This window comes from Grampus griseus, assembly GCF_964374135.1.
Source record: "Grampus griseus genome assembly, chromosome: 7".
In the NCBI taxonomy this organism is placed as follows: domain Eukaryota; kingdom Metazoa; phylum Chordata; class Mammalia; order Artiodactyla; family Delphinidae; genus Grampus; species Grampus griseus.
The window spans coordinates 18095349-18339141 of NC_139001.1; the positions used below are offsets into that span (position 1 = coordinate 18095349).

Consider the following 243793-nt stretch of genomic DNA (forward strand, 5'->3'; position numbering starts at 1 on the left):
TCGGGGTGACACTCTGCTGCAGGGAGTAGAAAGCTGACTTACAGCAGCTTAGGGATTTATTTTTCTCACGTAACAAGAAGTCTCAAGGAAGGCAGCTGCCAGCGGTTTGAAAGGTCTCACAATATCCAGACATCAGCTCGACAGTGGCCTTTGTCTTAGGCTCATTACCTCATGGCTGCGAGACGGGTGCCACACGTTCAGGCATCATTTATGCTTTCCAGGTAAATCATTTTTGCTTTCCAGCTTCTTCTCCTCTTTTGTCAGGAAAATAAAAGTTTTCCTGAAACCCACCGGCAGACTTCTAGTTAACAGTTCATGCCTCCACAGTGCACCGCCAACCATTCCCAGTTGCAGTGGAGGGTAGGAAATGACACTGTAACTCCCCCAATCGATAGAGTAAATGAGGAAAAGGAGAAAGAAGTTAATAATGGCTCTTAGGCCAGCCTGGGAAGAGTATCTGCCCTGCGCTCTTAAGGCCCTGGTCACAGTTGATTCTTTTATTACACTTTTTCCCATGCTCAACCCTGAACTCCCTCTGGAAGGGACTGAGTTCTCAATCACTGAACCATTCCCAGTGCCCAGCACATAACACTTTGATAAATATGTGCTCTGTGAACTTGCTCTGGCTCTTGGGGCCCCCGGGCAGGCTGAGCAAACGTGTGGCTGCAGTGAGGTAATTAGATATGCGTCCTTCTTTGATCTCTGAGCTCTCCTGTTTGAAATTCATCTGTTGGAGTGGAAAGATACCAGGGAGGTGTGTTTTTGTGCCTTGTCTAATCATCAGAAAGGGTTAAAACATTTCTATTTCAGGTCTGCTGTGATCACCAAAGGTTACCTGGCAGGAGTGTCTATTTGATGCGTTAAAGGCAAGAGATTGTGGGAATTAAGAATTAGTGTGCTAATTCTGAGTATCCCTTTGATAAAGTTAGAATAAAAGCAGCAGTGACATTGCCAATGACCCAGTTGTTGGAGAAACCTTGGATTAAGCCACAGAGGCCCTTGCCTTCAAATCCTGTAATATTGCATTAACATGGGCTCAGCCTGCAGAATTGGATTTAAATCCAGCCCTTGAATGCGCACCCTACCTCGCCCCTTCCTCACACCTAATCTCATTTTGTCCTCAGAGCATTGAAAATAATGGTAATGCAGCTGCCATGGAAAGTGACTGTGTGAGCGTTTTTTACATTAGAGAGGCTCTCAATAAAGTAAAAGTGTTTTTAAGTGCAGAAGTCTCTTCCTTTACATTCCTCCTGCCTGGATAATAAATGACACGTGGCCTGCTGTGACAGAGGGTCTGGGACAGCCGCACCAACTGTCCCCAAGCACGGCACAGCACAAGGGTGTACATGTGCGCTGGGTTTTTGGATCCAGATTTACGCAAAAACACAGCACAAGAGCGAGACAAGGCAGGGCCGTCTTTCTGACCCAAACCCTCCTTCATTCACACATGTCAGTAAAATAATAATCAATAATAATAATGGCACACTTAAGACGTGCTAAGAACATTGCATGCGTGGTCTCATTCGACCCTCTTGACCTCCCTAGATGCTGGGTACTATCATGACCCCATTTTACAGATGAAGGAACTGAGGCTCAAAGAGATTACCTCACTTAACCAGGATCACACAGCTCGCAGGTGGGGGTCCCACGCTCAGACCCACGAAAGCCCCCAAGCTGCCTGGACCCCCTCCATGTTAGTGCTGGGCAGTGGTTCTCAGCCAGGGTCTGTGGGAACTTTGGGGGCTCCATCCCAGACCACCTAGAAGATCTGAATCTCTGGGTATCGGGCCAGTGCATCAGGGGTTTTAGCTCCAAGTGCACTCCAGGTGAAGTGGGAAAGCCGCCCTTCTGAAGACACCACACCTGACTGGCTGACTTTCTGGCGTGATCAATCCGACCTGTCACCCTCCCCAGCAGAGGACCCGATGATGCAAACACACGGTGTGGACTTGAAAAGGCTCTGTGATGGACCACAACACAGGCAGACCTGGGCTGGCAGCAGCAAAGCCCAAAGCTGGCTGCTCTGAGAAGTGCCCCATGATCCTGTGGCTAGTCCCTTCCCCCACTGATTTGTCTATTCATTCAATAAGCACTTATTAAGTCTCAGGCTATCAGCTGGAGAGGGAGGAAGGAAGATAAAAAGTTCTTTCCGGGCTTCCCTGGTGGCGCAGTGGTTGAGAGTCCGCCTGCCAATGCAGGGGACACGGGTTTATGCCCCACTCCGGGAAGATTCCACATGCCGCGGAGCGGCTGGGCCCGTGAGCCATGGCCGCTGAGCCTGCGCGTCCAGAGCCTGTGCTCCGCAACGGGAGAGGCCACAACAGTGAGAGGCCCATGTACATAAAAAAAAAAAAAAAAAAAGTTCTTTCCATTCAGCGGAATTCTCTTGCCGCGCTCTGCCCTCCATCCACTTATGATCTAACCGAGGAGAGCAGCTGGAATAAGACAAACAACCACAGCCATGTGTACATCAAGTATCAGATGAGTGGCCCAGACCAGGAGGATTTCAAAAGTTCTAACAGGGGAGTGATCCCCAAGGTCAAGAGCCTTCATGTAAGGAGGGACTTGAGCTTTGCAACGTCAGTGCAGCCTTCCCAATGGGCTGCGGAACCTAGTACTACATACCAGTGGGTCCAAGAGAATCCACCTCATCCCAGGTTGTTTGCAGCCTCAGCAGGTCTAGTAGCTGGAGACTGTGACCCAGCTCCCACTATGGACAGGAGAACGCTGATGGCAGAGGGGGAAAACCAATCAGAAAGGCCAACCATCCTTGACAGGTGGGTGACAGCTGGGCAGCAGGCATCCCCCGCTCCATCAGAGCTCCTTCAGCAGATGTAAAGACCCGGTTTTCTCACCTGGTGAAGCAGGACATCAGTACCTTTCTCCCAGAGCAATTGAGAAGAGCAACCGTTACTATGACCACCAGCTCCACCACCATTGATGGAGCTCCTTCACCGGCCAGGTGCAGTGTTCACCACTTCACCCACTTTTGTTTTCTTATTGAAGTATTGTTGATGTTTAATATTATATGAGTTAGAGAAGTACAATATAGTGACTCACAATTTATTTATTTATTTTTTTGCAGTACACGGGCCTCTCACCGTTGTGGCCTCTCCCGTTGCGGAGCACAGGCTCCGGACGCACAGACTCAGCAGCCATGGCTCACAGGCCTAGCCGCTCCACGGCATGTGGGATCTTCCTGGACCGGGGCACGAAGCCGTGTCCCCTGCATCGGCAGGCGGACTCCCAACCACTGCGCCACCAGGGAAGCCCACTGCACCACCAGGGAAGCCCGTGGCTCACAATTTTTAAAGGTTATACTCAATTTATAGTTATTATAAAATATAGGCTATTTTCCCCATGTTGTACAATATATCCCTGTAGCTTATTTTATACCTAATAGTCTGTACACCTTAATCCCCTATCCTTATCTTACCCCTCCCCCTCCCCTCTCCCCACTGGTAACCACTAGCTTGTTCTCTATATCTGTGAATCTGTTTCTTTTTTTTACATTCACTAGTTTGTTGTATTTTTTAGATTCCACATGTAGGTGATATATATTTGTCTTTCTCTGTCTGACTTATTTCACTCAACATAATACCCTCTAAGTCCACCCAAGTTGTTGCAAATGGCAAAATTCCATTCTTTTTAATGGCTGTATAGTATTCTATTGTATATATGCGCCACATCTTCTTTATCTATTCATCTGTTGACGGGCACTTATGTTGCTTACAATATCTTGATTATTGTAAGCAATGCTGCTATGAATATTGGGGTGCTTAATTAATGTTTTTGTGTTTTTGTGGGGGTTTTTTTTCCAGATATATACCCAGAACTGGAATTCCTGGCTTATATGGTAGATCTATTATTACCTTTTTGAGAAATCTCCATCTTGTTTTCCACAGTGACTGCATCAACTTACATCCCCACCAACAGTGTATCAATACAAACCATATCACCCACATTTTGATCTCTGTGAATCCACCCAACGATGATGGGAAAAACACCATTATTATATCCCATTTTCCAGAGAAGAAAAACATCCTCTAAGAGGTTAAGCAGTTTTCTCAAAGTCACATAACTAATCAGTAGCACAGCAGACTCAAGCCCAGCCCTATCTGATTCCAAAGCCTCTACCCTAAACCAGGACACAACACACAACAGGAGTTTATAACCTGAGTCTGAGACTGGCATGGGGGTCTGTGGGTAGAATTTAGGGGTTTGAGAACTTGGATAGGGAAACATTACACGCTTACTCAGTGGCATCCTGGTGTTGAGGAGGGCGGGGCAGTGGGAATCTTCGGCCCCTGCAGGGATGTTTTTGTCACTGATATTATTTGAAATTGATAGTGCCTGGTGATAATAAAAGCAAGATTGACTTCAATTTTGTTATTGTTTTTAAATTTGCCGACGACTATGTACATTTTTGCCTGCACTAACCTCTAATTAAAATTTAGCATCTCGGGACTTCCTGGTGGCACAGTGGTTAAGAATCTGCCTGCCAATGCAGGGGACACGGGTTTGATCCCTGGTCCGGGAAGAACCCACATTCCGCGGAGCAACTAAGCCCATGTGCCACAACTACTGAGCCTGCACTCTAGAGCCCTCAAGCCACAACTACTGAGCCCATGTGCCACAACTACTGAAGTCCATGTGCCTAGAGCCTGTGCTCCACAAGAAGAGAAGCCACTGCAATGAGAAGCCCACTCACCACAACGAAGAGTAGCCCCTGCTCTCCATAACTAGAGAAAGCCCACGCACAGCAACGAAGATCCAACGCAGCCATAAATAAATAAATAAATAAATAAATAAATAAATAAATAAATAAATAAATAAATAAATAAAATGAAAAAAGCAATAGCTTTAAAAAAAAAATTAGCATCTCCCTCAACTATAAGGGTAGGAATGCCCCGCATTCCCCATGCAGATGTATTAGCAGTACCTGTGATTTTTGTCACCAATAAAAATCACAGACATTTTGTACCATATTACAGTTGTTGCAGGTATCTCCCAGGTTCCAGTATGTCATTTATACTCATTGTTACTTCAAACTTATGGTGGTTATAAGACTGCTGTTAGATCTTATTTAATGGGTAATACAGAAGATTAGCTGTTACTACATTCACAGATTTGTTTTGGTTTTGGTTTTAGTGTTTGATTTCTTTTGTAATTTTATGTATTATAAAAGGGGTTCCTCCCTCTTGCACTGTTGGCACAAATGTAAATTGATACAGCCACTATGGAGAACAGTATGGAGGTTCCTTAAAAAACTAAAAATAGAACTACTATACGACCCAGCAATCCCACTACTGGGCATATACCCTGAGAAAACCATAATTCAAAAAGAGTCATGTACCACAATGTTCATTGCAGCTCTGTTTACAATAGCCAGGACATGGAAGCAACCTAAGTGTCCATCAACAGATGAATGGATAAAGAAGGTGTGGCACATATACACGATGGAATATTACTCAGCCATAAAAAGAAACGAAACTGAGTTATTTGTAGTGAGGTCGATGGACCTAGAGACTGTCATACAGAGTGACGTAAGTCAGAAAGAGAAAAACAAATACCATATGCTAACACATATATATGGAATCTAAAAAAAAAAGGTTCTGAAGAAACTAAGGGCAGGACAGGAATAAAGACGCAGATGTAGAGAATGGACTTGAAGACACGGGGAGGGGGAAGGGTAAGCTGAGACGAAGTGAAAGAGTGGCATGTAATATATATATACACTACCAAATGTAAAATAGGTAGCTAGTGGGAAGCAGCTGCATAACACAGGGAGATCAGCTTGGTGCTTTGTGACCACCTACAGGTGTGGGATAGGGAGGATGGGAGGGAGGGAGATGCAGAGGGCAGAGATATGGGGATATATGTATATGTATAGCTGATTCACTTTGTTATAAAGCAGAAACTAACACACCATTGTAAAGCAATTATACTCCAATAAAGATGTTTAAAATAAAGGGGTTCCTGGGTCCCATCAGACTCAAAAAAGGTGGGAAGTACTTGATACCCATTCTCAAAGATAAACACACTATTTAAATGTTGGAAATATTATAACTTTTGGCCTATTTTACTTTCCATCTATGTGTCTTATTTCCGCAAATCAATTACCAGCTCTTGAGAGCTGGTCACATAGTTCTTTATTTCTTCCACAGGCAGTCTCTCTATTACTCTTTGTTGATTGACTAATAGAACTCCTGGAAGCTTCAATGATCTAAACCCAGTTTCATATTTAGTAATCAGGAGATGAATAACATGACAGGAGAAGGAAACGTACTGAGATCAAATCTTCCATATAAGTTGGCAAACCATGGGATAACCCCTGGATCTTGCTTCTTGGAAACTAAATATAGCTGTAGAAGGAAAAGGTCTATTGGAATTTTCCATCAAGGCTGATAGAGTAGGGCAGAGTGCCCAGATGTCAAAGCAGACTCCAAGCTAGGAAAATACTCCTGGGCAAGATGGCATCATTTTTTTTACATACTAGAAGGCTTATAAAATAATACCAGACAGCCTGGGATCCTAGTATTTGCAAAGGACCCCCCCTCTGCACAGAACACACATTACTCTCTGGCACCAGAGCTGAAGAGGGTTTTGGGGTCCTCAGTTGTACTTTTATACCAAGAGACTCTGACTATTCCAATTATCTTTCTTTTATAATAAACAGCCAGGACTGCATGGCACAAAATAACCACCAGTTTCTTTTGGTCACAGATTCTGTGTCAGGAATTCAGGCACAGTAGGGATGGCTTTTTTCTGCTTCCTGATTATCTGGGGCTTTCAAGTTGGTTTCTGCAGGTGCATGTCTGGCACCTGGGCTGGGATGGCTGGAGGACCAGCCAGAACATCTGTCTACACGTGGTCTCTCCATGTGGGTTGGGTTTCTCATGGTGAGAAGGGGCTTCCCAAGAGGGGGTCTCTGGAGAGAGAGCATTGTGAGAGGACCAGGTGGAAGCCTCATGGGCTTTTCCAGCCCTCCCGTCATATTCTATTGGCCAAGGTGGTCACAATCTGTCCAGAATCAACAGGAAGGGACACAGACCCCACCCCTGATAGGAAGAGTGCCAAAGAAGTCTGGAGCCATGTTTTACAATCACCACACTGACCACATGAGCATGACTGCTCCCAAGCTTAGAGATAATATACAGAGCCACAAGTGGGTCAGACATGGGGTGGTCTCTCACCTGGTGGGAGAAGAAGGGGGAGTGGCCCCAGCAAACTCCTCAAGCTTGTCTTTCCAGCATCTTGAGTCCACCCTGCCCCAAGGCAGGCATCCTGGAGGAGTCCCACCTGCCAACAGTGCTTCACAAATGAAAAGATCCCTCCTGTTATCATCCTAACCCACCACCCCACCCTGATTGCCATTCTTCCTACACATCCTTAAACCTCCAGATTACCCTCCAGCAAAAAACCTGCTCCCACAAAGTGAGTTCAGTTGGTGTGTCTCATTGTTCTTCTATTAATACACATCATTCACAAACACTACATTCCTTAAAAGATACCCTCAGCTGTCACTTACATAAGAGAACTTGGCAAGACAGATGGAGCGCTCCAGTGGTGTCTTTGCCTGAGGCAGTATATATGCTAATATCTCGGCACAGACACCTTGAACTGCTTTGATTCCCAACTAAGTTCCATCAGCTGGGAAGTTCAAAGAGGTGAGCAGGATCTTAGAAGAGTGAGTGAAGGAAGCTTTTCTTTCTCCCCAAGAAAATAGAATCACCTTCTCATTTGTCAAACAGTTGAAGCCCTGGAATGGGCATGTGACTCAGGCTGGACTAATTCTCCATAACTGGTCCTTTTGACATCAGTGATTGGCCCAGGGATAGGCAAATGACCCAGCAGAGCCCAAGCTCAGGAATGTTTCCAAGTGGAGTTCGTGGGAAGAGCTCACTTTTTTCTCTGCTCTCGAGAGGAGAGAGAAGAGAGTATACAGACTTGAAGGGCCCAAGCTCTTCAGTAGGAATGACTCCAAATCCCAGGCCCACCTCTTTCCTGGCTCTGTGAGCTTGTGCAGGTTTTTCACCAAGGCTCAATTTCCTCATCTGTAAAATGGGGGTAACCACACCCACCTCACAGGGTTGTGCTGAGGATTAAATGAGAATGTATGTCACATGCTTAGAATAGTGCCTGGACTTACTAAGAGCTCCATAGATGGTTGTTATTATGTTAAAGACAATATCTCCAAAGCTGCCTACACCATGGTACCAGCTTTAGGGGTAAATCAGTCCTCGAAGGAGGTAGGAATGAGCAAACTGTCCTCCCTGCAGCTTGTTTATAGGAATCAAGAAATTCTCTTTTTATTTAAGCTGATTTGATTTTGATTTCTGTCACTGGCACCCAAAAAGTGGCTGAGTGGTTAAAAAAAAAAATTTAAGGGCAAAAATACTTAGAAATACATCCTTAATATGTTCCCCTAATTACACAATTCATTGAATTAATGCTAGAACCTATATGAAAAATAACTTTAAAATGCTAATGAGGGCCTTCCATAACTTTTTTAAAGCTGGGCAGATGATTAGGTAGAGTGAGAGAATACACACACGGCACCAGAGAACAGAGATCAGAGAAACCAGATAAGAGAGAAACCAGAAGCAGAGGTGGGAAGGGAGAACCTGAAATTCTTCTCGGGCCAGTGAGAGTGGTTACAGGAGGTTTCTGGGGGTGCCCGTGGCTCTGGGCATGCCTCGGCAGGAGGCTGCCCGTCATCCAGCTCTGAGTCACCACTCCCTCCCTGGGGACAGGTTGCATTCTAAGCCCCAAGATTTAGGGGCAGGCCTGGGGGCTGACCAAGCCAGCAAAGGTGGACACTAGGCGGCAGAGGCATTGCTGCTAACAGAAGTGGCATCCCATTCCAGCTAAATGAAAATCAGACCCTCTGGTTTCTGTCTTTGTTTTTGGCCTCACCGTTCGGCATGCAGGATCTTAGTTCCCCGACCAGGGATCGACCCCCCTGCATTGGGAGCGCAGTCTTAATCACTGGACTGCCAGGGAAGTCCCTAGATCCTCCATTTCTAAATACATATTTTAGTATTATTTAAGTATGGTACAGCCAACAGACCAGGCGATGACTTCCATTGAAAACGATAGTTTGTGTTTTTTCAACAAATGGTGCCGGAACAATTGGTCATTCACATGTAAAAAAAAAAATCTAGACACAGACCTTATACCCTTCACAAAAATTAAGTCAAAATGGATCACAGATCCAAATGTAAAACACAAAACTATAAAACTCCTAGAAGATAACATAGGAGAAAACCCAGATGACCTTGGGTATGATGATAACTTTTTAGATAAAACACCAAAAGCATGATCCATGAAAGTAATAATTGATAAGCTGGACTTCATTAGAATTTAAAATGTCTGCTCTGCAAAAGACAATGTCAAGAAAATGAGAAGGCAAGCCACAAACTGGGAGAAATTATTTGCAAAGGACACATCTGATAAAGGACTGTTATCCAAAATATACAAAGAACTCAAAACTCAACAATAAGAAAACAAACAACCTAATTTAAAAATGGGTCAAAGAGGGGCTTCCCTGGTGGAGCAGTGGTTGAGAGTCCGCCTGCCGATGCAGGGGACACGGGTTCGTGCCCCGGTCCGGGAAGATCCCACATGCCGCGGAGAGGCTGGGCCCATGAGCCATGGCCGCTGGGCCTGCACGTCCGGAGCCTGTGCTCCGCAACGGGAGAGGCCACAACAGTGAGAGGCCCGCGTACCGCAAAAAAAAAAAAAAAAAAAAAAAAATGGGTCAAAGGTCTCAACAGACACCTCACCAAAGAAGATATACTGATGGCAAATAAGCATATGAAAAGATGCTCCACATCATATGTTTATCAGGGAAATGTAAATAAAAACAAAAAGATACTACTATCCACCTATTAGAAAGGCCAAAATCCAGGACACTGACAACACCAGATGCTGGAGAGTATGTGGAACAACTGGAACTCTCACTGGGAATGCAAAAGGTACAGCCACTGTGGAAGACACTTCAGTGGTTTCTCACAAAGCTAAACATACTCTTACCATATGATCCAGCATTTACGATCCTTGGTATTTACTCAAAGGAGTTGAAAACTTACATCCACACAAAAACCTGCACATGGATTTTTATAGCATCTTTACTCATAATTGCCCAAACTTGGAAGCAACCAAAATGTCTTTCAGTGGGTGAATGGATAAATAAACTGTGGTACATCTAGACAACGGAATGTCATTCAATGCTAAAAGAAATGAGCTATTAAGCCGTGAAAAGACACAGAGGAATGTTAAATGAATGAAACCAATCTGAAAAGGCTCCATACTGTGAGATTCCAACTATATGACATTCTGGAAAAGGCAGAACTACAGAGACAATAAAAAGATCAGTGGTTACAAAGGGTTGGTGGTGGATGAATACATTAAGCAACAAAGAAATTTTAGGGCAGTGAAAATACTCTGTGTGATATCGTAATAGCGGATACTTATCATTATACATCTGTCCAAACCTACAGAATGCACAACACCCGGAGTGAACAGTAATGTAAACCACGGGCTCTGGGTCACTGTAGGTTCATCAACTGTAACAAATGTACCACTCTGGGGTGGGGGGAATGTTGATAGTGGGGGAGGCTATAAATGTGCGAGGGCAGAGGGTACATGGGAAATCTGTGTACCTTTCCCTCAATTTTGCTGTGGACTTTGAACTGCTCGTAAAAAATAAAGTCTTAATTTTAATATAATAATTAGTTGATTCATTCTTAAAGATCGTCTGTTACACTCACAGGTCTCAAAAGAAAGGCACCATGCCGTGACACCCCAGGACACACAAGGAAGCACCAGGGCCAGTCAGGAGGCAGAAGGAGCAAGGGGAAAAGGGGGTCAAGAACCTTTATTGTGGCTTCCACATGAAGAAAGAGGTGAGGCAGGGTAGGCTGGCTTAGCATTGGCTAATTTGAATGAGTCACTGGGCGCTGGGGCAGAGGGGCTGTCCCTAGTTGGGTGGTACCTGGCCCGCATGTGATTAAGGCGGGAGAATAGTGGCCCAGAGTGTACGAATTTGATGCGGGAGGTGGTTGAGGGTATGGGCTCTGGAGTGGTGGGCTTACAGGTGAGTCATCTGCTATCTCTAGGAATTAGCTCTCCCTGGGAGGGGAAGTCTCTCCAGAGTCAGCAAGGCCCCAAGATACCAAAGCATCAAAAATACAAAACAGTGCTTCCCTGGTGGCGCAGTGGTTGAGAGTCCGCCTGCCAATGCAGGGGACACGGCTTCGTGCCCCGGTCCGGGAAGATCCCACCTGCCGCGGAGCGGCTGGGCCCGTGAGCCATGGACGCTGAGCCTGCGTGTCCGGAGGCTGTGCTCCGCAACGGGAGAGGCCACAACAGTGAGAGGCCCGCGTACCGCAAAAAAAAAAAAAAAAAGACATGATGAATACACCCTCCTGTCACATCTCCCAGCTCACAGAGCATTTTCACTTTCAGGAGCCAGTATCTTCTTCACTACTTCCCTGGGGCAAAATCCACGCGCCTTGGGACTTCCCTGGGGGCGCAGTGGTTAAGAATCTGCCTGCCAATGCAGGGGACACCAGTTCGAGCCCTGGTCCAGGAAGATCCCACATGCCACGGAGCAACTAAGCCCATGCACCACAGCTACTGAGCCTGTGCTCTAGAGCCCGCGAGCCACAACTACTGAGCCCACGTGCCACAACTACTGAAGCCCACATGCCTAGAGCCTGTGCTCTGCAACAAGAGAAGCCGCCGCGATGAGAAGCCCGTGCACTGCAACAAAGAGTAGCCCCCGCTTGCCATAACTAGAGAAAGCCTGTGCGCAGTAGTGAAGACCCAACACAGCCAAAAATAAATAAATAAATAAATAAATTTATTTAAAAAAAAAAAAATCTACACGCCCAGTTTTCTAAAGCTCATCTTGGATAAACTAACTACCCAGGGTCACATGTGGCTCTTTGATGGCAGAGTCAGGACAAGAATTCGCATCTTCCAACTACCAGACCAACATAGTTTTCCTCTATAACACTCAATAGACAACTTCATGCATACATATCTACTTGTTGATATAAAAGATGGGTGAGGGGGTGCCTGAAAATCCCTGCCTTAGCAATGAGCTAAGGGTTAAAGGTATTGAAGCTCCCTTTTAAAATACAAATAGCATCTAGGACCGTGGACACATAAACCTCTATCTTTCGTTAATCCTACATCCCAGACCAGTTTAATCACTAGCTTTTCCCCATGCTGCTCAGAGAACACGAACCTAGGACATGTCTGGACTAGATACTGAATAGGCTTGGGACGAGGTCTGGCAGGACACCTGTGTTCTGGCCTCAGTGTTTTCACCTATAAAACAAGGAGGGCTGGATTATCTTATTCAACAGTAAAATGGTTGTGTTATTTTGATTACATTCTCATTCCTTGGCAACTGTCTCATTTTCCTTTTGTAAAAGGAATTCAGACACCTAACACAATTGTACGTTTATCTCTAAAATCCTGGGGTCAATGCTCCCCTTCCATCAGATGGTAAACTCTAACTAGGACATGTCTTGGGACTCCTGGCAAAACAGTGTCCCCCTGCCAGATCCCTCTCCGTTTGGTATTTTTATCCAAATCTCTTTGTTCTGTTAGGCAGCTGTTTAGGGCTTTTTACTCATTTAACAGGTAGATCTTTTTGAAATTCTCATTTGAAATAATTTGATATTCAAGGAGTATGTGTGTGGTTGAAAGTCATAAAATTATTCATTTGAAAGACTTCTCCTTTTCTCTTGGATACCAACTGAAGTGCGTAGCAGTTCCCTGGAGCAAAGCTCACTGTCTAGAAAAGCCTTTTTTCAGCAGTGCTTCGCCACCATCACTAAATTGAGTTATTCCGACAGCCTTTGATGCTCTGGGATTTTTTTCCTACATGTGCATATGAAAGCTGAACAACAGCATAATTTAATTCTTTAAGATTTACTTTTTAATCACTGGGGTGGTTCTTCTGGAGTAGAGAGAGTTGACCCTATTTTCTCAAGTTGAAATTGATTTAGGTCAAATAATTTTTGGAATTTGAATTAGGTATTTTTCTCCTTATCAGCATGAACTTCAAGCTTCATTTTCCAGCAGCTGGGAACATCTTTGCTACCTATGAATCACGGATGATTGGAGGAAACCAAATGTGGACAAAAAGGGTATTCACAACGCGCTGAATTCTATCCACAAAATTCTTCATGGTGATCTAAATTGGTTGTCAACGTACAATTGTGTTAGGTGTCTGAATTCCTTTTACAAAAGGAAAATGAGACAATTACCAAGGAGTGAGAATGTAATCAAAATAACAAAACCACTTTACTGTTGAATAAGAAATCTTTCTTTATACACAGTGACATATTATTCCAGAATAAGAAATATTTACCCCAAGGGGATTCTATTGAAAAATGTGTAATGAAATGTTAAGAGCCATCTTCCTCTCAACTCCAACATGCACCCCCAGCATTAAAGTCTGATTATTTATTCAATGAGCAGGGGACAAATCTATCTATAATAAAGCACCCAGCTTATATCAAAAAGGTGTTTCTCCAAATAGGGATTGAGTTTAAGTATATAAATACTTCCATATGGTTTGTCAATTACCTTTAGTAATAAAAAGTGCTAACTTAGGTTCCCCCAGTAGAAAAAGATTCTCTCAAAACTAATTGGAAATGGAAGCAGAGGGCAGGTTAACTTAAAGTTCAAGGACCTAAGGCAGAGCATCTCTGGTGATGTCCACCTGCAGCTCCACCCCTCAGCTGCCTGCAGATTCATACCTTCATTTGTTTGACCATCTAGACACCCAGTGAATTAAGCTCCATGGATGTCCAGCTACCCTCTCATAAACCTGGGATAGGATTTTTAGGAGGACAAGGAAGGGTAGATCCCTAGACCTGGTCCCCAAGAGGACATCAGTGTCAGGGAAGTCCTAGAGATTCAGACTGGATCAGGGTATCATGAGAGCATTTTTCTCCCCATCAAGGCAACAAAAACATCCCCAGCAAAAGAGAGAAGACTGAGACACCTTTATATTAATTAAATAGGTACCTCCTAAGCATCAATTATATACCCAGAACTGTAATCAAGAATTCAGAGACAACCTATGGAATGGGAGAAAATATTTGCAAACAAGGCAGCCGACAAGGGATTAATTGCCAAAATATACAAATAGCTCATACAGGTCAATATCAAAAAAACCCAAATGGCCCAATAAAAAAGATGGGCAGAAGACCTAAATAGACATTTCTCCAAAGAAGACATACAGACGGCCAACAAGCATATGTAAAGATGCTTAACATCGCTAATTATTAGAGAAATGCAAATCAAAACTACAATGAGGTATCACCTCACACCAGTCAGAATGGCCATCATCAAAAAGTCTGTAAATAATAAATGCTGGAGAGGGTGAGGAGAAAAGGGGACCCTCCTACATTGTGGGAATGCAAATTGAGGCAGCCACTATGGAGAACAGTATGGGGGTTCCTCAAAAAACTAAAAATAGAGTTACCATATGATCCTGCAGTCCCACTACTGGGCATACATCCAGAAAAGAAGAAACTCTAATTCAAAAAGATACATGCAGCCCAATGTTCATAGCAGCTCTATTTACAATAGCCAAACAAGCCATGGAAGGAACCTAAATGTCCATCGACAGATAAATGGTTAAAGAAGATGAGATAGATAGATAGATAGATAGATAGTTAGATAGTAGATAGATATAGACAGATATAGATATATAGACTCAGTTATATACATATAACTGAATCACTTTGCTGTATACCCAAAACATTGTAAATCAACTATACTTCAATTTTAAAATAAATAATTTTTTTTTAAAAAAAGGATTCAGGCATAAGACGACACAGGTCATGTTCCAGTACACACTAAGCATTTGGTGTTTATTGAATGAATCAACTGAGGAAGATGGCAGTATGAACCAGAAGAATGAACATAAAGACATTGAGCTCATAATAATCACATAATAATTACACACAAAAAAATTTGAGGAATTAATGAGTGGTTGGATGGAGAAATAAAGGGGGAAATTGAACTCTGGCCCCAAAGGTTTTGAACCTTGGGGCCTATATAACAGGAATACCATGGATGCAAATACAGGATTTGGAGGGGAAAAGTCAAGGATACTTTAGTTTACAGTAACAGCAGGACATTCTAGTGGAAATATGTAGCCTAGCTCTCCTCACATAAGGCCAGCCCAGAGCTGGCGCAAACTGCCCTGGGATGGAGCCCCAGGGGGAGGACTCTGAAAGTCCAAGTTATAGTTAAAGAAACAGAAATTCTCACAGTTGGGGGTTTCATTAAAGGCCTATAATTCAGCCATCCATATTATCCATTAATTTTTGGTTTATGTTACCCAGATTTTCCTTAGATGAGCCCCCAGTCTGCCTTTCTGTAATAACTCAGTTACATCATGTCATTTCCAAACTTTTACATTTCCATCTTTTTAAATCAATTCGTCCATGGTATCTAAAAACACGTTCTTCAGGTCTTTCTGCCTCGGTTCAATTTTGCCCAGCCTCCTCCCTCAGTGGAAATAGCAGATGCTCATTCCCTTTGCTTTCCTGAGACTTGGCAGATCTGCTCTTTCTCACTTGAGAGTGAGGAGTCTGGTGTCTGGAGAGGGAAGCCATGGGTTCAGGCTCACCCAGGCCGTATCTATCAGTTGTTCACGATTGATCAAAATAATCAGTTTTTCAAAATTCCACTTTCCCGTGTAGTGTGACAGCCCCACTCCAGTGCCCTGCACTGAGGATCAGTCTGCCTGTTTCCCCTGGGAGGCCCCCTCCCAGAGGTTGGAGGGGGTAGGGTCATGGGGAGGGCGTGGGCATAGGATGGGGCAGTCACTCGACTGACCCAGTGACTCATCTCTGTGGCCGTTCACAAGTGAAAGAAAAAAAGAAGCCAGGAGGAAGCCAGAGGAAACTTCCTGCTAAGCACCCTCACCTGAATGTAAAAATGCCCAAAGATGTCACCAATCTCAATATTTTTGTGCTGGAAATTCTTTTAGACAAAGTGACCTAGTCTACTACTTCCGTCAGTTACGTCCCACCGTAATCATTTTACCTTCTTCATTTTCCACTTATATCTACCATTTTCTTAATATTTTTGTTTAAATCAACTTACATTTTATTTAGGTAAAGTTATGTCACTAGAAAACAAACTTATGGTTACCAAAGGGGAAAGGGGGGGTGGGAGGGATAAATGAGGAGTATGGGATTAACAGATACAAACTACTATACATAAAATAGATAAACAACAAAGATTTACTTTACAACAGAGAGAACTATAGTCAATATCTTATAATAACTTATAATGGAAAATAATCTGAAAAAATATATATAGGCAACTGAATCACTCTGCTGTATACCTGAAACTAACACAATTTTGTAAATCAACTATACTTCAATTTAATTTTTTAAATTTTTTTTAAAGTTATGTCACTGTTATAAAGAGAAAGCCAGTTTCACTCGCCATATAAATAGGAGGTAACCATAAAAATAAATATAATGAAAAACAGTACCATTACAGTCTAGCTAACTCTGAAACTAAGCCCTGCTCTCTATTAAAGAGAAATTAGCAAATGCCTAGAAAGGGTGTTAAAGACATGTTAGCATCATACTGAGACCTTCTCTTTAACCAGAATCATTGAAAATAAATTCATCCTCATAACAATAAACACTTATATAACTATGTGCCAGACACAGTTCTCATGACAACCCCAAAAGGCAGATAATCAATCTTATCCCCTTGAGACATGTGGAAAGTGAGACACAGAGAGATTAAGTAAATGGTAAAGCTGGGATTCAAGCCAGTGTGACTCTAATCAGAATCCCTTTCTCATGATGTTACTTAATGCTGGACGTCCACCACCTAAAATCCCCATCCCTTAGCAACCGCTGAGCAAAAGCAACCTGAATCAGAAGGGAGACATCCCAGCCCAGGCCCACACATTTAGAGTCAGGACTAGTATTAGCTCCACGGAGACCCTGATAAAAAAAACAACTCCTGCTCTCAAGGTCAATCTGCCTTATTGACATGTTACCTTGAACAAGTATTTCTTTTACAACTCACTGGTCGTTTCCGTTTCTAGGTGAGCTCTGCCTGTTGTCCTGCTTCTTTTTCAAATGATGTGGTCCTTCTTAAAAGGAACGGACACATTTCAAGAGACTTGAACATTTAGCACTTAATTTTCAGTGTTACCATCTTCAGACTTTGATTCTTACCACATGATTCCCCAAGGGATGGTAAAAAAAAAAAAAAAAAGACATCCAATCCAGGCCTCTGCAATTCTTCCAGAGAAAACATGAAGGACGCAGAAAACAGGAGCCTCTCAGCCTCCTCGGTCCTGAGACCTGATTAAAGAAGCAGCAGCAATTCCAGCCATTTTAGAATTACTGACGGACGAGGTGCCACTGGAAATTGCTAAAACCAGGGTTGGAGACTAAATATACGTGTGCTTGGATTAGTTAATAGTTCAATTCCACGAGGTTATGATTGTAAATCCCAGGACTGCTGGTTCAGCTTAATTTGCGGATCAGGACTGTCTGTAAAGTTGCCATTTACAGTCAATTTCCTGAGAGAAAGAGAGAGGAGGAAATGAAAAAGAGGAATATTTAAATATCAAGTGAGTCCTTTCAATGGAGTCCCAGGAGAACCACAGTGAAGTTGACAGCACATTAGCTGAGACCACATGTTACACCCTTTGGAGTGACACATTCTTTGATTTAGAATCTCCCATGGTGGGTATTGATGGTGGAGAATGTTTGAGCCTGATCCCACATCTCCCAGATTCATGCCTCATCCGTCACCTCAAGCCAGGTCCCTACCCCACCCCCTGGCTTGTCTCACTGCCTCTCCTGGCTTCAATCCTGTCCAAATCCCTCAACTGACACTCCCAAAGCCACCTTGATCATGTCCCTGTTTTAAGAACACCCCAGAACCAGTTTCTGGCATAGCCCTGCCAGCCCCGAGGGGCCCAGGAAAAGGCTCTAGAAGCTACATATCTAGCTTTGCTACCTGCTAAATTGCTTATACAAAAGGCCGGGTCCCTGATGAGGCCACAGCAAGACCATTCCCTGACTGGACTGTGTTTATCAAACATGTGCAGAAACAAGCTAAAATAAGTACGAAACCAGCGAAAGGGAAGGAACTGGGGTCATTTGTTGCAACCGATGGCAGCCTGTCCCTTGGAGCCCAGCCGGGAGAATGCCAGCTCCTTTTTCACAGCAGTGGGGTCCTAACGTTGGACTCAAACACTGCAGGGGCCTCCACCTACTGCCTTGCCCTCTTGATAAACCCCTATTCTCCTAAAGGTGGCAGGATGGGGTTTCCTTGTTCTCTCCCGAGCTAGGATGATAAAAGGCCACCCCAGGGCTTTGGTGAAGTGAGAAAAAGAGATTCCAGGAACGTATTCATGCACTTGACTTTTGGTCTCAAAGGAGATGGACATTAGCAAGAGAAAGACACTAGTCTTTCCACTCTGGGATGGCTGGAAAAAAACTGGCACAGAACCAGAAGCAGCTTTTCTGAGAAGCTAATGTGGCCCCCTCGGAGGCCCCGGGTGGGGAGAGAGGGGTTCTACAAGAACTCACAAGGTCAATGATTTTATAAAATTTACAAAACAAGACATTTTTGTATTTTGTTTTCTTAAAGGAGACTCCCCAGATAGCATAAACTTCAGGCCCTATAAAATCCAACTCCATCCCTGTCTAGACCCGGGACCAGGCCCCCAGCCCCTCCTCCTACTTGCACCATCCCACCCATCAACCACAGGAACCTGAGGGTAGGGGGTGAGGAGTGGGACCAGGGGCAGGACCACCAGACCACCAGGGGAGGAAGAAGGAGCTAGGAAAGAGGGGCTTTCTGAAGTGCCCCTCCCCCACCCCAAGATAGCCTCCAAGGGGACTGGTGAGCAGCAAGGCAGAGATGTTTCCCAAGGTCTTTTGGACTCAGAGTGTAGTCAGGCAGCAACGTCCAGTGGAACCAGACCGCCTGGATTCAATACCGACTCGAACACTTATGGGCTGGGTGACCTTGGGCAAGTTACTAAACTCTCTGTGCCACAGTCCCTTCATTGGTCGAATAAAAGAGTAGCTACCTCATTGGATTGCAAGGATTGAACCAGCATATGCATGTAAAAGGCTTAGAACAGTGTGTGGCGTGTAGAAAATGCTAGGTGGTGGCAGTACCTTCCTGCTCTTCTCAGCACTGAATGCATAGCCAAGTCATTCTGTAAGTAATGCCAAGACCACTATGTTTTGTCACTCCAATCACCTTGCAAATGACAACACTACCTTCCTGAAACATCTGGAGGCCAGCTTGCCTCCTGTGTACTTGCTACCCCAGCAGTAAAGACCTGCCCATCTTCCAGCATCCTCCCCACTTCCTCTCACACAAACTGTCCTTTCCGCCGGTGGCCTCCTCTCTGCCATGATCAAGTCATGCTTCTGCCAGCCTCAAAGCTTTGCTCTCCCCTGTCAGGCATACCTTTCACCCTCCTCTCTAAATCTAAATCTCTGAGTTCCTCTGACACTTAGCTTATTTCCTTCTTTTTCATTCTTGCACTTAATGATTGACCTTTGGCTCAATAAAGAAAGAATCTCTTTGTGTTTCATGTTAATTATCATCTGAGCCTCAGCTTACACATATCCCCTCATCATCCTTTCATTCATTCATCCATTCATTCCAATAATGGGTATGGATGCCCGCCATGTGCTTGGATTCTATAAAGAGGCACAACGTTAAAGAACAGTGAGAGTCAGGATCACCTGAAGGGCTTGTTAAAAACAGATTCCCAAGTATGGGGTTGGTCTTGTGAATGCATTTCTAACAAGATGCCAGATGATTCGAACACCGCTCATTCAAGATCACACTCTGAGTAGCGTTGCCACAGAAGGCAGGCCTGTGATGACAGTGACTGACCTACGATTCCTAATTCACGGGCATCTTACATGCGTTATTCACGCACCTTTGCATGAATGTCTGCCTGTGTCAGGGCCTCTGCACGTGCTCTTTCCTCTCAAATACTCTTCAACCCCTCCCTGCAATGACCCCTCCCTCCACCCTTCATTACATAGCTGGCCTGTCCTCATCAAAAAGTCTCCCCACCGCAACACATACACCCAGACACACACACACACACACACACACACACACACACACACACACACACACACACACTATATTATCTATTTCTGCTCCCTGTGTGTCTCTTCTATAGAACTCCCCAGAATTTGTTTTAGGTACTTGTTTGTTTACTTATCTCTCCCACTAGACTAGAAACTTCATGACAGCAGGAACAGGGTCTATTTCACTCTTCTATGTATCCCCAGTGCCTAGCACAGAGCCTGGGATACAGCAGGTGATCAAAAAATATGTTGATCCATTGACTAATTCCTTTGACAATTATTTCACGAGTGTTTACTCTGTGCCAGGCACTGTTCTAGATGCTGGGGATACAGCAGCGGACAAAAATGGCAAAAAACCCTATTCTTAGAGCATACATTTTCATGCGGGGACTGACAATTATCCATGAGCATAATAAATAACTAAACCATATAAAGTGCTATAAGGTGTTAAGTGCTATAGAAAAAATAGAGCAGAGTGAGGGGAGCAGGAATGATTGATAGGGAACTAGGTTGTGGGGTGAGATTTTAAATTGGGTGGTTTCAGCGGGAGGCTTCTTGGAAAAGGTGGCATTTGGGCAGAGTCAGGATTTGAGGGAGTTTGCCATGTGGATGTCTTTGGAAAGAGCTTTCCAGCCAAGGTAAAGTCTTAGGGCAGCCCTGTCCAGTAGAACTGTCTGAGATGGTGGAAATACTCCATCTGTGCCCTGTCCAATATGAGTCACTAGCCACATGGGGCTGGTGGGTACAGAACTGGGTGATGCAGCCGTCAAGTGTGGGCGTGCCAGGGACACTGAGGGAAGGCTCAGTGGAGAGAGTGGCGGAAAGCAGGAGCAGATGAGGTCAGGTAGGAGGACGCTGCCAGTCATCACAAGGACTCTGACTCTTATTCTGAGTGAGATGGGAGCTATCAGACGGTTCTGAGAAGCACAGTGAAATGATATGATTTATGTTTTAAAAGATTCCTCTGGCTGCTGTGTTGAGAATAAACTGTAGGGGCTGAGGGTAGACGCAGGAAGACAAGGCAAGAGGCTGGAAGGGGCAGGCAGGTCAAAGAGGATGGGGGATCAGAGCTGGAGAGCAGCCGTTTAAGTAGGTGCTAAGTGTCAGGGCCTAGATATATTTTGAAGATTGACCCCAAAGGATTTTCTGACAGGTGCTGATTAAAACATATATTAAGCTCCCAATAAATGCCAGGCACTAGCTATGAACTTCTTCTAAGCCAGATTTCCCCAAGAAATGTCACCCAGGTTTTGACCGGTACCAGCTTTTGCCAAGACAGATGCGCTATGGGGCATTTCTCACTTTCAGCCTCCTACGATTTGGTCTTCAAACATTGCCTCTTCAGATCAGAGCCAATATAGCCTGCTGGCACTGGGAAATTTTTTGTTATTATTATTCACCCAGGATCACTCCATGATATGCACATTAAGAAAATAGATGACCCGGGCTTCCCTGGTGGCACAGTGGTTAAGAATCCGCCTGCCAATGCAGGGGACACGGGTTCGAGCCCTGGTCTGGGAAGATCCCACATGCCGCGGAGCAACTAAGCCCATGTGCCACAATTGCTGAGCCTGCGCTCTAGAGCCGGCAAGCCACAACTACTGAGCCCACGTGCCACAACTGCTGAAGCCTGTGCACCTAGAGCCCATGCCCCACAATAAGAGAAGCCACCAGAGTGAGCAGCCCGTGCACCGCAACGAAGAGTAGCCCCCGCTCGCCACAACTGGAGAAAGCCTACGCACAACAACAAAGATCCAACGCAGCCAAAAATAAATAAATAAATTTATTAAAAAAAAAAAAAGAAAAAGAAAACAGATGACCCAAGTTCTCCATAAATCCTTCATTCTCCTGTTTTATTCCCCTGTCCATCACCTCCTCATCTCTTCTTGATGTTCAGGTTTTGCACTCAAGGCCAGCAGCTCTCTGGAAGACTTACATCTTCCTCTTCTCACATCTGCTCAGTCCTCCTCCTGGGACTCACACAGCCTGAGGATGGGAAATTAAGTCATCCGTCTTCTGTAACCATATGGATAAGATGTAGTCATTACCATTGTCGGCATTGTTGTGCTTTGGAAGCTAATTAAGACAATTAGTACTAAATACCAGAAACAGTTAAGCTAATTGAAATAAAGTATATGCAGTTTACACCCTTGCATAGACAAAAAAGTTAGCATGTGGCTGGGTGGCGGCACTTACAGACGTTCTGGTGTCAAAATAAATCAGGGAATATGGGAGCCAAAGATGGAGGTGTCCTAGCACCCAATCAGTGTACCACCACAAAATGTTTCTCAAAACCATTTGGCTTGATTCTTGGAGGTTTCTTCTATATTGGAAAAAAAAAGTGTATTCCTACCCAAATATTTTTTTCAGGCTATAAACCAGCAGATTCGTGCTGTTACCCTGCCTCTGACTCAACTCCATGGCTGGCTGAAGCATCCAAAGACACTCAGAGGAGAGAAGCAGCCTACTCAGGGGCCCTCTGAAGATTTTCTGTAAGTTCACCAGATCCCTAGGTGGAAAAGTGTTTCCCGGGGTTTTAGGTTGTGACTGTCAGTTTTAGATCACATAAGTAAATTCCAAATCAAGAACAGGAAAAGGGAAGAGAAGCCATGGAGACCAGGGAAAACTCTATAAGGAATATGTGTTCATCTGGAATTTTGGGTGGTGCATGTGCCAAAAAACTCTACTAGAATTTGCTTCTGCAAAAAGTGGAATTGCCTGGGAAGGATGAGCTGCCAGGAACAGAGCCTCAGGGGCTCCCCGGAACTCAGCCCAAATAGTACTCTGTCTGTCTGTCTGTCCCTCACCTCTGCCAAGTTCTGTGCTGGCCACACTCGGGCTGCAGAGAGGTCCTCTCTGTGTGGCAGGGGGCATGGAGGCTGCAAGTGCCAATTTAGCAATCCTAGCGGATGAAAAGAACTCACACCAAATGTCCATGTATCCCCTTGTCCGTGTGTGCCGACACTTTGGACCAGTCACTGTGGCCAAAATATGGGATAGGATGGTTGATTGGATCCCCATCCACAGGTCCACTGCCGCCGACTACCATGCCACATATAGGCAAATGGAGAAGCATGGGAAGGAAAAGTTTGCTGGAGGAGCAAGACCAATAGCTACATGGGTCCTATACTTGGTGCTAAAGAAAGAATCAGAATATGATAGAGAGTAGAGAGGATATTGCCTAGGAAAATGTACAAAGATACCTGAGCCTTCATACAGTTCCATTTTTTTGTAGTTCCACCATCTTGCCATTTCTTTACTGAATATTCAAAGAACAAGATAATCAACAGTAACGATTTCATTCCGCCAGAGCCCTCCTCACCTGCAGTCCACAATTGCCTTGTATAAAATGAGGGTGGCAATGAACTAGAGAAGAAGTATCCTTAAGAAGAACCCAGTTTTGGGCTTCCCTGGTGGCGCAGTGGTTGAGAGTCCGCTTGCTGATGCAGGAGACATGGGTTCATGCCCCGGTCCAGGAAGATCCCACATGCCGCGGAGCGGCTAGGCCCGTGAGCCGTGGCCGCTGAGCCTGCGTGTCCGGAGCCTGTGCTCCGCAACAGGAGAGGTCACAGCGGTGAGAGGCCCGCGTACCACAAAAAAACCCAAAAACAAACAAAAAGAAGAGCCCAGTTTCTTCTTCCTCTCATAGTGATCTGAATCATTATTCATTTTTTGATAGACATTTGTTATTTGGGGGGTGAGGTTGTCACCCAGTATCTAAACCCACTTTCTGTTTGGGAAATTCCTTACCTTACAAGCAGTGGTGTCCTGGTAAAAGTTTAACAACCTGCTATGAAGGGAGAGGAGACCTAACTTGCAGTGTTTGCCCATTTCTGTGGTGTAGATCCTCCCACTATGGCTGATTGTAGGCTTAGCAATGTGATGTCACCGAATGCAGAGTTGGGAAGAGAGGCACCGTGGCACATCATTACAGAGTGTTTCCACCATCCAGATACAAAAGGCATAAAAATCTTCAGGAGCATCAATAATGATAAAAGCAATAAAATAATTAGGAAGTGACAACCTTTGAGTATTTAACACCTTTGTTTTTAATATAATGTATTCAATTGAGCTTATACGATTTATTTTTTTTAATTGTTTTTTTATGCTGATATCAATATCACAACAAGGATACTGACCTTGACACAGCCAATATATATAACACTGCCATCACCATGATGACCCTTCATGCTGTCCTTTTATAACAGCCCACTTCCTTCCTACCCACATCCCCTCCTTAACCCTTGCAAATCACTAACCTGTTCTTTATTTCTATAATTTTGTCACTTTAAGAATATTATATAAATGGAATCTGGGGACTGTGTAACCTCTGGGGACTGGCTCTTTTCACTCAACATTATGCTCTGGAGATAAACACAGGTTGTGTGTGTATCAAAAGTTCATTCCTTTTCATTGTAGACTATTATTCCAGTTTGTTTAACCATTCACCCATTAAAGGATATCTGGGTTTTCCCAGTTTTTGGCTATTATGAGTAAACTGCTAGAAACATTTGTGTACAAGTTTTTGTAGGAACATAATTCTTCATTTCTCGGGGATAAATGCCCATGAGTTCAATTGCTAAGTCATATGATACTTACATGTCTAAGTTTTTAAGAAACTGACAAACTGTTTTCCAGAGTGGTAGCTCCGGGCTTCCCTGGTGGCGCAGTGGTTGAGAGTCTGCCTGCCGATGCAAGGGACGTGGGTTCGTGCCCCGGTCCGGGAAGATCCCACATGCCGCGGAGCGGCTGGGCCCATGAGCCATGGCCGCTGAGCCTGTGTGTCCGGAGCCTGTGCTCCGCAACGGGAGAGGCTACAACAGTGAGAGGCCTGCGTACCGCAAAAAAAAAAAAACAACAGAGTGGCAGCTCCATTTTACCTTCCCACCAGTAATGCATAAGTGATCCAGTTTCTCCACATCTTCATCAGCCTTTGGTATTGTCACTATTTTTTATTTTAGCCATTCTGATAGGTATGTAGTGGAATCTTACAATTTTAATTTGCATTTCCTTAAAGGCTAATAACACTGAACACCTTTTAATGTGCTCATTTGTCATCAGTGTATCTTCTTTAGTGCAATGTTTGTGTGTTTTGCCTATTTTTTCAAATCGGATTGTTTGGGTTTTGCTGTTGAGTTTTGAGAATTCTTTATACATTCTAGATACTACTCCTTCATCAGATATGTAGTTTGCAAATATTTTCTCCTACTCTGTAACTTATCTTTTTATCTTCTTGGGGTCTATTCAAAGCAAAATTTTAAATGTTTGATGAAGTCAAATTTATTAATTTTTCCTACTATGGGTCATGCTTTTGTTCTCAAGTCCAAGAACTCTGCCTAGCCTTAGATCTCAAAGATCTTCTCCTATATTTTTCTGAAATTTTTATAGTTTTAAGTTTTACAATTAAGTCTGTGATCTATTTCAAGTTAATTTTTATATAAGGTGTGAGGTTTAGGTCAGGGTTCATCTTTTTGCCTATGGATGTCCAGTTACTCCATTCTCTTTTGTTGATAAGACTATCTTTCCTCTATTGAACTGTTTTTGCACTATTTGTCAGGACTCAGTTGGGCACACTTGTGTGGGTCTATATCTGAGGTCACCATTCTGTTCCATTTATGTGTCTGTCCCTATACCAATACCACACAGCCTTGATTACTGTAGCAATGTAATAAGTCTTGAAATCAGGTAGACTGATTCATCCCACTTTATTCTTCTTTTTAAAAATTGTTTTAGCTATTAGTTCTTATATCTTTCCATATAAATATTAGGACAATCTTGTATATATCTTCAAAAAATATTGCTTTGATTTTAATAAAAATGAATTAAAACTATATATCTGGATGAGATTAGAGATTATCATACTAAGTGAAGTAAGTCAGAAAGAGAAAGACAAATACCTATGCTATCACTTATATGTGGAATCTAAAATATGACACAAATGAACCCACCTATGAGACAGAAACAGAATTAGGGACATAGAGAATAGACTGGTGGTTGCCAAAGGGGAGGAGGGTGGGATAGGGCTGGATTGAGAGTTTGGGATTAGCATATGCAAGCTGGTATATATAGAATGGATAAACAAGGTCCTACTGTATAGCACAGGGAACTATATTCAATATCCTGTGATAAACCATAATGGAAAAGAATATGAAAAAGAATGTATAACTGAGTCACTTTGCTATACAGCAGTAATTAACACAACATTGTAATTCAACCTATACTTCAATAAAAAAATTTTAACTATATATCAATTTAGGGAGAATTGACATCTTTATGATGTTGAGTCTTCCAATCTGTGACTACAGTGTGTCTCTCAATTTATTTGGGTCTTTTTGATTTCTTTCATAAACTTTATATAGTTTTTTAGCATGTAGGTCCTGTACATTTTTGTTATATTTATGCCTAAGTATTTCATTTTTCTGCATGGCTATGGATGGTATTGTAATTTTAATTTTGGTGTCCACATGTTTTTGCTAGGATATAGAAATGTGATTGATTTCTATATGTTTATCATGTATCCTCTGACCTTGTCAACTCATTCATTAGTTCTAGGAGTTTTGTTTTGTTTTGTTTCTATAGATTCCTTAGGCTTTTTTATGTAGACAACCATGTCACCTGTGAACAAAGACTATTTTATTTCTTCCTTTCTGATCTGTATGCCTTTTATTTCTTTTTCCTGCCTATTGCACTGGCACAATGTTGACTAAGAGTGGTGGGAGAGGACATTCTACCTTGTTCCCAATCTTCGGGGGAGTGCATTCAATCTCTCACTATTAAGTACAGATTAGTTGTAGATTTTTTGTAGATGCGCTTTATTATGTTGAGGAAATTCCCCTCTATTTCTATTTTTCTGAGAGTTTTGATCATGAATAAATGTTGAATTTTGTCAAATGCTTTTTTCTGTATCAATTGATACAATCATGTGTTAACATAGTGGATTACGTTGATTGATTTCTGAATATTGAACCAGCTTTGCATCTCTGGAATAAACCCCACTTGGTCATAATGTATAATTCTCTTTTATATTTCTTTCTTTTTTTTTTTTTTTTCTTTGGCAGCAATGCATAGCTTGCGGGATCTCAGTTCCCCGACCAGGGACTGAACCCAGACCACAGCAGTGAAAGCCTGTAATCCTAACCACTAGGCCCCTAGGGAACTCCCTCTTTTTTATATTTCTGGTTTATATTTGTTAATTTTAAAAAATATTTCTTGCATCTGTATTCATGAAGGATACTGGTCTTCAGTTTTCATTTTTTGTATTATCTTTGTCTGGTCTTGGTATCAGGGAAATAATTCATCAAATGAATTAGGAAGTGTCCCTTCCTCTTCTATTTTCTGGAAAAGATTGTGTAGAATTGGTGTTAATTCTACTTTAAATGTTTAGTAGAATTCTCCAGTGAAATGATCTGGGCTTGGAGATTTCTTATTCTGGAGTTGTTAAAGAATTCAGTTTCCTTCATTGTTACAGGACTATTCAAATTATCTCTTTTATATTGGGTGAGTTATGATAGTTTGTGTTTTTTGAGAAACAGTACATTTCATCTAAGTTGTCAAGTTTACACGTACAGACGTCTTCACAGTATTCCCTTATTGGTCTTTTGATGTCTGTAGGGTTGGTAATGATACCCCCTGTCATTCCTGATAGTGCACACCTGTGCCTTCTCTTTTTTTCTTTGTCAGTCTTGCTAGAGATTTGTCAATTTTTTTGACTTTTTCAAAGAACAAGCTCTTCATTTCATTGATTTTCTCCTTTTATTTTTTTTTTTTGGTTTTCATTTCTATTGATTTCTGTTCGTTATTATTGGGTTGGCCAAAATGTTCATTCTGGTTTTTCTGTAACATCTTATGGAAAACCCAAACGAATTTTTGGCCAACCCAATATTTCCTTCCGTTTGCTTTGGGTTTAGTTTTGCTCATCTTAATTCTGGATTCTTTAAGTGGGAACTTGGGTTATCAATTTGAGACTTTCCCTCTTTTCTAATGTATGCATTTAGCACTATAAATTTCCCTCTGAGCGCTGCTGTATCTGTGTCCCACAAATTTTCATATGTTGTATTCTCATTTCATTCAGTTCCATATTTCTTTTACTTCCCCAAGACTTCTTTTTGGACACATGGATTATTTAGAAGTGTGTTATTTAATTTTCAAGTTTGAAGTTTTCCTGTTATTTTCCTGTTGTTGATTTTCTAGTTTAATTCCACTGTGGCCAGAAAATAAATTCTGAATGATTTTGATTCTTTTAAATGTGTTACAATTTGTTCTATGGCCCAGGATATGGGCTATCTTGGTATATGCTCCATGATCACTTGAAAAGAACGTGTATTCCGATGTTGTTGGGTTACTGTTCTATAAGGCTCATTTGATCCTACTGGTTGATGGTGTAGTTGAGTTCTTCCACATCCTTGATGATTTTCTACCCATTGTTCTATCAATTGTTGAGAGAGGAGTGTTGAAATCTCCATCTAGAATTGTGATTTGTCTTCTTCTCCTTTCAGTTCAGTGTTTGCTTCACGTATTTCATTGCTCTGCTGTTTGGTGCATACACATTTGGGATTGTTAAGCCTTCTTGGTGGATTGACTCTTTTATCATTATATCATATTCTTCTCTGTCTCCTACTGCTGGGAAACAGTGAAAGTTCCAACTCCCCACTAGGTCTCTTCTGAAACCACCCTGATGGGAGGGAGAAGGGGCCTCATCACTGCTACGTGGGGTGGAAATCCAGGCCCCCTACTTGGCCTCTATGATACCACGCCAGCAGGGCTGTTGAAGTGCCTTGCCACAGTCTCTCAAAGTTGGAAATCAGGGCTCCCCACTTATCCTTTCTTGGCATGGGTGGGAATGGGGCCACAGTTTTCTATGGTGTTTGGTGGTTACTGTATGAAAGTTTTCTGTCTTGCTGTGTTGTTCCTTTCCTGGTCCTTTGGCTAGAAAAAGCAGACTTTGCTGGAGTTTTTTTTTTTCAAGCTCATTGACTTTTCTGACTTGCCAGCTACTTCAGCTCCAAATTTGGGAAATATGAGGCAAAAAAAAAAAAAAATCCCAAGGAACTCATTGATGTGTTCTTCCTCAGGTCCCAAGGTCCCTCCTGGTCTGCCACCTTCTTTCCTTTCAGTTTTCTTGTGTTTCTTTTACATATAATATCCAGGGGGTTAGTTGTACTTTTCAGGAGGAGTAGGGGAGAGTATACCTACTGTCATTTATTTTTTAATAAAAGCTGTATTCAACAACCAGCTCACCAGTCCCTAAAATTTAACAACTGGCTCTTGTAAGCTGGCTCCAACATCACACTGCTATGAGTTTCAGAGGGAGTCAGAGACCATCTGCCACCACAGAAGCTAAAAATGCCACATGCTCTCATTCCCAGCCTTCCCTGCAGCTTGGGCACAGACACATGATGTCAGCTTGGCCAAGGAGATGCATCCACCTGGGACCGTGGATCAGGCACTAGTGATGCAACAGGGTAGTGGAGGATCCTTCTGGTGGCCATTCCAGGGGCAGCCATGACAGCAGTACCAGGGATGGCATCCACCACCAGGGGCTCAAACCGCGGCAACTCATGCTCAGTGGTGACAGCAGCGTTCTCGCCAAACTTTTTCTATGACATGTCTTTGTGGTTCTGGCCAATGTCACTTCTGAGTTGAATTCTCCTACTTTCCCAGTGGTTCTACGAGTGGCTTTCAACAGCTCTGTTTCTGCTTAAATTGGCTAGGTCTGGCTTCTATCGGGTGCCAATAAGCATTCGGACTGATTGCACACTGCACTGGCTCTCAGCTGCAAACCCCTCTGGGAAACAAAAACCTCAGCCTCTACCACAAACCTCTTTATTCTACTTAGGGGAAATGATTTGGGGAGTAACTTACAGCTAACAGAGCAGTGGAACTCAACCTAGAAGGGGCTGCTGAGAGGGGCTGCTAGGAGCCCAAAGCCACAACGAGGCAACTCACTGTCTTAGCGGCCAAATGCCCCCGTCGGCTATTCCGACCGCCCACACAGTGACTTAATTATAGTCTCTCCCTGTGAGATGAGCAAGTGGCCATTGGGTGGAATGCACTAACTAGCCTGACCTTGGGAACAAGACAATCCAGATGACACTAAAATCTTATTCTCCCTTCTGCACTTCCCACTCATCCCGCCCCCGCTTCCACACTGCTGAAGACCTGATCACTGGTTCTTTATGTCCTTGAGGGTGGCTTTTGTGCATGAAAAAGACCACTTATAGCTTTACTCGGGTCTTGAAAATTAGAATTTGATTTACTAAATGTGTCGATTCAGAAATATATGGCTCTTCCTTAAGCTTTAAAAAATCAGCCTATTATACTATTTATAAGTCTAGCAAATATTAACAATCACTTTGGGAGGGCTTTTGATTAATGTTTAGTCCCATTTATACACTTAGCTAATTAAACCTCTTTAACATTTTAAGCAGCTTTTATAAATGTAACATATTCAATTCCTTTTTAAGTACTTCATCTGACAAACCTTCCCGAGTACTAAAGTGACTCATAGATTTAATAAATTAAGCATACAAAAAAACAGTCAAGCTTAAATTCTCTTAAATTTCCAATCTATATGTAAACTTAGATTTCAACTTAAAATCACAAATCTCAATCAATTATTCAAGTGAAAGCACAAAAGAAGAATGTTAGTGGTCTATTATGCTAATAGCCAAATTCTCTTTAAAACTGTATGAACATTGGGGCTTCACTCGTGGCGCAGTGGTTAAGAATAAGCCTGCCAATGCAGGGGACATGGATTCGATCCCTGGTCCGGGAAGATCCCACATGCCGCGGAGCAACTAAGCTCATGCGCCACCAACTACTGAGCCTGCGCTCTAGAGCCTGCGAACCACAACTACTGAGCCTGCAAACCACAACTACTGAGCCTGCGTGCCACAACTACTGAAGCCTGCGCACCTAGAGCCCGTGCTCCTCAACAAGAGAAGCCACTGCAACGAGAAGCCCGTGCACCGCAATGAAGAGTAGCCCCCGCTCGCCGCGACTAGAGAAAGCCCGTGTGCGGCAACAAAGACCCAGCACAGCCAAAAATAAATTTAAAAAAAAATTGTATGAACATAAAGTATCATTGCTATTGACTGAATGTCTGTGTCCCCCACCAAAATTCATATGTTGAAATCCTAACCCCCAAAGTGATGATATTAGAAGGTGGGGCCTTTGTGAGGTGATTAGGTCATGAAGGTGGAGTCCCCATGAATGAAATTAGTGCCCTTATAGAAGACCCCAGAGATTTCCCTTGTCCCTTCTGCCATGTGAGGACACAGCAAAAAGACAGATGGCCAACTGCAACAACGTGGATGGACCTGGAGGGTATTATGCTTAGTGAAATAAATCAAACAGAAACAAATATTGTATGTTTTCCCTTATATGTGGAATCTAAAAAATAAAACAAATGAATGAATATAACAAAACAGAAACAGACAAACAGAACAGAGGACAAACTAGTGGTTACCTCTCCCCAGGGGTAGGGGAGAGGCAAGATAGAGAAAAGGGATCAAGAGGTACAGACTAGTAAGTATAAAATAAATAAGAGGGACCTCCTTGGTGGTCCAGTGGTTAAGATTCCATGCTACCACTGCAGGGGGCAGGGTTTGACCCCCGGTCAGGGAAATAAGATCTTGCATTTTGTATGCCACATGGCACAGCCAAAAAAAAAAAAGAGAGTGATATATTTATTTTATAAATAAATAAATAAAGATATCAGTATGTAATGCACAGCACAGGGAATATAGCCAATATTTTAGAGTAACTTTTAAGTGGAGTATAATCTATAAAAATATTGAATCATTATGCTACACACCTGAAACTAATATGATATCGTAAATCAACTATACTTCAATTTTTTAAAAAAAGAAGACAATTGCTATCTATGAACCAGGAAGTGGGCCCTCACCAGACATCAGATCTTCAGCACCTTGATCTTGGACTTCCCAGCCTCTAGAAGTGTGAGGAATAATTTTCTGTTGTTTATAAGCTACCCAGTCTACAGTATTTTATTATAGCACCTTGAATGGGCTAAGATAATAACATACGCACAGGGCTTCCCTGGTGGCGCAGTGGTTGAGAATCTGCCTGCCAATGCAGAGGACACGGGTTTGAGCCCTGGTCTGGGAAGATCCCACATGCTGCGGAGCAACTAGGCCCGTGAGCCACAACTACTGAGCCTGCACATCTGGAGCCTGTGCTCCGCAACAAGAGAGGCCGCGACAGTGAGAGGCCTGCACTGCGATGAAGAGTGGCCCCCACTCGCCGCAACTAGAGAAAGCCCTCGCACAGAAACGAAGACCCAACACAGCCAAAAATTAATTAATTAATTAATTTAAATAATAATATATGCACAAATTCTTTGAACTTGAAAATATTAAAACTACAGCTTTGATTTCCCTTAAACAGTTGTGTGCTGAATTTTCAAGTTTCCCTAGGCTTCTGAAATGTCTATGTATAAGGGAGATAATTTCCTTTGCTCTGAAGTTGTTAATCCATGAGATTTTGGGTGGGATGCTGACTGCATCCTCACTGGTGACCCTGTGGACCAGTCAAGCCCTACTTGCAGTCTCTAATTTTCTGACTTAAAGATGGAGGTGGCCAAAGAGATCACTCCCTTAGATACAAGTGGTTGATTACTGGCTTTCGAACCAGAGCCCAGTCCATAACCCCCATCCAAGACCCATACCTGATTTTGTAATTATTTGATTCTTAAAGTATGTAGCTATGGGGCTTCCCTGGTGGCCCAGTAGTTGAGAGTCCGCCTGCCGATGCAAGGGACACGGGTTCGTGCCCCGGTCCAGGAAGATCCCACATGCCACGGAGCAGCTGGGCCCATAAGCCATGGCCGCTGAGCCTGCGCATCCGGAGCCTGTGCTCTGCAACAGGAGAGGCCACAACAGCGAGAGTTCCGCGTACCGGGAAAAAAAAAAAAAGTATGTAGCTATGTTTATTCCCATATAACTTTAAAGAATCCTGCATTCTTTTCATATGATTCTTATCCCTTGGGGCTGCACAATTCTTATGGATGTTAAACTTCTATCTAATTTAATTCTGGTTATGTCTCAGAGCTTTGTCTGATTATTCAGTCATAACTCCCAAGGTCATTCTCCAAGGTCACTGCTCAGCCCCACCTCTTCACCCTACTTTACCCACTGTGGTCCCTGAGTTCCTAATTCCCCTGGGAATGGAAGAGCAGGGTCCCTCCAAGATCTATGCTCCCTTCTACCTGGCAAGGCTAAGTAAGAAACTTCTTAAGCCTAGTACCTTCTCCCAGAGATTGTCTGGAGTTACCATGGCACTACAGCTTCCTGCTTCCCACCCTCCCAAAGCAGGCACTACAATGACCAAGGTCTCTTGGAAGAACAAGGTCCACATTAGAGGCACTGGAGCAAATCCCTAACCTCCCAGAAGGATGAGCGGACATAACCAAGTCACCAACCAGTTCCTGGACTAAGGTTACAACCCAGGACTCCCATCTCCCAGCCCCGCACTAAGACCACTCAACCACAATGCCTTCAACAACAGCAAAGTCAGCAGAGCCAGGAAGGAGTTCACAGATTACAGCCCCAGCCAACCAGCCCAAACATTAGAGTGTGCTGCGTACAGCCCTTTCAGTTGCTTGGTAAACAGCATAGAAATAGGCATGGTTCCTGCCCTCTCTAAAATAAATATACATACCATGTATTTGTGTTTTCACACTAGGGAGAAGCGACAATAAGAAATGACTGTCAGCTATAGTGGGAAGAGGGGGTAGGGCTGGGCCCCAATGAGCAGAGGCTGGAGGAGAGAAAACAAGGCATAGGGGTGGCCTCCAGGGGTCCCATCCTTGGGGAAAACTCTTACCAAAAAAGCCCTGTACACAACGGGCCCTCCAAAAGCCGGATTGATGATGCTCTGGTCCCTCCATCATTAGCATTTCAAAGAACCACTGGTGGAGGAGGAACAGGACAGCTAAGAGAATGCAAACCTTCCTGCCGCTGGAACCCCAGGGCCATCTCCCAGGCTCCCGTCCATGTCCCATCTTGTCTCCTACGGCTCCTGGGGCTTCTGATGACGCTTCCTCTTTCCCACCGGCCACTGTCTACTCATCAGCCTGGTATGCAGCCTCGCCAGCATCTCTCCCTCCCGCTGGCTGGGAAAGAAACCCACGATGCCTCTTTGGGTTTTGAGGGGATTTTTACTAACAGACACAGAGAAAGTGACGGCTGTAATTGAAACTAACAAACATGAAAACCGAAACATTCTCGGAATTCTTTAAAAGTTCTATTGCTGTCACCTTGGTTGTCACTGAATCCTCGGCGGGGCAGTGTCCTTGACCCCTTGGCCCTTCCTCCTCTGCCACCTGCTCAGCCGTAGGCCCTGAGCACCCTGTGCCCAGGCATTGTTTTGTTGTTGTTCAGGGTACAAAAAAGGTACAGGCTGGGTCTCTGCCCATCTTATGGCCGAGAAGGGAGATAGACAAGTACAAGTCACGGGGGTGCGGCAGGAAAGGCGCCTTGGCAGGCATGTCAACAGAGTCTCTAAAGAAAGTCTTGTCAAATGTCGTATGATACTGCTTATACGTGGAATCTTAAAAAAGGCTACAAATCAACTTATCTACAAAACAGTAATACAGTTGCAGATGTAGAAAACAAACTTATGGTTCCTGGGGGGTAAGGGAGGGGGAGGGATACATTGGAAGATTGGGATTGACACAAACACACTACGATATATAAAATAGATAACTAATAAGGACCTACTGTATAGCACGGGGAATTCTACTCAATACTCTGTAATGACCTATATGGGAAACGAATCTAAAACAGAGTGGATATATGTATAACAGATTCATTTTGCTGTACACCCGAAACTAACACAACATTGTAATCAACCATACTCTGATAAAATTTTTTTAAAAAAGTCTTGTTTCGCGTGCTCCTCAGCGCTCCCGTCCCCCTCCGTCATTCCAGCAGCGTCCAGCCCCTGCTCCATCTCCAGCTGTGCCCCACCTGCTCTCTATCCCTCCCCTCCCACGGTCCAGGCAGCCTTGTCCCCGGAGCTCCCTGCTCCTCCTCTCGGCCCCCAGATCCAAGTGGGACTCACCCACCACCCAGAGAACATCCCAACAGCTGTGTGCTTACTCAGCACTTGATAAAGCGTTGTTCAAGGCAAACATTTCTAACTAAATTAAAAATAATCCAAGCAGAGGCTTCAAATATTAAATCTTCCTTCTAGAACATAAACCCTACAAATATTGAAGTTTGCTCTTGGCACAAGTGGTGAACCACACAACTGATCAAGTTCTCTCTCAGATAATTATATCTTTTATTTATCTAGAACCCAAACTCCTCACTCTGAGTTTCCTAACTGCCACATTGGATTCAATCCCCGGCTCGATGCTTGCCCGGAACCTGTTTGATTGTTATTTCCAGCAACGGCTTAAGCGCCAGCTGTACGGGCAGCATTTGGTGCAAGTGCCCTTGAGCTCTGTTTCGTCTTTCCACTTTCAGAATTCCCTTTGAGAGCTCTAAGTGTCAACAGGCACGATCATTATTTGAGTCACCTGATACAAGAAGAGATGTCGCACCGGCTGCCAAACGGGACCTATTATTGCCAGGTTCCGTGCCCTAAGGGAGAGGGCAGGGGCAATCCAAGCAGATGGTCTGTGAGCTTCGACAGCCAGAAGTTTTCACGGGGGCATCAGACCACGAGTGAGCTGAATTTTCAGCACAGAACAAGGAAATGCCAGCCGCTGTCTTTGCTCAAAGCAGAAGAATGAATTAGCACTTCTCTGGGCCTGAAGTGGGCTTGAACTAGACCAAGGATACTGAAAGCTCGGGGCAGCTGCCCAGGATGCGGCCCTAACCCCACACAGAGAGCCACAAGGAGAAGGCTAAGATGGCGACGGGCCCACTATCCTCCTTACTGGAAGGGTCCTGTGCCACCTGGGATGTGCCCGCTCGCCAAGCTGCTTCCACTGTAAAGCAGACGGTAGCAGCACCTGTCACTCAAAAGTACCATGGCCTCTACCCTCCCTTAGTCCTCCAGAGCTGTGCCACCAGGCCCGGATGCAGATCCTCTCCTTTGGCTCCCCTCCACACCTGGAAGAAGGCAGCCTCGGTCAAGCTGCAGCCCCCCAGGAAGATAAGGTTGAAGGGTCAGTGAAGAGAAAGAGAAAACACCAAGGCTTCAGGACAAACTCTGAATATCCCCAAATGTGATGATCTCTGAAAGGCCAGGCCACTTGTCTTCCGGTGGGTTTGCCACTGTCCCATCACCCCTGTCTTTCCCTGGCCCCCACTGTCATTCTGTCCTCTGCCTTCCTTCAGGGGACCCATCCCTGGCAAAAGTTTGGGTTCTTTTGAGCTAAGTGCTAAGTGCTCTCAGAGCCTCCACAGGCCTCCACCCTGGGTGAGAAAGAATTTCCCCCCTAACCAGGCCCAGCCCAGCGCGTGTGTTGGTCAACTACAGCCTTGTACTGCACTGAACTGCAGTTGCCTTCCCTTGGGGAGCGGGGCCGGGGGAGGGTGGTTTACAGGCCGTGGTCTTTAAGACTCCAAGCTCTTAGGGCTTATTCATGTCCTTTCCCATTGGGGGAGCGGAGGGGGCATGTTGATAGCCCGAGGTTATGTCTGGCTCGATCTTTCACTGAAATTTGTTCACCTATTGTTCCAACTGGGGCCTCAAGGCCCTGTCATACTGGAGGCCGCCCTGACCCACTAGCCAGGACCAAGACTCATTCAGTTTCAAAAGCCCCCGCCCTCTTGTTTCTCACTTTCCAGCTGAGCAACACCCATACTTCTCAGCTATTCGCTAAGTAGAGATGACTGACACAACCTGTGTCCAATGTAGAGCCGAGTCTTCAGGGCTCAGGTCACTACTTTCTCTCAGGGGCTCTGGAAGAAGCAGGTTCTTTCCCGTGGGGTCTCAGCATCCCACAGACCCAACAGGGAAGTCCGCCCACACCAAGGCCCCGATGGGGGGACCAGGCAACCTGATTTAGGGCTCAGAAAAGGAACAGAGTCCTGCGTGCAAAGCTTCTCAGCCACGCCTATCTACACGTGTGGCCCCTGCCATCTCTGCGTTTGGAATCTTCTCTGCACACGTCTGTGTTCTAGTTTTTTGTGTTTGACCTTCACTTTGCTCCTTGGCTAAGTTACTCTGAAATTCCACCTGGCCTTGGCCAATCTAAGGGAAAAGGAATCTTGCCTTCATGTAGGCCAGGAGGATCAGTCAGAGGCCAGATGCAGTTGGAGGCTATCGCGGCGCCAGAGACCGAAGTGGCCGACTGGACTGAAATACTTAAATCTGAATGACAATCCAGGACAGCTGGAGGGGCACGTCTCTTCCTTATGAACAAAACAAATAGCCTCACAGCAATCTGTCCCTTCTCTCTTGACCAACTTCAGGGCTCTAGCCGTTGGCCTGAACACCTGGGAGGAACCTGGGGAAAGGTAAGGAAGAACTTCGGCCACCTCCAGAGTAAATGGGTAACGTAGGGTTGAGGCATCCTGGCACTGGATGCTCAGAGCTGCCCAGGGCTTTGTAAGTCCATGGAACCTCTCTGCCCCACCCGCTTGCATCCCAATGAGGAACTAAATGTGCTTGAATGGGATCTTTGATTATAGCGGGTCCACCAGGTGGCAGTGTTACCCGGGCCCAGTCCAGACAGAGCCTGCAGTGAGAGAGCGGCCACCAGAGGGCAACACAGGGACAGACGCTCAACCACGCAGCTGGTTGCCTAGCAACTGTGACGAAATGGGCTCCCAGTTTGCACCCTCTGCAAGGCCTCCCAGGTTATTTCTGGCGTAACAAAGACTGTTGCACGCAAGGAGTGGCCTCAGGAATCCCAGAACTGCCTCTCTTCTAAGCCTGGAGACTCTAAAATGGTCCAGGGACCCCAAAGCCAGCACGACCCTGGCGTCTAGAGGATTGGGCAGCTCCTGTCCCTGCCCTTTGGACTGCCAAGGATCAGGAAAAGAAAATAAACATTTTCCATTCCCCTCTGTAGCCCCACAGCCATTGGGACGCTCTGATTTCCCTAGTGGCTAAAGCAGAGCAACCTCCTCCCCCTCCCATCCCCCAACCTCCCCCTTCTAAGCAGGGGCTGGATTAACAGCGTGTGACCTTGAGCCAGACCTTGAGCCTCCAGCTCCTCAACTGTACTTGGGGGGGGGGGTCGAGGGGGTGCTGATAAGATCCAGCTCTGACCTTCTGTGGTCTTGATTCTCTCCCTTTCCTCCAAGAATTCTGTCCTTGCCTCAAAACTCTCCCTGATTTGGACGACCCTGAAAATAGAATTCTTCCAATTCCAGATGGATAAGTATGACCCGAGAAACCAGAGATGGAACCAAGAAAGTGAGGCAGACACAAGACAAGGAGTGTGGTTATAATGAGCTCAAAGCCTGTGCCGGTCTGGTCTGTGAAAGGGCCTGGGTGAGACGAGGTCAGTGCCCAGGGCAGAGTCAGGGGGCCACTCTAGTCGTGGCATCAGTAGTGGTTCCAGGCACATCTCTGGGTCATGACGAGCCCGCTGGCCCTAGGGCTGGGCTCTGACTGGGGCCTGGTGTCAATCACTAAGGTGTCGGGGTCTCCAAGGGGCACCATGGTGGAGGATCACACGGGCATGTGCAGCTCGTTGTACTCATCCTGGCCGTCCTCATCAAAGTTTGGTTCAGCATCTTCAGAGTCCAGCTGCAAAAGGGAGCAGAAGGTTGGGAGAGGCCGGGAAGCGGACTCACCGCCTCCCGCTCCCCAGCTCCTCCTTGGGCCGGCAGCCCTCACTGCCCCTAGACCTCTCCAAGCCTCACTGTCTACAGGGACTGTGGCCCCAGGTTGAAGCACTTCCCTCTGGCCAAAACCTTGAGGTCACCCCCCAGCGATACCTCCTAATAATAATAATGATGATAGCAGCTACCACACAGAAGCACTTTCCTGGGGCTCTGAGCTCCTGTGGTACCTTTGTACACCGTGCATGGGCGGAGGATTTTCAAAAAGATGTCCCTTCCTCTAGCTGACAAAAACAGGGCTCAGAATGGATCTCAGCACCACCCCACGCCCGCTCATCCCTCAGCTGTGTGCCTTTGTTCAGGACACAGCTGTCTACAGCAGCCCTGTGCCTCTCTCACACCAAGGCACCGTTCTCATTGCTTTACCTGGAACTGTGTTTAATCCTCACCACGATCCTATAAGGGAGAATCTATTAGTAGCCCCGTCATACAGATGAAAATGAGATTTCGGAACGTTAGGTAATTTGTCTGTGGTCACACAACAGCAAAGACTGGCACCCAGGGCCCGAGCCCCTAAGACTGCCCCAAGCGCCTTCCCTTACCGCCTGTAGCTCCCTGTCCTGGAAGAGCCGGGGCAGGAGGCAACGCCTCAGGGGCACCGTGAGCAGCAGCAGGAAGGGAAAGGCGAGCGAGGCCGCCGTGGACTTGACCACCCAGAGCAGCGCGATGCAGCCCAGCTGGATGCACGTGAACAGGTGCATCCGCCAGGTCTTCACCTGCGGAACAGGCGTCAGGTCTCACCACATCTCTAGGAACTCGGGTCCCCAGGTCCCAGCTTATCCTTCAGAGTCCATCTCCAGCCCAGAGATCCCTCGGCCCTCCCGCCGCTCCCCATCACCCCGTCGCCCCACCTCTGTGCCTCCTGGCCCTACCTTGGTCACATAGGGCTGTTCGGGATGGTGTTTTGCTGGCATGAGTATGAGCAACAGACGCTGGGACAGCTGGATGCCAGACAGCGATGTGACCCCCATGTACAGGAAAATCCCAAAGAGCACAGCCAGTGGGATCCGGCGCAGCACAGCCCCCATGACAATGGACAGGCCTGGAGGAGGTGACACACACCTACGTGACCCCTCAGGCAGCCCCCGTGAGGATGGAAGGGCCTGGTGGGGAGGAGATGAGCCGGGCCTCATCACTGTGACCAAGAGAAGATGCAACAGGACAGAGAGCCAAGAAAGGGCTCAAGCAAAAAGGCACATGGAGTGTCAAGAAGCAGGTCTGGGGGTCAGAGCAGGGGCTAGTCACGATGCGTTTGGAAACTCAGAAGGGATCTGGGTCAAGCCTGGGATGGAGAAAGGATTTAAGGTCCAAGAACGCAAGTCTGGGGGGTGGGGACCGGGGCCGTGCAAGGTGGGCGCTCTCACCCACGAGGCTGGCGATGAGCACTCCAGTGACCCGCTGCTCCCGCACCTCCTGGATCTGGGGCTTCTCGCCGGGAGCAATGGCAGTGCGCATAACGGTCAGCGCGTTCACGTGGGTGACCGAGCGGACGGTGGCGGCCGTGAGCCAGGGCAACCCAAACAAGCCACAGAGCCCACCCAGGGAGCCGATGAGAAGCAGGTCCAGGTGGAAGCCGGAGCCTTTGAGCAGCCTCCGAGCCTTCTGGCTGACAATGAGCCTGCGGGGAGAGGATGGGAAGCGGGGGTGAGTCGGGGGCGGGGGGGTGGCCAGCGACAGGGTCAGGCACTCACAGCAGGGACGGTGTAGAGGGGACAGGACATGCAGAGCAGAACTCTCCCAGGACCTGCCCGCTTCCTCTTTCAAGTTCTCAAATTGAAGTTCTCATATTTAAGCAAATCTGAGGCAAATTCCCATACTGTGGATACTTAAAACACACAAAAGCCAGATGCCAGCTCTCACCACATCATTGTGGTTTAACCAAAATGAGACACATGTGAGCGTCACTGAGAGAAAATGCTGCCAGGGTTTTCTGAGGACTGTCAAGTGCCACCCTGCAAGTGGTGGTGGTAACAGACAGATATCATGTCAAAGCACCACGGGGGGACTTCCCTGGCGGCGCAGTGGTTGAGAGTCCGCCTGCCGATGCAGGGGACGCGGGTTCGTGCCCCGGTCCGGGAGGATCCCACGTGCCGCGGAGCAGCTGGGCCCGTGAGCCATGGCCGCTGAGCCTGCGCGTCCGGAGCCTGTGCTCCGCAACGGGAGAGGCCGCGACAGTAAGAGGCCCGCATACCGCAAAAAAAAAAAAAAAAAAAAAAAAAAAAAAAAGCACAACGGGGAAACCACGCCCCAGGCCCACGGACACCCTCTGGCCGCCAATCCCACGGCTCCCCGCCCCGCCCCCAGCCCTCTCACGCGGTGATCTGTGTCTCCATGAAGATCAGGATGAGGACCAGGAGGGCGGGCACGGCGGCTGCCACCATCATCCAGGGCGGGAAAGGACGGGCGCTACCCAGGGGCGGGATGAACCATGTGCGCTTATGGGGGGAGGTCACTGAGAGTCCCGTGGGCACCGTCAGCTTCTGCATGACCAGAAGGAAGACCGGGTTCAGGGCCGCTAGCAACTCCACGTAGCAGCTGCTCCCACCCAGCTCTGTGTCTCCAGTACCAGGACTCCAGGGAATGTGGGTGTGAACAGGTTTGGGGAAAATCAGTTTTGTATCCTCCAAAGTCACTGTTCCTCCAAGGGGTCTGGCAGCGAATGAGGAAATGATATACCTTCTCCCTGAGCCCCGGAGCTGCCAGGAGAGCTGCTGCAGGGGCACCTGTCATTCTGCCCCCAGTCCCACACCTGCTCCTCCAGGAGTCCTGACTAAGCGTCACACACAGCCCCAGACTCCCTGGCCGGCCTCCTCAGCTGGACCACACAGCTGCTTCTGAAACCCCCAGCCCACCCACCCCTGTGCAGCCCCAGCACGTAGCCATTCCACTAGGAAAGCTGGGTTCCAGCCCTGACCGGCTACTGGCGCAATGGGGACATGTTATGGCCTGCCTCTCAAGGCCCTGGGGTGAGAACCAGCTGCCAGAGGGGGTCGGGACTCACTCACCTGTGTGTAGGTGTCTGTAATGGAGTAATCCACCAGGACCATCACCAGAATGGAGATGGGGATGCCGAAGTCCCCGATGATACGGCGAGCCTTGAGAGGGGCCAATGAGGGGAAGGGAGCAAAAGGTGGATGGAGCGGAGGGTCAGGAAACTAACATGGGGGTTTTTTACCCGGACCCCTCTTGGGCCTGAGCAGGAGCCAGAGGTCCCCTGACCTGTCCCTTTAAACCCCACAGGTGCCAGCCCAGCCCAGCCCAGGAGAGCATTCCTCTCCTGATTACACCTCTCTGAGGCTTCAGACAGGGGCAGAGGCTGCACAGACTTGGATGAGGTCTCCCATGACCGGGAGAAGGGGACAGCCCCTCTCTCGAGTGGAGCCTGGCAGAGACAGCAGGAACCGAGGGACACCCACAGGGGGTCCACAGGCCCTACTCCCGCCGGCCACGCACCTTGCCACCCAGGAAGCGGCTGTTTCTGAACTTGCGCAGGAAGAAGGCAATGAGGAAGGTCCCGAGCATGAGGATGAGGGACAGCAGAGCCGTGTTGGGTTGGTTCCTGGGGCCCGGCGGCCCCTCGGTGGGGGGCAGGGCACTCACATTCAGGTCCAGCTCAGAAGCCAGGGCTCCCGCAGGGGGGTAGAATGGCAGCAGTGGGTGCTCCGTGAACACCTGTGTGGGTTACGAGGTTGCCCTAGTGCTCACCTGGGCAGGTGCCTGATTTCATAGCATCAGTACACCTGTGAGGGAGAGGGCTGGCCCCTCCCACACCTGACCGGGCAACATAACACAGGACATGCAGCTCCATCTCACACACAGACGCCCTTCCTCTACATACAGTGACCCAAGGACCCCAGACCCATAGCCCTGACAACGCCCCCTTTCCGTCCCATACCTGTTCAGGTGAATCCTGGACTTCAAACCTCTGGGTTTGACTCCCTGCCCTTCAGCTCAGACGTAGCCCTAGGGCGTCCTCAACCCCCATGCCCACAGCCTACAGAGCCTTCCTCCTCGTCCCTCCTCCCCCCAGGCTCTCCTTTCCAGGGTGCTGCCCAGCCCCCACCTACACCCACCCCCCCAAGACCTCTCAGGGCCCACCTTGTAGAGCTTGTGGAAGGTCTCATAGATGAAAATGAGAGAGATGAGGAAGGCGAAGATCTCCTGGGTGAAGGGTGAGATGTAGCGGACCAGGAAGCTGCCTTCCGCGGCCACCAGGGCAAGAACAAAGACCACCAGCCAGAGGCCAACCCACACCCGGCCTGTGAGGTACTCCAGGCCCTGGGCTCGGCAGAACTGGAGGGCGGGAGAGAGAGGCGGTCACCACAGCCATCTGACCCGGCCCTCGGGGCCCCACGGGACGGGCAGGAGGTGCACCCCGAGGGAGAGGAGGGGGAAAGACCGCAGGGGCCCATGCCCTGGGCCAGGGGCACAGGGTGGAGCAGGTGAGCCCTGGGGAGGGGCAGGGTGGCTGTCACCTTGAAGAAGGCTTCTTCGAAGACGAGCAGTGGCCCCGAGAAGCCGACCACAAGCAGCGGCTGGGCCCCCAGCAGAGAGAAGAGGACACCAAGCACAGCCGTGGACACGATCAGCTCAGACACACCCATCAGTCCTTCTGTCTTCTCCCCTGGGGCGGGCGAGGGTCAGTGGGACGGCCCTGGCCTGGCTCTTTCTACCTGGCCCCTCTTTCTCGTCTAGTTTCCCCTAACCTGGGGACCCAAGAAAAATGGAGCAGCTCCCCAGAGTGGTAGCTAGGGACCCTCACCACTCTCAGCCCTCCTGCCTCTCACCACCAGCCCCCCACCCCGGATCTCCCACCCCTTGCACCCACCCCCTCTCACTTTACTGTCATCCCAGAAGTGACCACTGGAACACCCTGACCCAGCAACCCTGCAGATGACAGTGAGCCCCCTCACCTCTCCTCCCGCCCCTCACCTAGCAGCCCCCCGAAGGTGATGGCGGGACTGAGGGCAGCGAAGTAGATGAAGAGCACGGCAGCCACGCACTGGGAGTGCAGGGCGTCCCGCAGGTCGCTAGCGTAGTGCGGGTACCGGCGCTTCACGTCCCGGACAAGCCCCCCAAACACCGAGCCAGTGCGCAGCAGGGGGTCGTCGTCAGGGGGCACCTCGGAGCCCCCTAAGTCCATCGCCAGCTCTGGGGGAACAAGAGGCTGCTGGAACCTCGTGCTTGGAGCAGGCCCTGGGCCCAATCCTTCCCAGCCTGGGACGCAGTGCAGAGACCTGGGTCAGGGATTGGAAGCTGACGTGCAGGGCTCAAGAGTCGGGATGGGGCTGGGGTCAGAGCCGTGGGAGCCGCGGAGGGGGCACAGGTTCAGGGGGCTCCGGGCCCCAAAGGGTCTGACCTTTCCCAGGGGCCACGTAGCCGCCCTGGGTGGTCATCTCAACTTTGGTCTGCTCCCGCTCCCGCCGCTTCCTGAGCAGCTCGCGCTGGAAGGCAGCCACGGAGCGCAGCAGGTCTCGGCCCTCCACCTCGGACGGGGGGATCACGATGCTGCCGTCCAGGAACTCGCTGATGGCGCTCAGGAGGTCCTGCCTGTCATCCGCCTGATAGGCAGCATCGTGGAATAGCTGGAGGCAGGAAAGCCAGGGACTGAGCCCACAGCCCAGGGAGGCCCTGGGAGGGGGCGCTTCGGGGAGGAGGTGTTGGGCCATCAGAGACCCAGAGGCAAGGTGGACGTTCAGCCACATCCACAGGTCCAGTCCACTTGTCAAAACTCTGGCTCATGTCCCTGCTGGCCGGCAGGCAGCCACGGCCCTGAACACCTCCCAAACCCCCATGACTGCCCGCGCTCTTCCCCTGGGAGCCTCCAGACTTTTCCACAATGCAACAACTGAAGGGATGACGCCTGGCATAGCGTTACCAATCCAATCTCCATCCTCACTGGAGAGTGCCCACATCCTGTAGGTTGGGAAATATTTCGAACATCACCCCTGGCTAGAGGACCCTCCTGTCCAAGTCCAGCTTCCCTTTCGAGTCTCATGTCACATCCAAAGCTTCAGCGTCTGGGCTTCTTCGTTCCGGCATCCACCTCCCTGTCCCCTCCCATAGCCCCAGCCCAAGGCTCCCTTTTCCCCCTCAGCTCACCCCTCCCTCCACCACTCCAGAGCGCTGCCTCCACCCCGAATGGCCACTAGCACCCCTGTACCCATGGATACCACTGGGGGGCAGCGTGTGAGACAGAGAACAAGCAGGGCTCAGGGGAACAGGCCTAGAACGCCCAGCCTGGGGGCTGCCGGACCCACCTTGTCGGACATGAGGGTGGCAATAGAGCGCCCAAGCTCGTGATAGTCAGTGCTGGTGTGGCCGGGCCCCAGCATCACGAAGAGAAAGCGAACCGGCACGGGGACCTCAAGCACAGACTCCAAGAGTACAGCTTCGTTCAGGCGCACAAAGGCTGCCGCTGGCTGCTCCAAGAAAGGCACACAGCCTGGGGGGACAGAAAGGCACAGGGTGCTGGGCAAAGGGGAGCAGTCAAGGCAGGCCCTGGGGGGATATCTGGGGCCATGATGTACAGTTGAGCAGGTTGTGCACTGCACAAAGAAACCCCAATCTAAAGAAGCCCTATTTGCTTGTATGTCTGTACATTTATTACAATTTACCAGCAGATGGAAATCAAGGGTATTGAGGAAGGGGTGCTTTTTCCTAATTCTCACAACGGTGTTATATGGACTAGAAGCAATCCAAGATAGCAGAAAACTGGATGGGAAGCAGGCAGAGGATTAGGGAAGATGGGTTGAGAGAAAGACCAGGGGCAAGGTGGGGGCCTGGCTGGGGATGGACGAGGCAGCCTGCAGGCCAGAGCTCAAGACAAGCAGACCATGGTGGGGGCATCCACGCCCTGTAGCCCACATGCCCCCAGGGCCCAGCCCTCCTTACCCACGAGCACAACAGTAGCCTCAGCATCTTCCGGGATCTTCTCCAGCAGCTTCAGGCTTTTCCCCCGGTGACCATCTCCCCCAGGCATGTGGAGGGGCTTCTGAGGACGCAGAACTGGAATAGGGCTGGGACCCAGACCGGAGGCCATGGCAGGCCCTCCCATCCCTTGTTCCAGGCCTGGACTCTGCCCACCAACCCCTGGATCTGGGCCCTGCTTTCTCCGTCCCCAGCCAGGGTGGAGACTATTGGTGAAGTGCCCCACAGCAGGATCTGGACCCTCCTCCATCTCAGCCTTACCTTGTTTAAATGGCTCCCCTGGGTCTGCCCCGTCATCCCCTTTAAAATTTCTGTTTCTCCAGGGCAGGGGTCCCTCCTGAATGTATGTCCCCCACATCCCTAGTATGGTGCCCGGCAACCAACCTTCCTGACCCACTCAATGAAGCCATCCGTGGCCTCCACTGAAACTGGAAGCCCTCCTCATCCCCCAGCCCAGGTCAGAGCAAGGTGACTGACCTCCTTGGCCTCAGGGTCATGAGGCCAGAGTGGGGCTGGCTCCCCCAGGTCATCAGCCACGGTAGGCACTGCACTATCGGGGCCATGGCTGGGGGTTGGGTGATGATTCCCTAGGACCGAGTTCACGCTGGAACTGGACGCATTTCGGGGAAAGAAGCCACTGTCCTTGTCATCATTGGGATGGCTGGGGAGAGGGCAGAGGGGGCAAGGCAGGTTAGGAAGACAGCCCCTTGGTGGCCTGAGGTCATGAGGAAATGAGAAACGGAGGGTCAGGGCCTCCATCCTTTTTGCCTCAATGTAAGAAGGAACTTTCTAACGGTTGGTACTGTCCAAAGATAAAGAAGGAATGAGCTCCCCATCATTTGGGGTATTCAAGCAGAGGCTCGAGAGCCACTCAGTAGAGTCTGTGCTCCTGGAAGGCAGCTGAACCTGAAGGCGCCCTCCCAGGCGCCCCACCCTGGCACCTGTGTTTCAGCAGCAGGGTGCGAAGGACACTGGCCCTGTCCTCCGGCCGGATCTGGTCAGACACAATCATGGTCTCCACCACGAGGTGTGCGATGCCTGGCAGAGTGGTCTGCTCCAGGTCCAGGAGGGCAGCTCCTGGGGGCACAGTCAGGGGAGGGAGCACGGTCCCGTCAGGTAGAAAAAAACCACCCCCCAGCGGCTTGCTCCCCAAGGGCAGGCAGACATGCTGGGTGAGCCAAGCATCTGATGTGCCCAGGTGCATACACAGCTCCATGTGGCCACAGCCCAGCCCGAGAGGGATGCAAAAAGAGAGCACGGGGTGAGGGCACAGCCCCTCCTTGCCCAGAGAGGGGGTCATCTGTTGATTTACTGCATGTGGACAGATACCTACTGTGCCCCAGGTACAGTGCTAGGTACCTGGGCACAGTCCCACCCCTCAGAGCTTATGGCTGTGCAGGCAGCTGGACCCCATGTCCCCAAAGTGGCAGCCAGACCTCACCTGGCCCCAGGGCTCCAGGGAGCAGTCCCTGGAGCTGGGCAGCCCAGCACAGGCCGAGCTCTGTGGTTTGTGAAGAGGGCCTGCAGCTCTCGGGACAGGCCTGCAGGGCCCCTACCGTGGGCGATGGTCCTCCGGAGCTCCAGCAGGCTGCGGAAGGAGAGCGAGGCCACGTGCGGCTTCCCCCAGCGCTCCGTCTCTTCCTCCACGTCCTCTTCAAACTTGATCCAGCGGGCCGTCTCCCGCCAGTGGGGCTCCTGGCTGCGGTCCAGCATCAGCTCATTCAGCTCCACAAACACCTGGGGTGGGCGCCAAGGGTGAAGGCCTGGGAGCCGCCAGGTGGGACCGGCTGTCCTGGGGACATGGCGATGGGCCAGGCAGGGAGGGAGGGAGAAGGGGGGAGGAGAGGCGAGAAGAATCCAAAGGCCCACTTCCTCGGGGCCCGGTACCTCATGAGGTCTCCGGTCCAGCTGCTGCTTCTTCTTCTTCCTGCGCAGGATGGGGGCCAGGCCACTGGGGCTGCCCCTCCCGCCCTGCGTCCGAGACGGCTTCTTTACCAGGTGCCGGCGCACGCCAGGGTTGTCCTCCAGCCGGTGACCTGCGGAGAAGATGGGCTTGGCGGTCCCAGGGTTCCAGCTCAGGGCCTCGGGGTCATTGCCAGCCCCTCCAGCTCTGCCCAGCCATTCTACTCGGGGGGGGGGGGGGGTGCCACAGTCACCCAGGGACCATGCCGACAAAACCATATCGTCCAGCTGGGCCATTTCATACATAAGGAGACTGAGGCCCAGAGAGGGGAAAGGACTAGTCCAAAGTCACACAGGGAGACTGGCTAAGCCACAGTAAAAAGGCAGACTCCCAACTCAGTCCACAGCCCCGGTCACGGCCACTGCCTCTTACTCGGCAGTGCCAGGACCCACATTAAGTCACCAGGCCCCGCGCCCTCGGCACCTTCCCTGTGCCCCTCGGCACCCATGTGTACTCCCCCATGGGTACACATCCAGACGGACTCAGGCAGAGCTTCTCTCCCTTCCTTCCCATCTGCCCCTTCCAGGCCCACAGCTGGGGGAAGGCCAGCAGCCCAGTTACTCACAAGCTGGTCCGCCCACCATGGGGCTCAGCTGGCCCCTGATGGATTCCCACAGGTCATAGTCCTCAAGGTCCAGCACAAACATCTCTAAGTCCTCTGAGGCCAGCGAGTCTCGAGGGCTGGGGGCTGGAGCCCTCTGAGGGCTCTGACCCTCAGCGTCCCCGGGCCCAGGGCTCAGTGCCCTGTTGGGCTCTGTGACCTCCTCCAGCGGGCTCATCATTCCCCAGATGGCCAAGGCCTCAGCCCCTGTTCCTTCCCGGCTCTCCTGAGAGGCAGGAGCCTGGACAGCAGTGGTCTTGGTCCAACCAGAGCTTGAAGATGGCCGGGCCTCCTGACCCCGACTCCCCAGGTCCGCAGGCCTGCTCCCTGCTGCTTCCAGCCTGCACCCTAGGTCTGTAAACACGCCCTCCCCCTGACCACCCCCCATCCCACCGCTGCTGCCACCGCCGCTGCTGCTGCTGCTGCCATCGGATTGTTCCTGTCCCTGTCCTCAGGCCCTGGCAACTTTCCATGACGTATTGCACTCAGAGCCCTCCCCCCTCCCACCCCACCCCTGCACACACTGTGGTTCCAAGGGGGAGGAGGGCGGGGTCGGTGATGCCCCTGGCTGGGCACAGAGCCCCATGGGTGCGGACAGGTGGCACAGAAACCAGGGCACTGATAAGACGGAAGGAACGTGCCGAGATCACAGCCAGGCCCGGCCGAGGGTGGTGTGATGGGAGTAGGAGGCTCCTGACATAGGGAGAGGCAGGGCCTGGTGGAGTGGCTGGGACTCAGGGCCCTGGTTCCAAGCGGGTAAAAAGAGTTTGCCCCGAGAAGAGGAGCGTCGGAGGAGGGGGGGTACAATGATGTCTCCAAACGTCGTGTGGAAAAAGGGCTGCCTTATTCCAGGGGTGACTCAGAGGACACAACCAGGACGGAAGGGCAAAGGCATCATGAGGGGAAGTCTCAGCTCTGGCACCCGAGGCATGGCTTGGTTAGGTAGTGAGTTCCCCATCACTGGCCACATTCCAGCAGACAGGGATACCGCAGAGGAGCTCAGCCCTGGGTGGGGGAGAATACAGAGCCTCTCCAAGGTCCCTCACAGGCTGGGCACCCCTGGAAGTGGGTGTCACTCACTCTTCATGTCGTCCAGGTCCGCGGAGCCCAGCATCTGGGCCTCCGCCTCATCAGTGGGCACCTGCTGCTCCGGGCCACCCGGGCTGCCCAGGGCACTGCCTGGGCATAGCCGTTCCCGCAGGTCATAGCTGGCTGACGGGCTCCGTGGCCGACTCTTCTCTCCGGCGACTCGGGAGACCCGGGCCCGGGGACTAGGGGAGCTGAGGAGGCAACACGGCAGCCTTGAAACTGGCAGGGACCCTCGGTGGAGGTGGGCCAGGAGAGGGGGTTCCTCTGCCCTCCCCCAGCTTGGGGCAGGGCCTGGAGAGGCCCCCTGGGGACTACACACAGGCTCCTCCTAAGCAGAGAGAAAAGCTTACCTCCACCTTCCTGCCCCCGTTGCACTGGTCCCCAGTTCCTCTTTGTCCCCATCCTCCTTTTCACCCAGACACCCTCTCTCTCCTGGAGGACTCTCCCTGCCCGCCCTCTGGTGCTCTCCTCCTTGCCAATCATGCAGAGAAGGGGCACGCCCTCCCCGGCTCCTCCGCCCCGCCTCCTTTCCTCCTAGCTTCTCCACTGGGGTCAGGAAGGAGCCTGGGACCTGCTCTTGGCTGGGCTGGAGGCCAGTACCTGACCGAGTGCTGGGGGCTCTTGTCGGAGCGCGGGCCCACCGCGGGCAGGGGCTTGGTGAAGGCGGCCCTCCCCGAGAGGCCGGGACTGTCGTCCTCGTCACTTCCAATGGAGAACTGTGGATAAACCCCGTGTGACCTGGGTCCCTGCCCTGACTCAGCCCCAATACCCCACTCAGCCCCGCCTCCCCCAACCCTGCCGGGCCTCCCCTCCCCCCTCCAGGCCTCCCCTCCTCTCCCTGAGCAGCCAGCCCTCCCTGGGGACAGACCTTACCTTTGCTTTGGGTGGGGACCCTGCGGGTGGAGGTTCTACAGGCTCTGCCTCAGACTCCCCTTCCTCTTCCTCCTCCTCTTCCTCCTCCTCATCCACTCCGGCTCCCCCCTCCTCCTGGATGGGAGGGGTCCCCTCAGAGGGGGGAGCAGAGGTTCTCTCCTTCTTCCTCTTCCTCCTGGTTTGCCGGGCAGAGGTGGCGGGCAGTCGCCGCAGCTTGTGGGGTGGAGGCAGGCGCACCGAGAGCGGGTGGTGGGTGTGGTGGGATGTGTGCCGGTGAACTGGGGGTGCAGGAGAGCTGGTTGGGGCCCCCACAGCAGAAGGGGGCCCCTCACCACCCTAGGGACGCATGCCTTATTCTAGCTCAAGGCCTCAAACAAGGGCACCCTAGTCCTTCCTCCAGAGTCAGGCTCTCCCCAACACCTGTACCCATAGCCTGTCATTGGGAAGGCCTGGTAGAGTCGGGGGGATGGAGTGATGGAGAGGGGAGGTTGTGACAGGGAGGATGCGGGGATGAGAGGACAGGACACAGCAAGGAAGGGAAAGGTAGAGTCAGCAGAGCTAAGGAGGGGAGGAGAGGTGGCAGAGAGACGAGAGCAGGGCCAGAGGTATGACAGAGCCTTGAGGAAGATGAAGGTCACCAAGGGAGGCCTCAGGCCCATCTCCCTACATCTCCCCTGTGTCTGGGGCTCAGCTCCCCTAGCAGGCAGACAGGTGATGGGTAAGTGAGGCAGGATGACTTAACATGGCATGGTGGCCCAGCACAGCATCCAGCACAGCATCCAGCATAAGATGACACCGGGTGACCAAGCCAGTGGTGAGCACGGTGATGGTGGCAATGAAGGTGATGGCGGTGAGGGCGGCCACACTAGGGGTCCCCAGGCTACCCACACTCAAAGTCCCGCTCGCTGTAGCTGCGGCTGGGCTTCTTGGGGTCCCAGGCCGGGGGCTTGTTGATGAGGTCCCCAAACCTGCTCACAGCCAAGGTCTTGCCCAAGTCATCATCCTCCTCCTCCATGTCTGGACTCAGAGGGGGCTCCTCCAAGGGCACCCGGACCTGCAAACCCAACAGCCTCTTCTAAGGAACCCTGACGCATGAACGCCACACACCCACCCCAACTCCAAGCCCTAGGTGGAGATGGGGGAGACCAGCAGACTCGTCTTCTACTCCCTGTGGCCCAGGCTGGGGTCAACCTCCCAGGCTTCCAGGGCTTGGGAGGAGAGGGGGCAACAGACCCGAGAAATACCAAAAGATCCCCTCTTTCTCCGTATCTCCCGCCCAGCTCTATCCCTGGATCTGGGGGTCCCAGGGTCGACCAGAAGACCCCCCTATCCTCCTTGAGGTCCCTCCCCCTCCTCTTCTCCCACCCCCGCGAGCGTCAGTCACCTGGGGTAGGGGGGAGGCGCCCCCGGGCGGCGGAATCACTCCATTGGCCATGTCCGGAGAGGCGGCTTGGGGGGACTTTGACTCACTGAGGGACCCGTGACCCGGGTGAGAAGAGGGCGCTGCGCGGACCTAATGGGGAGCCCTGGGGGAGGAGGGCGGGGTCAGGAGCCTCGCGCGGCCGCCCCCCCCTCCCCCTCCCCGGAGCTGGATCCCCCGCCCGCCCGAGCGCCCATCGAGGCCCCGCCGCGCCCGGGATGCCCCGGGGCCCGGCCCGCCGCTCCCCGCCCCGCCCTGCGGTACCTCGGGGCTCCGGAGCGTGCGGGGCTCGGGCCGACCGCCGCGCCCCATCTCCTTCCCGCGCTCGCCCCGGGGCCTGTCGCTGCGCAGGGCCGGACGGCCTGGGGGCGCCCGCGGCGGCAGCGAGCCTGGCGGGCTGGGCGGACGCAGGCGCCGGAGCCCGCAGCCCGCGGCTCCACCTCCTCTCGCTCGGCTCCGCAGCTCCGCCGCCGCCGCCGCCGCCGCCGGGCCGCACAATGGGAGCGGGCGGGCGGTGACTCACCCCGCCCCGGCCGGCCCGGCCCCCACGCGTGGGCCCCCGCAGGACCCCACCTGCCCCGCAATCCCTTCTCCGGCGCCCCACGCGTTGCCGAAGGCGGGTGCGCCGCCCTCCACTCCCACAATCCCCAGATGCACGCACCACCTTCCTTTTAGCCTCCTCTCCCCGCAAGAGCCGTGGAGGCGACCCCTCCGCAGACGCCAGCCCCTCCAATCTTGGGAACTGAGCACGCAGGCCTACGGGAACACCCACCACCTGTCCCTTCGGTTCCGGTATAGCCTCAGATGCCTGGCTTCTGCCACCAGGCAGCGCCCAACATTTGACCTTGGCAGTTACCTCCCTGGCCTCGGTTTCCTCAACGTAGCCAGAGGGGCCTGGAAACGGGGTGTTCCGAAGTTCCATCCAGCTCTAAGATTCTGCACCTCAGTTTCTACACCCTCTCTCCCCCTCCTCCACCCCCCTAGGTCACATCTCCTTTTCCAAGGGCAAAGGTGTTTGGAAGGAACGACTGGATCCCAATTTGACCTTCTGGGGGTCTCGCTGAAACTGAGCACCTAGCACAATGCCATGTCCCTAACAACCCCTCATTAATAGCTGGTGGAGTCACGTCCCTGAATCCTGAGGAGAACTTAGGAGGATGCTGGGGGAGAACCCAGGGTGGAGCTGCTGGGTAGGAGAGGGGCCAGGCCCAGGAGAGAGAAACCAACGCCTGCCCCGGTGGGGGCGGGGGGGAGGGGCAGGGGATGACAGGATGCTGGACACGATGGTCTCTGTGTGGGGAAGAGGTTTAACCCTGTGACCTTGGGCATGTAATTTACCCTCTCCCAGCCCTGTCCTCACCTGGGTCTCAGCTCAACCTGAGGGAAGATTCTCTACGTTCGGAGCCGTCAGGGGGAAGAGGGGAAGGCAGCTAGTATCTGCTGAGCCCTTGGCTTTGCACCCGCAGCCCCATGCTGGGCCCTCTCCATACTCATCCTGGCTTCACCACAACAGAGATTCATGGAGCCTTGTTACCCTGCCATGGTCACAGCTGGGAAGCTGGCTGCTGACAGGGCATCATGGGTGTATGTCCCAGCCACAGCCGTTTACCGCTCCAAGCCTCTTTCAGGGAAAGAGATGTGCTCGGCCTCCCCGTCTCAAAGGGTGTGCAGAGCATGAACCATAAGGCCCACCTGAGAGCCAGCTGTGTGTAAGTAGAGTGTGTGAATTGTGCCCCAAAACTCAGGATGTGAGACCCATCTGTTATGGGTTGAATTGTGTGTCCCTCTCCACCACACACACACACACACACACACACACACACACACACACACACACACGCCACCAGTTCATAGGTTGAAATCCCAACCCCCAGTACCTCCGAAGGTGACCTTACTTGGAAATGAGGTCATACTGGGGTGGGGTGGGGTGGGCTCCTTTCCCAATATGAATGGTGTCCTTCTAAAAAGGGGAAATATGGACACAGACATACTCAGGGAGAACACCAATGTGAAGATTGGAGTTGTGCTGCCACAAGCCCAGGAACTACCAGAAGCTGAGAGAGAGGCTTGGAACAGATCCTTCCCTTGGGCCTTCAGAGGGAACAGGGCCCTGCTGGCATCTTGATCTCAGACTTCCAGCCTCCAGAACTGTGAGACAACAGATTTCTGTTGTTTAGGCTGCTCTGTTCGTGGACCTTTGTTACAGCAGCCCTAGCACACTAATACACGGCCCAATCCCTTATCGCTCTGAGCTAGGTAACGCGGTTCCAAGTCTCTACCTTGAGCGTTTCGGCAGGGCATGCCCTTGCTCAGAGACACACAGGAGACTTGGAGTTCCCCGATTGGGAACCTTTCCCAGGGCTCTCTGACCTTCAGTCTACCTTTGACACCTTTGTCCTGCTCATGGCCCCCGTCCCTGTCTTCTAGACTGTAAAGTCGGACAGCACCTGCTTTAATACCAAGACAGCCTGGGGAGGGTCTTGCCAGCCTGGGTCCTGGACATTGATGCCTTACCACCCGACTCATCCCTCTGAGGCCCCACCCTCCCCAGGAAACAGCCTGAGCCCAAGCCTCGTCTTCCTGGGGTCCTCAGAGTCCCATTCTCTTCCCAGTTGGGGAGTCCCCCACCCCATGCCCAGTCAGCAGCTTTGATCTCTAGCTTTGCAAGCCCCTTCCTCTATCCCCTAACCCCTGGGGAGTGAGATGGAGTGAAATCTCCCCTCAAAGGATCTCTAGACACCCATGCTCATCTCTCCTTCCAGGGTGGAGAAAGAGATGCTGATGGCCCCAGTTGTTTCACACCAACTCATCCTATTAGACAGCAGTGTGTGCCTTCGTTATTCCCACTCAGATCTGCTGGCATCCGGGAGGCTTTTTCACTGTGCATCTGTAATTGTCAGTCCCCTGCGGAAAGTGCCCGATGAGGTCTTCATTCCTATGACAAAAGAGTGCTCCTTGCATACACAAAGGATGGCCACTCTGTATGCATGTCGTGTGTGTGTGTGTGTGTGTGTGTGTGTGTGTGTGTGTGTGTGTGTGGTGGAGGTTTTGTTGCCCAATGATAGGAGACAGAGGCTCTGGTGATGTGGCTGCTCATTATTCCCAGCTCTCTCTTCCTCCCCAAACTACCACCTAATATTCACTATTCCCTTTAATAAATTCCTTTCCAGCTTAGAGTAGCTGCCGTTTGCAGCTCGGCGTCCTGACTGATAGAATCAGAGAAACGGGGTCTGAGTCCAGGGCACGAGCTGTACAGGCACCAGGCATTAATGGTACCAATGTCACGGAGCTGGGGGAGAGCAAGAGAGAGAATAATATCCTATTAGCAGGCCCGGGTAACCCCTGCCTCTCTTATTACGACGTCATTCCTCACCAACTCCATCCTTCAGTCCTAAAGATAACAACCATGATCATCTTATTACCTTAAATTTCGGCACAAGCCACTTTAATATTCATATTCTCATGAGCTCACAGCAACCCTCTAAGGTAGAGCATCTTTTTTTTTTTTTTTTGCGGTACGCGGGCCTCTCACTGTTGTGGCCTCTCCCTTTGTGGAGCACAGGCTCCGGACGCGCAGGCTCAGCGGCCATGGCTCACGGGCCCAGCCGCTCCGCGGCATGTGGGATCTTCCCGGACCGGGGCACGAACCCATGTCCCCTGCATCGGCAGGCGGACTCTCAACCACTGCGACACCAGGGAAGCCTAAGGTAGAGCATCTTAATCGCATTTGACAGGTGAGAAGAATGAGGCTCAGGAAGTTTAAGTGACTTGGCCAAGGTCCAAGGCTCATAGGCAGCATAACGGAGACCGAACCCAAGGGCTTCTGGCTTCATGTCTCGTGTTTATCCGCACACCCACAGCGCCCCGTGCCCACCCCCACCACGCCTTGGTGCCTTCCCACAAGTGTTAAACTTTCCGTGCCATGAGCACAAACTGAAATATACCACTCGCTCCGCGGATGAGTTTTTTAAAGAGACTTCCTCTTTGCTACTAGAAGCCATATAGGGGAGTGATCAAGCAGCACAAGTTCTTAGCCCAGCTCTGCCATTGATACTTGCATGACCTGGAGCAAGTTATTCACCCTCTATGGGCCTCAGATTCCCCATCTGCAAAATGGCAGTAAGAACAGAGTTGTTGAGAGGATGACATGAGTTCATCTGTGTGAAACACTCAGACCAGTGCCTGGCGCATAGTAAGTGCTCAATAAACACTAAGCTAGTTTCAATATTACTACAAATCAGAGACACAAAAGCCTCAGGTAACTTGAGATTTGAAAAATGATGAAATGTACACACCTGAAATAAGTAGAAGTTGGCTTATATCTCAAAGCGCAGTAAGTCTTCCAGCCAAACTGAAGATACCAACCACGCCAATTCAAAGAAGACAGAAAGATCCAAGATCTAACTCCATCAGGGTAGATTCTGACAGTCCTTGGCCAATGAACCAATCTTTGCAATTATAATCCTAACTTGGCAGGCTGAAGAGTTTCTGGAAGACGATAGGGTGTGGGTTCAGGTAGCCCCAGGTTGTCACTGAGACTGGCCTGGAATTCTTTCTTGCCAACGGTACCTCCTCCCTGTTTCCCAGAAGAGAGCACCCAGTGCCGTATGCTGTTGACTGGCCTCATGGTGAGTAAGACCTTATTTTATTTTTACTAGAGAAGTAACGTGGCTTTGATAAAAAGCCTAGACTCTGGAGTTAGAGATACCGTATATAAATGCCAGTTCATGCTTGGCACAGAATATGTGCTCAATAAATGTCATTCTTCTTATTTACTATTGTTGTTACTCTGCAGTGGTTTATCCTGTCATAATCCATGTGTCCATCAGTAAGCCTGGACTCAGTTTTGAAACAAACCCAATCCCAGGACAACACCGCCTGCCCTTGAAGTTTCTCTCGCCCTGCGGAGCCCACCTTTCAGCTCCAGAGGAATGGATTCATCTGTGCTAGGGTGACATTTTGACATATGAGTCTAGGTCCTTTCTTCTCCCCTAACCCCGCCCAAACAGTTAGCCTGCTTTGGATTTTGTCATTTGGGGGGAATGGGTGGGATGGAAAGCCAGCAAGCCTTTTTGCCTTTTGCTCATACAGAGCCGAAGTCTCAGGAAACCCAGGGAGGCCCGCAGAGGAAGAAAAAGAAAAGGTTAGCAAGACCCTCAGTGTCTTGGCCAGACACTGGGGAGGGGAGGGAGGGGTGGAGGAGCCACCCTTTGCCCTCCCCGATCAGCAAAGCAGAAGGAGGTTACCCCCCGTTCCCCGAGATGGGGGGAGGTCAGTGAGTCCTGCCAACCCCATGGAATGGGGGCTTGAAATAAAAGGTTTTTTTTTTTTTTTTTTTGCGGTACACGGGCCTCTCACTGTTGTGGCCTCCCCCACTGTGGAGCACAGGCTCCGGACGCACAGGCTCAGCGGCCATGGCTCACGGGCCCAGCTGCTCCGCGGCACGCGGGATCCTCCCGGACCGGGGCACGAACCTGTGTCCCCTGCATCGGCAGGCGGACTCCCAACCACTACGCCACCAGGGAGGCCCTAAAAGGTTGTTTTGAAAATGTTTGTAATGTTTCTTTCACTCCCAAGTGTGTAAACTGAGACCCACACACTCACTCTACACTCTACCCCAGGTGTTGGGTATACATCAGTGAAGAAAATCTGACATGGTCCCTGCCCTGGGGCAGCTTACAGACAACAAACAAGCAAAAACATAGATCATAATGATGACATGCAGCAAGCGCCACGGGGGGAAGCCCATTTACAGGGAACATTCATGTAGCAGAGTTAAGAACGTGCTCTGTAAAGAGGAGACAATTAAGCTAAGACCTGAAGGGTACGAAAGAATCAGCCATGCAAAGAGGGGTGAGTTGGGGAAGCAGGAGAAGCATCCCGGGCAGAAGGATGAGCTCGGGAAAGGCCCCGTGGCAGGAAAGGTTGGCATCTGCACAGGTATCTGGGTGCTGAGGGTCTGGATGGTGGTAGGATGCGGTATCCCTGGAACCTGGTGCCACAAGGGGGCAGATTGAAAAGGACTAGAGGGTAGGCACCCTGGAAGGTCTAAGAGGCAATAAGGTTTCAGAGAAAGAGAAGGGCCGGCGTTGAAGATCCAGCATCCCCTTGGTGAGAATCACCTTGCTTAACCTGAGTCTCAGCTTCCTCCCCTGTAAACTAGAGATCACACTTTTCCCTCAAGGTTGTACCAAGTGCAATGATGTCAATGAAATGATTAGTACAAAGTAGATGCTCCAAAATGCTGTTAGGATGATAGTCTCTTTCCATAATCTTTCCTGTCCTCATGACCCAGCTCCAAGGTGCTTTTCCCCCACTCCCTCCACGGACTCCCTCCACCTCCTTGAGAGCCAGAGCATGTCTGGTTCATCCTCATATCCCACCCCCTCCTCTCACAGAGAGCCTGGCACACTTTAGGAGCTCGGTAATGTCTGTGGCATAGAAGGCGAGTACACAAGTAGTTATAGTAACTAATAAACTGAAGAATGTTTTTGTGGAGGGCGTAGAAGTCACTGAGTCCAAGACGATCAAATGACTGAGGATGGGCCGAGAAGAAAGCATGCCATGGTCTGCTTACGTCCCCAGCAGTGTCTGAGGTTCCCTCTGAAGCACACTGGAGAAATAGCCACTCATAAACACACAGGCAGGAAGATGCAGGCTTTCCCTCTCCGCTTACAAAGGGCATTTCTAGGCAACATAGCAGGTTGTAATAACAAACAGGCAGGGTTTTTTCGTTTTTTTGTTTTTTTCTTTTTTTGCGGTACGCGGGCCTCTCGCTGTTGTGGCCTCTCCCGTTGCGGAGCACAGGCTCCGGACGCGCGGGCTCAGCGGCCATGGCTCACGGGCCCAGCCGCTCCGCGGTATGTGGGATCTTCCCGGACCGGGGCACGAACACATGTCCCCTGCATCGGCAGGCGGACTCTCAACAACTGCGCCACCACAGAAGCCCCCAGGCAGGGTTTTTAAAAACAGCATTTATTTCCTGCTTTATGATTCACATAGTGCTTCCATGTACATCACTGCACTCAACAGTTTGGTGACCTGGATAAGATATTGATTAGTCTCCTCTCCTCACTGTAGATGAAGGAGCCACAGAGCAGCAAGGGCAAGTTGCTTGCTTGTGGTTAAATAGTGAGATGCAAAACTAAACCATAATCCCGGATCTTTTGGGTCTAAATCCCCTGTGCCTTTTCCCATATGACCATCACACACACTGACTCTTGATTAGGTGGATGCAAAATGCTGCATGCACCCAGAGATGGGCAAAGCAGCCACACAGAACGGCGCGTGAAATTCCAGCCACAGCTAACCAATCTGGGCGGGGTCTTCTTAGAAGCTACCGCAGCATCTTGGCAACAGAGAAGGATGTCACCCCTCACCCCTCATGAAATGATTCATCAGCAAAGATGGACCCTCTCGCATTGAGAAAGAGGGATGGGTCTTCAAGCTGAGCTGTTCCCCTCTTCCAAAGTCTTAGGAATCAAAGCTTACACCACTCAGTTGGGCCACTGACCGCCCCCCAGGGCTTCATATAAATTTTTAATATAATTTTTGAATCATAACACATTGAGAGTTTTTTAAAATACTTTTCAGCTAAAAAGTAAATAAAACATAAAAGTCAATTCCACCCCTCTCCCCCTTCTGCCTCGTTCTCATCTTCATCCCCTACCACAGATATCTGTTTATTCCCTCCAGAATTTATTTACACAAATAGGAGCACACAGGAATGTATATTTTATCCCCTCCCACCTTATTTCTACATATGTTGTTATGTGCAATTTCAGGGAGTGAATCCTTTCCCTCCACTGCCTTGGGCCTCCACTGCCAGCAAGCCCAAGGCCAGACAGGCAATCGATAGGCACTCGTTGGAGGGGAAAGGCCAGACTGAGCGGACAAATCGATCTCCGGTGTCAGTCCAGGGTGTGTAAGGCAAGTCCTGCAGACTGACGTCTGTGCACAAGTGTCAGTGGCAAAGCAGCCCCAGTTTCTCAGAATGTAGCAGGGTCTGAGGAGGAGGTGTGTCCCGGCAACTCCTCCAGGTGGGGTGCGTCCCGGCAACTCCTCCAGGTGGGGTGCAGAGCTAAAGGTCAGACGCTCCCAGGAGTGGTAATGACCTCGGCAGGCAACACCAGCACCTCTGTCCTCTGGCTCACCAAACAAAGAGCGTCCTCAGGACAAAGGGCGCAGAGGACTTCGTTGAATTGTTACAGAAAACAAAGATGTGCCCAGAGATTTTAAGCACAAGGAAATGGAAGAAGCTCCTCTTTCAAGTCCCCCAGCCTCACACGGCTTTTCAGATGACCCTAAAATGACTGGAGATTATTCTGCTCCATCCGGACCATGACCTGATGGGGCTTCTGGGAATGTGCTTGTTGACGGGCCCGGCTTCCATGAAAGGTAGCTCTGGGCCAGAGGCTGGGGAAGGCTTTTGTCAGGACCAGCACAGCCTCTGTTTGCAGATGGTGCAAAATCACTGATGGGGAAGGGGGGTGTGCACACTGCCAAGAAAGTGGACTAATATTTTTGGGAAGTTTTAATTTGCTTCAATTAAAAATTCAGGCCAGCTCCGCACAGAACAGAAGTAGGTGAACTTATTTCCTGAAACTCTGCACCATCCTTTCTGGGCCCCTCCACCCCTGCAGAAGGAGGCTTGTCGCTGAGAGAACCTCCACCCCAGCCAGCTTTTCCCAACTGGCCAGTTCCAAGATTCACACAATTTCCTCCCCATTCTCCGGCCAGATCAGACCTGGGCCCTGCTGGGGATGGGAGAGAGAAACCACCTGGCTCCAAGAGACAGGAAAAACCTGTCTCTGGGGCCTCAGCGCCAGCCTTCCAGGTCTGGGTCATGTCTATACACTCAGGGTTCTTTTCTTCAGCTTATTGGCTCTGTATCTTACAACCAGAGGAACAGGAGAAACACTTGAGAAGATCAGATGCTTTGAACAATGCATGGAACACAGTAAGGGCTCACTAAGCCACAGCTGTTAGGTTGTTACCTTCATCAGTATTTAGGGGTGTTCCTCTATAAATCTCTAACGGAGCCTCAAATACTGGCCCCACCACATCCTCCCTGCAGTCCTGGCCCAGAGAATGTAGTTGTTTCGAGGGAGTAGTTTATGAGCCACTGGGGAACACCTTTGGCCCTGACATATGCTCTAATGGACTCTGCGATAGAGCCTGTGTCCTATTAATCTCTGTGGAGTGAAGGAATGAATAAATGCATCCATTCCCTGGGTTTATGAATGAGTATGTAATGCACATGCTTCAGGAGAAGAACAAAGCCGACCCACATGGAGGTCAGGAAAGGCACAGCTGCTCAGAGTGGCCCTAAACACCCTAACGCCTTCTCCCCCGCTGGGGCCCAGCCGTTCTTTTCCCTCCCTGGAATCCAGGGACCTCGATATGGGACTTTCAGTCCTTCATGAGGAGGGCCTGAGGCTAACTGTCCTCCAGTGGCACTGATTCTTTCCCACACGGTTCCATCCTGCCGGGGCCCAGGGTTTGCAGAGGGCTGGCTGGGTCAAGGGTGGAACAAGATCCCAGGAGGATTTAAGTCTTCTCCCCGCCCCCCAGTCCCAGGAGCCACCCCCCGCCTTGGACTTCCCCCAAACAAAGCTTTACAGTGAGGCCTAAGTTATCAGAACACATCCCTCCCTGGGGAACCCTAAGTTGAATGCCTCTAGTCAGGGGTAGGGAGTCACCCTCTAGACCACTGTGAAAGAACCACTTCCCTTGCCCTCTAGGGCCACACCTTCCAAACACTCAGTGTTGACCTTTCCAAAGGTAACAGATAGGAATTCCAGAAACATAGTGGTCTCCCAAATTCAGGTGTGCAAAAAACTAGAACTTTTTCCTCTAAAACTCAACTTTATCTTCGTGATGAGTCCCCATTTCTAACCGACAGAAAAGTCAGCCTGGTAACATTCTGATAAACTCAGCCCAATCAGTGATTTAAACTCAATCAATTCAAGTCTAACTTGGTCACTTCCCCACATGGGGGCCAGGCCTATCCCGCTCTCCTGAAGTGACCCCTGCAGCACTCTCTCAGCTGATCTCCAGGTCCCACTGCAGGCCTGCAGGATCTTCTGGGCCACCTCCCTTCTCCAGTCAAGAGAAGTCTGAGCAAATGTCACCAGCCCTATTCATTTTTTTTTTTTGATCTTGCTCAGTTTTTTTTTTTTTACTTTTTATTGGAGTATAGCTGATTTACAGTGTTGTGTTACTTTCTGCTGTACAGCAAAGTGAATCCGTGATACATGTACATATATCCACTCTTTTTTAGATCCTTTTCCCATATAGGCCATTACAGAGTATTGAGTAGAGTTCCCTGTGTTATACAAAAGGTCCTTATTAGTTATCTATTTTACATATAGTAGTGTGTATATGTCAATCCCAATCGCCCAATTTATCCCCCCCACCCCTTTCCCCCCGGTAATCATAAGTTTGTTTTCTACACCTGTGACTTTATTTGTTTTGTAAATAAGTTCATTTGTACCATTTTTTTAGATTCCACATTAAAGTGGTAGGATATTTGTCTTCCTCTGACTTACTTCACTCAGTATGACAATCTCTAGGTCCATCCATGTTGCTGCAAATAGCATTATTTCGTTCTTTTTTATGGCTGAGTAATATTCCACTGTATATATGTTCCACATCTTCTTTATCCATTCATCTGTTGATGGACATTTAGGTTGCTTCCATGTCCTGGCTATTGTAAATAGAGCTGCAGTGAACATTGGGGTGCCTGTATCTTTTCGAATCATGGTCTTCTCTGGATATATGCCCAGGAGACGGATTACTGGATCATATGTTAGTGCTACTTTTAGTTTTTTAAGGACCCTCTATACTGTTCTCCATAGTGGCTGTACCAATTTACATTCCCACCAACAGTGTAGGAGGGTTCCCTTTTCTCCACACCCTCTCCAGCATTTGTTGTTTGTAGATTTTTTTGATGATGGCCATTCTGACTAGTGTGAGGTGATACCTCATTGTAGTTTTTTTTTTTTTTTTTTTGCTGTACGCGGGCCTCTCGCTGTGGCCTCTCCCATTGCGGAGCACAGGCTCCGGACGCGCAGGCTCAGCGGCCATGGCTCACGGGCCCAGCAGCTCCGCAGCACGTGGGATCTTCCCGGACCGGGGCACGAACCCCTGTCCCCTGCATCGGCAGGCGGACTCTCAACCACTGCGCCACCAGGGAAGCCCCTCATTGTAGTTCTGATTTGCATTTCTCTAATAACTAGTGACGTTGAGCATCTTTTCATGTGCTTTTTGGCCAACTGTATGTCTTTGGAGAAATGTCTATTTAGATTTTCTGCCCATTTTTGGATTGGGTTGTTTGTTTTTTGATATTGAGCTGCATGAGCCGTTTGTATATTTTGGAGATTAATCCCTTGTTGGTTGCTTCGTTTGCAAGTATTTTCTCCCATTCTGAGAGTTGTCTTTTCATTTTGTTTATGGTTCCCTTTGCTGTGCAAAAGCTTTTAAGTTTAATTAGGTCTCATTTATTTATTTTTGCTTTTATTCACCAGCCCTATTCTTCCAGGTCCTTCCCAACTGCCATATCTCCATCTGCCCCGGTGGCCTGGGGAGCATCTGACAGGTCACTGTCCTTCCTAATTCCAAACAGGGAGCAAGGCACAGGGCCCGCCGCCCTGAGAGCCCCCCAACGTCAGGGGAGCTGCACCGACACTGCCTCTAATGCTCTTCTCTAAAAACCCTCCCCTCTCCCGCTCCAGACCTCTTATCTAGTTAAGGTCCCTTTCACATCTCTTCTTACAGCTTAGCCCTTTCACTTAAAACTGCAAGACCCAGCATCTTGTTCTCTCCAGTCAGCTGGGAGGGGTGAAAACCACCCATGAATTAATACTTCTCCTAACATCTCACCACACTCTGGAGGAAAGAAAAACTTCAAATATGGTGCATCTGGGCCTCCCCGTCCTAGACAAGTGTACGGTTATTCAGAGAGCCCCAGCGCAGGATAAAGTGCGCAGTGATCCCGCTCTAAGCGGGGCTGGCACAGGGGCCCACGCACTGCAGTGAAGGGGCAGGCAGTGCGCCCAGTGGTTTGCTGACAGCGCAGGTTTGAAGTTATATTAGCCTGGACTCATCAGGTCTCCTTACTGACGAGATCTTGGGCAAATCATCCACCTCCTCTAGGCCTCAGTTTCCTCACCTGTAACAAGATGCCACCACCTCCCAGGACCCCTGCGTGGAGCAGACTGTCAACACTGAACTCAGTGCCTGGCACGTACCTGCTCCCAAAATAAGGCCCACCCATTAGTTCTCAAAACCACACACACACTCAACCAGAGCCAGGCTCTGGGGCTCCGCGGGAATCCCCACGCTCCCTTCCCAAGCCCTTTTACCAGGACCTCTCTACACGAACGTGTGGGAGCCACTACTCCCCTTGTGTTCATTCTTGGGTGCAGGAAACAGATCCCTACTCAGGCTGGGTCAAGTCAGAATAGGGGTGTATGTAGTTCGGACCCTTCAGCGGCTCATATTCGGCTCAAATTAGCTTAAGCCGAACAGAAAAAAGGAGGGGCTCCCCTTTGGCTCACATAACCTAAAATTCCAGGGCTATCTGCCTGCGGTCACTCTGGACCCAAGGACTCCACGGACACCACCCAGACTTGGCCTTGCTTGCCCCACCTCTCAGCTCTGCCTCCCTGTCTCGGCATGGTTCCACCTCCCCTCAGGGCCAGCAGCTGCAGGCTCGTCCTCTCAGCCCTCCTGGGGGAAACTTGCGTCTTTCTCGGCTGCTCCAGCAAAAGGCCAGGACTGGGCCTTGGTAGAGGCCAAGCTGGGCCACAGGGGAATTCCTGAACCGATCACCACAGCCACAGAGACACAGGGAGAGGAGTGGGGTCAACCCAACCAGGCCCCTGGGCTGAGTGAGGCAGTACTGACAAGAAGGCAGGAACGGAAACCACCAGGTGGCTGCCCTCCCTCCACAGCCCGGCTCCACGAACCCGCTCCCCAGTCGCACTCGTATTCAGCTCCCACTGCCAATGGCCTGAGAGTCTCGTTAGTTCCCAGCTGAAACTCAGGAGAGTGACAATGTGAGTGTCCCAGCTCTTTGTTAGGCAGTGATTTCCACACCAGGCCTCATGACAGGTGCTGCTGGCTGAGGACTGGTGCCCATAGGTAGGAGTCCTACTGGATCCCATCAGAGGGGGCAAAAAGCAGGGTTGGAAGATGGGGTCTCACAGTTCAAACAGGCTGCTTGGCCTGTCCGTTGGGGAAGAGCCATGGGCGGGGCAGTTTCTGTTAGAAGTAGTAGGGGAACAGCAGGCCTCACGAGTGACACATCCAACTGCACCCATGGCATCCGGAATGGAAACAACTTTATTGATACCTGAGAAAAAGTGCAGGAGAAACACTCCTTCTGACCACTCAGCCCGTTCCCTCGGGCCAGGTCATCTGGAGGCTGGACCAGTCCTCTCACCCTGCCCCTGAGTTTTGGGTCATTTGGGGCCTTGCTGACCAGTGCCCAAAGGCCAGAGAAGTCCGCAGCCAGAGTCTGGAGAGAGAACATCTGTAGCCGTGGCTCCTGAGGCCGGGGGTGGGACCAGCATGGCAGCCTCACTGGCCAAGATCTAGAGCCTCTTGGGTCACAGTTCGAAGTCCGATGGAAAACAACTCCTCCCAGGGCTCCCGGATCCAGGCCAGCAGGGCCGTCAGCTGCTCCGGACACACAACATGGAGTGCCCAAAAGCTCTCCAGCCGGGACACCTGGCAGACAACCGGTAGTGAGGTGAGACTCACAAGGGCCACACCAGAGCAGGGGAGGCAGGGAAGGCCTCAGGAGGACCCACTGCCCCTCCCTGGTTCATGGCCTCTTCTCATCCCCAAGCCTGTGTCACTCCCCATAAAAGATCCTGACTCTGAGTTTTTTAAACAGAACCCAACCAGCCTTGACTGAAGGCCCCAAAAGGGCTTTCGCATTTACCACCTGGTTTCTTTAATCCTCCCTGTTTCCAGAATATCATCAGGTCTGGAGTCAATTCCAAGGAACTGCCTGGGCTTCAGTCCTGGCTCTGCCACTTGTGACCTGGGCAGGTTGGTTAACATCCCCAAGCCTCAGTGTCCTCAACTGTCACTGGACTAATAATCGTAGTACCTCCTCGCGTGGAAGCTGAAAGATTACACGGCTGGCACACGGGCCCCAGCAGACACGAACTCCAAGTAGCCGGGTGCTTCCGGAGGGCCTCCCAGCTGACACAAGGCTGGGCTTCAAGTCCAGGGTGTTTCTGCTGCCTACAACTGCCTCCCTCCCTACTGTCCGACCCCCCCCGTGACAGCCTCCCGGTTCCCTGCACCCTAATCCTCTGTGTTCCCCCCTACCTTGACTGCCCGTGGTAAGTTCCATACAGCCCGACACACACACACACACACGCACACACACACACACACACACACACACACACACACACACACACACACGCACACACACTGCCCCTGTCCCTCTCACACGCTCCCACACCTCGTCGTAGAAGACCAGCCGCAGGTGCTCTGGGGCCACGCGATACAGCCGCACGGAGCTCAGGCTGCTGAGTGCCTGCTGCTCCCTGACACGCACTGAAGGACCTGGCCCGGGGGGTGGGGCCTTCTCAGAGGCTTCGCCCGATGCCGCTGGAAGAGGGGCCTCTGCCTGGGACCCTATAGGGTCCTCCTCTAACAGGTACAGGGTGGACAGAGTCAGCAACAGGGACACAGGGCAGGTAGAAGGCCCTGGAGGGAAAGAGGCAGGGTGAGGCCTGGAGGAAAAGGCCATGGAAGAGCCCAGACCCCCCGGGCAGCGTCCCAGCGCTGCTCAGAAGAGGAATGACCACACTGAGGCAGCCACAACGCGGCCTGTGCCTCTGGGGGCCAAGGCCCCCCCTTTCCCAAACGCCAGGGCTCTCCAGCCTCCAAGACCGCTGAGGCCCAAGACGAAGGGGACCTGCCTGACCACCCCACCTCCCCGTCGGAAAGGACCAGCTCTCGTCTTCACCACAAGGAAGAGGTGGAGCAGACCCAGACGATCTGGGCCCAGAAGCAAAGGTCTCTGAGCCACGGACGCCCCAGGGCACCTCCTGGCCCCTCCCAGAGGGGCAGGGAACACCAAGGCTGTTATTTGGGTGGGAAGTCCACATCCCAGCACTGAGAATTGCTACAAAGGCACGGAGAGGCGCTGGGGGGCTGGGGGGCCGGGGCAGTGGCCTCACCTTCAACCAGGAATGCCCGAAGATAGAAGAACCGGAGAGGCTCCAAGGAAGGGTCTGTCTCTAGCAACGGCCTGGGGAGAAGGTGGCAGGCCCAGGAAGGAGTAGTCAGCCAGGGGATGGGAAGTACCACGACGGGGTAGAGTGGGGAGAAGGCCAGGCCCGGGTCAGGAGGCATGGGCGCTCAGGGCCCGACCAGGGGCTTGTGGAGAGAGGGCCTGTGCTCCACGAGCAGCGTCTGGGCCTCAGCCTGGCCTCAGCCTCCTTATCGACTCACCAGAGCCGATGCTTCGGGGTCACCTCCTCCTCCGTGGCGCTGACGCTGCTCCTCCGGGTCGGGGGCAGAGACTGCAAGACATCTGGACAGAGCCAGCCAGGGACAGGGATCCCTCAAAGACTCCATCCCAACCTCTCAACACCTTCCCATCCTCTGCACTGCGGAACTTCCAAGAGGGATGGGTCCCGTTACCTGGCTGTCTCCGCTGCGGGCACCAGAGCTGGCGCTGTGGCCCTCGGCCCCCACCCCACCCTCCCTCCTCCCCCTTCCCTCTCTCACCCGTAAGCTCCTCCAGGAAGGCCCGGCAGTGCCTGGCATCTCGGGGCAGCAGGACACAGCCACCTGCCCCGGCCGCCCACTCCAGCCGCAGGCTCTGTCCTGCCAGGCCCAGCTCTATGCTACTCAGATCCTGCAGGGGAATGGCCAGGGTCGGCTGCAGCCAGCCAGCCGGAGGCCCGCTGTGGAGACAGTGAGGGCAGAGCGGCAGGAATGAGTGAGAGCATGGGGGCCCCGGACGGACCCCTCCCTGGCCATGGCCCCGCTCACTCACCGGATCTCCCCTGTCACCTTCAACACGTAGAGCCTATGATCAGACACAACCGCGAGACACAGAAACTCCCCAGGGTGCCCTGCCAACACCACTGGCACCTAAGGGGAAGAGTAAGTTGATGTGAAACAGAGAGAACTAGAGAGGCGGCTGCCAGGCTGAGGGCCGAGCTACCGGTGACCCTGCGCGTCCATCCCAGGCTCTCCATCAGCCTTGCTCTCTATCCCACAGCCCCGCCTGCACTCAGACCCACGGCAGGCTCTCAGCAGGTCTCCCTGCCTGTCATCTCGCCCCCTCCAATCCACCCTCTGACAGAACAACTGTGCCCAAACAAAAAACCAATTGCCGCTCCCCTGCTTCCAAGGCCTGCAGTGGCTCCCGCAAGACTCAGGGTCAAGTCCAAACTCCGTGGCCGACACAAGACAATGCTCCTGCATGACCCCTGCCTGCCTGTTCAGACTCCTCTCAGGACCCCCACCCTGTGGCTGTCCCAATCACAGCCAGTTCTCCCCACTAGCTACTCTCTCAGGTCTCCATGCATTTGCTGCTTCCTTGTCCTAGAACATTCTTTTCCTCCCTCCTCTGTAACTCATCCTTCAAGACTTCGTTTAGCCACCACCACAGGAAGGGGACGCTTCCCTGGCCCACACAGGCTGGGTCAGATGCCCCTCTACGGCCTGAGTCTGATTCCAGCACCTTCACACCGCGTCATGACTGACTGCTCCTCACACCAGAGGAGAAGATGGAGGGCGAGACCCATGTACTCTAGATCCTTAGTGTCCTGCAGGGCTCAGAGCTCCACAGAGAGGGTCTGATGGCGTGGGGGATATACAATAACGGCTGGAGACCCCATTTACTAAGCGCCAGGGGCTGCACCAGGCAGCCTGCAGACATCGGCTCTCACGTGTGCTCCACACCCCGTGAGGTAGGCAGTATCCTCCCCGTGGTAGAGGGGAGACAACGGAGACTCAAATACCAAGAAACATATTCACAGCCACACTGAGAGCAGCTGCCGGAGTTTAAACCAGAAGCCAGACCTGGAGGCTCCAGCACAACCGCCTGGACACACTTTGCTGTGGTGGAAACAGGCGGAAACCCTGGTCAGTTGGGGCCACAGGGCAGAGCCAGGCTGGCACAGACCTTGAGGCAGCACTGGAACTCCTCTTGGGCATCGGTGAACACCTCAACGTCCAGGAAGAGCCGGAGTCGGTGGTCCACAGAGCGGAGGCCACGGCGCTCAGGGGCTGGCGGCAAGCAGTGGGCCGTCAGCCTGCACCGGCCACCCTGGCTCCAGTGCCCCTCCCCCGAACATCCCCGTCTCTGTTCGCCTAGACTCACGGGGGCTGAGGCTCCAACTGTGGCAGTCACGGGAGGCCGGTGCCTGAGATGGGGCACTGCCGGCCCTGGTGCCGTACGCACTGTGGCCAGGAGGGCCATGGACGGGGCTCGGAGACTGCGAGGGGGCCGGCGATTGCTCTCCCTGCCTCTGTTTCCCACTGGGGGTTCCAGGGGACAGGAGAACCACGTGATCACTGCCACAGTTTGGACACACAGCAGGCGATTCTGGAGGGAGGATGGGCACAGTCCCGTGAATCACACACACAGCACCACACCCCCTTGCTGTGCTCACAGCACTCCCTCCCCACTCCCCCATCTCCAGCTTCACATGCTAGCTCCAGGCACACCCAACCCACCTGATGCCCTCTGCAGGAGCGGCTGCTGACCAATCGCTCCCCGCCCCAGTGAGGGATGAGCAAGCCCGGAGCCTCGGCCCACAACCTCAACACACCCTGCCTTCTCATCTCAGGTTGTCTCAGAGAGGGCCAAACTCAGCCAGGCCTTGCTCTGGGTCCCTCTCACAGCCTTGGGCTGGGCATACACTTGATGTCTGAAAGCCCCAAATCAACAGATAAGGGTCCGATTCCAGGCTCCATTACTTGAAGGCTGTCATCTAAGCAACTCTGACAAGCCACCTAAGCGTTCTGTGCCTGGTGCCTCATCTGTGAGACAGGGATGATGATGGTATCTATCTTAGAAGGTGGTCAGGACGAGGGAATGGAATCGGGTAAAGATTCCAGGACACAGATCAGCGATGAGAAAGGAAACATTCTTTGAGCAGCTACAACGCACTGGGAACGTGCTAGACCCTTTGACGTTGTATCAAAACTCTCCTGAGGGCTTCCCTGGTGGCGCAGTGGTTGACAGTCCGCCTGCCGATGCAGGGAACACGGGTTCGTGCCCCGGTCCGGGAGGATCCCGCATGCCGCGGAGCAGACTGCGCCTGTGAGCCATGGCCGCTGAGCCTGTGCTCCGCAGCGGGAGAGGCCACGGCAGTGAGAGGCCCGCGTACCGCAAAAAAAAAAAAAAAAAAAAAAAATCATACATTTCAACGCAGGTGTTACCAAACATATTTCTTTCTTCTTCAGTGTCTTCAAAGACATGGCTTTGACTGGTCTATAATGGAAAAACCTCTCGTCTTAGAGAACAGGATGTGAAGAGATGCCACGAGGCACTACTGGGTATCAAGTAGCTCACAAGGTCAGTCAGGGAAGGACAGTCTAAGCCAACTCCCACAGCATCCTACCCAGCGGCAAGACAACCCAGCACTGCAGTGGGGGCTCAGGAGGTTTTATGTAGTTTCTGACATATTAGTCAAAAGAAGGAGGGAAAGGCTCCAAGTTATGAAAAATTAATGGGTATGTTTAAGCAGTTACAGAGACAGTATTTCCTGACTTTAAAGGGGGAAAAAGGATGTAATTTCTTTTCTTTCTTTTTTTGGTTTTAATTTTTCCTCCAGGCAGAAAAGTTGGTCCCCGCTCCTTTCTGCCCTAGGGCTCCCCCTGCCCACTCCCACCTCAAAACCATTTTCCCTGAAGCAGCAGGAGGCGCGTGGGTAGGGAGGTCAAGGGCAGGGCTGGTACCTGTCTTCCGGAACAGAGGCCTCCAGCCTTCCTCACCGTCCAGTCCCGACCTGGGCTCCTCTGGCTTGAACTCGTGGCCACAGCGCAGACACTGGAGTCTGCCGCCGGGAGGGTCCCTCGCCTCCCCAAGCTGATGCTTCCCCAAGGTGGCTGCTGGGGTCAACACAGCCAGCAGCTCCTGAAACAGGGCAGGCCAAACAGCGCCGTGAGCAGGACCCCAGCCCTCGGGCTTCCAACTTCCCGCAGCCTCCTGGGCCCCACGCCAGGCCCCGTCACCTGGACAGCGGCCTGGGCATCTGGCTCCAGCACCACATAGCGACGCAACTGCCGCTCGGGGCAGATGTAGGAGAAGTGGAGAACGAGGACGGGGCCCCCAGGGCGTGGATCTGAGCCCTGCGCAGGAAGAGGGGGTCGGAGGGATGAGGGTTATACTGAGAGCGTGGAGGAAAACAAAGCTCTGGACTCCGTCAAAATGCTTTTGCTGACCGCCATGCTCCAGCCCAGAAGCTCTGCTCCTCAGCCCAGCCTCCCAGGCCGCCTGGGGCCCACCTTGCCCCGCTCAGCGCCCCTCCGAGGCTCTAAGCTCAGAGAGAGTGTGGGAAGCACGCCGCCCAGTGCCTGGCGCCCGACGCCATGCTGTCAGAGCCGGCTCCCATAGAAGCCCAGCACCGCTTCCAGAAGCCCGGCTCCCGTCGCTCACCTCGGGCACCGGCTCGCTCTGGGTCTGGGTCTCAGCCTCTATCTCAGCTGCCTCGAGACTCTGGAGCTCAAGCCGTTCCAGGGTTCGAGCTGCTTGGAGCTCCACCTCAAACAGGTGGCCAGCAGTGACCCAGAGAAAGCATTCCCTGCCCCGCAAGCCCTCGGGCCCCTCCAGGGGACACACCAACATGGGGTGGCAGAGCTCCACTGAGGAGAGACCAAGAGAGGGACCCTGTAAGGAGAGACAGGCAGCCAAGACTCTGCCCCCCGTGGGGTGGCCGTCCATTCCCAAGGGGTCAGCCACCCCGCACCTGGGGTCTCCTAACTCCCAGACGCGCCCCACCACTGGCCCCAGCCTCCACGCCCACCGCGCACTCACCCTCCACTCCGCGTGGCTCCTGCCCCTCCTCCTCCTCCTCTTCCTCTTCCCCTCCCTCCTCTTCCTCCTGCGGCTCTGGCTCCACCCCGACCTCCTCTGCCTCTTCCTGTGCAGACTCCGTCTCAGGGGGCGGAGGGCTGCATACAGTCTCTGGGCTCGGGGTGCCCGGACGCAGGGTGCCTAGGGCAGGGGTCCCGGAGGCCTGCAGGTGATTCCTGTACTGCAGCCAGTCACGGCCAAAGCGGTCCCGGAAGCTGTTCATGAGCTCCAGTTCCCGATGCTGCTGCACAAACCACCCTGGGCAGGCGGGGGAGAGCAGTTTAGCGAGCCCAGACCGCCACAGTCCCCGGCGGCCCCGGCCTCTTCTGAGCGTGCCCCTCAGGGTGAAGGAAAAGGGGCTGCGACGGCAGGGGGAGAGCCAGGTCAGAAGGAGCACGGCCCAAAGCGCCTTCTGTGGGACACCGTGGTCACGTGCGACTCAGAAGCACGCAGCACCTGCTGCTTTGGGAGACTGGACAGACCGAGCAGCACATTTAAGGTCCTAAGGCATCCTGAAGAAACTACTTAACTCTCGTTTAACACAGCTTTTCCCAGACTGATCGGGCCACGGAATCCTTTCATCACCTGACCTCTGACATCCAACAAAAACAGTGTTCTTTGAAAAACCCTTTGATAAGTGCTGCCCAGGAGCAGTCTCTTCTCTCTTCCCCAGACTAAAAGGAAAGAGGAAGGACGACGAGGCCCCTCACGATGCTCCACTCCACCAAAACTAAAAGTCCTCCCAGCCAGAGACTGGAGCGCGCTGGACGGGGGCGGGGGGCTGGCGAGGGGCTAACTCACCAGCCGGGGAGGGGTCCAGAGTCCGGGGCTCCGGGTCCGTATCACTGGGTTCCGAGATACTCGCCCGCCTCACACGGACTCGGCTCTGAGGTTGGGTAGAGGGACCACATTCTATGAAAGCCAGGGGCCTGACACCCAACCTGCCCAAGATACACACCCACAGGCAAGGATAAGCCCTTACTTACTCCCAGTGCATTGGCTAACCAGAGCCGCCATTGAGGCACCCAACCCCGGGCACGAGGCAGCCTAGGACACCGTTTACCTTAACCTTACGAACCGGGGGCTGGACCACAACGCCCCCCGACGAGGGGCTGTCACTCAAGTCAGCGCCGCCGGAGGTTTCTGTGGTACTCCCCACCGGCCGGGGCAGAGGTGGGGCCATGGGGCCAAGGCCTGAGGATGGGGAGGTCTGGCGTGGGGCAACAGGAAGGAGAAAGAGGTCGGAGCCAGGGAGCACCTCTGTCCCGCCCGAGCTCGCTGAGAGACGGGACCCGCTTGCAGCTGAGCAGGCAGCCCCCTCCTGCACAGCCCTCTATTTTCCTCAGCCAGTGCCCTCCCTTCACATCCTCCCAAGTCGATCCCGCCATCATTCCCACCACACGAACCTGAAAATCAGTCAGTGACAAGGCCTTCCCATCAAGAAGGAACTGAGTGAAGATAAAAGGGGAGGGTAGTGTCGGTGGGGAGCACACGCCCTGGGGAGCCCCAAGCCAGGGCTGGGGGTCCTCCTAGCCCTGTAAGCACCAGCAGGGTCGGCAAGGGGGAACAGCATGATAGGCAGGGGGTCCGAGGCCTTGGTCCCTAGCCTAGGGATGGGGGTGGAAAGGCAAGAGGGTGCAGGGGCTGGGGAGGCCTGGGCAGGAAAGGGAAGGCAGAGCAGACGCGGGAAGACCACTCACCCCAGCAGCAGCGTCCCTGGCACGGGGCGACAAGCACCGGGCGGTGGCCGCTCGGTGCTCAGGGTGGAACCACAAAGGGTTCCCCTCCAGGCAGAGCTGGGGACAGGAAGAGGAGGCTGAGGCAGGCCTCGGGCACCCCCGTGTGAGGAGGGATGCTGAGCGGCTCAGCGTGGGGGCGAGGGAGGGAAGGAAGGAGGGGCGCAAAGCTAGCTCCTCGGTCCTCACCTTGCGGAGCTCAGCCAGCAGCCACAGTGGCGACAGCTCCCTGTGTCTTTCCAGCAGGTTGTAGGCCACATCCAGGTGCCGCAGGTTCCGCAGCTGCTCCAGGCCTGGGGCAGGGGTGAGAGGGGAGGAGGGGCATGCGGGTGAGCAAGAGTGGAGGGGGTGGGGGGCACAGCAGAAAGGCCAGCCTGGGCACCTCAGACCTGCCCGAAGGCCGCATGAGAGGCTCTGGGGGCACACGGGTCCCAGGCTGCCCTGAGTCTCACACTGCCGCCGTTCCCCTCCACGTCTGCCCTGTCCTCCCCTACAGCCTGGCCGCCCCATCTCCCCCACTCACCGTGCAGGCTCTGGAGCTCATTGCCTCGTAGTATCAGGGTCCCCAGAGCAGCCCCCGAGGGTCCCATTCTCGGCACCAGACGCAGATGGTTATAGGAGATGTCCAGATGGCAGAGCTCAGACAAGTCCTGGGAGCGGGTGGGGGTGAGGAAGATTCTCTCCTTGACCAAACTCTAGTCAGGCTCCTCTGAACCCTCTTCTCAACTAGGCCTCAACCTTGGCCTATAAAGACTGTCAGCACAAATGATTTCATCCCCCCCACCTCCCTCCACATTAAGGCTTGCACAAATCTACCAGTTTCCGATAGCTCCAGAATGACAACTCCAGTCCCCTTACACTGCTGCCCAGAAAAACTCAAGGCTGCCAGAAGGACTTAGTTTGCTCCAGCCAACGCCTGAAGATAGGGCCCAGGTCTCCCAGCCTCCATGGGACTTCGAAAAGTGCCAGTTAGCAGACCAGACAGGTTTCACACAGACCAATGCCCGTTTCCTGCTTTTTGTAAATTTCCACTTCCCTGACTTCAGAGGAACTCGTCTAGAGTTTGGTCAAGGAGAGAATCTGCTCAAGGCCCCCATCGTCCCCCTTTCCACTAGCTCACTCTCCGCTGAGAACGCCCACCGATGCACAAATCAAACTTGAGTTCAGTTCACGCTGAATAGCTTATTACTGATTAAAATAGTTTTACTACTAATCAAATATCACAAATAGTTTATTACCATTTTAACTAGTATCCAGCTTTATCTAACAGGGAGACATGGGAGAAGTGTCCTTCATCCTCACCACGAAAGCTACCCTTTTCTGAGCTAGGCACTGGGCTAAGTAACATCAGATACCGTTCACAATCATTTTAATACAATAAAAGTAGATACTCCTAGGATGTGCACTTTACAGATAAAAAAATTGAGAGACTAACTAATTTGTCCCAAATCACACAGGGATAGGAGTTGAGATTTGAACACTGCTTTGTCTTATGCTGGAATCTGTGCCTCCAAACAGTATCACCTCCCAGAATGTGGCTCCAAGGGGGTTAGGGGCCTGGGGGCGAGGGCAAGGGCAAGGTGGGAGCAAAAGGAGTCCAGGAGAGAGGGTCAGAGCGGAACAATCAGAGGCCCCAGTGGCTGGGGCCAGCCAGGCTGTTCCTACTCACCATCAGGAAACCCTCACAGTCCTGGACCTGATTGTGGCTCAGGTTCAAGAAGCGCAGAGCTGACAAGAGACGCTGAGGGAGGATGGGGAAAGGAAGTGGAAAATGGGACGCCCCCAGGCAGCCAACTGGCCCTCCTCCCTAAGGACCCATCCCTGTCGTTCCCCAGCTCCCCAAAGCCCCTTCTGAGGCTCACTCACCAGGGAGCTGTCCAAGGCAGTCAGAGTGTTGTAGCTGAAGTCGGCAGAGAGCAGAGCCAGCCAGGGCAGGGCGGAGCAGAGGTCCCCACCGCAGGCTGAAAGGAGCTCCTGCGCAGGCAGGCAGGCGCTGTTACCTCCACTCTCCCCTCCCTACCATGCCAAGACCACGCTCTATCAGCCGGCCGTTCATTCACTCTTTATACACTGAACTCAGTCTGGAGATGAAGACTTAAAGAAAGCCCAGGGCCCTGTCCCCAAGGAGTTCACCGTGGGCAGAGCAGGGAGGCAGACATGAGGATATTGCATACAATATGCTAGGTGTGACTGTAAACATACGGACAGGCACAGAGTGCTGCAGGAACACAGCAGAAGAAGCAAGGACACTGGGTCCAGAGGGAGGTGGGAGGCAGGAGGCAGGGAAGGCTGCAGAGAAGGGGGAACCCCAGAGCTTGGTCCTCCACATCTCTCAGGACAAGGCATCCACGTTCACCCCTCACCCTCCTCACCTCTAATGCCTGGAGGCTCCTGCTGCAAATCAGGGTCTCCAGCTGGGAATAGATGGCACGGAGGCCATGGAGGCAGTGGAGGGGGACACCTCGGAGCTGGGGCAAGGGAAGGGAGGGAGGGAGGAAGACTGAACTTCACAGAAGACAGAGGTCTCATCCCCGCCTCCCAACAGGGAGGCAGGAAAAGATGACGAAGCCACCTATGGTTCAGGGCAGCATTAAGTGGATGAGAGTGGGTGGCACAGCACTGCAGAGCAACCAGCACACTCAGGTCTGCCCCCGACACCCCACCAAAAGAGGCCACATCTCTTTCTCTGCCCCAAATGGCTGCTCATGCTGGGTTTTGTGCACCGACATCCCCCAACACCCCATACCTCCAGCTGCCGAAGGGACTTGAATGGAAAGATTTTGATGGGCCCTGGGAGGCCAAGACCTGGGACATGGACCAGCTTAAAAAAAAACAAAAAAAAAACACTCAGGTCACTGAGGTCCAGCACATGTCCGTTTCCTTGGCCTCTCTTCCCTAGCACGGCCAAGCACAGCTCTCACCTCATCTGAATCCGGGCCCTGCAGACTTCGTGCACTTAGGCCGTACCCCCAGCCCCGCCTCCACTGCTCTTTTGGGCTTTTTGTATATCCTACCCCATTCCCACCCCAGAACCTTGAGTGAAAGTGTTTTCTGCAGCACGTCGAAGAGGAACTGAAGCTGGAGGATGACGGGAGAGTCGGCAGGGTGGGAAGGCAGAGCCACAAAGCCTGTCTGGCCAGGGCCCCATGGCCCCAGGTGCAGCTCAAATACGTGGTTCAGCTGCTGCAGTGCGGCAGTGAGCAGGCTCAGGGTGCTACGGCCAGACAGGACTGCATCCCCTGCAGGGAGAGGGGCAGACAGGAGGAGCACATAAGAAAAGGCTCTTCCCTTTTATTCTAAGACTTGTGACCCCAGCATACACCCACTCCAACCCGTACTGTCGATCCTCCACTACAGGATCAAATTTTTACCTCTTTCTTGCTCAAAAGTCTTCAACGGCTCCCCTCTACCTTCAGAAACTCCTAACTTTTCAGCCTGATATAGCAGACTGCTTCGCTACAAGACTCCAACTTTTCTAAATATTCCTTCACCTTCTGCTCAAAAGAGCCGGGCCTACTCACAGTGCTGGAAATACAGTCGACTTGGTTCCCAGCTTCCTCATTTTCTGACACACCCCCTTCCACTCTGCCCAGCTTGAGACGTACCTTCTCTCCCGGAAGCTTTCTCAACACACAACACTGCTGAACTTTTTCCCATAATCACTCATTTTACATTAAAGTTGATTGCTTTGTCTGTATTTTTTTTCTGATTGCAAAAGTAACATGCACACTTACAGAAACTTTCAAACAACACTAAAATGCATGTCATGGAAATAACCACTCTACAGCACTAAGGTATTGTTATTGCTCTCCATGTTAAAACTGCTTTCTCCAATGAGACTCTCATCCTTGAGGGCATCTTTGGTATTCATTACTGCAACTAAAAAAGTACAACTACAAGGTAGGCGAAGGGAATTTTTTTAAAGTTTTTTGAAAAAATAAGGATTGACTAGAAGGATTTTGCAGAAATAGTACAGACAGGTCCCTCATACCTTTAAAATTTAATCCCCAATGGTTATATTTCATATGGAGTACAATATCAAAACCAGGAAATTGGCATTGGTACAATGTGTATATATAGATCTATGCTATTTTGCTACATGTAGATTCCCGTAACCACCACTACAATCAAGATACAAATCTATTCCATCACTGCCACACTCTCCCTCCTGCTACCTCTTTAGTCACTTGTGTCCCTGCACATGCACGCGTGCACGCGCACACACACACACCATCAGCCCTAACCCCTGGAACCAAGTCAGATTTCTGCTGAATTATCAAATCCTACAACCTTGTATGAAGGATTTTCTATGTACTAAACACTGAGGAGATACAGACAAGGTTCAAGGATTCTCCCCACCCTCAAAGAGCCTCCCAGTCTACAAGCAGAGATAAGACATGTGCACAGTTAATACTACAAGCCAGAAAGTAAAAATGCTATAGAGATTCCACAGATACCATCAATAGGAGTGCAGAGTGATGGAAGGCAGCTAACGTTGAGTAATATGTGCCAGACATATGTTACTTCATTTAAATGTCATCAGAATCTCCTAAGAAGCACTGCTAACACTCTCTTACAAATAAGGAAATTGGACTTAAAAGAAGAATCTCGATTGAGATCATACAGCTGGTAGGAAGTTGTCCATCTGATTTCAAAGCCAGGACTTGTTCTACCACAACTAATGCCATCCATTACTGAACAACGACTATGGCTCCACTGTGCCCAGGCTCCGAGGAAAGAAATTATAATAATTACTACCAATTTTGAGCACTTACTATATATGCAATCGTTGTTCTAAATGCTTTATGTGAATTAAAATTAATCCCCATAGCAACCTTTAAGATAAGTACAATCATTATGTCGTTCTGCTGGTGAGGAAAAGTAAGGCTCAGAAAACTTAAACAATTTGGTCAAGTTTGAAAGACTTGGGATTCCAACCCAGGTGGGTCTGACTTCAAATCTCGTGCTTTTAATTATGCTAAACTTAGTGCTTTGCCACAGAACGAGGATTATGACCAGTCCTTGGTCTCGAGGGGCTTACGGCCAAGTAACCATCACTTCCCTCTGAGAGTATCAGAGAACGCATGAAGGAAGTGGCACTGGAGTTTGGCCTCGAAGGATGGCTAAGGTCTAGACTGTCAAAGACAAAGAACAACAGAACGAACAAACCCCAGAGAAGTAAAGAAATGAATTCTTCGACACCCAAACCCTCGGAACCCTAAACAGCTGTAACCTCACGACTCTTACGGGGCGTGTCTCTGGAAGGTAGGAAGTACCCCATCTCGCCCCAGCCCAACCAGAAGTCTACCCACCGGACTCACGCAGCAGCCCAGCGAGCTTCCACACCAGGGAGTCCCGCGGGGCGGTAGTCATGGCCACAGGACGCTGGGGGCGGAGCCTGAACAAAGAGGAAGCGGAAGAGCTTCAGGTGGGTAGTAGTGCCAAAAGGCCAAGACGTCCGCGCAAACCGAGGCCTCGCCGAGAGAAAAACAAACAAAAAAGAGGGCGAGTAAGAGCTCCTCCTTGGTGCCCTTTCAAGGAGCATGAGGTCTGGCCAGCCAGACTGAGCTTTCTGTATAATCCTGCCACCAGCTCTGCAGCCCGGCGCCTATCAATAATGGGCAGGAAGTCCCGCCCCGGAAGAAAGGCGCGCGGGAGGGACGGCCGTAAAGCAGGCCTCCGCTGCCGGAAACCACGCCCTAAGTCGTGCGAACGTGTCGGATGGGGGGCGGTGCCCGCTGGTTCTGTCGAGGGCGGGGCTTCTGCGGCGGCAGCTGCTTGAGCCCAGACCACTGCTGCAAGTTGGGCCTCCGTCGACCGCACCCAGCTGTGGGCTCCGCACGTCCTGAGACGCCCGCTGGGCTCGGCGGTGCTCCTCCGAGCCAGTGAGGAAAATCTGACTCCTTGTTTGCAGACTGGGTGGGGAAGCAGAGTTTAGAGAAAAGGAATTTTCTGTTAGTAAGAAAAAGGCTCGTCCAACGTGAACACTCCTTTTTCAATTAAAGGAGAGTATGTCCGCCATGGAGGGACTTTTTTTGACATCTGTGTGAAAGAGCTGGAGCTGGCGGAGGTGCCATCTCTGGGGTTTCTTTGACAGTTTTACTTAATGTCGCTCCAGACTCGCTTTTCTTTTTTCCTTCATCAATATCGGGCTTTCTCATTAGCGATTGTTAGCCCTCCACGTGCACCTCGTCCTTTGTTTGTTGTTGTTGTTGTTTTTACTTTGTTTTCTAACACCTGAATTTAAAAGTTGTTATTGTTTCGGGATTGAAAATGAGAAAACGGATTCACAAAGCTTAGGTTACTTGGGAAGGTCGTTCAATTAGTAACCGATATTGCTGAGACTGCCAAGTTCCCGTTGTAGCTTTCACCTGGCTCCCGGTCAAATAACAGACATCGACTACAGAATTAGATTAAGAATAATGTCTCTTAACAGAATTTCTTGTTTTCAAGGAGGCTTTGTTTGTTTGGTTGGTTGGGTTTTTTTAATGTAGTGCCCAATTTTCTGATTTATTTTCAAAATGAATCGTAAGCCAGTTGAGAGTAGGAATAAGGAATAAGGTCATAGGCATCTTTATCCCAAGTTGCAAAATTTGAAGGATCTTCTTTTCTGAAGGCAAATTATTTGAAATGGCAAGTTATGCCACTAAAGCACACAGTTTGGCGACTATGGCATACTTTGTGTGGTCTGAGCCCAAACCCTAAAAGGCAATGAAAGGGACTACGAGGAAGCACGTCATGATCAGCGAAGCAGTATAAAAATATGAAGTAAAAGTAGGACCTCGATATATATATATATTTGTTTTTTTTATTGGAGTATAGTTGCTTTACAATATTGTGTTAGTTTACCCTGAACAGCAAAGTGAGTCAGCTATACCTGTACATATATCCCCGCTTTTTTAGATTTCCTTCTCATTTAGGTCACCACAGAGCATTGAGTTCCCTGTGTTCTACAGTAGGTTTCAATATATTTTTGTTGAATTATTAATCCCATAAGGGTGATGATTGTCAGTCCCTTTTTAGCAATTGCCTGGAACCTGGGAGGGCGGGTTCTCCCATACTGTTACTGCTAATTCTATCCTTTTTAGACAAGAAGAGACAGATTCTTTTGATGTTTGTGACATTGTAGTGCTTTGAAATCAATTTCAGAGGTGCCTCTCCAGCCCACATCGTTTTTCACCATTCACATGGGTAGCTCCTATAGCCATGTTTGTTCTGCATCCCCTTGAATGTAAAAGGGGGACAAAAAGCAGCAAAGAAAGCTGAACTACAGAGGGAGAGGAAACCATCTCCTGAGAGAAGCAACAAGAAGAGACCAAGCAGTTCTTTTCTCCAGCCCTGTGTGAGGCCCACTCCCCTTTCTGCCCTTGGCCTGCAGGGCAGGCCTTGGCCACCTTCCAAAGAATTCTCCCCACCCCACCCCTTTTTTTTTCCCCTAAGTTAGTTTGAGTGTATTTCTGTAAAGTGCTACCATAAGGACCTGGACTAAAACAAAACCTTTGCAAAAACTTAAAGTCTGAAAGGGGAAAAAATTATCCATTCACCATAACAGAAAAAGAGAGGACCTAGAACATTTTGAGAAATATGCCATATATATATGAAGAAAACTGGAGAACTTTAAGGACATTAGAAATGACCTAAGTAATTGAAAGATAACATGTTCCTGATGAGAAGACTCAGTATTATAATGATGTCAATTTAATGCAATTTCCATCAGAATTTCAGTGGGAAGATTTTGGAACTTGACAAGTTGATTCTTAAATTCCTCTGGAAGACTATACATATGAGCACTGCCAAGAAACTTCGAGGGAAAAAAAAAATAAGAGGCACTTAGAGGGGACTTGCCCTACCAGATAACAAAATGTCCTATAAAGCCACAGTAACCAAAGCAGCATGATACTGACAAAAAGATGGACAAATATTGACAGAAACAACCAAGATTACATGGGGATTTTTTTTTTACTATCCATGATAAAATTGATTTTAATGGTATAAAAAAAAGTGAGTTGTTCAATAGTTTTGGGACAGCTAGCTGTCCCATCTGAAAAACACTAAGTTCCTTCCCTTATACCACACACATGAAATTCCAGGAGGATTAAAGAGCTAAACATTATTTTAACAATTAAATCTAAGGACTCTTTAAAGTTCAAATTTCAAATTCACCTCTTAAAGAATTATTATCTTTATTAAAAAGACATGCAATGCCATTTCAAAAAAAATTATCCTTAGAAAGTAATATACAGGGCTTGCTACTGCATAATTTCATGTTACCATGAATGAAATTATGTTCCTCAAAGAAATGTCATGACATCATGCTCTTAATTGACAAACACTCTTCTGAGTTTTATTCCACAGGAATAACACTCCACCTAAAATCAGAAATGTGCATCAGGTTTCAGCCCCATGTTATTGTGTGAGGAGGAAAGTGAGTTGTAAGCGGCTGCCACTGGTAGTTTCCCTGCCACCCCTAAGTTCCCTGGGGTGGCATCTGCAAAATGCTTGTTACCAAAGGGGTAAGGGAAGGTGTGCTGGTTATAACTTAGGCAGCAGGAATGGAGAGAAGGAAAGAGAGGGTATCTTCATACAAGAATGACAAAGTCAGCTACCGGAGGATACAAACTTCAGCATCCCGGTCCAAAGCTTGCTTGTTTCTGCTGCCTTGGAGCAGGCAATTCCCTGGACTGTTGCCCACGGGGGAACAGAAGTTCACCTTTAGGACATGAGCCACTGTCTCTGATCTGGACCTCACCACTCTGGTGCTACAGACTCCTGCAGCAGATCGGATAACCGAAACCTAAGGATTCCTCCGTAATGAAAATTTCACACTTGAAATTGCATTGTGGGTAGGGAGGGTGAAATTGCATGATTTCTTTGTTTCCTCAACTAGGTATCTTCATGGATCAGGAAGGCAGCAGGGGAGGGGGGCACAATGGAAAGGAATGAAGAGGTGCATATCACCTCCAAAAATAGATTTTAGTAAAAGAGCTTGCACTAGTTTGTCTGTGCGCCTGGCCCCCTCAGCCCCAGGACTGAGTGGTCGGAGGCAGTTCTTTCTATGTTAGTAACCACATACCATGTTTCTTGGCTCTGCTGCCAGACTGAGCCACAAAAGACTGGTGCAGGCATTGATCGAGTCACCAAAATCAAACATATGGGACAAATAAGCAGTACTGGAGGAGATCTGGCATGAGAACTCTGCTTTGGACCGTGACCAAGCATCCTGCCTGGTTCCAGGAGAGACTGAATGTGAGGCGCACAGAGGGAAAGCTGGAGAGGCAGAAGCCAAGCTCAATGCGAAATCAGAGAAGCCAGAGCCTGAGAATGGCTGGCTGAAAAGCCACAAAATAACAATATTTCAGTGACCCAACAGCAGCCATGGTCACCCAGCCCAAGAGGAATTTGCAGTTCTGCACAAAATATATTGAGGGATTCCCTGAGTGGCTTTATAGAAAACCTGAGGTCACCTGAGGGTGCCTTTAATTCTTTTCATTACCTAGCCTGGAAACACATGGAATCATCTGAGAAGGGGGTTAAGAAGGGCTATAAGAAAGATCGGCCTTGTGCTTAATTCAGAACACAGAAAGGAAAAGATGAGATGAAAACTACATTCCCCATTCCAGCTGGTGGGAAAACAGCAAAAGCCTGATTGGAAATGTGAATGGAGGCAGCAATGGAGAAGAGAAGAAAGCAGGCAGAGTCTCGGAGAGGAAGAAAAAGTCACTGTTTCAGGCATAACCCAGGGAAGGCCTGTGGTAAAGTCAGGTACTTATGTGCCAAGTGTCTTCCATCTCAATTCTGCCTACACGCAGGGCTGAAGAGACGAGAGAAATGGTCCACAGCAAGGGAAGAAGCTGCAAATGGAATAGCAATAAAACCTGCAGACAAGCGAGATCAGAGGGATTAGGGTCTCCAGGACCAGGGGAAGGGGAAAGGCAGAGCCTGCTTGGGAATCTCAGAGCCTCTGTAGAACCTCAAATTCAGAGCAGTCTTTCATTCTTTCATTCGTTCAACCAACATTTACTGAGCACTGACTATGTGTGAGATCCTGTGCTGGATTCCGGGTAAACACTGGCGACGACAGTATGGCTCTTGTTCTCAAGGGCTGGCAGTGTGGTGGAAGAGAGACTCCTGTAATCACATCTCAGCATTGTATTCGCTTCCTATTGCCGCTGTAACAAATTCCACCAAACAGTTGCTTGAAACAACACGTATTTATTATCTTATAGTTCTGAAGATCAGAAGTCCAAACTAGATCTCACTGGGCTAAAAATTAAGGTGTCGGCGGGGCTTTGTTACTTTCAGGAGGCTCCTGGGGAGAATCTGTTCTCTTGTCTTTTCCAGCTTCAAGAGGCTGCCTGCTTCCCTGGTTCATGGCCCCCTTCCATCTTCACAGCCGGTGGTGACTGACTGAGTCTTTCTGACATCACATCACTCTGACACTGACTCTGCCACCATCTTCCCCATTTAAGGACCCTTGTGATTACACTGGGCCCACCTGGATAATCCGAGGTAATCATCCTATTCTCAGGTCAGTTGATTAACAACTTTAATTCCATCCACAATCTCAATTCTCCCTTGCCATATAACATAACATTTTTAACTAAATAAATTTGACATATAACATTGTGTAAATTTAGAGTGTAGGTATAACATTTGCCCAGATTCTGGGGATTAGGACATAGACATCATTGGGGGAAGGGGCCATTATGCTGTCTATCACAAACATGATGCATGTTATGGTAGAGACAGTGCTATGGGAGATGGTTCCTGTCCAAAACTGCCAACTGAATACATGTTGCAGCCTCTACCTCCCATCCCAAATGGTTAGAAATAACAGAAAACATATAAAAATAAGTAAATAAATTCATAATCATCCTGGACAAAAAGGAGAGCCCGTGGTGGGCCAGAAATCATGAGGAATCCCTGAAAGAAGGATGGCAGGTGCAAGTTGGTCAGAGGAGAAAACCACAGCTCAGAATGTGCATAGCAGCAGAGTACCATAGGAGCCGCAAGAGCGCTCTGTGCCCAGAGAGGGCGGATCCTGAGAGGTCCTGGGCTCAAGGGCCATCCACAGCGCACTGATTTTTCAGCATGCCACAGCACGTCAGCCATTCCACACACACTCCCCCTTCTTGTCTCCTGGGGCCAAGAAATTCCAGCAGGATTATCTGCCTTCAGGTAGGAGCAGTGGATATAAGATCATTAGATGGAGAGAAAGGACAGTGTTCCTGGTGACTGGTGGCACGTAGGAGGTAAAGGGAGCACCCATTTGCAGAAGATGAGCTGCCAGGACACCCTACCTCACAGCATATGCCGCTGCCAACGGTAACTGACAAGGTTTTGATGTACACCATGACATTATCTCATACCCCCTTTGCCAAGGAGGGTACAAACAATCAGACTGGAATCTGTGGTAAAGGATGAGCTTCCAACCAATAATTACCAAACATTGGGAGAAAGTCAACATCTTAAAAGAGATATCAGTGCATAGAGGAGCTTTCATGCAGTGAAATAGATCACAGAGCAAGACCAAGACTTTAGAATAATTGTAGCATTCTTGAGTGGAAAAGGATATCACACTGATTGTTTTAAATCAACTGAAAAATTGAACATGATTCTGAAGCAACAAAATCCTCAAAAGAATGATCAGAATAAGCACAGCTAAAGGGTACATGTGTGACCCGGAGGACTGAGTAAATATGTTTTTCTATCACATAGCACAACACCAAATATGCAAAGTATTTTATTTTTTTAAAGGCTAAGATACACAGAGGATCGATCTAACACTTTCAGTATCAGCTAATAATAAAGTTCTGAAGAAGAAAATAGAAAGAATATGAGAGGAAGTTAGAGTCAAATAAAGAACAAAATATCCTAGAATTGAAGAAAAACATGAATCTTCAGTTTGAAAGGGCCCACCAAATGCCAGTTAGGATCCCTTTTTCAAACTAACATGAGATCTAGTGTGATGCAATTTCAGATGCCATGGTAAGGAGGAAATCTTGAAAACTTCCAATGAGGGAAAAAAAAATGAACTACAAAGGTATGAGAATCATGTGGTCTCATTGAAAAACAGGATACAAGAAGCAAAGGGAGAGAATTTTTCAAAATTCAGAGGAAAAATTACTTTGACTCTAGAATTACATACACAGCCCATCATTCAAGTGCAAAAATAAAAGGACTTTTTCTGTAGTGGGGGACTCAGAAAGTTTATCACCTACAGACTTGCTCTGAAATAAATAATAAAAGAGGATAGATCAGTACCAAGAAAAAGGAGCCCAAGAAAAAGAAGTGAGGGCTTCCCTGGTGGCGCAGTGGTTGAAAGTCCGCCTGCCGATGCAGGGGACACGGGTTCGTGCCCCGGTCCGGGAATATCGCACATGCCACGGAGCGGCTGGGCCCGTGAGCCATGGCCGCTGAGCCTGCGTGTCCGGAGCCTGTGCTCCGCAAAGGGAGAGGCCACAACAGTGAGAGGCCTGCGTACCGCAAAAAAAAAAAAAAGAAGTGAGAGGCTAAAAGCAATGGTGAGCAAAGACTTTAGTAAATTTGTTCACACTAAAGAGTAGGACAAAATGGGGGAGAGGGGATGGAGAGAAACATTAAAAGGGTAAGAAGCCAGGGAGCTGGTGGAAAATGACCAAGGCAGCACCTAGCCCGCAGAGTAGGGAGAGGAGGTCTTCAGGGCTGTGGCCCCCAAAAGCACAGGATTTGCAGAATTTAATAAGAATATGAAGAGCTTGCAAAAAAAAAAAAAAACTGAAAACAATCAAAGCGATGATGTATCAAGAAATAAATTGGCCTTAGCAGAATTGTATGAAGTGAAATGCAAATCTTCCTAATCTGATAGACCTAAAATTACAGTCTTTAAAAGCCCACAAATGCCACCCCAAATGTTTTCCCACTATTGGGGAGATGTTCACTTGTTTAAGGTGCTGACCACCACATCATTCCATAGTAAGGTTCTATTCAGGTGAACATGGGTACAGTGGATTACATATAATTTGACCTTCTACTGGGAAAATTGTGAATGAACTTTTCAAAGAGGCAAGGGAACATGGGACTGTCCCTCTGAATTAAGCCTCAAGAGCTTCGGGTGATCACAAATCTAAATCATCTACAGGTGGAGGATACAGATCGGGTCATTCCTTTCGTAAGTGATCTGAATGCATTAGTGGAGAAAATCAGCTTCAAGATATCAGATTCTGCTTAAACTGTGAAGCAACAGTTTCCATTTAGATGATGGAGAATTGAGACCTTACAACGAACCCAACAAATGCTCAGTTTCTTGAGTCTGTTAAGGGAACGGTGACTCTCTTTGCATGTATACCTGAAATTCAGCAACTAATATTAGAAATCCTTTAAAGTGGCATTATTGTTGTCAGAAGATGGCAAAAGAAATTCCTCTGGCGCTTCTGCAACTGGTTCAGAATGGCCAAGTGAATTTGGATATGGAGGATCATCAAGATCAAGAATACATACAACCTAGAATAAGGTTCAAATAAGGTTTAGTAGAGAAAGCAAAAACTTGGAAGCCTTACACCTGAAATAGTCAATACACCTTCCTCTCCAGAAGAGAAGTCGGTACTTAATGCAGTTGTTCCTGTTGACGATTCCATGCCAATGACAAAAATTCCAATCAGGTTAGCCAATGAGAGTCATTCAATACATTACACACAGGATCCCGGATGTTCCGGACTTTATTGTACAGTCCCATCCTGAACTTGCAACTCTTGACTTTATTCTTGGACTTCATTTCCATAGAGCTCACTGATGAGAGCCTGAAACAGATATTCTTAAGAATATCCAAGCAGTAGCAGATCAGAAAGATGATGTGCTGTATTAACAAGAAACATACTTCCAGCATAAAAACAATCAAATTATTTTTATTACTTTACAGATACATTTTGGTTTTATTCTTATTCTGTCTTCCAGCCTTAGTATAGATACATTTGGACTAGTAATAGATCTTGAGATAAATATGTTTTAGTTTTATGTTGGTAATGTTTAAACATCCAGGCAAACCAGTTTGTTATGTGCTCAGTGTTAATGTAACCACATTTGTTTGCAGGAAAAAAAAAAATGAACAAAACCCCTTTTTGATAAATCATTTGGTAGAATTTGCATTCAAGTTTCTCGATGCTGCCTTGACCAACAGCCATTAAGAAACATTTTTTTTTGTCAAATAAGGTTTTTTTGATATATACTGAAAAGTATTTGTATTCTTATTTTGAACTAGCTTGATCATTCAATAATTATTTCTCCTATTAAGATTTTATGCATTTTTTGACTTATTGATTTAGCTATATCACTAGTATCAAAAAAATACAGCTTGGGGCTTCCCTGGTGGCGCAGTGGTTGAGAGTCCGCCTGCCGATGCAGGGGACACGGGTTCGTGCCCCGGTCTTGGAGGATCCCACATGCTGCGGAGCGGCTGGGCCCGTGAGCCATGGCCGCTGAGCCTGCACGTCCGGAGCCTGTGCTTCGCAAAGGGAGAGGCCACAACAGTGAGAGGCCCACGTACTGCAAAAAAAAAAAAAAAAAAATACAGCTTGGCATTGTTACCTATAGAGCTATGACCATCGTAAACTAGAAACAAAAAGACATTAAGGTCAGCAATCCTTGGGAATATGTGTTAAACAGCACTTTAAAATCAAATGAGGGGCTTCCCTGGTGGCGCAGTGGTTGAGAGTCCGCCTGCCGATGCGGGGGACACGGGTTCATGCCCCGGTCCGGGAGGATCCCACGTGCCGCAGAGCGGCTGGGCCCGTGGGCCATGGCCGCTGAGCCTGCGCATCTGGAGCCTGTGCTCCTTAATGGGAGAGGCCACAACAGTGAGAGGCCAGCGTACCGCAAAAAAAAAAAAAAAAATTCAAATGATTACAATCCCTTTCAGAGCCTGTCTTGATCACATTCATTTTTTCATTCAACACATTTTTCTAGGGGACACCCTATGTTAACACTATTCTAACTGCTCAACCCAGAATATATTCTACTCCAAGACAAAACTAGTGTAGAAATTCAGGAATGTATTTTTTGTCAAACATACTTGATCCAAAGAATGACCAGCATAAATATTCTGAATTGTACTGAAGCCAAGTATTTCCTGGATGAGGCAGACTACATCAGGAATGATAGAAAAGGGTTTTCTTCTTCCCAGACACCACCTCATCTTTGGTCACTGTTTCTGGTTAGTTTTCTGTTACTGCCGTAACAGATCACTACAAATTTAGTGGCTTAAAAGAACACAGATTAATGATCTTACGATTATGTAGAAGTCTGGTATGGGTCTCGCTGGGCTAAAATCAAGGTGACGGCAGGACTGCATTCCTTTCAAGAGGCTCTGAGGGAGAATCATTTCCTTGCCTTTCCAGCTTCTAGAGGCTGCTTGTATTCCTTGGCTTTTGGCCCCCTTCCTCCATCTTCAAAGCTAGCAACATTGCATCTCTCTGACTCTTCCCTATCATCACAACTCTCTGACAGCAGCCAGGAAATATTCTCTGTCTTTAAGGGCTCATGGGATTAGATTGGGCTCACTGGATAATCCACAATTATCTCCCCCCACCTTAAGGTCTGTAGTAACCTTAATCACATCTGCAAAGTCCCCTTTGCCATGTAAAGTAACAAATCACAGGCTCCTTCTGGAGACTGCAGGAGAGAATCTGTTCCTTGCTTCTTCCAACCTGTAGAGGCTGCTGGCATCCCTTAGCTCATGACTGTATCACTCTAAGTCTGCAAGGATAGGTGTAGGGTCTATTGTAAAGGGCTGTTACACCACACAAAGCAAGTTGAACTTTGGGTAGACAAGTTTTTCATCACCTAAGGGACAAAATCACCAAAGAAGTTATCCTCTCCGCACCAGGTGTGACATAGACTGGAGAGGTAGGGAGTGACTGCTTAGAGACTGGTTAAGGAGGCTGCTGAATTGCTCAATCAAGAATCGCCCTTTAGAATGTACATTGGTGCAGCCACTATGGAAAACACTATGGAGGTTCCTTAAAAAACTAAAAATAGAGCTACCGTATGATCCAGCAATCCCACTCCTGGGCATATATCCAGAAAAGACAAAAACTCTAATTCAAAAAGATGCATGTACCCAGTGTTCATAGCAGCACTATTTACAGTAGCCAAGACATGGGAACAACCCAAATGCCCATCAACAGGTGATTGGTTTAAGATGTAGTGTTGTATATATATACACATATATATGTGTGTATATATATATATGAATATTATATATATAATGGAATATTAGTCATAAAAAAGGATGAAATATTGCCATTTGCAGCAACATGGATGGACCTAGAGAATATCATACTAAGTGAAGTAAGTCAGAGAAAGGCAAATATTATATGATATCACTTATATGTAGAATCTAAAAAGTAATACAAATTAATCTATACACAAAGCAGAAACAGACTCATAGACATAGAAAACAAACTTATGGTTACCAAAGGGGAAAGGGGGTGGGGGAGAGGGATAAATTAGGAGTATGGGATTAACAGATACAAATTGCTATACATAAATTATATAGGCTACAGGGATTTACTGCATAACACAGGGAACTATATTCAATACCTTGTAATAACCTATAATGGAAAATAATCTGAAAAAATATGTATATAACTGAATCACTTTGCTGTATACCTGGAACTAACACAATTTTTATAAATCAATTATACTTCAATTAAAAAAAAAAGAAGTTCCCTTTATGGCAAAATAGTGTCTATGTAGAGAGAGAGAGAAAGGGCTTGATTTGAGACATAATTAGGAGGAGGAACCAGCGGTACTTTTCTTTCAGCATCTATCCCACCTTTGTGTGGTAACTGCACTCTACTTTGGGGAAGCAGGTAATAACTTCACCTTGTGCTTTAGGCTCTGGACTCCAGGGGTAGGACACATGATCTAAGTCATTAACTCATTCTGTTCCCTCAGCCACCTTTCCTGGAGGAGCACATGACCCTAATCAGGACAGTCAGGCCACCAAGACCCAATCTGGGACTTCTATAAGCAAACTCCCTCCTACTAGACCAAGTGGTATGATGATGAGAGGCTGGAACTGCCCAGGCTGCCTTGGACCTGGGATGGAGCCCAATCAGGGGACGTAGAGCCTATAGCTGGATCCTGGTACAGTAGTGTCTTTTGACCCCAGAATCAAGCCATACCTTAGCCAGCTATGCCTGTGGACTTGTCATAAGCCAGTGATTTTTTTAATTCTATTTTTCTTTGGTCTAAGCCAGTTTGAGTTGAATTTTCTGTTCAATTTGTCTCTGAGTGAAGATTATTCAAAATGTCTCTAATGATTACCACAGGGAACAGGGAAAATCTCTGAAGTCTACTGCTTTTAGTCTCATGGCCAGGAGTGAAGACAGATTTTCTTAGCCACTGTTGGCCCCTCTTAGGGAGGGGTGAACATTTCTTCCTGACTTGCTAAGTTAGTGGAATCAAAGGCCTTAGAGACCCTGGAAGGGTGGCCCATCCCAGTGACTCCCAGACTTTAGGATTTCACAGATTTCAGCAGCGAAATTACAAAGAAAAATCTTAGGATCCAAATTAGAATTGCCAAGTTTTAATTTTGTTAAGTAAAAACTTAAAAACAAACAAACAAACCAAACCCCTACCATCTACCATCACTATGATATCATAAAAGAAATAACATATTGACACACATACACAGGAAGGATAATTTTAGAATACAGGGCAGCCCTTTAGAAAGAATACCTTTGGCTTTGTGAAAGTTACTATGTGGCACTCATTTCTCTCACTCTGTATCAGATATGTGAAAACACTTCCCTAGCAACACCCATCTGCTAACTGGCCTAGTAGAGAACCCTGTGGCCCTAGGTAGAGTGTCCCCAGCCCTCAGATGACATCCACATCCCTGGCACAGGGAAAGTCTGGACGTCACAGGGTCCTAGATGGCCCCAGCAGGACGAGGGAGCATCCTAAGCCTAGTAAGAGGATTGAAGGTCTCAGGGACAAGCCCCGCTCAGGGCAGGGGTGACCAGGCAAGGGAAGCCAGACAGGGAGAGAGCAGTGCTTAGACGGCCTTGAGGAAAATCTCCCATTCCCACCACTGGCCCAGCCCAACCAGCCCTCTCCCCAGTCCCCCGCCTGAGTGGGGAGCCCAGGGGCCCTGAGCGTACCAGTTGCAATGCTGGGTGTCGATGAAGGTGCTTGGAGAGACCCAGGCCTGTGAACAGGCGAGTTCCCAACTCCCTAGCAGCAGCATCAACTGAGACCGGGCCTCATGCAGTCGCAGTCGGAGTGGGCTGCCCTGGGGGCTCTGGTGCTGTGAGGAACAATAGCTCACCCAGCTCAGCTCAAGTATCGAGAAGGCATTAGCCTAAGGTGACAGGTTGGGATTGTCCCCCCTCCACACCCCCTCCTGGGACAGGAACTTACCGGCCCATTCCACACCCCGTGGATCTGGGTTAGTAGGAGGCAGTCTTGTGTTAGCATAACTACACTTTGCAGTTGTGCAGTCAACATCAGGAAGTGCTCTAGAGTTCGATCTGAGGGACCTGAACATCCCCAACCCTCCCCTACACACACACACACACACACACACACACACACCCCTTAAAGGGAGACTGGATGGAACCTACTGGCTGAGAGCCAGGACCTAGGGCAGAGCAGGAGGATACTAAGACGAAGGGGAGAAGGAGGGGAGTGAAAAAGAAAGCAGGAAGGCCAGGGAAGTGGGGCCCGGTCAAGGTGGGGCAGAATGGACTGATAGGAGATGCAACGTGAAAAGAAAAGAAAAGGACTCTGTGCACTCTGGGCTCTCAGTGTGGGCACAAGTTCACACAAGAGCAAATGGTTTCTCTGCCTTTCCACCGTCTGACATTAAGGGCTGAGTTAAGGGATTATGTAAAGATACACAGGGCACATCTATAAATCGCCTGACCTTGAGCTAGGCATCCATCAGCTAGGGCAGAGTGTGGCAAGGAGGGGGCGATTAGGCCACTTGGGCATAGGCACTATGAGGTGTGCACAGCAGGCCACCCAACCGACACATCAGGTCCAGCTTGTATGACGGCCAGTTCTGGCTCCAGAGTGGCTGTCCTGAGCTGGGAAGCACCTTTTTGTCATCCCCAAGCATTGTAGCTTCCTACCAGATACACATCCAATTACAGCTGGTAAACCCCACATCTCTGAGGTCAAGTGAGGCTGAGTGACCTGAGATCCCACAATCCCATGCTCCCGGGGCCCAGACCTCACCCCGACACACACAACGTGTCAGAGAAGCCTAAGAATACACACCGAGTCATATGCACTATGCTGTTTATTGTCACGTTACCCGTGGGACAGGGACGGGATAGGGAGGGGAGCCTCCAGGCAGAGAGGTGGAAGGAGCGGGGAGGTGGGAACCCTGCCCTTCCTCCAGGCTGGTAATGGTGGCGACTCGGCCACCAGCAGGACCCCCTTAGATGGACCCCCTTAGATGCAAGCACAGTGCTGCGTGAGCAGGTTGGGCACCATCTCATACTTAAAAGAGTAACCTCCATCCGAGGTGGTGCGGACACGTAAGGGCCTCATGGTCCCTGGGAGAGCAGCGCAGCAAGGCTGGGCCCCTGGCACCAGAGAGAGGGGCTGGACAGGGGTAGGGGGTGCCCCAGGGACTGGCAGGGACAGGTCCGGCGGGGTGGACAGCCCACAGCCCCCATGACAATAGTGGAAGGTGAAACTGGGAGGGTGCACGATCCACTGTTCCCAGCCCAGCTCCTGGAAGGAGATGTTGAGGGCCGCTCTGTGGCAGTCGGCATGCGCGGCGGGGTCCTCCGGAGGCCTCTGCAGCAGGCGCAGCGCGGCAGGAGACCAAGGCCAGGGCAGCGGGGGCGTGGAGCGGCGGGCTCTCTCCCCTCCGCTGGGAGGCCTGGCCCGAGTGTGGGCCACCAGGAAGGGGGTGGCCTCGGGCCGCGCTGAGCAGGAACAGAGAGGACAGTGCAGGAGGAGCACCAGGACGGGATGGGTCAGCAGAGGGAAAGCAGAGGCGGCCAGGTGCAGCACAGCCCAGCGAGGGGGTGCCTGGCCCAGTGATATGGGCACAGCTGTGGGACCCCCGGACGACAGTGCCAGGAGGCCGAGCAGGGGCCCAGAGCTATTGGCGGCTGCTGTCTCCTGCCTGTCCAGTCCCGTGTGGAACCACAGCTGGGCCGACGTCACCTGGCGGCTGCGTGTGTGCTGGGATGGCCGGAACACATATGTAAAGAGGCCCTCCTTGGCCTCCTGGGCCAGCTCTCCGGCAGCTGGCTTGTCCCCGAGGCGAGCACCTGTAGGAGGCAGAGGGAAGGGAGAGAGCAGCCCTGACTGGCAGAACCCGGGACCCTCCTCCTCAGCAGGAGGGATGTGGCTGCCACTCATAAGCTTGCCAAGCGCCCTACTGAGTGCTTTGCCAGAGCGGGACTCTCCTCAGTCTCAGGGGGAACTGACAGAGGCTCCCCGTTTGTTATTTCATCATTAAAGGACTACAAAAATACCAGACGTTGCCAACTTCTCTCTGAAGTGGTTTTACCAATTAATATTCCCATCAGCGACGTGTAAGATGGCCTGCACTTTCTCCCCTCACCAAGGCCTAGAATTGATAGTTATATTTAAATTTTTGTTCATGTGATACTATGAAATGGTACCTTGAATGCTGTGTACACAAGCACTCGTTATATTACTCTTTATGTCTTTTTATGTGTCAGAAATACTGCATGAGAAAGTCTTTAAAATAATTCCACCTTAAAAAGGCAGGTTAACACCAAGAAGAAGGAGGAGAAGGAGGAGCGGGGAGGAGAAAGGATGTAACTCAGAACGAGGACAGTGCTTTCTAAGAAAATGCAGTTGGCATCCTTACCCTGACAGGTATATAGATGGCACCAAACGATCATGAACCAGCATGAGCTGAAGAACTGGCAGCTTGGGCTGTAGGGTTATGTGGGTTATCTCAATATAAACCTCACAATTGATCCATTTTGCAGATAAGAAAACTGAGGGTTAGAAAGATGAACTGTCATTTAACTGCTAAGTAGCCAGGCTGGGACTCTGCCTGATCCCAAAGCCACACTCACTGTGCTGCACGGGGCCCGAAGTGCAGGGAGGCAAGGGTTCCTCTCTGAGAGCAAAGCGGGCCAGATTACAAGAAAGTTTAGCCACAGGAGGGCTTTACTCATTGAGTCAGTGCAACATGGGGAGATGAGGAGAGAACTCAAGAGAAGGTAGACTAGTTTCCCAGCTAATCTTTCTCCTGCATCCCTGATACCTTCTCAAGTCTCAGCTACTTGGGGCTAAAGAAACAGTGTTTGGAGCAGGGAACAAAAGCAAAGATAGAAGGAAAGATGGCAGGAAAGGGCCCATGCCCAGATATCTCTGTCCCTAGAGACCCTTGGCCTCCCAGACGACTATCTCCCAAATGCCTCCTGTGAACCATGCACGCTAGATACACCATCTCACTTAATCCTGAGAGGCAGGCATTATTGCCCTTTTTACAGATGAGGAGACAGAGGCTCAGGAAGGTTCAGTAACTGGTCCATTACTGCAAGGCCAGTTGAGTCGCAGGTCTGGGATTCAAACGCAGACCTGCCTGGCTCCCAAGCCCCTGCAGTACCACACTGTTTACCAAAGTCAAGCTACCAGCTCCCCACCCTCGTTACCTGTAGCCGGGAAAAGGATGGCCTGGGAGACATCCTCTTCCTCGGGCTCAGAGCCCCTGCGCATGAAGCCCCTCACAGCATGTCTTCGGGGCAGACGCCTGACTCCAGGATTCCCACCTTCCCCAGTCACTGCTGGGGCTCCCAACGCATCCAGGAACAGGGCCCTCACCTTGGCCAGGACAAGTTCCCGGTCCAGCTCCGGCCCGTGGCAGCCATGCCCACCCCGTGGGGCCAGCAGCAAGAGAAGCAGCTGAGGCCACATAGCTCACCTGGCCCTGCCAACGGTGAACCCGCACCCTGCCCCGTACCCCTTCTGCCAGGGTCTGCCCAGGGCCTCCCCACTCTGCCCTCCCCATCCCACCACCCGCCCTCTTCTACCCTTCTCACCCCAGTCTTCCCCAGCCCTTCCCACGCCCCGCAGTCCAGTTGCCCCTGCCCATGGCATTGAGACCTCCTATCTCTGACGTAGATGTCTGTGGCCCTGAGCCTTATCTCCCACTCCCGCCAGGAATGTGGGGGAGGGGCTGGCGAGGGCTTTCACCCCAAGTGACCTGACCCACACGTACAACCCCTCCCCGCTACACACACACACACACACACACACACACACACACACACACAGAGTGAGTCACAACCCAGCACCCAGCGCAGAGGTGACACCAGGTGGGACAGGAGCCTGGAAGCTGGGGGTCTGCCAGCTCCTAAAAGCGTTCCTTGTCAGGGAGACAGAGCGCGCCAGCCCCTCAGAGCTTCTGGGGCCCCTTTCAACCACGTAGCTGCTGGGCCAGTCCTGGGGGGAAGGGCTGGGGCGGGGGCTGGAACTGGGGCTAGGGCGGGGGCCAGGTGGTCCCGCCTGCTCTAAACTTGGCCTGGAGGAGCCAGTCTGGGCTCTCGTCCTCCAGCTGTGTCATCAGAGAATATTTTGGGGATTGGCAGCTGCAGGCGCCTCTGCCACTCAGGCCCAAGCCTGGCGGGCGGCTGGGGACCTGGCGGCTGGAGGTGGGAGGGAGGAGGGGAAAGAGGCCCTGGCTGTGGGAGGGGGCTGGGAAGACTTGGCTCTCCGGAGCAGGAAGCCAGGCCGCAGGCAGGGGAGTCTGAGGGGCCCCTCGCTGGGGAGGCAAACAGGAAGGACTGCCCCCTGAGCCCTGGGCCCCGGCCCGGGAATCGCCGCCGCCAGAGCCGCAGCTCCGGGCCGAGGGTAAGGAGGGGAACCGGGAGCGGGCGGCCAGGGGAAAGCTCCGCGAGTCCCGGCGCCCGGTCCCCAAACGCGCCCCGCCTCCCGGGCCCCGCCGCCGCTCCCGGCCTTCCCCCGCGCCGCCGCGATGAAGGCGGGCTCGGGGGACCAGGGGAGCCCCCCGTGCTTCCTGCGCTTCCCGCGGCCCGTGCGGGTGGTAAGTGGCGCCGAGGCCGAGCTCAAGTGTGTGGTGCTGGGGGAGCCGCCGCCCATTGTCGTATGGGAGAAGGGCGGGCAGCAGCTGGCGGCCTCGGAGCGCCTGAGCTTCCCGGCGGACGGCGCCGAGCACGGCCTGCTGCTGAGCGGCGCGCTGCCCACCGACGCGGGGGTCTATGTGTGCCGCGCCCGCAATGCGGCCGGAGAGGCCTACGCGGCGGCCGCCGTCACCGTGCTGGAGCCGCCGGCCCCCGAGCGCGAGCCCCAGCCTGCCGAACGCCCGCGGCCGCCGCCCGGGGCCGGGGAGGGCGCCCCGGTGTTCCTGACGGGGCCCCGGTCCCAGTGGGTGCTGCGGGGGGCGGAGGTGGTGCTGGAGTGCCAGGTGGGGGGCCTCCCCGTGCCAACGCTGTACTGGGAGAAGGACGGGATGGCGCTGGACGAAGTGTGGGACAGTAGCCACTTCTCCCTCGAACCTGGCCGCGCCGAGGGCCGCCCGGGCGCGAGCCTGGCACTGCGCATCCTGGCGGCGCGGCTGCCCGACTCCGGCGTCTACGTGTGCCACGCCCGCAACGCGCACGGCCACGCGCGGGCCGGCGCGCTGCTGCAAGTGCAGCAGCCCCCCGAGAGCCCGCCGGAGGACCCGGACGAGGCCCCCAACCCCGTGGTGGAGCCGCTCAAGTGCGCGCCCAAGACCTTCTGGGTGAACGAGGGCAAGCACGCCAAGTTCCGCTGCTACGTGATGGGCAAGCCCGAGCCCGAGATCGAATGGCACTGGGAGGGCCACCCGCTGCTCCCTGACCGCCGCCGCCTCATGTACCGCGACCGCGATGGCGGCTTCGTGCTCAAGGTGCTCTACTGCCAGGCCAAGGATCGCGGGCTCTACGTGTGTGCCGCGCGCAACTCGGCGGGCCAGACGCTCAGTGCCGTGCAGCTGCATGTTAAAGGTACCGCGGCGCCCCCGGGCGGCCGGGGCCCTGGGGAGGGGCCTCCAGCGCCCTCCCAGACCCTCCTAACTCCAGCCCCACTCAGTGTCCAGAAGACGGTGGGGAGTAAGGGAGGCTAAGTAATAAAATGCCATTTCCCGCCCACCTCGCAACCCCCAGGGATTCGAATTTAGTAGGTCTGCAGGGTACCTACTCCAGGAACTTCTTAGCAAGCTCCCCAAATGATTCTGAGGCAGATGGTGGAAAACCACTCTTAGATAAAGGGCTTTAAGGAATGATTCATGTACAGACCCAGAGGGACCTACAACTCCTGTAGTTCACTGTTTTTCAACCTCTTTGTTATTTCACCAACCTGTCCCCGGATGGAAATCCCATCTGGGGCCCCAATAAATAAGACAGATAAAAAGATCATTTTGTGGGTGTAAACTTCTAAATCCAAATTTATAACATGTACTTATAAAGTCAGTCAGTGAGAACAAGGGGTCTATTTTATTGAATATACACATTTGAACCACACATAACTGGGTCTAGTCTGTGAGCCCTATGGGGAAGGCCTGGTTGCAGGTGTCACATTGAGAAATTCCTGATTCGCACCAAAGGGAGAAAAGAAAAAATGCCCCGCAATTTTTGACTATTCACTCATTAGACTGCTCTCAGGTTTGCAAGAAGAAGAAGGTGAAGGAGAGGAAATTTATATATCAAAGTTGAGTCCCCAACAGTATTTAATAACTGCTTACATTGCTCATAAATAGAAAATTCAGGGAGGGAAAACACCCCAAACTCACACTGGAAGTTAAAGCTCTCCGTAATAGGAGTTCATCACAACTCATGACATTATACCCTCACTAGTTATTACCCAACTTGTTCCCTCAGAGGAAAAAGAGTTGGCAAATCTCCTGACCCCTGCCTGGCACGCAGTGAAGCGTGTGGCACCTGTGCCACAGTGGTGGCCTCTTGGGTACAGTTTGAGGCGCACAAACTGGCCAGGCAGGGCTGAACTCTAACCCCCCGAGGAGAGAAGAGCCCCACATGATGACACAGCTTCCCAGAGCCGCATGACAAGACAGACGTGCTTCCCCAGCAGCCCAAGTGAGCCCACTGGCCGCTTCCATCATCCTGCTTTCTTTTTGTTAAATGCAGTTTTGAACGTGGTTAAAGTACTTTCAAAACGAAATTCAACTCAGACCTTTGCAGAATTGTGTGTGGTGCCTGTGAAGGGCCCCAGGGAACAATCTGAAAATCACTGATGTGGTCCAAGCCCTTCCATCCCTTTCTCCACTTTACGAGGAAAGAAACTGAGATCCAGGATCATGAAAATGGCCTTGGTCAAGGTGATGTGGCTAGCGAGTGTCAGGGTCAGATGAGAATATGGGTCCCCTGACTTCCTTTCTGGGGGTTTCTCTGATTTCACAATGACTGCTGGCTCTGGGAGAAGAGCAAATGGCCGGAGCTAATGTGGGTTTAGGCAGTAGGTGATGGGAGGAGAGTCTTTCTCCTGGTCGGGCCCTCTCCAGAGCCTTCTCTGGTCTCTCCCTTCTTCACAGAGCCTCGCCTCCGCTTCACGAGGCCCCTGCAGGACGTGGAGGGCCGGGAGCATGGGATTGTGGTGCTAGAGTGTAAAGTCCCCAACTCCCGCATTCCCACGGCCTGGTTCCGCGAGGACCAGCGGCTGCTGCCGTGCCGCAAGTACGAGCAGATCGAGGAGGGCACGGTCCGGCGCCTCATCATCCACAGGCTGAAGGCAGATGACGATGGAGTTTACCTGTGCGAGATGCGCGGCCGGGTGCGCACCGTGGCCAATGTGACAGTCAAAGGTCGGCTGGCCAGTGGGAGGAGGCCGAGACCGAGGCAGGCAGATGCCCAGACCCCGGGCTGACGGACTCCCATCCGTGTCTCAGGGCCCATCCTGAAGCGGCTGCCCCGGAAGCTCGATGTTTTTGAGGGAGAGAACGCGGTGCTGCTGGTGGAGACCCGCGAGGCTGGGGTGGAAGGGCGCTGGAGTCGAGATGGGGAGGACCTGCCGGCCACCTGCCAGAGCAGCTCCGGCCACATGCATGCCCTGGTCCTGCCAGGGGTCACCCGAGAAGATGCTGGCGAGGTCACCTTCAGCCTGGGCAACTCCCGTACCACCACTCTGCTCAGAGTCAAATGTGAGGGCCTGAAAATCCCTAGGCAGCCTCCTCAAGGGCTGGACAGGAGGGTCAGGGCTGGAAGGTGATCAGATGCCACAGTCTGGGTTGGCAAAGTGGACTTAAGGTCAGAGGGCTGTGGGAGGCTGGCGCAGGGCTCGGACGCAAACCCTGCCTTTGTCTCAGGCGTCAAGCACAATCCCCCGGGACCCCCAGTGTTGGCAGAAATGTTCAAGGGCCACAAGAACACGGTCCTGCTGACCTGGAAGCCTCCCGAGCCAGCTCCCGAGACCCCCTTCATCTACCGGCTGGAACGGCAGGAGGTGGGCTCAGAAGACTGGATCCAGTGCTTCAGCATTGAGAAAGCTGGGGCCGTGGAGGTGCCGGGAGACTGTGTGCCCTCCGAGGGCGACTACCGCTTCCGCGTCTGCACCGTCAGCGAACACGGCCGCAGCTCCCATGTCGTGTTCCATGGGTCTGCTCACCTCGGTGAGTCGGTCCCGCCAGCCCAGGCTGACAACCGCTGCACCCCAAGTCACACCCTCCCCATCACCTTCCTCCCTTCCCTGGCCCTCAGTCCCTGTCCTGTTATATGCCTTCTACCTGCCAGTCTCTGCCCTCTGCCCCCTGGTTCTGATGGCCGAACTCTGTCCCATCTCAGTGCCCACAGCTCGCCTGGTGGCCGGTCTGGACGACGTGCAGGTATATGACGGGGAAGATGCCGTCTTCTCCCTCGATCTCTCCACCATCATCCAGGGCACCTGGTTCCTTAATGGGGAAGAGCTCAAGAGTAATGAGCCAGAGGGCCAGGTAGAGCCTGGGGCCCTGCGGTACCGGATGGAGCACAAGGGCCTGCAGCACAGACTCATCCTGCAAGCTGTCAGGCACCAGGACAGCGGGGCCCTGGTTGGCTTCAGCTGCCCAGGTGTGCAGGACTCGGCTGCCCTCACCATCCAAGGTTCGTGCAGGTGGGGACCAGGGTGGGCAGAGAGGGTCAAGACACAGAAGTCCCGTTAGCACAATGAGACAGATGCTATTGCTGCTTCTCACACCTGGGCCAGGAGAGTAAGGGGCATCCATGGTGAGCTAGCTCAGGTAGAGGGCTCAGTGATCCTGAGGTTCAGTTTCAACTCGTGCGCAACATATGGGGGACCCCTGGTTATCCAGCATCATAGCGAAATTCTCTGGGGCACTTTGTGCAGGGTTCTGTCATGTGTGTCATCTCAGAGACACAGACCTCGGCTCCAGGTCCCTGACTGCTTCCTGCCCTATCGCGTAACGGCTGACGCTATCGGAGCAACTCTCTGTGTGCCAGGCACAATCCTACATCGCTTTGTATATGTTAATTAGCACAATCCTCTCAACAGCCCTACAGGATGGGTTCTTTTGTCATCCCGTTTTACAAGTGGGGAAACTGAGGCACAGAGAAGTTCAGTGACTTGCCCAAAGTCACAGAGCTAACGAGTGCTGGTGCTGGATTATGAACCCAGGCAGTCTGGCTTCAGAATCACACTCTGCCACCTGGGGAAAGAGGGCAGGAGAGGGAATGAGGCCTCCCCGAGGACGACAGATCTTGGTGGGGGTCTGAAAGTGCAGGGAACATGCTGGCATTTGCCATTGCACCATTGCTGGAGTTTGTACGGCCAGTCAAGGAATTCCTCAGTGCCCAAGTGCAGGGCCTTGAGGTGGTTAGCTGCCAGCATCCCAAGAGGAGGACAAAGTGAGAAATAACCAGCAACCAGAGCAGCGTTTCTAAAGTGCAACCCAGGTTCACTAACATCAGAGTCATGTGGAGGCTGGTCTATAATGCAGATTCCCGGGCCCCTGCACGCTTGGGGGGAGGAGCCTAAGAATCTGCATTTTCAGCAGGCTCCCTGGGAATTCTTATGCACACTAAAACCACTGCTCTTAAGAGTTGGTCTTAAGCCTAAAACTTTTTTTTTTTTTTTTTTTTTGTCTGCGCCATGCGGCATGCGGGATTTTAGTTCCCCGACCAGGGACTGAACCCGTGACCCCTGCATTGGGAGCGTGGAGTCTTAACCACTGGACCACCAGGGAAGTCCCAGCCCAAAACTAATTTTTAAAACCAGCAAATGCATCGATGGCAATCATCCAGCCTGATGTGCCCACCCCCCTACCCTGAGCACATACCCTGGAGTGGGGTGTTTATTGGGGTAGCAGAGCACAACTAGGGTGCCGCACATGACCACACCTCTCCCCAAGCAGAGAGCCCGGTGCACATCCTGAGCCCCCAGGACAAGGTGTCGTTGACCATCACAACCTCGGAGCGGGTGGTACTGACCTGTGAGCTCTCCCGGGTGGACTTCCCAGCGAGCTGGTACAAGGACGGGCAGAAGGTGGAGGAGAGCGAGTCGCTGGTGGTGAAGATGGATGGGCGCAAACACCGCCTGATCATGCCTGAGGCCCAGGTCCAGGACAGTGGCGAGTTTGAGTGCAGAACGGAAGGGGTCTCAGCCTTCTTCAGCGTCTCCGTCCAAGGTCAGGAACCGTGGCGGCCTGGGCTCCCCCAAGCTGAGGCTGACCCTGGGGGCTGTGTGAACCCTGCCCCCCTGGTCTGCCTGCTCGGGGGTCCCTTCCGAAGGGCCCTAGGGGGCAAGGGGACATGTTTGCAGATCACACTGCCCATGCACCACCCTCCAGCACACTTGGCCCCCATGTAGCCTTTGCGGGTGGGAAAGTGGGGGGGCCTCAGTTCAATTAAGGGAAGGGAGGTGGGAGCTAACATTTGTTAGGCACCTACTAGCCAGTTCCTATGCTGTATACTTCAAATGTACACTTGCATTCAGTGTTCACAACTATGTGAGGGGCAGTACATCTCCATTCACAGATGAAGCAGCTGAGGTTTAGAGAGGTTATGCAACTTGCTCACGATCACACGGCAGCAAATACCCTAGCTGGGTTCACACCCAGGACTGCCTATCCCACTGCCCCAGGTGGCCAGGGTCAAAAGGAAGTTTTAGGTGCAGTGGTCCAGAGGCTCTCAGAAGCCAGTACATGTCTGGCTGCTTCGGAACCACCCTGGAAGCCGTAAGTGCATAGGCTCCCCCAGCCCTCCAGAGCCAGAACATCCAGGACAGAGCCTGGAGATCCACTCTGGGAGAACAACTCAGGAACCACTGATCCAGCTCCATCTTCTCACTTTGAGTGGCCCCATTGCCAGAAGGTCCTCTGGCCCCTGCCTGAATGTACCAGTGATAGGGAGCGCTGCCCCACGGTATCACCACTAAATTGTTCCCACCTCTTCCCCGTCCTGCGATCAGCCCTCCGGGGGCTTCCTTGAAAAAGCAGCAAGTACGGCCCTGATGTGACCTCCTCTCAGCCTAGACAAAGCCCTCTGTGTCCCCAGCCACCCCCCTCTGATCCTCTGGGAACTCACAGAGCCCTCCAGTGCCATGTGATCTGTCACACCTCACCCGCCACGCCCTCAGTCGTCCGTGTCATTGCCCCAGAGCACCCCACCCCAGCCAAGCAGCCAGTGTGCACTCATGTCTCCTGTTTTGGGGTGTCTGTGTGACCCCATCTCTGCTCCCCCCAGACCCCCCCGTGCACATCCTGGATCCCCGGGAGCACGTGTTCGTGCACGCCATAACCTCCGAGTGCGTCATGCTGACCTGTGAGGTGGACCGGGAGGACGCCCCCGTGCACTGGTACAAGGACGGGCAGGAGGTAGAAGAGAGCGACTTCGTGGTGCTGGAGAACGAGGGGCCCCATCACCGCCTGGTGCTGCCCGCCGCCCAGCCTCCAGATGGGGGCGAGTTCCAGTGCGTCGCTGGGGACGAGCGCGCCTACTTCACCGTGACCATCACAGGTGGGGCTCCAGGCAGTCCACAGGAGGGGGACGGTGTGCCCTGCCCCTGCCTGGGCAGCTGGTACACTCCTGGGCCACTGTTCCCAGCCCCTGCTTCCCTTCCCCTAGCTTTCTCCCCAAACCAGGCTCTGCACCCTGAGGTTCAGTCACCCGCAGAAAATGCATTGTCATAAACACACCAGTCACAGCTACATCAGTCAAAGGAAAGCCTGCCTTCTCTGTTCTGAAGATCTTCCAAGGGGAGCTTTAGGGGTGGCAGTGCTACCACAGGGCAGGGTCTAGGGTGGGTGCACCCAGGCACTAGAGGGGTCAGAAGGTCTGAGGCCTGCAGGAGACCCCAGCTCCATCTGGGCACCCAACCCTCCTCTCCCCAGTCCTACCCTTCGTATTGTCCCTGTCCCAACCCAGAGAATATAAAGAGTTTCTACAGCCGAGGCTGACACCACAGTCCCCACTGTGCCACCGTGCCCCAACTGTGACTGACTGTCCGAGCAGCTGTGAGCCATGGTCCGAGGGAAGACCCTCTTCTTCAACACACAGCCCACCTTCCCGGAGTAGGGAACAGGCGTGGACCAGGTGGGGCAGCTAGGCACCTCGGCCCCAGCCCCTGACGCCCGGCCACAGCTGTCCCTGTCCTCCAGATGTCTCCTCGTGGATCGTGTATCCCAGCGGCAAGGTGTACGTGGCAGCCGTGCGCCTGGAGCGTGTGGTGCTGACCTGCGAGCTCTGCCGGCCCTGGGCCGAGGTGCGCTGGACCAAGGATGGCGAAGAGGTGGTGGAGAGTCCCGCGCTGCTCCTGCAGAAGGAGGACACCGTCCGCCGCCTGGTGCTGCCCGCCGTCCAGCTGGAGGACTCGGGCGAGTACTTGTGTGAAATCGATGACGAGTCTGCCTCTTTCACCGTCACTGTCACAGGTGTGGGCCCACCCCAGCTGCCCGCGGTCACCAGAGGACAGTCCTGAGCCCTTGCGGGAGCTGGCCACGTAGCCCCTAGCTAGCATGTGGGGGAGGGGGGAGGGGGGCTGCAGGTGCATGGACTGGGGGGCCCTGCCCGGAAGACCCCAGGGTCTGTGTTTGAATAAGCAGGCTCCTCCCCGGCGCCCAGGGCCAGGAATAGCTATCCTCCACCAGCTCGTTTACTGAGCACTTTCTACGTGTCAGGTACTGGGCCAGGTGCTGCAGGTCACTGGTGCGTATTGCAGACGTGGTCCCTGCTCCCAGCTGCCAGAGAGCTGGGGAGTCAGCCGTTAACCAGGGGTCGCAAACGGGCAGTCCCTAGGGCCCCATACAGCCCACAGATATGTTTTGTTTGGCCTGCAGAGTCTTACCAAAGTCAGGACAGTTCAAATAACAACCCGGAGTTATGCGTCCTCTTGAAAAAGCCGAAGACCCGGCGCCTCTGGTCCCGCTTCCCCCCTTGGCGACGAACAGCTGGCGCTGAGTAGCAGCTGCCCCTGTAACAAGGGGCCCACATTCCTCTGTCCCACCCTGCCCGCTGTTCCTTTTTGCTCCCCCCAGACCACTTCAGCCACTGACCTTACCTTACCTGGCCCCCGTGGGCATTTGAGTTTGCGACCCCTGTGTTTAACCAATAAACACGCAAATAAATGTACAGCGACACCTCGTGACAAGTGCTGTGAGGGGTGAGGTCTCAAGAGAGCAGGAGGTCAGGGAGGGCCTCGGGGAAAGTCGGTCGCCGTGCCACCCGGGGTGGGCTCCGGACGGCCACTCAGCAGCTCACAGACGCACGCGCGCACGTCCCTCCGGGAGTGCACAGACTGGCAGGAGAGCCGGGCACATTAGAAGGTCTCAGAGTGAGGGTTGCCGGGTGTCGTGATAGGGTGCAGTGGGTACCCAAAGCTGGGGGCTGCTGACCTGGTTGGCAGGCAGGAAGTGCCTTCGAAGTGGCCATCTGGAGCAGCGGCCGAGTTAGCTAAGTGGGGGTCAGGGTTTGGGCTGAAGGTGGGGGGAGAATGTTCCAATCGGGAAAGCACAGGAGGACTCTGGAAGTGACGGTTCAGTGCCAGAAACTTTGGGACTGCAGCCCACAGCGCCAATCCCAGCGTGTGTGAGGGGGATGGGGAGGGTGGGACCTAGGCAGCTCTGGGCGGCACAGAAGAACCCACTGGCTGCACTGGAGCGACCATCCTGATGCTGGCATCATCTGGTTACCCTGCCCTGTCCCTGCCCTGCCCTAGGAACAATGCTTCAGCCTAGGCTTGAGCTACTTAGGGCCCCCCGACTCCCTGCACCCCAGAAGCACACAAGTCACAAAGCCGAAGAGGCCTTTCTGCACACATTCTGTCCCGTAGTGAATCCCTTCAACCTCTCCCGCCCCAACCCCTGGCCAGACATAATGGCCGCAGACACACACATTCCAGCTCATAACTGGCCTCCCGCAAAACACCAGATTCTTCGTGAGAGGCTCACACAACACACCTTGTGTGGACCAGGAGAATCAAGTCTGATGCCAAGCTGTGGGCCACAGCTGTGCAGGCACCCCAGCCCCATGGCTGCACCCCATTCTCACTCCACTGCCTCCATCACCTCCCCCACCACTCAGGCAGCCGCACTCTGCAATCTACTGGTGGTGCTGGGCCTCAGAGAACCAGCCTGCATCCTGTAGACTCTTAGAATAAGCCCAGTTAGGGAGGAGGCGGAGGCAAGGGCTCAGTGTGCACTGGTGGGCACATCTGCCCTTACACGCCTCTGCAAAGACCTAGACCAGGAAGCTAGCAGTTCCCCAGCCCAGCCACAAGGGGGCCAAATGCTAAAGGAACACGAAAGTGTCGTGGAGACTTGATTCTGGGAGACCTCCAAGGTACGTGAAAGCATGGGCAGGCCCGGGCTCAGTGCACTGGTCACCACCAATATTGCCATGGCTCCTTTCTGTGAGAGACTGACCACTCCAGAGCAGCTGGAGATGAACTCCTAGAAACAGCATTTAATATCCCTGGGGAAATCTTAGGTGTTGACAACTCATGCACAGATGCAAAATTCATTACTGTTTCCTGCAAGCCTTGGCTTGGAGTCCTTACCACTGCTTGCAGAGTCTGACCCTCCCTTTATCAGATGGTAGTTCTTCCTCCTGCCCTTGAGTAGGTATAGCCAGCTATGACCATAAGGAAGTTGCTTAATCACACCATGCCTCAGTTGCCTCATCTGGGAAATGGGTATAAAATAATACCTACTCCTTAGGATTGCTACGAGGGTGTAAAGTGCTTATGACTGTTCCTGGAACTCTAGCAAGCTGTATATAAGTACTTGCTATTACAAATCCACCATCCCTTATCCACAATTCTGAAATTAAAAAAAAAACTGCTCAAAATCAAAAGGCTTCTTGTAAGTTTGGTATTAAAAGTCATTTCAGTAAAATCCGAACTTAACTCTGTGAAGCTATTTGTACTTTCTAAGTAGCCTGCTCAGGGTGAATCTGTTACACTGCAGAAATGTTAATGTGATTGATTATGGGGGGACCACAGTGGGGGCTGAGGGCGGTAGGTGATGTATGATGAACGCACCATTTCTGGAATCGGAAGCATTGTGGATTCTGAAGCACTTCTGGCCCCAGGGATTTCAGAGAACAGATTTCGGGCCTATTATTATCCTTATTACTCTTATGATTGTGGGTGACCGGGGCTTCATGCTGCCAGATGGCTCCAGGGAGACTGACGGTGAGTTTGTGACAGGCTGTGGTTGTCCCCACTCTACAGAACCCCCGGTGCGCATCATACACCCCCGGGACGAGGTGACCTTGGTCGCCGTGAGCTTGGAGTGTGTGGTGCTGATGTGTGAGCTGTCGCGGGAGGACGCCCCCGTGCGCTGGTACAAGGATGGGCTGGAGGTGGAGGAGAGTGAGGCCCTGGTGCTGGAGAGTGATGGGCCCCGCCGCCGCCTGGTGCTGCCTGCTGCCCAGCCCGAGGACGGGGGCGAGTTCGTGTGCGACGCTGGAGACGACTCAGCCTTCTTCACTGTCACCGTCACAGGTGGGCGGTCTCTGGGACACCCTGGGGAGGAAAAGAGGCAGGAGGCTGAGGGACAGACACCCAACCCTCCCAGTTCTTGCACCTTCAGGGTCCCTGACTGCTGCACACGGCTCTCCCCTTGTCCAGCCTTCCCCCTCCCCCAGCCTCCTCATTCTCAGCCATTAGAGAGCCCTGACTTGCCCAAATCATACCAGGACGATGACCAGAGACCTGGTGGAGAGAGCCCAGCCTCCAGGAGCACTTATTCATTCACTTATTCAACCAATGCTGATGTGCTCGGCACTGTTCTGAATGCTGAGGGATATAGCAGTGAACCAGGGAGAGTTATTCATTCACTTATTCAACAAATGCTGATGTGCTCGGCACTGTGCTGAATGCTGAGGGATACAGCAGTGAACCAGGGAGAGAAAACCTGTCTTTATGGAGCTTGCCTTCTCGTGAGAGTGGACAGGCAGCAAATAAGGAAAATAGAGGGGTTTTCGGGTGGTGATCGGAGGCAGAGCAGGCAAAGGGGATAGAAAGTGCGGGTGGGGGTAGGGAGGGATGTGCATCGGGGTCAGACAGATGTGGCTGTGAGTGTGGGTCTACCTCTTTTTTTCCCGTGTGACCTAGAGCAAGTCAGTTCTCTATAAAGAGGCTTCAGGTCCTCATCTGTAAAGTGAAGCCAACAATAGGGAATGTCAGGAGTAGCTGAGCAAAGAGCTGCAGTGCGCTTAGCACAACACCTGGCACACGGTGAGTGCCCACGGATTGTAGTGGCACCGTTCCCAAGAGCTGCCCTGCAAAGGGCTGAGAATCCAGTGGGGAGGCAGGTAGAGGCCTGCTGGCCGAGCCCACTCTCCCCTCTCTCTATCCACCCACCAGCCACTCCAGAGAGGATTGTGCACCCGGCGGCCCGCTCCCTGGACCTGCAGTTCGGGGTTCCAGGGCGCGTGGAGCTGCGCTGCGAGGTGGCCCCGGCTGGGTCCCAGGTGCGCTGGTACAAGGATGGGCTGGAGGTGGACGCGTCAGATGCCCTGCAGCTGGGTGCCAAGGGGCCCGCTCGCACCCTGACCCTGCCCCACGCCCAGCCTGAGGACGCCGGGGAGTATGTGTGCGAGACTCGTGATGAAGCCGTCACCTTCAACGTCAGCCTGGCTGGTGGGTGCTCCCGGCCAGCCAAGGTGCGGGAGGTGGGAGCATCACCGAGCTGATACCTCTCCTCTCTGTCCAGAGCCCCCAGTCCAGTTCCTTGCCCCAGAGGCAGCCCCCAGCCCGCTCTGCGTGGCCCCCGGGGAGCCGCTGGTGCTGAGCTGTGAACTGTCCCGGGCTGGCGCCCTCGTCTTCTGGAGCCACAACGGGAGGCCGGTGCAGGAGGGTGAGGGCCTGGAGCTCCAAGCCGAGGGCCCCCGCCGTATCCTCTGCATCCGGGCTGCAGACCCGGTCCACGCAGGCCTCTACACCTGCCAGGCAGGGGCAGCCCCGGGGGCGCCCAGCCTCAGCTTCACCGTCCAAGTGGCTGGTGAGTATAGCCCGGGCAGGAAGCCTGAGAGTCGCACCCCGAAACCCACGAGTCTCCCCCTTCTCTAGCACACCTGGCCCACCCCCTGCCCCACTGCTTTCGGTCCCTTTCCCTGTCTTGCCTCCCACTGCCCTCCTCCCAGCCCACGAGCCACTCCCTCCTGGTGACCTCCGGCTCTGAGCCCACAGAGCCCCCCGTGCGGGTGGTGGACCCCGAGGCAGCCCAGACGAGGGTTCGCAGCACCCCAGGCGGGGACCTGGAGCTGGTGGTGCACCTCTCCGGGCCGGGAGGCCCTGTGCGCTGGTACAAGGACGGGGAGCGCCTGGCAAGCCAGGGGCGGGTGCAGCTGGAGCAGGACGGGGCGAGGCAGGTGCTGCGGGTGCAGAGGGCCCGGAGCAGGGACGCCGGGGAGTACCTGTGCGACACGCCCCAGGACAGCCGCATCTTCCTCGTCAGCGTGGAAGGTAACAGTGCACCACTCACACCCCAAGGGCCACACGCCTGAACCACTCTGGGCCCCCGCGCCCCGACCCCACCTCTCTGCCTCTGGCTCCAACCCATGCATGCGTGACTATTCCTGGGATGAGGGCTCAGGGCTCCCTTTTCCAGGAACCCTCAAATAATAGGAGGGGCACGGACCAGTGGTTAAAAGCAGGGCTCTGGAGTCAGCGCCACCCACACCAGTTTCCAATCTAGATTCTGCTTCCCAGTAGTTGTGTGACACTGGCAACTTACTTAAACTCTCTGAGCCCCAGCTCCAAAGTGGAGGGATAATGTTTGTCCTATAGGGCTGTTGTGACAGTTAAATGAGATAAATTGGGTCCATAGTAAATGACCTACTATTACTAGGGAGTCAGAGAGGTGGGTGCCAGGCCAGCATTGGGTGGAAGTGGCTAGGAGTAGCAGGGCGTTGACGTCTTGTCCTTTGAAACACCTCATGGCTGACACACAGTAGGTCCTCAGGAAGGTTCTATTCAATAACTGGAGGATGAGGGCCTGTTACTGGAGGTGAGGGAATGCAAAGGGGATGAGGAGGAGGGAGGCGGAAAGACCCAGCCCACCTCACTGCCTGACCCCACCCCCAGAACCACCGCCGGTGAAGCTGGTCTCAGAGCTGACACCACTCACTGTCCACGAGGGTGATGATGCCACGTTCCGGTGTGAAGTCTCCCCACCGGACGCCGACGTCACTTGGCTGCACAATGGGGCCATTGTCACCCCAGGGCCCCAGCTAGAGGTGGCCCAGAATGGCTCAAGCCGCATATTCACCGTGCGAGGCTGCCAGCTCGAGGACGCGGGGACCGTGACTGCCCAAGCAGGGGGCACATCCACAAGTGCCCGGCTCCACGTTCGAGGTTTGGTCCTGATGGAGACACAATAGTCTTGTTCCTGAACCTATTCTCCCAGCCCCGGCCATGACAGGGGACAGATCCCTGAGAGGGAGCAGGGGGTCAGCCCACCAGGCTCCACGGCCCCCTCTCTCTTTCTCCCCAGAGACGGAGCTGCTGTTCCTGCGGCGGCTGCAGGACGTGCGGGCAGAGGAAGGCCAGGACGTGTGCCTCGAAGTAGAGACAGGCCGAGTGGGTGCGGCAGGGGCCGTGCGCTGGGTGCGAGGTGGGGCACCCCTACCACCCGACTCCCGCCTGTCCACAGCCCAGGATGGCCACATCTACCGCCTCTTCATCCACGGTGTCGTACTGGCCGACCAGGGCACCTACGGCTGCGAGAGCCACCACGATCGCACCCTGGCCAGGCTCAGCGTGAAGCGTGAGTGCCCCGTCCTCTCCTAACACATCGCCCGCCCCGTGGCACAGTCTCTCCTGGCTGGCCCAGGGCCCCTCAGACCCCCACCAAAGTGCCCCTCGCCACAAGGCAAGTCAGCCCTGGCTGACCCCCAGGAGTGTGATCTGAAGCAGCCTGCCCAAAGCAAAACTCTTCTTTTTCTAATGTTTTCTATTTACCTTAGAAGTCCATGTGGATTTTGCATTCCATTTCGTATGTCCAAGTTGGCTTTGCTATAAACGTAAATATTATACTCCAGAAAGACTTGCCGTGTTTATCCTTCAGTCACCTGCCCCGAGATACATGGGCCCAGCTGAGAAGTAGGGATGGGTGGCAAATAGCACCCACTCCCCCAAGATGGTGTGGTATTAACTGTGTGACCTCATGCAAATTACTTACCTCTCTGAGCCAAGTTTTCTTTAAAAAGGGTCTTTGGGAACATTGACTGGGATAATATGAGAAATACCCACAGAGAGCTTGGTAAATGGTTGTTGGTGGTGTGTATACTCTTCTAATTTATTTCATTCATTTAATCACAATAAACCCATGTCTCAATGCTATTAACCTTGTATAGCTGGAGAAACTGAGGCCCAGAGAGGTCAAGCAATTTGCCAAAGGTTACACAGCACACAAACTATGTGGCAGGGTCCAGTCCTGGTGTGTCTGACTTCAAATTCTGTGCTTCTTCCAGTGTCACAGCACCCCTCACCCAAACTCCTCACCCCCCTAACCACACATCACCCCCTTCATGTATCTCCTCTCCTAACCCTAGTAAGCCCCTCTCTCCACCCAAGTCTGAATGGCTCTGCTCCCTTCTTCCTGCACCCTGGTTCTGAACTTAGTTCTATAAGGCCTTACAAGGTTGGGTGTTAGGGGTGGTGCCGGCAGAGCCAAGGTGTGTGTGGCGGGCTGGGGGAGGGGGGGAGGGGGGGAGGGGGGCCCGAAAGCCCCGCCCAGATTTGGAGCCCTCATCCTCCTTCTTCCCCCATCTCCTCCCACTAGCAAGGCAGCTAAGGGTGCTGCGGCCTCTGGAGGATGTGACCGTCATCGAGGGGGGCAGCGCCACCTTCCAGCTGGAGCTGTCCCAGGAGGATGTGACCGGGGAGTGGGCCCGGGGTGGAGTCCGGCTGCAGCCGGGGACCACATGCCAAATTTACGCAGAGGGCCACGCTCACTGCCTGGTACTCAGTGGCCTGGGCCTGGCCGACTCGGGCTGCATCTCCTTCACTGCGGATGCCCTGCGCTGTGCAGCCAGACTCACTGTGAGAGGTGCGGCCTCTGGAACCGCTGCCTGCCTGCTGACAGCTCTGGGTGTGATTCTACCGATCCCACTACCCGTGTGGCCCCCACTGACCCTGTCCCAGTGTGGCCCTCACTGACCTCCCTGCCAGAGTTTGACTCCCCTGACCCTTTGGCCATGTGTGGCCCCAGTGAGTGCCCTGCCTGAGTGTGTCTCCACCAACCCCCCCGTCCCAATGGACCACTGACTGTGCTGCTGTGAGGTGCTTGTGCCTGTGTGGTGTCTGTCTGCCTGACCATGGCCCTGCTGGCCACTCTGAGTGTGAGCCCACTGACCACGCCTGCCTGCTGCAGCCCCCTCTGCCTGTCTGAGTGTGCCCCTCTCACCACCCAAGTCCCAACAATCCACTGACTATGCCAAAGGGTGACTCCGTTGGCAACTCTGTTTCAGTATCTCCCATTTTTGTTTGCAGCCCTGGTCTGTTCCCCACCGACCACATCTGCTCTAGGGTTCCCCCATTGCTCCTGTGAGCCCATGGTGTCCCCCACTGGCCAGTGTCTCCTGTCCATTCCAGCCAGTGTGGCCCCCACTGACCACGTTTGCCTATGGGTAGCTCCACTGGCATCTCTGCTTCAGTTTCCACTATGCCCCTCTAGCCCCAGCATGTCCCCCCCACTGACCAGCATCCCCTTTGGACCACTTTGTCCCAGCATGCGCTCCACTCACTGGTGGCCTCTGTTGATCACCTTGTCTAAATGTGCCCACCAGTGACCCCTTGTGCCCAATGTGTCTGCCTTCTCCCACTCCCAGAGGCCCCAGTGACCATTGTGCGGGGGCCACAGGACCTAGAAGTGACCGAGGGTGACACAGCTACTTTCGAGTGTGAACTTTCCCAGGCCTTGGCTGATGTCACCTGGGAGAAGGTCAGAGCCCAGCCCCAGCCCAGCCCACCTCGGCATCATAACATCAGTAACAACCCCCAACAGAAATAACTAATACTCACTGAGCCATGCGCCTGGCACTGTGCTAAGATTTACTCTACATTTGATCCTCTAAACCTTACAGCAGCCCTATGAGGCAGGTCTTATTATCTCCATGTTATCTATAAGGAGACTGATGCGCCGTGGGGTGAAGTATTGCCCAGGGGCAGACGTAGAGCCCATATTTGAATCCAGGTTTCCTGGTCCAGAATCCACACGCATGGCTGGTATGAGCAGTACATGACTCTAGGCTTCCCGCGCCCGTGGCTCCGTTCTCAGCCCTAACGTCCCCAAAGGGTGACACCTTCCCAATGAGACTCCTGGCGAGGTCCCGGAAGGCGCAGGACGGCCCTGCTCCACAGCATAAACGTGCCTCGAAACCGCTTGGCACAAACAGAGGGAGCGGCCGCCTACGAGGAGGGCAGGGGCCGTTTGTGCCCAGACGAGCTTTCACCGCGACCCTTTGCAACTCCCGCCCCCAGGACGGGCAACCGCTCACCCCCAGCCCTCGGCTCAGACTCCAGGCCCTCGGCACCCGCCGCCTTCTCCAGCTGCGGCGCTGCGGTCCCTTGGACGCCGGGACCTACAGCTGCGTGGTGGGGATGGCCCGAGCCGGGCCCGTCCACCTGGTGGTTCGCGGTGGGTACCGGTCGCTGCCCGGGCGGGGCACTGCTGTGGGTGCGGGGTCTGCGGACCGGACTTGCCCCGGGGTCCTGCTCTGGGGCGTCTAAGGAGGGGAGCGGGGGGCGAGGGCGGGGCAGGGTACCGCCCCCTCCGCTCCGCCCCGCCCACCTCACGGCCCCGGCTCCGCCCCAGAGCGCAAGGTGTCTGTCCTCTCCGAGCTTCTGTCGGTGCGCGCCCGCGAAGGCGACGGAGCCACGTTCGAGTGCACCGTGTCGGAGGTCGAGCCAACCGGGAGCTGGGAGCTCGGAGGCCGCCCGCTGAGACCCGGAGGCCGCGTCCGCATCCGACACGAAGGTCTGACCGACTTTCTACCCGCTCTGGCCCCTCGCTGCCCCGCCCTACCAGGATAAGTCCCACCTCCAGGCCAAATGGGCCCCGCCCCACGGCCCAAGGAGCAGTCTCTCGATCTCTCCCTGGCCCCCAGCTCTGAGCCCTCGGTCCTGGACCTGCCCTCTTACCCCTCGGCATCTCAATTCCGCCCCGCCCAGCGCACATTTACCGCTTCCGAACCGACCCGGGGACCTACTCTGGCCCCACCCTCATCCCCGAACCCTCCCCAGAGGCGGCTCCGGCCTCACTAGCGCCCCCTTCACCCCCAGGGAAGAAACACATTCTGGTGCTGAGCGTGCTGCGCGCGGAGGACACTGGTGAGGTCCGCTTCCAGGCGGGACCCGCCCAGTCCGTGGCTCAGCTGGAGGTGGAGGGTAAGCAACTGGGGCATGGACGACCTGGAGTGAACACTGTCTACCCCTGGAACTGGCAAGCTGGCGGCTGGTCCGAGGAACCCTACCTTCCCCACCCCTTCCTCCCGGGGCTCTCCGGGGGCGGATCACAGAGAACAGTGTATTTCCTGGGGAGCAGGAGACTTTGGGTTGAGGGTAGAGAGAAACGGGGTGGTGGCATAGAGGTCTAAGACCAGGAGTGGAGGCCACAGCGGGAGGGAAGATGCGTCTCTCCTCCTGGGACCCAGCGTGTCCCTATTAAGCCCTCATCCTCCACCCCCAGCATTGCCTCTCCAGATATGCCGCCGCCCCCCTCGCGAGAAGACAGTTCTGGTCGGCCGCCGGGCGGTGCTGGAGGTGACTGTGTCCCGCTCGGGGGGCCAAGTGTGCTGGTTGCGGGAGGGGGTCGCGCTGTGCCCGGGAGACAAGTACGAGCTGCGCAGTCATGGCCACACCCACAGCCTGGTCATCCATGACGTGCGACCTGAGGACCAGGGCACCTACTGCTGCCAGGCCGGCCAGGACAGCGCCCACACACGGCTGCTGGTAGAGGGTGAGTAAAGCCGACGGGGCAGAGGTCAGAAAGGCAGGTCGGCTGGCCAGGGGTCTCCTAGGAGCTGGTGGGCTGAGACACACCTCCTGCAGATTTTCCAAGACTTGGGACGGCAAGCTGGTTCTGAGATGTGTTGGAGGTGTGGAATGGGGAGGCGGGAGTTCACAGCCAGGGCTGAGGAGAGGAGGGAGTCCCGTGTTCTCAACAGAAACCACTTGGTACAGGGCAGCTGTTTCCACCTTTCTACACCCCTTCCTGTCCGAGCTTCTCCTTACTCCCTCCTGCCTCTGGACCATGTTCGTCTCTCCTGAATGCCCCATTTGTACCCAAGTTCCTCTCCTTCCCACCTACCAGCCCCTGGTCTGTGCCCCCCGCCTGTCCCTCACCCTCTCCTGCTCTCTGCCCAGCTGGCTCCTGCCCATCTCAGCAAGCTGCGCTCCGCCTGGGCAGAGGGCTTCTGCTAGTCCCATTTCTTTCCTCTTCCACTTAGGAGGTGCCCCCCTCTCCACCTGAACTCCTGTGTTCCCTTCAGGTGCCTACCTTTCCCCACCTCTGACTGGCCACCCTCACTTTCCTGCCCCCACAGACAGCCCTGACAGAGGCCTAGAAAGGGTGGTTCAGAGGGTGAGGGCCCAGCTCTTGCTGTGTGGGTGCCCAGGCTCTGCCAGGGGAGAGGATTGTGGTGCCCACTGTCTCCCCAGCCCCACTCGCAGTCATTCCTCCGCAGGTAGCTAGGACCGAACCAGGCCAGGCGGGTGCCCTCGGACAGCTTGGAAGGCGCATGCCCTTACCCTGGGAAGGGGTGGGGAGGGAGGGGAACCAGAGGTGTTGGGAGACAATAAAAGTGGTGCAGCCCCTTTCCTGGCTCTCTGTGAGACGTGGGAGGGCAGAACTTGCCTGGAGCCCCTGTGTAGTGAGTGACACAGGGGACCAAGGGCTGCAGTGCTTCCATCTTGGCCCATGGAAGTACCAGCCACCAAAGACCACCACTCCTGGCAGAAGCCTCACAGTTTGGCACGTTTATAAAAGATGTCAAACAGGGTGGGGTGGGGGGGAGACAGAAGCATGAGGTGTCCAGGGTGGCATGACCGACACCAGACATGCACCGTGCATTGAAGCCCCTCCCCCAGCCCCCTGCCCTGACCCAGCCCAGAGCAGCACCCGCCCACCCCCATTCCCTGCCACTGCCCTCAGGCTGGTGGCTTGCAGAGGACAGGGGACCAGGGTGAGGGCTGCTGCAGTTTGCCCCATGGACAAAGACAAGAAGTCTTAGATGAGTCTGGCTGAGAGGTGGAGGCGATGGGGGAGGAAGGTAGACCTCCTCCACTTAGACATGCAGGAGAGTAGCCCATGGGACCCCAGGAGTGGGAGAGGAGGCAGGGCCACCCTCGGAGAAGCCCTACCAGTCAGAAATCTAAGGCAGGGGTCCCAGTGTCCTCTCCAAGCCCACCCCTCCACGCACGCACACACAGGCGACACACTCACAACCCTGAGCACACCCCAGCGGGGCTCACACTCGCGTCCCTCAGGAGCCCCTCGGGAGCTTGGGAGGAGGCTCTCCCCTCAGGCCAGGCAGCCTGAGATAGGTCCTCCCTTCTGGCGGCCAGGCCATCCCTCTCCGGGGTGGGGAAGGAGACAGCCAAAGGCCACAGGGCCAGGTGGGCTGAGTCATGGCCCAGCGGGCCTCCCCAAACTGGCAGAGCTGGTGACCGATGAGTGTAGGAGGGCAGGAGCAGAGAGACTGCTATACCCGCATGGGGGGCCCAGAGCAGGCCGTCAGCGGTCCCCGGGACCCGTACTCATAGTCCGCATCTGTGGGCGAGGCCATGAAGGAGCTCAGCGAGCTCCCTGTCTGCCGGTCCCGGAAGCTCTGGATGTAGCTCTGTGGGAGAGTAAACACAGGTGTGAGAGTGCCGCTGCAGACCCCTGCCCTGAAAGCCACCCAGGCAGACATGCTCAGCCTGCACTGTCACGAGCCTGAGACGTGTCATGGTCTGCTGTCGGCCTAGGACCTCACCACACCCAGAGTCCACAGCACTGAGATGCTGCCCCCTACTATACCTCATTAAAACTCACGCTCAGGACACCTCTCCCCAACCCATCAGGCTCCCAGTACAGGGGTTACGATGGGTGGACAAGTGCTAGGCCTTCTAGACAGTGACCAGCCCCTGGGGAAGGCCCAGTCCTGCTTGGACAGAGTCTACAACACTCCCTTCTCCCCACTCGGGGTGCTCACCGGGGAGAGGATGTCTCCGTTGAAGCGTTTGATGGGCACTGGCCTGCGCCGATAAGCAGGGTCAGGGGGCCCAGGCCTTGGAGGAGCCCGGGGGCCTCTAGCGGGAGGCCTTGGGGGTCTCTTCTTGCGCCGCTTCTCCTTGCGCTCTTCCTGCTGCCGAATCCTCATCAGCTGCACACGACGGCGCTGCCGACTGATGACCACTGTGAAGGGGTGGGCGGAGCAGGGTCTCAGAGGCCCACGTGCCTCATCTCGCCCAAGCCTCCCTGTCCCTTCTAACCTGAGGGCTCCAGGCTCCCAGATTCCCCTCATCCGAAACCTCCCCTCCTTTACTTTCCTGGTGTCCCACCTCCCAGATGGGACTTCCCACAGTTCTTTTCTTCCAAAGGTCTTCATGGAAGATTCCTAGACTCTAGGTGCCTGCTTCCCAGCTGCTACCCCTCTCCCAGTCTGGAGCCATAGGTGACTCACCTAGACCAGCCATCATCATCTCTCGACTGGACAACTAAGCTGCCTCCTCCATGGTTCCCCTTCTGTGCTTGCCTTCCCTGATGCTTTCTACACTCAGCAGCCAGAATGAGCATCCCAAATGCTAAATTAGATTATATCCTCCCTCCTTTAAACCTCCAGTGGCATCTCACCACCCATCTAATGAAATCCAGAGTCCTCATCACGGCCCACGGCACCCACACAATCGGCATCCCTCACCCACCACTCCCGCCCGACTTCCTCAACAGGCCAAGCTCATTCCCCTCGCCCTTGCTATTCCCTCTTCTCGAGCTCTTTGCATGGCTGGCCCCTTATCCTTCAGGTCTCTGCTTAAATGTCACCTCTTCCAAGTGACCTTCCTTGGCCACCCTGTCTGTATTTCACATTACTCTGCACGTCTCTTTCATAGCACTCCACACAATGGGAATTATCTTGTTAACTTGCGTGTCTAGTGTCTGTCTCCCCCACCCTGAATGCAACCCCATCAGGGCAGGGGCCTCTTCTGTTTTGTCTCCGTTGCATCCCCAGTGCCTGGAATGGGCTTGGCGCAGAGCCGCTGCTCCATCTGTTGTTGTGGCAGGAATGGTGGCACTGAAGCTCCCGTCCCGGCACTGAAGCTCCCAGAGCCAGAGCCGGTCAGCTCTCTAACTCAGCTGAGGCCTTCTGCTGCTGGTGTGTACAGCTCCTTCCCCCATGCACCGTCGCTCAGACCCACCCCCCTCAAGCACCCATTTCTCTCACACCCACCCTGGCCTGTGCCTCCTCACCTTCCGTGTGGGAGTCCCGCTCGGCGGTCACCCGCCACTGCACCAGAACGCCCATCAGGCTGAGCAGGGGCCAAAGTGCCAGCAGGGCCCAGCTCCGCCAGCAGAGGGGGGGCACGGGGGCGGCCCGCAGACGCTCCACTGCGTAGCGCCCCAGCAGCAGCAGCTCGGCAAAGTAGTCGGCAGCCGTGGCGATGAGCGCGGCACCCGTCACGGCGGTGGCCAGGGTGGTGAGCGGGCGGGGCCAGCGCAGCGTGAGCAGGGCGCAGAGCAGGCCGCCCCCCAGCAGCAGCCCCAGGGGGCCCCAAACAGAGCCTGGCTGGTAGTAGGGCGCGGAGCCCAGTAGGGCGGCAGCGGCGAGCAGTAGGCCGAGCAGCAGCCCTACCAGGAAGAGGCCCACGCTGCGCACCAGCATGGCCACCAGCCCGCAGAGCAGCCCGATGCCCAGCGCGATGCCTGCACTCGCCCCGGCACTCAGCTGCGTCTCCAGCACCCGCTCTCGGTAGCACAGCAGGAAGATGACCACCGAGCCAAACAGCAACCCAGTGAGGAAGAGTACTGCCTTGAAGCAGCGGTAACCTGGAAGCGAACAGCGGCTAGTGAGAGACCAAAATGAGGTCACTGGGCTGGAGGTAGGAGGTCAGAGGGGTCAAGGACAAGGAATCCCAGGGGAACCAGAGGCAGGACAGTAAGATCAGAGAACTGGGGGTCATTGGGGTCCTGAGGGCGGCAGTGAAGGGACCACTGGGGTCAAGGAAGATCAGAGAAACAGGTCATCGGGAGTCACTGGGAAAACAGACAGTCATTGAGATGAGTGTTGGATTTTTGAGATAGAAATAGATCACTGGAGTCAAGAGTGACTCAGTAATAGGGTCATTGGGGTCTTTGGGATCATAGAGGTCAGAGAGAGAGGCCACTGGGGTCACAGTGGATCAGCAGTAGAGTCACTGGGCTCCTTAGAGAGAGATTGTTCAGAGCCATGAGGTATTTGGAAGTCAGAAAGAACTTGAGAGGTGAGGTCACACGGGTTCAGAAAGATGGGGTCTTTTCAGGTCAGGGGAATTGACAGATGTGGAATCACTGAGAGTATGAAACGGTTTCTGAGCGAGGGTAATATTGAAGCCAGAGAAATGGAATCACTGAAATCGTGGTGGGGGCAAACAGACAATGGGGTCACAGGGATTCCCCTATGTTAGGAGTAATAGAGGGAGTCAGAGGGATGGAAGGTAATGAGATAGCTGGGGGGTAATTAGGGGTCACTGGGCCTTACAAGGAGTCATAGGGGGTCAGAGAGGATTATCGGGGGAAATAGTGGTTGTGGTCTTTCAGAAAAATGGAGGTTATAGGGCCATTAGGCCCATTAAGGGTAACTGGAAGTGTGAGGGACTTGTAGATCCTGGAAAGCTGAGAAGATGGAAGTCAGAGATGGGGGTCAAAGGGTCAGGGAGAGCCAAAGAGAAAGGTCATAATGAGAAGAGTCCGTTCTAAGAATGAGGGGAAGCATTGGAGTCCAGGAGGTTCTGGGGTTGGAAAGAGGAGTAGGGCATGCACAAGGGCTCAAAGAGTCCAAGAGCCCGAGAATGGGAGCCTCCAAGAAGGGTAGGTTGTCAGGGAAGCCCAGGAGAGGGAATGGCAGGCTGCACTGAGCAACTGTGGAGGGAGTGGGTAGGAATAGTGGAGGGGGCGAGGTGACACACACTCCTTGGAGACCCAGAATGTGTCCTGAACCCTTAGAGGGGCTCTTCCCCCTGCCCACTCTGCAGTTGTTTGGTCCAGAGTCTGGGGGTGGAAGTGGAGGGACCATCTGGCTCCCATCCCTGCCTACTATCCAGCCATTCTAGGGGGAGATGTAAAGGCTGCCGAGCACAAGTCCTGCCCCACTTCTGCTCAACCTGGAACGCAGACCTCCAAGCCTCCTTTTCACTTCATCCAGTCACCTATAATGCCCTGCCTGGAGGCGTTCCTTGGATGCCCAGCCCATAAAGCTCTCTTTTACCTGAAGTTCTGTACCTCTTGCTGTAGAGTCACTGGGCACTTACTCCACTAGACCATCTGGCACCTTGGTGCAAATTATAAAAGAGTTGTGCCTTCCTCTAGGCAAAACAGCCTTGTGCCGAGGTCTAGAGTTTGGCAAGTAGAGCATGGGCTGGATTTCAGCCCCCAGTTGCCTTTCCAAGTGAACTCCCTTGTGCGTCCTGGACACACAGCAGCCCCAATTACTGGAGGCTGACTCGTACACACATCTCCATGTGTGTGACTCTGATATGTATCATTTAGCTTCCTCTAATATGTATCACAGATGTGAATGTTCCAGAAGTCTCTTCTTCATCAGACAATATGCCCTGTGGTAAGGGACCATGTTAACTCACCCTCCTAAACGTTTTCAATGCCTACCTAGCACAGTGACCTAAACACATCTTCACCACAATAGCTATTATTTATTGAGTGCTTACTAATTCTCACAGCGCCCCCGCCCCCCGTGTGAGACAAATATCTTTGTTCCCACTGTTCAGATGAGAAAACTGAGGCTTAGAAAGTTCAATGTGCCCAAGGCATCATAATTAGTAGAGTGCAGAACCCGGTTCAAATTCAAGCATGCCTAATTCAAAACCCTGTGTTCTCCAGGATCTACAGTCTAAATTATCTACAAACGTGTGGGATGAAAAAAAGAGAAACGAAACATAGTTCATGGTAGTGCTAAAGTTCTAAAGAAGGTTTGGGGTGCCTCAGGAAAATAACTTGAGGAAACGGTGGGGGGCCCCAGTGAGGAATGAGATGGGGTCTCACCGAAGAAGCAGTAGACGACTCCAAACAGACAGCACATGATGCAGACGAGGGCTGGCAGTGCCTGGTACCTGCGCTCCAGGGGCTGTTCGCAGGGTGCACCCCAGAAGGCATCATCTGGCTCGGGGGGCAGCAGCTGGAACCGAAGTGTCGCCGCAGTGCCCGGCATAGTGCTGGGAACAGTAGGGAGTCACCCTCCCACGTCAGCCTGACAGAGAGGAAGTTGGGGTCAAGGAGGAGTCCTGGGTCTCCACCAGGATGAGGGTGAGAGTAGGAGTGGAGAACTAGGGAAGGACACAGTGGACAAAGGAGTGGTGCACACATCACACAGCTCTGGAAGCATCCCTGAAGTAAGGGACAAAAGACAAAGGGGGGAAAGTGCCTGGCTAGAGGGAGCTGGGATGAAGAAGTTAAAAGGGGGACGGGGTTGGGGGGAGATGAGGGCAGTGTGCTGCCGGTGAGGAGGCAGCCAGGAGACTGGTCTGTGGGCGGCTAAATCTGGGATTGTCCAAGATCTACCTGGGCTGGAGGCGACCTGAGCTTCTGAGCGAAGGAGGCTCTCCGGCCGGGGTTGCCGGGCGCCAGAGGCTCCAGCTGACTGGTGTCCGGTAAAAGTCCGCGGTGAGGAGAAGGGGGCTGCTGAGCCGGACGGACCGGTCCCTGCGCGGCGGCGACGCCGCTCCGCCTCCGACACCGGCTGGCACTCCAGTCCCGCGACGTCCAGGCACTTAGGCTGGGCCTGGGGAAGGGAAAGGAGCAGGAGCAGGGGCTCGGGCTGCCCCAGAGCCGCGGCCCCATGCCCTGAGCCCGCCCGCGGCCTTTGGTGCTGATGGACAGCTCCGGCCTCTGCTCCTTACGTCACTCAGGGCGCACCATCCAGGCAGGGGCGGGCTGCTTCTGACGTCACACAGGACGCACCAACCACGCCGGGGGGAGGTAGGGGACTCCGCCCCCGACGTCTGCCTCTCCCGCACTGAGGAGGGGGCACTTCCGGGGGTCCTTCCCCTTTAACCTCCCCCTTCTCCTCCCTCTCCGGTAGCGGGAGCCCGAGACCCCACCCCGGGGGCGGGGCCCTCCCAGTGACACGTCGGACAGCGGCGGCCTCGGCTGAGGCGGCCTCGGCTGAGGCTCCCGCGCCCAGCGCCGGGACCCGCGCGGTACCGAGCGGCGGCTGGAGGGCGATCGGAACGAGGCGCAGGAGATTCGGCTCGGGCCGCGGGCTCTGCTCGGCGGGGAGGGAGGGGGCCCGCCCGCTTGGCTCGGGCCCTCCGGATCCGCCCCCTCCCCGGTCCCGCCCCCTCGAAGCCTCCTCTTGCTGCTCTGGGGCTGCTCCAGGGCCGGGGGCCCGCGGTCCGGGCGCCATGCGGGCATCGCTGCTGTTGTCGGTGCTGCGGCCCGCAGGGCCCGTGGCCGTGGGCATCTCCCTGGGCTTCACTCTGAGCCTGCTCAGCGTCACCTGGGTGGAGGAGCCTTGTGGCCCAGGGCCGCCCCAACCCGGAGATTCTGAGCTGCCGCCGCGCGGCAACACCAACGCGGCGCGCCGGCCCAACTCGGTGCAGCCCGGAGCGGAGCGCGAGAGGCCCGGGGCCGGTGCAGGCGCCGGGGAGAACTGGGAACCGCGTGTCTTGCCCTACCACCCCGCACAGCCTGGCCAGGCCGCCAAAAAGGCCGTCAGGTAGGGATCAGACTCGCCAGCCCCACCCGCTGGGAACCGGCTGGGACGGACGCGCAGTGGAGGCCGCCAGGGGCTGGGTCAGGCCCCGGAAGGAAGGGTCTGACCGGCCAGGAAGTCGTTGGGCCCCGATAATTTCCGACGGCCCTGCTTCCCAGGGAGGTTTGGAGCCCATCTGAGGCCTCTCTGGGCCCCATCCAGGCCCGGGCAGAACTTGCCCGCCTCTGCCCTAAACCTGCTTGACCCCATGGACCCCCCCCCCCAAAGGTCCTCATAGCTCCCTGGCTCAGTATTAGGTTTAGAGAAATGACTAGTATATAGAGTGGGTGCATAGAGAGAGGGAAAGAGAAAAGAGAGAAGTAGGATTACCTGTATCTCTTGTTCCTGGGTGGGCACCTGGCGGGGGGGGGGGGGCGGAGGTTTGTGGGAAAAGGGTGATGTACCCATTCCATTAATGCCTCTGTGCCTATGAGTTGAAATAATGTCTCCGAAGTAACACCAAGTTCAAATTCCAGTTCTGCAACTTACCTTCTGTGTTACGGAAGGTAAGTTACTGGAACCCCTGACCCCCCCAAACACATTCACTACATCTCTATGCCGTTTATTCTGTTACATCATTTATGTGATGTGTTTGTGGTATAATGGCATATTATTTAGAAATTAGTGTATACATGATGTGTAGGGCACCTATATGCCAAGCATTTGGCTAAGTGCTTTAAAGAGATACAATCAGCCCCATTTTACAGATGAGGCTACCCAAGACTCGGATGGGTTTAATAACTTGCTCAAGGACTCAACCACTAAGTAATGAAACAGGGAATCAGACCCCAAATATATCTCTCATATCTGCATGGATAATGCCATCTCCCAAAAGCACTATGGTAAGGCCAGTATTTCATTTAAATACTCGTGATCCCTGGGGGAGGGTTGTTATTCTATCATAAATGAAACAGGCCCAAAGAGGACATGACCTGCCGGAACCTGTGTATGCTGCCCTCTACCTGCCCTGTTGTCTTTTTAGTAACCTTGTGCCATCTTCTTCCCCCACCCCCAGGACCCGCTACATCAGCACAGAGCTGGGCATCAGGCAGAGGCTGCTCGTGGCGGTGCTGACCTCACAGGCCACGTTGCCCACACTGGGCGTGGCTGTGAACCGCACGCTGGGGCACCGGCTAGAGCGTGTGGTGTTCCTGACAGGCTCGCGGGGCCGCCGGGCACCATCGGGGATGGCCGTGGTGACGCTAGGCGAGGAGCGGCCCATCGGGCACCTGCACCTGGCACTGCGCCACCTTCTGGAGCAGCACGGCAACGACTTTGACTGGTTCTTCCTAGTGCCCGATGCCACCTACACGGAGGCGCACGGACTGGCTCGCCTAGCTGGCCACCTCAGCCTGGCAGCCGCTGCCCACCTCTATCTGGGCCGGCCCCAGGACTTCATCAGTGGAGAGCCCGCCCCAGGCCGCTACTGCCACGGTGGCTTTGGGGTGCTGCTGTCACGCACGCTGCTGCAGCAGCTGCGCCCCCACCTGGAAGCCTGCCGCAACGACATCGTCAGTGCGCACCCGGATGAGTGGCTGGGCCGCTGCATCCTCGATGCCACCGGGGTGGGCTGCACTGGCGGCCACGAGGTAGGAAGATAAGCCACCCCACTGGTGCCTCTTGTCTGGGCGTGTGCACTTCTCCCTGAGAGGCAGAGGGGGTGGTTGGAGATATGGGCCTGGGTTTCCATGCAGTTCTGTCATCTTCTATCCCTGTGACCTTGGGTAAATTACTGAATCTCCTGAACCTCGGTTTCCTCATCCGTACCAATGGAAATAATTTTTTCTCAGGGTTGTTATAAGGATTAGAAAAAATAAGGGAGGCTTGCACACAGTAGGTGTTCGGTGTTGGCCATTATTATTTTATTTGAGCCCCTGGACAGCTCTGAGATAGGATGCATGCCCGTTTCACAGATGAGCTAGCAGAGGCTTGCTCAAGGTCACACAAGCTCACAACTGGTCACGGTAGACTGAAGCCCACAGAATTCTGACCCCAAGTCCACAACAGGTCATAGGATAGAGGGATGAGACACAAACTATGGGGTGGGGTGGGGTCGGGGGGGGCGACTGTCCCCTCATGTTTCCCACTTCCCTTCCTCTCCCCAGGGAGTCCATTATAGCTACCTGGAGCTGAGCCCTGGGGAGCCCGTGCAGGAGGGGGACCCTCGTTTCCGCAGTGCCCTGACAGCTCACCCTGTCCGTGACCCTGTACACATGTACCAGCTGCACAAGGCTTTTGCCCGAGCTGAACTGGAACGCACATACCAGGAGATCCAGGAGTTACAGGTATGGTCTAGGCTGGAGGTGGGGGGGGTGAGGGCATCCTGAGAGGTCTCAGAGATCCCAGGGAAATACAAAATTAGCACAAGAATCACAGAACAAACCTGCTTCCCAGTCCCTGTCTGCTTCTACCTTTTCTCTGGAGCCTCTCCAGAGACCCCCATTTAACTCTCAGGCTGCCTCCATCTGGGGAAAGAATAAGGGGGGGCCCTGGGTGGGCAGAGGTTGGCAAGGGACTGGGAACCTGTCCTGAGTGGCACCTTCTGCCTGCCCAGCCCCCCAGCTGTGTGCTGGCCCCTGTGGTCTATGCCTCGCTCATGGCCTGTTCCTCCAACCCAGTGGGAGATCCAGAACACCAGCCGTCTGGCAGCGGATGGGGAGTGGGCAGCCACCTGGCCCGTGGGCATTCCAGCACCGTCCCGCCCGGCCTCCCGCTTTGAGGTGCTGCGCTGGGACTATTTCACAGAACAGCATGCTTTCTCCTGCGCTGATGGCTCGCCCCGCTGCCCACTGCGTGGGGCTGACCAGGCTGATGTGGCCAACGTTCTGGGGGCAGCCCTGGAGGAGCTCAACCGCCGGTACCACCCGGCCCTGCGGCTCCAGAAGCAGCAGCTGGTTAATGGCTACCGACGCTTCGATCCTGCCCGGGGTATGGAGTACACGCTGGACTTGCAGCTGGAGGCATTGACCCCACAGGGTGGCCGCCGGCCCCTCACCCGCCGAGTGCAGCTGCTACGGCCACTGAGTCGCGTGGAGATCTTGCCCGTGCCCTATGTCACCGAGGCCTCGCGTCTCACCGTGTTACTGCCACTGGCTGCAGCCGAGTGTGACCTGGCCCCTGGCTTCCTGGAGGCCTTCGCCGTGGCCGCACTGGAGCCTGGCGATTCTGCAGCAACCCTGACCCTGCTGCTACTGTATGAGCCACGACAGGCACAGCGGGCGGCCCACGCCGATGTCTTTGCACCTGTCAAGGCCCGTGTGGCAGAGCTGGAGCGGCGTTTCCCCGGTGCCCGGGTGCCCTGGCTCAGCGTGCAGACAGCCACACCCTCACCGCTGCGCCTCATGGATCTGCTCTCCAAGAAGCACCCACTGGACACGCTGTTCCTGCTGGCCGGGCCAGACACGGTGCTCACCCCCGACTTCCTGAACCGCTGCCGCATGCATGCCATCTCTGGCTGGCAAGCCTTCTTTCCCATGCACTTCCAGGCCTTCCACCCGGCCGTGGCCCCACCCCAGGGCCCGGGACCCCCTGAATTAGGCCGAGACACAGGCCGCTTTGATCGCCAGGCGGCCAATGAGGCCTGCTTCTACAACTCCGACTACGTGGCGGCCCGAGCGCGGCTGGCGGCGGCCTCGGAACAGGAGGAGGAGCTGCTGGAGAGCCTGGATGTGTATGAGCTGTTCCTGCGCTTCTCCAGCCTGCACGTGCTGCGGGCGGTGGAGCCCGCGCTGCTGCAGCGCTATCGGGCCCAGACGTGCAGCGCGCGGCTTAGCGAGGACCTGTACCACCGCTGCCGCCAGAGTGCGCTCGAGGGCCTCGGCTCCCGCACCCAGCTGGCCATGCTGCTGTTCGAGCAGGAGCAGGGCAACAGCACCTGACCCCGCCCTGCGCCCCTGAACCCTGGCAAGGCGGTGCCCCGCCCCGCTCTTCCCCAGCCACCCGGAGCCACCTGCCAGCCTCGCAGGACAGGGCTGGCCGCAGCCTCAGACCCCAGGGCAGCCCGCTGGCCCCCTCTCTCTGGCTTGGGGGACCCTTGGGCTTAGAGCAAGCCCTGGAAGAGGTACCCTTGGAGCCACCCCTTTCTGCCCCAAACCCGGTCTCCCTGCCCTCTTGACGCTGCTGATTCAGGCTGTGGCCTCCGAGTATTTATGCAGTGCAATCTGCCTGACGCCAGCCCCACCTCCTAGGGTCCCCTGGGGGGCTGGGCTGTAGATGAGTTGTTGGAGAAGCGGGGGAGCTGAGAGAGAAGGGGCGGTGTCTCCCAACTTCTCTCCTCTGCAGTCCTGATGAAGCTCCCTGCCTTTAATAAACTGGCTGAGTGTGGACTAATGGTTCTTTTTTTTTTTTTTTTAATATTTATTTATTTGGCTGCACTGGGCCTTAGTTGCAGCACATGGTATCTTCATTGTGGCATGCGGGACTTTAGTTGTAGCGTGCGGGCTCTTTTAGTTGTGGCATGTGGGATCTGGTTCCCTGAACAGGCATCGAACCCAGGCCCCCTGCGTTGGGAGCACAGAATGTTAACCACTGGACCACCAGGAAGTCCCGGCTAGTGATTCCTGAGTTTTTGTAAGGCAGGCATGGGGACAGGGAGGGCTTTGAGGACGGAGGCTCCTTGTCCGGGCTGGGGCCTGCATTTCCTTTTCCCAGGGACCAAGTCATGCATATGCCCAGCCCCGCCCCAGCTCCCAGCTTAGTCACATATACACACAGAGAATTCTTTATGCCTCTTTATTCCCAACTTTGTCAGCACTTTATAAAACCAGACTGGAGGCAGAGAGGCCTGAGAAGGCCCCCTTCCCCACCCCCAAGCTCAGCCAAGTTCTGAAGGATCTGCCTCTCCCTGTGGAGGGGACTCTGGGAGTGCGGTTGGGGCAGAGGGAATTGGGAGCTGGACCAGGCCTGCTGGAGCACACACTCCCCCTGCCAAAAGGGATGCTGGGCCTGGAGAGGGGCAGGAAGCAGGACCAGCCCAGCAGTCCTGAGTCCTGGGGGCCTGCCCTCTCCTGCTGACACTCTAGGGCTGGGACCCCGGCTGTCTCTAAATTACCGACCCTCATAGCCCCACCCACCTGCTACATCTGTGTCCCCACCCCCACCCTGTCCTCCCTAAATATATACAAATGTACAGAGGGTTCCACCCCCTCTGGGGTGGGCCCCTTTTTCCACCTCCCTTTCTCCTCCCGTCCACTGGGGCCCATGGCCTGGTCCCCAGCCCTCCCTGGGCACCAGCCTGGGGGTGGAGGGTGTGGACAAGAGGGACCCTTGTGCAAAGCAGCTGGCACTAGGGTGGGTGAGAGCAGGGACCGAGTCCCCACCCTCCCAGTGAGCACCGCCCTCTTCCCCTCAGCTTTGGGCTGCCCCCAAGACTTCGGTCCTAAGAGCGGGAGGCTACGGTGGGGATCTGGGCTGGAGTCCCAGACTCCTGGGTCCTTTTGGACGCAGCACCATCCTAGCAAGCGAAGTCTTCAAAGAGGCCTCCCGGGGGGTGGTGGTTTGGGAGCAGGCCGCTGGTGCCTCCGCCTTCAGCGCGGCCCTGGCTTGGGCAGGTACTCTGCGAGGCGAAGAGCGGGTGGGACGGGGAGAGCTCACGTGGTACCCCCAGGCCTCACACAGCCAGCCTTACCCTGTCCCCTGGGGCAGAGGCCTCAGGGGAGCCCAGGAACCCCCCCCCCCCGCAGGCTAGTTCAGAAGTTATGGGGGGATTCAGTCCTGGGAGAGGACGCTGGCTGTATACAGCGCTCACCCTCACCTGCTCCTTCAGCTCCTGAAGCCCCAAAGTGGAGATGCCCCCAGTGGCGGTCCGGAGGGGGGTCTTGGGACGACGCCACGCCCGCCTCAGTCGGTCCCAGGACACCTGGGGGTTCGGGGTGGGAGGATAGCAGTGGGCTCAGGAAACTCGCTAGAGGAGAAGGATGGGCCCCACCAGGCCCACCTCATAGGACTTGCTGGCCCAGCAAACCCCCCCTAGGACACCCCAGTCCTCCTCACCCATCCCCCTCTCCTGACTCCTCAGCGCGCTCGGGCCTTCCCACCAGTCAGGGGACGCTGGTAAATGACCCTGAGCTTGACCTCCGGCAGTCCAGCTCCACCAGGAAGCCTGCACTGCCCCTCTGCTTTCCCCCCAGCCCTTCCTCCTACCTGCCCCTCCCCATCTGGGTGGCCCCCACCAGGGCCCCATCCCTTGCCTCATAGATGTAGTCTAGGATCTCCAGCAGCGTGAGCACACTGGCTCCGATGAATAAGCCCATCTGTCCCCCGAGGTCCCCTGGGGAGCATGAGAGCAGGGTCAGAGGGGGCAGGCGGGTCCGGTCCACCCCCGTGGAATCGGGGCTGGGGCTCACCCAGCAGGGCTGACAGGCCGTAGGCTGCTCGCTGCTCCATGGCCTCGGATGTCAGGGCTTCAAAAAAGACATCTAGGACCAGGAAGTTCTCCCTGTAGAGACAGGAAGCAGGGTATCCTTAAGGGGCCGTCTTCCTGAGGAGACGGCTGGCGGGACATCCCAGGCCCAGCAGATCCGGATCTGAGGCCCCCCTGTGCCAAGAACCTCCCAAAAGCTGTGAGGTGAGACAGGCCCAGATGCCTGTCAGCTTCATCTTTTGAGGGCTAGCAAAGGGCCTGGGAGAATAAAACAAAACTCCTGGGCCGGCAAGATTCCCACTCCCCGCCCCAACCCCGCCTTCTCTAAAGCAGCAAATAGTTTTCACTTTGACCCATCCCCATACCTCTCTAGAACCTTCAGTGCCTCCCTATTGCTTGACAGTCTACTCCAGAATTCCTCTTCCAGACCTTCAAGACTGCCCATGATCAGCTGCACTGTACCTTCTTATCCAAACCGCTTTTTTATCTGCTTCTTTCCACACAGCCTCCCTGCTGCTCAGGCTGGTCTTGACATCAGCCCATAGATCTCTAACTGGGATGCCTCCCCTCTCTCCTCTTCTCACGGACCCAAACCCGGCGTGCTCAGAGGCCCAGCTCATGCCTCCTCTACTTCCCCTATGCACATTCATCTCTCCTGGGGCCTAAGAATCAGTCCCACACCTTCAAACACGGCCCCATCCGCAAACTGTGGCATGAGTTCTGTGTTATAATCATCTCTGTCCCCATAGGAGCCAGCGCTGGGCTTGGCACTCAGAGGATGCTCAGCATTGGTAGATTGGCTGCAGGGTACCAGGCCCAAGGCTCAGTGGGACCCCTCCTGTGGGCCACCTGGCTCCTCCCCCATCCCTTCCAGTTCCTCTCCCTCTGCACAGCATTCACTGGACATGCATTTAGCGGCTCCAGGTTGCTGGGGGAGAAAGACGCACAAACAGACGTGCAAAAGACATGCAAACACAAAACAGTGGGTAAATGCAACGACAGAAGTATGTACAGGGTGCTGTGGGGGTGCAGATGAAAGGTGTTTGGGCTAAGAAGGGCTCCCCTGGAGGTGGAGACACAGGATGTGACTTGGAGGATGGGTAGGGGTTAGCTAGAAGAAAAAGATCGTGAAAGGCATTCCTGGCAGGAGACTCATTATTAACAAAGATGCAGCCCACTCCCAGCCTCCACCATGCACCAGGCCTGTTGAGGGTGGCCTCCACCACACACAGACACACACTCACAAACGCACACACGCACGCACACACACACATACGTACCGTATGTAGGTCTCATTGCGCTTGTATTTTCTTGCCAGGTACCGGGCTGAGCCCCTGTTGGGGATCTTGACCATGGAGATTTCTTTCCCGTAGCGGGTCAGGTTGCAGGGGGTAGGGCAGAAACATGGGCCTTCGGAGCCCCCACCCAAGGAATCTGCAACACAGAGGCGCCAGCTGCTGTGCGGGGTGGGATGGCCCAGAGGCACACCAGCTGCAGGGAGGAAGCTTAGGGGCTGTCCTGAGGCAGGCACACCCAAACTGAGGGCCCGGTCTGGCCAGCACTGGCACTGCCTGGGGGAGACTGGCTGGGAGTCCCTTCCTGGACCAGCTTCAGACCATCCAAGAAAGTGGGCGGAGGCAGAACCCCCAGCACACTCCTATAGGCTCATCCCTCTGCTGCCCAGCCCCCTGGGACAGAGAGGTCCTCCTGGCTCAGAGGGAGGGCACGGGCCACCCACCAGAGCTAATTAACCACATGAGGCCTCAGACACATGAGGGGCTTGGAGAGGATGCTGGGATGAATGGGATGTATGCATGTGTTCACGTATGCCTACGGATGGGTGGATGGATGAGTGGATACATGGATGGATGGATGGACGGACAGAAGGACAAATGGGCAGGGTTATTACGCTCAGTATGTTCGCCCCCACAGATCCACTCTCCACTCTCCCCACCTTGCTCTGTCCCAGGATGCCAATCTCTGCCAAATGCATCACCTAGACTCCCTGTCCTATGGCTTTGGGTTGGGTTTGGCCAATGGGAGGCCCCGTCAGGATCACAGGGCAAGGAGGGGAGAGATGCCAGGCTTCCTCACTTGTGGTCCCGGCTCCCGGCTCCTGTCCATCTCAGACAGCCACAGGTCCCTCTCTGGGTGCCAGTAGCAACCCCTTCCTTTGCCCCTTAAGGCGCGGGGGCAAGAAAGGCTCCTTAGTTCTGTGGAGTCTCACCACCCCTTGTGGTTCCCTTATCCCCACTTACATCTGTTCCTTCATTAAACACGCTTCAATCACCCCTTTGGCAGATGCAGTTGGTGTGTGGGACAGAGAAGGTGTGATTCTACTGCCGCAGCACCTCAAAGCCGCCCCCGTGGCCCCAGCGTCTGGATTACCGCCGAGCTCTCCTGACCGGTCACCCTGTTCCTAGTCTTCCTCCCCGCTTATCCATCCTCACATCTAATCAGGGTCCCCTTCCTAAAATCAGAAGACATTCTTGCCTTGCCTTAAGCCATTGTTGGCTTCCCAGAGCCTCCCCCGCTCTTTCCAAGCCCTCCTTTGTTCTCTGACCTCCAGCCACACTGACCTTTCTGGGCTCCAGACACACACGCTCTCTCTGGCCACAGGTCTTTAGCACGAGCTGTTCCCACTGCCTAGAACACGTCCCCCCTTTTCACCTGGCTGACTCTTCCACATCCTTCCAGTCTCAGCTCATATGTCACTCCCTCTGGGAATCCTCCCTGCCTGCCCAGGTGAGGCTGCATGCCCTTGCTGGGGCCCTGTAGGATCGCTGAGGTTCCCCTACACAAGGACTAACACGCGGTGCTGTGATGCCCGTCCACAGCCCCGCCAGGCGGTAAGCGCTACAAGAGCAGAGCTCTTGTTCCCACTTTTACCTCTGGCCCCAGTGCAGGCTGCAAACACCTGTAGAATGAATAAATGAATGAATGAATGAATGAAGTGTGGATCAGGCGAGACCTATGGACAGATGGGGTTGCCTTACCCACACCGGTAGCCAGCAATACATCTTTTCTCATACCAAGGGAGAAGACATTTCACTTTCCCAGAGAGGCAAGCTCATTGGCTGAAGCAAGATGAGAAGCCCCGCCCTTCACTCTCAGTTCCGGTTCTCTGCAACCCCCCACCCTGCTCTCTCTACCACAACTGCAAAGGTCCTCAGACCCCTGGAGGTACGGGATAAGGCTCAACCCCCAGGAAAAAAAACACCCAGGAAGAGACTGGGAGGAGGGGAGGCAAGGCAGTGAGGACCAGGGTGCACAGAGAGACGAAGAGGAGGAGGGGGCCGGAGAGGTGGGGAGGGGAGAAGGCAGCACGGACCCAGTGTGTGGTCAGCACACTCGATGTAGATATTTGGCGGGCAGATGGTCTCATTGCCTGAAAGGAGAGAAGATTATTCCTGGAGTCTATAGTTCCATCCACTCTCCCCCCCCATATTCCCAAATGTGGGCACATACATGCATGCACACACATAAATGTGTGCACATGAATTTATACATGCCTGTGCATAGAAGCATGGAGATGTACGCATGCACATATGCACGTAAATCCATGCGTGCTTGCACACACACACATATGCACATGGATTTGCATGCACGTGTTCAAGCACATGCACACAACCTCAAGTACAAAAGTACAGATATGCACAAGTACATGTACGCATAAATACATATTAACAGGCACACAGACATGCACGTGTGCATCCCATATGCATACGTGAAAACATGCATAAAATCCTGAACACATACCATGTACACTCACGTGGGCAGAGACATGCACACATGTTGTCATACACGTGCACCTGCCCCCCTGCACATGAGCAGTGTTCTGCCCTTGGAGGTTCTGGAGCCTGGCAGGGTGACACAGAGAGCTGGCAGGGGGTGGGGTGCCCACCTGGCATGTGCACCATCCGGCAGTGGCAGCGCTGAAGCACGGCCTCCTTTTCACAGCGCAGCCGGCAGGCAGACACACTGTAGGCTGAGTAGCCTTGAAGCTCAGGCTCCCTGAGCGCACTCTCCGCTCGGCAGTTGCCCCAGGGCTGGGGCAGATAGGTCAGCTGCAGAGGTGGGGCATGACGGGGTCACGCACAGACGTCCCACCCGGCCCTCCGGCGCCCACAGCCCCAGTAAAGTCCATGTGAGGGCTGGTGGGATGTGAGCTTCTGGGGGGCAGATCTGGTCAGCATCCCCTCTGAGCCCAAAGGCCCGGCCCTGTGCCTGACCCAGGACCCAGCTGGAGGTGCTCACCCGCTGTTCCTGGCAGGACACAAAGGTCTGGAAACCTGGGGACACGCCGAAGCCCAGCTGGTGGATGTAGGGTGGCTCCTCCTGGCTGTGGATTTGCACTCGGATGCCTGCCTCAAACGACGTCTCGTCTGCACAGTAGAGATGGGCACCTTTGGAAACCCACCCTAGGCAGAGGACCCAGGCCGGAGCCCCTGTCCCTTTCCCGCCTGCGTACTTGTCTCTCTCCAGATGGGCAGGTACTCCTCCTGCTGGATGTCCAGCATGATCTCCAGGCCACTGCCCATGCCCCCCACCCGGCTGGCCAGTGAGCTCTGTGGATCCGCGTTGAAGGTATAACACTTCCCATAGCGAGTATAGACCTGGGAATAAGAGACAGGAGCGGGAGGGGCGGGGGTGTGGAAGGGGGAGATGAAAGACAATGCCTTAGGCTTAGGGTTCCCTGTCCCCTGTGACGGCCACCAGACCTGTCTGGTCACCCCTGTCCCATATCCCAGCAACCAACCGACAGCCCAGCCTCCCTTGAGCTCCATCATTTCTACTGACATCCTCTCTTAGATGATTAAAAGGCACCTCCAGCTTAACATATCAATAGTAGAACTCTTGGACTTCCCTGGTGGCGCAGTGGTTACGAATCCGCCTGCCAATGCAGTGGACACAGATTCGAGCCCTGGTTCGGGAAGATCCCACATGCTGCGGAGCAACTAAGCCCATGGACCACGGCTACTGAGCCTGTGCTCTAGAGCCCGCGAGCCACAACTGCTGAGCCTGCGTGCCACAACTACTGAAGCCCGCGTGCCTAGAGACCGTGCTCCGCAACAAGAGAAGCCACCGCAATAAGAAGCCCGCGCACCGCAACGAACAGTAGCCCCCGCTCACCGCCATTAGAGAAAGCCCGCGTGCAGCAACGAAGACCCAACGCAGCCAAAATAAATAAATAAATAAAATTTTAAAAATTAGCAGAACTCTTGATGTCTTCCCAAATCCTGTCCCCGACCCATTCTCCTCTTATGAGTAAAGGGCCCCACTACCTACCTAGTTTCTCAAGTCAGAATCCCTGAACTCTCCCTCTCCCTGTAGGTTGGTTGCTGGGATATGGGACAGGGGTGACCAGGCATACAATGCAGCTGCTGTCCCAGGCAATATCTATTTAGAATCCATCTACTCTCCTTCCATCTCATGTTCCCCTTTCACCATCATCTCCCCCCCGGCCACGGCGGCAGGCTCCTAACTGGTGCCCTTCATCGGTCTTTGCCTCTCTCTCCAAAGCCATTCACTACACAGTAGCCAGAGTGTTCATTCTAAACTGAGGAGATCCAATCAAGCCACTTGCCAACTTGAAGTCCACCAATGGCTTCCCATATCCCAGAGCATAAAGCCAAATTCCTTCCCTTGCCTGAAAGTCTCCACGTGAGGTAACCTTTGCCTCTGTCTCCTGCCTTTCCACTCCCAGATCTCTGAGACAAATTCAAAGTTTCGGAGCGAGTTCCCTGCCCAGGCCTTTGTTCACGCAGTTCCCTCTCCTGGAATGTCTTCCCAAATCCTGCCCCCAGTTGGCATGGCTAGCTGCTCATCTTCTAAGCCTGAGGTTAAGTGTCCCTTCTTCAGATGCACACTCCTATACCACACACACGTTCCCAGTGTCAGCCTCCCCTCATCAAAAGCATTTGTTGGTTTGCTCAAAGTCCTCATCAAGACCTGAGATGATCTTGCTTATCTGTTTGCCTCTGTGTTCATTGCTCATCTTCCCCCCACTAGAATTCATGCTGCACAGGGGCAATGAGTCCAGCACCTGTTCCAGGGCGGGGCACAAGGAATACTTTAATACGCGGTTCCGCCGGCGCAGAAGCAGCCAATCTCGCTTTTCCTCTGCAGAGAGTCCTCCCATGTGAACACCAGATGGCGCTGCAGCCCCGGAGATGGAAGCCGAGGCTCTGGCGGGGACAGAGCTACCGATGGGAGTTGCGAGCAGCTGGGGTCGGGAGGAAGTTGAGGGAGAGGCAGATGGGAGTCCCCCCCTGCCAGGCTCACCCCACAGAGACCAGCCCCCGGGTCAAACCCATCACAGGCGGTACCTTCCCTGGGGGTAAGGAGGTCAGCGCACTCAATCACTCTCTCTCTCCCCGGCCTCTGTCCCTGGGAACATTTTCACTCTGGTGAAAGCTGGGAGAAAAGGCATGAGGCAGTGTAAGGGAAAAGACTCCTAAACGCCTGGCTCCAGAGGGAGGCTGTGGAAGGGAGAGGGCTGGGTGGAGGGCGGTAGGAGCGAGGCGTTCTAAGAACTGGGGGCCTGGGGGTGCCCTCGTTGTGAGGCAGGGTTGTCTCCCATCCCCATCCCCCTAGTGTAATTGCCCTGCTGATTCTCCCCTCTCAAGACAGTTCTTCTATCACCCAAACACCCTGCCTCAGATTCCCAAAACAAAAGCGCGCAAATAACAAGAACTGCACAGTTTACAAAACATGGCAGCATCTGCCACCCCATTTCATCTCCTCAGCCACTCTGGTATCAGGTAGGTTTAATTAGCCTGATTAATACAGATGAGGAAACCAGAGCTCAGAGAGGTGATGTGACTTGCCCAAGGTCACACAGCTTAGGGGGAGAGGTGGAACTCATTGAGATGCAAGACCCAAGGTGTTCCCACAATCCATTGCTGGCAACTCCCCCAACCCAAGCTTACAGCACCCCAAGCCCCGGCTCCTGCTTCAACCCCATCCAGCTGAAATAAGACTGGAGTCTCAACGCTCGACCCCTTTTCCTCCATCCCTCCTTCCCTTGCACTCCACTCCTCTATACCTTCCTTACTCTCTTCTCCATATCTGCTGCCTCTCAATTCAATTCCTCACCTGTCCCTCCCCCCTCCTTCTGCACCCTCGCCACCTTCTGGGTTCCACTCCTTGACGTTGTCTGTATCACCCCTGCCGCAGCTCCCTGTTGTGTGTCCATCTGGGGGCAGGAGTAGGCATCACTGACAGTCCCAGAGCATCTGCTCTGCCCCAGGCACTGCACTAAATGCTTAATATGTTCTTTCCGATGGAATCTCACAATGATCCTACATCCTACAGATAAGGAAACTGAGGCTCCGAGAGGTTGGCTGATTTGCCAAGGTCTCCAAGATCAGTGCTTCTCAAACTTTAATGTGCACCCAAAGCACCTGGGGATCTTGCTAAAATGCAGATTCTGATTCAGTAAACGTGTGTTGGGCAGCAAGACTGAGATTCTGCATTTCTAACAACCTGCTGGTCTGCAGACCGCACCGTGAGTAGAAAGGCCCTAGTCGAAGGGGCAAGAGTCCAGCGAGACAGGCTGACTCTAGACCTGTGCTTTACATGCCACTGGAGGGAGGAGAGCCCTGAAGAGGGCTGAGGGCAAGATCCCTGTGTCCTCAGTGGTGGGGGAAAGGCAGATGGGGGGAATATGTAAGTATTTGTCCCAAATCTCAAAGCACTCATCCCCTTCCTATTTTGGGCCAAGAAGATGCTGGAATCAGCTCTTGCTGCTGCAGCCGTTTTTCAGTGTGTGCTCCAGTTGGGAGGCTAAACAAGGCATGGGCTGCATGGGGGAATCCCAGTAGTGAGCTGCTCACTCGCGCCCCCCGGTGTGCAGCGGCTGACCCTGACCGCTGGGCACTGTCATGGTCTCTCCCATGGGACCATGGACTCCCTGAGGCTGGGAGCCCCATTTCATCATCTTGGTATCCCCAGAGCCCAGTGCAATTTGCAGAAGGAGGAGTGAGGTCGAGGGAAGGAATGCAAAGTGGACATTATCAAACATTCCCACTTTGTACTGGGTCCTGTACTTTTGATCTAGTTTCTCCTTTGAGCCTCCAAGAAAACCACATGAGGTAAGCATTGTAGCCCCCATTTCATGTTGAGGAAGCTCAGAGAGGGAAAATGACTTGGCTAAGGGCACACAGCAAGTAAATGACAGCAGAGATTCGAGCAGAACTGAGCCTGATGCCAAAGCAGAGTTAGTGCTTATAAAACACCTGGTAGGTGTTCAGTGAATGAATGAGTCTGGTAGCCTCCTGAACCTGGGTGGGGCTGGGGCAGCCTCCCTGCTCGATACCTCCACCACATAGACACAGACACGGGCTACCTGACACTGAAACTCTCCCTGTACAGGGCAGAGCCAACTGGGAAGGCTTTGGCTCCAATGGCTTCAGATGGTGGTGGCTACCTGGTACGCCTGCCCTTGAGGCGACTGTGTAGAGTGGGGGTGACAAAGGGAGATGGGTGGAAGGACTCTGGGTCTGCTGATGGACAATGGTCTGCAGGGAGTAGACAGGCCAGACTGGCAGGGCCAGGACACCTGCACAGCCCGGGTCAGGCCCGACTGTGGGGCAGAGCAGAGCAGAGCATTGCCCTGGAGACGGTCCCTGGGCCAGGCAGGCAGCAGCGGGTGGAACCACCAGCTCCTAAGTGGCAGAACTCTGGTAGCAGCACAGCCCACATCTTCTTCCATGGAGACGGCACGGCCGCTCTGCCACAGGGTCCCACTGGCTGTCCACTGCTCTCTCCTGAATGGCCCCAGAGGAGGGTGTGTGGACAGGAGTTGAGGGTCCAGAGTCCAGCCACGGAAAGGGGCAGCTCCTGGGCTAGGATGTGCCCTGATGGGCCAAGGGGCTATTTCCAGATCCCCGCCCCCCCCCCACCAGCCTCAGCCTCTGGGCCCTGTCCCCATCTCAGAGCCCACCTTCTTCTTCCGTCTGGCTCTCCCTCTTCTCGGCCCTCCCTTGCTCTCTGCCTTCACTCCTAGGTCCATCCCCCTGGCCCTGGGCTGAAGCCCTCCAGACCTAGGCTGGACGGGTTCTAGATAGGTCTGTGTCCATGCTGCAGGCAGACCCGTGGACCAGCTTCCTTCCTGCCAGCACTCTGCCTGTCCCTCTCAGACCACCTCCCCTTTAGTGTTGGCCTGGACCCTGCCCTGGGTCTGTCCATCTCCCTAGCCTCGGTCGCCTGATCTGTCTCTCTCTCAGGTCTTTCTCCATCCTCCTGGCCTGTCTGTCCTCAGCATCTGATCAGTTATCCATCTGGTCTGTGTCTCTGTCCCTTGCCCTCTGTCAGCCTGTCCGTCCCCCTGGCCTCGTCTTTCTCCCATTGGCCTGGCTGCCCCCCAGCCTCTCTGTTCTTTTGCCCGCTGCATCTCTATACTGTTTCCTTTTCTCTCTATTCTCCAGTCTAGGTGTCCAGTCACTGACTCTTGTATTCCTCCTCTTGACTTTTCCCTGGGCCTGAAGCCACCTCCCCAAGCCAGGAACCCCTCCCCAGGCGCCCTTCCCTCCCCTCCAGGTCTGCCCTAGACGATGATCAGGGTCGGAGAGATCAGTCCAGAGCTTGCTCCTCTGAGCAGTGGCTTCTCTCTCAGTCCCTTGAGTTCCATCTGTCCACAGCTCCCGTTTCCTCGCATTCTTACCCACCCCTCCCCAACCCCTCATCCTCCCTGCAGTCAAGGAGCCCACAGGGTTAACAGGCAATTAGCAGGGCCAGGGCTCAGAGCGGTGGGGGAGAGGGCTCCTCCGCCGGGCCCGCCAGGAGATAAGAAGCAGCCAGGAACAGCCAGGCTGGGCTAATCCCAGCGCTAATCTGCAGCCTGGGCTTTATCTCCAGCGCCTTCTGGGCACCCTGCCTCTGCCGAGGCCTTGGCACCTCCCCCCAGCCCTCTTTTCCATGGCTGCTTTATCCCTCCAAATTCCATCAGCCCTCTCCTGATGTGGTCCGGCCCCATGCCTCTCACTTAGGCCCCTGGAGCGAACTCCCCTTAATCCTGCAGTGCCCTGGGGTCCAGAGTGGGCCAGTGGAAGTGGGTACCTCTTCATCTGCCCTGGACTGTGGCCGGCATCCCAATTCAGATGGTCCTGGGGCCCCAGCTTCACTCAGGGGTGGCCCAAGCACCCAGGTTCCAAGCCTTCTCCTCCTCTGTCCTCGCCAGGGAAGATAGTACCAACTCAGAATGCCTAAGGTGTCTGCGCTGGTCAGAACCGGGAGGTAACTCAGTCCAAACCCTCACTGTACAAAGGCCAAATTGGAAGCCTAGAGATGGCAAGGGACATATCCAAAGACATACAGAAAAAAGAGGGCACGTTCAGAACCTGAGCCCAGTCCCCCACCCCCCACTGGGCCCCAGCATTCTCCACTAACCTCCATCACCCCCCTGGGGGTCAGTAGACCCTGATCCCAGCTCTGGCTCCACCAGTGACAGCTGTGTAACCTTGGTTAGTAAAGTGATTTTTTTACTTCTTTGGTCCTCAGTTTCCTCATCCGTCAAGTGGGGATAGAAATTCCTGCTCGACTTAGTTCACAGGTTTGTTATAAGTCTCAAAAGAAATGAAGTAGGTGAAAGGCATTTGCAAGGTAACATCATATACATGAGGCCTCAATATTAGTAATAAGAGTGTTGTGGAGACCAGTAAGGCCCAAACTGGGGCAGAGATCGACCATTGAATCTGGTGCTGGAAAAGGATCCACCTAAGCTTCATAACATGGAAAAATGGGTGCACATTTTGGAGCTGACAGAATAGGGTTCAAGTCCTGGCTCTGCCCCCAGCCTTGGACAAACAACCGTGGGTGGCGATTTAACCTCTCTGAGCCTCAGTTTACTTATCAGTAAAAGGGGGAATGGTAATTCCTCCTCCTAAGGTTAGTAGTGAAGATCAGAGATAAGTCCAGAGGGATGTGTGCAAGGTGCCCAAGAAAGCAGGGGAGCCCATTTAGGGAATCTTCTCGCCAAGACGGTGCGGCCATTTGATCTCGGCTCCCCACTGGGCCCATTCTCACACGGCATCATGCACCTTGGTAAAGGCCCTCTCAGCAATTGTGGGAGAGGATGGAATTCTGTCAGAGCAAACCCCCCAGGGTCTGAGATCTGGCTGTCCTATCAGAGGAGGGCACAGGCCTGCAGCCCTGCCCTTACTGTCTGTGGGATTCGGGTTCAGTCATTTAACCTCTCTGACCCGCCACTTTTCATCTGTACAACAGGAATAATAATAGGCATGTCAGAGGTGTTATGAGGAAAGAGATAATGTACACAGATAATAGCCACAGTTAACATTTATTCAGTGCTTACTCTGTGTCAAGCATAGTCCTAAGCCTTTTATATCAATTAACTCCTTGATTCTCACAAAAACCCTCTATTGGAGGTTTCTAAACATCTCCATTTTACAGACAAGACAGTGGAAGTCCAGAGAGGGTAAGGAGCTGGCCAGAGTCACATGACGTGGCAGAGGAGGGAACCAGGTGATCTGGCACTGGACTCTGCGTTAACAGCCACTGCGTGCTGAAACATACCTGGCACAGCCCCAGTGAATAGGAGGTGCTTAAGAAATGGTGGGTGGGGACTTCCCTGGTGGCACAGTGGTTGGGAATCCACCTGCCAGTGCGGGGGACACGGGTTTGAGCTCTGGTCCAGGAAGATCCCACATGCCGTGGAGCAACTAAGCCCGTGCACCACAACTACTGAGCCTGCATGCCACAACTACTGAGCCCGCGCGCCTAGAGCCCATGCTCCACAACAAGAGAAGCCACTGCATTGAGAGGCCCGCACACTGCAACAAAGAGTAGCCCCCGCTTGCCGCAACTAGAGAAAGCCCACGTGCAGCAACGAAGACCCGATGCAGCCAAAAATAAATAAATAAATGAATAAATTTATTTAAAAAAGAAAAAAAGAAATGGTGGGTGTTCACATCACACTTACTTGTCCAACACCGTTCCTTGAGCCTGTACAATACGCCAGGTACTATGCCTGCTACTGGGGATGACTCGGAGAACAAAATCACTGGTCTCTGCCCTGAGGGAGCTGGCTATCTGGCCCCAAAGGCATTCATTCATTCCAAAAGTGTTTATTGAGCACCTAGGCTGGGAGCCAGGTATACAGCGGTGGTGAACAAAGCACACAAAACCAACAATCCCAGGGACAGGCAAATCACTACTGCTGGGATAGGTGGTATGATAGGGAGACCAATCCAAGTCCCCTGAGAGTGGAACGGGAATTCGACTTGGGTTGGAGAGTATAAAGCTTCCCAGAGCAAGCGCACTCATCCACCCAGGAAGGGCATCCGATCACACCACAGTCAGACACAGGGAGAATACCCCCCACCCCACCCCACCCCGGCCCTAGTGCGCCTGCCCTCCCCCTCAGGGTCAACGCAGCATCCCCCCAGCCCCCAGCCACCCAGGTGCTCTTCAAGGCGACTTCTTCTCCAAGGTAGAAGTGCTTGTGAGTCTAGGAGGAAATGGGCACGACGTTTGAGCAAATGTAAACGCGTGGGCAGTAGTGGAGAAGTAGGAGACAGTCAAGGCCGTACGACTCCAGGCTGAGGCCAGGCTGAGGCCGAGCTGGAGCTGGGAGCCCGAAGCCCTTGGGGCCGTGGAAGAACACGGTGATCTCAGGGAGCGCCGCGTCTCCACTGGAGAGGAGAGAGCGGGGTCTCCAGGACGCAGGTAAACAGCCAAACCTGTTCCCAGGTAGCGACCGCATAGGCCTTAAACCCTAGAAAGTCAGTTTTGCAGACGGGAATATTTTTAATTTGTAACGAAGTCCTTCCCTGACGTTCCAGCCCTCGATGCAAAGTTATTCGTTAAGAGCTTGCCTACACAGTGGATCGCATCCGTGTCCAGGAGGGAGTTCAGGAACCGAGACCCAGGAGGTGGAGGAGATGGAGGAGGTGGGTGAGTGCGCCCGAGCCTCCAGGCTGGGCCCAGCCGCACCCAGAAGGCCGCACCCACCGCCTCGTGCTCCTCGCCGCCCCCCTCCTCCCTCCCGCGGGGCAGGCATCCATCGCGGCGCCCGGGCGCCCTCCCTCCGGTCTTCTCCGGGCTCCTCCATTCTCCTCCCGGGGTTTGCCTCATTTGCATTCCTCCGGCTCCCGGCTCCTCGGCAAAGTGACCTCCGCACACAGCCGCGCCAAAGGCTTCCACCGCGGAGGGAGACACCGCCTCCCGCCGCGCTCCGCGGCCGCGGAGGAGCGAGGGGCGCGAGCCGGCACGGCGGGGCGGCGGCCCGGGCCCCAGCGGATGGATGCAGAGGGAAAGGCCCGGTGCCGAGGGACGCAGAGGGACTCGGATGGGATTTGAACCCGCGGCCTCAGATCCTCAGCGGGGCGGGAGTGGGACGTGGAGGTCAGCACAGGCCGGCGAAGCTGCGGCCCCGAAATGGAACCCCAGCTTGGAACCCGGGGCTCCCCGACACCCCGTTTGCTCCCCCTGCACCCCTACTGGAGAGGAGCCAGCCCTACCGGGCAGTCGCCCAAGGGCCCCCAGCCCTTCCGGGGGCCTCCTCAGCCCCCAGCCCCGCTCTCCTGGCCCGCCGAGCCGCCTCCCCTCCCCCCCTTTGGTATTTACACCTTTCACACATTTGTAAAGCTATTATCCTGTCCACGCTTAGTCACCGCTGAGCCAAGCGCCACGGATTTAGCTCCTTTAATCTTTCCTCCTAAATCAATCCTCCATTTCCCCTTAATCATCCCGTGGCTCCTCTCTGAACTCTCTTGCTGCTGCCTGTGCCTGTCTTTCTGGAACTGTTCCCCCTCTGACTGAAAATGGGTGTCCCAAGGGCATGGTGAACATTTGCGGGGGGGGGGGAGGTTGGATTTTCAGCGCTGCCAACCCCGGCCTCCTCGGGGCCTGAGCGCCGGGGAAGAATTGCAGATACCCCCTCCCTCTTCTGGAAAACACACAGCACTCTGAAGCCTCTTATCTCCACCCACGGGGTCTCTGTCCTCCTCCTGCCTTCCCACCCGCCATTCATGTGGGATGGCTCCAAGACCCTAAGCCTCCACCAGGATTTACAAAAAAACAAAACCCCCAAACCCTCAGGCCTCCTGTCCACGGTTCTGGCTGTCCCCACCCCCTCTGCCCAGCTGCTCCAAGGAGGTGGCATTGCCAGGAGAATGACAGGGAAACACTGATAACAGCCTGAGGCTGCCCTCTCATTCCCTCCTCCAGGGAGGCTGTCCATCTCTTCCCGCCACCCTGAGTCTCCACCCCGCATTCACTCCCCCTCCTCCGCCCAGTGACCTCAGCCTGAGTAGTCCCGAAACTCTGCACTCCGAGTACTCCTTGGGGCGCTCCTGCCTCCCTGCCCCCTGGTCCTGGTCCTTTCTGTCCCTGGCCTGGGCTTGGCAGAGACAGGCCTGCCACCAGCCGCGAGAGGGAGCAGATTCCTCCCGAGAAGCAGAAGGGCCGGGGTGGGTGTCCAGGAAGGAGCACGGGCAGAAAGAGGGAGGACAAGAGGGAAACGCGGGGGCCATTTCTTCAAAGGCTAATCAGCATCTTCCGGCAGTGCCACGAGAAGCTGAGCTGATAATGAGCCCAGCTCGGGGCTGATGCCTGATTAATGAAGAGGCCACGGGGCTGCAGAGCAGGGCCAGGTGGGGCACGTCCCTCCTGGCATTCCCCGTTGCCCTTGCAGGCCAGCCCCGGGTAACAGTCACAGTCCCTGCCGCTGGTTGCTGGGCTCAAATCCCCCTCCGGCAACTCCACCGGCCAATGGGAGGCGGCCAGGCTGAGAGCGCCCCCTCCAGGAGGGCCTGAGGGGCAGCAGCCAGCAGTGGGGCAGGCGGTGGGGAGGGCAGGCACGCTGGGTCCTGCAGTCGGAGTTGTAGCTAGACCTCTGAATGTTTTTTTTACTCAGGAAATTTTTAATTAAAATAATCAAGACTCGGGGCTTCTCTGGACAAATTGGAAGACCCCCTAACACCGGGCATCCCTGACCACAGGGCAACAGTTAGCTGGGGCTGAGAAACAGCTGCTCCCTTCAAGGGTAAGTGACCTTCACTTCCCCTCATACCCCACCCTTCCCTACTGTGTGCCTTCTCAGACCTGATCTGCCTGGCTCCCGAAGGCAGGACCACCCCTGAACTAGATGTTGAACTAAACGTTCTCCAGGTTCACGCCTCAGGAGAAGGTGGGGCCGGAGGGCACGGAGGGCTGGGCTGGGAGTGAGGGTCCGAGGTAAGCTCATCCGGTAGATGAGAGGCCGCAGTGGGAATCTTCTCCCTTCCGGAGTCGCGGGGGCAAGGGGCAGCCCTCAGGCCCTCGGCGCCAGTGGCGGAGGCCTGGAGTTGGGACGTCTGTGGAGTAGCCCCTCCCACAATCAAGGAGTGGGTGCAGAGACTGTCAGTACCGGCCTGACCACACCAGGGAAGGGGCGGGCTCAGGAGGAAGCTTGGATAGAAGGCCGGGGATGGCGGAGGAGCCTGGAATTGTGGGCTGGGGGAGCCAGAGAGTGAGGGAGGGCTGGCACGCAGCTCCCTCTGCCTCAGAGCCGTCCCGACTGAGCTGGGGTGGGGCTGGGAGAGGAGGGAAGGGGGCAGGGAGGAGGACTGCCCAGCTGGAAGAGGCCTTGTCTAATTGTGCCTGATTAGCAGAGAGGAAGAGAACAGGGCGAGTGATTAATAGTCACGGCAGTCACCAGCGTGTGGGGAAGGAGGGTTGGGAGGCGGGGAGGGAAGGCTGACAGCCCGAGAGGGGATAGAAACAGGGAAGTGCCCACAGGTCTCTGGTCACCTGCACCTCCGGGGGCTGCCTGGACCCCGGAGGACCCCACAGAGAGGGGCTGGCCCTCCCCCTGCCTCCTCGTGGATTCTCTGCCTTCCCCATGCCTCGATTTTCCAGACAATAGAATGGAAAAGACCAAGGTCATGTCCTGCACCTGGGAAGAAAGGTGTATCTGTTCGGTGGTGTTTCCAGACACCTCGATGTCCCCAGACACAGGCCCCATCCTCAGCTCAACCGGGGACCTCAGCCCGGAGAGGAGATGGCCGGACTTCTGATCACAGCCCACCACCATCACTTTATATCCTTTGATGCCCGTTGGAAAGCCTAGCCCTGACCAACCTGGCAGCCTGAACCACGTCCCCAGGACCACCTAGAGCAGCACTGTCTGATATGGCAGCCACTGGCCACACCCCGCTGTTTGAATAGAACCTTCATTCTCTCTGTCACACTAATCACACTGCAGATGCTCACTGGCCTGTGTGGCTAGTGATGACCACGCTGGACAGCGCAGATGCAGGACATTTCCGTCATCACAGAGTGTTCTGTGGGACAGCACGGATCTCAAGTGTATGCATTACTACACATGCACACGCGTGCCTGAGACCTGGGGAGGGTTGGGAAGCATGGGGATGCTATAATAGGGTGGGGGGCGGAGGCTTGAGGGTCAAGAGAGGAGGAAGGCTAGGTGATGGAGACTAGCGAAGATGCCAGCACGTAGGTTGGAAAACAGCAGGTGGTGCTGGGAACAGTCAGGTTAAAGAGAGCCAGGAGTTGGGGTGGTGGCATTTCTAACAGCTGACACTCTGAGTGCACGTGGTGTGTGTGCCAGGCAGTGTGCTATGCCCTTTACAGCCACCTCTTTTAATCCTCACAACCACCCGAATTTTTTTAGGTTCTAATATTCTATATCACGAATACAGAAACTGAGGCTCACAGAAGCTAACTTCTCCAAGGCCACCCAGCCAAGGTTTGAGTCCAGACCGTCTGGCTCCCGAACCCACACACTTGACCACTCCACCGTACAGTCCCCAGCTGAGAGGAGACGCTGGAATTTAGAGCCACATTTTACAGCTGAAGAGACGAAGCCTAGGAAGAAAGAGTGATTTCTGCCTTCTAGTAAGTGGGCAGGCTGAGAGCAGCCGCAGGGGGGAAAGTATAGATGGGGCTTGGCGCGCTGGGCTGGGGGAGCGGACGGCGGTAGGAATTGAGGAGGAAGAGAGAACATATAAGTGGTGGTGGAGGTGGGAGTGGGTTGGTATGAGACTGGGTGAGGAGGGGGGCGGCGAAGAGAAGAGATGGGATGAGCTGGGTGGAGGGGCATATGGGTGGAGAGGTGGAAGCATCGCTCCTCTCTCTCGCCTCTCTCCCCTCCCCTCCTCTCCAAACCTCGCCCAGGCTGCTTCATCTGTTAAGCCTTCCCAGCCCTCTTCAGCCCAGAATGGCCCCTCTCTCTGAACCCAGGCTCTTACTATCCATGTAACCTCGTTTGGCAATTAATCCCGGCACCTCCTGACACTGCTTGCATGGCTGGTTAACTCCTCCATTGGCAAAGCTTTTTAAGTGTCCCCATCCCAGCTCCACCACAAGACTGGAGGCTGCTTGAGGACAGGGACTGGGGACCAGGGCTCCCCTTCTTTGTTCTCCACCGCAGCACCTGGCAGCGAGCCTGGCACACAGTAGGTGCTCAGAACTCCGTGTTGATTGAGGGACTGATTGGGAATCAGTGAGGGGATATTAGGGAGCGTGGGGGTGAGAGCGACTGCAGTGGTAACAGAAGCAAGAGCGGCAGCTGAGGGGACTGGGGGAGGGCATTTTACCCGGAGTAAAAATAGGCTGGAAAATGTGACATTTATTAACTTGGATTCCGGAAGAAAGGTCACAGCAGAGTGGGGAGTGGGAAGGAGGAAATGGGGAAAGCAACAGAAAACACATACCTTCCCCAAAGCGCGTCGTTGTCTCTGACCATCTCAGCACACGTGCCCTGGCAGGTTCCCACCACTGATTCCTGCACCCATCACCCCTCCATCGATCCCACATCCCCATCACGGGCTCCATATTCTCACCACGGAGTCTACTGTGGACCTCATGTCCTCATCAGAGACCCCTGATGTCTTTGTCTCCATACCCCTTCTCCAGTCTTGCCCACACAATACACCCCCATCTTCCCCGTTACCGTGGATCATCCCATCCCAACCATAATCCCAGACCCTTGTAAACTGGCAGCAGACTCAGCCTTGGAATGCCAGGTCCAAGGGAGAGTTACACTCAGCACATGGGGGGTGGGGTTTGGGCAGAAGGGCATGGAGACTAGGCTGAGTGGGGGGACAGGTGGATCCAAGGGGAATCCCTGGCCCCCCGTGCTTGCTTTGCTCCTCTGCCCCTCATTGTCCTGCTGCAGCCCCAGAGCAGAGACCCACAAACTTCTGTCCTTTTCTCTCCATCCTCAGGGTACGAAAGGGCCTGTGGGATGTCCACCCTCACCTCTGCCTGGCCATCCCCAGATCCACAGGGACTCGCCAGCTTTAATCCGGGGGCTCCCTGTTCCCATATCCTCCAGGCACCTCCTCCTTTCCTGGAGGCCAGGCAGCTACCCCCCGCCTCCCTCACCTTGCTTCCTTGCCCCTCTATCTCTTCCTTCCCTCCCCTCCCCCTGAGGCTTCATTACTCTTCCTCTTGCCCTTCCACCCCTCACCGGGGCCTGGGACACAAACTCCCACTCAGGGACACAAAGGCCCCATTGATTTCTGCCCCAACAGCACCTGCTGACACGGGCTCTGTCCCCACCCCCAAAACTCAGGAGTGACGATGTCTCACAGAGGAGCCCCACGGACCCGAAAGGCCACATTCACACACTGCTCCTTAGGGACAATCGCTTTGAGAGCGTTGAATTTTTCCTGGAAGAAGGGGCGTGCAGCTGGACAACAGGCCCCCGCCATCCCCTCCCCGCCCCGGTTCCTCTCCCAGCACATCCTCCTTCTCGTCCCTTCCTCCATTTCTACGCAACTCCCGCCATCCAATGGCAGGAGGACCCCGAGGCTGCAGGCATGGTGGGGGCAGGAACACGGGTGGAGCATGTTTCCTGGTGCTACTGAGGCAGTGAGTGAATGAGAGCCCGCGTGCGGGCGCCGGGCCATGAGAAGGAAAAGGTCCCCATCTGGGGCTGGAGCTGGAGGCTGGGCTGGATGGGCACCACGTCGATGCCATGTATTTGCACACGCGCTGGGCGGTGGTCACAAGAATGAAAACACACCCCCCACACACCACACGTACACAATGCCGGGGGTAAACTGTGGACTGGGGACAGCAACTCAAGCACCAGGAATAATAGACAGCCTGTGACTATGGGTGAACGGAGCACCGACAGACAGACAGACAGCATACAAGACACACTTCACACACACCTCACACACCCGATTGTGGGAGGTGTGCATGGGAGGGTAGCCCAAGCCAACACTCCACTCCACTCCTCGTGAGAGTGTGTGTGTGTGTTTGCACATATGTGAGAGACGGGGAGCAGGGGCTGAGGCAGGTGGGGGTGTCACAAGAGGGGACAGCATCCACGGTGTGACCCTGTCCTCAGCAGCTTAATAAGAGCTGGGATGTGGGCACGGGGATGAGCAGCTCTCTGGGTGCGTGGGTGTGCAGGTGTGCACGTGAGTGTAGTGACAGGGACACTGTGTGAGAGAGTGTGCAGGAAACTATGTCCCCATGCGGTAGGGGTGTGTGTGTGTGTGTGTGTGTGTGTGTGTGTGTGTGTGTGTGTGTGTGTGTGTGTGTGTGTGTGCGCGCGCGCTGGGCAGCAGTGAGGGTGAGCCATGCACCTAAGAGTGAATGAGTGACCCTCAGTGTAAGAGCCAGAGCCGTGCAAGAACCAGGAAACAGAGGGAGGGCCTGCAAAGCGGGAGAAGCTGGAGGGGCAGCGTGAAAGAGGGATGTGTGAGCGAGTCAGTGAAAGGGGGTGTGTGTGAGAGACACTGGCACCCAGTGTACGCGAAGATCGGCTCTGTCCAGGCTGCCTGCCGGGCCAGCTCCCCCAGAGGCAGCCCTGAGTCCCCCCTTTGCTGGAGCCCCCAGAACACCCTCTCCCCATCGCCCTTTTGGGTGGGGAGAAGAATCCAGTGGCCACAGGAGAAAAGGAGAGCAAGAGAAAAGCGGGGGTCACTTGGTCCGGCTGTAGCATGGTGCATCCCTCCCCTGCAAGCTGACCAGCTTCTGGGCCCCCGGGCCCACTCCAGGACCCTTGGCCCCCAGACCTAGGCTCTGCAGCGGCGGCAGAGCCCGAAGAGAGTGGCAGCAGCAGCACGGTAAGCCCCCACGAGCGTCCACTGCTCCATGCTGGGGAGCCCGAGGGCAACACCGGGCATGGGGGCGACACGAGGCCAGCCTCTGGCGGCGGCAGGAGGGGAAGCCCTGATGAGGATGCCCTGCGCACCACTCCCTCCCCCACCGCCAGCCTCTGGCCACCCCAGGCTGGGCGGGCCGGCTGGCAGGACTCACCACGGAGAAGTTGCTGGCGGAGCAGTGGTGCCCGCTGAAGTTGCAGCTCTTGAGCATATCCGCGAGCTGGTGGCCAGTGCGGTTGAGGATGTCTACCATGTCGGGCTCCGGGTAGCGCAGACCAGCGGCACGGTGCCCGTCCCGGTCTTTGGGGGGCAGCCCGGTCAGGTTGGCCAGGTGGAAGATGTCGGCGTCGCTGAGTGCCGAATGCCGGAAACGGTTGATGTTGCAGAGGGTGACGGCCGGGAAGCCCGCCACTGGGGCTGGGGCAGCCGGGTCCATTACCACCAGGTGAGGCCGGGTCAGGTAGCCCCGGGCGAGGCCGGCCGCCTGGTACAGGAAGGCAGCCAGCGAGGTGAGTAGGGCCAGTGCCCACAGGGTTCTGCGCAGTCCATGGGGGCCTGGGCCACAGGCCCGGCCCAGCCCGTGCAGAGTGCTGGTGCTGGCAAAGGTGGCCAGGTCCCGGGGGGCTGATGCCCCCCGCGCGGCCCCCAGGAGGCTCTGCTCATCCCCTGCCTCCTTCTCCTTGGGTTTCGCATCCTCCTCTGCAAATTTGATTTTGCACACAATCTCGATCGGCATCTGTGCCCAGCTGCTGGGACTGGTTGGAGCCTACCTGCCCCTGTCCCTCCCTGGCCAGCAGCCCCCGGTGCCCTCCGGAGTGGCTGCGGGGGCAGCGGCTGCTCTTCTAAACTCAGGGCAAACGGGAAGAGGACGGGGACAGGGTGGGGGCCTGAGGTGGGGGAGTCACTCCCACTCTCGGCGACTCCGCAGCCCTGGCGCTGCCGCTGCCGCTGCCGCTGCCGCTGACGCCTCTGCCGCCGCTTGTCTCTCTCCTCGATCGTCTCCTTGTGGCTTCCCTTATCAGCACCGGCACAGCTGTCAGCCCCTGCGTGTGTCCCTGCGAGCGAGCGAGCGAGCGAGCGAGCGAGGGAGCGAGGGAGCGAGCGCTGCTCCGCCACGCCGCGCAGCCCCAGCCGCTCCGCTCAGCATGTGCTCCGGAGCCCACCCCGTGCTTAATAATTCAGGACATGTCAACAGCGTTTCACCGGCGGCACGGGCGGCAGGAGCCAGGCCAGGGGAGGGGGCAGCCCCCAGCCCGGGACAGGGATCGCCCGTCCCTGCTGCCTGAGACCTCGTCGGGATAGCCCCAAACTCTTGCTACACCCTAGCCATTCGTGGGGTCCCCGCATGGCCCCACTCCCAGGCCACCCGGGGAGGAGGGCTGCACCCGGAGTCCTTCGCTCATTCTGCCACTTTTCTGGACCGCACCCCAGGAAGGGCCAGCCGACTCCATCCCCGACCTCCTGGCCTCCCTGACTCCTGACTGCAGCCACCCAGCCACCACCTGACCCCACTACCCCACTCACGGCGGCTTCCAGAAACTCCTTGGGAGAGCCACTTGTTTGAATGAGGGAGGGGAGGGGAGGGCAGAGCAGAGAAGGGCAGGCGAGACAGACAAGGGGACAATGGTGGTTCCACCAAGATTCGTGGCTTCCCTGCAGCTTTGCTCCCGACTTAACACCCACCATACCCCTGCCCCCTCTGGGATGCTGGCCGCCCTCTCCTCGACTTCACCTCCACCCCCGAAACTCAGTGTCTCATGTGTCTGGGACAGAGGGCACCCTGGCTGACTTGCACATCTGTGGCCGCTTTGCTTCGCCAAATGTTTCCCAAATCCCTTGCCAGGCCGGGGGTTGGGGGCGCGTGTTGGGTGGACAGGCCAGGGAGCAGAGGAGGTGTGATGTGGTGAGAGGGTGTGGAACGGAGGTCAGGAAGAGCCCACATGGGGGTGCTGGAGGGAGCAGAGAGGTGCTGCGCTTGAATGGGAAGGAACGCAGTCCTAGGGAAACGGATACGGGGGCGCCTGGCAGAGGGGCAGGGGAGCCCTGGGGTGGCTGCCGCCTGGCGGAGGGGAAGCAGGCATGCGGGCTGCTATCACAGGCGGGGATGGGGCCCCTGGTGGCCGGCGGAGAGGAGGTGATGCCTGGGTGCCCCCAGGGTGGGAGTGGTCACCGTGAGCAGCTTGTGCTCTGGGGGTGGGTGCCCGTGTGAGAGCGAGAGCCCTCATGGGACAGGAAGTACTCATCCCCTAGAGGAAAGGTGGGGGGCTGATTAATCGGGGCACTAATGAGCAGCAGGGAGAGGAAGCTCAGAGGGGTGGGGGAGGCAGCTCCATCGATCCGAGCCGCGGAACCGGCAGCTGAAAAAAAAAAGTGAGAAGGGAATCGATCTGAGGGAAACAGCAGCTGCTGGGGATTAGAGTCCGAGGTCCCCCCGCTGCCCAGTGGCCACCTCTCCCCTGCGGCGGGCCTGCCCTGCCGGTCGCAGCCCCTGCGCCTAGCCTGGGAAAGGGGCCCAGGGATGGCTCCCCTGGGGAGCAGGGAACCACTCTGCTCACCCTTGGTTGCAAGGCCGGGTCAGGCCCCGTCCATCACAGGTCACCCCAGCACGGAGCCCACCCACACACAGCCGCCCACCAACCCTGGCCCTTTGGGGCACCCTGTTGGGGTTTGTCTCCAGCGGCCCCTTGGCTGGGCCTCCCCACCAGCCGTCCCCCCCAAGCTGGGGAGCTGAGACCCCTGGGGTCTCAGGGGCTGCATCTGGCAGCATCCCAGAGGGGAAAGGGGTTGGCACCCGGAGCCCCCAAGCGATGACAGACTGTCCCCATCTCTGCCCGCTGCCCAGGGGCAGCCCCCTCCCACGCTCACCCCTCCCTGCTGGACTACCAGACCCTTCTAGCACCTCCTCCCCCACCTCCTTATCGTCCCCAGCCTCTCTCTTCCCCTTTCTCCTGGTATTGATTTTTCTTTACTGGGTTTTTTTTTTTTTTAAAGGTGATTTAATTGCTTTTTTAAGGTTACTTCAGTCTGGGGCTCTGCCAGGAAAGCGGGGAACTGCCCCCCAAGCTCTCCCCAGCACTGGTTGCCGCCCAGGACTCAGTGTGTGTCACTAAATTGTCCTGCCATCCAATGAGATCACAGGGTCTTTCTCCCCAACATACTGGCCTCCGTCACGAGCCCGAAGCACGCCCTCTTTTCTCCTGAGGGCATGTCGGGGAGCCTTCAACCTCTAGAAGGAATGAAGTTGGGTGGTAAGCCGGTGCTGGGGGGCGGGGCAGGGGCAGGATGGTGAGGGGAGTTCTAGGCCAGCGGGAAGTGGAGCAGCAGTTAGCTGCATTTCCGCCCCCCACCCCCCCGCTGCCCTACAGCGAGCTGTCTTCAATTGTCCACAAGCCCTCATCCTCCAGTCTCCCAGGCCCCAGGAATATGGTTGTGCTCAGTGGGAGCCCCCACCATGTCCTTTCAGCCCATCCCTTGGCCTTTTCCCCCTACTCCTCCAGTCTCTTCTATCACCCACCCTGTCCCCTTACACCCCTTTCCCCTCTGGCCCCCGTCCTTTCTCCCCTCCCTCCCCCCCCCTTCCCTGCCTGCCTCCCTCTCTGCCCGGCTGCAGTTGGGTGATAATCTCCCTCATTTAGCCTCCCGGCTGCTTCCCCGGCTCATTGCCCAGCTGGTCCCTGGGGCCCAGCCCAGTTTCTTCCCCACCCCCACGCCCAGCCCTGCGCCCAAGCTCCCCCATCCCTTCCCTGCTTCCCCCACCCACTCCCAGGGGACCAGCTGCCCCCTGCAGTGAGCATCAGGGCCAAGTGTGGCTAGCCAGGACCCAAGCTGGGTGTGAGCAAAGGGGGAGGGGCTGCCAAGGACTCTGGGGGTGGGAATGTGGGTGCAGGTTGGGGGGGGCGGGGGGGAGTGTGGAGTGCAGGGTCAGGATGTGAAGCCTCAGCCAGACATCCTCTGCCCACCAGTTGTCCCCATTCCCCAGATTTGTTCGCAGTCCAGTTCTCCACCCACCCCCCAGGGGCTGAACTAGGCTTCCTAACAGAGAGAACAGTGGATGGACTGAGAGGCAGAGATTAGAGTACCATCTGTACAGCCTGCCCAGGCAGGGCACGGGAATGGGGGGCAGAGAGGTAGGGAGGGCAGGAGGGTTCTGACTCAGAGCACCTGGTAGGGGGCACGGAGGTTTTTCTTTGGGCAAAATGCTCCAAAAGGTAGACCTGGAGACGTCCCAGGATCCTGCTTGCGGGGCTCCAAGGCGCATCCCGCACCCCGAGCTCTGGGGTTCCCTCTTCCCAGCAGGGACCCGCAAGCTGAGCTGCATTTGCCCTTTTCCCCCATTTGTGGGCCTTAGACTCCCAGCCTGGGTGGCCCCACTCCTAAATGACATGACCCCCAAACTCCTAGATAGCATTCTAGGGGGAGGGCCCAGTTTCCCCCTGCTCGCAGAGTACACCCCTTGCCACCCTGCCCAGATCAGACACCTGTCCCAGGCCTGGCTCTGCTGCGGACCAAGGCATGAGCCAGCGTGGGACAGACGTGGGTGGGAAGGGACACGGATGGGGGGGTGCGGAGGCCGGGACTGGGCCAGGCCTGGCTGGTGAGCGAGCAGCGGTGACAAACGGGCTGTGCGGGGGCCGAGGGGCGGGGGGCGGACGGCGGCTGATTTATCTGGGTTATTTATGCTGCGGACGAGGCAGGAGAAGCGGTTAATGAGAGTTCCAGCGAAGGGGGTGGGGAGGCCCGGACGTGATCTGAGGCAACTGAAGAGGGTTAGCGTCCCGCCACCAGGCCCTGCCCCCACTGCCCACCAGCACTCTGCACACCCTACCCTGTCCAAGGACCAGCCCAGCCCTGCCCAGCCCTGAGCCCTCTCCTGTGGCAGGCACCAACAACCCAAGCCGAGGCCGTGGGTTACTGGGATTGAAGGGGACCGTGTCCAAGATTGAGGGGCTGCTGGAAGAACCGGGGGAGGGGGCCAGGAGATGGAGGGCAGGGAAGGAAGAAAGATGGAAAATCTTGGCTGGTCAGAAACTGACCAAGTCTGTGGGGCCTGCGGGGGAGGGTTGAGGCGGAAGGAGATCAGTGTGGGACTGGGTGGGCAGCTGCAACCTCGGGGCTGAGGCTGGAGAGAGAGCAAAGGGCACTGGGGTGCAGATCTGGCGTCAGCCAGGAGTCATCATGGGGGGCCTGAGAGGCAGAGACAGGCCAGGGGTGCTGGTCAGAGAGAAGAGAGAACCGGGGAAGGAGGGGGGAAGAAGATCCCGAGAAGGAGGGGGAGAGGGCTTTGCAGCAGGGAAAGCTGCTGAGAGCAGATAAGGCGGCACAGCAGCAGCAGGGATTAAAGCTCTGAGGGGCAGGGGCGGGGACGAGGCGTGGGACACGGGGGTGGGGGCAGGCAGGAGGAGAGGGTTGAGGGCAAGACACCGGGGCCAAGGAGATGAGCGCGGAGAAACGAGGGCTGCCAAGGGGCAGGATTTAATCAGAGGCCAGAGGTGGTCATCGCCTGGGAAGCGGGATGGTGGAGGCGGGGAGAAGGGACTCCTGATCACCCCTGCTGAGGAGGGGGGACTTTTCCGCCACCGACGGAGGCCCCATACCCTGCGCCTTTTGGGGTAGCAAAGCTAAGCAGAGGGGTGCGTTGCTGAGTGGACGGTGCTGCAGGTTGTTGGGGACGGGAGTGCCAGGGCCCGGCCCTGGGAGCCGACCTCTGGCTAGAACTTGGACGTACAGCACCTCCTTGAGGCGGCCAGTGGAACACAGAGTGTCACGGGGACCTTGACCACACTCCAGGGTGCCCAGCCAGTCCGCCCTGGGATGGAGACCCCATCACGTCCAGGGTGGCAAGGACCAGTGCTTCAGAGGGGGTTTCTTTGTGGGAAGGGGCATGGGCATGGAGCGGGGGACTGGCTTCCCCAGGCTCAAGCTTCGGACTCAGATGCCCCTTACCACCCGCTGCTCTCCTGTTCTCCAAGCCTCCCAGAAGCATGTGCCTGGGGAGGGTGAAGCCCCTGTTCCCTCCAGACGAGGGCGAGAGCGGTTCAGAGGTGGCCAAGGCGGTGGAGGGGAGCCTGGAGGGAAGGAAGGGAAGGAGGAGGAAGGGGTGGGGGCGGCAGGCGGGGCAGAGTAATTGCATGTTTGTCAGTTCTGTCTCTGCACACGAGGGAGCGTGTGTGGTGGTGAGTGTAGCTTCGCCTCGAGGAGTCTGTGTCTGTTGGCAGAAGTGTCAGTGCGTCTGTCTCAGGGGTCTGCGCTCTCCTTGGCCCCCGCCCCAACTTTGTGTTTTGGGGAGCGCGGCTCTGGGCACACCCAGCTGTGCTCCGTGCTGATGCGGCAGATGTGGCAGGGCCCCAGCTGTGCCTGCTTCCCGGAGAGGGGGAGGGGGCTGCAATCTGCTCCCCTATGATGGCTGCTAAGTGCCAGGGGGAGGGGATGGGGATGGGGGTGGGAAGGAGGCCCAGGCAGGAGGGAGATGAGAGCCCTGGCACTCCCCCCGCCCCATCCTGGCCAGCCTGCCCCCAGTCTGCGTTCTTGGCTCGGCCTCTTCCCCCTAGCTGGCTCCCGAAGCCCATCCAAATTTCTCTCCACGCTCAGTCCCGGTCGGTCCCCAGCTCTCCTCCTCTGTCACCCCATCCAGCTCAGTGCCAGGGACCCGCCCCCACTCCCCGGCCCCCAGCTCGCTCCCCCTCGCTGATTTTACAGAATAATCTTTTTATGGAAACCGAAAAAAGCACTAATGGCAGGAGCGCACCCCTCCCCCGCATCCCTCCCCCCTCATCCCCTACTTCCCACCCCAGTTCCCTCTGTTCTCGAAGGGCCAGCACCCTCCTACCCTTACAGGGCCAGTGAGGTCCCAGAGGTGGTGAAGGGGGCTCCCTGCCCTCTCCCCTCCAGAGACAGGGTACTCCCACATCCTGGGCTCTGGGCTGTGGCCTCAGAGGTGGAGGGATGCTAGGCCCTCCCAGGGCAGACGAGGCTGGAGAGGAGTGGAGGGCATCGGAACTTCTCTCCTTAGACCCCGCTCCACCTGAGCACGCGTACATCAGTAACGCCCTCCGCGTGGCGGGGATGGGGTGGGGTGGGTGGGGGGCTCCACAGAGACCTCAGCTTCACCAGCCCCCCTTCACTTTAAACACTGACCCCGTCCCTGTCCAGTGCCTGTCCCCACCCCCACTGGGCCCAGGAGGGGGGGTCCCGGGGGCCAGGGCCTGACACAGACTTATTGGATTTCACGGTGTTTTGCTGAGAAAATAATTAAATTATCATATTTATGATGAAGCTGCCATGGCTTCTGCCAACCACTCGGAACAGAAGGGTCAGGACTGGGGAGAGGAGAGGAAGGGACCCAGCCCCTGGCCCTGCAGCCCACCCCTCTCCCAGCCCTGACCTCAGGGGGTTGACCCCAGCCCAGAGGAGGCATCTGCAGACCCCTCCGGACCCCATACAGAGGTGACGGAAGGTGTGGGCTGGAGGCAGAGACTGGAGGGACCAGGAACGGGAACCAGAAGGGCTGCGTCCAGGCAGGTTGTAGGTCAGGACCGCTAAAACCCCCGGTTGTTTCACATGCACATGCGCTCTGACACAGCCTGCAGAGCCTCCAGGGGCTGGGTGGTCACACCTAGCCCAATCCCCAGGCCACCGTCAGCCCAGCTCCTGAGAAAGTGCATCTTCCTAACAGCCCAGCCCTGAAGCTCTGAAATCCTGGGCTCTGTCCCATACCCTGGTGCTGATAACCAGGCCCCAGCACCCTGCTGCCTGCCACCCTGCCTGCTGCCAGGACCCCCTCCTGCCTCCCACCCATGCCCTGCCCCCCCCATTCTCTTCGGGTAATTAGATTCCTCTCAATTAGCAGATTACCATCATTACCCGCTCATCTGGCAACTAAGCTCTGCACCCACAGCTGGGGAAAGGGGGCACCGGGAGGGGCACACGGGGGTCGTGGGCAAACACGAGAGGTGGCTGGGTATCTCTGGGGCTTCAGGAATATGAAAGGAAGACTGAGACCCCCCCAAAGAGCAGAGCCAGGGTGGTGGGAGGTGGCCAGGGCCCCTCCCCTCCCAGAATGGAGTAGCTCCCACTGTGCTTCTGGAGAGAAAGGCACCAGCTCAGGCCCACCCTGCCTGCCAGGGACTAGGAGGCAGATACGGGGCCTCGGGCGGGAGAGAAACCCCCGACCCCGCCAAAAGCCAGGCTGGGAGCAGATGGAGCTGGCAGAGCAGAAAGCAGGCCGGGCCGGGGCTCGGCAGCACCCGGGGAGGGCGGCTCCGGGGGATCCAACCTCAGGCCCAGCGCTCCCAGCCCGCACCCCACTGCCCAAGCGAAATCCTCCCCGCTTCCCTTCGGAATCCTTCCACTCTGGAGCCTGAGCGAGGCCCAGCGAAGAGGAACAGGGAGGCGGCGTCGGGGTAGGGGTGAAGGCGGGGGCCAGCCGGCTGGAGCCTTGAGGGCCTTCCTCCAGAGCAGCGCGAGAGGCTGAGGCAGTGGGAGGGGGAGATTTACCAGGGCTCCAGATTCATTATTCATGAGCCCGAAGCAACGACTCCAATTTAAATGCTAATTTTGGGGGGGACTGACTCAGCTGCCCCCCTTCCACTCTCACCCCCCAGCCCAGGCACGAGCGGAGTCCTTACCGGCTCCAAGGTTCACCCGGGTTTATTAGGGAGTGGAGAGGGAGGCCACCAGTCCCCCGGCCACCCACGTTGCTCCCCGCGTGCGCGTGCACAGGAAGAGCCTGGCTGGCTTCCTCCGCTCCCTCCTGGACAGAGGCTGGCCATGCAGGCAGGAGCCTCAAGGGGAGCGGATCAGAGCTGGGGGGAACTTCAGGCAGCCCCCCTCAGAGGATGATCTGGTTGGTGAAGCTGCGGCTCAGCTCCTTGTGTGGCAGAACAATCGAGTTCAGTATGAGCACCTCGGCAGGGATCCGGACGCGGCAGCCTGCAGTGTGGACAAGGGCACCAGGGGGAGGCCGTGGGGAGGGGAGGCGAGGGGCAAAGAGCTGGGGGCCACCGCCATCCGGGAGGGATCCCTCCCTGCCCATCTGTGCCCTGGCCTCATGCCCCCTGTGACTCACACAGGACCTGGCATAGAGCAGACACTGGGTAAATGTTTGCTAAAGGAATAAACACACACACACACACAAATGCTCCCACAGGGCATGGCCATCACCTGTGGAGGTTTCTCACAGCCTAGGGCCCTGGGAAGCATACCTAGGATGGTAATAGCAGGGAGCAGCTTCCCATCCTTGAACAGGCTCTCACTGTCCATGTGGGCTCGGGGGTCGTTGGGATTGGGGTCATTGGGGGTACCCTCCACGCGGGCCCAGCGCCCTATGGTGCTCCCCCAGCCCACGATGCTGTGCAGAACACACGTGTGCTCCTGCCAAACAGGACGATGTGAGGTGAGGGGGTGAGAAGGGGCTCACCCCTCCCCTCAGCCTCTCGGGGTGCCACGGCTGCCGTGTGTGCCTGGGTGCCTACCTGCAGTGTGGCTCCATGGAGGACAATGCTCTCTCGGAGCCGCACACCCTCGCCCATGGTCACCCCCTCCCCGATGGAGACGTTGGGGCCCAGCTGTGGAGAAGAGCACAACCATAGCCTTGGAGGGCCCCCAATCCAATCCCCTCATAAAACAGATAAGGCGTGAGGCCATAGGACAGGCTGTGACAAAGTGGAGAGACCGCTACTCCGAGCACTGCCCCACCCATGCTTCCCCTGGGCTGGGCCATCACTTACCACAGCAGACGGGGCCACCTTAGCTGTTGGGTGGATGTAAACGTTTCCTAGAAGCAGAAGAGAGGATCTGGGGGCAAATACCCCAAACCACATCTGGTTCAGGGAGGGCAGGGACTGAGACTTCACCTCTGGATCTAAGGTCAGGAGTCACAGCTCAGAGGGGAGGGGGGCTGGGCTGGGGGCAAAGGTTAGGAATTGGGGCCGGATGGGTACCTCGAATCCGTGGACCCCCTGGGGTGTGCTTGGCCAGGCGTTCTGGGTGAGTGAGCTGGTACTGGCTCAGATAGAGGCGGGAAGCATAGAGGGCTGAGCTGGGGGCCAGAAAGTGGTGCAGGGGCTCAGGGGCCAGCAGGGCCTGTGCCCACCACCCCAAAGTCTCAACCCCCAGGTGACCCAACCACCCCATCAGAGGCCCCTCCCATACCCTGCAGACTTGATCTGACTCCAGATGCCGTCAGTGAGGTGCACATAGATCTGGCCCTGCCCGGCCAGGGCGGAGAACACATCCTGCTCCAGGCGGATGGTACCTGCCCCAGGCCACAAGCCTGACGAGTCCTCCCTGGCACAGAGGAAGGGATGCTGACGTCAGTTCCCCAGCTGAGCCCAAGCAGGGGCCAGCAGTCTCCTGGGGATAGGAATGAGAGTGAATCCCACCACCTCTCCAGGTCTGCTCAGATCTGTTCCACAAGGATGCTCACATCCCAGGAAGCTCTCCCATCACCCGCATACACATCACCTCCTCTCCTCCCTGAGCTGTCTGTGTCCCCATGCACAGACCTGCTGCTCATCCTGCCCCACATCCACATGGAGTTCGACCAGACCTGGCTTCTCCCCCTTTTCCCATTCTCCCCCACCCCATCCACTCCTCTGAACCCCGCCTCTGGTCACCCTCCCTCTCACTCACTGGATGGAATGAAACACAGACAGACTCACCCCAGAGGAAGGCAGCTGGTGGGGGCAGAGACAGTCACAGAAAGAGAGAGAAGAGAGAGATGGTGGAGATGCCAGCTCAGCAGAAACAGACAGAGAGGCCGGGAGAGAATGGAGAGAGAAGCAGAGAGATGGGTGGGAGTGAGAAGATGGTGATGAATGAATGAGGCTTGAGATGGGGAGACGGGTGGGGGAGGAGGGAGCAAAGGCAGGGATCCACAGAAAGGAACAGGTTGCAGGCCTAGGAGGATGACCCTGGACTTTGGCTTGTGGCCAGCAGGGCTCTGGGGCACTCAGCCTGAGAGGGAGGGAGGGGGAGAGAGAGAGAGAGAGAGAGAGAGAGAGAGTGTGTGTGTGTGTGTCTGTGTGTGTGTGTGTGTGTGTGTGTGTGTCTCTCACTCAAGCCTGTGTGCACCCAACTGTGTGTGTTGCCGTCTGTTCTAAAAGGCATCTCTGGGACACTCAGGGCTTGAGAGAAATGGACCAGAAGGGAAGTGGGCAGGCGGTGACAGAAGAGGAACTGGGATGGATAAGAAGAGGGACAGAATGAGGTTAGGAAGGGAGGGACTTGGAGGCTCAGCTGGAGAGGACAAATAGAGATGAGAAGGGGAAGGAAGGTGAGCGGGGGCTCAGGAGAAGGAGCCTGCAGAGACTGGGGGGGCGGTCTGCGACCGGGGGCACTTGGGGTCTCAGGGCCACGGGGCCTGCCTCACAGTTGCCCATCCTGCTGATTACGCTGGAAGACATCCCGAAGGGGCTTCAGGGCTTCCGGGGAAAAGAGGTAGATGCCACAGTTGATGATGTCACTGACAAAAGTGCTGGGTTTCTCCACATAGTGCAGGACCTGAGGACACAGTGGGCTGGGATCAGTGGAGGAGAGGCCACTGCCATCACCCCCTAAGACCCTCTGACCTCCAGGTCCTCCCTGCTGCCGAAGTGGTCTTCCTAAAATGCAGACTGCATCGCATCTTGCGGCTGGCCTTCACCTTCAAGATAAATCTGAACTACAGGCCTTTCTCCTCCCCACCTCCCAGAGCTTCCAGAACACGGCTCCATGCTATTGCACACCTGCGCCGAAAATGTCCCTTCCCATCTCTTCATCTGGAAAACTCGGCTTTCAAAACCCAGCTGGCATTGTCACTTCCTCTATGAGTCCACTCTGCCCCAGAGTTGGGTTCTCAGGTCCGGGCACCCCTGGCCTCTGGCCACACCTCACCGGTAGCACTTGTATCATTTGCGATGGTTGGTTTTTGACTGTCTCTCCCACTAGTCCAAGGGTTCCTGAGAAGCAGGGATTGTCGTTCGGCTGTGTTTCCCTCACACCTAGCTAGTGCCTAGCACAAAACTTAAAAAAAAAAAAAATTCGTGTGTGTGTGTGTGTGTTTATATGTATTTTTAATACTAAAGCTTGAACAAATAAAAGGGGTGCATGAAAGTCAGTCAGACTCAGGGACAGGGAGCTTCACAAACAAGGACAGAGACGCTCTGCCTTGCTGATTATGCGCCTCCCTCCATAATTCTGGGGGCCTGCTGTTTCCTGCCTCCTGGCCTTTGCACATGCTGGTCCCTCTACCTGCAATACCTTCCTGTCTCCGTCATCTAAACAAATCGAAAACTCAGCTCAGACCTTGCCTTCTCTAGGGAGCCCTCCCCTCCCCCACCCAGACAAGGCTGGGTTGGGCCTCCTTTTGTGCTCTCATAGCACCCTGATCATTCATCCACTGTTACCCCTTCACTCTCAACGATCTCTCTAGAAGGGATATAGGATGAACTGAGGGTATGCCCCACCTGCCTGAGAAGACTGGGGCCCATCCCAAAGCATTCCAGCATTCTCCAGAGGCGGAGTGGGAATGATGATACACAGAGCAAGCGCCCAGCCAGCCCCCTCCCTGCTCTCACCTCATGCGTCTGTGGATTCTCTACGATGCAGCCATAGTTGAGGGATTGTGTCCTGTTAGCCTGAAAGACAGACACACCGAGACAGTGACCTGCCAGCTCCACGGCAGCAAGGTCTGTTTTCTCTTTCTTTCTTTCCCTCTCCTATAACACCTGGCACGCATCTCTGCTGCTGTGGACAGGGCTTCAGCAAGGGTGAGAACTGACAGCTGCCGCCACTCCTCGCCCGCTCCCTACTGCTGAGCAGCCAAAGGGCTTGGGGTCTCCGCCACCACCTCCACCGCTGCTGGGGTTTCAGGCACATCTGATGCCTGATCCCACCACCTGGGCTGCCCCTGCCTCCCTGACATCCTGCATCCCAGAAACCTTTCTGGATCACCCCCTCTGCACCCTCCAGCCCCCCTGGCCCCCTCACCGTGGTGCCAAGGAGCAAGAAAGGGTGCGGCTGGTGTCTGTGGACGTCCAACATAGTGCTCAAGGGGAAGTCGGAGCAGACGTCAGCGTTGAGCACGAAGAAGGCTTCGGGGCCTCCAGCCAGAATTTGGTCCCGGAAATGGTAGAGACCACCCCCTGTGCCCAGGGGGGCAAATTCTTGCAGGTACCTGTCCCCAGGGACCCCAGGACCAGCTCAGTGAGATCAGAGGAGACAGATACCAGGAGCCTGGGCACCTGACGACTCCTGTTCCCAGGGTTATACCTGCCCGAGGCCCACAGAGAAGGCAATATACTCAGGGATTCAAAGATGCCCAAATAGGAACCCTCCTAGCGTGTGAGGGTGAAGTCTGGCGAATGCTGACTCACCCCACTCCCCAGAACCAGAGGCTTAAGGCCCTGACTCCCCAGCCCCATACAGCATGTGTGCACAAACACCTGATCGGAAGATTAAACTCCTGCTGGGCAGCTTCTAGGAACCGGGTAAGGGGCTCATCAGGTTGGTAGAAGCCAATGAGCAGAATCTCCTGCATCCCAGCGACCTGGGGACAAGGGAAGAGGTTGGAAGAAAAAAATATCTGATAGGAGGGAGAAATCCCTGGGACTGGCCCATAAGTCTGGAGAGACCAGTTTCATTCTCAGCTATGGGGCCCCTGGGCACTCACTTTCCCACTCTGGCCCGTTTTCTCCTCTGGACAATGAGGACGTTGGAGGAAGTCTCAGTCCCTGACCTTTTAACCTTTTATTATTCTATTATCCCCTGCCCCCTCACATCTGAATTGGGGCTCACCCTAGGGAAGATTTTGCCTACCAAGCTGCGTTAAAGAATAACCCATAGGGCTTCCCTGGTGGCGCAGTGGTTGAGAGTCCGCCTGCCGATGCAGGGGACACGGGTTCGTGCCCCGGTCCGGGAAGATCCCACATGCCGTGGAGCGGCTGGGCCCGTGAGCCTATGGCCGCTGAGCCCTTGTGTCCGGAGCCTGTGCTCCACAACGGGAGAGGCCACAACAGTGAGAGGCCTGTGTTCCGCAAAAAAAAAAAAAAAAAAAAAAAAAAGAATAACCCATAATTTTCCCCCCATATTTATTATGTGTCAATCTGAGCTTGAGATGAGGATATCATTTATCAGGCGCCTACATTGTACAAGGCACTTTACAAACATCATTGCAAGCTTCGCCACCCCGCAAAGCAGGTCTAATCACCTCCATTTTACAAATAAGGAAACTAAGGCTCAGAAAGGACGGGAAATGTGCTCTCAAGTCCTTATAGGGGGCAGAGACTGGATTCAAATAAAACCATGCCTGCCTCAATATCAAAAGCAATAAAGAAATTAGCTCCACAATGAGCAAAGGTATGAGTCCTGTGCTTTGCTATCATTAAGGTTCCCCCTGCTGCAGTGTTAAATTGTCTCTAAGAGTCTTGCCTGATCTCACATTCCATGCTTTAAAAATAAATAGGAGTGCAATCTGAGCAGGAGGCCAGAGGAGACACTAGGTTAGAGGAAGACAGCAGAGCAGTTGTACCGCACAACTCCAGGGGGCGACATTCACATTTTCACTTGTAAATGGTGGTCCCTGTGGGAAGGTCATGGTTGGAAAAGGGGGAAATACAGCAAGAAGGAGATGAGCAGGAAGTGAGGTGGGAGAGGGGAGCCTATGGGGTTACCTGGGCACAAGCCTCAATGTGGTGCTGGATCATAGGGACCCCCGCCACAGGAAAGAGTGGTTTGGGCACCTCAAAGGACAAAGGCCTGAAGCGAGTCCCTGGGAGAGGAGAAAGAAGCACATTTCAGCTTCCTGCCTCCCTCTGTCCCCACCCCACCGACCACTCCAGCCCAACCTCCTCCCCCAATTCCCCTGGCTCCTCACCCTTTTGAGGGCCTCCAATCAGGATCACAGCTTTGAGCATGATGGCGACTGCTACCTAAACCTCAAATCCCAACAGAGAAGTCAGGCTTAGATCTCACACCCCAACCCAGGAACCTGACTCATACCCCAACCAAGCCCCCAAAACCCAAATAGCAACACTTAGTCCCCTCGGAGGATGTAAATCCGAAGTTCAATATAGACCTGCCCCGGGCACAACACCTCACAAATCCCACACAACTCAAATCCTAGCCCAGCCTCCAGGCAGTCTTCAAATCCCACAGGGATTTCACCCAAAGTCTGAAATTCACACCCCACAATTTGACCCCTAACAGACCTCCCTCTGGCCACAAATTCAGCAAACTCAGAAACTCAGCAAGAGAAGCCCTTCTCAGACCCCAAACCTCAAAAAACCGAAACCCCAAACCCACCGATTCCCAATTGTTGCATCCTCACTCTAGATGTTAAGCCCTGAACCCCAATAGTGAAGCCTGAATACTGAACCCCAGACCCTGAGTGAGCCCCAAATATTTAACTACAATCCTAAGAATGAATCCCAAGTACTGAACTAATACTGATCCGCATCTGATGCATCCCAAATCCTAGCAAAAAAAAACTACATAGGCTGAACCTGAATCCTAAAACCAATCTCTAGGTGATGGACCCTGACTCAAAAGACAGATTCCTTTAGCATCCCAAACACCGAACCTACCAAGCCCTGAGTACCGGTACTGACGACAAGTACTGAATCTCTGGATTCGGAGAACTGATTGCTGACCCTCTGAACCCCACAACTACTACGCCTCACGTAGCCAGGGGTTGTGGAACCAACACAAGAGCGGAAGTGCGGAGAGCCAGCCGAGGCCTCCGAGCCTCTCTCGGTCTACCGTCCGTCCTCTGCCCCCTACCCCTTACACCGCCCCTCCACCTGGTCCCTTTACCACTGGCTCCCTTTACCATTAGTTCCCTTTTGCCAGATCTGTCGCCCACTACTGCTTGCTCCTTCCGCGCACGTGTCTTCGCGCAAGTCGCGAGAACTCCTTCGCGGAGTCTGCCGGGAATTGTAGTTCTTACTATCTCCTTGCTTTCTAACCGAGGGAGGAGGTGGATTTATGGGAAAGTACGGGGGCGTGGCCAAGGAATCTAGGGGCGGCTATAAATAAGAGGGATGGCGCCTGAGAAGCAGAGGTTGGAATTTAAGATTAGGACCTAAATTGTCTAGGAAAGGGCCCAGGGGTACCAGCCAAAGCCTAGAGCCGGGTCACAGGGAAGAGCGAGGCTAGAGTCCTGAGGGGTGTGTGGCCAGCCTTGAAATGGGAGGGCCCAGAGTGCAAACCCCCAGGAGAGGGTGGGGCTTGAGGCATAGAAAAGAAGAGAAGGCGGAGTCGTAGACTCCTCTGCCAGTCTGTCTGGGAAGTGAGGGAACTTCTGACCGTGAGGGAAGTTCTATCTCAGATTTACTGTCTGCAGAATGAAGCACTGGACTAGGCACTCCCCAAACATTCTGACCTCAACATTCTGTGACCTCGGGGTGTAGGTCTGGGAATAAAGCGTGGGTGCAAATGCAGGGGAAATGGCGTCTCAAAAGAACCGAATAGACGCGGAGGGTCAGCGAGAGCAGCTTTATTAAGCAAGATGAAGGAGGGTTGTCTGTCCCACCCACCCGGGGCTCCAGCCAGGGTGAAGTGTCTGAGGGTCCCTTTCAGGCCACGTCCACGCGAGCGAAGCTCTGGTCCATGCCCAGGCTGTTCTCCACGTACACCTCGTACTTGCCGCTGTCCTCAGGCGTGGCCCGGCGGATAGTCAGCGTCGTGGTGGTACTGCCGATCTCGAAAAACACTCTAGGTGGGAAGAAGGGGAGGACAGGGCCTGCGGTCAGTTTACGCGCGCCCTGGTCGGGTCGAGCTAACTATCCAGCTCTGTTCTTCGCCTCCCAAATTCCCCGCCCCCATCCCACTCCCTCCAGTTTCTGGACCCTGCCCGCCCAAGCTCCTGCTCCAGGCGCTGTCCTTGCTACAAGCCCCGCCCCCCCCCACACCTGTCGTCCTCATCGATGTCTTCCCCGTCCTTGGTCCAGCCCACGTCGGGCGCAGGCTCGCCCATGATCTCGGCAGTCAGCGTTACCGTGGTGCCTTTGCGCGCCTTAGTGTTACTCGGTCCCTTCTGAATCTTCGCCGGTACTAGAGGAAGGGAAAGGGCCACCCAGTGAGGAACCTAGAGGTGAGGCGGGCGGGGGCATCACCTCCCCAGCTAATACCCGGCTCTAAATAGGAGATGGATTTAAGCTCTCTGTGTGACGTTGAGCAAGTCTTTAGCCTCTCTGGGGCATCATCTCGTCAACTGTCAAACGGGACTAACCCTGCCCTTCGCAGAGGTGAAGGGAGGATCAAAAGAGATTCTAGGGGTGAAAGTCCGGGAATGTTCACACATCTCCCGGCGCCTTGGAAATTGCCCTGGGCTGAGAGCCAGAAGACCAGGGCTCTAACCCTGGCTCTGCTTCTGGCTCGCTGTGACCTTGAGGCCCTGGAATCGAGTGACTGAAGCCCATAGCGGACTTCTTAGACTGTATGGGACACAATTCTGGGGTAGGAAAGGACTGCGCGCGGCCGGCGCTGCGCCCTTTCCGTGCCTTAGGCTGTGCCGGGGCTGGGTCACATCCGCATCCGGACTCGGCAAGGCTCAGAGGTAAACGCGGCTGGAGCCGGCTGCGGCCGCCCGCTGTGTGGTGCTGCTCTGCACGGTGGCCCTGCACCCAGGGCGCGCGTACCTTCCACGAGGATGCGTGCGGAGTCCGAGCACTGGCCGAAGGGGTTGGTTACGTTGATGCTGTACTGGCCTAGATCTGCCAGCTCGCCGTCGCGCACCACCAGTGCGACTACGTCAGGGTCCTCGAAGACGTAGCGATACTTGGGCCCGTCGCGCAGCTCCTTGCCGTCCTTGCTCCAGCGGATGAATGGGTCCGGGAAAGCCGAAATGCGGCAAGTCAGCTTAGCCGCGCTGCCCTCAATCAGCACCACATCCTTCAGCGGCTCCAGCACTCGCGGTGGCCCCTTCTCGCGCAGCTCCTTCCGGGACCTACCCGCAGCCCAGGTCAGGGCCCAGAGCTCCCATGACACGGCCCTGGCCGGCCTGCAGCCCTGTCCATCCGTACACCGTCCCCTGCCCACCCCCTCAGCCCACTAGACCCTTAAACATGGGGGTGGGTAGGGAAGGTGATGGCTACTGAATTGTTACCCTAATAAAATTGTCTACTCTGTGTCAGCCACCCTTCCACACCTCAGTAACTGCTCTCCCCTAAGTCCAGTGACCCTAGTGGTCCATGACACTGTGCTCAGCCCCCATCCATCCCCCAAATGCAGTCATGAGCATTCTGCAGCTCCAGCTCCCTTCCTCCAGAGGTTCTCCAGGGCTCCCCCTCACCTGTGGCCCCGGTAAGAGGCCTGGATGCGAATGGCCGCTCTCTGGACCTGGGGGTCCTTGATATCCAGGGTACATCCTGGAGGCGGGGCTGCAGCCACTCGTTTTTTGGCAGGAGCTGCTTTGGACATCTGGAGAACAGAAAACAAAGGGGTCTAGGCTGACAGAGACTCCAAACTTCAGCCCTTTCCCAGCAGATTCAGAACATCTCCTGACGTGGGAGTGTCTAGGGCCGACTTGAGGATCTGAACTCACCGTGAGGGGTTGACTTCGGGACTCGGGTCCACTGGCTGTGTAGCAGGAGGCTCGGAGCCCTTCCAGATGGCACAGCAAGGGCGCGGGCAGGTGCTCAGCCTCAGGCCCAGGTTTTATACATCTCTCCTCTCCTTGCCTTGTTTGGCGTGGTTGCCCCAAGCCCCTGGGGACCCCAGCCCCCGCCCCCTGACCCAGACAGGCTCCTTATTTAGCCTGAGAATGCCTGGGATGCTAACTCAGCCACAGGGGCAGCCCCGGGGGGAAACCTGAGCGGCTCTGGGGTGCCTCACACGTCAGCGCCCTGACAGCTGGGCAGCTGGATGTGGCCCCATGCCCTCCCAGAGCAGGAGGTAGCCATCCCACTCCCAGGAGGAACAGACAAGGCCTCAGGTCGACAAGAGACTCAGCTCCTTGCTGGGGTAGTTTATACTCAGGTCAGTCCCTGGACAGTGGGACAACGTGTCCTTCCTGGACACAGTCAGTGAAGGGGTGCGAGTGTTTGTGGAGGTGCCCTTGACTGAAGCCAGAATAGCGATGGACTTCACTGTCCATCTAGCCAATTATGAGAGGGTCACGTGGCAGTCAGAACCAATCTGGAAGCGCCTTACTCCCCCCACCCCAGGAGTCTAGGGTTGTCATTTCCACACTGTGCCTCCTGGTGGTAAACTGAGATAAACCTAGAGGGGACCTTAAAGACTTTGGGGAACAGCATCCTCTCCTGCCACCCCATTCCCACTCACTCCCCTCCATGTGACATGGTCAGTCAGGCTGGGCTACACTGTCCCTGGAGATTGGCACTAACACTGACTCTAAAACTCTAGGTCTGCCCAAGCCAAGCTCCCTCTCTGGGCATCAGCTGGTGCATAGGGGCATCAGAGCACCTGGGATGAAGGGGTTAATCCCTCTGAGACTTGCCTGGAGTCCAGTCTGCCCAGACCAGGGCACCAGGTAAGCCTTGCTTCTATTCCTTGTAACTGCCTGCCCAGGTCTGGAGCACTGTCACCTTTTGATCAGAGCAATTTTGACATGGCTCTGCTGACATAAATTACCTTTGCTCCTCCGGGTTTGGAACAAGCAGTTCACATGCCATTTCCAATGGAGATGAGAAGGAAGCTCAAGATCAGACGGGGGAGAAGAATTTTACCATTTATCAAGATATGAGTTCAGGCACCTGATTTTTATATGAAAACATTTGCAGTGTGTAGGGGATTAGAGCTTCTCACAGGCAAACTGCATATCTTCATCGCTAAAATGGCAGGTGGGAAAGGTGTCCCTCTGGCCTCTCCAGCTGGCTTTATGATGGTGGGGCTTGCCTCTTCCCTGGGGTCCTGGGAAGCCAGAGAGACTGGGGTGGGCTGGGCAAAGGGTTGCTTGGGCTACATCCAAGAGGCCCTCAACCTCAATCAGCAACACACCAGCACCAGGTCCCTCTGCTCATGGTGAAAGCCTTTATTCCTTTTACATTGCCAAGAGCAGAGTTGCAATGGGAGGAGGGGTGTGGGGAAAAGTCCCTCTGGACACAAGAACTGGCTCCCCCTCCCCCCACCTCAGGGCAGGGCAGCTCAGTTATAGGACCCAGTGACCCTTCCGTGGCACCGCAGGGGGCACTTAGAGTCAAGGCCCCTTAGCCCCCAGCAGAACCCTGGCTTGCCATGGGACTAAGAAGGTCCAGACTGAGTGTCCCTGGGCCCTAGGAAAATGCTCATCTACAGCCCCATCACAGCAGACACGCCAACCAGAGCGCTCACAGCTGCCCTGTGCTGCTGGTACCCCATGTGTCCAGATCGGTGCTCCAACACTGACAGCGTGGGCACGTGGGCCTGTCCTGGCTTCCTCTAGAGCTCTTTACACATCCTGCTCTGACCAATCATCATGATGAAACCCCCTCTGCCCCAGGGGTCAGGACCAGAGCTGCCCTGTCTCCTGGGCAGAGTGCAGAAGGTTGAGCCTGGATTGGGGTGTGGGCTGGTCTATTCCAGAGCCCAGCGTCCTCCCAGTTGTGATGATGGAACATGTGAGAAGAGGTGGGGGCCGCCAGTCTGGTTAGAGGGTGGTGGTGGGGATTCAGTGGTCCTGCCAGGATTCCAGAAACTTTAGATGGAGATACAGACCTACATCTTTCCTCCCTCTAGGAATAAGGGAGACGTGAGGGGCCAGGAGGGTCAAGGGGTGGGGCAGGAAGGTCCCAAGGTGCTATAGCTAGTATACCTTGGCTCTCACTGGCCCGGAGAAGGCTGGAATGCCCCTGTCCCAGTACCCCCAGCATCGTGCACCCCCCGTACCCCTAGCCATCCCTCCCCATAGACCACACACATAGGTCCTGCTGCTTGCCGTTTTTATTTTCCTTGTGACAGACAGACAGACAGACAGCTGCACAGACAGCTGAATGGCTTCGGGGATGGTCAGGACAACATAGGCGGTAGGGATTGGATGGCAGAGAGACTTCATAAAAGTCAATAAATAAATAAATATTAATGGGCAGAGGGGCGAAGGCCACGGAGAGGTGATGAGAACATCCTCGGGCCAGCACAGTGCCCAGAGCTGCATCCACTGGGACAGGAGGAGAGCGCTGGCTCAAGAGACCACTACTTCCAGCCTCCAGCCCTCCATGCTTCTCCTTCTGGGGGTGCTGGCAGCTGGCCACCCCAGCCCCACCCGAGTCGGCTCTCCTCTCCCTCCCCCACCTCACTGCCCTCTCTCACATACTGGCTCTGGCTTCCTGGCACCGTCTACATGTCCTGTTCCTGCTTCACTGACACTCCCAGCCCATGGCCTGTAGACAGCCTGGTCTCCCCGCTTTTCCTCCTCTTCAGCCACTCCTACCCTCCTGGCTTGGTTCTCCCGCAGATGCACTGTCTCCCTCCCCCAGAACCTTCCGAGAGTCTCCCCTTCCCTATTCCTCATCTTCTTTTCCTCGTCACTTGCCCATTCCCTTCTTGCCCCTCTTCCTGTTCCTGACCCCACCAGGCCTGGACAACGGGTCTCCCACTCTGGCTCTGGCCGGGTGGCATTGGCCAAAGCCCGGGGTCTCTGTCCCCGCAGGTCCATGAGGTAATAGCCCGGCCGGATGTTGCTGCTGCTGGTGTCCAAAGCCCCGGGCCCACCCGGCTCAGCGTGGGCCCTGGAATGTCCAGGGGGCGTCAGCAGGAACCCCGAGTCGAAGCCCGAGGCCGGGCTGTGGTCCGAGCCACTAGGGGCTGCCTGGGTAGGAGCGGAGCAGCACCTTGTGACGGGTGGCAGCCTCGGCCCGGCGGCGCAGCTGCTCGCCCAGGAACTCCTTGAGCCGGCTGGTGGTGAAGGTGAGCGTCTGGCGGCGCAGCTTCATCAGGTAGGCGTCCTGCAGCCATGGGTGGGCTAGGCAGTCCTGCAGGGAGGGCCGGCTCCTGCCAGGGGAAGCCAGGGACAGTGAGCCTGCAGGCATGGCTCCCAGAGCAGGGAGGGGGCCCCACCCTCCCAGAGGGCTTTGCCCCTAGTGAGTGAGCTTAGACAACTCTGGGACTCAGTTTCCCAGTCTCTGAAATGGGGACAGTGATTCTGCCTACATCATAGGGCTGTTATGGGTTTTCTGTTTTTTTTTTTTTTTTGCGGTACGCGGGCCTCTCACTGTTGTGGCCTCTCCCATTGCGGAGCACAGGCTCTGGACGCGCAGGCTCAGTGGCCATGGCTCACGGGCCCAGCCGCTCCATGGCATATGGGATCTTCCCAGACCGGGGCACGAACCCGTGTCCCCTGCATCGGCAGGCAGACTCTCAACCACTGCACCACCAGGGAAGCCCCGTTATGGGCTTTAAATGGTGGTAGTGCAGCCACTTAGGAGGAGTAGGAGTAGGAAAAGTAGTAGTAGCAGCAGCAGCAGTGTATTACTGGGGCGGGGGAGGAGGTGGGGGCTTAGGCATGGGCGGGGCCAGGGCAGTCTGAGGCCAGAGGCACGTAATGCTGGGAGGTTGGCAGGTGTGGGACCCACTCACCAGGGATGTACTGAGAGGACCTTTCGCAAGAAAAGGGTGGCGCTCTGGGACGTGTTGGGGTACAGCTGGAAGGCATCAAAGCGGCCCCCCACAATGCGAGACTCCGTTTCCTGGGGGTCTGGCTCATAGAACGGGGAGCGTCCACTGAGCCTGTGGAGGAGACAGTTCAGTTGACAGATGCAGACTGAGGGTCAACTCACAGGTCCAGGGGGACGTTAGTGTGGAGGTTCTTAGGGGCACAGCGCTCGGACACAAGGCTACCCGCACCTGGGAACTCGTGTGTGTATGTGCGTGTGTGTGTGTGTGCGTGCACGAGTGTGCACATGCATATGTGGCTGGGGAGGTGGGGGGGGAGGGTACAGGCAGAGGGTGGGTCCTGGGGGCACTCACATGATGTAAGTGAGCACACCCACTCCCCAGATGTCCGTGGCAGAGCCGATGGGGTCTCCCTTTACCATCTCAGGAGCTGACAGAAGACAAGAGGCCAAGTTGAACGAGCTTCCTGGTGGTAAGGGACCAGGGAGAGGCAGAGGAGGCCCCTGGGGGCTTGAGGAGCAGGACAGTGCCCAGGTCACCAGACCATGGGTACATCAGAGCAGCAGGCCCTGGATTTCAGCGGGCAGAGCGGCCCCCAGGGGAGATGTGGGGCACCTGAGGAATCAGCCCAGGCACTGAATGGTGGGCGGTCCCCAGAACTGCAGAGGAGCTAAGAACCAGGGTCACAAGTTCTCCTGGATCAGCTCCGAAGGTGGGCGCCCATTCACAAAAGGTGTGGCCCACACCGAGATTAAGCACCTTTGAAATCAGCCTGGCTGGCTCTAATCCCAGCCTGCCCCTTCTAGCGACAGGACCCTGGGCAATGTACGAAACCTGTCTGGCTCTCCATCTTCTCATCTGTAAAGTGTGGCTTGCAGAATTACTCGAATGGAGATGACAAACAGAAAGTATCTAGCAGGTAGCTAAATGGTAGCTGGTTTCCCTTTTTTACGTAAATTAATCATTGATTCTCCTGTCTTTCTAGCTTTATCGAGTCCTGGCACTACCATTTATAACTGTCTGATATTGAACAAATACCTCACGGCGCCTCTGTTTCCTCATCTGTAAAATAGGGGTAATATTATGCCAATCGCCAGGGCTGTTATAAAGAGAAACTGAAAAATGTCCATGGAAAGGACTTAATTCATTGTTTGCATACAGTAAGCACTCAATAAATGGCACACAGGTGAGTGAAGTGGGGTGAGCCCTGGCTGCTGCCCCTTTGGCAGTACCCCACCTCCCCCCCGGCTGGCATGGTGCCCTCACCCATGAACTCCAGCGTGCCCGTGCGGTGGCCAAGGGGCCGCAGAGCCTGGGGGTTGTAGGGCTGGGCGCTGCCAAAGTCCACGATCTTAAGGGCGTTGTCAGGGGCCAGGAGCAGGTTGTCTGGTTTGATGTCCAGATGCAGCACGTGGCGGCCATGGAGATAGTCCAGGCCTTGTAGCAGCTGCACCACGTAGGTGGCCACGTCGTCCTCTGAATACCGGAACCTAGAGGGGTGGCGGGGGTGGGTCAGGTGATATCCCAGCTCAGCTCCCCCCATCCTTGATTCCTGCTCCCCCAGAATGCCCAGCTACCTGTCGCTCAGCCCACAGAGGAGTTCCCGGTTGCCACAGCTCTCAGCGATGAGCACGAGGTAACGTGGGGTGATGTAGGCCTCGTGCAGGGACATGAGCCGCTCGTGATGCAGCGTCCGCAGCACTTCGTACTCCTGCAGGACCCGCCGCTTGCCCTCGGCCACATAGGGCACGATCTTGGCCACGAACGTTCGCCCCGTGGCATTCTCCCGGCAGGCGCGCACTACACCAAAGCGGCCCCTGTGTGTTGGGGGGCATATCATAGGCTCAGAGGAGAGAGGGGAACACTTGCATTCTGTGGGCTAAGCAGGGAGTAGCAGCGACTGCTGGGGGCAAGAATGCTGTGGTTCCCAGGGTGGGCTCTGGAGTTCAATCCCAGGAACCTGGGTTTCAGCCCCAGCTCTGCCACTAACTGGCTCAGTACCTCAGGCAAATCCCATAACCTCTCCAACCTCAGTGTTCCCATCCGTGGAATGGAATAATGCAGTGTCTCCCTCTCATTGTCAATATTAAATGAGATCATATGGCCAAAGCGCTTAGCGCGGGGCCTGGCACAGAGAAAATCTGAACTTAATCATGCTAAGGACCCAGATCCCGTCCCATGTCCCGGCTCCCTGCCCCCTCCCCAGGCCCCAGCAGGCTGGTCTCCTCTCCAAATCCCTGTGCTGCCAAAGTTCCACACGCTCCCCGCCTCTGTCCTCCTTCCCTTCCCCAGCCCCGGCCCTGCTTGCCTGGCCTTCTCCTCCAGGAAGGTGTAGGGTTTCTGAGGGGGGCCCTTTCGAAGAGTGGTGCTCTCTGGCCTGGGAGCACTGGGGGGACCACCCCCAGGGGAGCTGACCACGTCCTTGGCCAGGCTGAGGCTCTGCCCAGTCACCTTGGTGGGCTCAGGAGGGGGCTCGGGGGCTGGGGGCTCGGGGGCTGGTGGTGCAGACACAAAGGAGGTCACCATATACAGGGGAGTTGAGGAAGATGCTGTTTTCACCCCTTGAGAGGTGGAAGCTGTGGTCGGGGTCCCAGTGTCGGGGACGGAAGACTTGGGCTCACTCGGGGAGACCTGGGCACTGGGTGGGGTAGCTTCTACTTGCTGGGCAGCCTGCAGGCCCCTGTGCTTTCGTGGGGGGGTTTGGGGTGGTGGACCCACAGCCTTGAGTGAGGACAAGGCCTGGCTGGGGGGTGCTGGGGAAGATGAGGGGCTGAGAAGGGCTGACTGGGGGCCTGGGGGGGCAGGAGCTGGGGAGGGGCTCAGTGAAGGGGCCAGTGAGGTAGGAGAGTCAGGAGGCGGGGTCCTGGCTGGCCCTGAGGTAACAGGGGCATCTCTGTGAGCAGCAGATGGCAGAGCTGAGGCGTCTAAGTGGAGACAGAGAAAATCATCACCATGGTGCCCCAAGGGCAAAACCGGGTGTTCCAAGGAGGGGGTGGACCCTGGACTCAGGGTCCCCTGCCCTCTCTGGACATGCCCCACCCTGTCCCACTGACCTCGCATGGCCCTGACGAGGACCTTGTCAGAAGGGCTGCTGAAAGGCCCTTGCCCAGCGCGGTTGGCACAGGCCACACGGAACCTCACAGTCATGCCAACTGGTAGGTGGGTCACATTGTAGTAACAGTCAGGGATGCCCGAGCTCACGGGATGCCAGGAAGACTCGCCTACAGGCAGCATGGGGGAGGGGCTGAGGCCACAGAAGGGGTGGCCCAAGCTCCCAGTGCCATCTGTGAGGAGCCTGGGGACCTGTGCCCGGGGAAGGCACTCGTCTCCCCAGCTTCTCTGCCTTCCACCCGCCCTCCCTCCCCGCCCCCACCAGCCTGCCGGTCCCTCACCATCTACCCGCTGCTCCAGCGTGTACGTGCAAGGTGCCCTGCTGTCTCCTGGCTTCCAGAGCACCAGTGCCGTGTCCTGGTAGGTCTGGGGCACCTCGGGAGGAGCTAGCTTCCCTGGGATGCCTGGCAAGAGAAAGGGAGCCACAGTGAGCCCCTGTGCCTTAGCTTAGGGCCCATCTCCCATCACAGCCCCCTTGGTCCCTGCCCCGGGCTCACGGGCCACAGCCACGGTGCAGGAGCTGGTGGTGCTGCCCAGGACGTTGGTGGCTGAGCACTCGTAGAGGCCGGCGTGCCGCCTGCCTGCCCGGGGGATGCTCAGCAGCTGCCGGCCGTCTTTGCAGGACACGATGATCACCGAGGGCTCGGACCGCAGGGATTGCTTGTCTGGGGGCAAAGGAGGAGCAGGAAGAGGCTGCTGAGCGAAGCCCCCCTCTGGGCACCCCCAGCTGCCACTTCCCACTGAACATCCCCTGGCCTTGGGGGAGAAGTGATCGCCTCACCTTTCATCCAGGAGATGTGGGGTGCAGGGCAGGCCGCCGGCAGGCAGAGCAGGGTGGCTGCCTCTCCCTCCAGCAGCACCTGGTCCTTGAGTTTGATGTGGAAGACCGGGGGGAAGTCTGGAGGGAGAGCAAAGATAGCCCTGGGTCTGCGGGGCCCCTGGCTCACTCGCTGCTGACTGACGGGAGGATGGATGCATGTGAGAGCTGGCGCTGCCTTCGGGGAGCAGACTGAAAGGCCGTCTCTTCCCAGTCAGAGGGGGAAGTGGAAGGCCTTGCCTTTGAGAATCGCCTTTGGGGCAAGCATCAGTTTGCCAGGCACTCACTGTGTGCAGAATTATCTTCTATTGACTATTGAAGATGCTTGGTAGTTGCTACCTCATATGTTTGTAAGTCACTTTGAGCAGGGCCTGGCACTAAGTAAGTGCTCTGTAAGCACTTATTAGATAAAACAAAACCAAATATTGAAAAACTACAGTGGTTAAGCTCCTGCAATACCTATTACTTCCGGGGCACCGTAGGGCAAGAGACAGGAGCTGGTGACCTGAGCTGAGACTCCCAGGAGTGAACAAATGTTCAGTCAAAACGTGCCATCTCAAAAGACCTGAAGCCAAGGCAAACCCGGGGCAGACCCCGAACGTGTGTCCGTCTCCCCCATCCCTCACGCCCCCTGGGGTCTGGGGAGCCCGTCCCAGACCTTCTACGCACTCCCTCAGGTCAGCTAAGTGGTGAGAGCTTTTGAAGGGGAAAGAGACAATATCTGCATGGCCTTGGACCCTGTCTGTAAATTGAGGAAAATAATAACACCCAGCTCAGAGGGTTGTTATGAGAATTCAAAGAGGCACGTAAAGCGCTTAGCAGATGTCTAACATATAATAAATGCTCGAAGGTGTTAGCTCCTATTGTTGTTGTTGATTATTATCTTGTTACTATGCCCAGTAGAGAAGCCAGGCACAGACCCCCGTGGGAAGAGGCTGTTTCAGCAAAGCTGGCTTCACAGCTGGCTGGTGAATGGGCCCACGGCAGGGCTGCGACGGCCAATGTCTTTGCTGGCCTGTGGCTTCTTAGTGCCATGAGGATTTGCACTCCTGCTCCCTGGGAATGTCTTTTTAGAAAAATCCCATTCTGGTCCAGGGATGGCGGGGTGGGGTGGGGGTGGGGGTGGATTTCTTTCACGTGGGCAGAAAGAGCTGCGGTAGTTACCCCTGGGAGCCCCAGCTGCTGCCTGTCTGCGGAATCAGGAGGGAGAAGGGTACGGCTGAACTGGGCCGAAGAGGATCTGCAGAAGTGGGTGATCAGGACAGCAGCGTGCCCCCTCTCCCACTGTACCCCAGTATTCCCCAAGGAGGGGTCCCACACCGAGGCTCCAATAACATAAAGTGAATACAGTTTCGTCAGTGGGCTGCCTTCAGACCAAGTGAGGGTACTGGGTAGGGGGGAGAGAGAGGAAGCTGAGGAGGAGAGGTGAAAGGTGACCCTGGCCCAGCTCTGCCAGTCCCACCCCCATCTCCCCAGGGGCCAGTCCTAGTTGGTAAAGTGGACATGGGGCCTTCTTCCTGCGGGGAGCAGGGAGAGGATGAAGTAATGGGACACGGCCTCGCCTCGGCAAGAAATCAGCAGCACAAGCAAAATGGAGGTGGGAGGGAGGCCCCAGGTGGGAAGGGATCAGCTGTCCCCAGGCCGCAGTGCTGGTTTCCCTCTCTCTCCCCGCTCCTTCTCCACCACTGCCCCCACCAGCTGGCCTCCCTCCCTCCTGTTCCCTCACTAGAGCCCCACCGTCTACTGCCTCGAGTGAGATGTCCTGGCTCCCCTGACCAAGGCGAGACACGGTTACGTGTCCAGTAGCAAGCCTGGCTGAGGCGCGTCTGGGACAGTTCTGAGGAGTTTTATCGGAAACTGGAGGAGGACAGATGGTGACTGATAAAGGTCCTGCTCGCAGCAGGTTTGGTGGGCCTGCTGCTTTCTGCAGGCTGGTCTGGAAACCCTGGCCTCCTGAACCTTTGCTTGTCGTCCTTGAGTAACACCCCCCTTTCAGGTAGAGGACTGTGGTGACCCAGGTGGAGAATACCTCCCTCCCTGCAGCCCCAGGACAAGTGGCAAGAGGAACGGACCAGGGCATATCTCAGGTGTCCCTCCCCCCAGCAAAGAGCCCTGGAGGCTGCTTATCTGTGTAGGGGCAGAGGGGACAGGGAGGGGCGATCGGGTGTTTGGGGCTACAGAGAAATGGAAGCTTGGAGGCACAGTCCAGACTGCGGGCCTCTAGGCTGGGAGAGAAAGGGTGTCTTTGGGAGCGTGTTCACGCATACACACATCTGCAGGGGGGCTGAGAGGCAGGGAGCCCTATCCCAAGCTCTGTCAGTACCACACCCCAGTGACAGAGACCTTCTGGGGAGGAGGCTGGCCCAAGAAAGGCATTGGTACGATGTCGCGGAGCGACTTGTGGGCTCTGACTGCAGAGGGTCATACAGTCCAGCCCTACCAGCTCTGTGACTTGGACAAGCTACTTAGCATGGCTAAGCCTCTGTTCCCTCACCTGTAAGACAGGGAGATGCCAAGAATAGTTCCTAAGCAATGTGGGAGGGTTGAGTGAGGCAATGCTTGTAACGTGCTTAATAGGACGCTTGGCATTGCTAATTAACAGTAGCTGCTGCTATTACTGTTGTTGTTGTCGTTTCCTGACTCCAGGCTCCCTCCACAGCTGCCAGGGCTCCCCCAATGTGGGCCATCTCCCCACCTTCCGGGCGGCTCAAAGGGGACTACTCACCAAGCAGGCCTCTATTACCTGACTCGCTGCGCACATACTGGTGACCCAAATTCTCCTGGACACTGCCAGAGAGGTTTGGCTGTGACAACCCCTTGTCCCTCCGCAGCCGAGAGAGGCCCCAGCGCAGGCGTCTTCGGCTTTCTGCAGGAGCTGCTAAGAACCAGGCCCATGAGCACCTGCCCAGCCGGTACGAGAGGACAGAGAACTTCTGGCCCCGACCCTAGCCTGTTCCCACACCAGCCTCTGCCCCTCGGCCTTGCGTCAGCCCAGCCCTGCCAGTTCCGTCCTCAGGGCCTCAAGAAACACCTGAGCCTCTTTGCGGTGGGTGTCCCCGGCCCTCTCCTTCTCCCAGAGCGTCCCTCCAGCGCACCTGTCATCCCAGCTCCACACCCGCACTCCAAACACACTCGTTCACACATTCGCCCTCCACTCTCCCGCTGGGCCCCTCCTCACCTGAGGAGCCCGACGTGGCGCTGGCCTCGGAGCCCAGGGACTCCGCGGAAGGCGTGGTGGCGCCGGCCTGGGCGGCCAGCTGGTTGTGCGCGAGGCCCAGGCGCCGCAGACTCTCGCCCTCAGACGTGGCCCTGCGCAGCCGGCTGAACAGCGGCGTGCTACGGACCGACGAGCCCCCGGAGTCCTCGCTGCTGCCGCTGCGCTGCAAGCGGCTCGACAGCCGCTCCAGCGTGGAGCTGAGCCTCCTGCGCACCGCCGGTACCGGGGAGCCCCGTGCCGAGCTGCCGCCCTCTGAGCTCTCCCCATCCCCACCGCGGGCCTCCCAGGCCGGGTGGCGCTGCGCGGGTGGGGTCCGCCGCAGGCGCTGGGACAGCGACAGCGAGAGGCGGCGGACGAGGCCCGGCTCCCCGACCGCCCTGAGGTCCTGCACGGAGCGGGAGCGTTCAGGCCGTCGCACCAGCTCCAGCGGCGTTCCCGCTGGGCTGGGCCGGTACATGCCGTCCTCCTCCTCCGCGCCGCGGAAGAGGCCGCGCTCCTCGGAGCGCGAGCGGCTCAGCAGCCGCAGCCCCCGCGACAGGGGCGACTCACGGCTGCGCTTGAACTTGGCTTCGAACACGGCCTCCGACTCCAGGTTCTCGATGCTGCTGCTGAGACTGCTCCCTGGCCTGCGGGGCACCGTAGGGACCCGGGCTTTCTCGGCTGGCCCTGGCGGAGACCCGGCTGAAGGCAGGCGCTTCTCGGAGGCTCCCGGAGGTGGGGAGGCCACCCTGGCGAACACAGCCGGGTGGGGCTTGGGCTGCGACGGCGATGCGACAGGGCCCTGCGGGGGGCCTTGCGCGTGGCCTGACAGCTGGAGCGACTGCATGATCTGGGCATAGGGTGTGAGGGGGGGCGCTAGGGTTTGCGGAGCTAGGGGGGGCTGTGTAGGCTTGGGGGCTGGTTCTGGCGTGGACTCTGGGGCCTTCTCTCGGGCAGGCTGGGGTGCCGAGGGCTGTGCAGCATCACTGGGTGTGGCGACAGGAGGTTCTGAAGCCTTAGGGGCACTGGGCCGCACCGGGCTAGGTAGCTGGGCCTCGCTGAGGGCGGACAAGGAGGGAGACTCCTGCAGCCTGCGGGCCCCCAGCCGGGCCACGGGGATCTCGAGGGGCGCCCCAGCTCGGCGGTGCCGGCCCCCGGGCTCCGCCTCAGCCTGCGAGAAGCTGCTGCTCTTCTGCAGGCCCCAGGTCTCGGGCGGGTGCTGGTGGTGGGGTGCTGCCTCGCTGGAGGCCGCCCGAGCCAGCCGGGGGTCCCGGGCACGGCCCCCCAGGCTCTCCAGCAGGGGGCCCCTTAGGCCGCTGACCTTGCCATCCTCAGGGCCGCCCCGCAGCAGCCGCTGGCGCAGGGCCTGCAGCCTCTGGGCATACTCGCCCTCGCCCAGGCCTCCTCGGGTCAGGCGGGTGGCCCCCGGGCTGGGGCTTCGGCGCTGCGGCAGCTCTACAGACGCTGCCTTGTGCAGGCCCCGGCCCGGCTCCCTCGGCCCGGCCCGGGGTAGGGCGCTCTCAGCCGAGCTGCCCCTCCGGAGCTCTCCCCGCCGGGGGCTGGGCTCCTGGCCTGGGGAGGGGAGGACCTGAGGGCTGGGGGCCTCCTGGTCCTGAGAAGGGGCCTTTCCTTGCTCCTGCCAGTCCATGGGGGTGGCGGCCCCAGCCTCTGGGGCGCCCAGGGCCTCATCCTCAGTGGGAATGTCAGTGAGGGACACCCGGGAGCCCGAGAACTCAGGCTGCAGTGGCCGGGGCACTGAGGGCAGCTCCTCCAGCTCTTCCTCTTCAGAATCGGAGGAGGACGACAGCCCTCCACTAGGGGGTGGTCTTCTGGGTACGGCCACCCACACCCGCTCCGGGGGTGCCCGCAGCAGCTCAGGGATGGGGCGCAGCACCAGGTGGCACTTGTAGCTGATCTGGGAGCGCTGGAGACAGGGTACTAGAGTCAGACCTGAGGGACCCATGGGGCCAAACTGACCCACTCAGGCCCACCTCATCCCCGGGGGAGAAGGCCTACGGCAGGCAGAAGTGGGAGCTGAGAGAATTAAAAGGTGGATGAAGACAGATGAGCAGAAGTGAGGGCACCTGATAGAAAAAGCAGGGTTAGAGAGAGGAGGCTGTAGAGTGAGAAGATGAAGCCACAGAGCAGGGCCCAGGCAAACTCACCTGCCATCTCCGCCGGGAGAGGAATAGCTTTAAGTGATCCGTGCTCACCTCTGCGCCCCTTGCGTGTGCCTGTAAACCAAGAAAGGGCCTGAGGGAAAGTCCTCTGTCAACCCTAAGCTTCCAGGTTTGGCAATGGAGAGACAACGTCCACAGGAGGGGACAGCAGACAGAGCAGCGTCGAGTCTGGGCCCCTGGGGCTCCCGGGGCTCCCTTTCCCAGGGGATCTGTCACAATAACTCCCACACTCAAGGTTCCCACGTGTGGACGAATTGCCTGAACCTAAGCGGTGAGGCAGGAAATCGGTGGCTCCCAGGCTTCAGAGCTTACGCCAGGGCTCAAGGCCCTGTCCTGGTACACTGGCTGCCCTGGGAGGCCCGTGCTCAGGCCCCCAGCTTGAACCCTGCTCCCCAGCTCACCATCTGTCTCCATGTAGAGACAGTGCCCCAGACATCTATCTGGAGCCTTGCGGGGCCAGACCTCAGATGCTTCCCTCAGCCACCTTTTCAGAGCTCATTTCTGATCTGAGAGACCAGGCTTGTACTCCAAGGACAGATACCAGAATGACCTCAGCCTTCTGTTGACCCAGCACAATGCTCCCTGGACGGTTTGCTCAGTCGTTCTTTCTGGGTCATTTGCTGAACCCCTCCCTCTGCCTGGCGCTGTGCCCTGCAGTGCTGGAATTTGAAGATGAGTGAGAACTCTGCCATAGGGAGTTCAAAACCAAGAGGACGGGCTTCCCTGGTGGCGCAGTGGTTGAGAGTCCGCCTGCCGATGCGGGGGACACGGCTTCGTGCCCCGGTCTGGGAAGATCCCACATGCCGCGGAGCGGCTGGGCCCGTGAGCCATGGCCGCTGAGCCTGCGCGTCCGGAGCCTGTGCTCCGCAACGGGAGAGGCCACAACAGTGAGAGGCCTGCGTACCACAAAAAAAAAAAAAAAAAAAGCCAAGAGGACAAGACAGCCAGGCCACCCACGAAGCACAGTGTGTGGGACCAGGGCAGGATGGAGGCGAGCCACAGGAGTGAGGAGGACTGGGGCTGCTCTCGAGAGCCAGGGAGAACACTGATGTGCATCCTAGGATGAGGGGTGGGGGTCCAGACCTGTGCCTTGGAGTCCATGATACCCCAAGCTGAGCCTCAGTTTCCTTATCAGCAAAAGGGGAGTGATAATACCTTCCTTTGTACAGCTATTGTCAGGCTAACAGATCATATGTAAATAAAATGTATATCATGGTTACTGTACACACTAGGGACTCAATAAAATGGAGCTGTTAATAATGTTCTCACTCCTTCCACCTCTTCTATCACCATTTTGCAAGACAAGACTCACTTTAAACCAAGGATGTTCTAGGGTCTCCTCTGCGGTAGGCCTCCTGCAAAGGAAAGAGAATTAAGAAGGGATTTATCATTCATTCATTCATTCATTCAATAAATGTTTGGGAAAGCGGGGCCCCTAAGGAGTTGGGGGATTGACTGTCTATGGGCGGAGGCTTGGGCAGGAGTAGGGGCGGCGTGAGGGGACTCTGCATGGGGGAGGCTCCCCGGGCCTCGTACTCACAGCCGGTCCTGCACCAGCACTTTGATGAGGAAGCCCCGGGCCTCCCTGCTCAGGCTCAGGAACGTGGTCTCCTCGAAGGCCACGTTGTAGTTTCGGATGTTCATCAATGTTGTCCGATCGTTCTCTCCGACAAACGGAGAGATTCCCGTCAGGCTGCAGGGGTGGAGATGGCTGGAGTGAGAGGTGGGCCCCGGGGCTGAGATGAGACAAAGTGGGGTGCCAGTGGGAGCACAGGGCCGGGGACAGGCGGAGGCTGGGTGAATCTGGGCAGAATCTTGCAGAGTTTGGCCTGTCCTGCCCCTACTCGATTCCCTGAATGGGCAAGGAGGCAGTACTGCCTTGAGACCTGGGCCACCAGGTCCTTATCCCAGGCCCGTGCTCTAGAGGACCTGTTCCAGCCCTCCTCCAGCCACGGCCTGTCCCTGAGGTGAGGAGCCTGTGCCAAGGGGATATGCCCCCGGAGCCTGGGCCTTCCCTTCGTAGCCCATGTTCTGGACTAGTTCCCTGCCTAAATAGCACTGAGCCGGCACTGGCCTCCCAAGCACGCCACGTGTGCCCACCCCTTATGGAGGGGTGTGGTGGCGGACAGAGCTTGGACACTCAGTCTGGGTATCCACATTCACGCATGTGAGGCCCCTCCCAGTGCAGGAAGGAACCAGGGTGCGGAAGAGAAGAGGCAGGCTGCAGGCCCCCAACTTCTCTCTTGCCCCAGGCTCTGCAAACGTTAGGGGTGGGCCTGCTACGAGACTGTTAGGAGACGGGGTCCTGAGTGCAGAGGGGTCCTTACCAGAGGAAGGCGACGACACCCACGGGCCTGAGGGGAAAGGAGAGTGGATGGGTAAGAGGACAGCCCAGCTCCCACCGGAAGTGAGCAGTCCTCTTGCTACCACTGATCTACTGAGGAAAGGTCCTCCCTGTGAACACTACCGTGGACAAATGGGCACAGGGCTGCCTCCTTGGGGGAGGACCCTGAACCCAGAGATCCCGACATGCCTGGAGGACTTAAGGGTCATGGCAGGGCCGGCCTAGGAAGCCCAGAGACCGTGCCTGCCTCACTGGGGGAGACAAGGTGGCTGTAGGTGTGGAGGCCCAGCACCCAGGACTGTGAGGGCTGAGGCCCTGAGTGACTGGGTCAGCCCTGATGGATGAGGGGGAGGTAGTGACGTGGGCAGGAGACCCCCATGAGCAATGCCACCAGCCAACTGTCACAGTAGGCATCCGGGCTTAGTAAAGCTCCTCTGTGCCACTGAGCGAGCCCTCAGCATGGCACTGAGGGAAGCTGCCCTGGCCCGTCCCAGCAGCCCAGTATGCCAACGTTACCAGATGTCAGTGACCCCAGAGACAGGGGTCTGGTTGACAACCTCGGGTGCCACGAACTCGGGTGTACCATACTGGCAGTACTGGGGCTCTCCCGGAGTCAGCTTCTGAGCGTTCCCAAAGTCACAGATCCTCACCTGCTCTTCACCCTCCACACCATCCCATACCAGCAGGTTCTCAGGCTGCAGGACACAAGGCAAGACACGGGAGCTGAGTGCAGCGGGGAGGACACCCCAGTGCCTGGCTCCCACAGGTGCTGCCTGCTCCCCACCCCACACCTGCATCTCACCTTGACATCCAGGTGCAGCACATGGTTCTCGTGCAAGTAGCATATTCCCTCTAGCACCTGCCGCATGTAGGCCCGGATCTGTGGAAACAGGAGGCCCAGAGTCCGAGGGGGGTGTATTATGTTTGATCACCACCAGGCTTGTAGCAAGAAGCCAGGCCATGCTTGGGAAGTGGCCTTCAGGTGGCTGGTGGAGGGGGCTGAAACATAGGTTGGGGATTACTGAGATTCAGGGCTTCCATATACAGCTGCAGAAGTTGGGCACAGCACCATTATAGGAGGGCGCCATTTGCATGATAATAAAAAGAATTGTGCAGTGCACAACTTGTACTGCCCTACATGGCAGGACAGCATTGAGACTGAACAGAGTCTACATGGGGCTCCTTCTGGGGTAAGGCTTGAGGAGCCTTTATGTGAGGAATACTGGGAAACAACAGAGTTGGGGGCCAGGGTGGGTGCCGAAGTTTTCAGAAGACAATTTAAGTCCCAGCGTGGGGGTCTGCTCTGATGGGGGAAGGGGGCTTTGCTGCCTACCTAACAGTGCTCTCCACACCACCCCTGGCCTATTCGTGGGCACAGATGGCATGCCCAGGACGCACCCCTCGGGTCTCAGAGCTCAGGTGGGTGAACACTGGTGCCCAACCTGGCCCCTACCACCCACTGCCCTCACCTCAGACTCACACACGGTGGGTTTCCGGGCCATTCGCTCCAGCAGCTCCTCTGTGCAGCTATGTCCTGGATCAAGGAGAACAGTGACCAGTGCCAACTGCTGGGCCTGCCTTAGGCAGTGCCCTCCACCCCCAGAGCTCAAGTTGGGTCCCAGCTCAGCACAGGGTCCTCCTTCCCCGAAAAGCACATCTGCTACCAGTGAGCAACCGCACCTTCCCTCTTCCCCCTGTCATCTGGGTGCTTAGATGGGACAACCCTGCTTGAACTCTCACTTGCTGTGGGATCTCAGGCAAGTCACGTAACCTTTCTGAGCCTAGGTTCCCTCCGGTGTCCAACAGGGATAAGACTCCTCTCACCCACCTGGTGAAGTATCTATAAGGATCAAGTTAGAGCAGCATTTTGTTGACTGTGGATGGAACTCCTTGACTCTATTTGAGATTGACCCAGAAGGCCCACGACACATAATAATGTCATTTTACTGAGGTTTGGGTTCGAACAGTACAGACTGGGAGGCCAGCATGTAGGACACGGTCACCCTGCAGGTGGCAGTGACAAGCCAACCATCCAGCATCCTTACCTCAGTGTGACTTTGTTTAACCATAGCTCTTATGAAAGGATAAAATCCATTCTTTATGAGAAGAGCCTCTCAAATAAAGCCAAGTATTAATGGGGTCACTGCAAATGTTCAGATATACTGTACTGCATTTCATGATAAAAATCACTCGCCTTTTGCCACCTGTGTGACCTCGGGTGAGTTACTTAACTTCTCTATACCTTAGTTTCATCATCTATAAAATAAGGATAATAAAATTCCAAGAGATAAGCATACGCGATGATTAAATAGATTAATATCTGTAAAACTCCTAGAACACTGCCAGGCACACATCAAGCGCTATGTAAATTTAAGCTAAAAAACGTTGTTTTTCACACAAGTCTCCAGATTCCACTCTGTGAAGTATTTATAAGATGTCTTCAGAACTCCCAGCTGTCAATGGGACCATTTTGTAAAGTGTGAAACGTGTTGCTAATTGGCTGTTACAAGGACCAGTCATTCAGGCCATGTTTCCCCCACCCACCCAGCCTGTCCCAGGATACAGCTCGGTGACAATGACCAGTCCCCGGCGCCTCTCGAAGGCCTCATGGAAGTAGAGGATGCAGTCATGCTGGAGCCGGGCCAGCAGCCGGGCCTCTCGCCACGCTGATGCCTTTGGCTTGGCCTGACTGGGGATGAACTTGGCTGCAAACTCCAGGCCGGAGCTTCGCTCCACTACACGCCGCAGGTAGGAGAAGGCACCCCTGGGTGAGGACATGGGGAGAGGACAGGGCTCAGGCAGTTGCTGAGCCTCAGGCCCAGCCTCCCTTGGGCCCCGGACACCACACCCCCTCCTAGCCCCACACCTGCCGATCTCCTGGTGGATGTCATAGAAGTCGCTGAGTCTCCTTCCTCGCCGCTCCTCGTCTTCCCTGACCCCCTCCACCTCCATAGCTGTCTGAGCTGAGGAGAGATGCCTGGTGTTAGGTGGAGAGGGCAAGAAGGAACGAGGGCAGAGACTGGGACAGGGAGGGCAGGTGGAAGACACGGAAGAGAAGCAAGAATGCTGGCGCCCGAGGCAGCGCTGCTGGGGCTGGAGCAGGTGGTGGTCTGGTGTGAAGGGCCGGGTGAGTGATTCCTGGTGGGAGGGCGCTCACATGGGATTCCTGGGTGAGCCCTTGGCCTTACTCCTCTTGAACTCCAGCCCACCTGAGTGCACAGCCAACTCTGCTTTGCAGGAGACTTCGCCAGCCAGGTTGCGGGCCGTGCAGGTGTAGACGCCTCCGTCCTGGGACCCCGCGCTGAGCACCACCAGGGAGCACTCATTCTCCTCGTACACGAAGCTCACGTGGTTGCTCTCGGTCAGCAGCGCCTCGTCCTGCAGAGGTGGCCGTCACCTCCAGTCCAGGCCTGGCTTCCCCTCCACCTGGGACCCGGCTTTACCTCCACGCCAGAGACCCAGTCTCATCCCTACCTTAGGGCCCACCATTATCTCCGCCCTAGGGGCCTTGCTCAGACCCAGGATCAGCTCCACCCTTATTTCCCAGCTTCACCAGCACCTCTGGGTCCCACTTCCTCCTCCTTATCACACCTCTGGCAACTGCTCTGTTCTCTGTCCAGGCTCCCCTGACCCCTCCCACGCCCCCAGGAAATCACTCCTCCCTTCCCCCTAGGCTCCTGGCCAGCCCCAGCTCGGACTCCATGGACGCCTTCGTCAGCCTCTGACCTTGTACCACATGATGTCCGGCAGTGGTTTCCCCTCAACCACCACGGCGAAGCGAGCGGTTTCTCCAGCTCCCACTTCAACGTCCTCCATGATGGACTCAAACCGAGGGGCCTCTGAAACACACAGGGGTGAGGGTGGGGGAGGGAGGGGAGAGAATATGGGGGTCACGGGGCCTGCCTCTCTAAGCCCTCCCTCAGAAACTGGCTCAGGCGAAACACCAGACCCCCCCTGCCCCCCCCCCCAGAGCCCCAGCAGCCCACCCTGGGGCTCTCAAACTCCACCCCCAGCAACATGAGTTCCTGGCCTGGACCAAACGCTGTCCCTGCAAATCCAAACGTGATGTTCTCCAGATCCCAGAAAACCCAAGCCGGGGGCGCAGGCTTGCTTTGTTTGGCTCTCAGTATTCATTTGCCAGCTTTGAAATTAGGAGATTTTCACACACAAAAGAAATCTGGACTTCCTGCCTCTCTTGGAAAATCAGGACTGGCTGTCCTGAGCTGCTTCCCTCACTGCATTAATGGGCTGGCAAGGAGTGGCCGACACTGCCCCCTGTGGGTGGTGGCCCTTCAGCACAGTCCTACCGTGGGCTTCTCGAACTCTAACCGTCCTGGGCCCTGCAGGCGGCTGTCTATGACCCTGAATCAAGTTCATGGAGGGCATTGCCTCTATCTTGAAGTTTTCTCTCTGAATCTTATTTAAATATTTAAGGGGCCTTCAACCATCTGGGAGATGGCAAGATGAATCCACGGGTACCGATTCTCAGTTTAGTTCTCCCACATGTGACTGACTTTATTCTCTGCACATAACATGCGGTTGTGTTATTTCCTGGTAAAGCAGCTTCTAATTCTCACGATGGAATTAAATACATATTCCAACGTGCTTGTGCTTTTCGAAGAAGCCTATGACTTCCTGGTGCCCTCCCCCTCCTCTGAGAACGTTTGAGGATCTGGGCTTTAAAGGGAGTGGGAGAGAGAGGCCCTGAGGGAAAAGCAGGGGTGCTGGGCAAGGAGCACTACCCGGCCACAGGCACACAGCTCAGCCTTTATACAGATAAAGGGGGAGGTCATCCTGGGGAAGATGCATCAGCGGAGCAGGTGTCGGGGGAAAGAGGCCATTCCACCCACCTGGGGGGTAGGGGGTGGGGCACAGCAGGAGGGGGTGTGGTTCCAAGCCCCAGGCCTGCTCTAGCCCTGGCCAGCTGGGACTCGGTCTCCCTCAGTCACTGTCCCAGCCAGGCTGGCTGCAGGTCTCTCTGTCCAGAGCCTCCCCAAACCCCAAGGCTCCTCCTATATCTGGGAAGAAAGATGAGTCCTGCAGATGGTACTGTCAAGGAGCAAAGCAGTTGGGAATTCCCTCGTGGTCCAGTGGTTAGCCCCGGGCTTCCACTGCATGGCGGGGCGGGGCGGGGCGCCCAGGTTCAATCCCTGGTTGGGGAACTAAGATCCCTCAAGCCACGTAGTGCGGCCGACAAAACCACACACACACACACAACCAAGGAGCAAAGTGGCGGTTGAGTAGGAAGTGCCGGGATGAGGTGGGGGGAAGCTGGGCAAAGGGGGAAGACACATAAAGGGGAAACCAGTACCCCATCTACCGCGGGGCCAGTAGCATCCCCGTATCTCCTCCTCACACACCCTACTGCCACCTCTCTCCTACTTTAAGGCTGCCTGCTCTGCCCTCTAGGAATCTGGTCCCTGGTCTGCTGGGAGTGGGGATGGGGGCAGTGACAGAGGTCAGTCTATGAAGGTCAAAGGATCAGAAGGCTTCAAGTGAACTTCAACAATTTTTTTTAAAGCACTAGGATGTGTACATTTACCCCATGATAAGATGGCCTGTGCTAACTAAAATGTCACTTTCTCTGCAGTTGCTTGGAATCTTATCTACTCAGCAGGTAACACTGTTTAGCTCACGCTGATCTGACGTTCGGAGTGGCAGTTACATATGTCTAGAGTTAATTAACAAACCGGAAAACAAGACAATTACTACTTCATGCATGTTACAGTCTGAGAGACTACATCTCGAAAGGAGAAATTATAAAAAGGGTCCTCACTGCAAAGGTTGGAAGCCCTTGTCAAACAGGCTTGTGTGAAAGGGCAGCAGCCAGGATCCCCAGAGCTGGGAGTCTGGGGATAAGATGCCTCACTTGGGCCTTTCTCTTTTTTAAATTGACTTGGTCCCCCACCTCCTCCCAGTTTGTTTCATTTGAAGTACTATTTCCTGTTGTGTTTAACACAGGATCGAAGAACACTGTCTGGCTTTGGAGTAGGGCATCCAGGCTTGAATCCCAGCTCCTGACTTATTAGGTTGTGTGACCTTGGGCCTCTTAGCACACTCTCTGGGCCTCAGTTTCCCCATCTGTAAAATGGCGATAATAACTGACTCCATCTCACAGGGTTGATGTAAATATTAAATGAGGTGATACACGTAAGGTACTTAGCACTGAGCCTGGCACATACGAGGTGCTCAATAAGTATCTTATTAGTACTGCTGTTGTTACTAGTACTGCTATTATCATGGCCATTAGCTAGACAGGCCTGAGAGGGGAGACCTAGGATTGGCAGGTAGGTGTGTTCACCTGGGGGTGTGAGGAGAGGGCTGTGGGCCTCAGAGGAAGGGGAGGGAAGGAGGCGGCTGTCACCTACCTGCCAGCTCCAGTGTGACCGAGCAGGCCTGTGTGCCATGGCGGTTGTGAGCAGTGCAAGTGAGGGCCCCCACGTCCCGGCGGCCCACCCGGCAGATCCGAAGACAGTACTGGTCATCGTCTGGCTGGCTCAGCTCATACACACCCGCCCGGGCCTCTAGGAGGGCCCCTCGGCAGCTAAGGGACACAGCACAGGGAGGTCACCCAAGATCCAGCCCCAGGGAGGTCGGCCTGGCCGGCTGGAGCGGGACTGCCTCACGTGAGGAGTAGGGCATGCCAGGTGGGCCCCACCTCCTCCAGACGACCTGGGCCTCCACGTGGTTCAAGGTGACGGTGACACTGGCAGGCTGTCCCTCCACCACGCACACGATGTCTGGCTTGTCCAGCACGGCAGGCGCCTCCTCCAGGGGCGGGCCTGGGAGCAGAAGGGCTGGCTCTATGCTGGGCTCGACACCAGATTCTCAGCACCCACTGCTCCTTGAACCCTCCCAATTGCCACGCGAGCTCCATTTTTACAGACGAGGAAGCCGAGGTCCAGAGAGGTTTAGCGACTTGTCTAGGGAGCTCAGCCAGAGGCAAGCGGCAGCGCTGGGACTGGACACAGAGCCTCAGCCTTGCCCACTGCGTGCGCTCCTTTTAGGAGTAAGAAGGAAGTGCTCTGACAGGTAGGGGTCGCGCCCAGCCACGCCAGTCCCGCCCTAGTTATCACGTCCACACCGGCCCTGGAGCCTCCTCCACGGACGCCCAGTTCCCTGGCCCAGCAGCTCTCGCCCCCGCTCCACAGAACCCCAGGCTCACCGCGGTCCAGCAGCTGCACGGGCTCAGAGGGGGGCGAGGGCTTGCTGCTGCTCTTGATGGTGGTGCTGAGGACCCGGAAGACGTGCTGGACCCCCTTACGCAGCCCGGTGGCTGCCCACCCAGGCTGCCGCAGGCCCGTGACCAGCGCCGTCCAGTGGTCTGAGCCCAGCACCTGGTGCTGCACAGTGTAGGTCAGGGCGTCCGGGTCTGGTGGGGAGGCAGCTGCTAGAGGCAGGCCTTGCTGGGGTGCCCCCCGCCCCCGTTCAGCTGGCTCGGGACTCAGGGATTCATCATCAGTCTGCTCTGAGGACCTGCCTCAGTTTCTCCTGTCGCTTCTGCCCGTCCCCTATCTGCTCCTGCCCAGCCACAGGCCTGTCCAGGCTCAGAGCCCACGAGGTGTCGGGCATGGGATCCAGTTACAGGCATGGAGGGACCTTGACTTAGTCCCGATTCCTTGCTACTTCCTGAGGTAGGGAGACTGAGGCACAGAGCAGCAGGAGATCGTGCACAGGGAAGGAGAGGCGTTCCCCAGGACCACGACCCAAGCACCCAGTCCCTCTGAGAAGAGAAGGGCACGTGGCAGCCCCCCTTTCTCTCCTCTCCTGACCCAGAGCCAGGGCTCTGTCCACCGTGGGGAAGAGGCCCGCACCTGTAGGCCCCCCTGGGCCTTGCCCTCCTCTCCTGGTGCCCTCAGTGGCCCCGCCCCCACCCATAGCCCTGTGTGGCTGGGACCCACCAATGGCCATGTCGAGACTCCTGGGGGCGTTCCATGCGAGTGTGATCATCTTTCCGGTCACAGCCACTACCTGTGGGGCGCCATCTGGGGGGCCTGGAACCACATCTGAAAGCCACAGGTCCGCCGTCCGCTGGGTCCTTTTGGGCTCAATGGCCCCGCAGGATCACCAGGTCTCCAGGCAGTGGGCTGGGGGCCGGGGGCACAGCCACGGGGGGCAGAGGCAAGGCCAGCCGGCTTCCCCGGGGGACCGAGGGGGAGGGAGCTGGTGTGGAGGCCCTGCCCTCACCCAGGCCCCTGGGTGGGCCAGAGGCTAGGCTGTGCACACAGCTGACCGGGAGGGTACCTGCCTCACCTGTGACGTAGAGGTGGGCATAGCAGGCCGCTTTGCCCAGTTTGTTGGCAATGACGCTCTTGTAGACGCCAGCATGCTGAGGTCCCACAGTGGGGAACACCAAGCGATGGACATCCCGGTCTGTGGGCGGGGTGGGACAGTGATACCGCGTCTGAGCTAGGAGGATACTTTGGAGGGTGGGCCCATGCCCCCCAGGCCAGGCCAGGCCCTTCACTCCCACCCGCTACAGGTGGAAGGGAAGGGTGGGGCAGACACAAGAAGGGTGTCCATCATGCAGCACACTCTAGGCCCAGGCTACCAAGTGCACACCTGCAGCCCTGCACCTCTTGCCTGTCCCTCCAGCACTACAGGCCCAGCCACTTCTCATCCTCCTCCCACGCCAGTTCACTCTCTGCGGGTTCCTGCCCTGGAGAGCCCCCTCTTCTCCATCCTCACAGCCACTGCCGGTCCCATCTCCAGCTCAGAGCCCATGAAAGCCTCCCCGCGTGCGGTCCACACCCCACCAGCAGCATCGCACGTGATCTCTCGATCTGGGGACCTTAATGGCATCTACTGCTAACCAGGTGGTCTCCAAAGCCCTCTGCCTAAACTCCCATCCGGCCTCCTCCTGCTGTTCCTACACGTCCTGACCCTGACCCACCATCAGGTCCCTGAACAGCCACATGAGTTCTTTCTCCAGGCCTTTGCTCACAAAATTCCTCCCTTTTGGACAGCTCTCCTCTTACCTAAGGCCTCTTTCTCCTTCAAGATGCAGTTCAAGTGAGTGTCAGCCCTGGGAACTCCTCCCCACACCCCTGGTCCCCTCTGCACCTCCATCTCTGACTCCCTCCCCGGGACCTCCAGCGCCCAGCCCACGGTGCTTTGGGTGGTCCTTCCTCTTTTCTTGCACACATCACGCCTCCTGTAAGCTCCTTAATGACAGAGCTTGTATGTCCTGCCAGGCCCAGAACTGGATGTGTTGCATGCAGTAAGTGCAAATATATTAGATTATAAATTACGGTAAGAGTTGTTTGCATTGTACCCAGCCCACGCCAGATACTTGACATACATTTTTTCTCCATAATCCTTTCAGCAACCCTGCAAGAGTATCCTCGTTTTACCAGTGAGGTCAGAGACATTAACGAACTTGTCCCAAGGTCACACGGCTAATAAATGATGAAGCCATGGCTTGAACCTGGTTCCCTCTGATTCCAAAGCCCTCTCCCTACACCGTGCTTCCTGAATGATGGTCAGGAGGCCATCCTTGGCGGGAGGTGAAGGGGAAGAGATCTGCACTGTCCTCTTTCCTTGACGTCAGGGCCATCCCCAAACACCCCCTCCCTTCTCTTAGCGGTTATCTCTGCATGGAACACCCACCCATTCATTCATCTCTGCTGACACTATTTATAAAGGAAGAGAAGCCCAGGGCTGCCACTGACCCCAGATACAGACAGAAGCAGAGGCGCCGGCTCAGATCCTGAGAAAGACACCCACCAGGGGCCTCAGAGCAGATTGAGAGATAGGAAGCCTGTGGGCTGAGCAAAGACAGTGGCAGAGGGGGTCAAGGGGAGGGGCAGAGCCGCAGTGGTGACACTGGAGATGGGAGGGGAGAGTGGGGCACGGGTGACAGGGGACATCCTGGTTAGGAAGTCAGACAGTATTCGTCTGCCTTTGGGTAAACCCCTGTCCCTCTGTAAGCCTCACTTTCCCCATCTGTAAACAGGGGTCATAGTACCTGCCTTACAGGCCCGTGGTGAGGAAGGTGAGATCATCACGTCAGGCCTTTAGAGCTCAGGGCCTGGCACTCAGGAAGCGCTTAAGAGAGGGGAGTTTTGTCACGTGGCAGCCGTAAGAGGAGCCCACCACGGGTCATGGGGTGGCACTGTCTGATGAGGCACAGGTAGACTTTCTCACACGAGACTCAGACTCCTTCAAGGATGGAACTGAGATACACCGTGAGAAAGTATTTTTCCCTGCTCTGTCTTCTTTATTTACTACTGAACAACCCTGGACCAAGCATCCTTTTGATGCCAGACACGACCCACATCAGGCTTTTCACTGGAATTTCTCAAGGGGCATCACTTTATCAACACAGATCACGACGGTAGCAGCAGTAACAGCAGTAACACTAAGATTTAACACTCACTGGCCCCGCGCTATTTGCCAGGCCCTGCTCTAAGCGCTTCTGTGTATTAACTGCTTCAGTTCTCCCCACAAGCCTACCACAGATGAGGAAACCGAGGCCTGAAGGGGTTCTGTAACTTGCCCACGGTCAGCAGCAGGCTGGACTGCCAGTCCAGTAAGTGCTAACAGAACACCGAGGCCCAGAGTGGTGACCCAGCAGATGGGCGCCATGTGGGCTCAAGGAAGGAGGCAGTGACCCCATAGCCTCTCTGGGCTCCCCTCTCCCAGACGCCCCATCCCTGACCAGGTGAGGAAAGGAAGGCCCGAGGGTGGGGAGAGGGGGCGGGCACTGCAAGCAAAGACGGTGCTGGAGGGGACACCCGCAGGGTCCCTTCCCGGACACCTACACTGTGTCATGCGCCGGTCATCGCTGCTCTGGATGCGGTGGCCATTGTGGAACCAGCTGATGGTGGGGTAGGGCAGGCCGGTCACCTGGCACTCCAGCATGGCTTCCTTGGCCAGTCCCACGTCCAGGTCCTGCAGCGGCCGCAGAAAGTCGGGCATGGACAGCCGCTCCAGCTCGCCCTGCTCCGGCTCCTCAGGGATGGACGGCATCTTCTCCAGCTTCGAGCTGTAAGAACCACACAACTGCCCAGAGGCCCGGAGCTGCACCTCCCACCACAGGGCCAGGGCCCCACAGAGGCAGCCCTGGCAGCACCGGGGGCCCCGGGCGGTACCTAGGGCCAGTGGCAGCCGTCCGAGGCTCCTCCACGTAGAGCTGGGCTGAGCAGTGGGCCTGGCCGTGGGCGTTGGTGGCACTGACCTCGTAGAGCCCCTCGTCCTCACTGCCCACGTGGGCGATGTGCAGCGAGTGCAGACCTCCTTCCTGCCGAAGTCGCAAGTTCTCGCTTTCCTCCACGGGGCGGCCTGGGAGGGAGGGGCGGGCATGAGAGCAGCCTCAGCCAGGGGCCCTCCCCTCTGGCCCTGGGGGTCCCCCAATATCGCAGGGCAGAGGGCCATACCAAACTGAGTCCAGGTAACAGAGGGGGGCGGGCTGCCGCTGATCTTGCAGTCGAAGCGGGCTGCGCGTCCCTCCAGCACCTCTATGTCCTCCAGCAGCCACGTGAACAGGGGCGCCAGCGAGGGCCGCACTGTCAGCCGGGCGCTGCAGGTCAGCTCATCTGGTGAGGAGGGGTCAGCACTGGGGCAGGGAAGCCCACAGAGCCCCAGGCACCCCGACCCGTGGGTCCTGACCTCGTGCTGGGCAGGAAAAAGGAGCCGGGCCAGAACCTGGAGCCTGGGAAGAGCCCAGCGAGGTCCCAGGGCACCCGAGTGAGGCGATGGTTAAGATCTAAAGAGCGGACCATCTCAGGAGGCTGGCAGTCAGCAAGGGTGGGCGGCAGGCTGCCACGGTGGCTGGGGATACGGCAGGAGTCCAGGGCCTGGCCTGGCTCTTCCCCCCTCATCTCATCCTGCCCACCCAGGACGAATCTCAGCACAGCTCTAGGAGAAGGGTCTAGAAGCCGAGCCCACTCCCTCCCCCACACCCCTCTCCCCTACCCTTGGAACTCTCCTCTGTCCATGGGTCATGCCCACACACTCCCTCACCCGCACCCCAGACCCAGAGCAAATGCCCCTGTGCCCCACTCGACCACCCCACACAGAATCTTCTGGGGGAAATAAGAGCCCCTTACGCTGACCTGATCCTTTCCTGCTTACAAAGCCCCTCTAGTGTCACCTTAGGTGCTCAACACCACAACCAGATGAGGCGTTATCTCAGCTCTTCAAATGAGAACGAGGACCAGGTCAGAGATGTCGTTAATAATGATAATGGCTGACATTTATTAGGTCCACACCTTGTCAGGTGCCGTGCTTTGTCCTTTACATACGTTATCTCATTAGTCCTATCGATCCCCCCATGAGATAGGTATTATGATCCCTTTTTACAGATGAACAGTCTAAAGCTCAGAGAGATGAAGTGACTTGTCCGAAGTCACGTGGCTGGTACGTGGCAGGGCAAGAACTGGAAGCCAAGCGCAGGTGTGGTCACCACACTTCAGCAGCTGGCTCCCCAACAGGAACCACAGCGAACGCGGACACAACGTGCTGTGTGCCCGGTGCGACAACAAGTGCTGATTTATGGAGGCAGGTGTACAGCACCATCTCCCACCCCACTGCTCTCCTCCCAGGAGATGGAGCTCCCTTTCCTGGGCGTCTTATTCTGCGCCGGTCCTTCACCTCCACTCCCCTCCCTCCAGCTCTCGGGTGCCGGCGGCAGCCCTCTGGCCCAAGCGGGCAGTTACCTTTGGCCGTGCTGAGCTTGCAGGTGTAGACGCCACTGTCGTCCTCGTGCACAGAGGTGAGCAGCAGCTTGCATTTCCGGCCATCGAAATGCATCTTGCATTTGAGCAGTGCGGGCTGCAGCAGGCGGCCTCGGCACAGCCAGTCTACCTCCACGTCGGCAGGACCTGCCACCAGGCACTCAAACAGCGCCATCTCCCCGGCCCCCACGTCCACGTCCTGCAGGGGGGCCAGCACGGCCAGGGACCGGCTTTCAGGGTGTGCTGGGGGAAGCAGCCACAAGGGGCACACGTGGAGCAGAGAGACACGGGGCAAGGGAGACACACACGCACACACAGAGAGACAGACAGACACAGAGAGAGAGATGCATTTTGTTCCTTTGGAGACAGGGCAAGCCCACCCACCCAGCAGGCCAAGACAGCAAGGAGCTCCCAGGCCTGGCTTCAGGATGGCGATCCCACGTGGGACAGAGGGTGAACTCAGGGGAAGTGGGAGGGAATCAAAGGCATGAAAACTGAGAGGGCCACATAGGGGCAGAGACGGCGGCGGAAAAAGAAAACACAGCACACCAGCTGGGTACAAACTGGACTTTATTTGAGCTAAGAAACAGGTACTTCTGAACACGTCCACACCCACTACAGCAGGCCCCTACTCCTGCGCCGAGCCTGGTTAACTCCCTCACTCCTAGACAGAGCAGCCCTGGCCCTCGCCGTGAACAAGGGAGTCCCAAATGGGCCCTAAGCCCGCCCCGGGGCAGAACTCAGCCAGGCCTCTTCATCAGCACAAGGCCCAGGGGCCTCTGGCTTTTGGTCTCTCGTGAAATAAAAAGTATTGTGCCATCCGAAACCCATTTCGGGAATGGTCAGTGCCCATGTCCCCCTCTTCGGGAATGGTCAGTGCCCCCTGATCCACCTGTCCACAGCCCCCTGCCCCTCTGGCCCCCTCCATCCTATGGATGCCATGCCCTGTCCTCTCCCCCTCTGCCTCACCCCACACCAGCTCGGAGGCATCCTTCCCTGACTGTCACAGACACACAGACAGACAAACGGAAAGACAGACAGGGCCTGTAGCAGCGGCAGCACATGCACTCGTTGGGTGCTCCCCTTCGGGGACAGACTGGGGGGTGGTCTTGATACCCCTCAGGGCCGCCCCCTCCTGGCACTCAGTCCGTGGGGGGGGCTCCCAGCCTGCCCAGCCATATGTCCACTGGGGGAGGAAGGGTCCACAGGGGCTCATGGGCTATCCCAGAATGCTGCGTGGGTGGGGAGGGGAGGGGAGGCTGGGACAGGGTCCGGGCCGGCAGGGTCTGTGGGCAGGAGGCAGTGAAACACAGCGAGGTCCGAGAGGTGCCTGAGACAGGGGCGCGGCTCGGAGGGTAGCGGGGGGAGCGCAGGCGGCCCCTGAGCTCACTCGCCTGTGTACAGACAAAAACCTCAGTCAGCAAGCGGCAGGTTAGTGCAGCACACGCACACCCACGCAGCACAGGCACGCACGCGCACGCAGACCTGGCTAGGGCCCCCCTAAAACGGCCAGGGCGGCACTGCCACTTTCAGCTCCCCCAAGGTCAGCCCTGGGGTGAGGGCTGGCAGTCAGCCAGGTCTCCGGGGTTCCTGGGCAGGCAGAAGCCCTGGGCAACCAAGGGAGAGGCATTCCTAGGCGTCAGGGGCACCCCAAAGCCTGGGAGATAGTGGGAAGAATTCCAAAGAGAGAGAAGCACCGAGATGTGGGTTAACACAGAGAAGCAAGGCAGAGCCAGACCCTGGAGGGGAAGGAGCAGGTCAGAGAGTGGGGCTGGGTTCGGGGGGCTGAGAGCTGAAGAGTTCAGAGACAGAGGAGGTGGCAACCACAGGAGCCGGAGGCACAGGGCAGGGGAACTGAGGCTGGGGGGCCCAGGGAGCTGAACATGACTCTCAGCGTCCAGGCTCCAACAGGGGGCTGGGGGTCTTCTCAGAGCTGGCCTCTGCCAGGAAGAGAGCGGTGGTGGCTGAGCGTGGAGCTACCGAGGAGTTCCTGGCCCTGAACTGCCCACAGGTAAGGGTGAGTAGAATGTGAGGCAGACGGCCTGCCCTCACGAGGAAAACCATTACCCCCGAGGGCAGCCTGGCCAGGGCCTGCCGTCCCTGACGCCCAGAAGGCCGCCCGCCTTTATGCCCCGAGACCGGGGGCCCAGTCCTCTCCACAGTTCCCAGCTCTGTTCACCCTGACACCCCTCGGGGCCCTGCGATGCTCCATGCCCAAGTCACTCCAAGGGCCCCTCCGGACGGGTCCAACTATCAGACACTCCCCACTGCCACCCCCAACCACAGTATCTTCTGCATAGCCGTGGGATGGACAGAGGAGGCGAGAGATGAGTGGGGAGTGGGTATGAGGAAGGGGCCTGGCAAGGGCAAGGTGACAAAGGCTTGGAAGAGTGTGGGAGGAGGACGGCCGGCAACAGGAAGCAGGGTCTCTCTGGCTGGCACCAGGGCAGGCGTGATTGAGTGTAGGGAAGGCAGTACTGTGTAGGAAGCTGAGCACTGAACAATTTGCTGTGTGGCCTTGGGCAAATCACCTACCCTCTCTGGGCCTCAGTTTACTCAAGTACAGCATAAGCAGCTGAACTTCCGGACCTCGAAGGCCCTCTCAGTTGTGGCATGCTATAACTAAGCTAGTGTCAAAGTTGACAACTGGGCAGGGACGAGGCGGGGTCCAGGGCAGGGGGTCCGTAGAGAGCGTGAGGTACTCACCTCTGACCTCCAGGCGTGCCTCGCATTGCCGAGCGCCATATTCGTTAACCGCCTTGCAGGTGTAGAAGCCGGCGTCGCCCCGCTCAGCGGCCAGGATCCGAAGCTGGCAAAGCCCACCCTCTGCCTCCTCGGCGAAGCGCCGCTGGTCTGGGCGCACGGGCTGACGGTTTCTCAGCCTGTCAGAGGGGCTAGAACTCAGTCCCTGGGCCCAAGGTCCTGACCTGCAGGCGTGGGGGAGTGGGGCTGCAGGCCTCCCCTCCCTCCACATCATCTGTCCACTCCTCAGACCTATCCCGCTGACTGTGGGCACCCCTCACCCCTGGGTTACGGGGCTAGCTTTTCACCCTGACTCTGCCATCCCACCCCTTCCAGGAACTTCCAGCCCCTCTGCCCACCTGGGTCTCTCCCCTCTTGGAACCTAACTGCACTCAGAGCAGCACCAAAGCTATTCAGATCTTAACAACTCTTAGATTTCATGTTTTGTTTTTATTTATTTTAATGGACAGATAGCTTCCCCACTTCCCAAAAGGACTATGAATGTTAAAAGATCACACTGGGGACTAGATAATCAATTAAAAATGAAAAAACAGAACCCAAACCAACAGAAAGCTAAGTGAACTGAGTAATCAAATGGCACCTGGGATGAAGCGCTGCAGCTGAGGCCCGAGTTTAACTCTGGACTCTGGCAGCTCAGACACAAATTGTCGTGTGTGGGCCTAGCACAGGGCTGGGCGCAGAACAGGCCTCAAAAATCACCCTATTGTCAAAGGATGGGTGTTGAGGTGGGAATGGCAAGGGACAGGCTTCTTCAGGAGTGAGATGACTCCTGGCTAGTCATGCCAAGCGGACAGACAGGAGACCACGTGTTACCCAAACCCCTCCCCAGAGGGGAAGCCCCGAATGAGCATGAACGCCAGGCAAGGGGCGGCAGCAGCATGTTGCGGGCAGCGGCACCACTGCACCTGGGATGAGGCCCCCTAGGGCAGATCACTGGGAAGTCCACAAAGGGTCCACTGCCCTCCACCCAAAGCCAGGCTTCACAGGGCCCAGCCTGGAGCGGGGGAAGCTGGCAGTGACTGCCACTCACCAGGAAACCACGGGCTTGGGCTCGCCCTGCACACAGATGCTCATGGTGACGTCTTGGCCTTCTCTCACTGACTGGTCCATAAGTGAGACCTGAAGGGGAACCCCAAAGCGTCAGGTGAGACAAGGCCCAGCTTTGGCTCCTAGGGGCAGGGGGATCTGGGACAGAGGCCTCTTCCACACCAGTCTAAGGCTGGCTCTGGATAAGAAGGGCTAACGGGACCAGGCTCCAGGCCTTGCTGGAGCCTGGCGTGGCCCCAAGACCAGGGGGCCACACAAAGGAATAGGGGCACCCAGGGATCTGGGGGCTGGCCTCAGGGATCTGACCTTGAAGGTGGGGGGCGCCTTGGAGCCAGTGTCGGAGGAACGGCGGTTCTGGCCAGGACTAAGCTTCATGGTGGGGGCTCGGGGCCAGGTCTCTCCAGGCTCTGGGAACTCCTCTGGGGGGCTCAGGTACTCCTCGTCAGAGGTGATAGGGCTGCTGAAAGGGGACGTGGACCCGCCTGGAGGAGAGACACAGGAGAGGTAGTGGCGTAGAGATGCCAGGGGAGAAAGGGGGGCAGGGAGACAGAGAGAACTGGATGGGACAGCCTGGGGTCAAGGTCCTGATAAGGTCTGCAATATCCCAGAACCCAGGAGCTCAGGCAGCTCCCACAGGCCAGCCCTGCCCTGACTTCACTTCCCCGGGGTTCCTACTCACTCGCTGAGTAACCTTGCCCAGGAGTTTCCTGTCCCTGAGTCCCTGACTCGTGCTCTACCACAGACTCTCCGAACCCTGACCCTGATCCTCCTGAGTGATGGAACCATAGGGAACAGCCTGGGGCAAAGGATTCAGGCACCAGAGGGGCTGTGGGAGACTTGGAATTCCACTGGAGCAGGGAACCCACATTCCCTGCACAGAACTGCAGGCTCCCAATGCAAGCAGTTCATGTCTCTGGACCCCAGAGTGGCACAACCAGGACACCTGTTTCTCGGGTGAGCCGGGCCTGGTGCAGAGGAACACACACCTCAGACAAGCCCTATCCTGACCTCAGTGCCAGGGCCAATGAGGCGGCACTGTCCAGCCAGCCCTTCCCCCGCTCCCTTCTCAGCTTCCTGCCCCAGATACCCCAGGGACACCTGTTGGCCCCATCCCTACAGCAGAGCCCCCAGAACTCTCAGGCGCTGGGAAAGCAGAGTTTGACTCATCCACAGAGAAGGGCGGCTCAGCCTGGGGAAGAGGAGGGGGCACCAGCGTTGCCTTGGGGGAGGGGTGTCCCCAGAGCCCTGATGCCTTCCCCTGCAACTGGCCAGGGGCCCAGCCTCACTGAGCTGGCTCCTATCCGACTGCCAAATACAGACATGAATCTGCCGCAGCCCCCGGCCCTCCTCCTGACCCCCCACCTCAAGCCCCTCTGGCTATGCCAGGGGCAGGGCTGCACCCCAACTCACCCCGAGACTCTGCACGCGGACCCCAGCCTGCGCTTGCCCCGAAGGCTCTGTCCTGGCACCAGGCCCTCCGGCTGCCTGCCCACTGCCCACCCCCCGCCGGCCGCTCCCCAGGGAGCAGAAGCCCAGCCCGCCTGGCCCCACTCACTCTGCTGAGGCTCTGCACGAGGTCCTGGGGGAGGGGAAGGAGCCTGAGGAGGGGAAGGAGGAGGTGAGGGCTGGCCAGGCCGGGACAGGCTGGGCGGCAGGCAGGCAGCTGGCTGGGGAGGTGGTGCCTGCGAGGCCACAGGCAGCCTGGGCCCCGGAGTGGGGGGGGGGGGGGGGGAGGGGAGGGGCAGCCAGCTGTATTTAGCCACCCTGCTCACTCCCAGGCAGCGGGATCTGCCTTTTCTCTCCTTACAGCTCCTGGACCCTGACAAACAAAGCCCCCTCAATGGCACCTCCACTCAAAGGACGGGGGGCCTCAGTCCCCGGGGAAGATGGCGGTGGTACTTCACTGCAGCGGCCAACGTGCTCGCACTGACCCATTTGTTTTGATGTGTCCACCAGAGGAGGTACTGACGACAAATGGCCCCTGTGGTGCCCCTTTCCCTGACCAAACTGCCAAGATCCCTGATGCTGCAATCCACACCAACAAGCCTCAAATACTCTGGCACCGGGCCATACCCGGTCTACTCTGGTGCTAAGAATCAGAGAGCTGTTCAGCCTCCTTCCCAGAGATGCTGGCCCCTCAACTTGAGGGGCCCGGAATCCCACCTCTGCCTCCCCGTTCCTGCCATGGCAGCTTTGGCCCATCAACCCTCCCCCCGCCCCTCCCCCCCGTTCCTGGGTCTGCACCCAACCCCCCTCCTACAGGCTCTACCAGGGACCTGTTGGCAACGCTCCCCCACCCCGTCAGCCCCACCAGAGCCAACAGTCAGGAGGATGAGGGCTGCTCCCCTCAGTGACCCCTCACAACTACCACCCATCTGGACTTGGTGGCGATGGGGCTTGGAGAAGAGCAGCAGAGCAGGGGAGCCGCTGAGGAGAGGTCACATGGCCTTCTCCCGCCTCCTATCACCCATGCCCCAGGGCCACATTCCCAAGCTGTGACCCGTGTTTCCCAACACTCCCAGTGAAGAAGGGCGGGGGCGGGGGCACCATTCAGGTCGTCTGTCCTGACATAGGGGTGGAAAGGGAAGTCAGGATGGCGCTTGATGGGCCTCTGCTCCGGGCTGGGCCACTAGCTGATGCTGAGATCACCGGCACGGTCCCTGGAGGAAGACACTCCCTCCCCCTCTGGGGTCACTTCCAGGTTGCGCGGCACTGAAGCAGCTCAAGGGCCCAGGGAGGGACTGCGCAGATTAGAGCTGGATGGGCAGGGTTTGCAGGCAGCCAGAGACCCCTGGTGGTGTCTGGGGGAATAGCACCCCTAGGGGCATCAGGGGACCGTGTGATTCAAGAATTCTCAAGCCCCTTAGAGAGGGGAACTGTCAGAGCAGCCCAGGCAGGACGCTCAGGCTCCACAGGAGTCATAACTAGGCCTCTTCAAAACAAGGCAGTGGCCCCTCACCCCTCTGTACCCCCAGAACTGCAAGAACAAGGAGGCTGATCAAGGATTTGTCTCCAGCTCGCAGAGCCTCTGGGGCTCCAAACCAGGCCTTGGCGCCACCCGACTTTTCACTGGCCCCACTGCCAAAACCATCTCTGTCCCTATATCCCAGCCCCGCTCCACCCACAAGCCTGGCTCTCACTGTGGGAAACACAGTTACACCAGCCAAGGAGACGGCAGCAGGTGCCCCCCGAATCTAAGATGCACGTATGCCCGCCATGTGCTGCCCCTACACACTCCGTGCCCTTGTCTCGCCTTTCAACGCTGCTTCCAGGTCAGATTCATTTAATGAAAATAATGGCATTGGGGAGCCCACAAGCTGGGAAGCCCTTCATCTCCAGACCAGTGCATCTCAACATCCCCTAAGGTATCCCCAGGATGGATATAGTCACAGCCACCTACATGAAAGGCGTCACACAGGGCCCTCTACATCAGGGTTTCTCAGAGTTGTCCCTGAACCACCCACATCAGGACTACCTGGGAGCCTGTTTAAACTATACATTTCTGGGCCTTACTCTGACCTGAAGAAACATGGGAAATTTGTTAAAAGGCACCCCCCAGGGTGATTCTTATGCACACAAAAGTTTAGGGACCCTCATGGGAGGAGGACAACCCAAAAAGGTAGTATCACTAAGTCTCACCTCACTCGGCTAACAAACTTCAAGGCCAGGCTCCGAACCTTGGAGGCCTGGCTCCACAGCCCACATGCTTCGCACTGACCACCTGGCCTCCCACCTGGCGTAAGGTCCCTGCCTCACGGCAGTGCTGCACAAAGTTCACCTGGCACCAGAATCGCGTGGAGTGCTCCTTAAATCACAGCTCGCTGGGCCCCAGCCCCAGAGTTTCTGATCCAGTAGGTCCGGCTGGGGCTGATATCACGTATCTCTAACGCATTCCCAAGGTGCTGACGACGCTCCTGGTCTGGGGACCACACTTCGAGGACCACTACTCTGTGGTCTCCTCTGCCATCCCAACCTCCACTCTCAGGCAGATCCTCGTTACCCTTTGCAGATGCAAGTCCCGCCCAGCCTCTGCATGGGACCCAGGTTTTTCCAGGGCCTTGTGAAAGTCTCTACCCCCATTGCCACCTCACACGCAGTCCCTGTGGTCCACTCAGCCCCTGACTGTCCAGGAGGGCCTCAGGTATGGCTGGAAGGGCTGCAGGGGTGAAGACACAGTGATGTCCTCAGGAACCCTCTGGCTGGTTGGGATGACAAACCAGATACACACACGACTATAACAGCAAGCACGAATAAGGTGGCAAGAGAGGGGCAGATAAAGGCCAGACAAGTACAGAGAGCAGGACATTGCTTTTGGCTCAGGGAAGAAGGGAAAACTGATGGAAGGGTGGTATTAGAATTAAGAGTTTGGTTTAAGCAGGAAAAAGCAGGTTTCCTAGCAGAGGAAACCATTTGAGCAAATGCTCAAAGGCAGAAAGTGTGTGCAGAGAACTGTAGCTCAACCTTCTGGCTCAGAACCGGGTAAACAAGAAAGAAGTGGACATGGAGTGTTGGAGCAGGTGCCTCCAGCCACCCTTGGGTCATCCTCAGGTCCAGGTGGTCAAGGCCAGGAGTGTGGCCTTCACTCTGAAGGCGAAGGGGAGCTCCGTGAGGTTTCTGAGGAAGGAGTAACGTGCTGGAGGTTCACAGCACGTACATAAATGGTCTGGCGGCTCACAGCCGGCTCTCCACACGCACCGTCTCAGGATTTCTATATATGTCTGCTGTGCAATCCCACCACGGAAGTGAGGGAAAAGAATGCACAGGGCTGGCCTGCAGCTGGGAATTTCCGCAGGTGCTGCCGTGAGTATCTCCCCTTGGAAAAGGAGAAGGGCTGTGCTGAGAATGCTTCCGTTTCGGCTTAAAATGGACAACGAAGCGGAGAGCATTTCACCTGGGCAGCCTGACCCAGCCATGGAAGTGGTTAACTCCCTACGTGTGTTACTTGGGGTTGCTGCACGTTTAGATAAATTGGCACCCATGATAGATTAGGTCCCCATTCTTCTTTTTCTTCTTTTTTTTTGGCCTTACCACACAGCTTGCAGGATCTTAGTTCTCCGACCAGGGTGGAACCCAGGCCCTCGGCAGTGAAAGCGCTGAGTTCTAACCACTGGACTGCCAGGGAATTCCCCACCCTCATTCTTCTGACAGCTGTGCGTGAGGACCCCCATTCTGAGGTAACAGCCTTGGGGAAGGGCACCGATTGGGGCCGACCTGCTTCTGGTAGACAGGAGTGGGGAGGGAGTGCTGAGTCGGGTCAAGGGACCACACTGGTTTCTTAGATGCTGTCCAAACCCCCATCAAGGATGGACAAAAGGGCCGTGTGGCATTTCAAGATCCTCTCCATGGGCAGCCACTGCCTTCCCAAGGGAAAACCTGTAATTCTGCAGCAGCCGGCCAAGACCAGGGCCAGGAAAAGAGGGGGGCAGATGTTGGTGCCGTGATTTCTTCTTTCTTTCCTTTTATACTCATGACCTCCAATAAACCACCTCTTTTCTGTTATGGTGGTGTTGGTCCTATAGGTGGGACCAGAATGAGCTTTGTTAAGCCTCATCCTCTGGCCAAAATGTCCTTAGTAAATCATTAGCCCCACAGAGCCTCACAAGGAAGTAGCCCAGGAGTTACAATGACCCTTGCTTTGTAGATGAGGCCAACTGAGGGGAAGTATAGAAGCCAAGGTCTCAGCTGGAAAATTCTAGAACCTTGGGCTCAAATATATGAGACCTGTGCCTGAGGGGAGGACTGAAGGCAGCAGGATGGAGGCCCGGGTGCACGAATCCTCTATATTCCCCCTACTCCTGACCAGAGCCTGCGGTGGGGGTGAGCCGAGGATGGGCACACCAGGCACTCAGGGAAACAAAGCAGGACCAGAGCCACGGGGAAGGTGGGGACTCAGAGAGGAAGGAGAGGAACCCTCCCCTCAGGCTGACCCACCCACAGAGGGCATCGATAGTCTCCGCCTCTCCACCCCCTGCCCCAGGAGCTCAGGCTCCCAATTCTACCTTAACCCTGAACCCTTTCAGAGTAGTGGGAAAAGGGATGATACAGCACAGTAGTTAGGAGTACAGGTTTGGGAGACCCAGGGACAGGGCTTCATTCCACGACCTGGCCTCCCAGTGGCCTTCGCTCCTAGAGCTGAGCCCACCAACAGGGTAGCCACTAGCTTCCTTAGACTATTTCAGTGCACTTTAACTAAAGTAAAGTGGAAAAGTCAGCTCTTCAGTCACACTAGCCGCACTTCATGTACTCAACGGCCGGCCGCATGTAGCCAGTGGCTACCCTTTTAGTGCACGTAAGAACATTCCTATCATCGGTTCTATGATTAGTGATGCTCTGGAGTAACTTGCTAAAGCTTTCCAAGTCTCAGCTTCCTCATCTGTAACATGGGCGTGATAATAGAGGCTACCTCCCAGTGGGGGATTAAACGTGATAACCCAGCCAACACAGGGCCTGATATGCACGAAGCATGCAGTAAACGCTAAGGAGTCGTGTCATCTTCTTCTGCCATCCATACTAAGTTTATCTGCTTCCATCACCCTAAATCACCTGGTGCTTCTAACATTCCTAGGCAGATCATAGATGCTCAGTAAAGGCTGCTGGCCTTGTGCTAACTCTGTCACTTTATGCTTTCATCTTCCCATCTGTAAAATGGTAATATTACTACCTGAGATGTCCCTCTTCAAGGGGTATACATGGTGCGGTGCAGCTCAAGTAAGGGAAGAAATGTGAAAGGGTTTGGAAAAAAGTATCTGGCACTCTCCAAACACAAGAAACTACTTAGAGAGATGTAGCACTCAGCACCCGACTGGTGCTCACTAAAGGCCTGTGTGATGGGTGCGGGCAGCATTGAGAATGCTTAGCTTTGGTTAAGCACACCTCCCACACTCCCCAAGCCCCCGCCCCAATCCACACACCCGCTTTGGGAGCATGACCATGGTCTCCGCAGTTTACCAGCGGGGTAGAGCAGGCTGGGAGGGAGCCAGGGCTGGGGTGGGGCGGTCAGAGGCAGTGAAGACAGGCTCTGCCCCCCAGATCGCAGCACCCAGGGAACTACCTCTTCAGTTCTCCCTGTTCCCGAAGTTCCCAACCAGGAACTGAGATCTGTGGGATCTCAAAAGCTGGTCCTGTTGAGGGGGGAACCCCAAGAGGTCACTGGGAAGCCAGCCCTGGTTAGCAGGGGGGGCTGTGAGGAGCAAGAAAGGGAGGTGGTTCCGTGAGGCCTCTTCCCACAAGACGCTATACACTCCCCCAACCCGCTCCACTCCCAGCCACTGCGCACACACCCTTCCCTTGCTCCGCCCCCTCACTCCCGACAGACAGACTCCAGGCGTGGGACCCCCTCCCTTGCCTAATGTCTGTGCCACCCACCGGTTCCGCCCATTTCTGCTGCTCTCTGGGTCCACTGGCCCCCGTCCAGCTGCTTTGGACCAAACAGTGCCTTGTAGGGTAAGAAAATCTGCTTTTTCCACGACAGCCAAATCTAGACTCACATGCCTGCCCCTCAAGCCCTGGGGCCCTCCAGCCAGCCTGACTTACAGAAGCTGTTCCCTGGCTGCGATGCCTGGTACAGCTGACTCCCGTGATGAAGCTTTCTGGCTCCCCGGGGTGGAGGAGGCACAGAGATGCTGTGATGGGCTGAAGACCCAGGGACTGGGAAATATGGAGGGACTGCAGGCCTGGCAAGGGCAGGGGAGGAGTCCCCAAGGCACAGACAGTCTGAAGAAAGGGCAGAAGAGGAAGAAGCAGTTTCCCAGCAGCCTCGTGGAAACCCATGCTCCTGTGCACACCACCCCTTAATGACGCCAACAACTAACATTTATCTACAGTTTCACAGTTCATAAAGCTCGTTCACACATTTGCTTTCATTCGTAAGGACGGTATAATTATCTCTGGTTTACAAATGAGGAAACTGAAGTGCAGGGAGCTTCTGCGTGGCGAACGCAGAACTCCCAGTCAAGTGCTGACAGCTGCCTTGCCCAAGCCTCCTTCCCAACCTTAAAAGGCTCCCAAATGGCCCCAAGCCAGTATTGGGGCAACCCGCTCACAACCCCGTGCCAAATCTCAGCCCAAGCCAGGTATTGACCGGAGTGCTGGAGCCAGGTCCGAGCCACCTAAGGGGAGCTGGGAGCTGAGTCAGAAGGCAGATCCCAGAGGTGATGGAAGGACGGAAGCATGCAGTGGAGGGATGGGTATGATTCAGCGTGGCGGGAGGGGTGAGGAGAAGGAGAAAGCCTAACACACGGGCTCCTGGGAGGTGTACCTAAGCTAAGGAAGAGGGAGACCTGCAGTCCTGCAGAGCCAGACATGTGCGGCCCGAAGGATCTAATGCAGGACTGGGACTCAGGTCAGATGCCACCGAGAACTCCCCAATCGTGAAGGTGCTGAGGCCCCAGGACCACAGCAGATCGGGCTCTGTAATCTTGCCTCCTGCAGCACTGAGTGAAAGCGGACAGAACAGTACGTGCTGTTCCCTCTCCAGGCATGCCCGGCCCCACCCGCTGCCCATCTAATTCCCAGGCCCCTTCAGGGCTCTGATGTCTCTCAGTCCAGCATCCCACAACACTGACCGACCACTTGGCTGTCCTAGGCACTGAGTTCATCTGCCCTGCACTGTCCGCCAACCCAGGTCCTCTGATCTAAGTTCACTACCCAGTGATAATATCCTTAAGGGTTGAGTCTGCGACTTTTCCTCCTGGAACACCCCCCACCCAGCCTCACCTATCCGCCCTCCCCACTCCCCGCCCACGGCTAGCACCTTGTCAGGCCCAGCAACCTGAATGACTTGAACTGGCCATGCACACTGACACCACTCCTCAACCTGAAATAAAGTGGGCTTAAATCCAAAGGAAGTAGTCTGACACCCAGAAAGGACTTTCATAAAAATAGAAAACGAGGTAGCCTCAGCCACTGCCACCTCCCGAAAGGCGCTCTCAGCTGCACCTTCTTTAGGGCTCTGGGTTCCACAGAAGGGGCAAGGGAGTGGGGGAGGGCTGTGGCACTTAAAAGCATCTCTTTTTACTGCGGGGGTGGGGGTGGGGAGGGTGACCGTTGTAGACGGGAAATGGCCTCAGAAGACTCCTGATGGCTTTTAAGCCTTTTGAGCTGGGAGACTCTTTTTCTCTGAGATTCAAGAATAATTTGCCTTCTCCACAGGACCCTGACCAGGAAAATGCCATGGGAGGATGGCATTTAGATGACGCTAAAGACAAATTTCAATGACTTCGTGAGTTGGCCCATCTGGTGTGTGCCCGGGAATTTGGCCCCTGCCCTGAGGCCAGGGCCATTTAAAATGCTTCCACCAGAGCAGCCAACACGCGAGAAGAGACTGCACACTGGTTGAGAGCCCAAGCTCCAGGCTAGGAATGGGAAGGGTCACTGCTCGCCCCACCCGGCCCCAGGGCCCGCAGGCTCCCTACCAGGTCTCACGGTCAACACAGCAGCACAGCTGGCCTGGCCCAGCTCGTTGGTGGCAGTAGCTGTATAGCTCCCTGAGTCGGCTGCCCGGGCCTCGCGCAGCAGCAGGGTGTGCCGCTCGCCTTCGGCCCGAATGAGAAGGCGGCCATCACTGCGCAGCGAGGACCCATCCTTCTGCCAGGACACTGTGCGGAAGCAGCGGGATAACTAGGTTGCCGTTGCCCAAAGGGGCCCACTAGGGCTCGCCCCACCCCACACAGAGCCCACGGCACTCCTCTCCCACCCTAGGGAAACCCGAGGAATGCCCCTCAGTCACAGAAGCCCAGGCCTGCCCTCCCCTCTCTCAAGGGATTCTGGAGAAGCTCCCCTAACACACACACAGAGGAGTCCAGCCAGCCCCATGGAGCAGATGATCTCCCCTCTTCACCCACCCTACCCCGCCCTCTGAGGACTGGGGTGGGGGGTAGGGAGGGGGGATCTCCCCTCCCTCTCTCAATCTTAGCCTGGCCCCAGGCCTAGAGCTCACCTTGGGGTGGGGGGTTGGCGGTGACAATACATTTGAGCAGCACATCCGCCCCCGGGGCCACCACCGCGTTCTGCAGGGGGATCTCAAAGGCTGGAGCCTCCAGGGGCTCCTCTCCAGCAGACACATAGGAGTCATCCGAAGACTCTGCCGGAGACATGGGTGACAGGGTAAGGGGACACGGTCCCTGTGGGGACGACTCAGGGGGAGAGAGGGCAAACCCAGAGAGAGGGGCTTCTAGAAGGCAAGGGTTAGGGAGCAAAGGGTCTCTCTCCTGAATGTCCTGAGACAGGAAAGAAAGGAAGACAGAAGGGAGTTCTTAAACGGGACAGGGCGGCCTGTACTCTACAGTGGTTTGGCTGCTCAATTTCAGCCACAGTTAGAGTGCTGGTTTCTGGAGGAAGACAGGGACTGTGCTGTGTACGTCTTTACACAAATCAGTCATCAGGGATGGCAGATCAGGCCCTGTGTAAGGTGCTCTCAGGGGCACAAGACTTCACGAGCTTCCAAACAGACAGAAGACAAACCAACAGCAAACCAAGACTTGAGCAATGATAGTGTCACAGGGCAACACGTGATGAACTATCAAACTAGTGATGCCACTGGATTCAAAAGAGGGAGTGGCAGGTGCTTCCGGTAGCCATCTGAGAGGACTCACGAAGATCAGCTTAGATTGTGTTCATTCATCAAACAGTAACACTGCACTTACTGCTTACTCTGTACAGGTACCAGGGACACAACAGGAAATAAGACACAGTCCCTGCTTATAGGAAGCTTGTACACACAAAGAGATCATAAAACTCCACTGTTGTGGATTTCTTTGGGTATTTTCTAATTCTGACATTCTATAAGCTAGATTAAAGCACAGCGTATGTAGCCAAAAGAACAGAGAGGATCCCAATTACGCTGTTTTCTGGCTACATAACCTTGGGCAAATTAGATAAGCTCTGTGCCTCAGTTCTATCTATAAGATAGAACTGATAAATAACGCCCAACATCTTGCAGAGGTAACATACAGATTAAAATAAAGTAACACCCCTAAGTGCCCAGTTAACACAATGCCTGGGACATGGCTGTGGATATGCAACAATGTGGATAGCAGGACCATGAACAGATTCCTAATCATCTCTAAAGATTTTGAGACAGTAATACTAATATGAAAAATAACGTGATTAAAAAAAAAACCAACCAGGGGTGGTATAGGCACTGAAAGAGACACTGACAGGGCGTCCTAGGAGCAGGGGGTGGAGGTATCTGGCCTGAGAAAGCAGCTGAGGTGGGAGCGAGCGAAGGACGGCTTCCTCTATCTCGCTCCAGGAATGGCCCCAAGTTGATGTTCAGTTAGGCAGAGTTAGGGGCAGCAGGGGCATTCTGGCTATTGGCCACCACCCACGGGAAGACTGAGAGACAACACAGTCAGCTCAGCCATGCAGGGACTCAAAGATGGGAGAGAGGAGGCGGCTAGAAGGCAGGCTGGGTCAGATCTCAACAGCTATGATGGGTCAGGAGATGGTGCCGGGATGGGAAGGTAAATATTGAGAACTGATTGGCCCAAAGCTCACCTGTAATAGGGACATGACCAATTATTTATTGAGACGGGCTTCTGTCTCTTCCCCCACAGAGGGGTGGGGGGGTGGAGGGGCTCCTTAGGTTCCCACAGTACCTCCCCCCACCATTAGGTCCACCGTTAGGGCCAGCAGGCCACTGGACTCAGGGGGCCTATAGCAAACACTGGGCACCAGGTCTCTACTCACACCTCGGCTCCGCCCAGCCTCCAACAAAACACTCTCACACTGCGTCACCAGCGGGCAGGTTAGACACAAGGGGCCTTCACAATCCCTCATTCAAACTCGAACCTGGGTCCATGCCTACCCTGGGACACCGCACCCTTGCAGCTGCCCAGCAGCCTCGCTCTTCCCAGACACGCTTCCACCCAGGTCTCAGCACCTCTTCTACCCTCCCCGAGGCCTTACCGAGCTCAGGCGAGGTGGGCCGGGCCCGGCGACCTCTGCCCTGGCTGCGGGCCCCTCGGCGGTCCCAGGCCCCCCAAGGGCCGTCCTCCTCCGGCCCTCTGCGCAGCCTCTTCTCGGCCTCAGGCCCCGCCCTGTTCTTCTCCAAGGTCTGGGGCACAGCAGCGCCCTCCTGGCCCGGCGTGGCCCAGGGCAGGAAGCGCACGGCCTGTGGCGGGGGCTCCCGCTTCCGACCCGGGGGCGCTTTCGTCCTGGTCTCGGGGAGATCGGCGGCCGGGGACGGCACGGGGCTCCGGCACTCCTGGATGGCTCTACCCCGGGTCAGCGGGAACTGGTCCCGGCGCCTAACCTCCTGCTGCGGGCCTTCCCCCGGCTCCGTCCTGCCCGCTGGCCCGCGGCTCCGGGGCCTCCCTGGCTCATCCCCGGGCTTCCCCGCGACACTGGGAGGGGGCGGCTGGGCGGCGTCGGGGCTCAAGGCCCGCGGGGTCTTGGGGATGGAGGGCTGGGAGAAGAGTGGCGGCTCGCCGGCCTCTCGAGGGGACGGAGCGCGCTGCAACGTGGCGCGCAGGGACTTGTGCGAGCGCACCAGCTCCTCCCGCGACGCGGAGCGGCGGATGCGGCCCAGCTCCTGGGCGAGGCGCAGCTCGACGTCAGAGGCCTGGCTGCGCTGCCGCGTGCGCTCGTCCAGGGAGGCTGCCTTCTGCCGGAACAGGCGTCGCTGCTCGGCCACGCTGCCCGCCGGCGCTCGCAGCTCCTCCTGCGAGGCCCCGGGCGTGCCCCACGGCCCGCCGCCCTCGGACTTGGGCTGCTCTAGCGAGCGGGCCTTGCGCAGGGGCACCCAGGGCCGCAGGGGCGCCGGCGGTGAGTCGCTGCGCTCCAGGCTGCGCCGGCGCTCCTCGAAGAACTGCAGCTTGTCCAGGATGCGGGAGCCGGCGCGCACCAGCCTCGGCGAGCGGCCCAGCGCCGACTGGCGGCCTGAGGCCTCGCTCAGGGGCGTCTGGGGCCGGGACTCCGGTGTGCCCGCTAGCGAGGGCCCCGAAGACTTGGACTTTTTCCCTCGCTTCTCTTCGGCGGTGGCGTCCTCGGGCGGCACCGGCTCCCGGCTGCGCCGGTGGGGTGGTTGCGGGGGGCCTGGGGGCTGGGCTCCGGGTCCCGGTGGGGGCCGCTTACCCACCCGAGGGGACGGTGGGCGCAGCAGCGCGGATTTGGAGGGAGGCGGGAGGGCCGGGCGACTGAGGGCTTCGCTGGCCGGCTGAGGCTGAAGGTCAGGCTCCTCCCTGTGCAATCCGCTCTGAGGGAGACTGCTGCAGGACCAAGACGAAGAGGGGCAGAAGATTCAGGGGCCTCCCCTCCTAGACCTTCAGGTCGTGACAGGAATCGGGTGGTGGGCATGCTGGGAAGGCTTGGGGGTGACATGGGCCAGCCCCTCCTCCCCCCCCCCCAAGAGGAAGGCACAGCCAGAGCAGGTGCTGGGGAGAGGCTGGCAGCTCTGGCACCGGAAGATTGGGCTGGTGGCTGGGTCCAGGTACAGACTCAGTCCCAGGGGCTCTGGCCAGCCCCCTCCCCCCAGCCCCAGAAGCTGGGAGACAGCAGAAACAGAACTGAGTGGTGGGAGAGAAAAGAATGAGGCTTAGGACCCGAAGGATGAAGTGGCTGAGGGAAGGCAGGAGGGCTGAATGGGGAGGGGCCCCCTCAGGAATGCAGCCTCCCACTCATTCCTGCCCCCAGCTGGCCCCCACAGCCCTGCCCATCCTCAGCAGGACATACCCCCTTCACCGAGCCCCTGGAAGAACAGGCATAAGCTTTCCAGGAGCAATGCCCTTATCCCTGAGATTGCCTAGCACCTCCTCAGACCTGAGCCCCTCAGCAGTGCTAACAGCAGGTGGCAGGCAGTTGGGGTCCCTGGAGTGGGAAACCCAGGTTCCTGTTCCCTTTGATAAATCTGCCCCCAGTACAGGGCTTTGACTCTGTCCTGTCCCTGGGAAAGTTACCTTGAGCCCTTGGAAACCCCCCTAAGAAACACAGAAAGTCGCCGGAGGGGTATGCTCCGGAATAACTCAGCTCCCGAATAACTATTGCGTGGCCCTGAACAGTGGGTGTGGGAGAAGAGGAGGAGGGAAGGAGCTAGTCAGCCCAGAGTGCCCCTCTCACCTGCAGAGCTTTGATGCCCAAGAGCTGGGCTTCAGTTTCCCCCATCTGGACTCTTAGGGGCACATCAAGCATAGAAATTAGCAAGAAAAGGAATCTGAGATATTAGCGTCATACCTAACACATAAGAGACAGCTTAAGGAAAACTTATGGGGACTTCCCTGGTGGCGCAGTGGTTAAGAATCCACCTGCCAATGCAGGGGGCACGGGTTCAAGCCCTGGTCCAGGAAGATCCCACATGCCGCAGAGCAACTAAGCCTGTGCGCCACAACTACTGAGCCTGTGCTGTAGAGCCTGCGAGTCACAACTACTGAAGCCCGCGCACCTAGAGCCCGTGCTCCGCAACAAGAGAAGCCACCACAGTGAGAAGCCCGCGCACCGCAAGGAAGACTAGCCCCCACTCGCCGCCAACTAGAGAAAGCCCGTGTGCAGCAACGAAGACCCAACGCAGCCAAAAATAAATAAATAAATTTACAAAACAAACAAACAAAAAACTTACGAAGTGGCTCCCTGAGTACTTGTCATGTGTCAGGCATGTACTGAATGCTTAAAATGCACTGAGTCATTTAATCCTCACAACAGTCCTTTGCGACAGGACTGTTATTATCTCCATTTACAGATGAAGAAACAGGCTTAAAGAGGTGAGGTGCCTTACTTAGGTGACACAGCTAGTAAATGGTTGGTGCTAGGTTGAAACCCAGGTAGTCTGGCTTCTGAGCCCTTGTTCCCTGCAAAATGGGATTTTGGCAGCACAGAAGGGAGGAGAAATAGTACGGTACTGGCCAAGAGCAGAAGTTCTAGGGATGGCCGAGTGTTTTAAACTACCCGGGTCAGCCACCTACACTGCAGACCTCACCTCTGATGGGGGGCGGGGATGCAATCCAGAGTGCCCTAGGGAGCAGAACCTCAGCCAGCCACCTACAGGGAGGCAGAGTCTACTCTGGGGGAGGGACAACAAAGTCCCTGAGGAATGGCCTCTGGGAACTGGGTGAGGCATGGAGAGAAATTGGGGACAGCAGAGGAGGCCTGTTGCTGGCAGTTTTGAGCTCTAGGCCAGCCTCTGTACCACAGATATCACTAAGGAAATGGGTTCCTCCGAAGTTGCCATAGCAACTCCAGGCTCAGGCTGGGGCCTGGCAAAGAAAGGCAGGGAAGGAAAAGGCAAGTCCAGGGCACGGGAGTGCCTGGCTAACGCCAACCAGATAAAGCAAGGGCGCCTCCCCTGCGCCTGCCCGAGACCTCTCCCCGGCCTACCACTAGCAAGCTCAGCCACTCTCACAGACGCCTCCCCCCACCAGGCCCCTTCTTTCTCCTCCGTGATGGTACCTCCCCCCCACACCCATACCCATCACGAATCAGGCCCCCCATCGGCTCCCCAAATGCCCCCTAATACCTCTCTCATCAGCCACTCCCCTCTTCTACCATAGCATTCCCTCCTGTATCTGCCGGCCTCAAATCTCCAAAAATGGCTGCAATGCCTTCAACACCTCTGCTCCTCACCGCCCGCCTACCAGGACAACCTTCACCCCACCCTTGGGCGTCTCCCGCAAGATCCTCACATGCCGCCACCTCCATCACTCCAGCCCTCTGCCTCCACCCTAGGCCCCCGCCATCGCCGCCATTCCTCCCTGCCCCAGCCCCCTGCCTTCCACGCACCTCACATCCCCCTGCTTTCCCAGGCCCCTGGCCCCAACTACCCCCTGACCGCCTCGCTCGCTTCTGTCTCCTGGTTGTGTTCTTTTGCTCCCTCCTGCTCTCCCGGGAGCTGCCGTGCGGAAAGGTTCAGTTCCTCCCAGAAAAAGGCCCACATGGGAACAGGAATGTGCAGAGAGATGAAAAGGCAGCAGCTGCTGAGACAGCAGGCACGGAGGGGGCCCCTGGTGGGGGGGGATCCTGGGGACAACTGGAGCCTGAATGGGCGAGGCAGGAGAGGGCCCCCGGGAGAGTGGAGATTTTGGAGGAGACGAGGAAGGCAGAGAGGGGTCCACGAGACCATGGAGATGGCACAGTGAGCCAGGACAGGTGGCAGCAGGAGGGTGTGGGTGGTGACGGCACAGGAGGAGGATGGAGCCGTGTGGGAAGACAAGAGTGGGTGGCTGGGGCCAGGAGTGGAAGCAGTTGGGGTGGGGGGGGGGTGGAGAAGTGCACAGAGGGATGGATGGTGCAGGGGATGGGGGGGTGGAGGCTGACGAGCAGTGAGGGGCAGTGCAGGATGGCATGGTAAGGTGGGACAGTGCGGGCCCAGGTGAGGCCATTACTTACACGTGGATCGAGAGCGCCCGTCCTCTGTACAGGCTGAATGCGCTGCCGTACAGGTCACTGGCCACCGAAAGGCTATCCTCTGACCCCCAGCTTGCGCCCACCAGATTAGCTCGAGACGCCCGTACCAGCGGCTCCACCCCCAGGTGCCGTGGCCCGGCCCCGGTTGCCTGTGCTTGCCTTGGGCTGCCCAGGTGGCGGCGGGTGCCACCCCTGCTGCCCGCTTCCTGTTCCAGGACCGTCTGCCCGCTGCCCCACCAGCTCACTTGCTCCTCTGAGGTGCCTGTCACGGAGGTCGGGGGTGTGTCCAGGGAGGTGCCCACCAGGGTGTCGGAGCCGCCTAGAGAAAGGAGCACAGTGAAGCGAGGCACCTCTTGTGGGAAGGCCGCCTGCCGGCTCTGTGAGCGCCCCAGAGAGCTCACCCGTTGGGGTGCTGAAGGCCCCGTCATCCCGAAGCTCCAGGCGCTGGGTCCCCTGCACCTCGCTGATGTCATCCTCGCCCGTCTCCGAGTCTGGAGCAGAAGGGGTCTGTGTGGGCAGGGCTCCCTCCCTCCGACTCCAACTCTTCCCTCTGTCACCTCCTGCCTCCCCCACAGGAGGCTCCGTATCGCCACCAGCAGGGCTTCCAGCATCTATCTCCTCCCCCCCTTTTCTCCCCACAGCCCGCTGCCCATCCTGAGAGGCGCAGGGTGACCCCTCCCATGCCAGTCCCCTGGCTCCATCTCTGGGGCCCTGGCTCCTCACCCTTGCCTCCCTGGTGGTGCCCTCAAAGCTACCTACAGTCCCCCCTCCCGGCCACTTAGGGGACTGCGGGCTGCAGCCCCTCTCCCTCCTCCCCTGCCAGTGATAACTTAAGTTCCTGTGCAGCCCCCCAAATAATAAGGTCCTAGGTTCCAAGGCTCTAAATTCTGGGTCCTGGCACCCCAGGAACAAAGGGGAGTCACCTCAGAGTCGTACTGTCAGGGCACTCGACCAACCGCAGGGCGAGCCTGTCCTCCACCCCAAACCAGCCGGAACACATCAGGGTGCAGCTGAGGCAGGGTGAGGAGAGGCCGGGGTCGCGCAGGGAAGTGGGGAAGTGGAGGGCTAGGGCAGGAGCCAGTTTCCTACCGTAACTTTGCTTTCTGCAGGAGCGGAAAACTTCGCTTCCATAGGAGCAGCAGGAGAGAGACATGGACAGACTGTTATCAGAGGGTTTGTGGGGCAGGGCACGGTGGGCAGGCAGGACAGAGGGGCCATGAGGCTACCCAGTGCCCAGAGCTGCCCTGTTGGGATGGAAGTGGGGGGAGGGAGACACCTGGGATGGGCAAAGCCTCCCTCATCCACCGACTGCCTGCAGGCCCCACGGGGCCCCGCACTGGGGAGCCCACGTGCTTCGGCGGATTCTTCGACTAACTACCCAAGCGACCTGGCATCCTTGGCACTTTCACTGGTGCTCCCACTGGCCACACACACACACATGGACACACATACACACACCTACTTGTGCTCGGCCCAGCCACAGACCCAGGCCCCCCATTAAGGGTCAGGCCCACCCTCTATTACAATATCTGCATTGTGCATCTGCATGTGACCTCTCCTTTCAAACCAACCTCCCCATCTGTTCTGCATCATGATGTGACAGACACCCTCTTCGCGATCTCTCTCTTCTACTGCTGAATGGTCCTCAGAAATGTAGTCAGGCTAGGAGCAAAGTTTCCTGGGCACATTTTTTAACTTCCCCAAATTCTATCAGGTTCTGTGCCTCAGTTTCTCCCCGGGTGCCACGACAAGCAGGAGCCGTGTACTGGTTATAGGAGCATGGCACTGAACTCATCCCCGCAGGGCCCACAGATGGAGAACAGTAAGCCCAGGCCCATGATGGGGTGTGCCAGCTAACCCCTCACCCCCATTGCTAGGCCCTCTCTCAGCTGCAAGGGGCCTTCTTGGGTGAGTGGGTGAGTGTGGGCATGTGGGGGGTCCCGCATCTCATGGGCCATCTTCAAGGCCTGGGTGCCTCATGAAGGGACATGAACCGAGAGGAGGAGTGCTCATGGGTTACAGCAGGCAGCTCATGGTCCACGCACCATGGGTGAGTCGGCCAAAGGCCCGGCGGGAGTGGCCGGTTTTCTGAAAGAGAAAAGCCAGAATGAGTTGTTGAGGGGAAGGCTTGCTCCTGACCTCCCTATACGTCTTGTCCAAACCTCTATATCAAACAGAAAGTCATTCCAGGGGCCAATGTGGGTGGGGGAAGTGGAAGAGACCCCGGGCAGCTAGCTTCCCCCGTATGGAATGTCTCCACTCTTCCTTGCCTGTCAGCCCTCCCGGCTGGAGCTCCAGCATGCCTCTGGGGAGGAGCGGGGAGGAAGGAGAGAGGACTAAGGGCCAAAGGCTGGACAGAGGACTGGGGACCTGAGCGACACCCCCCAGAGACAGAGGTTGACTGATGTGAAGGAAGAGACTGAGGTGGGTGGGGGGAACATGCTTGGATGACTGAGAGATGGAGGGACCAGGACACAGATTCCTGCTGGGGCAAGGACAGACATCTGGGATAGGTGTCAAGAGGGCAAGGGAGGGTGATGAAGGGGCAGAGGGCAAGATCTCCCAAAGGGCCGGAGCCTCACGAAAGCAGAAAGGAGGCCCGGGTCCGCGGAGGACGGGGCAGGGTTTGGGGAATGCATTGAGCTCAGCGCAGATCCCTGCGCGGTGCTTTCAGGAGCACCGGAAGATGGAAGGCTCCGGAGTTGGGGGCTGGGGAGAGCCAGGCGGGGGCCAGGGGTTGGACAGAGACGAGAGGCGGCACAGAAGCCCGTGGGCGCTCCACGCCGAGGGCTGCTGCGGGGGCCTCCCCGGTGGTCGCGGGGGTCGCGGGCGCTGAAGGGGTCTGCGCTTGGGCGATGGGAGGGGCCTGACGCAGGCTGGGGAGCCCCCCGGAGCGCGCCCGGCCCGCGGCCCTGGGGACCGGGGTTGGGCAGGCGCGGCTCCGGCGCCCCCTCCCCGGGCCCGGCCGCGGCGACCCGCCCTCCCTCCGGGGCGCCCAGCCCTTCCTGCCCCCTCCCTGCGCCGCCCGCCCCCAGAGCCCTCACCTGGAAACGCTTCTTCACCCACAGCTTCTTCATGGCGGGGGAGGGGGCCGGGCCGGCGGCCGGGCGAGGAGGGGACGGGCGGGGGCGGGGCGGAGTCGGAGGCGGGGCCGGGGGCGAGGCGGGGAGCAGGCAGGGAGCGGGCGGGGGCCGGCGCCGGTGGCGGAAGGAGCCTCGGGGCCGCGGGAGCCCAGACGGGGGGAAGGCGGCAGCGGCGGCGGCCGGAGCCGGCCCTTCCCCCGCCAGCCCGCACCCCCCCCACCGGACGCCCCTTCCCTCGCCTGCTCCCCTGCGTCCCCTGGGGCGACGATCACCTGACTCGCGGCCCCCCCGCCCCGCATCGGCACTTGGGGAAACTGAGGCACAGAAAGGGGTGCAGTGGCCCCTAGGAGAGTTCGGGCCACTCTCTCATTGGCCGTCCAACGCGGCGTCCACACCACCCCCACCCGCCTCCTGCGGGGCTGCTCCGGAAGGTCAGCCGCATCTCCACTGGCTCACTCCACAAACATGCGCACGCGTCCGCCTTTCTAGGCAGTACCCAACACGCCGCAGGGCAGTGGCGCCGGGCGGGGGCGCTCAGATCATACACAGGGCAAGGATCCTCGTAGTGACATGTACCCAGAATGCGAACCCCCCCAGGCTGCTTAGGAAAGCCAGAGAGGGCCCTCGAGTTCCGTGATGATAGGTACTTTGTGCATCTTGGCGCGCGCACGCGCGCACACACACACACACACACACACACACACGAGCTAAGGTGCCCAGAGATGCTCCTATTATTCACACATATAACCCACCTTCTCATTCACAGGTGAGCACACTCACCAAATTTTCTTTGTCCTCCTCTTATTTGGTACCATGCATATGTTGCCTACACAAAACTACCCGCCCCAACAATCATTATAACTAAGTTTCTTAAGCATTTATTAAATGCCAGGCACTTTATAAACGTTACCTTATTGACAACAAGATGGTGAGCTTGAAACCCTTATGAACATGTAACTGACTCCATTTAACTGGTAAGTGACTAAGGCTCAGAGAAGTCCTATCACTTAGCCAAAGCCACACAGGTTCTGTGCCTCCATGGGTCCCCAGATCCAAATTCCCACCCCAGCCTGCACAAGTAATGCCAATCTGGTTTCTGAGATGTGACTACTAAGTCATCATCATTAATGCTGACAGCATGCTTAGTATGTACTGAGCAATGTCCTAGGCACTTGATATAAATAAACTCATTTAATCTGTGCACGGAGGCACAGAGAAGTTACTTGCCCAAGGTCACAGAGCCGGTAACTGGGAGACCAGGATTCTAACCCAGGCACTGTGACTGAGTTACTGACCACTGTCCCATAAAGCCTCATGTGCTGATTGGTCAGTGGGACGCCTAACTTTTTTTCTTTAAAGCATGGGTCCAAAATAAATACAGAGCCAACTGATGAGTTTTGTTCAGCCTGCCCAATATTTTGCACGGCAAACACGCTCAAATTCAGCTGCTGACAACTGCAGCTCGCTCCTTTTCAGTTTCTACTTGGCTCCTGAAGTTATTTGAGTTTGTGGCCCTTTAAAGTTTTAGGTCATGTCTTGTACAATCTCAGTGCCTACAGGTGGTTCTGTTTCCCAGACCCCCAGAAGCAGAGGTTGCGCCTACAGACACACGCACAGGACGTGCAATGAGAGGGTACATGTGCATGTCCACATCAGTTGCAACCAGAGGACCCTGGACTCACACAGGCGCTTTCCCTGCCCACCCCCAAACACACCCACTCACAGATGGGGGAGCTGAGTGAGGAGAGGGAGTAACTTGAGCCCCTGTTGCCCAGGAGAATCCGAGGGGCTGGCACATTCCATAGCAAAAATAACCAATGGGCAGCAGGCGTGAGTGACGGGACAGCTGGGCCGAGGAGAGGCCCATGAGATTCTGGGTTCTTGCTCTGGGCCTGCACTGCTCACCGACATAGGCCAGCCTGGGGCATGCTCTCGGGGCCCCAGCTGGCCCCAGAATGTCCCATTTCCCTCCAAGGCTGGGCAGCTGGGCTCCCCCGCCATTTCCCCAAACCAGACTTCCAACTTCTGCCCCGCCAGCATTTCTCCTTAACCAGAGAAAACCCGTCGTCATGCCGTGCCTCATCTCTCACACAGACCCTCCTCTGAGCCAGACCCCCACTCCCCTCTCTCTCCTGCCTTGCTTCGGTCTTCTCCCTTCCTTCCTCCTGCTTACCCAGCTCTGTATTTCTGACATACTATATCATTTTCACATATTTATTGTTTATTGCATATAAGCTGTGTCCCCTCCCTAGAATGTCATCTCTAGGAGGACAAGAATTTTGGTCTTCCCCCTCCCGCCCCCCCACTTATAAATCTCAAGCACCTAGCACAGTGACTGGCACACGGTGGGCACTCAATACACATGGGAAGGGACGACAGAGCTGCCGGTGGACAGGATGGGGATGGGGGGATGGGGACTGTAAATCTTCCCGGAGCAGCTCATTCTCCAGCCTTCCTCCTCTGTTCTGACGCAGACCCTTTTCCAGAAACTGGAGAAGTGACGATCTTGCTTTCCACTCGGCATCTTCCTGGGAGGGCCTGCCTTAGCTTCAGGAAAGTTCTCCTGCACGGGCTTTGGCTAACTTCATGCGCTCTCTGTTCTTCCCTTTCTTCCCTCCCAGGACTCCTCACGGCTCTCTGTCTGGCCCCTCCTCTCTCCCTAATTAGGGCTTGGCATGAATGAAGGGGGCCACTGTAAATACCCGTTCCCAACTCCATACTAGTTTCCTCCTGGCTTTTCATCCGGACATTCCACACTGTAGGTGAAAAAGATGACACTGCACAATCTACCCGCATGCAGTTCCTGGTGTATTCACCACCTTTCCCTTGCTAATTGGCCTTCTCTCCTTCTCTCTAATCTCTCCTCTCCATGCCTTCAAGTCCCCTGCGTGGTTGACTACCATCTGTTGACCTCTGGCCCTTCTGATTGGCACCAGGGTCTCCCAGGTCCTGGCTATGAGACTTCCAACTGCCAAACACGGTGAGCATCATCAGCTTGGGCCCTCCCTTGGCTGTGCTCTCTCCTCCTCACCCCCCATCCTTCAGTGCAGGCCTCCTGCTCCGGTCACACATGCCCCAAGCTTTAATGGCGGCTCTTGCTCTGGTTACTTGATTGGCACATGGCTCCTTAGCCCATGCAAGTGGGAGCCTGATGTTTTGAGAGAGAAGCATGCCTGCCTATCTTGGAGACTGAGGCAGAAGATGGCTTTGGGGATATTGACAGAAGGATGGTCAGGATGACAGATCCCTGCCTCAGTCTTCCCACACTTCTCTTTCTGAGGACAGGCACTGTGGACCTAGACCCAGAGACCCAGCTTTCAGATCTGGTCCTGCCAGCTCACTAGCCATGTGACCTGGGGTAAATTCCCTCTTTGAACCCCAGTTTTCTTCTACAAATAATGGTCATAACAGTAACCTGAAGCTTAGAAGTTTAAATACCAAAATGAGATAGGGTGCTTTACACATGTGACATATTCTGCAAGTATCCTGCATCTCTGCCGTCTTCACTATTTCTGGTCTGTCCTCATTTCTGCACCCCAAATCCCACCCTCCTGTTTCCCATCCTCCAGACTCTCCTGCCTGCAGCCCTCTTGTCTCCTCAAGGCCCCAGCCTCCCCCAGCCGTGCCAACATCCCTCTATCCCTGAGCTAACATCTCAGGCTTCAGGAGCGCCAGGAACCTTAGCTTCACCCTGTCTTGCCGAGCCAGACAGCAATCCCAGCCAGGATACAGCCTTCTTCCCTCTGTAGCCAGGTCTTGGCTGGACTTCCTCGAGAACCCTGAAGTCCTCCTGCTGTTGATCCCAACCAAGAAAGTTTTCCATGAGTAAGTCTGAGCAATGCTGAGCTGCCTGCCCAACTGACCTTGACCAGGACCTGTCACTAGGCAGGGACTGGTGGAAGGCGGGCAATAGGAAGAAGAGGAAGACAGACTCACCCAGTCAGTCCCCCAACATCACCAAAGCAAAGCCCCTCCCTTGCCAATCATGTTGGAGGGGCATAGTAGTTAAGCATGTGGTTCTTTGCAGTGGGACAGACCCAGGCTTCCATCCCTGCCTTGCCACCTCCTATCAGTACAACCAAGATGCTTCATTTAATCCCTCTGGGCCTCAGTTTCCCTAGGGTTGCTGTGGGACTTAAATGATATATCAAAGGATACAATAGCATATTGCCTACCACACAGCGGCATAGTAGCTATTCGTATTATTACGAATTATCAATACTACTAAGAATTATTACCAATTAATCATAATTATAAACCTGCTCTTGGGGCAAAGATTTTACCAGCATGAAAAAGTTCTCAAATGTGACTTGCTGCAGCCCAACTCTCTTCTTGTTTTAACATGACTGGCAAAAGGCCCCCAATCCAGTCCCCCAGCACCCAGGGTCTTTTCCTCACCCCAGCCTTTCAAACATGCTGTTCTGCCACAGCAGCCTGGAGACCGTCATCCCGGCCTCTGGCTAGGTATGCCCAGCCAGGGCTCAGCTCTGCCGACCACGCCACCCGGATTACAGAGGGTTTGGGGAGATCTAGCATGATGTCACTCTCCCCACTTTGGGGGACAAGAACAGGCTAGGAGCCTCTCATCTTCAGAAAGGCCAGGGCTGGGCTACCCTCCATACAATGGACAGCTCCCCTTCCCTTTTCTCTCTCCTCCCTCCAGAACTTAAGAGGTAACATGCCTCCAGAGCCCAAGCCAAAAGGACTGGGTTCTGAGTTCTGGGATGGACATAACTAGCTGTTCGTCTTTCAGCTAGTTAGCTAGTGATGGCCTCTCCCTCTGCTCTGGACCACAGTGTCCTCACCTGTAAAAGGCAGCCTTTGCACCTGCGGTTCTCTGTGGTCCTTTCTGACTCTAAACAAACATTATGACACCAAGCTCCTTCTTAGCGCTTCCTCTCTCTGCCCAATATCTCTTTCCTCCAAGTTGTATTCTCATCAATCTATCTATTGTGCCTTTATTTATGTTCTATTTTCAGTCCCCTTTGCCGCCGAGGGCATCAGAGCAAAGACCCCCAAGGAGTCCAATCCTTCCCCAGCTCAGAGCTCTGCCAGGATGGGCCCCAGCCCCTGACCCCAGAAGGGTGCAAGGAAAGCCTTTACCTGGCCAGGTGCAAAGGCAGCCAAGAGGAACCAGCCTTGGCCCTCTGTGTCATTGAAGAGGAAGGTGGGCAGGGCGGGGCCAGAGAGACAGTGGAGATGCTGACAGAGGGAGGCTGAACCCCTGCTCCAGCTCCTGACACAGCTGCACCCTGCGGCCTTCTTTTCCCTCCAGCTTCTGAGTTCCTTCAGGATGCTAGAGCCCCCAAGTCCCACTGTAACCCGGGTGGCATGGTATGCCTCCCCCTAAGCCCCCAAGGATGTACCCTATATGACACTACCCAGCTGGAATGAGAATTCCCTCTTGAAAATATCCAGGACAGACTCAGTGACCCCAAGCTCTTTGCCATCTCCTCCAGCTGCAGCCTACTTCCTCAGAATTCTGTTTCTTTCTTTCTTTCTTTCTTTCTTTTTTTTTTTTTGCGGCACATGGGCCTCTCACTGTTGTGGCCTCTCCCGTTGCGGAGCACAGGCTCTGGACGCACAGGCTCAGCGGCCATGGCTCACGGGCCCAGCCGCTTTGCGGTACGTGGGATCTTCCCGGACCGGGGCACGAACCCATGTCCCCTGCATCGGCAGGCGGACTCTCAACAACTGCGCCACCAGGGAAGCCCAGCATTCTATTTCTTAAGACTCAGTCTGCTGAGGCTATGTCTTCAGCCTAGAGAAGAACTGGCTTGGGGCTGAGGAAGTCAAAAAGGAAGCCCAAACACTGACCCAAGGAGATTCCGCCCTGGCCTGCACCCACATCTGTCCCAGCAGGACCCTGAGCACCAGGCCAAGTCTTGTACCCCTCCCCTTCTGGCCCGGAATGCGGGCATAATCCACCCCTTCACACACACAGGCTGGGGCCCCAACACTGGCCTAAGCATCCCCCTTCCATGCCCTCTGAACTTCAGACACACATGGCCCATGCACTTTCTATACCAACTCCACAAACCTCTCAACTGCTGGTACCACCAGACCCCCGCACAGCCCGTACGTGCACACGCACATGCACACGGGCGTGCTTGCATGTGGATTTTCAAGCACTCACCTCCATACATGCCTAGGAGCCCCCAGCCCTAGCTCTACTCCCTGATGCTCTGCACCCTGTTCGTACTTGTCCACCCACTGGCCTCCTCCAACCGGCCTGGTGCTGACCACCCCAGCCTGCCCTAGCAGTGGACTGTGAGGGGTTCTAACCCATCCCCTCAACATCGCAGCACACCAGGGGAGCTGGCCTCATCCTTCAGACATGCGCGCACCTGTAAGAGGCTGATTAGGAGTCTCCAGTCTAAATTATCAGAGCCGATGAAAACCATTTTCCCAGGAAGCCTCCCTCTACAGGGAAACTAGGAGGGTTCCCACTATGGAATTCCAGAAACGCCTGGGTAGGGCTCAGGCTTTGCTTACCAAATGCTGACCCTTAACCTCTGACCTTCTGTGGGGAGCCTCTCTACCTTGACACCCCTTTCCCTGCACGTTTCTCTTGATGGGCACTCCTGGGTCAGCACAGCTGAGAAGCCAGAAATGCGAGAAGAAGGCTGGATGAACAGGTACCTCCCCGGTGTGTCCCAGGTACCCCTTCTCTACCTGTGGGCGGCCCTCCCTGCCAGGCTTGGCCCCCACCTCCCCATTACCTCCGACCTGCAGCACTGTGAGAACAGCCTCGCAGGAGGCCTGGCCCCGCTGGTTCTGCGCCCTGCAGCTGTACACTCCGGCATCCCGCGCCCCGCAGCTCCGCAGCCACAGGCAGCTGGGCTCAGGGGCCGGCGCGGGCAGGAGCTGCCCATCCCGGAACCAGCTGAGGCTGGGCTGGGGCGTCCCGCTCACCACCACCCGGAGCTGCACGTCGCTGCCCGCAGACACCGCCGCGTCCTTCAGGGGCCGCAGGAAGACTGGCGCCCCGGCCCCCGCCCCTCCGCCGGCCCCCACTTTGGCCCTCTTCGGGGGCACCCCAGGGCTGGGGGGTGCCCTCGTGCCCGCGTCCTCGCCTCGCGTGCCCCGGGTTTTCTGCATGGTCTCTGCGAGTTGGGCTGGGGGGACGCTGGAACCAGACGGCCACTGGGCCACCCGGGGGATGTTGCCCTGGGAGATGAGTACTGGGGAACCGGCGCCCTGCCTTCCTGCTGCCCGCCCGCCTTCGGCCTGTGCTACCCAGAAGGTCACCAGGGCGGCCGCGGTTGCGCCTCGGGGGCTATTTTTAGGCCCCCCGGCTCGGGTTGCCGAGGGAGCTGTGGAAGGAGGGGGCAGCAGAGGAGGGGATTTGGACTCCACTCTGCTCCTTCCCCCCTCTAGGAGCCCCCATCGCCCGCCTTGGCTTAACGGGGTGCCCGAGGACGTGTTCCAAGCCCCCTCCCGTGGTGTGCCCCACCCCCTCCAGCCACCCACTCATGGAGTCGGGTTACCCTTGGCTCATTCCCATTTCCCTTCCTCCCTCCTCTCAGGCCCCTGATTCCCAGCCCCACGCGGCTGGGGGAGAGGGAGAGGAGGTCCTGGGTGAGACTTCTGAGAGGCAGATGGGCAGGCAGGCCCAAGTGGAGGTGAGCAGACCCTGGGGAAGGGGGACCAGTGGCCTCCCCCAGCCTCCAGGACAGCCGTGGTGAACAGTAAGACCTGGAGCAGGGAGTCAGGTGGACTGGCTCCCTGCCCTTACTTACTGGGTGACATCAAACCTCTCTCAAGCTCCAAGTCCTCATTTGTAAAAAATGCGTAGTTGTATAGAGTTGCAACAGGCAGAGAAGAGTGGGGAGGATGTTCCAGGCAGAGGGAACCGCGTGACCAAAATCAGAGCATGACGAAAGTAGATGACGTGTGCCAAGGATCAGAGGACTTTGGGGACTTCCCTGGCGGTCCAGTGGTTAGGACTCGGCGGTTTCATTTCCGAGGGCGCGGAGTTCGAACCCTAGTTGGGGGACTAAGATCCCGCAAGCCCCACGGCGAAGCCAAAAAAAGAATCAGAGGAGTTTGGAGGGATTGAACCGTAGTGGGGTGAGGTGAGTGGAGGTGAGAGGTGGGGCCTGATAAGAGGACCTTTGCTTGCTAAGGTCTCTATCCTGATGGCTGATGGGGGCCACGGCAGGGCGTTAAACAGTAGGCTAATGTGGTCAGAGCTGTGTTTTACAAGGATCCCTCTAGCAGCCACAGTTGTGGAGGGTGGATTTGAGATGGGAGATGTGGAAGGCAGTTAGACCCATGGTTCTCAAAATATGGCCTCTGTTAAAAATACAGATTTCCAGGCTCCACTCCCAGAGGTGCAGGTTCAACATGGGGTGCTGGGAGGGCTCAGGAATGGGTACATCAGTAGCCCAGTGACTCTGATGCATCTAAGAGTTGTACCTTGAGAAACATCAAGATAGGACATTACAAAAAAAAAAAAGGGCTTCCCTGGTGGCGCAGTGGTTGAGAGTCTGCCTGCCAATGCAGGGGACACGGGTTCATGCCCCGGTCTGGGAAGATCCCACATGCCGCGGAGCGGCTGGGCCCATGAGCCATGGCCACTGAGCCTGCGCGTCCGGAGCCTGTGCTCCACAATGGGAGAGGCCACAACAGTGAGAGGCCCGCGTACCACGAAAAAAAAAAAAAAAAGATAGGACATTACTGCTTTTAAAAGTCTAAGTGAGACTTTTGTGATGAGACAGTCTGTATCTTGACTGGTGGTAGTCATATGAATTTACACATGCAGTAAAATTGCACAGGACTAAATGCACGTGATCACACACACACACACACACACACACACTGAGTGCGCAAACTGGTAAAACCTGAAGAAGGTGGGCTATATCAATGGCAATTTCCTGGTTGTGATATTGTACTATAGATGTTACCATTGGGGGAAAACAGGTGAAAGATATACAGGATCTCTCTGTATTGGGGTTTTAAAAAAATATTTATTTTTTTTTTTAGTTGGCTGCGCCAGGCCTTAGTTGCAGCATGTGGGATCTTTTAGTTGCAGCATGTGGGATCTTTTAGTTGTAGCATACGATCTCTTTGTTGCGTCATGTGGGATCTAGTTCCCTGACCAGGGATCGAACCTGGGCCCCCTGCATTGGGAGCACGGAGCCTTAATCACTGGGCCACCAGGGAAGTCCCTTTGTATTGTTTCTAGTTCACATAACTGCATATGAATATACAGTTATCACAAAATAAAAAGTTTAAAAATGTTTAGGTGAGAGACCCAGGCCTGACCTTGAGCCCTGAGGGATGAAGCCTGGGAAAGGTAGGGGGGAGTCAAAGGAGGAGCCGGGAGTCATTAGATGGAAAAAGGTACTTATTCACCCCCCACGCCCCCCACCCCGTCATGCTGGGAGGCCCAAGTCAAAGTGTGCTTGTGTCTGTGTGTGCACGGAGAGGGCAGAGAAGAAACAATTTAAATACTGAATTATGCCTACAGGGACCAAGAGCCTGGAGGAATAAAATCTTTGGTTTTAGTTTACATACATTAAAGCTTTTACTCTTTGTGATGTGCAGGTCTCCTGGTTCTGACATATGCAGACAACTGTGCATCTGCTACCCCAGGACCGTACAGGACAGTCTCATCACCCTAAAGATTGGCTGGAGCATCCCCTTTGTAATCAACCTCGCCCCCTCCGCCAACCCAGGCAACCACTGATGCTGAATTGAATTCTTAAATGTAAATTGAATTCTAAAAAGTAAAAATGTGGGGGAAGACATTGTAAGCAGATGGAACACCAAGACCAAAGGATTCAAGACTGTTTTTAAAAACCAATAATCCAAAACTTCCTGCCACAGTGCCTCAAAAATTTGCATGGAAAACAGTAGGTGGTCTGCAAATAAATGTTGGCTGGTTGGCTGGTTGGTTGAATAAATGAACTGTATGGTCTTGATCAAGTCACCTAACATCTCTAAGCCTCAGCTTCCTCATCTATAAATTGGGGGTAGCCCAACTCAGGGTTTACTCATTTATTCAACAAACATTTTTGAGTTCCTACTGTGTGCCTGGCACTGTGCTAGCCACTAGGGAAATAGCAGCAAACAAAACAGACGAGGGTTCCTGCCCCCATGTTGCTTATATTCGAGGAAGGAGACAACTATAAAGAAATAAAGAAATGATAGAGATCATTAGAAGAATATGAGTATTGTGGGAAAATGGAGCAGGATAAGGGAGATGGGAGTGTAGTGGGGGACTTGCACTTTCAAACAGGGTGATGATGGGAATTGGCCTGGCTAGGAGCAGTTGAGCCAATCTTGACGGGGTAGGGAGGCAAACGGGGTAGAAGTCTGGGCAAGACTGCTTCAGACAGAGGTGGGATAGGCCCTGTGGGCTCTGGAAGAGCCAGGAGGCCAGCGGGGCTGGAGGGAGTGAGCGGGGAGACTGGAGGGACAAGAGGTCGGACAAGCAGCAGAGGTCAGATAACCTAGAATCTTGTAGGCCATGGCTTTTTCTTTTTTAAAAAAAATAAATTTATTTATTTATTTATGTCTGCATTGGGTCTTCATTGCTGCACGCGGGCTTTCTTTTTAGTTGCAACGAGCAGGGGCTACTCTTCCTTACGGTGCGCAGGCCTCTCATTAAGGTGGCTTCTCTTGGCATGCGGGCTTCAGTAGTTGTGGCTTGCAGGCTCAGTAGTTGTGGCTTGCGGGCTCTAGAGCACAGGCTCAGTAGTTGTGGCTCATGGGCTCGAACCCGTGTCCCCTGCATTGGCAGGTGGAGTCTTAACCACTGTGCCACCAGGGAAGCCTGGCCATGGTTTTTTTATTCCTAGTGAAAACAGAAGTCATCTCAGAGGATTTTGTGAGCCAAGGAATTACATGATCTGACGTAGGTTGTTGTGATGGCTTTAAATTAGTATATTAAATATTAAAATGAATATTAACTATTTAAAAGGGCCTGGCACAGAGCCTGGAACATGGCTTGTGCATCTTCTGTTTGAATGTCCATAATGGCGGCATTCACTGAGGTGTGGGCAGGAGTGTGTGGGTAGGGAGGGTACAGGCCCTTGCAAGTCGCGGACGCCCTCTCCTGGAGGAGCCTGCACTAGCTGTGGCACTGGAAGCCCTCAGGCCCTAACCAGGGCTCTCACCCAGAGCAGCTGGCTGCAAGGCGCTCATATGTCCCTCAGAATGGCCCCACAGTGCCCTGTGGCCTGGCACCGAGCTGGTGTGTACTGCCAGTCTGCCCTGCCTTGCAATCACAAGCCTGTGGTGTCATGGAAAGAAATCCGCGCTCTGGAGGCCAAGGAGCAGGGGCCCCAGTACTCCTCTGCCAATGATACGCTGTGTGACCTTGACAGCTCACCCCACCTCTCTGGGCCATGGGGAGTTTCCTCCAAGTCACAATGATGCACCATGTGCTTGGCACATGGTAAAAGCACACTGTTTGTTGAATCAGTGAATGAAGTGGGGACCATCAGCCTTTCTGATAAATACTTAATTTAGAGAAAAGTAAATAAAAGGGCCCAGTGGGTAGTCACTCAACAAGTATTTAAATATTTGATGGGCACCTTCTATGGACCAAGCCCTTTTCCAGGCACCAGGAATGTAGAAGTGAATAAAATGAATGAAAATCTTGCCCTTGGGTAGCTGACATTTTAGGTGTCGAATTAAAGGTCTATGATATATTTGCATGTGTGCCCTGGTCAGGCTTGTGGTCAGAGGAGGAATGAGGGAGGCGGTGAATGGGTGGAATGATTTGTCTCCAGGGAGAGGGGTGGCAGGGTAGCCAGAGTGGACAGACAGGGTAGGAAAGTACCCACTGACACCTCAGTTCTTGGCTTAGGGACCTATTTGCCTCCACAATCCTTCCCACTCCACCTCCTCAAGTGGGGCCTGAGCTGGTCTGGAACTGGTCCCACCGGTCCAGTGCGAAGCTGGTTAGCGCTCCCTGAGCCCTCTCATTTCTCAGTATTCGGTCTTTTTTTTTTTTTTTTTAATCTCTGAGTAGAGTGATTTTGGTTTTCTTTTAATAAATTTTGTATTTCCTAGATTTTCTAAGAAGAGTTTGCAATATTCTGATTACAGATTTAAAAATAATCATGCTGGTATTGCATTTTTATTTGCTTTTCTCATGGAGTTTCACATTTTTTTTAACAACACGTGTAACAACTGGGTTCTGTTCCATAAGAACTGTATTACCTATTTCACTCTGAGCTGCTAGAGGGCAGGGTGTATTTTATTTAGCTTAACTTTCCTCCACAGTACTTTAGAAAACAGTCTATATGCTCAAAAAATACTGAATCAAACACATATTAAGACCTCATCTGTTACTCTCTATTTATACGGTTGTACTCTACAATTAAACAAACATCATGCCGCATTAAACCTTTTGTTGCTTGTATTCAAAAGTAAAAATAGGGCTTCCCTGGTGGCGCAGTGGTTGAGAGTCCACCTGCCGATGCAGGGGACACAGGTTCGTGCCCCGGTCCGGGAAGATCCCGCATGCCGCGGAGCAGCTAGGCCCATGAGCCATGGCCGCTGAGCCTGTGCGTCCGGAGCCTGTGCTCCGCGACGGGAGAGGCCACAACAGTGAGAACTCTGCATACCTCAAAAAAAATAAAAAAGTGAAAATAAAATACTTCCAACTGCATGATTTCTGGTTAATCACACACCCCACTGTCTTCTGGTTAGGCTCAGGAGGGCAGAAGGTCCAGAGGTGCTGTGGGTAGGGTACAGAGGAGCAGAAGACAGGACCGAGGGCTCAACCCCACCTCATATGCTCCCACTGGAGCACCACTACTTTGATCTTCTAACTCCCTTCCCCTTCCCCCACGACTCATGGCTGAAGGAGGTAAAACCCAGCAATGCCAAGGGTGAATGAACACCTGGTGGTTGCAGAGTCTTGAAGGAGGAGATGCCAGTGTCCCAAGGAGCAGGGAGAGGTTTTGTCACGGCCGTGATGGGGTGCATGTGTGGGCACGGGGTGAGGGCACACTGAAGGTCTGGGTGTATGTGTATGACCACATGAGACCCAGATCCTTTTTGGTTTATTTTTGTCCATTCTCTGGGAGCCCCACATCAGTCTCCTCTGCCCTAGATTCCTGGGTCACTGCTCAGCTCCTAAGGAGAAAGACAAAGCAGAGGGCTTAGAATCTCCAGACTCTCCAGTCCCAGGAAGGCTCTGCTCAGAGAATGCTTTCGCCTGAGCCTCCCCTCTTCTCTGAGGACAGGTGGATAGCCGTCACAGGGGCAGATGTGTGCCGAGAAGGAAGGACTTTCTGACCTTCAGAGCTGTCCCAGCTAGAAGGGGCTACCGAGGAGGCACTGTGTTCTCGGACCCAGAGACATTCAAGCAGAGCCTGAGGACTGCTCATCAAGGTGTGGGACAAGGCTGGGGAGGGGATTTCCACATTGTAGAGGTCATTGCTTGGGGGACTCTGAGGTCTGGATCTGAGAGTCTAAAAGTCCTACACTCTCTCCTTCTTAGTGACCAGTCTGCACATAAGCTTTTTTTTTTTTTTTTTTTTTTAAGATTTAATTTTATTTATGTTTGGCTGCGTTGGGTCTTTGTTGCTGCACGCGGGCTTTCTCTAGATGTGGCGAGCCGGGGCTACTCTTCTTTGTGGTGCGCAGTCTTCTCCTTGCGGTGGCTTCTCTTGTTGCAGAGCACAGGCTCTAGGCACACGGGCTTCAGTAGTTGTGGCTCACGGGTTTAGTTGTCCCCTGCATCGGCAGGCGGATTCTTATCCACTGCGCCACCAGCGAAGTCCCTGCACCTAAGCCTTTTATGGGAAGGCAGGGATGACTCTAAGACCTTCTCTGACCTCTGTGTCCCTTTATCCTTTGTGGGGTAGGTGAGCGCATGGAACTCATTCAGGGGAAAGAAGAAAGAAGTGAGAGGCTCCGGAGATTACTCACAGATACACACACACCACCACTTATCCACTCGGGCCCACCTCACCCAGGTGTTTCTCTCACAGAGAGACTAGCTCTGATTCCAGCACCCCCAACAAGCTCGAGGTTAAGAAGCCCCTCACCCGTCCCTCCTCCTTGATCCCACTGTGCAGACACAGAAAATGCTACTTCTAATTTCATTTGGGGTTCCACCACCAGTTGATTGGGGGCATTCTGGGGCCTGCAGGGCTCACTCCGTTGGAGAATTGGGGGGGAAAGAAAGGGACCTTAATCACCAGTGACAGAGGGTGTGGACATGGGGTATAGCCCCAGATGCTCCCAGGGCAAGGTGAAGGATAGCATACGTCAAAGAAGGGGTCCTTCCTGGAGGGAGGGACCACACAAGCTAGAGGGGGAGCCTGGCAACTTGTGAGCCAAGGCCACATCCAAGGAGGGGGAGAAAGTCCCACCAGAAAGGCTTTGGAAGCTTCTGGAAAAAGCCAGTTAGGAATGGTACACCAGGGACTTTAAGAGGAAAACCCCATTAGAGTTATTTCACCTACAGACTGTCCGAATTTATCACGTTTGTGATCTCTACCCTCTTCCCACCTCTAAAGTGTAACCCCTTAAATCTGAGGAGTGGCTGGAAGGCTGAGACCTACGTGGATCCATCAAGCTTCCTAAATCTCTGTCCACCTGGAAGTTATTTTTTGGAAGCAGTGAAAAGACAGACAGCTTTCACTCCTGCTCTCGCCCAGGGCTACCCAAATGCCCCCACGCCCTATATTGAATAATTAAGGTTTCCCCACAGAAACCTTTAACGTACCTGTGTTAACGTTTCACTCCATGATTTCCTTTTTTTTAATATGTCCTACCTTCCCCTCCCATCTTCCCAAATTCTCCCCATATTTCCCTTTGGTATTTTAATTGAGATTGTATTGCATTGAAATTATAAATTAACATAGGATGACTTGACATCACATCTTTAGAGTATCGAGTCTTCTTCTCCAAGAACAAGATAGAGCTTTCTATTTTTCTTAACATTGTTATTTTTCCTGAATCTGGCTTTGAGCTTAAAAGATGCAGGTTTAGTGGGAAGAAAGTGTAAGTTTCTTTAGGAAAGGGACCGGGGGAGCCCTACTTCAGAGCCAGTCTGTGGGGTCAGTCCTGGAACTGGGGCCTAAGGAGAGGTATCTGTGATTCCCCAACCAAAGCCCCCTGCCCAGCCCCCTCCCCTATATGCTACACACATACAGCAAGGCTGGAAGGCTCTGGGGACAGAAGGGGTGACAGGCCCCGGGGGACAGTCTAGCTGGGCAGGAAGGCAGCACACAGTCTATCTCATGAGGTGGTGCGACGGGGCCCTGGGGTTCCCCAGAGGAGACCTGGCAGCCAAGACAGCAGAGGCCATGCTAGGCTTGTGCTTTTCTTTTTATTGTTTCTGTCCAGAGCCTCTGCAGCAGGGGAGGGGGAGGCACAGGGAAGTGGGCACCCCGGCCACCTGCCTGAGACCGCTCTCTGCCTCTCTCCTCTCTTCTCTCTAGCATCTCACCCACCCTCTCTCCTTCTGAATCTCCTGCTCCCACATCTGGCACCTTCGGGGGTTCCCTCTTGCAGCCCCTGCTTTCTAAGTCCACCCTGGGAAAGTAATGGACCACGGGGTCAGTCTCAAGCCCCACAGCCTCCGCAGAGGGCTGTGTCCCTAGTCACCTGCCCGGCTTGCTGAGGATGCGGCCCTTTCTGACTCAGGCTGGGAAGGGGGCGTGGGGGAGGTCCATGGGGCTTGAGCCTGACCCTGCGGGGTCCCTACACCCTGCGCTGGAGTCCTCTCCAAAGCCAGGGGCTAGAGCCTGAGGTCACAGGTGTGGGAGGGGCAGGGTCACTGCTGTGCCTTGTCTCCATCCCGGCTCTGCCCAGCACACTACGAGGGCAGCTGAGGGCCAGGCTCACTCACTTCCAACATCCACACCTCATACAGCGGGGGGCTCCCTGTGCCTGGGAGGGTTCAGCCACGTCCCCTGTGAGGGAGGGCTGGTCGGTGAGCAGGGGTCAGAGGCTGTGAGGGGAGCACTGTGTCTGGGTGTGGTGCCCTGGGATAGAAGGAGGTTGGCTTTAGGAGGCAGTGAGGACAGGGGTGAGGACGGTCTCTGATGGCAGAGGGGTCTCTGGCTTTAGAGCACCTCGTGTTGCTGCTGTGTGGCCTCACTGACGACCTGGAGAGGAAGAGAAACCCAGTCTAACCCAGTGCTGGCCAGAGAACGGAGCCATGGCCCTGGGCCACCTCCACCCCAGCACAGCAGGATCCCCTCTGCCCTCAGGCAGGAGCCTGAACCAGCACAGCTGGTGGAAAGCACCTGGCTGACAGCCCCCCGGACACACCCCAGAGGCCCCCCTCCAAGGGTAAGGGGACCAGGCAGACCACTTACCTCCCCGTCCCGGGTCTCAATGGTCTTGATCATCACTGTCTTCTTGGTATGGACCTCAGAACCCCTTTGCTCGGGGCTTGTTTCTATAACAGATCCATCCACATACTCAGCCTGACCAAGGCCACACCTGGGCTCTTCCTGTGGCTGGGAGTCCTTCCCTGGTCCCACCGGGCAGAGCCCGGAAGACACCCAACCCCTCAAGATGGGTCTGTTACTTTTTCAGCAAAATGTCCTCACCTGTCCTTAAGCCCAGCACCCAACAGGTGGCTCTGCAGACCCAGGGACCTGTCCCAGGGCTGGGATAAGGTCAGGAGCCAACAGATATGCTCCGGGTGCAGTGGGTTCAGGGCGGCAGGGGATCCCCAAGGCCCAGGCCGCCCAGCATTCCCACCCCCCCACCCCCCAACACACACACCTCCTCACTCCCTCTACACCCCTGGCTGCAGGAGAGCCCTGCATGAATTTGTACCCTGACGGGACCCCAAAGCCCAGAACCAAGATACTCTTTTGGAGGACCTCATGGTACCCAGCCCCCTTAAGACTCCAGATGAGCAGTTTGATGTCTTAATGAAAGAGAGATGGAGAGGAGTCAGTCACTGATTCACGGTGCCCTTGGCCAGTCACTTGTCCCTCTGTGCCTCAGTTTCCCCACTGTTAAATGGTAACGATGGTACTTTCCCTATAATGGCCCAGAATTATTGGCTTGTAAAAGCATTAAGCGATTTGAAATGCAAGGCTCACACTTGGTGTCTGGATAAACTACTAACTGAAAAGAGATGTTCTGAGTTTTATGGGAAGGGTCAAATCTAGGTCCTTGGTATTATGAGTTTGGTGTTGGTGACTCTCCTTAGCAGGCAACCAGCATGTGATGAACATTGTGACTCGGTGAAGCACAGCGTGTATTTTTTCCTGATGAAAATGAACATCGAATACATAAAAGGTTTGATCTAGGAAATGCGAAGCTGCCAAGGACTCCAGCTTGCTTCCTAACGTATTATTATAGCATGTTTTTCTGCTCTCTGGGGTTTGGAAACCACTCGATCTGCATATTACTAACATCAGAATGGCAGAATGCCCTAGGAGTTCGTTCTTTTAATTGTTTGGCTTTGCTAAGGTTTGGCTTCATTTTTTAAAGCATGCACCCAACGTCTTGCTCCAGCAAACTGGAGGTGCTTCAACAAGCAGCTGGGGGTGGGGGCGGGGGTGGGGGGAGTGCTTGGCAACTTGCCAAACAGACAGTGAGTGGTGGGTGCCTTGTAGCCCAGGATATATGGTTCTAGATGCTTCTGATGCTTGGTCCCCAAGGACACCCCTGGTACCTTGGAGTTTGGGCATATTAGGAAACAGAAACTAGTGGCCATTCAATACTCCCAGAAGGTGCAGGGGACATGGTCATGCAATACAATACCATGAAATAAAATAAAATTAAAAGCTCCCTCTGTTAGAAGGCGCCTCTACCTAAACTCCCCCGTCCTCCTGTAGCAGCCCCCTTTCTCTTCCCCAGACCCCAGCCCTGTCCCTACGGTTCTATCCTCCCCTCCTGGCTGGCCTTGGGCAGTGCCCACGCTGGACTCCCATCCCCTGCCACCCCAGCCTCCACTTGCCAACATGCACTCACCTCGGAAGTTGAGGGCAGAGAAGGTCTGGATAGGGAGGTTGATCCTGAAAGGGGAGAGACCAAGCCCCCAAAGGGTTAGGACCCTCCATCTCTCTCTGTGACCACCCCTCAAAGCTTGCCCTGGTCCTCTGTAAACACCATCCTCAGCTGTCCCAGTCCCACTGACTTCAACACTGCTTGGGGCATGGGGCCAAAGGCCAACTCCAGCTGTCCCAGGAACTGTCCCTTCTGGAAGGATCACCCATTCCATCTCTGACCTGCTGGTGTGACACCAGAACCCCCGACCCCACTGCACCCTCCACTGCACCAGGATTTGCTTCTTGCCCTCGGCACTGCAGGGTGTATCAACGGCAGCTGTGGGTGACATCCACCGTGTGTGCCCACCCTCCAGGCAGGCTGGGAACCTCTGGCCCATTCATCTGAGGGCAAGTTCCAGGAGCTGCCACCCCCATTTATGCCTAGTGCTGGGAAAATGCAATGCCACTTAAGGGGTCATTATATGCAGATGTTATTCTACAATATCTGAAATCTTTCTTTGTATAAATCTGTATCTAAATATGTCTGCCAATCTTTTTAAAGTTCAGATTTTATCATTTTTGTGAGTATCAATGGGCATCATTTTGTTGAGTAATTGACCTGTTATTAATTGATGATAAGTTTACATAGTGAAGGGGCTTCCTTGGTGGTGCAGTGGTTAAGAATCCGCCTGCCAATGCAAGGGACGTGGGTTCGAGCCCTGGTCTGGGAAGATCCCACATACCATGGAGCAACTAAGCCCGTGCACCACAACTACTGAGCCTGCGTGCCACAACTACTGAGCCCACATGCCACAACTACTGAAGCCCCTGCGCCTACAGCCTGTGTTCCACAACAAGAGAAGCCACCGCAATGAGAAGCCCACGCACCACAATGAAGAGTAACCCCCGCTCGCCACAACTACAGAAAGCCCACACGCAGCAATGAAGAACCAACACAGCCAAAAATAAATAAAATAAATAAATAAAATAAATTTATATTAAAAAAGTCTACATAGTGAAATGCATAGATCTTTAGTGTGCAATCCAGTGAGTTTTGATCAGTGTCTACAAACATGTAACCACCAGTCGAAATCAAGATATAGAACGTTTCCATCAATCAAGAAGGTTCCCTCGTGTCCCTTTCTGGTTGTATGTTGTTTTCTGTGTCTAGAGGTGATTTGCTCTGAGCGTATCATTGTTTCTTTTCCTATGAGCATATGTGTGCGTATACACGTGCATGTGCGTGTGTGTGCACCCTCTGAGCACGAGTCTCCGCACCTTCTCTCTTAGCCTATCGTGTCCAAGCCCCTCTGTCTCTATTTGTCTCTATCTGCCCCCTCCCTTTCCTTCCTCATCATTCCCCGCTGTGCTTCCATCTCTCTCTTGATTGGCAGTAATGGTTTATTACTGGTTGCTGAATATGGTTTTATGCTGCTGGTTCTTAATTCTGAAGATGGATGTGGGAATACTTATACTTCTCTTTTTATAAAAGCTATTAATTAAATCACTTTTTACCCAGGTGGCCTTGGTTAATTCTCTGCAATTAGCAGAGTGGTGGACTTGTATAATATTGTTTCCAGATCTTGTGAAGGTGATCCCGAGCCCCGCTTCAGGGCAGGAATGGGCCCCCAGCACCCCCCAGTAGCCCACGGCCAGCCCCTCACCGGCTCTCCTCGCCCTCCAGCAGCTTCCGGTAGGTGGCAATCTCCACGTCCAAGGCCATCTTGACATTGAGCAGGTCCTGGTACTCGCGCAGGTGGCGGGCCATCTCATCCTTGAGGTGTCGGATCTCCTCCTCCAGGCGTGCGATGTTGTCCTGGTAGCCGCCGGCCTCACTAGCAAAGCGTTCCTCCAGCTCCCGCATCTGCCTCATCAGCGAGTCGTTCTGCAGGGGAGGGGCGCCCGGGTCAAGGACAGGCTGCAGTGGGGCGGGGTAGCGGGGGGACACTCGGGGCCCAGGATGGAGAGAGGCACAGCCTCAGGGCTGGGAGGCAACCCCAGATGGCCAAGTCTAGGGCTTGTCAAACTCTTCTGAGCCAGGGAACTATGAACTCAAATGAAGTCTCATGTGGAAACTCAGAGAACAGAACTGATACAAGGGAGCATGACTGTTTGGCCTCCTCGCCTCCATGCAGGAGTCCCATGATTCCTGAGAGCCCCAATGGGAATCCACCTATCTTTTTTATCCCTGTGGTAGATTTGAGCAGACAGAGACTCTATGATGGGCCCGAGGTCACAGAGTGTGAGCTGCAGACAGGAAGGGCTAGACCAGGCAAGGTGGACAGGGACTCACAGTGCCCTTGAGGGCGTCGATCTCGCAAGTGTAGGACTGGATCTGGTGGCGATACTCCATCATCTCCTGTTTGGCCTGGCGCAGCGCATCATTGTTCTTGTTGGCTGCCTGGGTCAGGTCAGACACCTAAGGGCAAAGAGAGGGTCCCTGAGATGACCAGGACACAGGTAGGGGTGGGCAAGGGAGCATGGAGACCCCAGGATCACCCTCCTCCCCAAAGATGGAGCCATAGGAAGTACCTCCAAACTGGGATTGAGGGGGCCAGAGGGGCCAGAGTCCCACCTTTGACTTGTACCACTCCTCGGCTTCCGAGATGTTCTTAGCCGCGATGGTCTCATACTGAGCCCGGATGTCCCTGAGGGCAGCCGTGAGGTCTGGCTTGGACATGTCCACCTCCACCTGGACCTGCTGTTCCTGAAGCTGGGCTTGCAGCTCACGGATCTCCTGCAGGGTACAGCTGGGCTTCAGTCCCCGACCAGGCCCCGCACGTATCCTCACACCCCCATTCCCAGAGCCCAGCACCACCACCCCCCTTCCAGCTGCTTTCACAAGGGCATACCTCTTCGTGCACTTTCTTAAGGAACGCAATTTCCTCGTTGAGAGATTCAATCCTGCGCTCCAGGTCAATTCGAGCTAGAGTGGCTGCATCCACATCCTGGTGAAGGTCAAGTGAGAGGGAGAGGGTCACTGATCACCCGGTCAGGGCAGAGGGAGACCAAGGGCGACACAGAGGGGACAGAAGGGGTACGGCTGCTGGGGGACCAAAGAGGGCTCACCGCTCGGAAGGCAGCCAAATTGTTCTCCGCTTCTTCTTTCAGCTGAATTTCCTCTTGCATCCTGGCAGAGACAGGCAGGACAGACAGTTGGTGGGCATAAAACTGGCAGTGGAGAAGACTGACTGGGGGCTGTCCAGGGAGTGGGCTCAGGACAGAGAAAGGAGGCCTGGCTGCTGGATAGAGACAGGAGGCCCCGCCCACACAGGGAGGGAACAGGAAGTGGCCCAATCTCTGCCCTGGAGCCACACCCTGGAAGTCTGTCCCCACCAGATTGTGACCTCCCTGGGGTTAAGAACCATGTCTATTTTTTGTTTGTTTGTTTTTAATATTTATTTATTTTTGGCTGCATTGGGTCTTTGTTGCTGCACACGGGCTTTCTCTAGTTGCAGGGGCTACTCTTGGTTGTGCACGGGCCTCTCATTGCGGTGGCTGCTTCTCTTGTTGCGGGTTTTAGTAGTTGTGGCTCGCGGGCTCTAGAGCGCAGGCTCAGTAGTTGTGGTGCACAGGCCCAGTTGCTCCGCGGCATGTGGTATCTTCCCGGACCAGGGCTCGAACCCCTGTCCCCTGCACTGGCAGGCAGACTCCCAACCTCTGCGCCACCAGGGAGGTCCAAGAACCATGTCTATTTTATCCACCTCTGCGTCCCCAGGCCCCAGCCCCAGCCTGGCCCACGCAGGTGTTCATTTAACATTTGTGACCTGGGTAGTGGGCCAGTGACTCGGCTCACTACATTTGCTGCCTGTACATACTGGGAGCCTGGTGGAGCCCACCATCTGGTCCTCCAAGCTTTCTGAGGGCTGCGGCCCCCACCCACTCTCCGCTTTCCTCTAGCTTATCGCTCCCCCCTGGAAAGCTTCAGCCGGGCCCAGGGGCCAAGATGCCCTCTCTACCCCCATCCGCAGGGCCTCATCACAGATGAGCTGACAGCTACTGCTGGCCCCAGATTTCCTTGTCTCCTACCAACCTCCCCTCTCCCTCTGACTGCACATGGGCCTCCTTTCTCCATTCATGTGCCTGCCCAACCCCCAGCAACTTAAGATGCTTTTTTAAGAAGCACCTGGTCTCCCAAGGTCTCCCGTTTCCACCCCATGATGTCCCCAAGAAAATTCCTCGTTTGCAGACTGCGGGCACAGGGGAGAGACCTGGCGTCCCTCTCCCCTCCTGGGGAGACACAGGTAGACGACCCTCTCCCTGGGTACATACGACAGGGTGCTGACAGCTGGACCCAGCCCCAGGCCTAGCCTCCCGCGCCCAGCCCATGGAGAGGGGGGTTCTGGGAGCGCTGGGTCCTCACTTGGCCTTGAGCCGCTGCAGGTCGTCCAGCAGGTTGTCCCGCTCGACGTCGACGCGGGCGCGCTGGTTGGTGAGCACCTCCACCTGGCGCCGCAGCTCGCGCAGCTCCTCCTCGTAGATCTCGGCCACCCGCGTCGGCTCCCGGCCCTTGAGCCGGTTCACCTCGGCAGCGAGCGCCGCGTTCTGCTGCTCCAGGAAGCGCACCTTCTCTATGTAGTTGGCGAAGCGATCGTTGAGCTCCTGAAGCTCCACCTTCTCGTTGGTGCGCGTGGTCAGGAACTCCTGGTTCACGGCGTCGGCCAGCGAGAAGTCCAGCAGCTCGCCCGCGCCGTAGGAGGAGGGCGCGCGGGTTGCCCCCAGCCGGCTGGCCCGCAGCGACCCCAGGCCCCCGGCCCCGCCCGACGTGCGCGACACCTGGTACACGCGGGATGTCACCGAGCTCGAGGAGCCCTTGGTGCCGAAGCCCGCACGCGGGAACACCGGCGAGCTCAGCGGGGAGCCGAGCGGGAAGCCCGGGGCCCCGCCGAAGGTGCGGCGGTAGGAGGACACGCGCTGGCTGGACGAGTAGGCCTGGCTCATGGTGGCGGCGAGGGCGAGGCTGGGCGGCGCTGCGCGGAGGAGGAAGCGGTGGGCGGCCGGCCGGAGAGTGGCTGCGGCGAGGGGAGACAGGGCCCCAGGCCGTCGGCACTATTTGTATGCGTCCTGACATCAGCCCCCGCCGCCCCTCCCCTGACAGCTGCAGGATCCCGCTGTCCTGCCAGGAAAGGGCGGCCTCTGGCGTGGGGGCAGGGAGGCCAGCTCCCCCGCAAGAAGCCTTCGCCCCTCAGCCGGCGGGTGGGGGCCCCCTGAGGGGCGTGGGAGAGGCTGGTGGACCTAGGGGGGCAGAAGACGGGCAGGCCTGCCAATCGCCTCCCCCAGGGCTCAAGCATGTCTGGAGCCCCCAGGTAGGCCCGCCTGCCTGCGGGCAGGGGAGAGAGCAGGGGAGAGGCTTCCACGTAGTTTGAGGGGCTCCTTTTTGCTGCAGGCAGATACTTTGGGTCATTTCCTGAAGGGACAAGGCCTATTTCCAAGAAAGGCTCCAAATCACCTTTTTTCCAAAGAGCCTCTGAAAGTGGCGAACGTTCAGGGGGGCTCAGGCAAAGACCCCGAGCCCACTAGCCAGGCCTAGAGGATGAGTGTCTCTAGACAGGCAGGGAGGATGGGGGGGACCAGCCCGGGGCACTCAGCCATCCCCGCCAGAGCCCTCCTGCTCAGGTGTGTCCACTAGCCCCTGGGTTCCAGCTCCCAGCCTCAGTTTCCCTCTGAACTAGTGAAGGCCCTTTTCCTCCCCACTCCGGGTGAGGGCAGGGCCTCAAGTTTATAAACAACAGGGTGACTTCCAGAAAGGGCCTGGTAGGCTCTCAGTTTCCAATTATAACAATTATAACATAACTGTACACTCTCAACCCCGCACCACCAGCTTCGCCTGCCTTCTGCCCGCCTTGAGCCCTCCCCCACCCCCTCCCTGATTCATCCCCCTCCTCACACCACCCACGCCCACGCCCACACACACCAGGGGTTTGTGTTTTGTCAGGAGCCTCATGTCGACCCAGCCATCTCCCTGGCAGCAACAGCTGCCTGCCAGTCCCAAATACCAGAGCTGGTATTTATAGAGGAGAATATATCAGTCCGGGAAACAAGTGCGCAGGAGACGAGCTCTGCGGGGTGAGGGCCAAGTACTTGAGGAGACAAGGGTGTCAGATGGCGGAGCAAGGCTTGGGGTGATGAGCCCCAATCACTTCCCGCCCCCATAACGCTCCAAGCCCCCAGCAGGAAGGGAGCCCTACAGAGGGCTTGTCCATCGCTTCACAGGCCTCCTCCTTAGTACAAGGCACTGGCTGACCCCTAAGGACATCCCTATTTCTCCATGAATGCTGGCTGTCTCTCTGTACCTCCACCTGGCACTCTACAGGCCTCTTTCAGGCCTGACCCTTTTGGAAGGCAAAGCTTGAAAATAGAGGACTGGTCTT

The 243793-nt window shown here is 55.3% G+C and overlaps 11 protein-coding genes and 1 pseudogene across 25 annotated transcripts; 3 read left to right on the forward strand and 9 right to left on the reverse strand.

Moving 5' to 3' along the window:
- Positions 1 to 38562: 38562 nt before the first annotated feature.
- On the reverse strand, positions 38563 to 52115 carry SLC4A3 (solute carrier family 4 member 3). The gene is made up of 23 exons (XM_082657838.1): positions 52064 to 52115; positions 51764 to 51905; positions 51268 to 51433; positions 50380 to 50657; positions 50107 to 50222; positions 49498 to 49697; positions 47741 to 47889; positions 47410 to 47590; positions 46795 to 46930; positions 46331 to 46514; positions 45818 to 45917; positions 45184 to 45368; positions 44283 to 44508; positions 43856 to 44074; positions 43399 to 43547; positions 43022 to 43216; positions 42377 to 42595; positions 41929 to 42018; positions 41237 to 41403; positions 40288 to 40541; positions 39796 to 39965; positions 39466 to 39639; positions 38563 to 38828 (listed from the first exon to the last, which is right to left on the reverse strand). Exons 2-23 carry the CDS (start codon positions 51812 to 51814, stop codon positions 38751 to 38753), a joined length of 3687 nt encoding a protein of 1228 aa, XP_082513964.1. The 5' UTR covers positions 51815 to 51905; positions 52064 to 52115; the 3' UTR covers positions 38563 to 38750.
- A 13045-nt stretch (positions 52116 to 65160) lies between these two features.
- STK11IP (serine/threonine kinase 11 interacting protein) lies at positions 65161 to 79024 on the reverse strand. Its single transcript, XM_082657839.1, has 24 exons — positions 78916 to 79024; positions 76637 to 76842; positions 76350 to 76424; positions 75976 to 76071; positions 75470 to 75577; positions 75273 to 75344; positions 74127 to 74253; positions 73793 to 73896; positions 73568 to 73663; positions 73274 to 73315; positions 72931 to 73077; positions 72669 to 72753; positions 71829 to 72125; positions 71451 to 71656; positions 71027 to 71143; positions 70751 to 70928; positions 69168 to 69392; positions 68970 to 69073; positions 67833 to 67930; positions 67562 to 67740; positions 67283 to 67364; positions 67009 to 67079; positions 66285 to 66532; positions 65161 to 65533 (listed from the first exon to the last, which is right to left on the reverse strand). The coding sequence occupies exons 1-24, from the start codon at positions 78974 to 78976 to the stop codon at positions 65384 to 65386; spliced, it is 3174 nt and encodes a 1057-aa protein (XP_082513965.1). The 5' UTR covers positions 78977 to 79024; the 3' UTR covers positions 65161 to 65383.
- A 5931-nt stretch (positions 79025 to 84955) lies between these two features.
- Positions 84956 to 87374, forward strand: LOC309824977 (UBX domain-containing protein 2B-like; annotated as a pseudogene). The gene is made up of 3 exons: positions 84956 to 84989; positions 86559 to 86908; positions 86998 to 87374. The product of its transcript is annotated as a UBX domain-containing protein 2B-like (transcript).
- A 5669-nt stretch (positions 87375 to 93043) lies between these two features.
- INHA (inhibin subunit alpha) lies at positions 93044 to 95503 on the reverse strand (the record flags this gene model as incomplete). Its single annotated transcript, XM_082657853.1, has 2 exons — positions 93044 to 93876; positions 95242 to 95503. 2 exons carry the CDS (start codon positions 95501 to 95503, stop codon positions 93044 to 93046), a joined length of 1095 nt encoding a protein of 364 aa, XP_082513979.1.
- A 735-nt stretch (positions 95504 to 96238) lies between these two features.
- Positions 96239 to 115834, forward strand: OBSL1 (obscurin like cytoskeletal adaptor 1). 3 transcript variants are annotated; one of them, XM_082657834.1, is made up of 21 exons: positions 96239 to 97575; positions 99120 to 99389; positions 99474 to 99725; positions 99891 to 100193; positions 100366 to 100662; positions 101931 to 102203; positions 103261 to 103533; positions 104175 to 104447; positions 107246 to 107518; positions 108383 to 108658; positions 108732 to 109019; positions 109208 to 109483; positions 110105 to 110374; positions 110514 to 110786; positions 111804 to 112070; positions 112852 to 112964; positions 113504 to 113660; positions 113838 to 113999; positions 114305 to 114409; positions 114711 to 114980; positions 115708 to 115834. In XM_082657834.1, the coding sequence occupies exons 1-21, from the start codon at positions 96564 to 96566 to the stop codon at positions 115713 to 115715; spliced, it is 5691 nt and encodes a 1896-aa protein (XP_082513960.1). In that variant the 5' UTR covers positions 96239 to 96563; the 3' UTR covers positions 115716 to 115834. The 3 variants fall into 3 exon arrangements, with proteins under 3 accessions (XP_082513960.1, XP_082513961.1, XP_082513962.1); XM_082657835.1 differs by lacking the exons at positions 108383 to 108658; positions 108732 to 109019; positions 109208 to 109483; ... (7 more) ...; positions 114711 to 114980; positions 115708 to 115834 and adding an exon at positions 108131 to 108206; XM_082657836.1 differs by lacking the exons at positions 107246 to 107518; positions 108383 to 108658; positions 108732 to 109019; ... (8 more) ...; positions 114711 to 114980; positions 115708 to 115834 and adding an exon at positions 104853 to 105138.
- Positions 115835 to 116724: 890 nt separating this feature from the next.
- Positions 116725 to 121422, reverse strand: TMEM198 (transmembrane protein 198; the record flags this gene model as incomplete). The annotated part of the gene is made up of 4 exons (XM_082657854.1): positions 116725 to 116862; positions 117217 to 117419; positions 118473 to 119048; positions 121257 to 121422. The coding sequence occupies 4 exons, from the start codon at positions 121420 to 121422 to the stop codon at positions 116725 to 116727; spliced, it is 1083 nt and encodes a 360-aa protein (XP_082513980.1).
- A 1192-nt stretch (positions 121423 to 122614) lies between these two features.
- CHPF (chondroitin polymerizing factor) lies at positions 122615 to 127282 on the forward strand (the record flags this gene model as incomplete). Its single annotated transcript, XM_082657843.1, has 4 exons — positions 122615 to 122928; positions 123980 to 124553; positions 125070 to 125249; positions 125583 to 127282. 4 exons carry the CDS (start codon positions 122615 to 122617, stop codon positions 126840 to 126842), a joined length of 2328 nt encoding a protein of 775 aa, XP_082513969.1. The 3' UTR covers positions 126843 to 127282.
- A 1019-nt stretch (positions 127283 to 128301) lies between these two features.
- Positions 128302 to 150151, reverse strand: ASIC4 (acid sensing ion channel subunit family member 4; the record flags this gene model as incomplete). 2 transcript variants are annotated; one of them, XM_082657848.1, is made up of 10 exons in its annotated part: positions 128302 to 128518; positions 128717 to 128821; positions 129153 to 129232; positions 129309 to 129400; positions 130606 to 130759; positions 132657 to 132713; positions 133230 to 133392; positions 133583 to 133710; positions 133797 to 133941; positions 149570 to 150151. In XM_082657848.1, the coding sequence occupies 10 exons, from the start codon at positions 150149 to 150151 to the stop codon at positions 128417 to 128419; spliced, it is 1608 nt and encodes a 535-aa protein (XP_082513974.1). In that variant the 3' UTR covers positions 128302 to 128416. The 2 variants fall into 2 exon arrangements, with proteins under 2 accessions (XP_082513974.1, XP_082513975.1); XM_082657849.1 differs by lacking the exon at positions 132657 to 132713.
- A 7900-nt stretch (positions 150152 to 158051) lies between these two features.
- On the reverse strand, positions 158052 to 165310 carry GMPPA (GDP-mannose pyrophosphorylase A). Of its 2 annotated transcripts, XM_082657851.1 has the most exons (13): positions 165221 to 165310; positions 164267 to 164327; positions 164064 to 164161; positions 162837 to 162940; positions 162382 to 162568; positions 161970 to 162029; positions 160784 to 160914; positions 159565 to 159699; positions 159354 to 159451; positions 159141 to 159187; positions 158886 to 158978; positions 158616 to 158784; positions 158052 to 158343 (listed from the first exon to the last, which is right to left on the reverse strand). In XM_082657851.1, exons 2-13 carry the CDS (start codon positions 164304 to 164306, stop codon positions 158243 to 158245), a joined length of 1263 nt encoding a protein of 420 aa, XP_082513977.1. In that variant the 5' UTR covers positions 164307 to 164327; positions 165221 to 165310; the 3' UTR covers positions 158052 to 158242. The 2 variants fall into 2 exon arrangements, with proteins under 2 accessions (XP_082513977.1, XP_082513978.1); XM_082657852.1 differs by lacking the exon at positions 158616 to 158784.
- Positions 165311 to 165917: 607 nt separating this feature from the next.
- On the reverse strand, positions 165918 to 167811 carry SPEGNB (SPEG neighbor; the record flags this gene model as incomplete). The annotated part of the gene is made up of 4 exons (XM_082657855.1): positions 165918 to 166104; positions 166302 to 166443; positions 167031 to 167338; positions 167684 to 167811. 4 exons carry the CDS (start codon positions 167809 to 167811, stop codon positions 165966 to 165968), a joined length of 717 nt encoding a protein of 238 aa, XP_082513981.1. The 3' UTR covers positions 165918 to 165965.
- Positions 167812 to 170260: 2449 nt separating this feature from the next.
- Positions 170261 to 226878, reverse strand: SPEG (striated muscle enriched protein kinase). 9 transcript variants are annotated; one of them, XM_082657832.1, is made up of 43 exons: positions 226212 to 226878; positions 218452 to 218494; positions 217496 to 217530; positions 216808 to 216897; positions 216566 to 216725; positions 211982 to 213282; positions 210012 to 210155; positions 209488 to 209670; positions 200381 to 200556; positions 200058 to 200146; positions 198971 to 199146; positions 196247 to 196507; positions 194966 to 195124; positions 194681 to 194870; positions 194351 to 194574; positions 191841 to 191960; positions 191489 to 191593; positions 190753 to 190959; positions 190246 to 190369; positions 189956 to 190131; positions 187314 to 187426; positions 186797 to 186965; positions 186454 to 186550; positions 186151 to 186351; positions 185057 to 185114; positions 184390 to 184467; positions 184104 to 184282; positions 183571 to 183597; positions 182784 to 182936; positions 182556 to 182598; positions 181229 to 181297; positions 179046 to 180987; positions 178611 to 178742; positions 175832 to 175948; positions 175548 to 175715; positions 175332 to 175454; positions 174993 to 175160; positions 174248 to 174863; positions 173517 to 173756; positions 173206 to 173429; positions 172294 to 172369; positions 171904 to 172053; positions 170261 to 171318 (listed from the first exon to the last, which is right to left on the reverse strand). In XM_082657832.1, exons 1-43 carry the CDS (start codon positions 226588 to 226590, stop codon positions 171126 to 171128), a joined length of 9678 nt encoding a protein of 3225 aa, XP_082513958.1. In that variant the 5' UTR covers positions 226591 to 226878; the 3' UTR covers positions 170261 to 171125. The 9 variants fall into 9 exon arrangements, with proteins under 9 accessions (XP_082513958.1, XP_082513952.1, XP_082513951.1 ...); XM_082657826.1 differs by lacking the exon at positions 218452 to 218494 and having other exon boundaries at positions 217496 to 217525; XM_082657825.1 differs by lacking the exon at positions 218452 to 218494 and having other exon boundaries at positions 178611 to 178745; positions 217496 to 217525.
- Positions 226879 to 231847: 4969 nt separating this feature from the next.
- DES (desmin) lies at positions 231848 to 242448 on the reverse strand. 2 transcript variants are annotated; one of them, XR_014296964.1, is made up of 10 exons: positions 241786 to 242393; positions 240492 to 240552; positions 240275 to 240370; positions 239998 to 240159; positions 239716 to 239841; positions 239087 to 239307; positions 237406 to 237449; positions 235788 to 235870; positions 232353 to 235574; positions 231848 to 232073 (listed from the first exon to the last, which is right to left on the reverse strand). XR_014296964.1 is itself a non-coding variant. In XM_082657844.1 (9 exons), exons 1-9 carry the CDS (start codon positions 242361 to 242363, stop codon positions 235533 to 235535), a joined length of 1413 nt encoding a protein of 470 aa, XP_082513970.1. In that variant the 5' UTR covers positions 242364 to 242448; the 3' UTR covers positions 231848 to 235532. The 2 variants fall into 2 exon arrangements, 1 of the variants encoding a protein (XP_082513970.1); XM_082657844.1 differs by having other exon boundaries at positions 231848 to 235574; positions 241786 to 242448.
- Positions 242449 to 243793: the final 1345 nt, after the last annotated feature.

Excerpts from the sequence above, each read along its gene's own strand:
- SLC4A3 (XM_082657838.1), bottom strand. The coding sequence starts at position 51,814 with ATGGCCAATGGAGTGATTCCGCCGCCCGGGGGCGCCTCCCCCCTACCC. Across the intron at positions 50,223-50,379 it reads GGTCCCCACCCAAAGCAAAG|TTCTCCATTGGAAGTGACGA; the intron begins GTAAGGTCTGTC and ends GTTTATCCACAG. Across the intron at positions 39,966-40,287 it reads GCTCATCGCCAGCCTCGTGG|GCCTGTCCATTGTCATGGGG; the intron begins GTGAGAGCGCCC and ends CACCTCCTCCAG.
- STK11IP (XM_082657839.1), bottom strand. The coding sequence starts at position 78,976 with ATGACTACCGCCCCGCGGGACTCCCTGGTGTGGAAGCTCGCTGGGCTG. Across the intron at positions 70,929-71,026 it reads ATGCCCAGGCCGCTGTCCAG|GAGCTGCTGGCTGTGTTGAC; the intron begins GTGACGGGGCCT and ends GCCCTGTTTCAG. Across the intron at positions 65,534-66,284 it reads GGCTGGTCTTCTACGACGAG|GTGTCCCGGCTGGAGAGCTT; the intron begins GTGTGGGAGCGT and ends GTTGTCTGCCAG.
- OBSL1 (XM_082657834.1), top strand. The coding sequence starts at position 96,564 with ATGAAGGCGGGCTCGGGGGACCAGGGGAGCCCCCCGTGCTTCCTGCGC. Across the intron at positions 99,726-99,890 it reads CACTCTGCTCAGAGTCAAAT|GCGTCAAGCACAATCCCCCG; the intron begins GTGAGGGCCTGA and ends CCTTTGTCTCAG. Across the intron at positions 102,204-103,260 it reads CTTCAGCGTCTCCGTCCAAG|ACCCCCCCGTGCACATCCTG; the intron begins GTCAGGAACCGT and ends TGCTCCCCCCAG.
- GMPPA (XM_082657851.1), bottom strand. The coding sequence starts at position 164,306 with ATGCTCAAAGCTGTGATCCTGATTGGAGGCCCTCAAAAGG. Across the intron at positions 159,452-159,564 it reads AGTCAGATCAAGTCTGCAGG|CTCAGCCCTCTATGCTTCCC; the intron begins GTATGGGAGGGG and ends TCTGGCCCCCAG. Across the intron at positions 158,344-158,615 it reads CCCTGCTATTACCATCCTAG|GCTGCCGCGTCCGGATCCCT; the intron begins GTATGCTTCCCA and ends TCCACACTGCAG.
- SPEG (XM_082657832.1), bottom strand. The coding sequence starts at position 226,590 with ATGCAGAAAACCCGGGGCACGCGAGGCGAGGACGCGGGCACGAGGGCA. Across the intron at positions 182,599-182,783 it reads GTGCTGGTGCAGGACCGGCT|GAGGCCTACCGCAGAGGAGA; the intron begins GTGAGTACGAGG and ends TTTCCTTTGCAG. Across the intron at positions 175,455-175,547 it reads CTGCACCGTGGCTGTGGCCC|GCATCCCAGGGAAGCTAGCT; the intron begins GTGAGCCCGGGG and ends TTCTCTTGCCAG.
- DES (XM_082657844.1), bottom strand. The coding sequence starts at position 242,363 with ATGAGCCAGGCCTACTCGTCCAGCCAGCGCGTGTCCTCCTACCGCCGC. Across the intron at positions 235,871-237,405 it reads CTCTGCCCTCAACTTCCGAG|AAACAAGCCCCGAGCAAAGG; the intron begins GTGAGTGCATGT and ends GATCTGTTATAG. Across the intron at positions 235,575-235,787 it reads TTGAGACCCGGGACGGGGAG|GTCGTCAGTGAGGCCACACA; the intron begins GTAAGTGGTCTG and ends CTTCCTCTCCAG.